Source organism: Eubalaena glacialis, chromosome 6, assembly GCF_028564815.1.
Source record: "Eubalaena glacialis isolate mEubGla1 chromosome 6, mEubGla1.1.hap2.+ XY, whole genome shotgun sequence".
Taxonomy (NCBI): Eukaryota; Metazoa; Chordata; class Mammalia; order Artiodactyla; family Balaenidae; genus Eubalaena; species Eubalaena glacialis.
In genome coordinates this window covers 66815614-67023466 of record NC_083721.1, presented here as the reverse complement: position 1 = coordinate 67023466, position 207853 = coordinate 66815614, and the positions used below count along the sequence as shown (strand labels likewise).

Below are 207853 nucleotides of genomic sequence, written 5' to 3'. Positions count from 1 at the left end.
ATTAAATATATATGGCATTACCTAAAAGCTAAGATGTGATTTGGACTTTTAAATAAATCACTATAATGTATAAGAGGGATAAAGGAATTGAGGAAAGAATGTGAAAATCTGGAATCTGATAACACAACAGTGCCTCTTTCTGGCAATATTAATGACAGTGACCTTCTCTCAACAGCTGTAGTTAGTTTCCTTTAGTCCTTGTCCTTGGTTTTCTTTTATTCTTTGAGTATATTTAAAACAGTTTTTTAAAAGTTTTTGTCTAGTAAGTTCAATATCTGAGCTTCCTCATGGACAGTTTTGTCAATTCTTTTTTTTTTTTTTCCTTTGAATGGATCATACTTTACCGCTTCTTTGTATGCTCTGTGATTTTTTTTGTTGTTGAAAATTTGACATTCAAATATTATAATGTGTTAACTCTGGAAGCCAGATTCTTCCTGTCCCCCTGGGTTTGCTTTTCTTAATTGTTGAAGGCTTAGCTTATATTCAGTTAGTATTTGACAGAGATTTCCTTGAAATCCAGGAGCTAAACAAAACAAAACAAACAAACAAACCCACCACCTTTCCTACTCTTTGTGGAGTGGCTTGTCCTAGGGCACTGCTTTTAACACCTAGCCATTTGCAACTCTCCATCAGCCCTCACTTCCTGCTTGTGCTGAACTTTGGAGAGCAGCCAACTATAAAAGCCTAGGGTCTTCTCAAGTCTTTTACACTTTTGAATGGTCCTTATTTCCCAAAGAATCTCTCCCTGGCTTTTCCTGCCAGGCCTTAGGCAGTCTGTTGTATGTCTCCACCTGAATCTTTTGTCCACAGGAAGCTGTGGATTTTTTCTTTGCCTTACAGAGTTCTTGAGCAGTGCTTGTCACACACACACACCCTTCCCCGTGTGGGTTCCAAGTGAGCCAAAACAGAGACAGCACTTTACACAGTCCTTCATTTGGCCCCCAGACAGGTTAGGACAGACAAACACAATAATTAGTGAATAAGGTCTGCTCTGCTCCCTCCAGAACCAGGGACCAGGGGTCCACACTGGGAATACAGGCTGCTGATTTCAAGACTGCTGCTGAGCCAGGGAGGGGATGTAGCAAGAAAAGTAAAACTGCCACAGAGCTTTCCTACCGTTTTTAAGTGGTCTTTTTCTGAATTCAGCATTTGCTTGGTTGCTGTAAACTTCTGACTCTTCTCAAGAGTTCTGGCAAAGTTGGTTCTGACAGGTGCTGCTTGTTTGTCAGTGTTTGTGTAGAGGGACAGGAGTTTGGAGCCGCCCATTCTGCCATTTTGCTGACATCAGAGCTCATGGATGACTCACTTCTTAACTTCTTTGTGTTTGTCTCAGTTCCTTTTTCTGTACAGGAGATGATACAGGGAGCTTGTAGTGAGGCTTTCCTTTTGAGAGAAATGATCGCTAAAACAAAAAAAGCCTATTCCAGAAGTCTGTGAACTGAAAAATAAATGCACAACCTAAAAGCTGAGAATTATGATCTATTCGAGGATATTACTGAGGATTATAGTATGTAAACAGCCTCTTAGATAGCTTTGCAGAACTTTCCGAAGAGGTAAGGGAGGAGCCAGGATATAAAGGAGGTTTTGCTGGAAAAAAAAAATGTAGTTGAACATGAAGAGATTACTGCAAATCACAAAAAAATCCAGACATTTTGAGTTAATGATTTTACTGCCTTTTTATGTATGGGAAGATGCAAGAGTCTGGGTTCATTGAGATTATTCCTCTGACATGCATCTTAACTATCTAGGGCCAATAGCCTATTTTTCTCCATCCTGAATGCCCCTCAGGGTGCACCATCGGTGGTAGCTGCAGTGACTGATGGCTTGTGTGGCATTCTTTGTTTACTAAAATGGCAGACAACATTTTTTTTTGTCCACAAGCCCAAGACCTTTTTGTGTTGGGCTTTGCGTCCACATTGGCCATAGTGGTGAATGACCTCTCCCCAGAAGGAGCTGTAGGCATCCATCATTTTGTTTTTTAGTTTATTATTAGTACTTTTTGGTTCCTGTGCAGGTAAATCATGAAGATATTCTCCTATGTTTTCTTCTAAGAAGTTTATAGTTTAAGCTTTTAACTTAATTCTGAGATCCATCTCAAATTAGTTGTGTTTGGTGTGATGTAAGTGTTAAGATTCATTTTCCTCCCTTTCATTTATTCACTAGTTCCAGCATCATTTGTTGAAAAGACGATCCTTTCCCCATTACACAGCTCTGGCACATTAGTCAAAACTCATTTAACTATATATGCCTGGGCCTAAGTCTGGACCCCCCCTATTCTGTAACATTTATTTAGTTATCTATCCTTATGCCAATATCACAGTGTTTTGATGGAAGCTTTACAGCAAGTCTTGAAATCAGGTGGCGTGGACCATTCAACTTTGCTTAAAATTGACCTCGTGGACCATTCAACTTTGCTTAAAATTGACCTATGTCCATTACATATAAAATTCAAAATCAACTTATCAAAGTTACTAAAATGCTTGTATTTTTTTTTTTTTAAAGATCATCTTCTCTATTCTTTTTTTTAAAATTTAGTTTTATTTATTTATGGCTGGTGCTGGGTCTTCGTTTCTGTGCGAGGGCTTTCTCTAGCTGTGGCAAGCAGGGGCCACTCTTCATCGCGGTGCGCGGGCCTCTCACTATCGCGGCCTCTCTAGTTGCGGAGCACAGGCTCCAGACGCGCAGGCTCAGTAATTGTGGCTCATGGGCCTAGTTGCTCTGCGGCATGTGGGATCTTCCCAGACCAGGGCTCGAACCCGTGTCCTCTGCATTGGCAGGCAGATTCTCAACCACTGTGCCACCAGGGAAGCCCGCCTGTGGTATTTTGATTGTTATCATTAAATCTATAGATCAATTTGGGGAGAATCAACATCATCATCATGTTGAGTGCTCCAATACATGAACGTGGTATATCTCTCTATTTATTTAGGTCATTTATTTTTTCACAGTGTTTTGTAATGTTCAGTGCAGAGATCTTGCATATCTTTTGTTAAATTTATTATTAAGTAGGTTTTTATACTATTGTTATTATAAATTAAAAATTTTCATCTTCTAGTTGTTGCTAATACACACACACACACATATACGTACATATTTTTCCTTCCTCTGTATATTGCCCTATGTCCTGTGACTTTGTTAAATAGCTCCAGTAGTTGCTCCTTAGTACTCCTTAGGTTCTTCCATGTTAAAAAAAAACATGTTTTCTGCAAATAATGACAGTTTTACTTGTTCCTTTCCAATCTTTATGCTTTTTTCTTGCCTTATTGAACCATTTAGAACCGTTACGACAAAATTGAAGTGTGGTGGGGTGTATGTCCTTGACTTGTTGCCAGTTTTGAGGTGGGGGGCATCCACTATTTCACTGTTGCCTGTGATGCTAGCTTTAGGTTTTTGATAGATGCTTTTGTCAGATTGAGGCAATTTTTTTCTATTCCTAGTTTTTTTGAGAATTTCTGATCATGAATGAGTGGAATTTTGTTGAATTTTTCTTCAGTTATGGAGATGATAATGATGTTCTCCTTTTTCTCTATTAATATGGTAAATTGTACTGATCTTTTGAATGTTGAACCAACCTTGCATTTTTGGAATAAATCCACTTGGTCCTGATGTATTGTCCAGGTTTTTGTTTGTTTTTGTAGTGCTGGATTTGATTTGGTCACATTTGGTTAATGACTTTTGCATCTACATTAATGAGAGATATAGATCTGTAAACTTAATTATCTTTGTCAGGTTTTGGTATCATGGTTATATTGGCCTTTTAAAACGTGATAGTTAAGTGTTTCCTCTTTATTTTCTGAAGGAATTTGTGTAAAATTGGTATTGGTATCTTTAAATATTTGATGAATTCACCATTGAAACCATTTGGTCCTGGAGGTTTCTTTGTGGAAGGTTTTTTGATAACGAATTCATTTTACTTAACAGGTATAGAGCTATTCAGATTTTCTATTTGTTCTCGTATCTGTTTTGGTAAATTCTATATTTCAAGGACATTGTCCATTCCAGCTAAAATATCAAATTTATTGTCATAAGTCCTCAAAATGTTCCCTTATTAATCTTTTAATGCCTGTATGATCTGTAGTGACATTCTCTCCTTCATTGTAGTGATACCTTCCCCTAGTCTCTTTTTTTTTTCTGGATGGTAACGTTAGGATTTTTTTTACTGAAATATAGTTGATTTACAATATTACATTAGTTTCAGGTATACACTACAGTGATTCAGTATTTTTATAGATTATACTCCATTTAAAGTTATTACAAAATAATGGCTATATTTTCCTGGGCTGTACAATATATCCTTGTTACTTATTTTATAACATAGTAATTTGTGTTTCTTAATCCCATACCCCATCTCGCCCCTCCCCCCATTCCCTCTCTCCACTGGTAACCACTAGTTTCTTCTCTATATCTGTGAGTCTGTTTCTGTTTTGTTATATACATTCATTTGTTTTATTTTTTAGATTTCACTTACAAGTAATAATGTTGAGTATTTGTCTTTGTCTATTTCACTAAGCATGATATTCTCTAGGTCCATACATGTTTTTGCAAATGGTAGAATGCAGTTCTTTTGTTTTGGCTGAGTAATATCCCGGGGTGTGTGTGTGTGTGTGTGTGTGTGTGTGTATCACACCTTATTTATCCATTCATCTGTTGATGGACACTTAGGTTTTTCCCATATCTTGGCTATTGTAAATAATGCTGCTGTGAATACTGGGGTGCATGTATCTTTTTGAATTAGTGTTTTCATTTTCTCTGAATATATACCCAGCAGTGGATTTGCTGGATCATGCAGTAGTGCTACTTTTTGTTTTTTAAGGAACCTACATATTGTTTTCCATAGTGGCTATACCAATTTAAAATCTCACCAACAGTATACTAGAGTTCCCTTTCCTGCACATCCTAACCAATGTTTGTTAGTTGTAAACTTTTTGATGATAGCCATTTTAGACAGGTGTGAGGTAATACCTCATTCTGTTTTTGATTTACATTTCTCTGATGATTAGTGATATTGAGCATTTTTTTCATGTGCCTGTTGGCCATCTGAATATCTTCTTTGGAAAAATGTCCATTCAGGTTTTCTGTCCATTTTTAAATTGGGTTCTTGGTTTTTTGATATTGAGTTTTATGAGATGTTTATTAATTTTGGACATTAACCATTTATCTGTCATATCATGTGCAAATATTTTCTTTGCTTGTAGGTTGTCTTTTCATTTTGTCAGTGGTTTTCTTTGCTGTGCAAAAGCTCTTAAGTTTAATTAGTTCTCATTTGTCTATTTTTGCTTTTATTTCTTTTGCCTTAGGAGACTGATCCAAAAAAATATTACTACAATTTATGTCAGAGAGTTTTCCATCAATGTTCTTTTCTAGGAGTTTTATTGCTTCAGGTCTTACATTTAGGCCTTTGAGCCATTTTGAGTTTGTTCTTGTATATGGTGTGAGGTAATGTTCTAATTACATTGTTTTACATGTAGCTGTCCAGTTGTCCCAGCCCAACTTGTTGAAGAGACTGTCTTTTCTCCATTGTATATTCTTGCCTCCTTTGTCGTAGATTAATTGACCATAGATGTGTGGGTTTATTTCGGAGCTCTCTATGATGTTCCATTCGTCTATGTGTCTGTTTTTATGCCAGTACCATGCTGTTTTGATTACTGTAGCTTTGTAGTATAGTCTGGAAGAGTTATACCTCCAGCTTTGTTCTTTTTTCTCAGGATTACATTGGCAATTTGGGGTCTTTTGTGGTTCCATATACATTTTAGGATTATTATTATTTAATTAATTAATTTATTTTGATTTTTGGCTGTGTTGGGTCTTCACTGCATGCAGGCTTTCTCTAGTTGCGGTGAGTGTGGGCTACTCTTCGTTGCGGTGCATGGGCTTCTCATTGCGGTGGCTTCTCTTGTTGTGGAGCATGGTCTCTAGGTGTGTGGGCTTCAGTAGTTGTGGCACGCAGGCTCAGTAGTTGTGGTGCACAGGCTCTAGAGCACAGGTTCAGTAGTTGTGGTGCACAGGCTTAGTTGCTCCATGGCATGTGGGATCTTCTTGGACCAGGACCTGAACCTGTGCCCGCTGCATTGGCAGGCGAATTCTTAACCACTCTGCCACCAGGGAAGCCCCAAATTTTAGGATTATTTGTTCCAGTTGTGTGAAAAATGTCATGAGTATTTTGATAGTGTTGTACTAAATCTGTAGATTGCTTGGGTAGTATGGTCATTTAAACAATATTAATTCTCCTAATCCAAGAACACAGGCTATCTATTTTTCCATTTCTTTATGTCATTTTCAAATTCCTTCATCAATATATTATAGTTTTCAGAATATAGGTGTTTCACCTCTTAGGTGAAGTTTATTTCTAGGTATTTTGTTCTTTTTGGTGTGATTGTAAATGGAATCACATTTACAATCACACCAAAAAGAATAAAATACCTAGAAATAAACTTCCCTGATTGTTTCCTTAATTTCTCTTTCTGATAGTAATTATTTGTGTATACAAAAGCAACAGATTTCTATATATTAATCTTGTGTCTGGCAAATTTACTGAATTAATTTATTAGTTCTAATAGTTTTTGGTGGAGACTTTAAGGTTTTCTATATATAGTATCATGTCATCTGCAAATAGTGTCAGTTTTACTTCTTCCCTTCCAGTTTGGATGCCTTTTTTCCTTTTTCTTGTCTAATTGCTTTTGTTAGAACTTCCAATATTATGTTAAATATATGTGGCAAGAGTGAGCATCCTTGTCTTGTTCCTGATTTTAAAGGAAAAGTTTTCAGTTTTTCACCATTGAATATGATGTTAGCTGTGGGTTTGTCATAGATGGCCTTTATTATGTTGAGATTTGTTCCCTCTATACCCACTTTGATGAGAGTTTTTATCATGAATGGATGTTGAATTTTGTCAAATGCTTTTCTCTATCGTGATAATCGTGTGATTTTTTTCCCTTCCACTTGTTAACATGGTGTATTACATTGATTGATTTGTGAATATTGAACTGTCCTTGCATCCCTGGAATAAATCCCACTTGACTGTGGTTTGTAATCCTTTTTATATATTTTTGGATTCAGTTTGCTAATATATTGTTCAGGATTTTTGCATCTATATTCATAAAAGATACTGGCATGTAATTTTCTTTTTTGTAGTATCTTTGTCTGGTGTTGGTATCAGGATAATGGTAGCCTCATAGAATCAATTTGGGAGTGTTCCACCTCTTCAATATTTTGGAATAGTTTGAGAGGTATAGCTATTAGCTCTTCTTTATATGTTTGGTAAAATTCCCCTGTGAAGCTGTCTGGTCTTAGACTTTTGTTTGCTGGGATATTTTTATTACAAATTCCATTTTACTACTAGTGATTGGTGTGTTCAGATTGTCTATTTCTTCCTGATTCAGTCTTGGAAGTTTGTAAGTTTCTAGAAATTTGTCCATTTCTTGTAGGTTGTCAAATATGTTGGTGTATAACTGTTCATAGTATTCTCTTATTTTTAAAAAAATTTTCTTTATTTTTTTGGCTGCGTCAAGTCTTAGTTGTGGCATGCAGGATCTTCACTGAGGCATGTGGGATCTTTCTTTGTGGTGCGCAGCTTCTTCGTTGTGGCATGCGGGCTTCTCTCTAGTTGCGGTGCGTGGGCTTTTCTCTAGTTGTGGCGTGAGGGTTTTTTCTCTCTCTGGTCGTGGCGCACAGGCTCCAGAGCATGTGGGCTCTGTAGTTTGTGGCACTTGGCCTCTCTCGTTGAGGCATGCTAGCTCAGTAGTTGCGGTGCATGGACTTAGTTGCCCCATGGCATGTGGGATCTTAGTTCCCCGACCAAGGATCGAACCTGCATCCCCTGCACTGGAAGGCAGATTCTTTACCACTGGACCACCAGGGAAGTCCCTTCTCTTATGATTTTTTGTATCTCTGTGATACTGGTTGTTATTTCTTATTTTGATAACTCTTTCGTTTCCTGTTTTGTTGATTTGGTCCCTCTCTCTTTTCTTCTTGATGAGACTGGCTAAAGGTTTATCAATTTTGTTTATCTTTTCAAAGAACCAGTTCTTGATTTCATTGATCTTTTCTATTTTTTCTTTTTTTGGTTTTGGTCTGTATTTTATATATTTCTTCTCTGATCTTTATTGTTTCCTTCCTTCTGCTGACTTTGGGCTTTGTTTGTTCTTTTTCTAATTTCTTTAGATGGAAGGTTAGGTTGTTTGTTTGAGATTTTTCTTGTTTCTAGAGGAAGGCTATAATATTGCTATAAACTTCTCTCTTAGAAATGCTTTTGCTGCATCCCATAGATTTTTGGAAGGTTGTGTTTCCATTTTCATTTGTCAAGGTATTTTCTAATTTCCTCTATCATTTCTTTATTGACCCATTGATTTTTTAGTAGTATGTCTCCATGTGTTTGCACTTTTCCTATTTTTCTTTCTGTAATTAGTTTCGAGTTTCATACCATTGTGGTTAGAAAACATGCTTGATATAATTTCTATCTTCTTAAATTTGTTGAAACTTGTGTCCTAGCTTGTGATCTGTTCTGGAGAATGTTCCATGTGCCCTTGAAAATAATGTGTATTCTGCTGGTTTTGGTTGGAATGTCCTGCACATATCTATTAAGTTCGACTGGTCTATTGTGGCATTTAAGACCACTTCTGTCTGGATAATATATCCATTGATGTATGTGCTGTGTTAAAGTCCCCTAGTATTATTGTATTGTTGTCAATTTCTCCCATTGTGTCTGTCAATATTTGCTCTATATATTTAGGTGCTCCTGTATTAGGTGCATATATGTTAATGAGTGTAATATCCTCTTCTTGTATTGATCCCTTTATCACTATATAGTGCACTTCTTTGTCTTTTGTTATAGACTGTTTTACAGTCATTTTGTCTAATGAAGAGTATTGTTACTCCCAACTTCTTGTCATTTCCATTTTCATGAAATATTTTTCCATCCCTTCATTTTCAGTCTATGTGTGTCTTTAGTTCTGAAGTGAGTCTTTTGTAAGCAGAATATAGATGAGTCTTGTTTTTATCCAATCAGCCACCCTATATCTTTTGATTGGAGCATTTAGTCCATTTACGTTTAAAGTAATTATTGATAAGTTTGTACTTACTACCATTTTGTTACTTGTTTTCTGGTTGTTTTTGTAGTTCTTTTCTTCTTCATTTAGTTTCCTCCCTTGTAGTTTGATGATTTTTTTTTTTTTTTAGTGGTGTGCTTGTTTGTGTTCCTTTCCTCTCTGTTTTTGTGTATCTATCGTAGGCTTTTGATTTGTGGTTACCATGGGGTTCATATATGTTGACCTATAACTTGAAACAGGTAGTCCTTTAAGTTCAAACATTCTAAAAGATGTACCCTTTTTACTCCCTTCCCCCATACTTAGTGTTTTTGATGTCATATTTTACATTTTCATGTTTATCCCTTTATTGATTATTATAGTTATACTTAATTTCACAATTTTTTTTGTCTTTTACTGTTCATGCTAGCTTATTTAAGTGGTTGATGATCAGACTTCCCTTTATATTTGCTTTTACTAGTGGGATTTTTCCTTTCCTATAGATATTTTCTTCTTGTTAGAGACTTTTCCTTTCCACTTAGAGAAGACCCTTTAACGTTTCTTCTAGAGTTGGTCTGATATTGATGAACTCTTCTAGCTTTTGCTTGTCTGAAAAGTTCTTTATCCCTCCTTCAATTCTAAATGGTAATTTGCTGAATGGAGTATCCTATGTTGCAGATTTTCCCTTTCAGCACTTTAAGTATATCATGCCACTCCCTTCCGGCCTACAACATTTCTGCAGAAAAATCAGCTGATAGCTTTATGAGAGTTCCTTTGTATATGACTCTGTTTTTCTCCTGCTGCCTTTAGAATTCTCTGTTTAACTTTTAATTTAATTATGCTATGTCTTTTAATTATGGTATGTCTTGGTGTGGGTCTGTTTGGGTTCATCTCTTTGGGAGCCTCTGTGCTTCCTGTATCTACATATCCATTTCCTTCTTCAGGCTTGGGAATTTTTCAGTCATAATTTCATTATATACATTTTCACCCCTTTTTCTCTCTCTTCTCTTTCTGGACCCCTTTATTGCAAATATTGGTACACTTGATGTTATCCAGAAATCCCTTAAACTGGTTTCAGTTTTCAAAGTTTGTTTTTCTTTTGCCATTCTAATTGGGTGATTTCCATTATTTTTTCCAGATCACTTATGAGTTCTGTAATACCTAGTCTGCTACTCATTCCTTCTAGTGTGTTTTTCATTTCAGTTATTGTATAATTCAGTTCTGACTGGATCTTTTTTATATTTTCTAATTCCTCATCAATATTCTCACTGTGCTCATCTATTCTTTTCCCTAATTCAGTTAGCATTCTTATTATTAATGCCTTGAATTCTTTATCTAGATAAACAGTTTATCTAGTAAATTGTTTATTTCTGTTTTGTTAGTTGTTTTTTTCAGTGGTTTTCTCTTGCTCTTTCAATTGAGATAAATTCCTCTGTCTTCTCATTTTTCCTATGTTTCTCTGTCTCTGAAATTTGTGTAAGTTACCTATTGTGATCTTGAAGGGGTGTCCTTATGTGGGAGCATCCCTATACAGCCTGTGTGTTGCTGCGCACAGGCTTTCAAACTCAGCTTTGCTTCATGAATTTTGAAGCTCAGTTATTAGGAGCATAAATAATTAAGATTGTTCAGTTTTCTTGATGAATTGATCCTTTTATCATTATAAAACGTCCTTTTTAATCTCTGGTAATACTCCTTGCCTTGAAGCTTTCTTTGCCAGATATAATAAAAGAGCCACTCTAGTTTCCTTGTGTTAAATATTTTCCTGGCATACTTTTTCCATCTATTTACTCTGATTATTTCTCTTTTTATATTTAAAGGTCTTTTGCAAGTATCATATAGTTGGGTTTTGCATTTTTTTAAAAAAATGCATTTTGACAATCTGTGCCTTTTATTTGGAGTGCTTAATCCACTTATATTTAATACATGTTATAGCTGAGTTTAGGTGTACTATTTTGCTATTTGTTTTCTTTTTTTAAAATTAATTAATTAATTAATTAATTAATCTTTGGCTGCATTGGGTCTTCTGCACGTGGGCTTTCTCTAGTTGCGGCGAGTGGGGGCTACTCTTCGTTGCAGTGTGCGGGCTTCTCACTGTGGTGGCTTCTCATGTTGCAGAGCATGGGCTCTAGGCGTGCGGGCTTTAGTAGTTGTGGCTCACGGGCTCTAGAGCACAGGCTCAGTAGTTGTGGCACACTGGCTTAGTTGCTCTGTGGCATGTGGGATCTTCCCGGACCAGGGCTCAAACTCATGTCCCCTATATTGGCAGGCGGATTCTTAACCACTGCGCCACCAGGGAAGTCCTGGAAGTCTATTTGTCCCATCTGTGTTGTGGTCTTCTGTTTTTCCATTCTTTCCCTCATCTGGGTTAATTTTTCGTATTCCCAGTCAACTAGGGATGCATGGAGAACTTGTCTTAACCCTTCCAGGGTCTCTCCCATTAAATTTCTGGTTGGTCTGCTGCTCATCCCAACTGAGACTACATCTTTGGGCTAACAAAGCTGTGGGTTTTCCCTGTTCACTTCTAACTAAGTTCACTAAGTTTGGCATGTAAAGTGACAAGATTTCTCCCCCACTGCCTACCCTAAATCCATTCTTCCCGGTCTGGCAGCAGAGCCGCTGGGTTAGAAGACTACCATTCTTGCTGACTGAGGTAGGTGAGGGGTTGGGGGTGGGTGGGTACTAGACTTCTGCCGCTCTTACTTGAATCTTCAGCAAGTTTTCAATTTGTTGTCCATCTCTGGGAGATTACTACTGCCCTAAAAATGGGTGTTTTGACAATTTTGTCCAGATATATACTTTTTTAGTAAGGTGGATTGCTGACCTCTTCTTTCTGTCGTAATTGGAAGCGGACTATAATTATGTTTTAATATAATGTCTTTAACCTTTATTTATTTATTATTTTTAAAAATAAATTTATTTATTTATATTTTTTATTTTTGGCTGTGTTGGGTCTTCGTTGCTGCAAACAGGCTTTCTCTAGTTGCGTGAGCAGGGGCTACTCTTCATTGTGGTGCGTGGGCTTCTCATTGCGGTGGCTTCTCTTGTTGAGGAGCATGGTCTATAGGTGTGAGGGCTTCAGTAGTTGTGACACATGGGCTCAGTAGTTGTGGCTCGCAGACTCTAGAGCACAGGCTCAGTAGTTGTGGTGCACAGGCTTAGTTGCTCCATGGCATGTGGGATCTTCCCGGACCAGGGCTCAAACCCATGTCCCCTGCACTGGCAGGTGGATTCTTAACCACTGTGCCAGCAGGGAAGTCCTTTAACCTTTATTTAAAATAAAAAACAGTGAGGAGAACATTTCTGCATCTTTTCTAAATCCTCCATTGGAGGTTTCTTAAGTTGTTGAATGTTGTTTGTGCAATGATAAACGGGATAAGTCCCTTTCAGGATTCAGAAGGTCCTTACTCCCTTTATGACTTACTTGGTTCCTTGATAACATTAACCAATTGAATCATAAAAAGTTAAATATTATTTACTATAAATTAATGTTATAAATTAGAATTATGTTCTTAATTCATTTTATAATATAAAATACCAAGACATCATAAATGTTTTCCAAAACCACACAAATATTTGCTTCTACAAACATTAGGTATGTAGAACTTCATTGAATAAATACTTATTGAGAGATTACCATGTGCCAGAGACTGTGCCAGGCACCAGGATATAAACAAATGAACTCACGAGACGCAGCTCCTGCCTTCCCCTCAGACCTAAGAGGCCAATTGGTGAAAGAGATGATTCCATAAGCATTTAGGATCAAGTGTGATATGTGCCATGGCAGAGGAAGTTCAGGTGTTATGATTGTGCCCAGTATCAGTGTTTGCTCCCACATTTTTTCCTTTGGAATCCTTGAGGGTTTAGAAATAAAATATCATTAAAACCTGTATTGAAGACATGTCTTCCATGGTAAATCTCTCTGAATGGTAAATGCTTGGGGAGGGACAGTTTCCTTGGGAAAGTCTTCAATTCTAAAACTTGAACGCACATTAGATCACTTGGAACAAATACCCTTGCCTTGCTCCTCTTCTAAAGATCTGTCTTGATTGGTCTAGACAGAGGCTGAAGAGCCACTTTTTTAAAGTACTCAGATGATTTTAACATGCAGCCATGGTTGAGAACCACTGTGGTCCCCGCTTCCAGTTTTCTTAACATTTGACACCTACAATAAAGATACCTCCTTCTTCAATGGTTTTTTAAGTTTTCTGGGAAATTCTTCTTCATGATACTTATGGCTTCCTTCTAACTGCTGTGATGTCTGGTAGCAAGGGACCCCTTATTATCAACACTTAGATTCTGCAGAACATGAGGCACTCATTCCTCTCACTTCTTCACTTATGACAGCATATCCATATTCTGTCTCTCTCTTACTCTTCTCCAGGTAAGATGGAGAAACTCATCTGATTGGTTAGAGATTGAAACCCACTGGGCTACTTTCCATGTATGCTTGCTGCATAAAAGTATTCCAAGTCTCCCTAGTAGATGCAACTCACTCCCAAGTGTGTACCATGATCTAGAATTGAGGAGGGGGATGAGAGTCAGTAGTGGGAGCTCCCCCTGAACTAACATATACTCAGACTTTAATTTGTCTGGGAGCTCTGTGCTTCAGGAATTTGGACTCTCCAACAATTTTGTGCCAACAGTTTCTCATCCCAAAGCGATCCTTTAGTCACACTACAGACTTCTTCCTTGGATTTTACCTTGTCTATTCTTAAGCATTTTGAAGAGAGGCAAGGCCTTTGTCAAGAAGCACAAGGATTCACTGTGACTAATTATGCATGCATGCAAAAAACTTTTCCTGCCTCAGAAATCAGTTTGTTGTGATTGTGCATTGCTACTGGCTGTACTACTGCAGCAACCCCAACCTACTACATGGCCCCAGTTGTCATGGTCACGTGGCTTTAAACACAAGTTTTGCTCATCACTCAGGATGTTTTCAAGAGCAAAGATTTATTAAAGTTGGCGTGTTTCAACTCAAGTCATTGTAAGCAGAGGGCTGCCAGTATCAGGAAAAAGTTTTCCTTTCTTGGTAAACTTCAATTAGCTAATGAGAATTTTGTAATACCTTATAGTTTTCTTTTTGCCTAAATACAAAGCTTAATTTTAGAAGATGATACAAGGATAAAGATTTTTTAGAAAATATTCTATTGTAAGTTTCATTATATGTTCTTTATTAGAAGCTGCTTTAAATCCTTTATTAAAGTAGGTATTGATTTTAACTTTAGTTCACTGCTGTATAGCAGGGGTGGGCAAACGATGGCCCATGGACCAAATCTGGCCTGCTACCAGTTTTTGTACCTGAAGTTTTTTTGGAACACAGCCACATTCATTCATTTATGTGTTATCCATTGCTGCTTTCACCCTAAAATGGCAGAGTTGAGTGGTTGCAACAGAGACCATCTTCCCTGCAAAGTCTAAAATGGTTACTATCTGGCTCTTTACAGAAAAAGTCTCCTGTTCTCTGCTGTTCCCTTCCTCCCACCTTGTACCCCATCATCCCTAACTCATGTCTTATCATTTTGTGTTCCCAATTTTCCATTTCACAAGTGAATAATATAACCTTTACCTAGTTAAGGTTAGCAATTTTAAAGGAACAAAATAAAATTCAGTTGCCTCTTACTTGTGCAGTACTTTTCTGTCGATCAGTGATCCTCAAGGCAAACAAAACAAAAAAACAAAAACGTTGCCCCAATCCTAGTTTTCCTAGGATAAGGTAAAACCTTTCAAGTTTGTATGATCAGGTATTTTTTCAGCTCAGGAAATTTTTTATTATAACTTTGATTATTGTTTCTATTTTATTTGTTTTTGTTTCGTCTTTAAGAATTCCAACTGCTTGTAGGATTGGTCATGCAGGGCTAACCTCTGTCTGTTCTTACGATTCCCTGCTTCAGTTTTCTAAGAGGCCATTTCTTTTTGCCTCTTATTAAAAACACCAAGCAGATAGTTTCTAAAGGTTGTTTCCTATAGTAATGTTGTTACCACGTCCAAGCTCGCTCTGCTCGCCACACGACAGGCCAATAAATCAGGAGATGAGGTGTTGAGGCAAGGAATAGTGACTTTATTCGGAAAGCTGGCAGACCGAGAAGATGGCAGACTAAAGTCTCAAAATAACCATCTTATCGGGGTCTGGATGCCAGTTTCTTTTATAGAACAGAGAGGGGGAGGAGGTGAGGAAGTAAAGTAAAAAGGCCATTAGTTTTGCTTGGCTTGGCCAGCATGGGGAGGGGATGTATTAATTAATTTCTTCTTTTCTGCAGTCATTCACAGGTGGGCAGGGTCAGATTGTCTCCCAGTGAGCTGAACAAAGGCACTTTAGTTTAACATTCAGGCAGAGGGACAGGGTTCCCTGAGGCAGACCATTATGTATGATTATAACAAAAGTTACAAAAAGCAAAGGTTAAAGTCAAAGAAACAGATTCAACATGGAGTCAAAATTGGCTCTTTCCTGTTACAATTCCCCACTGTCAATGTCCATTCCACAGTATTGTGGGAAAAGGGGTGACGACCATTCTAACTGCTTCATCAGATGGATCTTTCTGGGAGTGTCCACCAGCGGTGCCAGTGTTCCAAATGTTGAGATTTGTCTTCTTCTGTTCCTCTTTGGAAAGTGTCTATTTTACACCTGTAGACTTAAAAAATATTCACAACCTAAAAGTTGAGAGTTATGTTTTATTCAGCGGGAATTTTTTTAGGACTTCAAACCCGGGAGGCAACATCTCAAGGAATTTGTGCTTTTCTACATATGGGAAGATGCAAGAGTCTGGGCTCACTGAGATCATTCCTTTGATATGCACCACAGCTATCTGGGGCCTGTGTCCTGTTTTTACACATCCTGAGTTTCCTTAGGGCTCACAATAGGGAGTGGCTGCAGTCTGATGGCTGCTAGATGGCAGGTATTCTTTTCCTTCCTGAGTTCCCTCAGGGTTCACCAGCTCACATTGGAGGGCTGCAATTGCTGATGACTTATATGGCAGGAAATATTCCATTTCTCAAATCCTCTCCTCTTGGTCAGGAATTTGACCAACATTTTGGAGACATTTCATGATCAAATTTTGTCCCACGGCGCTAGGAGGCTCATCCTAGATCAGGCAAAAATTCTTGATATGCCACTCGAGGTGCTAATTTTTGGATTAGGCCCTACTGATAATTAAAGATTCTCTGGATCCTCTGTCTAATTATGATCCAGGAGACATTTTCCCTTGTTGCTTCTTCCCATACCTAGAATCACACTATTACAATTATTTTATGTTATAAATGTGATCTATTTCCTCAAGATGTTAACCATCATCTATTTTGTTGGAGGCCTGGTTACACACTAGGTACCGTAATAGACAACAGTCTTATAAAATAGACAGGATAAAAGTAATGCAGCTAGTAATACTGACAAAGTTATAGGGTAGCAGGGAGACACAAAGCACAAACAGTTTGGAAACAAAGAACTAATTAAAGCAATGATTAGCATAACTAGTTGTAATCCAGCTGCAATAAAATATCAAGTCCACAGGAGAGCCAGCTGGAGAGGCCAAATTCTGGCAGGATCAGGTAGAGAGAAAAAGATAAATGTTTCATCTTTGTTCACAAAGACATACTTTATCAACTTGTCATAGGTCATAGCATAAGAGAAAAGGTTTTTCTGGAAAACAAAGATTAAAGCTAGTATATTTCCCAAAGTCATAAACCATATTCATCAGTTCATTCAGTCCCATGTAATTAATTACTGTTTATCTGGATGAAATAATCAGGTTTCCCATTAGTTTTGTCATTTGTTACCCAGTCCAGTGGTATTATCTAAAGGCTATCAGAAACTTATATTTGTTAAAAAGTTTCTTTTTTATGAATCTCCTTGAAGATATGGCAGTTTTGCAAAGTATTACCTTAGCTGCCTATGAATGATGAAGGTCTTAAAAAGGCATGGTTAAAGATCTGATTACAATTCTTCTTGGCAAAGAAGTTTATCCAAGTTGTTGTGACATACAACATTTTAAGATAACAATTAAAATTATAACATTATACCAGGACATATACAAATTTCAGAAACTTTATATAATCTCTAGAATGTCTATATTAGTAACATTTACCATACAATATAACCTAAGAAGATTTATTACTCATTTGAAAATACTTCCCATGTAATTTAACATACCAAATGAACCTGTCTTGCTTTGGGATACTTCAGGAGCCCTTTGAAGAATCCCAAAGTTAGCTAGAGTCCAAAAGGACTTCATTAGAATTTGATTTAGGAAGTTTTGTCAAAAAACTAAAGAGTCTAGAACACTCAGTCAGATAGGATCACAGGTCACTGTGAAACAATTATTATTCACTTAACCAAAGTAACAATAAAAGATTTCAAAGGCAAATACAGAACTGATCACTTAAAAGGTAAAGAAACTTAAAATCTATTATCAAAGGCAGTTCAACATTTTAAGAAAACTTGTCCTCTTAACAGAGAGAAAAGCCAGATTGAAGTTTTGCACCAGCTTTTAAAAATTCATTTACTCAGTTAAGTTTAATCTCAGCCTGACCATGCATAAAACTCCTTTTACTCAAAACATATTTTGCATTTTCCTCCTGTAAAATGAAATGTTTTATTATTTTCAGTAGCTTTAATTACATATTTAAATTAGAATCCCTGACTCTGAAAAACCTTAATTTCTGGTGAAAACCAAGAGGCAAGTAATAGTTACCAAAATCTGGAGAGGCTATTTTAGATAATTTTCAGAATGTAATTATTCCTATAGAGTTTACCTAAAAGCTCTTATCTCATTTACATTTACTTTAAAGTTTCATCATATCAAGTTATTTTTCATGCTGACAAGTTTGCAACAGATACAACAAGGTTTCATTTAACTTCTGTTAAACCTAGGTGCAGTAAAAGTATTATACTTAATGTTGATGACTCTAAAGACATGTCTATATTAATTAGATCAACAAACTTAAACATTAATACCAGGTATTAATTTAATACTAAATATTTCCCAGTTCACGCGAACCTGAAACTTATTTAGCTTAATTTCTCTTGTATTTAGAATTGTTTGGTTTGTAAGCGCTTACTTTTCTTTAAGCCAATTAAATAGAGCTCATTTACAGATTAACCTCAGCAATGTTATCCAAAGACAAAGACATATACAAACACAAACAAACAGAGAGACCTCATAGTTCTCCTTTCAAAATTTCAGCCCTGAGTCAGGTACAGCAATGTAAAACCCATCAGTTTACAAAAGAGGTTGGATTAAAATTGGGTTTCTGGCACATGGAACAAATCAAGCTCACTTGTCTAAATGGCTCAACCCTTTTTACTTAATAGTTATGGAAAACAAGTCAAGTTCTAAATTACTTTGCCCTCTTTTCAAAATTTGCATTTTAAAAAGATGGCAGAGATGAGAGTTCCTGAGAAAACCAGATAGGACATTTGAATCTCAAAGATACAGGCAAGTTTCTCCGAGGATGACTTTGTTTCCTTCTCTGGAGTTTCCATGAGTGCCATTTGTAGGCTTAAAGAGTGCTCTGGTGGGACCCTGATGTCAAACTGTTCTGGTGAAAAAGTTACTTGAGCATTTAATTTACAAAGGGGACTTGTCCCAAGAAAGGGGGATTGGATACTCTGGCATATATAAGAAGCTATGTTTCAGGGTGAGGTTCCCTAGTTGGCATTCTAAGGTTGTAAGAATGAATGGTTTTGTACTTCTCCAGAAACTCCTGTGACCGGGATAGACTGAGATGTTTTCTGTGCCATCTTGGTGTTTACCACAGAATATGTGGCACCTGTATCTATTAGAAAGTCAATCAACTTGTTCCCTACTGTCAAAGTTACCCAGGGCTCCTGTGGGGAAACTAGAATCAGATGCCTCAAGTCTAAGGGAGTCCCCTGGCCTCTTACAGAATATCAGCACAAGGGAAATTGCCCTGCTGCGGAAGTGGCTCCCAGTCCAAATTGGGTGCCCTGTTGGGTCTTAGATGGTAATACTAAACCAGGTCCCTATGCTCCAGGGGTTAATATAGAAACTTCTATTCGATCTCCATGGGTAGGAGAAACAGGAGGTGGTGAAAGGAGTGAATATGTTGGTGGCATGGGGCGGCAGTTGAAACAACTGCCGGTGCAGCCTGCTCGGCCAGTGGGGGAGCTGGATAGGCCGGAGGGGCTTTAGATTTTGAAGTAACACGCCCCCACTCTCATTTTCTCCCTCTTCCCCTTGTAGAACAGGTTTCCCCTTGGGTTTCCTTTCAGACCACTGCACCATAAGGTGGCAGCCCTCTGACTCCTTTTCCTCCTGATGCAATAGCATAAATGCTCCTGCATATGGAATCTCATCTCTTTTCTGTGCTCTTTTGCAAAACACTTCTAATTGTGAGATCGTATAATAATTGAGTGAGTCATTCAGGGGCCATTGCTCTTCTGAACTTAACATATATTGGGTCCACACCCTATTACAATAGTATATCATGTCTGTCTTAGTCATAGGTGCACATCTATGTTTTGCCCATTTATCTAATATACACCCCCAAAGGGCTCTCCTTCAGGATAGTTGGAGTTACTTCCCATTTTTATAAGTTTGATGACACCAAAACACAAAAGATGCAAACAAATTCCAACACAAAAAGCACAAACAAATTCCAACATTGACGCACAAAAAACCAAAACCGACGAACCCGTTCCCAGATCAGGTAGAGTCCAACAACAATTCCCCTCTCCAACAGGGTACCCCAACCAAACAAATTAGCTTGTCTTATAAAGGAAAAGCCCAAATTGAGGGGGGAATATGCTCCCGGTGTGCACACCTGAGCAACTTACCCTCCAAAATCGAGTCCGTTGACTCATAGAAGTTTGTCAATTCCTTGCATCAACTGCCGAGTGCTGGGGTAGCTGGTGCCACTTCAGGGAATTCTGAAGGGAAGATCCACAGGACAAATGGTCCTGGCAGCTGCTAGGGCCTTGCTCCAATATTCCCTGACTGGGGCTGGCGAGCCACAAGCAGCAAGGCTCCTGGCTGGCTAAGCCCAATTTGTTACCGAGTCCAAGCTCGCTCTGCTCACTGCACGACAGGCCAATAAATCAGGAGACGAGGTGTCGAGGCAAGGAATAGTGACTTTTTTCGGAAAGCCAGCAGGCCAAGAAGATAGCAGACTAAAGACTCAACATAACCATCTTATCTGGGTCTGGATGCCAGTTTCTTTTATAGAACAGAGAGGGGGAGGAGGTGAGGAAGTAAAGTAAAAAGGCCATTTATCTTGCAAAATATCTCCTGGCTTGGCCGCATTGAAGAGGGGATGTGTTAATTTCTTCTTTTCTGCAGCCATTCACAGGTGGGCAGGGTCAGAATGTCTGTGAGCTGAACAAAGGCACTGTAGTTTAACAGTCAGGCAGAGGAGCAGGGTTCCCTGTGGCAGGCCATTAAGCTTACAGTTATAGACAGTGACTCTAATAACAAAGGCAATGAAAAGCAAAGGCTAAAGTAAAAGAAACAGATCCAACATGGAGTCAGAACTAGCTCTTCCCTATTACAGTAAGATATTTTCTAAGATAGGCTTTTATTGTTTTCAGATAACATACATTTTCTTTCATAAGTTCTTTACATGGGTCCCATGTTGATTTGTTGTGGATGCTTTTGTTTATTTATTGTTTTTCCTATTTACTGATCTTTAAATGAGGAGAGATCCATTCAACCCTGACACTTGTCAAAACGTAGGATGGGCAGATTGCTCTCCAGCAGCACCCTCTCCATGGGTGTTGCAAGAATATACTCCTCAGAGCTAAAGCACAATGGTGACTTGATGTGCCACTGTATGAATATACCAAGGTTTACTTTTCTATTCCTATGTAGATAGACATTTGGGGCCAGCATGAATAGTACTGCTACAGCATTCTTGTCCTGCCTGTTGGTGTACATACTCATGCATTTCTTCTGGAGAATGAAATGTTGTGAGAATGAAATGCTGGGTCATGGGGATTGCATATTTTCAGTCTTAACAGATAATGCCAATGCACTATGAATAGCAAACCAAAACCACTTAAATATCCAGTCACATTTTTTATTTGATTCAACAAGCTGGCATATCTTCATAGTTAACGAAATGTTGAAATGAGACATGAGAAAATTTTCTCTTGAAGTAGAGCCTCTAGGAAACACCAAAGAGAGTAAAGCTCCTTCATTTGATTATTATTACTGAAAATCATTTTAAATTGTTGGGAGTTTAAAGAAAATAAATCTGTTTTCCTCATGCATCACATATTGACAAGCCCATAAGAGCTGCACATCTGAGGAGAAGCACAGATGACTGGAATGCTCTATGATGATTTGTACAGCTTCTTTTTAAAATCATAGTCTGTAAAAAACAACACAAATATTTATGATTACATCATCTTTTTAGAAACAATCATTATCAGATCAACACAACCAAAAAATTACTGTGATACAATTACACAGTCCTGGTTTTGAAGTCACACAGCCCCAGACATATCCCAGCTCTGCCGCTTATTGGCCCCATGATCCAAACATTTCCTAACTCACCTCAGTTAGTCTCAGTTTCTAAATTCTACAACTTGAAAAAAGACTTTACATTAACTGGTATAACTTAAAAATTAATATGTGTATATAGTAAAAAAAAAATTCAGACTACAAAAGGACAGAAACATGCGGAAAGTAAGCCTCTTTCCCCCCAGTCTGACCTACGGTGCTCAGTTTCCATGCCAGCAACAACTACTTACCAAGTTCACATTGATCTTTCCAGGATTATTCTGTGTATATTGCAAGCATAATGCATGTATGTACATGTTCGTATATCTACATAGGTATTTCTAACTTTTAACCACAGAATATGACACACAAAGTACAAAAAAAAAATCATTGTACAGCTTAATGAATTAATGTGTACTACTCATCTCTGTAAATACCACCCAGGGCAAAAAATCCCATAAGCTCCTGCTTTGTTCCAATCACAACCCTGTCCTTACCCTCTAAAAGAAATCACTATTCTGATTTTTATTTGATTTTTACAGTAATCACTTCCTTGCTTTTCTTTATATCATTACCTAAGTGTACACTCCTCAACACACAGTTTAGTGCTGACTTTGAATTTTATATAAATAGACTCATACTGTAGATTTTCTTTTTTTGGACTTGGCTTCTTTCAGTCCTTATTATATTTGTGAGATTCATCCATGTGTTTGTTTGTCTTTAGTTCTTCTTCATTCTTTTTATCTGCTGTAGAGTAGGAATTAACAAACTTTTTCTGCAAAGGGCCTGACAGTAAATATTTTAGGCTTTGTGGGCCAAAAGACAAAATCAAGCATATTATGTAGGTACTAAAATAACAAGAAAGAAAACAAATTTTCACAAATTTTTATTGATAAAATTCAGAAGATAGTAATAATTGACTACAGTTTTTTGTAATACAGGTCTCCTGAAGAAAAGAATGAAACTCTTATGTAGGGGATAACATTTTGCTTAATTGGGGTTCAGGTAATTTAAATTGATTGCAAATGTTCATCTGTTAATGGTGATGTGTAATGAGACTTCCCCCCATTGCAGTTTTGAAAATGTCTTTCAGACAAATATTATACGATATCACTTATATGTGGAATCTAAAAAATAGTACAGAACAGAAACAGACTCACAGACATAGAAAAACAAACTTACGGTTACCAAAGGGGAAAGGGGCAGGGAGGGAAAAATTAGGAATGATTAATAGATACACACTACCATATATAAAATAGATAAACAATAAGGATTTACTGTATAGCACAGGAATTATATTCAATATCTTGTAATAACGTATAATGGAAAAGAATTTAAAAACTGAATCACTTTACTGTACACCTGAAACCAACAAAATATGTAAATCAACTATACTTCAATTTAAAAAAATGTCTTTCACAGATAGGTGCTGGCAATACTGATCTCAATCCATAAGCATATGGTTTTAATTGTGCATATTTATTGCTTGGAAGGCATTTATAGAATTCCATTAGATTCTTCTCTTGATATTTGCCTTTTAGCACATCATTATAATGCAGATTAATCACTTCCATGAAGGTTAGATGGACATGCCTCCACTGCACAGTTAAATAACTTTGAAATATGGAAATTTCCTTTGTACTTGTTTCAAGGTCCAAAAAACGCTCCTGGAAGTATAGTTTAAGCTCAGAAAATACATTCACTGCAAATATGCATGGGAATGGACACCTTGTTTTTTTAGCTTTGGCAGCACAGGCAGTATATAAAGCAGCTTACTATTACTTGTGATTTGAACAATGTTAGTTGCCATTGAAATGACTTTACCATAGTATAAATTCTACATACAGGTTCTGTTTTGCCTTGTAATTTTAGGTTGGCTTCATTAAAAAATATTACCAAGTCTGCAGCAAAAGCTAATTTCCAAAGTCATTCAGTGTTCCATGATGGTGGTTAAGGGTAGTTTTCTTAGAAAAATCTCAATCTTGTTCTGAGCTCAAAAAAATCACACAAAAATGCTACCACTGCTAAGCCATCAAACATCACGGTGGTAGGCCAAGTCAGGATATTCTGCTGTTTCTGACAAAAAAAAATTCATGGAACAGTGAATTAACAATGGATAAATCCATGAGGCTGAGTGAGGATCCCATTGACAGAGCTGGCTAAATAACACATGGTAGATTCAAACATCTTTCTACTAGTAAAGGGGTTATCTACCAAAAACCTAAAGCTGACATTCTGGGGAAATTTGGCCTTACGTCTGGGGCTCCTCCAGATTCCAATCCATCATGCTGGCTCACACAGAGTTTTTAAAAGTCTTGCTGGTTTCTGTTTCCCTTAGTAAAGTCTTATAACCAGATTTGGCCAGTGCCTCAAGGGAAGAAAATGGCCAGTGATCTTAGATCACTTAGGAAGGACTCTTTCTTCTCTACCATTTTAGTTCATCGAGTTCCCCTTTATTGCCAGAGCTCTTCACTGTCTCTGAAAGGTTACATTTACAATATATCCATAATTTTCTCTAATTCTTGAAGCTACTTACTGTATCTAGTTAGAATCAGAAGACATGTCTATTTTGTTTTATTAATTCCTGTTACTTTTGTTTCCTTCCTTTTACTTTTTTTGCATCTAATTTGCCATTCTTTTTCTAAATTCTGGAAAAGGATACTTAGTCTTACTTTCACCTTTTCTCTTCTAATAAATGCCTTTAAGCCTACAAATTTCTATCTAAGCACCACATCAGTCCCATTTCACATGTTGGATATATATGTAGCATTTTGGTCATTTTTCAGTTCAAAATATTTTCAAGTTTCTATTCTGATATTTTCTTTGATGAACAGATTATTTACACCTGAATTTCCTAATTTCCAAACAAATTAGAATTATCTTGTCATTGATTTCTAGTTTCATTCCATTTTTATCAGAGAACTCACTTTGCCATGATTTCAACTTTGAAATAGTTGACACTTGCTTTATGACACAGTATATAGTCAGTTTTTGCAAATGTTTTCTGTGTGCTTGAAAATAATTTGCATCCTGGAGTTGTTGGGTATAATATTCTATAAATGTCCATTAGGTGAAATTTCTTAACTATATATCTCAAATCTTCTATTTTTTAGTTTTTTTTCCTCTGCTTGCCGTATCAGTTCCTGATAGAGATTAAAATTCCCAGCATTATTATGGATTTTTCTATTTCTCCTTGCAGTTCTCTTAACCTTTGCTTCATATTGGTTGAGCCATGTTATTAGATATATTCAAATTCTGACTCATTATACCTTCCCAATGAATTAAACCTTTATCTTTATGAAGTGTCCCTCTTTTGCTCTAGTAAGTACTTTCCGGCTTAAAGTCTTCTTTGTTTGTCATTAATATAGTTAACATCAGCTTTCCTATGGATGGTGTTTTCATGGTGTCTTTTACTTTCCTTTAACTTGTAACCATTCTGCATATTTAGATTTTATATATAAAAGGCATACAATTGAGTTATTTTTTTAATTCAGTCTGACAAATTCTGACTTTGAGCATTTAGTCTATCTACATTTAATGTAATTAAATGATGAATCAATGATAAAGACCTACCATTTTATTCACTGCTTTCTATTGGTTCTGTTTCCTTTTTCTCTCCTTCTGTCCTCCTTTTGTATTGAGTGTTTTTTATTTATTTCATTTTCTTCTATTAGTTTAGATGTCATACATCTTTTCACTGTCCTTTAGGATTTACCCTAAAGGATACAAAATGTTTCCTTGAGTTATCAACTGTAATGTTAGGTGATACTTTTATCCTCTTCCTAGACAATGCAAGTGGCTTGGGACAATTTAACCCATCTATGTGCTTTCTGACTTATATACTATTGTTGTTGTATAACTGTACTGCTGCTATTGTTGCTGTTTCTTCTAATTGCTGTTATATGCCATCAATAAATATTTATCCACATGTTGATCCTTCATTTATCTCCAACCTTCCAACTGGGATAATTTTCCTTCTGCTTGAAGAACACTCTTTAGTAATTTATTGTAGGGCAAATCTCCTAGTGACACATTTTCTGTTTCATTTATCTGAAAATGTCTTTTATTGTCATTCTCAAGGATATTTTTGAAAGGTATAGAATCCTATTTTATTATACTATTTAAGCATATTGAATATATCATTCCAGTATTTTCTGGTTTTGTTTCTGGTGAGAAGTCAACTCTCAGCTTAATTACTGCTCTTATGAAGGTAATTCATCTTTTCTCTCTCAACACTTTCAAGATTTTCTTTTCTTTTGTTTTCAGTAGTCATATTAAAATGCATCTAGGTATAGATTTCTTTTTATTTTGTCTACTTGGGGTTAAGAAGCCTTCTTAAACATTGACCCTTTCATTGGTTTTAGAAAATTCGTACTTTATATGATTTCCCAACACATTTCTTCTCTTAGAAGTCAAATTTCTTGAATCAATTGTCCATGCCTACTATCCATTTGTTGCTTCCTAAGGATTAAGTTATACTACATCTATCCTTTTCTTCTGTAGTTTCCAATTCTTTGTCTCTGTGATTCTTTCTAGATAAATTATTCTGATCTTTTAATTTACAAATTTTCTCTTCAGCTGTATATATCCTGTTCTTAAATCTATTCATTGAGTTTCTCATGTTGACTTCTGTATTTTTAAATTCTAGAATTTCTATTTTCTTCAAATCTGCTATATCATTTTTATCATTTCTAGTTCTCTTAAAAATTTCCATATTGACTTTCATTTCTTTGAACATAGTAAGTGTCTTAGCTCAGGATGTCATAACAAAATACCTTAGACTGGGTAGCTTAAGTAACAGAAACATATTTTCTTTTTCTTTTTAAATGAGAACTCAGGATTTACTCTTTTTTTTTTAAAGAGAAACTTCTTAAAAAATATATTTATTACTTATTTATTTATTTTTGGCTGCATTGGGTCTTTGTTGCTGCGTGTGGGCTTTCTCTAGTTGCAGCGAGCGGGGGCTACTCTTCGTTGTGGTGCGTGGGCTTCTCATTGCGGTGGCTTCTTTTGTTGCAGAGCACGGGCTCTAGGTGCGTGGGCTTCAGTAGTTGTGGCACGTGGGCTTAGTTGCTCCGCTGCATGTGGGACCTTCCTGGACCAGGGCTTGAACCCATGTCCCCTGCATTGGCAGGTGGATTCTTAACCACTGCGCCACCAGGGAAGCCCAGGATTTACACTCTTAACCACTTTCATATATAACATATAGCAGTGTTCATTATATTTATCATGTTTATTACATCCCCCGTACTAATTTATCTTGTAACTGAAAGTCTATACCTTTTGATTGCCTTCGTCCAATCTCCACTTCTCCCCCCACACCTCTGGTAACCACAGATTGATCTCTTTTTCTGAGTTTGTTTTTGAAGTATAATTGACTTACAAAACTATGTTAGTTCTTATTACACAACATAGTGATTCGATTTTTCTGTACATTTCAAAATGATCCCAATAAGTCTAGTTATGATCTGTCACCGTGCAAAAATATTACATAGTTTTTGACTATATTCCCCAAATTGTACATTTCCTACCCAAGACTCATTTATTTTGCAACTGGAATCTCCCTCACTTATTTCTCTCTTCCATCCACCCCCTCCCCTCTGGAAACCGCCTCTTCATTCTCTGTAGCTATGACTCTCTATATGGTTATGATTTTATTTTTTCTTTTGTTTTTAGATTTCACATATAAGTGAAATCATACAGTATTTTTCTCTCTCGGTCTGATTTATTCCACTTAGAATGATATCCTGTAGATCCATCCACCTTATCACAAATGGCAAGGTTTCATTCTTTTTTATGGCTGAGTAATATTCCACTGTGTATACATGTACCACATCATCTTTATCCATTCATCTACTGATGGGAACTTAGGTTGCTTCCATATCTTGGCAACTGTAAATAATGCTGCTATGAACATAGGGGTGCACATATCTTTTTTAATTAGTGTTTTCATTTTCTTTGGATAAATACCCAGGAGTGGAATTGCTGGATCACATGGTAGTTCTATTTTTAATTTTTTGAGGAATTTCCGTACTGTTTTCCATAGTAGCTGCACCAATTGACATTCCCACCAACAGTGCACAAGGGTTTCCTTTTCTCCACAGCCTTGCCAACACTTGTTTTTTGTGGTCTTTTTGATAATAGCCATTCTGACAGGTGTGAGGTGATATCTCATTGTGGTTTTGATTTGCATTTCCCTGATGATTATTGATGTTGAGGATCTTTTCATGTGCCTGTTGGCCATCTGTATGTCTTCTTTGGAAAAAGTCTACTTGGATTCTCTGCCTATTTTTAAAAATTAACTTATTATTTATTTATTTATTTGGCTGCATCGGGTCTTAGTTGTGGCATGCGGGATATTCATTGCGGCATGTGGGATCTTTCGTTGCAGTGCGCGGGCTTCTCTCTAGTTGTGGCGCATGGGCTCCAGAGCACACAGGCTCAGTAGTTGCGGCATGTGGCCTCTCTAGTTGTGGCATGCAGGCTCCAGAGCGCGTGGGCTCAGGTGTTGTGGTGTGCAGGCTCTCTGGTTGTGGTGCACAGTCTCAGTAGTTGTGGCACACGTGCTCTAAAGCGTGCAGGCTCAGTAGTTGCGGCACGTGGGCTTAGTTGCCCTGTGGCATGTGGGATTTTAGTTCCCTGATCAGGGATCAAACCTGCGTCCCCTGCATTGGGAGGCGGCGTCTCAACCACTGGACCACCAGGGAAGTCCACCTCTGCCTAATTTTTTTTTTTCCCCTGATTGTATTTATTTATTTATTTATTTATTTATTTATTTTAAACATCTTTATTGAAGTATAATTGCTTTATAATGGTGTGTTAGTTTCTGCTTTATAACAAAGTGAATCAGTTATACATATACATATGTTCCCATATCTCTTCCCTCTTGCCTAATTTTTAATTGAGTTTTTTTTTTGATGTTGAGTTATATGAGTTCTTTGTATATTTTGGATATTAACCCCTTACTGTATATATCGTTTGCAAATGTCTTCTCCCATTCAGTATGTGGTCTTTTCATTTTGTTGATAGTTTCCTTAACTGTGCAAAAGTTTTTTAGTTTGATACAGTCCTATTTGTTTATTTTTGCTTTGTTTCCCTTGCCTAACGAGACATAGCAAGAAATAAAATACTACTATGGCCAATGTCCAAGAGCATCCTACCTGTGTTTTATTCTAGTTTTATGGTTTCAGGTCTTATATTTAAGTCTTTAACTTACTTTGAATTTACTTTTGTGCATGGTGTGAGAAAGTAGTCCAGTTCGATTCTTTTCCGTGTAGCTGTCTAATTTCCCCAACACCACTTATTAAAAAGGCTGCATTTCCCCATTGTATATTCTTCCTCCTTTGTCATAGATGACTGCCCATATAAGTGTGGGTTTATTACTGGGCTCTCTGTTCTGTTCCATTGATCAATTTGTCTGTTTTTGTGCCAGTACCATACTGTTTTGATTACTGTAGCTTTGTAGTATAGTTTGAAATCAGGGTGTATCGTACCTCCAGCGTTGTTCTTCTTTCTCAAGGTTGTTTTGGCTATTAGAAATTTATTTTCTCACAGTTCTGGAGGCTAGAAGTCCAAGATCAAGGTGCCATCATGGTCAGTTTCTGGGGCGGACTCTCTTCCAGGCTTGTAGATGGCTGCCTTCTTGCTATGTCCTCACATGGCAGGGAAAGAGAGAGATAGCAAGCTCTCTGGTGTCTCTTCTTATAAGAGCACTATTCCCATCATGAGGGACCCACCCTCCTGATATCATCTAATCCTAATTGTATCCCACAGTCCTCATTTCCAAATGCCATCATATTGGAGGTTAGGGCTTCAACATAAGAATTTGGGGGGGGACACAATTCAGAGCATTGCATTCCATCCTAGCCTCCCAAAATTCATGTCCTTCTCACATGCAGAATACATTCATTCCATCCCAACAGCCCCAAAGTCTTAAGTCATTCAAGCATCAACTCTAAGGTCTGAAGTCCAAATTCTCATCTAAATCAGACGTGGGTGAGACTCAAGGTATGATTCATCCTGAGGCAATATTCCTCTCCAGTGGTGAACCAGACACATTATGTACTTCCAAAATACAATGGTGGGACAGGCCTAGGACAGATATGCCCATTCCAAAAGGGAGAAATCAGAAGGAAGAAAAGAGTAATGGGTCCCAAGCAAGTCCAAAGCCTAGCTAGACAAATTCTGTTGGATCTTAAAATTCAAGGTTAATCCCCTTTGGCTCAGCATCCTGCCTTCCAGGTCCACTGGGATGGCAGCATTACTCCAATGGCTCTGGGGATGGCCCCACCCCTCCAGCTCTGTTGTCCCCCATCCCCACAGCCTTGGTGGGGATCCTGTCACTGCACCTCTGCCAGGGTAGGCTGCCATGGGTGGTCCCATCCTTAAGGTTCTGGGCAGAGGCCATCTGACCTGTTGAAACTGAGGAAGTGGTTGATAAGCCTTCAGGATTATTTTTCCCTCTTCTTAAATGCTGCACATTTGCAGCATAATGGCTCTATCATGTCATCCTGTCAAATCCAAGAAGTCTGATGCCTTCCTTCATCTTGTGTCCATTCCTTCATTTCAAACTGGCAGAGTTCCTACTCTTATAATTCCATAGACTCTTTATCAAATAGCTGTTCAGCCACACCCTTAGTGTTCTTTTTCAGAATGGATTTTCTCATTTTTTGAAATATGGATAGGCTGAGAATTTTCCAAATCTACAAGTTCTTGTTTGTTTTGCTTAACAATTCCTTCTTCAGTTCATCTCTCTCCATTCATATTTTCCTATAAAAGCAGTCATGAGGAACCAAGCTGCTCCTTCAACACTTTGCTTAGAAGTCTTCTCAGCTAAATATCCAATTTCATTGCTTAGAAGTTCTACATTCCACAGGACACTAGAACAAAGTTCAGCCAAGTTCTTTGCCACTTTATAACATGGATTGCCTTTCTTCCAGTTTCCAGTAACACATTCCACATTTCCATCTGAGACCTTGTCAGAATTGCCCTTAACACCCATATTCCCAGCATGCATCTCAAAACTCTTCCCACCTCTACACATTATCTAGTTCCAAAGTTGCTTCCACACATTTAGGTATTTGTTACAGCAGCGCTTCACTCGTGGTGCCAAAATCTTAGATTGGGCTGCCATAACAAAATACTGTAGACCTGGTGGCTTAAACAACAAAAATGTATTTTCTCACAATCCTGGAGGCTAGAAGTACATAGCAGTAAGCATAGTTATTCTAAAATCTGTGTCTAATAATTCCAATAGCTTAGATCCCTTTAGGTCTGTTTCTATTATCTGTACTTTCTGCTGCTTGTTCAAATTGTCATGTCTCTTCATATACCAGATATCCTTGTTGTGTTCTGGAACTTGTTCATGAAAAATTGTGAAAATAAATTGAGGTCTAAGATGACGCCAACTTTCTCCAAAGGGAATTTAAGTGTTGTCCCTGACAATTTCCTTGAGGCAACAGGAATCAAGGATCTTTTAAATTTGTTTTATGGGACTGAGGGTTTTTTGGATCATTCAGATGATTAGAAGCTAAACTGTAATGTATTCGAGGGGTGATTTACTTCCAGTGAACACTTTCTACTAGGCCATAGCCTTAGGGAGTCCCAGCCCAAATGGAGGAGGTTTACTAGGGACTCAACCTTGACTCCAGTTTTTGTCCCTCTAGTTTTGCAAAGCTTGTGAAAGTATTGCTCAGCTTTTCAGCCACATTTACTAGAATTTGCATATTCCCTAAGGAAAAAAATGGCTCCAAATGCTGGACTCAACTCAGTGGATTTTTCTACTCATAAATTTCCCCCCAGAAATGCCTCACTATTTTATTACCTCTATTGTCTTTAAGCTGATTTAAAAATTTTGTTTTTAATCAGTAGTCCATGCCTACTGACCCTCTCACTAAATGTTATGAAATAACCTCACATCTGTCCTTCCCTCTGAGAGAAGGAAGAGGAAGTGATATATACTATGGGGGCAACTAAGCATCATGTTCCAACCATTTAATAAAGTATTAAGAAGATACTGTATTAATTTATTGGTTAACCTTCCTTGCTGAGTGTCTGTAGCTAGCCTGGAAACTAGGTTTTTTTTGAAACTATATTTTATAACCACAACATGCTTTACATAGTGAAAGTAAAATACATTTCATTAAAACCTAAGTATAGGGCTTCCCTGGTGGCACAGTGGTTAAGAATCCGCCTGCCAATGCAGGGGACACGGGTTCAAGCCCTGGTCCAGGAAGATCCCACATGCCATGGAGCAACCAAGCCTGTGCGTCACAACTACTGAGCCTGCGCTCTGGAGCCCGTGAGCCACAACTACTGAGCCCACGTGCCACAACTACTGAAGCCCACATGCCTAGAGCCCATGCTCCACAACAAGAGAAGCCACCGCAGTGAGAAGCCCGTGCACTGTAATGAAGAGTAGCCCCCACTCGCCACAACTAGAGAAAGCCCACACACAGCAACAAAGGCCCAGTGCAGCCAAAAATAAATAAATTAAATAAATAAATTTAAAAAAAAAAACAACCTAAGTATAAAAGAAAGAATCACTTTAAAACTCTTATGGCTTGATTTAAAAGATCACTGTAGATGTCATAGAACAGGTGTTATACTCAGAAGTAAATGCAGATGTATTCAATTCAAACTATGTAAATTATTAATCTTATTTAATTGGCATGGAAGAAAAATGACTACCCCAACATTAAAGATGATTTATTTTTAATTTTTAATTTATATTGGAGTATAGTTGATTAACAATATTGTGTTAGTTTCAGGTGTACAGCAAAGTGATTGAGTTATACATATACATGTATCTCTTCATTTTCAAATTCTTTTCCCATTTACATTATTACAGAGTATTGAGCAGAGTTCCCTGTGCTGTACAGTAGATCCTTGTTGGCTATCTATTTTAAATATAGGAGTGTGTACATGTCAATCCCAAACTCCCCCCAATCGTTCCCCACTGGTAACCATAAGTTCGTTCTCTAACTCTGTGAGTCTCTGTTTTGTAAATAAGTTCATTTGTATCATCTTTTTTTAAATTCCACATATAAGCGATGTCATATGATATTTGTCTATCTCTGTCTGACTGACTTCACTTAGTATGATAATCTCCAGGTCCATCCATGTTGCTGTAAATGGCATTATTTCATTCTTTTCTATGGCTGAGTAGTATTCCCTTGTATATATGAACCACATCTTCTTTATGCATTCATCTGTCAATGGACATTTAGCTTGCTTCCATGTCTTGGCTATTGTAAACAGTGCTGCAATGAACATTGGGGTGCATGTATCCTTTTGGAGCATGGTTTTCTGCAGATATATGCCCAGGAGTGGGATTGCTGGATCATATGGTAATTCTATTTTTAGTTTTTTAAGGAACCTCCATACTGTTTTCTATAGTGACTACACCAATTTACATTCCCACCAACAGTGTAGGAGGGTTCCCTTTTCTCCACACCCTCTCCAGCATTTATTTTTTGCAGATTTTTTGATGATGGCCTTTGTGATTGGTGTGAGGTGATACATCATGGTAGTTTTGATTTGCATCTCTCTAATTATTAGCATTGTTGAGCATCTTTTCATGTGCCTCTTGGCCATCTGTATGTTTTCTTTGGAGAAATGTCTCCTTAGGTCTTCTGCCCATTTTTTTATTGGGTTGTTTGTTTTTTTGATATTGAGCTGCATGAGCTGTTTGTAAATTTTGGAAACTAATCCCTTGTCGGTCGCATCATTTGCAAATATTTTCCCCCAGTCTGTGGGTTGTATTTTCATTTTGTTTATGGTTTCTTTTGCTGTGCAAAAGCCTTTGAGTTTAATTAGGTCCCATTTGTTTATTTTTGTTTTTATTTCCATTACTCTGGAGATGGGTTGAAAAAGGTATTGCTGCGATTTATGTCAGAGTGTTCTGCCTATGTTTTCCTCTAAGAGTTTTATAGTATCTGGTCTTACATTTAGGTCTTTAATCCATTTTAAGTTTATTTTTGTGTATGGTGTTAGGGAGTATTCTAATTTCATTCTTTTACATGCAGTCCAGTTTTCCCAGCACCACTTATTGAAGAAGCTGTCTTTTTTCCATTGTAAACTCTTGCCTCCTTTATTGTAGATTAATTGACCATAGGTGCATTTATTTCTGGGCTTTCTATCCTGTTCCATTGATTTATATTTCTGTTTTTGTGCCAGTACCATACTATCTTGATGACTGTAGCTTTGTAGTATAGTCTGAATTTCAGGAGCCTGATTCCTCCAGCTCTGTTTTTCTTTCTCAGGATTGCTTTGGCTATTCGGGGTCTTTTGTGTTAACATGCAAATTTTAAAATGTTTTATTCTAGTTCTGTGAAAAATGCCATTGGTAATTTGATAGGGATTGTGTTGAATCTGTAGATTGCCTTGGGTAGTATAGTCATTTTGACAATATTGATTCTTCTAATCCAAGAACATGGTATACCTTTGCATCTGTTTGTGTCATCTTCGATTTCTTTCATCAGCATCTTATAATTTTCAGAGTACAGGTCTTTTGCCTCCTTAGGTAGGTTTATTCCTAGGTATTTTACTCTCTTTGATGCGATGGTAAATGGGATTGTTTCTTTAATTTCTCTTTCTGATCTTTTGTTATTAATGTATAGAAATGCAACAGGTTTCTGTGTATTTATTTTGTATCCTGCAACTTTACCAAATTAACTGATGAGCTCTGGTAGTTTTCTGGTAGCATGTTTTTTTATATATATATATAAATTTATTTATTTTTGGCTGTGTTGGGTCTTCATTGCTGTGCACAGGCTTTCTCTAGTTGAAGCGAGTGGGGGCTACTCTTCATTGCGATGTGTGAGCTTCTCATCACAGTGGCTTCTCTTGTTGTGGAGCACGGGCTCTAGGCATGCGGGCTTTAGTAGTTGTGGCACGCGGGCTTAGTAGTTGTGGCTCGCGGGCTCTAGAGTGCAGGCTCAGTAGTTGTGGCGCATGGGCTTAGTTGCTCCGTGGCATGTGGGATCTTCCTGGACCAAGGATCAAACCCATGTCCCCTGCATTGGCAGGCAGATTCTTAACCACTGCACCACCAGGGAAGTCCCTTCTGGTAGCATCTTAAAAAGAGTTTCTATGTATAGTATCATGTCATCTGCAAAGAGTGACAGTTTTACTTCTCCAATTTGGATTCCCGTTATTTCTTTTTCTTCTCTGATTACTGTGGTTAGGACTTCCAAAACTATGTTGAATGAAAGTGGTGAGAGGGGCTTCCCTGGTGGCGCAGTGGTTGAGAATCTGCCTGCCAATGCAGGGGACACGGGTTCGAGCCCTGGTCTGGGAAGATCCCACATGCCATGGAGCAACTAGGCCCGTGAGCCACAACTACTGAGCCTGCGTGTCTGGAGCCTGTGCTCCGCAACAAGAGAGGCCGCGAGAGTGAGAGGCCCGCACACCGCGATGAAGAGTGGCCCCCGCTTGCCAAAACTGGAGAAAGCCCTTGCACAGAAACGAAGACCCAACACAGCCAAAAAAAAAAAAAAGTGGTGAGAGTGGACATCCTTGTCTTGTTCCTCATCTTAGAGAAAATGCTTTCAGCTTTTCAATTGTGAGTATGATGTTACCTGTAGGTTTGTTTTACATGGCCTTTTTTCTGTTGAGGTAGGTTCCTCTATGCTCACTTTCTAGGGAGTTTTTATCATAAATGGGTGTTGAAGTTTGTCAAAAGATTTTTCTGCATCTATTGAGACGATCATATGGTTTTTATTCTTCAGTTTCTTAATATGGTGTATCACATTGATTGATTTGCAAATATTAAAGAATCCTTGATCCCTGGATAAATACCACTTGATCGTGGTGTATGATCCTTTTAATGTGTTGTTGGATTCTGTCTGCTAGTATTTTATTGAGGATTTTTGCATCTATGTTCATCTGTGATATTGGCCTGTAAATTTTCTTTCTTTCTTTCTTTTTTTTTTTTTGGTGTTATCTTTGTTTGGTTTTGGTATCAGGTTGATGTTGGCCTCATAGAATGAGTTTGGGAGTGTTCCTCCCTCTGCTGTATTTTGGAAGAGTTTGAGAAGGATAGGTGTTAGCTCTTCTCTAAATGTTTGATAGAATTCACCTGTGACCTGCCATCTAGTCCTGGACTTTTGTTTGTTTTAAGTTTCTTAATCACAGTTTCAATTTCAGTACTTGTGATTGGCCTGTTCATATTTTCTATTTCTTCTTGGTTTAGTCTTGGGAGATTGTATCTTTCTAATAATTTGTCCATTTCTACTAGGTTGTCCATTTTATTGGCATATAGTTGCCTGTAGTAGTCGCTTATGTTCCTGTGTATTTCTGTGGTGTCCATTGTAACTTCTCCTTTTTCATTTCTAATTTTATTGATTTGAGCCCTCTCCCTCTTTTTCTTGATGAGTCTGGCTAAAGGTTTATGAATTTTGTTTATCTTTTCAAAGAACCAGCTTTTAGTTTCATTGATCTTTTCTACTGTTTTCTTCATTTCTATTTCATTTATTTCTGCTCTGATCTTTATGATTTCGTTCTTTCTACTAACATTGGGTTTTGTTTGTTCTTCTTTCTCTAGTTGCTTTAGGTGTACGTTAGGTTGTTTGGGATTTTTCTTGTTTCTTGAGGTATGATTGTATTGCTGTAAAATTCCCTCTTAGAACTGCTTTTGCTGCATCCCATAGGTTTTTTTTTTAATGTATGTGCATACATGTGTGTGTACAGAAGATTCTTTGAGTCAGAGACAAGGACCACTTACTACTCACAGAAATAGCGTCAACTATAGCAATAGTGTTTGTCAGTTTCTTGAGTATCAGTTCTCACAACAGTGATTTGGTGAGGGCTAGATGGCACATGCACATGTTTTGGGGTACAGTATGGATAAGGAACCCCACGGTGGGAAAGACAGACATTATATAGGGCTGCTGGATTCCTGTCCATATGAGAGAGAGAGAGGGAGAGAAACTTATCTTTGCTGTGGAGTACAAGAGAGTAAATTCCATTCCAGAGAGGGAGACTGATATTTTACTCTCCTGGGAGACATCCTCTATCTGTGCTGTAAAAAAAGCTGCCCTCTCTGGATTGAAGTGTTTCATAGGTTTTGGATTGTTGTGCTTTTGTTTTCATTTGTCTCTAGGTATTTTTTATTTCCTCTTTGATTTCTTCAGTGATCCATTGGTTGTTTAATTGCATACTGTTTAGCCTCCATGTGTTTGTGTTTTTTATAGTTTTTTTTCTTGTAGTTGATTTCTAATCCCATAGCGTTGTGGTCAGAAAAGATGCTTGATATGATTTCAGTTTTCTTAAATTTACTGAGGCTCACTTTGTGGCCCAGCATGTGATCAATCCTGGAGAAGAATGTGCACTTGAGAAGAATGTGTATTCTGCTGCTTTTGAATGGCATGCTCTGTAAATAGCAATTAAGTCCACCTGGTCTAATGTGTCATTTAAGGCCTGTGGTTCCTTATTGATTTTCTTTCTGGATGATCTGTGCATTGATGGAAGTGGGGTGTTAATGTCCCCCACTATTATTATGTGGGGGATTTCTCCTTTAATGGCTGTTACTATTTGCCTTATATATTGAGGTCCTCCTATGTTGGGTCCATACATATTTACAGTTGTTGTATCTTCTTCTTGGATTAATCCCTTGATCATTATGTAGCATCCTTCTTTGTCTCTTGTAATAGTCTTTATTTTAAAGTCTATTTTGTTTGATATGAATATTGCTACTCTAGCTTCTTTTGATTTCCATTTACATGGAATCCCTTTTTCCATTTCCTCACTTTCAGTCTGTATGTGTCCCTAAGTCTGAAATGTGTCTTTTGTAGACAGCATATATATGGGTCTTGTTTTTGTATCCATTCAGCCAGTCTGTGTCTTTTGGTTGTGGCATATAATCCATTTATTTTTAAGGTAAATATTGATATGTATTTTCTTATTGCCATTTTGTTAATTGTTTTGGATTTGTTTTTGTAGGTCTTTTTTCTTCCCTTCCTCTTTTGTTCCCTTCTCTTGTGATTTGATGACTGACTTTAGTGTTGTGTTTGGATTTCTTTTCTTTTTTGTGTGTTTATCTATTGTAGATTTTTGGTTTGCTGTTCCCATGAGGTTTTGATACAGCTGTCTATATATAAACAAAATTGTTTTGAGTTGCTGGTCTTTTAATTTCAAATGCATTTTCAATAGCCTGCATTTGTGCTCTCCTTTTCTCACGATTTCTGATTTTGATATCCTATTTGTGTGTAGATGATTTCCTACCTTTACCGTATGTTTGCCTTTACCGGTGGGTTTTTCCATTCATAATTTTCTTGTTTCTAATTGTGGCCTTTTCTTTTCCGCCTAGAAAACTTCCTTCAGCATTTGTTGCAGCGCTGGTCTGGTGGTACTGAATTCTCTTAGCTTTTGCTTGTCTGTAGAGCTTTTGATTTCTCCGTCAAATCTGAGAGCCTTGCTGGGTAGCTTATTCTTGGTTATTGGTTCTTCCTTTTCATCACTTTAAATATATCATGCAACTCCCCTCTGGCCTGCAGAGTTTCTGCTGAGAAATCAGCTGATAACCTTATGGGAATTTCCTTGTATGTTGTTTGTTGCTTTTAAGATTTTTTCTTTGTCTTTAATTTTGGTCAATTTCATCACTGTGTGTCTTGGTGTATCCCTTCTTGGGTTTATTCTGCCTGGGACTCTCTGCACTTCCTGGACTTGGGTGACTGTTTCCTTTCCCATGTTAGGGAAGTTTTCAGCTATTATCTCTTCAGATATTTTCTCAGGTCCTTGCTCTCTCTTCTCCTTCTGGGACCCCTATAAAGCAAGTGTTGGTATGTTTAATGTTGTCCCAGAGGTCTCTTATACTGTCCTCATTTCTTCTCATTCTTTTTTCTTTATTCTGTTCCACAGCAGTGATTTCCACCGTTCTGTCTTCCAGCTCACTTATCTGTTCTTCTGCCTCAGTTATTCTGTTATTGATTCCTTCTCATGTATCTTTCATTTCAGTTATTGTATTGTTCATCTCTGTTTGTTCTTTAAAGCTTCTAGCTCTTTGTTAAACACTTCTTGTATCTTCTCAATCTGTGCCTCCATTCTTTTTCTGAGATCTTGGATCATCTTTACTATCATTACTCTGAATTCTTTTTCAGGTAGACTGCCTATCTCCCCTTCACTTAGTTGTTCTTCTGGAGTTTTATCTTGTTCCTTCATCTGGGACATATTCCTCTACTGTCTCATTTTGTCTAACTTTCTGTAATTGCGGTTTCTGTTCCGCAGGCTGCAGGGTTGTAGTTCTTCTTGCTTCTGCTGCCTGCCCCCTGGTGGATGAGGCTAAGAGGCTTGTGTAGGCTTCTTGGTGGGAGGGACTGGTTTCTGCCCAGTGGTGGGTGGAGCTGGCTCTTGTCCCTCTGATGGGCAGGGCCATGTCAAGGGGTGTGTTTATCAGGCAGCTGTGTGCTCAGGAAGACTTTAAGCATCCTGTCTGCTGATGGGTGGGGCTGTGTTCCCGCCCTGTTGGTTGTTTGGCCTGAGGTGTCCCAGCACTGGAGCCTACAGGCTGTTGGGTGGGGCCAGGTCTTGGTGAGAAAACGGTGGCCTCCAGGAGGGCTCACACAAATGAGTACTCCCCAGAACTATTGCCGCCAGTGTTTTTATCCCTGCAGTGAGCCACAGGTGCCCGCCTCCACAGGAGACCCTCCAATACTAGCAGGTAAGACTACCCAGTCTCTTATGAGGTTACTGCTTTTCTCCCTGGTTCACGGTGCGCACGAGACGCTGTGTGCACCCTCCAAGAGTGGAGTTTGTTTCCTCCAGTCCCATGGAATTCCTGTGATGAAACCCTGATGGCCTTCAAAGCCAGATTCTCTGGGGGCTCCTCCTCCCATTGCCAGACCCCCAGGCTGGGGAGCCTGACATGGGGCTCAGAACCTTCATTCCTGTGGGTGAACTTCTGTGGTAAACTTATTTTCCAGTTTGTGGGTCACCCACCTGGCATGTATGGGATTTGATTTTATCATGCTCCTCCTACCATCTCGTTGTGGCTTTTTGTCTTTGGATGTAGGGTATCTTTTTTGGTAAGTTCCAGCGTTTTTTTGTCAATTGTTGTTCAGCAGTTAGTTGTGACTTCAGTGTTTCCATAAGAAGAGGTGAACTCATGTCCTTCTACTCTGCCATCTTGTCTCAGCTGTGTGTCTAGGCTCATTGTTATAATTTTTATTATTGCCTTAAGTTAGCCCCCATCATCTCCTATCTTCCACCAGAAAGCTGGGTCTGTTTATATGTCCAGAGAATGCTGTGATATGCTGTCCAGATCACTGTTTCAGGACCAAGGCACTCAATTCTTCATCTGCTTGAAGAATTGGCTAGCAATGCCTTGCACCTGAGCTCTTCCCAGTGCATGCTCTCAGCTTCCTTCATTCACTCTCCAACATCAACCAGATAGGGAGAGACCCAAGGGACCTGACAGAGGAATTGCATTTCTAAGGCTGGTTTTTGACAATAATAAGATAGGCAAAATGCTTTGATCCTTGAATTTATATTATGTAGATAGTATATAACATTATATGTAAATACATGGCTTATATCTTCAATGATTTCAGAGGTTATTTCATTATTAATGAAAAACAAAGGATTTTCTGCTGTAATTTACAGCCATAGTTTGGTATTTAAGAATTCTTTATCAGTTTTCCCTCTACTCTCTTTCTTAACTGCCCCCTCATCTGAAACTTCCTTACATGCACCTCTCTGAGACTTAAGGTCCCAATAGATTTCCCTGCAGAAGGTCTCTTGGTCACATGTTCATGGGTAAACCTCAAGTGAAGCGAAATTATTTGTATAAGATTATATAGTTAGAGGTAGAGCTACCAACACCCAAACCTTCTCAGTGCCAGGTGCAAATTTCCCCCTAAAGCCTTAGTGCCTTCCCTAACCTGAGAGCACACCCTCAAGGCCAAAATAGCAGATGATGTGCCTCTACCATGGGAGGGTTAAGGGAGAAGGTAGAGGCAAAAGGTTCACTCCGTTTCCCCTTCTCATGAGAATTTTACTTTGAACTGACCCTCTAGCTCTGTTTTCCAGTAATGTGATAAGGTGGTACGTGTCAACTGTGTTACTAAGCAACACTACTTAAGGTGAAAATGACCCCTGATTGGAACTAGCATCTGACTTGGAGGAATTATAAATAAGTTATTAATACCTAACAGGAAACTGTAACTTTGAGGTTTCCTGAGTGTGCTGACTTTTGTAACTGGGCAAATCCATTACAGGGGACCCTGGAAACTATGCTGATGGAATTATTACAAGAGATACTGGCCCAGGAGCATGTAAACCAGGGCAGCTCCTGCATCCACCCAATGCACCTGGTCTCTTTTCCTTGCACCTGAGCTTTGTAACCTGGGGGCTAAAGGAAACAGCTATGTGGTCTTCTGTGTCGATTCACTGAGAGCTCCCACAGGAAGAGAAACACCTGATGCTGCCCTGCTGGAAGCTGTGGGTCCTGTATTATATCTGTCTTTCTGAGTAGATTGATACTCAAATCATACCAAATATGGCCTATGTTAGTCTTGTGAGTATGAATGTTCAGTTGTACCTAAGACCAGGCCCCTGGTTGATACTGCAGAGGGCATCAGGGCTAGAATTGGGCAGGCTGTGCCTCATGCCATGTTTATAGCTAGAACAGTGCGATGTGGAGTTAGACAAGGTACCCCCTAAGAACAAGCTTTTTTTTTTTTAATAACACTGACACATTTTGTAGCTTTATCTGTGATGGCATACAGTCATATGCTAAAAGAACCTATAAAAGTAATTTTGAGTCCTGTTTTCTGATCACAAGAGTCCAACTGCTGTCATATCAACTCTGTTCTCTAACACTTTCAATAGCAGATTCCATAACCCAGATGAAATGCACTAATTTTTTCCCCTGTATTCCCCCATTCAATCTGGGCTGCCATAATCAGACAGACAGAAAGCACGAGGACACTTTTTTCTTGCATCTGTACTGGAAACCTTAGCAGACAGTAACTGCTTCAGGCCTGTCAAATAGATGCATGAAATGCACCAATTTAAATGGGAATGCCTCATTTTCCATGTTACGATTGTTAGAGTACCGCACAGAGCTGAATGGTGCTGCTTGTCCTCCTCTCTACTTCCAGATGAAAGATCAAACTCACCTTAGCTGTTTTGCTCATTTTCAGTTTCTCCCTCAAGTAGCTCAGTGTCTGATGCTTGCTGTTGCTCAACAGAATGCTTCTCGAGCATGTCTTCTGTGTGCCTGTGGATGACCTGATGGGCTGCGAGGATGTGCTTCTGCTGTGCATTCCTCACTGCGCCAAAGGGACAGGAGACTTATTACTCCGGAAGTTGGAACATATCATTCCCAAAGATTCTCAAGAGAGTAGTGACAGATATGATAACTTTGCAAACCACATATTCTCTTACTTAAGGCTGACTGGATTAAAGAAAAATTACCTGCTCTCTGTGTTGGAAGGATACATTCCAAGGGTAACTCAACCCAAATCTTACTATTGCTGCTCCCCCTGTTCCGCTCTCTGCTCAGTCCAGTCCTGCTCCTCCCCACCAGGTTTGCCTCCATTCTACTGGTTAGCAGCTTCCCTCACCTGGAATGCCTGCACTCTAAATCCTGCCCTTCTGCAAAGCCCAGCCCAAGTCAGTCCCAGCTCCTCCAGGAAGTCTCCGTTGACTGAGTCAGCCCACATTTACCATGACCACACTTGAGTTTGTACAAACCTATTGAGCACTGAAGTACTTCATGTGAGTTACATTTTGTTTACCTAGATTGTAAATGACTGAAATAAAGGTAAAGACCTTGTTTCATACTTCTCTTTGAGCCTTAGTCCCTAATATGAAGGGTATTTGTTGAATGATGAGTTTCTGAGCTCATGGCTTTAAAAGTTGGTCCTAGTTCCACGTTCTAAGAATATTTATTACCAAGACTTAGTACATTAAGCATCCTGTTTGCCTTGGAAAGAGGTAATTGTGGTGATGATGATGATGATGATGACAGCAGTTAGCATTTGTCCTTACTTTGTGCCAGGCACTGTTTTAAGCAGTTGCCATATATTTATTCATTTAAGCCACCCACAACCCTAAAAGAGAGTATTATTAATATCCCCATTTTCCGATGCAGCAACTGAGACACAGAGAGATTAGGTAATTTGCCTAGTCATACAGCTAGTAAAGCATAATAAGCAGTACTGTGGATTCTGTGCTACTGAGGTGTCAGCTAGTTTATATAGGGTAAATCACATAGCAACTTACAACACTTCAGAGCAGTATGGTTGAAAGAATGGGGACTTTGGAGCCACACAGACCATGGTACAACCTGCAAACTGTATAATGTCTCTAAGCACTAATTTCCGTAACTGAAATATGAGAACACATCTATAGATGTTGTAAGAAATTTAAATAAGGTATTTCTAAAAATGCTTAGTACATTGTCTGGAACTTAGTATGCATTTAAACCTTGGTAGTTACTATTATTTTCATCTGTATAAAGGTCTTCAAGGTCGTTCCCCTCCATGAACTTTTAGAAAAATGAGAGTTGGTGGATTAGGAAGACTCTGAGCTCACCTCCTCTCATGGGCACACCAAAATTACTATTTACAGAGAAACTATTGATGAGAAAGACCAGAACCTACCAGAAAAGACCTCTACAACTAAAGATATAAAGAAAGAACCGCAATAAGATGGGTAGGATGGGTGGAGTTGTGGTATAGTCAAGAGCTGTACCCTTGGTAGGCAACCTACAAACAGGAAAATAACTAGAATTGCAGAGGTTCTCCCCAAGGAGTGAGGGGTCTGAGCCCCACATTGGGCTCCACAGCCCAGGTGTCCTGCACTGGAAAGATGAGTACCCACAATATTTGGCTTTGAAGGCTAGTGGGGCTTTCTTTCAGGAGACCCTGTGGGCTGTGGGAAATAGAGACTCCACTCTTAAAAGGTACACACAAAATCTTGTACACTGTGGCACCCAGGGCAGAAGCAGTAATTTGAAAGGACCCTGGTCAGACCCACCCACGGATCTTGGCGAGTTTCCTGGGGTGGTAGGAGGCAACTGGACCTCACCCTGGGGACACAGACACTCATGGTAACCATTTTGGGGAGCTTGTTCTACTACATGGACACTGGTGCTGGTGAGCACCACTTTGTAAACCTCCCTCTAGCTAGCTCATCAGCCTCAGGACCCAGTACTGCCCACACCCACCAGCCTGTAGGCACTGGTACTGGAATGCCTCAGGCCAAGTGACTAGCTGGGCAGGGACACAGCCCCACCCACCAGTGGGCAGGTTGCCTTAAAACACCCTGAGCCCACAGCCACTCATGGACATGGCCCTGTCCACCAGAGCGCACAAGCACTAGAACTGGGACCCCCAGGGCCTGCAGCAAGAGACCCTGGGACCTGGCTCAACCCATCAGTAGGCTGGCGCCAATCCCAGACCTGCTGGGCCCCAGCCCCACCCACCAGCAGGCCAATACCAGCTCTGAGACACTTTGGGCCCCTCAGCCAGCCTCCCCAGAATCTGGCCCCACTCACCAGACATGGAATGGATAAACAACAAGGTCCTACTGTAAAGCATAGGGAACTATATTCAATATCCTGTGATAAACCATAATGGAAAAGAATATAAAAAGAGAATGTATATATATGTATAACTGAATCACTTTGCTGTACAGCAGAAATTAACACAACATTGTAAATCAACTATTCTTCAATAAAAAAATAAGGCAGAACAGCAACAAAAAAAGGAACTCTAGAGAAGAACGGATGAACAGAGTGAGAGGTTAGAAGTTTTTAACAAAGAGTTAGAAAATATAAAGAACCAAACAGATGAAAATATAATAACTGAAAAGAAAAATACACTAGAAGGAATCAACAGTAGATTAAGTAATACAGAGGAATGGATCAGCAAGCTGTAAGAGTAGTGGAAATCATTCAAGCTGAATAGAAAAAAAGAATAAAAAGAAATGAGGACAGTTAAAGAGACCTCTGGGAAAACATCACACATACTAACATTTACATTACAGGGGTCCCAGAAGGAGAAGACAGAGAAAGGGACGGAGAACATATTTGAAGACAGAACAGCTGCAAACTTCCCTAACCTGTGAAATGAAACAAACATGCAAGTCTAGCAAGCACAGAGAGTCCCAAACATGATCAACCCAAAGAGGACCACACCAAAACACTCTGTAATTAAAATGGCAAAAATCAAAGATGATAAAGGGATATTATTAAAAGTAGCAAGGCGAAAGCAACAAGTTATGTACTAGGGAACTCCCATAAAGCTATCAGATGACTTTTCAGCAGAAACTCTGCAGGTCAGAAAAGAGTGGCAAGATAGAGCTGAAGTGATGAAAGGGAAAACCTACAACCAAGAATACTCTACTTGGCAAGTCTTTCATTCAGATTTGATGGAGAGATCAAAAGTTTTACAGACAGGCAGAAGCTAAAAGAGTTCAGTACCACCAAATCAGCTTTACAAGAAATGTTAAAGGGACTTCTCTAAGTGAAAAAGAAAAGGCCACAACTAGAAACATGAAAATTATGAAAAGAAAAAGCTCATTGGTAAAGGTAAGTGTATAGTTAAGGTAGTAAATCAACCACATACAAAGCTAGTAGGAGGGTTAAAAGACAAAAGTAGTAAAATCACCTATATCCACAATAAGCAGTTAAGGGATGGACAGAACTAGATATAAAATACAATGACAAAAACAGTAATTGTGAAGGGAGGGGAGTAAAAATGCAGAGTTGTTAAAATGTGTTAGAAATTAAGAGGTAAGCACTTAAAATAATCATATATAGATACAGATAGACCTATCTACATCTATGTATAAACCTAATGGTAACCATAAACCAAAAATCTATAATAGATACACAAAAAAAAAGAGACAGGAGGCCAAACAACACTGAAAACAATCATCAAATCACAGGGAAGAGAAGGAAAGAAGGAACAAAAAAGAATTACAAAAAACAACCCCAAAGCAATTAAAAAATGGCAATACCTACCTGTCCATAATTACTTTAAATGTAAATGGACTAAATTCTCTAATCAAAAGACATACAGTGACTGAATGTATACAAAAATAAGAGCCATATATGTACTGCCTACAAGAGACTCAGTTGAGATCTAAAGACACACACAGACTGAAAGTGAGAGGATGGAAAAAGGTATTACATGCAAAAAGAAATCAACAGGAAGGAGGGGTGCAATACTTATATCAGACAAAATAGACATTAAAACAAAGACTGTTAGAAGAGCCAAAGAAGGAGACATTACATAATAATAAAGGGATTAATCCAAGAAGAAAACATAACAGTTCTAAATATATATGCACCCAACATAGGAACACTTAAACATATATTAACAGACATAAAGGGAGAAAATCAACAGCACATAATACTAGGAACTTTGTGTGTGTGTGTTAAAGAATTTACTAATTTATTTTACAGCAAGACCTATAATATGGTTCCCTCTGTCACAGGCAAGGAAAACAGGCAATCCCTACTGAGGAATGAAATTATTCAGAAATTTCTCTGCAACGAAATACAAACATTTTCTGCAAGAATAGTTTTCTCTTCATCTAGAAATTTACATATTTATAGAAAACCCACAGACATTTTAATCTTTGCTCTCTCTTTTGACTCCATCCAGGTTTCCAATACAGTAAGTCCCCTACATGTGAACCTTCAAGTTGCGAACTTTCAAAGATGCGAAAATGCCCGTGTGCCAACTGCTGTACTGTTCTACTGTACTTTTTGAAGTACTGTACTGTAAGATTAAAAATGTTTTCTATATTTTTTGTGTTTTTTATGTATTATTTGTGTGAAAAGTATTATAAACCTATTATAGTACAGTACTATATAGCTGATTGTGTTAGTTGGGTACCTAGGGTAACTTTGTTGGACTTATGAACAAATTGTACTTAAGAACGTGCTCTCAGAATGGAACTTGTTTGTATGTAGGGGACTTACTGAACTAGGGACTTTAACACCCCACTTACATCAATGGACAGATCATCCACACAGAAAATTAATAAGGAAACACTGGCCTAAACAACACACTAGACCAGATGGACTTAATAGATATTTATATAGAACACATATTCCAAAAGCAGCAGAATACAAATTCTTTGCAAGTGCACAGGGAACAGTCTCCAGGATAAATTACATGCTAGGCCACAAAACAAGTCTCAGTAAATTTAAGAAAATTGAAATCTTATCAAGCAACTTTTCTGATCACAGCTCTATGAGACTAGAAACCAACTACAAGAAAAAACAGCAAAAAAACATGTGGAGGCCAAACAATATGCCACTAAACAACCAACGGATCACTGAAGGGATCACTGAAGAAATCGAAGAAATTTTAAAAAAATACATGGAGACAAATGAAATAAAAAAATGCAATGATCTGAAATCTCTGGGATGCAGCAAAAGCAGCTCTAAGAGGAAAGTTTATAGTGATACAAGCCTATTTCAGGAAAGAAAAGTCTCAAAGAACCTAACCTTACACCTAAAGCAACTAGAAAAAGAAAAACAAAAGTTACTAGAAGGAAAGGAATCATAAAGATCCGTGCAGAAATAAATAAAATAGAGCCTATTTCTAAAAAAGTAGAAAAGATTAATGAAACTAAGAGCTGTTTCTTTGAAAAGATAAACAAAATTGATAAATCCTTTATGCAACTCATCAAGAAAAAAAGAGAAAGGGCCCAAGTAAATAACATCAGAAATGAAAAAGGGAAGCAACTATATGCCAATAAAATGGACAACTTGGAAGAAATGGACAGATTCTTGGAAAGGTATAACCTTCCAAGACTGAACCAGGAAGAAATAGAAAATATAAACAGACCAATCACAAGTAATGAAATTGAAAATGTAATTAAAAATCTTCCAAGAAACAAAAGTCCAGGACCAGATGGCTTCACAGGTGAATTCTATCAAACATTTAGAGAATAGCTGACACCTATCCTTCTCAAACTCTTCCAAAAAATTGCAGAGGGAGAAACACTCCCAAGATTATTCTACAAGGCCACCATCGCCCTGATACCAAAACCAGACAAAGATATCACATACAAAAAATAAAATTACAGACCAATATCACTGATGAACATAGATGCAAAAATCCTCAACAAAATACTAGCAAACAGAATCCAACAACACATTAAAAGGACCATACACAATGATCAAGTGGTATTTATCCCAGGGAAACAAGGATTCTTCAATATTACGCAAATCAATCAGTGTGATACACCATATTAACAAATTAAAGAATAAAAACCATATGATCATCTCAATAGATGCAGAAAAAGCTTTTGACAAAATTCAACACCATTTATGATAAAAACTCTCCAGAAAATGGGCATAGAGGGAACTTATCTCAACATAATAAAGGCCATATATGACAGACCCACAGCAAACATTCTCAATGGTGAAAAACTGAAAGCATTTCCTCTAAACTCAGGAAAAAGACAAGGATGTCCACTCTTACCACTATTATTCAACATAGTTTTGGAAGTCCTAGCCATGGCCATCAGAGAAAAAAAAGAAAAGCAATACAAATTGGAAAAGAAAAAAAATTGTCACCGTTTGCAGATGACATGATAATATACATAAAAAATCCTAAAGATGCCACCAGAAAACTACTAGAGCTAATCAGTGAATTTGGTAAAGTTACAGGATACAAAACTAATACACAGAAATCTCTTGCATTCCTATACACTAACAACGAATGATCAGAAAGAGAAATTAAGGAAACAATCCCATTTACCACTGCAACAAAAAGAACAAAATACCTAGGAATAAACCTACCTAAGGAGGCAAAAGACCTGTACACAGAAAACTATAAAACACTGATGAAAAAAAAGTCAAAGATGACACAAACAGATGGAGAGATATACCATGTTCTTGGATTGGAAGAATCAATATTGTGAAAATGACTATTCTACCCAAAGCAATCTACAGATTCAATGCAATCCCTATCAAATTACCAATGGCATTTTTCACAGAATTAGAACCAAAAATTTTACAATTTGTATGGAAACACAAAAGACCCTGAATAGTCAAAGCAATCCTGAGAACGAAAAACAAAGCTGGAGGAATCAGGCTCCCCAACTTCAGACTATACTACAAAGCTACAGTCATCAAGACAATATGGTACCGGCACAAAAACAGAAATATAGATCAATGGAACAGGATAGAAAGCCCAGAGATAAACCCAGGCACTTACGGTCAATTAATCTATGACACAGGAGGCAAGGATATACAATGGAGATAAGACAGTCTCTTCAATAAGTGGTGTTGTGAAAACTGGACAGCTACATGTAAAAGAACGGAATTAGAACATTCTCTAACACCATACACAAGAATAAACTCAAAATGGATTAAAGACCTAGAATGTAAGAGCGGATACTATAAAACTCCTAGAGAAAAACAAGCAGAACACTCTTTGACATAAATCACAGCAATATCTTTTTGGATCCACATCCTAGATTAATGAAAATAAAAACAAACGTTAAAAAATAGGACATAATTAAACTCAAAAGCTTTTGCTTTTTGAGCAAAGGAAACCATTAAAAAAAGACAACCCACAGAATGGGAGAAAATATTTGCAAACGAAGCAACTGACAAGGGATTAATCTCCAAAATACACAAACAGCTCATGCAGCTCAATATTAAAAAAAAAAACCCAATCAAAAAATGGGCAGAAGATCTAAATACACATTTCTCCAAAGAAGACATATGGATGGCCAAAAGGTAGATGAAAATATGCTCAACATCACTAATTATTAGAGAAATACAAATCAAAACTACAATGAGGTACCACCTCACACCAGAATGGCCAGAATGGCCATCATCAAAAAGTCTACAAACAATAAATGCTGGAGAGGGTGTGGAGAAAAGGGAACCCTCATGCATGTCAGTGGGAATGTAAATTGATGCAACCACTTTGGAGAACAGTATGGAGGTTCCTCAAAAAAGTAAAAATAGAACTACCATATGATCCAGCAGTCCCACTCCTGGGTATATATCTGAAGAAATGAAAATACTAATTGGAGAAGATACATGTACCCCAATGTTCATAGCAGCATTATTTACAATAGCCAAGAAATGGAAGCAACCTAAGTGTCCATTAATAAAGGAATGGATAAAAAGACATGGTGTGTGTGTGTGTGTGTACACACACACACACACACACACACACACACACAATGGAATACTACCTAGCCATAAACAGAATGAAATTTTGCCATTTGCAACAACATGGATCAACCTGGAAGGTATTATGCTTCGTGAAGTAAGTCAGACAGAGAAAGACAAATACTGTATGTTTTCACTACACGTGGAATCTAAAAAATCAAACAAACAAATGAATTTAACAAAGCAGAAACAGATCCACAAATACAGAGAACAAACTAGTGGTTACCAGTGAGGAAAGGGGAAGTTGGGAGGGGCAAGATAGGGGTAGGGGATTAAGAGGTACAAACTACCACATATAAAATAAATAAGCTACAAGGATATATTGTACAGCACAGGGAATATAGCCAATATTTTATAATAACTTTAAATGGAGTATAATCTGTAAAATTTTAAATCACTGTGTTGTACACCTGAAACTAATGTTATAAATCAACTAGACCTCAATAAAAAAAATTTTTTTTTAATTCATCCAAATGAAAATTAATAATGAGATATCTCAAACAGTCTGTATGTAATATTACTTAATTTGGGGTAAAGAGTATCTGTAACACATGGATGTCTTATTTGGAAAGAGAAACAAAAGGCCCTAGTGTGTGCTCCCTGTCCAGGTGGCTTTCTTCATTTGGGCTACATCCACACAAAGGGAAGAAGTTAGGACTTGCCCAGCTTGCCCACAGACAAGTCCCACTGATTCCCTTATATCTCGTGCCTGCTCCAGCTCCTTCCCCTCAGAGCCAGGAGAAGCTGGGGAGGGGGTCACAAACTAGTAACTATTAAACAGAGGATTTCCCCCCCTCCTTCAATTCCCTCAGGTGGAATTCATCTGAAGCAGGTTGGCCTCACCTTGGACAGAGGAGAAGGAGAAAGGAGTTGCATATTTTCTTAAGGATCTAGAAAACATAAGATCCCTTTTATAATATAAGGTGATACAAAAATATTATTTGATTTAATTTAACAAAATTAAATTTTGTTGGGAGAGGCACTATCATACACTGTTGATGGGAGTATGAATTAGAACAATCTTTTTGTGGGGGCAGTTTGGTGGTATCTATCAAAATATGAAACACACATACCTTATTTCCAGCACTGTACTGCTAGGAGTTCACTCTCAGAAGCATGACCAGGGTGTTCACTGCTATTTACAGGAAAACACACTGGGAACAAACTAGATGCTTATTGCTGGGGTGGGTACTGGTTTAAAAATTAAAGGACAATCATGTAATGGGAAAACAAGATATTTCTTTGTTCTCGTCCAATGCATTAGAACTACCATTCCTTTCTCACTGGTTACGTGATCTTAAATATTAACACTTCTCTTAAACCTGTCTAGAATTCCCCTGCAAACTCTAAAGCCTCCCAAGCTCTTATTTCACTTAAATATTAATCTTCTGGTTGCATCCTTCCCTCTGGGATCAGGACTGTCACCAAGAGTCTGAAAGCTCCGGAAGAACACTGTTTTTAAAAACACGTATTTTTTTCTCCTTCTCTATTGACTAAAAGCATCAATCTTTAAAAACATGCCACTTTTGGCCAATGATAAGTGAGGATATTTATACTGAGATCAGTCCTGGCAGGAACAGGAGATACTGTGACTCAGGCAGAGCTGCAGAGTCAATTTAGGTCTGTCAGGCTTCCCAGCTTTTCAACACCTGCCTTGCACGTGCCCTGCCTGCAAAAGGCTACTACAGTTGGAAAACCCTGTATATTCTCAACATTTGCTTTACATTGAAAAAAAATCAAATTACAAAATACAAACTTATGGTTACCAAAGGGGAAAGAGGTGGGGGAGGGATAAATTAGGAGTATGGGATTAACATATACATGCAAGTATATATAAAACAGATAAACAACAATAATTCACTGTATAGCCTGGGGAACAAAATTCAGTATCTTGTAATAACCTACAGTGGAAAAGAATTAGAAGATATATATATATATATATATATATATATATATATATATATATATAAACTGAATCACTTTGCTGTACACCTGAAACTAACATAATATTGTAAATCAACTATATTTCAATAAAAACCAAACCAAACCAAAACAACAACAACAACAACAAAAACCAAAATACACCTCTTCTGGGAACTTGGGAACTGCCTCTCTCTTTTTTTTTTTTTTAAATTGGAGTATAGTTGCTTTACAATGGTGTGTTAGTTTCTGCTGTAGAAAAAGTGAATCAGCTATACGTATACATACATACCCTCCCTCTCGAGCCTCCCTCCCACCACTACCCCTCCATCCCACCCCTCAGGAACTGCCTCTTCAAGAAGGTTTGGATTTTGACGCTCCGTCAAACTTATTAGAACTGCACCCATCCATACTAGAGGTGATTATATTCTGCAGTCAGACAGCATCGAGAGAACCTGACAACTCTGAAATAAGAAAATTCAGTGATTCTCCTTCAGAACTTTCCTCATACCTCTGCTCAGTTTTAAATCTCTGGAATATTGAAAATAGTTTCTATCTTTAAAAAGATCATCACGTGAAGCATTTACACTGGCTTACCCTTTTCTTTGACAAAGTCCTTTTGCACCTCTGGGATCAGGAAACTATAAACCAACTCGGCAACAATCTCCTCTGACTGAAGCTGAGTTCGACTAAAAAATAAAGAACAAATTAAACGAGTATTTCCTTTGTTGCCTTACTTGAGCTGCCGATTTATACTTGGATCCTCCTTGTTTGTGTAAGGAACTCCACTGCTCAAATCCCACCACTGCCGTTTCCTTAAGTGATCTGAAATAGCACATTCCTGGTGAGTTTGGTTAACTCCATGGAAAATCCAAATCTGTCCTTCACTTACCCTGCCTACCAGGAAGGGAGTGTTAGAGATACAACTTACAAATGGAAGCCAGAAACCCTGCGGTGATGTCCAAGTAAAATTGGACATACTTATTCACATTGCTTTCATGCTTTGTGGTATTCTAAAAGTAAGAAATATGAAAGTGCTCCAGACTGCAGAGGATAACTGAAAATTCTATTCCCAATGCTCTTACCATACAAAGGTACAGGCCTGCTGGCTGCTGCTAAAACAATGCATACTGAAGCATGAGTTATATATTTGTTTCTCCTTGGTGGTGAAATCTTAAGCTCTTGAAAAATACATATGAGTAACAGCAAAAGGCTGTCCATCCCACCATCTGTCCCCTTGGTACACACCGGCTTTCCATTTCATAAGCAATGTCATTGATTTCCTCAGCCATCTTCTCTATTTCTGCCCTGGCTTGTTCTTCTGCAGTATTCTCTTCAGTGTTCAGTATTATATCCTCCAGATAGGAAGTCACAGTACTTTGGTGAACTTTAATTACCTGCAAAACCCCAAAATAGTCCAGTTACTCAGAATAGGAATGCTACTACTGTACACAAGAAAAATGCATGAACATTGGTTGACTTTTTTAGCACATCTACTTCATTCATCAGTAGTCCCCTCATTCATTATTCTTTTTTTTTAAACTATAGATAGTCTGTTTCTAATCCACCTATCTACCCACTCTGGGCAGCCCCTACCTATCTGGCTCATTTTAGAATTATGGGGTGGGCAATACAACACTGCAGAAAGATCATGGGCTTGAGTCAATAACCCTGTTTTGGATCCTGGCTTTGTTCTTACCAGCAATGTAATTTGGTCAAGCTACCTAACTGTGGCAGAGACTAAGATGTATTACACAATGTCCTTTCTTTATTCCTCTTAAAGCATTCTTACAGGGAAAGACGTAGTTTTTTTTTTTTTTTCTCTTTTCATTTCTCATTTCATGGGGACAAAATGCAGGAGCACCAGTCATCTTAAACTGCCATGAGGGTCACACCCAAGGGACAGAAAAGCAGGAAGCTAGAAGGATCCTGGGTCTCTGGTGAATTTTTTTAACTATCTTCTCAGCCCTGGACTGCTTCTTTTTAAAGCTTTCTTGAAAGAATATAGAATATACATTTAGAAAACTGCAGAGCGCATAAATGTACAGTGCAATGAATGAAGGTCAAGCCACTGCTAGGATCCCAGAGGTCACTGTGAATTCTACCTGACCACAGACCCTTCCCACTCTCATGAGTTGATGGTAAAGACTTCCTATTCTTTAGAGTTTTGCTCCCTAAGTATGCAACCATAAATAATACAGTTTAGTTTTACCTGTTTTACAGGTAGATACCAAGGACGTATCACAAGCATCAAGGGTGTCATACTTAGTTTTGTATGCATTCTGTCTCAACAGATTTTGAGCTTTGGGGGAAGGGCACTTTTTATTTAATGTGTGAGTACTTCTTTGTATCTGAGATAATGCTTGGGACTCAGTAACAACTCAGTACCTGCTTCTTGACTGGCACTGCAGCAGGACTGTGAATATGAAATGTTTACTGAATATCTACCTGTAAAACACCAAGTCCATAACCTTGAATTCCTATGCCTTCCTTATGGGGGAGACCCAATGACCAGTTTAATACAGTTCAACCGAACAACCAACCAACCAAAATATATTTTCTCGAAGTCTGTTACGTACAGAGGGCTATGCTGGTGCTGTGGAAGGCACGTGCCTGCTCCCATGGAGAGGAGACTCCTGCTCCATGGAGACCACAGACTTATTCAGGAAACAAGTCACACCTAGATGGAACGATTAGACAGTTGACTTGTAATAGTTCAGAGGTGGAAAGTTTAATGTGGTTCACCTCTAGTAATACATGTACTTGTGTGTTTACATATATCTTTATAAATGTGTATGTTTCTGGACACATTTGTGCTTGTATGTGCATAAGTGAATAAGGAAACATATGGGTGGCTATATGTGTGTGCCTCCCATCTTTGCTAATATTGTGCATGTGGGCTTATGTTTGTGTGTCTTAACTTATAGATGTGCAAAAGTGTGTATGTGTTTAAAATATGAGTCTATGACTTTCTGTATCTATGTTTCTCAATATCTACATGTTATTTTTCTGGAAATTTACTCATGTGTACATTTCTTGGTTTTGGTATATTTAAGTGCAAGCATATTTATCTTTAGGAGGGTCATATGATGGGAGATAGGGAATTTAAATGATGCTGAGGTCCAGAGATGGATACATTTTTTACATAAATGATCCTTAAATCAGGCTGGAAGGGTCATCTTAACCCTTTTTTGCCCCTCCTATACATGCTGACATTTCCTGGGATCATTCCCACTTAAAAGATAACTTCCTAGAAGCCTTTCACCAGCTTCTTCCTTTCCATGTTTCTGAGTATAGTGGTTCCTCTGTCTCTTTCCTTTTATTCTCACTCCCAACTGGTTCTTCCCATTCCAGCTGGTTTTTCCTTAGTGATATTAGGTAGAGGATAGTAAATTCCGGTTTGCTAAAAATTTCTACATTTCAGTAACTCTTTTTAAGGAAAAATGTGTTAGGATGGTAGGAAGCTAGAATATGAATTATTATTATAGGCTGTATGACACTACAGTTAAAAAGCTTTAACCCAAAACTTTTTTAAGCTGTATAGAGGATGGGAAATCTGTTTAATTTTAATCAATTTCTTATCTGAAAAAACACACACCAAATACTATTCAGGGGTCAATCCTAATTCCATAGGAATTGGGTAAATCCTTTGAATCCCAGATCAAATAAGAAGACCCCAACTTGACATAGCATTTTTTTTTTTTTTTAACCTGAGGAGCTCAAAACTATCCACATATATTAATACAATTCAGACAGCCTCTTAGATAGGAATTTTTTAAAGTTCCAGGTTGGCTTTTTCTGCCTTTCCCATCTGGCCCACATCTGATGCAAGGGAAACTCACACAGCCTTTGCCTTAACATATTCTGGGTGTGCTGGCCGCCCATGCAGCCTCTTCTGTGCCCACCTCCCCTCAGCCTGCCCAGCTTCCTCCTCTCCATTCCGGGGGTGAGACGCCCTAACTGAAAGAATACACATCAAGCTCTCCAAGAAAGGGGAAGTACTCGTCCCCACCTCTGGGTGTGATTTTGGGGGGGAATTAGTCACAGCACAGCTCCCTTTAAAGAAATCTTCCTCACAAATCCCCTCCAGTTTTAACACTTGAGCTTTTGTATACTTGATGAGGGTGAGAGTGCTTTGAGATATTACTGGTTCCTCAGATTTCCTCTGAGTTTGCATCTTGGTCACTTTGGAATTTCACATCTATTGGGTCTTGGTCAGAATTCTGATTTACCAGCCTGGCATTCCTAATTCCCAAGATTGTATCTTTAGTCAAAATTTCTCTTCTAAACTCTATCTTGTATATCCATCTGCTGAAATGACACCTCCACTAAGATGTCTCAAACTTAATATAAATCAAGCTCTTCATTCCACTCCTGCCCCTAAACCTATTCCACCCTCAGCTTTCCCGCCTCAGAAAATAGAACCACCATCTCCCCACTCACTGACACCAGAAACTGGACATCATACTTGACTTTACCCCATTTCTCACCCTGGCCTGAGTTGCTTCATCAGCGTCCTTCCAGGTCTCCTTGTTTCCACCCTGTCCTCCCTACAACCTGTTCACACAGCAAAGCAGAGTGACTTCAAAATATGTCACCGGGCCCCATTTGTTTCCTTCATGAAACTTAACACATTTTCTGATCCTACACTTATTTGCATGTTATATAGGATTTAAGCACCAGGAGAGAAGGGGCCACACCTGGTTTTTCCCTCCAAAGTACCCCACAATGCCTTTGCACAGTGCTGGGCATATCATAGGAACTCGATACGTTATTTGTTGAAGACAATGAAAAACAAAAAACGAAAGTCATTTCATATCATGCGTTTCCTGGCAACGTCCCCACTCGCCTCCTTAAATATCTGGTCCTCCTCCTGCAGGCGCCTCTCTTCCACCTGGCGCCGGCCACTCTCTTCGGCTTCACGCACCCTGCGCTGCCGCTCGGCCAGCATGGCCAGGGCATGGACCCTCCTCTCCTCCTGCAGTCTCACCAGCTCTTTGGACAGGAAGTCAGACATGTCTGCCAGCACCCATCCTTCCAGTCCGGCCAAATGGTTTTCAACCAGTGACACCTGGAAAATAATAATATAACTATGAGGATACAGATTCCACTAAGAATGGTGATTTATGAGGAGGGATGCTGGATTATCCTTGACAGTCACTTCACTTTCAGAATGCACTTAGTTTTTATTAGGACTGTTATCTCCAGACTGGCCCCAACCCAAGGGTTTTACTAGGAAAACTTATGATACAAACTTAGACTTGAGAAAGTAAATTGCTCAGTCAGTCACTGCTGGATGATAGTCTTCAAATTATAAAGAGGAGTTAGCAAAACATTTGTTAGTGTCCACACAGAATTTTTTTTTTTCTTTCAATTTTATCCAGAAGGTAAAGTGCTTGGGTCTCCCCAGACATGAAGGGAAATGTCAAGGTTTTTATTAAAAGATAATATTGGAGTTCAAAAGAATAGAATCTCTTAAAAATTCACTCATGATACCTTTTAATTTTTCAATGCTTTGTCCTTTAACACAAGTTTGGGGAATTTTAAGATCTTCAATAACATGAAAGTAGAAAACCTTAGTACTTTTTATTCATTTAGATAATTTCAAAGTCATTAAGAACTATCTTTGAAACAGAGCAGGAAACAAGCCTACATGTCTGTGTAATCACTGAGGTAAAATAGGGGCCTAGAGTTCTTGGCCAGGAGTAAGCCACAGTATCTATTTATGGATCTCTCTGTGCTGGCTTCGGCACAGGAGGAATAAAAGTGTTTGAGAAGATTGTACTGTGTTCCTGCTCCTATCCTCAGGGATAAGGGGAAAAGGCTCTTCTCCCAGGCACTTGCTGCTCTCACACTGACGGTTCTCCCTCAATATGAGAGAAGGAGAAAATGAGAGGATCGGCATTGCTGTAGGTACCCATGGGGTGCCCACTCCCCCAGATGCCTGCATCTTACTGGTGTATCCAGGAACAGCTGAAGGTAAGCAGGGCGAGTCTGTGGCTATGTGACAGTTCTTCCCATTAATTCCTCCCTTAGCTCTTAGCTGTCATGATGTCTATCAAGTATTTATCCACTAAATGAGGTAGATGGGTTGAAAATCCTGGATTGTCTTAGCTGTAGCTGCTAAAGTCTATAATCAGAAACCTTGAAGGGGCCAAGGAGGGCATTTTTCCGTCCAGGTCCTGGGTATTCTGCTGCCAGGGCATTGTGCTCCCTATCTGAACAGAAGTGCAGCCCGTCTCCATCATTCCCAGGGCTCCAGGATGCCCAGATTTAGAGACTCCAGTGTCTGCATTCTCCTCTTCTTTCTCTGGTTCCTCTGCTGGGTCTCACAGTCTGTGGCTTTCTTCCTCCCTCCCTGCAAACCAGCTCCCATCACTCAGAGACCATCCCCAGTCCTGCTGTCATGTAAAAGGAATAAAGTGGTGCTCGTTTCCGAGCTGCTTCACATTTGTGCCTAATTCACAGCACAAGAGTTACATTTGTTACTAAAGGTGGGTCATGTTAGCTTTGCTGTAAGTTTACTTTCTTTTTGTTTGGCCGTACTGGGCGGCATGTGGGATCTTAGTTCCCCAACCAGGGATCGAACCCACGCCCCCCTGCATTGGAAGTGCGGAGTCTTAACCACCGCACCACCAGGGAAGTCCCAAGTTTACTTTCTTGTAACAGTAAACTCTGTGCAAATTGGTTCTTTTTCATTTTGATTTACAGATAAGTGGGACAGATAGTAAAAGTGTATCTAGGGCTTCCCTGGTGGCGCAGTGGTTGAGAGTCTGCCTGCCAATGCAGGGGACACGGGTTCGAGCCCTGGTCTGGGAGGATCCCACATGCCGCGGAGCAACTAGGCCCATGAGCCACAATTACTGAGCCTGCGCGTCTGGAGCCTGTGCTCCGCAACAAGAGAGGCCGCGAGAGTGAGAGGCCCGCGCACCGCGATGAAGAGTGGCCCCCACTTGCCGCAACTAGAGAAAGCCCTCGCACAGAAACAAAGACCCAACACAGCCAAAAATAAATAAATAAAATTAAAAGTATGCGTCACATTTTAACAAAAAAAAAAAGTGTATCTACACTGTAGTCAACAACATTAAATACTATGTGTATATAGACAAATGCCAGAAGAAAGTAGGAAACACATTTACAGTTGCCGGGTTAGAGCTGCAATTAGCAGCTATTGTCAGTCACACAGAGCTCAGACGACCCGGTGAAAGTCACAGAATAGCATATTAACATATTTAATATGCAGTTTAAGGAGCATGAGCTGTGTACAGCTCCAAAACTCATAAATGAGTGTGGATAGTTTTGAAAATCCCATTTCTCACTTTTTTCTTATTGCTTTAGTTACTTATTCATTCTGCTAAGCTCCCACTGAAATATAATAGAGTCACCAAATATTTAAGAAAGATTGGAAGAGAAAACCTTTTAAAATTGTGGGGTTTTTTTCTTTTCTTTTTGCAAATAAAAAACTAAGAGCAGACTCAATTCAGGGAGGGCACAGCCCATTCAAATTCTGGACTGCAGCACCACTGATGAAAAATGCTGGGCTTGGGGGGGGTGTTTCTTTTTCCTCACATCATTTATAGTTACTATAATGTTGCCTGTAGAATAATAAAAATCAAGGGCGAAAATGGGACAAGAAAAGGAGAGGAAAGGAAAGAACCTTGTGCTCGTGCAAGTTCCTCTGTCGCTGCAAGGCCAGGGTCACCTGCTTCTCGGCTTTCTTCACCAGCCTGTCCTCTTCCTGCAGTGCGTGGCTGGTGCGCAGCTCCTGGATCAACTCCAGCCGCTTCTCTTTCCCTTCAAACATCTGTGTCAAATCAGATCAGAGAGAGACTTGCAAATCAGCATCCGTTGTGCCAGGCACGAGGCCTCGCAGGCAGTGACTTGTGAGGCGCTTGTGAGCAGAGGGTTCTGTTCTGCCTTTTGGGGCCACAGAGCAGGTGTGCGCCACAGAGCTAGCGGTCAGCCCTCTTTTCTGCACCTTCAGCTGCTCAGGCAGAGAAGGAGCTTAGCTATAGGTTAGTTATTGACTCAGTTTCTTAAAATGCCTCTCAAAGACAAGGTGACAACTATAGGGTCATGTTAAGAAACTAGAGCCTTCTCCTCATTTCCTCTGCTCCTTCCCTAAGAAGCCTGGGGGTGGTATTTTTCATGGTCATATTTTCTTTTCCAAGAGATTTGCCCCTCATCTGGAATACATGATCTGCCGTCTGAACTTAACTGCTGTGTTTCTCCTGGGGAAATATTGGCAGGAGGATAGAGAATAATGCTGAACACAGGATGCTCATCCAGCCTCCCTGGACTTACTCACCATAACTGAGTCTCTTAAGAGTTATAGCTGTCTGGGGAGAAAAAATGTTTCAGCTGAGGCTTTATATCAGTCCATTTTTAAACTGAAGTGTGAGCTTGCTCTAGTGGCACAAATAATCTGGCTAAAGCTTTCAGTCAGGAAGACCAGAGTTGAATTTGCTGGCAGTTAACATAATCCCTCTCAGACTCATACTACTTGCCTGTAAAATGGGTAATTGATACAAAAAAAAAAAGCTGATATATGTAGAGCAAAGAATATATAATGTGAGCGTATGGTAAGAGTTCAAAACTGTAGTTATTACTTAGCTATTTGATTTATTATTCAGGTATTGCTAGCTATATACAAACGCAGATAATTGTATTACAACTTTGTGGAAAATTAGAGAATATACTTGTGATGTTTAGGGTCAAAATTCAGGTATGAAAATTGCTGGATTTAGCAATTCCAAGGAAGACATTAGCTTCACACTGCCTTGGTTACACTACAGCAAACAGCAGGCAGTCCTTTCTTGCCTTGTTACTGTGCCACTCGGGCAAACTATGGCAACGCAAGAGCATAGTTCCATAGGACAGCAGGGTGCAAGAGGCAATTCACCCCAAGGAACCAAGCACATATGCGTTCTGTAAATCTATTCTCAAAGGAGAAGAACAGGGCCAGTGGTTGCAACCTACACACCATGTTCTGAACGACTCTGCCCCGGAGTAACTTTTGAAGGTAGATCACAGCCATTTCTATATCTTCTTCTTCCTAAAAGAACAAAGGGAGAACCAAGCAGCTTGAGAACAGCAGCAGTCAGCATCAAATACTTTTTTGAAGATTTATATCAAGCAAAAGATTTATATCTAGCAAAAAGCTAGATGCCAGAAGGATTTAAAGAGAATAAAACATCATCCTTCTTTGAACATGTAGGACTTTAAATGTTACTTACTGTATTGTTAAAATTCATTATTATTTTTTCATGATAAATAAGATATCATTAATAAATTACATCAGAAGCAAAAAATTCACCCACTGTCATGGTATCCTTACAAATTAAGCCATTTTCATTTTTTCTATATTCCTTTCCAGCAAAATCTTTCTTGAAGAAGTTAAGTATTGCTAATAACATCCCTTTTGCAATAGTATTTTCATGTTTGATCATGCGTAGACAAAGAATACAGCTGGTCTATATCAGAGTCAAAAATGAGGTGCTTTTCACAAGAATTTAGCTAAACTGGTAAAATAAGAATATAATGGATAAGATCAGCTATCTACAAAAATCACCTTAAATAAGTGTATGTCAAAAGCAGAAAGATCAGAGTCTGCAAATTTACTTAAAGCCCCTCTGATTGCAAAAGTAATCAACAGTGGAATCAGTGGCATTAACACTCGTGAATGACAACGTGTTAACCACAGGCAGTGGTCGGCACAAAGTCTAGAAAAGGGGATACTGCCCAGAAGCACATCGTGTCCAGTCAGCGGGAGCATTCCAGTCCTTCCAGAGACATCAGAGCCATCGGAGGTGCTAGTGAGATCTCCTGTCAACTCCCCTCCCTCTCACAAAGCACAACAACCTTCTGTACAATTTGGCTTCTTGTGAGAACTGCCCTGTATTGGGAGATAACAAGCTGACCTCCCGAGAGCAATATCCTGATATACCAGGCAGTTATATTTCTCTCCGTAAAGTAACATATTTGCATTGTGGCATCTCCAGCAGTTTCTTGTAGGTTTAGTCTGAGTCAGTCCTTTAAATCCTAACCAACTATGGAATGTTGACCAAACTGAGTCTGGGGCCCTGCGAAGGTGAGGTACGGCCCTGGTCAGGGTGAACTCTCTGAGCCAGTCTTGATGACACCTCTGGTATTGCATTCCTCTCTAATTCCAGCTGTCATCAGCCACTTCCTCATGTGGGAAGACAGTTACAGTAACTGATCATCATTCGATCTTCTTTTTTTTTTATTTGACGTACATCAGAATTACCTTCTGATGCCTATTTTTCTTGGGAAGATTTTCTTCTTTGTGTTTTTATTCTTGAAAAGGATTGACTTTAGATTTCATTTCATTTTGCTTGTTTTTGTGTGTGCATTTGAAACATAAGGATAAAGGCAACGTAAGTCAGATCTTGGGAAATGAACACTGTTATGTTAGGTTTGTTTTTAACCCAAACTATCTGGAGAATAAACAGCAATACTGAATTTAGCTTTTCAAATAAGCTTCAAACTTACATTGGAACTCAACTCCAAAGTTGGAGTTGGAAGTCGAGGTTGAGGTATTGGCTTTCTTTGAAGAAAACGCATTGGTTTCTTTGCTTCGAGGCCCTTATTCTTCTTTTCCAACAGTGCCTGAAATAACACACCAGTGTCATTTCTTACCTTTGTATTTTTTCCCACTACCAAATCTAGGCCACAGATCTGAATATCAATCAGAAATAATTTTCTCTATGGCCATGCTAGGATGGTTTGAGAAAGTCCAAACCAGGGTGCACCTATGATATTCCCATGCATAAGTTAACCACTGAACAAACATGAAACATATTCTAGGTGTATCCATTTTAATCAAAAGTTTTGGAGACTTTAAACATTTTTTTTTTGCATTTTTGAAAGGTTCTGTCATGTGTATATGCAAGCAAAACCCCCAACTCCTATTCTTCCACATGAGCTAATTTGCTGTTTTAAATGACTGCCTGGGCAATAGAAAATTGTCCTGTGTAGTAAATGACTGAAATATTTAGTATGTTTTGTTGTTATGGGGGAACTAAGGGGCATTAAATGGCAATTATCTCCAAGTGAAGAGAGCTTTACTTTGGGCTTGAAGGCCTACACATCAAGATTTTTGAACATGGTTCCTTGTGGAAGAGTGTATGTGTTTCTCTTTAAACATGCACTTTATTTTCTTACTTTTGATCATCAAAAATCCTGCCAAAATTATACATAAGATTTTGTTCATCAGTTCCATTTTCATACATAGGGGGATACTTTTTAACTTAAAAGTATCAAAAATTCTGATCTCTGTGATTTTAAAATCACACTTTCATTACTTTTTCATCACATAATTTTTATATTATTTTTTCCATAAAAACACAAATAAGTGATAAAACACTTAAATAAGTGATAAAGCACTAAGCCAAGACTTGAAATTAATAAAAATATGAAAATTATGAGTAAAATTTGGAACCACATCCAATTATTGTGGTTTTAACAGAGCATCCGAGTTTCCTGAAAATAAATCTGATGGCAAATATATATAATAGCTCTATGATAACCCAAACTAATGAATCAATAGGAAGCAGCAACAGTTTAAAAGTACAGTTTGCCCTTGGAACAACATAGGTTTGAACTGCATGGATCCAGTTATACATAGATTTTTTTCAATAAATATATTAGAAAAATTTGGGGAGATTTTTGACAATTTTTAAAAACTTGCAGAAAAACCACATAGCCCAGAAATATTGAAAAAGTTAGGTATGTCATGAATGCATAAAATATATGTAGATATTAGTCTATTTTATCATTTACTACCATAAAATACACAAAATCTATAAAAAGTTAAAATTTATCAAAACTTATGCACATAAACACTTACAGACCATACCTGGTGCCATTCAAAGTCAAAAGAAATGTAAACAAACGTAAAGATGCAGTGTTAAATCGTAACTGCATAAAAGTAACTGTAGTAGATACTATACTACTGTAATAATTTCATGACTACCTCTTATTGCTTCTGCTGTGAGCTCAAGTGTTGCTAGTATCCACTTAAAATGTAGGGTGACACTAATCATCTATGAGTGAACAGTTCATCTCTCCAGTAAATTGCATGTCATGGTAACAAGTGATCTCTAGCAGTTCTTGTATATTCTTCATTGGGTTTAGTGCAATACCGTAAACCCTGAGTAACACCATGGGAGCCATACGAAGTGCCACTAGCGATGGTGGGAGTGCTCCCAAGAAGCAGAGAACAGTCGTGACATTACAAGAAAAAGTTGAATTGCTTGATATGCACCATAAATTGAGGTCTGCAGCTGCAGTTGCCCACCATTTCAAGTTAAATGAATCCAGCATAAGGACCATTGTGAAAAAAGAAAAAAATTCATGAAGCCATCACTGTAGCTACACCAGCAGATGTGAAAACCTTGCAATCTTTGCAAAATACCTTTTTATCGCATGTTGAAAATGCAGCTTTCATGTGGGTGCAGGATGAAAGGCATACCTATAGACTGTAATATGATTCAAGAAAAAGTGAAGTCATTATAGGAGAACTTAAAGTAAAAGGAAGGTGAAGGATCTAAAGCTGGAGAACTTCATGCCAGCAAAGGATGGTTTGATAGTTTTAGAAGGAGGTTTGGCTTAAAGCAAGATAACAGGAGAAGCAGCTTCTGCTGACCAAGAGGCAGAAGATACGTTCCCAGACACCACTAAGAAAATCATTGAGGAGAAAGGATATCTGCCTGAACAGGTTTTTAATGCAGATAAAAGTACCCTATTCTGGAAAACAATGCCACAAAAGACATTTATTAGTAAGGAAGAGAATTAAGCACCAGGATTCAAGGCAGGAAGGGACAGGCTTACTCCACTGTTTTGTGCAAATGCAGTTGGGTTATCAGGACTGCCGTTACCTACAAAGCTGCTAACCCTCCAGCCTTGAAGGGAAAAGATAATCACCAGCTGCCAATCTTTTGGTTGTAAAAGAAGGTCTGGATGTAAAAGAGGCCCTTTTTCTGGATTGGTTCCATTAATGCGTTGTCCCTGAAGTCAGGAAGTACCTTGCCGGTAAGAGACTGCCTTTTAAAGCTCTTTTGCTATTGGACAACATCCCTGGCCACCCAGAACTCCAGGAGTTCAACACCAAAGGTGTCAAAGTGATCTACCTGCCCCCAAACACAATGGCTGTAATTTAGCCTCTAGATCAGGGGGTGATAAGGACCTTTATGGCTCATTACACATGATACTCTGTGGAAAGGATTGTCAGTGCTATGGAAGAGAACCCTGATAGAACACCACAAAAGTCTGGAAGGATTACACCATTGAAGATGCCATCATTGTTACAGAAAAAAACTGAGAGCCGTTAAGCCCGAAACAATAAATTCCTGCTGGAGAAAACTGTGTCCAGATGTTATGCATGACTTTACAGGATTTGTGACAACGTCAGTCAAAGAAATCATGAAATAGATTCTGGATATGACAGAAAAGGGGGGGGTGGGTGAAGGGTTTCAAGACATGGATCTTGGAGAAATTCAAGAGCTAAAAGACAGCACACCAGAGGGATGAACAGAAGACGACTTGATGGAGGTGCGTGCTCTCAAACCAGTGACACACAATGAGGATGAGGATGAGGATGTCGAAGACGCAGTGCCAGAAAACAAGTGACATTAGAGGATCTGGGAGAACAATTTCAATTATTCAAGGCTGCTTTTGACTTCCTTTTATGACACGGACCCTTCTATGATATGGGCACTGAAACTAAAGCAAATGATGGAAGAAGGATTGGTACCATATAGAAACATTTTTAGAGAAATGAAAAAGCAAAAAAAAGTCAGACAGAAATTACAGTGTATTTCTATAAAGTGTGCCTGCCTCTCCTGCCTCCCCTTCCACCTCTTCTACCTCTTCCACCTCTGCCACCCCTGAGACAGCAAGACCAACCCCTCATCTTCCTCCTCCTCTTCAGTCTACTCAACATGGAGACCACAAAGATGAAGACCATTATGGTGATCCACTTCCACCTAATGAATAGTAAATAATCATCATGCCATACAGTTAATAAACTACTTATCTGTTGTATATGTGTGTGTCTTTGTGTAAAAATCTAATAACTATACAAGATGTTTTCATGTCATCATGATCATCATCGCCTAAGTATTCATTGTGTAGAACATTGTGTCCAAGACTTGTATTGAGTTCAGTGAAGTAAGGTCAAACAAGAGAGCTGTGTTACAGATTTCAACTCAAGAAACTGTTTTAAGAAGGAGAGAGTAACCAGTCAAGTACTGCAGAGAGAAGAGAATTGACTGCTGTATGGTAGTTAGCAATGTGGAGGGCATTGTTGACAACAGCAGATTCATTGGAGAGTCTTTGTTTTAAAGTCTGTTTTGTCTGGAGAAGATCAAGATGGTGGAGTAGGACACAGAACTCACCTCCCCCAACGAGTACATCCAAAATACATCTACATGTAGAACAATTCTCACTAAAAACTGGAGACTCACAGAAAGACTCTTGCACAACCAAGGCTGTAAGAAAGATCCACATGGAATTGGGTAGGGAGAGAAGAGAAATGATCAAGTTGCAATCTCCCAGGGGATTCAGAAGAGGAGGGGGTTAACACAGGCAGAGATCCTCCCTAGGGAGTGAGCTGTTTGAGTCACATATTGGGCACCACAGTCCTGGGGTCTGACACAGGGATGACAAATCCCCTTGGCTGGTTAGAGGGACAGTGGGAGTAACAGGAGGACTGTGGGAGCCTGTACTCTGCTTGTAGGGAGCATGTGCACGCTTGCTCACAAAGCAGGGCAAAGAAGGCAGACTGAAAATTGCATGGGTGGCTGGCTGGTTTCCCATGAATGCCTCGGCATGCGCACCAGCCTGAGCCAAGAGAATGCTCCAGCCCTGCTTAAAAGCTTGGCTGTGAGACACAGAAGTGGTTCAGACATAAAGCAGCATCTGAGCAGAGTGGGGACAGCCATTGCTGGTGCTTACACAGGCAGGGCATCAGGGACAGTCCAGATCTCTGGCCCCAGCCAGACTACCACGGTCTGTGCCAAGGCCCGTGCTCCAATCCATGCCAAGTACTCTATACCAGCCCCTGTTGCTCCAGCATTGCTCTCATCTGGGGTAAGGGTGCCAGTGCTGGGAATGGGGAGAGTGCACACTTGGAAGGAATGGAGCCAGCCCAGACCTGACCTTCAGGGCTTCTGCTACATCAACATGATATAGGAACCCACCCTTGATAGGGCGGTGATGGTCACTGAGCAGAGGGGAAGCCCTGCGTTACAACAGGCTTTGGCCCTAGCACCTCCATCCCCAGCCCCACCTTCTACCAAGGTGATAGTTGCCAACATGCCCTGAGAAAATGTGACTTGTGTTCATGTCAAATCCAGCTCTCCCACCAAAGCCACTGGGTACAGACAGACTGTATAGGGATGCTCCCCCATAAGGACACCCCTTCAAGACCACTATATGTAACTGTTTCATCTAATTTCATAGAAACAAAGAAAAGCAAAATAAGAAGACAGAAGAATTTGTCTCAATTGAAAGAGCAAGACAAAACCCCTGAAAAAACCAATTAAACAGAAATAAACAATTTACCAGATAAAGAATTCAAAGCACTAGTAATAAGTATGATTTCTGAATTAGGAAAAAAGGATAGATGAATACAGAGAGAATTTTAACAAGGAACTAGAAAATATAAAAAAGGACAGGTCAGAACACTGAAGAAGACAATAGCTGAAATGAAAACACATTAGAAAGAATGAATAGGAGATTGGTGATAAAGAAGAACACATAAGTGATCTGGAAGATAGAATAATGGAAATCACCCAATCAGAACAAGAAAAGAAAAACAAAAAATGAGAACAGTTTAATGGATCTATGGAACAACATCAAGGATATCAACATTTACATTACAAGGGTCCCAGAAGGAGAAAAGAGAGAGAAGGGGGGTCAAAGTGTATTTGATGAAATTATGGCTGAAGCTTTCCAAACTTGAAGAAAGAAACATATCCAGGTACTATACAGGAAGCACAGAGTGTCCCAAACAAGGTGAACCTAAACAGACCCACACTAAGACATATCATAATTAAAATAGCAAAAGTTAAAGCAAGAATTCTAAAAGCAGCAAGAGAAAAACAAAGAGTCATATACAAGGGAACCACCATAAAGCTATCAGCTGATTTTTCTGCAGAAACTTTGCAGGCCAGAGGGAGGGCTGTGATATATCCAAAGTGTTCAAAGGGAAAAATCTGTAACCTAGCAAGATTATCATTTAGAATTGAAGGAGAGACAAAGAACTCAGACAAGCAAAAACTAAATAACAGTTCATCAGTACTAAACCTACACTAAAAGAAATGTTAAAGGGTCTTCTCTAAGTTTAAAAAAAAAGCCTATGACAAGGAGGAAGAAACTATGGTAAAGGAAAAATCCCACTAGGAAAGGAAAATATATAGTAAAGGCTGAGGATCAACCACTTAAATAAACGAGTACAAAGGTGAAAGACAAAAACTGTACAAGCAAATATAACTACACACGTAGTGAAGGTATAAACATGAAGACATAAAATAGGACATCAAAACACAAAATGTGGGGGAAGGGAGCAAAAAAGGTAGATATTTTACAATGTGTTTGCATTTAAATTACTACCAGTTTAAAAGAAGTAGATTTAGTTATAGATCAACATATATGAATCCCATGGTAACCACAGATCAAAAACCTACAGTAGTTACACAAAAATGGAGAGGAAAGGAACATAAGCATACTACTAAAGAAAATCATCAAACTAAAAGAGAAGAAGCAAAAAGAAGAAATGAACAGAGAAAAACTACAAAAACAACCAGAAAACAAGTAATAATAATAAGTACAAACCTATCAATAATTACTTTAAATATCAATGGACTAAATGGTCCAATCAAAAGACATGGGGTGGGTGACTGGATAAGAAAGACAAGACACGAAAGCAGGGGTAAAGTGTTTTGTTTGGCTAATTGAAACTTTGGCTCTCATATGCCAATGCCCAAGCTCTTGAGCCTAATATTCCTTCCTCAACCAGTAGCCTTGATAAAACTTACAAAACTCTATTTGAAGAGTTTATACTTTATTGCTCCTTTTCTCAAACCAGGGAGAGGGTCCTAAGGTAAAAGGAAATGTCTTGTATCTGGATTGTGTGGAGCTGACTTAGGGATATGTATTTTTGAACTCATCCAACTCTATATGTAACTATGTGTATTTTCTTATATGTAAAGTATACCTCAGTCAAGCTGATTGAAAATATTCAGATAAATGTGTACACACACACATACAGGATTGTATTAAAATATTACTCCTTTAAAAAAAAAAAAGCAGGGGTAGCAATACTCATATCAGATAAAATAGACTTTAAAATAGTCTATAACAAAAGATAAAGAAGAGCTTTATGTAATGATAAAGGGATCAATAAAGAGAATATTACACTCGTTAACATATACGCACCCATTACAGGAACACCTAATTATGTAAATCAAGTATTAACAGACATAAAGGGAGAAGTTGATAATAATACAATAATAGTAGGGGACTTTAAATCTGACTTATATCAATGGACAGATCATCCAGACAGAATATCAATTAGGCAACACTGGTCTTAAATGATACAATAAACCAGCTGGGCTTAATAGATATCTACAGGACATTCTATCCAAAAACAGCAGAATATACTTTGTTTTCAAGTGCACATGGAACATTATCCAGGATGGATCACATGCTAGGCCACAAGTCTCAACAAATTTAAGAAAATAGAAATTGTGTCAAGCATTTTTTTTCTACCACAATTGTATGAAACTAAAAATCAGTTACAGAAAAAAAAAAAAAGGAAAAGCACAAACACGTGGAGACTAAACAACATGTTACTAAAAAAACCAATAGGTCAGTGAAGATATCAAAGAGGAAATACCTCAAGACAAATGAAAATGGAAACACAACTTTACAAAATTGGTGGAATGCAGCAAAAGCAGTCCTAAGAGGAAAGTTTATAGTGATACAGGCCTACTTCAAGAAACAAACAAAAAATCTCAAACAAACTAACGTTCCATTGAAAGTAATTAGAAAAAGAAGACCAAACAAAGCCCAAAGTCAGCAGAAAAAACGAAATAATAAAGATCAGAGAGGACATAAATAAAACAGAGACCAAATAAATAATTTAAAAGATCAATGAAACCAAGGGCTGGTTTTTGAAAAGATAACACAGTTGACAAACCTTTAGCCAGGCTCCTCAAGAGGAAAAGAGAGAGGACCCAAATCAACAAAATGAGAAATGAAAGAGGAGAAATAACAACCGATATCACAGAGATACAAAAAATAAGGAAATACTATGAATAGTTATATGACAACAAATTGGACAATCTAGAAGAAATGGACAAATTTCTAGAAACATATAACCTTCTAAGACTGAATCAGAAAGAAATAGACAATCTGAACAGACAGATCACTATTAGTGACTTGAATCTGTAAAAAACAAAACAAACAAAAAAACCCTAAACAAAACACAACAAAAACAAACAAAAAAACCCTCCCAGCAAACGGAAATCCAGAACAAGACAGCTTCACAAGGGAATTCTACCAACCTAGCCTTAACTTTTCCAAAAAATGGAAGAGGATGGAGCACTCCCAAAATCATTCTATGAGGCCACCATTACCCTGATACCAAAACTAGACAAAGACACTGCAAAAAAAGAAAATTACAGGCCAATATCTTTCATGAATATATATACAAAAATCCTCAACAAAATATCCGCAAACCCAATCCAACAATAATATAAAAAGGATCATACACCATGATCAAGTGGGATTTATTTGAGGGATGCGAAGACGGTTCAATATTCACAAATCAATCGGTATGATACACCACATTAACAAAAGGAAAGGCAAAAATCATATAATCATCTCAACATAGGCAGAAAAAGCATTTGACAAAATTCAACATCCATTCATGATAAAAATTCTCATCAAAGTGGATATAGAGGGAACATATATCAACATAATAAAAGCCATTTATCACAGACCCACAGCTAACATCATACTCAATGGTGAAAAGCTGAAAGCTTTTCCTCCAAAATCAGAAATAAGACAAGAATGCCCACTCTTGCCACTTCTATTTAACATAGTGTTCGAAGTCCTCATCACAGTAATCAGACAACAAAAAACAAAAAACCTCATCCAAATTGGAAGGGAAGAAGTAGAGCTGTCACTATTTGCAAATGACATGATACTCTATATAGTAAACCCTAAAATTTCCACAAAAGAAACTATTAGAACCAATAAATTAATTCAGTAAAGTTACAGGATATGTGCTTTTCTATATACTAATAATGAACTATCATAAAGAGAAAGCAAGGAAACAATCCCATTTAAAGTCACATCAAAAATAATAAAATACCTAAGGAATAAACTTACCAAGGAGGTCAAAGACCTCTACTCTGAAACTATAAAACATTGATGAAGGAATTTGAAAATGATACAAAGAAATGGAAATATATCCTGTGTTCTTGAATTGGAAGAATTAATATTGTTAAAATGTCCATACTACCCAAAGCAATCTACACATTTAATGCAATCCCTATCAAAATATCCATGACATTTTCAACAGAACCAAAACAAATAACCCTAAAATTTATATGTACCACAAAAGACTCTGAATTACTAAAGCAATCTTAAGAAAAAAGAAAAAAGCTTGAGGTAACATGCGCCCTGAATTTGGACTATACTACAAAGCTACAGTAATCAAAACAGCATGGTACTGCCATAAAAACAGACACATAGATCAACTGAACAGAATAAAGAGCTCAGAAATAAACCCATGCACTTATTTTCAATTAATTTTTGTCAAAGGATGCAAGGATATACAGTGGAGATAAGACAGTCTCTTCAATAAGTGGTGCTGGGAAAACTGGACAGCTACATGTAAAAGAATAATATTAGAAACTTTCCTCACACCGTATACAAAAATAAACTCAAATGGATTAAAGACCTACATGTAAGAATGGAGACCATAAAACTCCTAGTAAAGAACATAGGCAGAAAACTCTTGGACATAAATTGTAGCAATATTTTTTATGGCTCTGTCTCCTAACGCAAAAGAAACAAAAGTAAAAATGAACAAATAGGACCTAATTAAACTTGAGCTTTTGCACAGCAAAGGAAACCATCAACAAAATGAAAACACAACCTACCGAATGGAATAAAATACATGCATATAATATGACTGATAAAGGGTTATTATCCACAATGTACAAACAGCTCATACAACTCAGAATCAGAAAAACAAACAATCCGATTAAAAAATGGGCAGAAGACTTGAATAGACACTTTACCAAAGAATACATACAAATGGCCAATAGGCACATGAAAAGATGTTTAACATCGATAGTCATCAGAGAATGCAAATCAAAACCACAATGAGAGAGTGGCTATCACACTCACACCTGTCAGAGTGGCTATCATCAAAAAGACCACAAATTATAAATGTTGGTGAGTATGTGGAGAAAAGGGAACCCTTGTATACTGTTGGTGGGAATGTAACTTGGTGCTGCTACTTTGGAAATCAGTATGGAAGTTCCTCAAAAAAAAGAAAACAGAAAAAAGAAAAAATGAAACTACCATGTGATCCAGAAATTCTACTCATGGATATATAGCCAAAGAAAACAAAAATACTAATTTGAAAAGGTACGTGTACCCCCATGTTCAAAGGATCATTATTTACATTTGCTAAGACATGGAAGCAACCAGTGTCCATCAACAGAAAAATTCATAAAGGAGATGTGGTGTATATATAAAACGGAATATTACTCAGCCATAAAAATGGGGGCTTCCCTGGTGGCACAGTGGTTGAGAATCTGCCTGCCAATGCAGGGGACACGGGTTCGAGCCCTGGTCTGGGAAGATCCCACATGCCGCGGAGCCACTGGGCCCGTGAGCCACAACTACTGAGCCTGTGCGTCTGGAGCCTGTGCTTCGCAACAAGAGAGGCCGCGATAGTGAGAGGCCCGCGCACCGCGATGAAGAGTGGCCCCCGCTTGCCGCAACTAGAGAAAGCCCTCACATAGAAACGAAGACCCAACACAGCCAAAAATAAATAAATAAATAAATAAATTTTAAAAAATGAATAAAGTTCTGCCATTTGCAACAACATGGATGGATCTAGAGAGTATTATGCTCAGTGAAGTAAGTCAGACTGAGAAAGACAAAGACTGATGTTATCACTTATATGTAGAATCTAAAAAATTAACAAACAAATGTATATAAAAAAACAGAAACAGATCCACAGATACTGAGAACAAACTAGTGGTTACCAGTGGGAAGAGGGGAGGGGGGAGGGGCAATATAGGGATGGGGTGAGATTAAGAGATATAAACTACTATGTATAAAATAGATAAGCAGCAAGGATATATTGTATAGCACAGGGAAATATAGCCATTATTTTGTAACAACTTTACAGTATAATCTATAAAAATCTTGAATCACTGTGTTGTACACTTGAAACTAATAAAATAATGTAAATCAACTGTACTTTAATAAGAAAAAAGATTGTATTGGAGTGGATAGTCTATCTTAACATAGGCACAAGGTGAGTGATATTTAATATAAAATTATTAATGTGTTAGTTTTATTATTGGTTTATAACTTTGCTTTCAAAGAATTACATTACCATACCGAATGCCTCTCTCTCTCATAATTTGAGAAACTGCGTATCACCCTATTACCACAGGTAAGTGACTTTTTAAAAAAATGTAACAGTGTTTCCAAGTCGTATTATGAATATAACTCTAATACTATATGCCATTAAAATTTTATAATAATTCATTCATTAGTGTATGGGCTAGGCTATGTGAAGAAATTGTATTGATTACACTAGGCTACCATTAAGCAATCATATTGCCGCTTCTTTGTTATCAATGCATGAATCGTTATTCCTATAAGTAAAAATAAATTTTTTAACGTAATTTTTTCATTTTTAATGTTGGTGTTAGTAGTACATATAACTTCTACTGTATTTTGTATCATATAATGCAATATTGACAATATTGATATAGGTAGGTACTGACTGACAGAGGATTCACCTTGTCAACAGATGGCATAAACTTATGGTATCAATAAATACAGTACAGTACTGTAAATGTATTTTTTCTTCCTTATGATTTTCTTAATCTTTTCTCTTCTCTTTACTGTAAGAATATAGTATATACTACATGTACGAAATACGTGTTGATTGACTGTTTATGTTATCAGTAAGGGTTCTTGTCAACAATAGTCTATTAGTAGTTGGATTTAGGGGGACTCAAAAGTTTTAAACAGGAGTCAAGATGGCGGAGTAGGTGGATGCAAGGTTCGTGTCTCCTCACAAGTAGGGCATCTACCAGGCACTCGTGGGGGACCTTGGACACCTAAGGGGATGGGAGGAATCCCCGTGCGACCAGGTAGGATGTGGGAGGGGGAAGAGAAGTGGAGGTGGGATGGGACTGACACCCCTGAGGGGGAGCTGGGGGAGGGGAGAGATTCCCATGCTTGGAGTGGCCCACTCATGGCATGGGGATTGGTGAGGATGGAGAGGGACCTTTGGAGGGTCGGGGGATGAGAAGGGAACATGGCCAGTGTCTCCCCCACCCCCTCAGACCCCGGAAAGCCTGCTGGGGTCCTGGGCCTGAGCCCCCAACCCCCAGGGCCCCCTGCGGCCGACTGGGACCCGGGTTTGAGCTCTGCCCCCCAAAGCCAAGGTCTTTTCTGGCCGCGTGGGTCCTGGGCCTAAAGCCCCTCCCACCAGAAGGCCTCTCCCGGCTGTGTGGGTACTGGGCCTAAGGGCCCCCCCACACACACTAAGGACGCTCTGGCTCTTTTTTTTTTTTTTAACTTTTATCTTTTAATTTTTTTTAATTTTATTTTTTCATTTAATTTTTATTTTTTTTTTTTTTTGCTGTGCTGGTTCTGTTTTGCTTTATTGTTGTGGTTTAATTTTAATTTTAATTTTTCTAATTTTATCTTATTTTTTATTCTTTGTTATTGTTCTGTTCTTTTTTATTTGTTGCCCTTTTTTTTCTTTTGCCATGCCACATGGCTTGTGGGGTCTTGGTTCCCAGGCTGGGGTCAGGCCTGAGCTCCTGTGGAGGGAGCGCCAAGTCCAAACCACTGGAGTAACAGAGAACCTCAGGCCCCAGAGACTATTAATAGGTGTGAGTTCTCCCAGAGGTCCTCATCTTGGCACTTAGACCTGTCTCCAACCAACTGCCTGCAAACCCCAGTGCTGGACACCTCAGGCCAAACAACCAGTAAGACAGGAACACAGCCCCACCCATTAAAAAAAAATGAGACGACAAAAAAATACGTTAGAGATGAAGGAGGAAGGTAAAAACCTACAAGACCAAATAAATGAAGAGGAAATAGGCAACATACCTGAAAAAGAATTAAGAGTAATGACAGTAAAAATGATCCAGGATCTCAGAAATAGAATGGAGGCACGGATCAAGAAAATACAAGAAATGTTTAACAAGGATCCAGAAGAACTAAAAAGCAAACAGTGGTGAACAACACAATAAATGAAATGAAAGATACACTAGAAGGAATCAACCACACAATAACTGAGGCAGAAGAATGAATAAGTGAGATGGAAGATAGAATGGTAGAAATAACTGCCAAGGAGCAGAAAAAAGAAAAAAGAATGAAAAGAAGGGAGGACAATCTCAGAGACCTCTGGGACAACATTAAATGCACAAACATTCAAATTATAGGTGTCCCAGAGGAAGAAGAGAAAGAGAAAGGGTCTGAGAAAATATTTGAAGAGATTATAGTCAAAAACTTCCCTAACATGGGAAAGGAAATAGCCACCCAAGTCCAGGAAGCGCAGAGAGTTCCATACAGGATAAACCCAAGGAGAAACACTCTGAGACACATAGTAATCAAACTAACAAAAATTGAATTCAAAGAAAAAATATTAAAAACAGCAAGAGAAAAGCAACAAATAACATACAAGGGAATCCCCAAAAGGTTAAGAGTTGATCTTTCAGCAGAAACTCTGCAGGCCAGAAGGGAGTGGCAGGATATATTTAAAATGATGAAACGGTAAAACCTACAACCAAGATTACTCTACCCAGCAAGGATCTCATTTAGATTCGACGGAGAAATCAAAAGCTTAAAGAAAAGCAAAAGCTACGAGAATTCAGCACCACCAAACCAGCTTTACAACAAACGCTAAAGGAACTTCTCTAGGCGGGAAACACAAGAGAAGAAAAAGACCCACAAAAACAAACCCAAAACAATTAAGAAAATGGTAATAGGAACATACATATCGATAATGCTTGAATGTAAATGAATTAAATGCTCCAACCAAAAGACACAAACAGTCTCAACGGATACAAAAACAAGACCTGTTTGGGACTTCCTTGGTGGTCCAGTGGTTAAGACTCTGTGCTACCAATGAATGCAGTGGGTGTGGGTTTGATCCCTGGTCAGGGAACTAGATCCTACATGCTGTAGCTAAATATCCCACGTACCACAGCTAAGACCCGGCACAGCCAAATAAAAAAACAAACAAACAAAAATAAAAACAAGACCTGTTTATATGCTGTCTGCAAGAGACCCACTTCAGACCTAGGAACACACAAAGACTGAAAGTAAGGGAATGGAAAAGATATTCTGTGCAAATGGAAATCAAAAGAAAGCTTGAGTAGCAATACTCATGTCAGATAAAATAGACTTTAAAATAAAGACTGTTACAAGAGACAAGAAGGACACTACGAAATGATCAAAGGATCAATCAAAGAACAAGATATAACTATTATAATATTTATGCACCCAACATAGGAGCACCTCAATACATAAGGCAAATGCTAAAAACCATAAAAGGGGAAATCGACAGTAACACAATAATAGTGGGGGACTTTAACACCCCATTTACACCAATGGGCAGATCATCCAGACACAAAATAAATAAGGAAACACAAGCTTTAAATGACACAAAAGACCAGATAGAGTTAATTGATATTTATAGGACATTCCACCCGAAAGCGGCAGAAGACACTTTCTTCTCAAGTGCACACGGAACATTCTCCAGGACAGATCACATCTTTGGTCACAAATCAAGCCTTGGTAAGTTTAACAAAATTGACATTGTATCAAGCATCTTTTCTGACAACAACGCTATGAGATTAGAAATCAGTTCATGAAAAAAACTGTAAAAAACACAAACACCTGGAGGCTAAACAATACACTACTAACTAACCAAGAGATCACTGAAGAAATCCAAGAGGAAGTCAAAAAATACATAGAACCAAATGACAACGAAAACACGAGCACCAAAACCTATTGGACGCAGCAAAAGCAGTTCTAACAGGGAAGCTTTTACCAATTCAATCTCACCTCAAGAAACAAGAAAAATCTCAAACACTCTAAACTTACACCTAAAGCAACTAGACAAAGAACAAAAAAAAACCCTAAGTTAGTATAAGGAAACAAATCATAAAGATCAGAGCAGAAATAAATAGAAACAAGGAAAACAATAGCAAAGATCAATAAAACTAAAAGTTGGTTCTTTGAGAAGATAAACAAAATTGATAAACCCTTAGCCAGACTCACCAAGAAAAAAACGGAGAGGGTTAGGACCTGCGCAGAAGGGGAGAGGCACCACATGGAAAAGAGGGCCTCTGGAATGTGGAGTTCCCGAGTTTGGAGCTTCAAGATGGCAGAGGAGTAAGGCGTGGAGATCACCTCCCTCCCCAGAAATACATTAAAAATACATCTACATGTGGAACAGCTCATACAGAACACCTACTGAACACTGGCAGAAGACCTCAGACTTCCCAAAAGCCAGGTGGCTGACAGAGTCTTTGTGCTCCAGCCAGTTGTCAGGCCTGAGCCTCTGAGGTGGGAAAGCCAAGTTCAGGACACTGGTCCACCAGAGACCTCCCGGCCCCCCATAATAGCAAACGGTGAAAGCTCTCTCAGAGATCTCCATCTCAACGCTAAGACCCAGCTCCACTCAACGACCAGCAAGCTACAGTGCTGGACACCCTATGGCAAACAACTAGCAAGACAGGAACACAACCCCACCCATTAGCAGAGAGGCTGCCTAAAATCATAATAAGTTCACAGACACCCCAAAACAGACCACCGGACGTGGTCCTGCCCACTAGAAAGACAAGATCCAGCCTCATCCACCAGAACACGGGCACCAGTCTCCTCCACCAGGAAGCCTACACAGCCCACTGAACCAACCTTACCCACTGGGAGCAGACACCAAAAACGACAGGAACTACGAACCTGCAGCTTGCAGAAAGGAGACCCCAAACGCAATAAATTAAGCAAAATGGGAAGACAGAGAAATACATAGCAGAAGGAGCAACGTAAAAACCCACCAGACCAAACAAATGAGGAAATAGGCAGTCTACCTGAAAAAGAATTCAGAGTAATGATAGTAAAGATCATCCAAAATCTTGGAAATAGGATGGAGAAAATACAAGAAACGTTTAACAAGTACCTAGAAGAACTAAAGAGCAAACAAACAATGAGAGACAACACAATAAATGAAATTTAAAATTCCCTAGAAGGAATGAATAACAAAATAACTGAGGCAGAAGAATGGATAAGTGACCTGGAAGATAAAACAGTGGAAGTAATTACTGCAGAGTAGAATAAAGAAGAAATAATGCAAAGAATTGCGGACAGTCTCAGAGACCTCTGGGACAACATTAAATGCACCAACATTTGAATTATAGGGGTCTCAGAAGAAGAAGAGGAAAAGAAAGGGACTGACAAAATATTTGAAGAGATTATAGTTGAAAACTTCCCTAATATGGGAAAGGAAATAGTCAATCAAGTCCAGGAAGCGCAGAGAGTCCCATACAGGATAAATCCAAGGCGAAACACGCCAAGACACATATTAATCACACTATCAAAAGTTAAACACAAAGAAAAAATATTAAAAGCAGCAAGGAAAAAGCAACAAATAACATACAAGGGAATACCCATAAGGTTAAGAGGTGATCTTTCAGCAGAAACTCTGCAAGTTAGAAGGGAGTGGCAGGACATATTTAAAGTGATGAAAGAGGAAAACCTACAACCAAGATTACTCTACCCAGCAAGGATCTCATTTAGATTCGACGGAGAAATTAAAACCTTTACAGACAAGTAAAAACTAAGAGAATTCAGCACCACCAAACCAGCTTTACACCAAATCCTAAAGGAACTTCTCTAGGCAGTAAACACAAGAGAAGGAAAAGACCCACAATAACAAACCCAAAACAATTAAGAAAATGGTAATAGGAACACACAAATTGATAACTACATTAAATGTAAATGGTTTTAATCTGCAACCAAAAGACACACACTGACTGAATGGATACAAAAACAAGACCTGTATATATCCTGTCTACAAGAGACGCACTTCACACCTAGGGGCACATACAGACTGAAAGTGAGGGGATGGAAAAAGATATTCCATGCAAATGGAAATCAAAAGAAAGCTGGAGTAGCAATTCTCATATCAGACAAAATAGACTTTAAAATAAAGACTATTACAAGAGACAAAGAAGGACACTACATAATGATCAAGGGATCAATACAAGAAGAAGATATAACAATTGTAAGTATTTATGCACCCAACATAGGAGCACCTCAATACTTAAGGCAAATGCTAACAGCCATAAAAGGGGAAATCAACACTAACACAATCATAGTAGGGGACTTTAACACCCCACTTTCACCAATGGACAGATCATCCCAAATGAAAATAAACAAGGAAACACAAGCTTTAAATGATACATTAAACAAGATGGACTTAACTGATATTTATAGGACATTCCATCCAAATACAACAGAATACACTTTCTTCACACGTGCTCATGGAACATTCTCCAGGATAGATCATATCTTGGGTCACAAATCAAGCCTTGGTAAATTTAAGAAAATTGAAATCATATCAAGTATCTTTTCTGACCACAACGCTATGAGACTAGATATCAATTACAGGAAACAAATCTGTAAAAAATACAAACACATGGAGGCTAAACAACACACTACTTAATAACCAAGAGATCACTGAAGAAATCAAAGAGGAAATCAAAAAATACCTAGAAACAAATTACAATGAAAACACAATGACCCGAAATCTATGGGATGTAGCAACAGCAGTTCTAAGGGGGAAGTTTATAGCAATACAATCCTACCTCAAGAAACAAGAAACATCCCAAATAAAAAACCTAACCTTACACCTAAAGCAATTAGAGAAAGAAAAACAAAAAAACCCCAAAGTTAGCAGAAGGAAAGAAATCATAAAGATCAGATCAGAAATAAATGAAAGAGAAATGAAGAAAATGATAGCAAAGATCAATAAAACTAAAAGCTGGTTCTTTGAGAAGGTAAACAAAATTGATAAACCACTAGCCAGACTCATCAAGAAAAAAAGGGAGAACATTCAAATCAATAGAATTAGAAATGAAAAAGGAGAAGTAACAACTGACACTGCAGAAATACAAAGCATCATGAGAGATTACTACAAGCAACTGTATGGCAATAAAACAGACAACCTGGAAGAAATGGACAAATTCTTAGAAAAGCACAGCCTTCCAAGACGGAACCAGGAAGAAATAGAAAATATAAACAGACCAATCACAAGCACTGAAATTGAAACTGTGATTTTAAATCTTCCAACAAACAAAAACCCAGGACCAGATGGATTCACAGGTGAATTCTATCAAACATTTAGAGAAGAGCTAACACCCATCCTTCTCAAACTCTTCCAAAATATAGCAGAAGGAGGAACACTCCCAAACTCCTTTATGAGGCCACCATCACCCTGATACCAAATCCAAACAAAGATGTCACAAAAAAAGAAAACTACAGACCAATATCACTGATGAACATAGATGCAAAAATCCTCAACAAAATACTAGCAAACGGAATTCAGCAGCACATTAAAAGGGATCATACACCATGATCAAGTGGGGTTTATCCCAGGAATGCAAAGATTCTTCAATATATGCAAATTAATCAATGTGATAAACCATGTTTACGAATTGAAGAAGAAAAACCATATGATCATCTCAATAGATGCAGAAAAAGCTTTTGACAAAATTCAACACCCATTTATGATAAAAACCCTCCAGAAAGTAAGCATAGAGGGAACTTACCTCAACATAATAAGGGCCATATATGATAAACCCACCCCCAACATTGTTCTCAATGGTGAAAAACTGAAAACATTTCCACTAAGATCAGGAACAAAAGAAGGTTGTCTGCTCTCACCACTATTATTCAACGTAGTTTTGGAAGTTTCAGCCACAGCAATCAGAGAAGAAAAAGAAATAAAAGGAATCCAAGTTGGAAAAGAAGAAGTAAAACTGTCACTGTTTTGGGCTTCCTGGTGGCGCAGTGGTTGAGAATCTGCCTGCCAATGCAGGGGACATGGGTTCGAGCCCTGGTCTGGGAGGATCCCACATGCCGCGGAGCAACTAGGCCCGTGAGCCACAACTACTAAGCCTGCGTGACTGGAGCCTGTGCTCTGCAGCAAGAGAGGCCGCGATAGTGAGAGGACCGTGCACCGCGATGAAGAGTGGCCCCCGCTTGCCGCAACTAGAGAAAACCCTCGCACAGAAACGAAGACCCAACACAGCCAAAAATAAATAAATAAATAAATAAATAGATAAAAATTTAAAATAATACATACACTTTATTAAAAAAAAAAAACTCACTGTTTGCAGATGACATGATACTATACATAGAGAATCCTAAAGATGCCACCAGAAAACTACTAGAGCTAATCAATGAATTTGGTAAAGTTGCAGGATACAAAGTTAACGCACAGAAATCTCTTGCATTCCTATATACTAGTGATGAAAAATCTGAAAGAGAAATTAAGGAAACACTCCCATTTACCACTGCAACAAAAAGAATAAAATACCTAGGAATAAACCTACCTACGGAGACAAAAGACCTATATGCAGAAAACTATAAGACACTGATGAAAGAAATTAAAGATGATACCAACAGATGGAGAGATACACCATGTTCTTGGATTGGAAGAATCAATATTGTGAAAATGACTATACTACCCAAAATAATCCACAGATTCAATGCAATCCCTACCAAATTACCAATGGCATTTTTTACAGAACTAGAACAAAAAATCTTAAAATTTGTATGGAGACACAAATGACCCTGAATAGCCAAAGCAGTCTTGAGGGAAAAAAGCGGAGCTGGAGGAATCAGACTCCCTGACTTCAGACTATACTACAAAGCTACAGTAATCAAAACAGTATGGTACTTGCACAAAAACAGAAACATAGATCAATGGAACAAGATGGAAAGCCCAGAGATAAACCCACGCACCTATGGTCAACTAGTCTATGACAAAGGAAGCAAGGATATACAGTGGAGAAAAGACAGTCTCTTCAATAAGTGGTGCTGGGAAAACTGGACAGCTACATGTAAAAGAATGAAATTAGAACACCCCCTAACACCATAGTCAAAAATAAACTCAAAATGGATTTGAGACCTAAATGTAAGACTGGACACTATAAAACTCTTAGAGGAAAACATAGGAAGAACACTCTTTGACATAAATCACAGCAAGATCTTTTTTGATCCACCTCCTAGAGTAATGAAATAAAAACAAAAATAAACAAATGGGACCTAATGAAACTTCAAAACTTTTGCACAGCAAAGGAAACCATAAACAAGACGAAAAGACAACCCTCAGAATGGGAGAAAATATTTGCAAACAAATCAACAGACAAAGGATTAATCTCCAAAATATATAAACAGCTCATGCAGCTCAATATTAAAAAAACAAACACCCCAATCCAAAAATGGGCAGAAGACCTAAATAGACACTTCTCCAAAGAAGACATACAGATGGCCACGAAGCACATGAAAAGATGCTCAACATCACTAATTATTAGAGAAATGCAAATCAAAACTACAATGAGGTATCACCTCACATCAGTTAGAATGGGCATCATCAGAAAATCTACAAACAACAAATGCTGGAGAGGGTGTGGAGAAAAGGGAACCCTCTTGCACTGTTGGTGGGAATGTAAATTGATACAGCCACTATGGAGAACAGTATGGAGGTTCCTTAAAAAACTAAAAATAGAATTACCATATGACCCAGCAATCCCACTACTGGGCATACACCCAGAGAAAACCATAATTGAAAAAGACACATGCATCCCAATGTTCATTGCAGCACTATTTACAATAGCCAGGTAATGGAGGCAGCCTAAATACCCATTGACAGACGAATGGATAAAGAAGATGTGGTACATATATACAATGGAATATTACTCAGCCATAAAAATGAACGAAATTGGGTCATTTGTAGAGACGTGGATGAATCTAGAGACTGTCATACAGAGTGAAGTAAGTCAGAAAGAGAAAAACAAATATCGCATATTAACGCATATATGTGGAACCTAGAAAAATGGTACAGATGAACCGGTTTGCAGGACAGAAATTGAGACACAGATGTAGAGAAGAAATGTATGGACACCAAGGGGGGAAAGCGGCAGGGGGGTGGGGGTGGGGGTGGGATGAATTGGGAGACTGGGATTGACATGTATACACTGATGTGTATAAAATTGACGACTAATAAGAACCTGCTGTATAAAAAAGTAAATAAAATTAAATTAAAAAAAAACCCAATAAAAACATTAAAAATAATGTTTATGATAAACAATAAAAAGAAACCCAATGAAAAAATAAGCAGAGTATCTGAATAGACATTTCTCCAAAAAAGATATACAAATAACCAAAAGGCACATGAAAAGATGACAAAATTCATTAATTATTAGACAAATACAAATCAAATACACAATGATATATCCCCTCACACACTCTAGGATGGCTATAATAAGAAAGATGGAAAATAACAAGAGATGGAAAAGATGTGGAAAGATTGGAACGCTCATACATTGCTGGTGGGAATGTAAAATAGTGCAGCCACTTTTAACAGTCTGGCAGTTCCTCAAAAAGTATAATATAGAGTTACCATGTGATGCAGAAATTACTCCTAGGTATAGACCCAAGAGAACTAAAAAACATGTACATGAATGTGCATATCAGCATTATTTATACAAAAATAGACAAACAGTAGAAACAACTCAAATTTCCATCAACTGATACGTAGATTAACAAAATGTGGAATATCCACACAATGGAATATTATGCACGCATAAAAAGTAAGGAAATACTGAGACATGCTCCAACATGGATGAACTTTGAAGACATTATGCTACATGAAAGAAGCCAAACACAAAAGGCCATATGTTGTACGATTCTGCTTATATGAAATGTACAGAATAGGCAAATCCATAAAAAGAAAGTAAATTAGTGGTTGCCAGGTGGTAGGGCGAAGAGGGTAATTGGGAGTGACTGCTAATGGGTATGGGGTTTCTTTTGGGGATGATGAGAATGTTCTGGAATTAGTGTTGATGGTAGAACAATCTTATAAGTATGCTAAAAATAACAATTATACAGTTTACAAGGGTTAACTTTATGGTATGTGAATTATATCTCTAAAAGTAAAGGATTCATACAGACTTCCTGAGACAAATAAAAACTGAAGGAGTTCATTTCCAGCAGACCTGCCCTGTAATAAATGGTAAAACAAGTTCTTCAGGCAGGAGAAAAATGACATACGTCCGAAACTTGGATCTATATAAGAAAGGAAGAGTGGAAGAGATGGAATAAATAAAGGTAAAATGAAATATGTTTTCTTATTTTTAATTGATCTAAAGGATAACTGTTAAATCATAGTGATAGTAAAAATGTATTGGTAGTAAATGATATGATAGTAAAAATGTATTGGGTGATTATAGCATATGAATCAGTGAAATGAATGACAGCAATGTCACAGAGACTGTCAGGAGGAATTGGGAATAATCTACTATAAGGTATCTGCATGACATGTGCAGTTATAGTATTATTTCAAGGTGGACTTAGATTATTTTATATGTAAAATCACATATACTATGCTAGTTCACAAAGCAAGCCTCACTAAATTTCAAAGAATAGGTATCATACAGGCCAAGATCTCTGACGATAGAGCAATTGACAAATTCATTAGAAAATTAGTTACAATTCCTGCATATTTGGAAATTTTAAACACATTGTTAAATACTCACAGGTCCAAAAATCACAATGGATGTTTTAAAAAATTAGATATTAATAATAATGCCAAACTATATATCAAAACTAATGGAATGTACCATAATCAGTGTTTTGAAGGAAATGGTTAGCTTTAAATATTATATAAAACTGATGAGTGCCTGAAAATTAATGAGCTACATGTCTATTTTAAGTTAGGAAAAGAACCACAAAACTAACCCAAAGAAAGTAGAAAGAAAGATAAAATAAATATGAGTGGGAATTAATGTAATTGAAAAAATATACATAGAGAAAATCAACAAAATCAAAAGTTCAAATGTTTGAAAAAAATACCAAGAAAATAAACAAGCCTCCAGTAAAATTGATTAAGGAAAAAGAGTTAAAGCACAAATAAATAATATTATGAATGAAAAGAGTGGGCATGATTATAGATAAACACTAAAAAGATTTTAAAGTATTGATAATACTATCAACAACCATATGCAAAAAAATCTGAAAAGTTAGGTGAAACGGAATTTGTAAAGAAAACATAATTTACCAAAATGCTGCAGAAAGTTCGGTAAGTTGTAAGGAAATTGAAGGAGTGCTTAAAATTTTTCCCATGAAGAAAACATCTGTCTCAGATAATTTTATATGAATATTCTACCAACCTGAAGATAAAGATCATCTCAAATTTATTTAAACTCTTTTCAAAGTAGGAAAAAAGGAATACTCCCCAGTTCATTTCAGAAGACCTGTATAACTCTGACACTGATGCCACATATAGTCAAACTGAGAAAGAAAAATAAGGCCATTTCACTCATGAATATAGAATAAAAATTCTGAACAAAATATCAATAAACCAAATCCAACAATGTATTAAAAATAATACATCCTGACCAAGTTATGTTCCTACTAAGTATGTGAGGACAGATTAATATCTGTAAAAAACTATAAATGTTCCTTATTACAATAATAATTTTTTAAAGAAAAAATATATAATTATCTCAATAGATGCAGACAAAACATTTGATAAAAATCAACATAAACACATGATTAAAAGCTTCAGTAAATTAGGAATAAAAGGGAACTTCCATACTCTAATAAAGAATATCGGGAGAGGAACCAAGATGGCGGAGTAGAAGGACGTGCTCTCACTCCCTCTTGCGAGAGCACCAGAATCACAACTGGCTGCTGGACAGTCATCGACAGGAAGACACTGAAACTCACCAAAAAAGATACCCCACATCCAAAGACAAAGGAGAAGCCACAATGAGACGGTAGGAAGGGCACAATCAGAGTAAAATCAAATCCCATAACTGCTGGGTGGGTGACTCACAGACTGGCGAACACTTATACCACAGAAGTCCACCCACTGGAGTGAAGGTTCTGAGCCCCACGTCAGGCTTCCCAACCTGGGGGTCCGGCAACGGGAGGAGGAATTCATACAGAATCAGACTTTGAAGTCTAGTGGGAATTGATTGCAGGACTTCGACAGGACTGGGGGAAACAGAGACCCCACTCTTGGAGGGCGCACACAAAATAGTGTGCGCATCGGGACCCAGGGGAAGGAGCAGTGACCCCGGGGGAGGCTGAACCAGACCTACCTGCTAGTGTTGGAAGGTCTCCTGCAGAGGCGGGGGGTGGCTCTGTTTCACCGTGGGGACAAGGACACTGGCAGCAGAAGTTCTGGGAAGTACTCCTTGGTGTGAGCCCTCCCAGAGTCTGCCATTAGCCCCACCAAAGAGCCCAGGTAGGCTCCAGTGTTGGGTTGCCTCAGGCAAAACAACCAACAGGGAGGGAACCCAGCCCCACCCATCAACAGTCAAGTGGATTAAAGTTTTATGGAGCTCTGACCGCAACAGCAACAGTCAGCTTTACCCACCACCAGAGCCTCCCATCAAGCCTCTTAGATAGCCTCAACCACCAGAGGGCAGACAGCAGAAGCAAGAAAAACTACAATCCTGCAGCCTGTGGAACAAAAACCACATTTACAGAAAGATAGACAAGATGAAAAGGCAGAGGGCTATATACCAGATGAAGGAACAAGAAAAAACCCCAGAAAAACAACTAAATGAAGTGGAGATAGGCAAGCTTCCAGAAAAAGAATTCAGAATAATGATAGTGAAGATGATCCAGGACCTCGGAATAAGAATGGAGGCAAAGATTGAGAAGATGCAAGAAATGATTAACAAAGACCTAGAAGAATTAAAGAACAAACAAACAGAGATGACCAATACAATAACTAAAATGAAAACCACACTAGAAGGAATCAATAGCAGAATAACTGAGGCAGAAGAACGGATAAGTGACCTGGAAGACAGAATGGTGGAATTCACTGCTGCGGAACAGACTAAAGAAAAAAGAATGAAACAAATGAAGACAGCCTAAGAGACCTCTGGGACAACATTAAACGCAACAACATTCGCATTATAGGGGTCCCAGAAGGAGAAGAGAGAGAGAAAGGACCAGAGAAAATATTTGAAGAGATTATAGTCGAAAACTTCCCTAACGTGGGAAAGGAAATAGCCACCCAAGTCCAGGAAGCGCAGAGAGTCCCATACAGGATAAACCCAAGGAGAAGCATGCCGAGACACATAGTAATCAAAGTGGCAAAAATTAAAGACAAAGAAAAATTATTGAAAGCAGCAAGGGAAAAACGACAAATAACATACAAGGGAACTCCCATAAGGTTAACAGTTGATTTCTCAGCAGAAACTCTACAAGCCAGAAGGGAGTGGCATGATATACTTAAAGTGATGAAAGGGAAGAACCTACAACCAAGATTACTCCACCCGGCAAGGATCTCATTTAGATTTGATGGAGAAATCAAAAGCCTTACAGACAAGCAAAAGCTAAGAGAATTCAGCACCACCAAACCAGCTCTACAACAAATGCTAAAGGAACTTCTCTAAGTGGGAAACACAAGAGAAGAAAAGGACCTACAAAAACAAACCCAAAACAATTAAGAAAATGGTCATAGGAACGTACATATCGATAATTACCTTAAACGTGAATGGATTAAATGCTCCAGCCAAAAGACACAGGCTTGCTGAATGGATACAAAAACAAGACCCATATATATGCTGTCTACAAGAGACCCACTTTAGACCTAGGGACACATACAGACTGAAAGTGAGGGGATGGAAAAAGATATTCCATGCAAATGGAAATCAGAAGAAAGCTGGAGTAGCTATACTCATATCAGATCAAATAGACTTTAAAATAAAGAATGTTACAAGAGACAAGGAAGGACACTACATAATGATTAAGGGATCAATCCAAGAAGAAGATATAACAATTATAAATATATATGCACCCAACATAGGAACACCTCAATACATAAGGCAACTGCTAACAGCTATAAAAGAGGAAATTGACAGTAACACAATAATAGTGGGGGACTTTAACACCTCACTTACACCAATGGACACATCATCCAAAATGAAAATAAATAAGGAAACAGAAGCTTTAAATGACACAATAGACCAGATAGATTTAATTGATATTTATAGGACATTCCATCCAAAAACAGCAGATTACACGTTCTTCTCAAGTGCGCACGGAACATTCTCCAAGATAGATCACATCTTGGGTCACAAATCAAGCCTCAGTAAATTTAAGAAAATTGAAATCATATCAAGCATCTTTTCTGACCACAACGCTATGAGATTAGAAATGAATTACAGGGGAAAAAAACGTAAAAAACACAAACACATGGAGGCTAAACAATACATTACTAAATAACCAAGAGATCACTGAAGAAATCAAAGAGGAAATCAAAAAATACCTAGAGACAAATGACAATGAAAGCACGACGACCCAATACCTATGGGATGCAGCAAAAGCAGTTCTAAGAGGGAAGTTTATAGCTATACAAGCCTACCTAAAGAAACAAGAAAAATCTCAAATAAATAATCTACCCTTACACCTAAAGAAACTAGAGAAAGAAGAACAAACAAAACCCAAAGTTAGCAGAAGGAAAGAAATCATAAAGATCAGAGCGGAAATAAATGAAATAGAAACAAAGAAAACAATAGCAAAGATCAATAAAACTAAAGCTGGTTCTTTGAGAAGATAAACAAAATTGATAAGCCATTAGCCAGACTCATCAAGAAAAAGAGGGAGAGGACTCAAATCAATAAAATTAGAAATGAAAAAGGAGAAGTTACAACAGACACCGCAGAAATACAAAGCATCCTAAGAGACTACTACAAGCAACTCTATGCCAATAAAACGGACAACCTGGAAGAAATGGACAAATTCTTAGAAAGGTATAACCTTCCAAGACTGAACCAGGAAGAAATAGAAAATATGAACAGACCAATCACAAGTAATGAAATTGAAACTGTGATTAAAAATCTTCCAACAAACAAAACTCCTGGACCAGATGGCTTCACAGGTGAATTCTATCAAACATTGAGAGAAGAGATAACACCCATCCTTCTCAAACTCTTCCAAAAAATTGCAGAGGAAGGAACACTCCCAAACTCATTCTATGAGGCCACCATCACCCTGATACCAAAACCAGACAAAGACACTACAAAAAAAGAAAATTACAGACCAATATCACTGATGAATATAGATGCAAAAATCGTCAACAAAATACTAGCAAACAGAATCCAACAACACATTAAAAGGATCATACACCACGATCAAGTGGGATTTATCCCAGGGATGCAAGGATTCTTCAATATACGCAAATCAATCAATGTGATACACCATATTAACAAATTGAAGAATAAAAACCATATGATCATCTCAATAGATGCAGAAAAAGCTTTTGACAAAATTCAACACCCATTTATGATAAAAACTCTCCAGAAAGTGGGCATAGAGGGAACCTACCTCAACATAATCAAGGCCATAAACGACAAACCCACAGCAAACATCATTCTCAATGGTGAAAAACTGAAAGCATTTCCTCTAAGATCAGGAACGAGACAAGGATATCCACTCTCACCACTATTATTCAACATAGTTTTGGAAGTCCTAGCCACAGCAATCAGAGAAGAAAAAGAAAGAAAAGGAATCCAAATTGGAAAGGAAGAAGTAAAACTGTCACTGTTTGCAGATGACATGATACTATACATAGAGAATCCTAAAACTGCCACCAGAAAACTGCTAGAGCTAATCAATGAATTTGGTGAAGTTGCAGGATACAAAATTAATGCACAGAAATCTCTTGCATTCCTATACACTAATGATGAAAAATCTGAAAGAGAAATTATGGAAACACTCCCATTTACCATTGCAACAAAAAGAATAAAATACCTAGGAATAAACCTACCTAGGGAGACAAAAGACCTGTATGCAGAAAACTATAAGACACTGATGAAAGAAATTAAAGATGATACCAACAGATGGAGAGATATACCATGTTCTTGGATTGGAAGAATCAATATTGTGAAAATGACTATACTACCCAAAGCAATCTACAGATTCAATGCAATCCCTATCAAATTACCAATGGCATTTTTTACGGAACTAGAACAAATCATCTTAAAATTTGTATGGAGACACAAAAGACCCCGAATAGCCAAAGCAGTCTTGAGGGAAAAAAACCGAGCTGGAGGAATCAGACTCCCTGACTTCAGACTATATTACAAAGCTACAGTAATCAAGACAATATGGTACTGGCACAAAAACAGAAACATAGATCAATGGAACAAGATAGAAAGCCCAGAGATAAACCCACGCACCTATGGTCAACTAATCTATGACAAAGGAGGCAAGGATATACAGTGGAGAAAGGACAGTCTCTTCAATAAGTGGTGCTGGGAGAACTGGACAGCTACATGTAAAAGAGTGAAATTAGAATACTCCCTAACACCATACACAAAAATAAACTCAAAATGGATTTGAGACCTAAATGTAGGACCGGACACTATAAAACTCTTAGAGGAAAACAGAGGAAGAACACTCTTTGACATAAATCACAGCAAGATCTTTTTTGATCCACCTCCTAGAGTAATGGAAATAAAAACAAAAATAAACAAATGGGACCTAATGAAACTTCAAAGCTTTTGCACAGCAAAGGAAACCATAAACAAGACGAAAAGACAACCCTTAGAATGGGAGAAAATATTTGCAAACAAATCAACGGACAAAGGATTAATCTCCAAAATATATAAACAGCTCATTCAGCTCAATTTTAAAGAAACAAACAACCCAATCCAAAAATGGGCAGAAGACCTAAATAGACACTTCTCCAAAGAAGACATACAGATGGCCAAGAAGCACATGAAAAGATGCTCAACGTCACTAATTATTAGAGAAATGCAAATCAAAACTACAATGAGGTATCACCTCACACCAGTTAGAATGGGCATCATCAGAAAATCTACAAACAACAAATGCTGGAGAGGGTGTGGAGAAAAGGGAAACCTCTTGCACTGTTGGTGGGAATGTAAATTGATACAGCTGCTGTGGAAAACAATATGGAGGTTCCTTAAAAAACTAAAAATAGAATTACCATATGATCCAGCAATCCCACTACTGGGTATATACCCAGAGAAAACCGTAATTCAAAAAGACACATGCACCCCATTTGTTCATTGCAGCACTATTTACAATAGCCAGGTCATGGAAGCAACCTAAATGCCCATCAACAGACGAATGGATAAAGAAGATGTGGTACATATATACAATGGAATATTACTCAGCCATAAAAAGGAACGAAATTGAGTCATTTGTTGAGACGTGGATGGATCTAGAGACTGTCATACAGAGTGAAGTAAGTCAGAAAGAGAAAAACAAATATCGTATATTAATGCATGTATGTGGAACCTAGAATAATGGTACAGATGAACCGGTTTGCAGGGCAGAAGTTGAGACACAGATGTATAGAACAAACGTATGGACACCAAGGGGGGAAAACCGCGGTGGGGTGGGGATGGTGGTGTGCTGAATTGGGCGATTGGGATTGACATGTATACACTGATGTGTATAAAATTGATGATTAAAAAAAAAATATCTACACAAAATCTTACAGAAAGTGAGAAAATGATGAACATAGAATTCAGAATTGGTAAATGGAGATGGGGATAATGTGGGAAAGAACCACACAGATATAAGTAAATAATTGTCAAGGTCCTAATTTTTATCTTGAGTGTGGGCTCCCATGGATCTTTATGCTATTACTAACTGAACAAACAAACATGCATGGACCAGTGATGAGGGTATGTCATAAATCAGTGAGTCTCAAAGTGTGGTTCCTGCAGCATCAGCATCCCCTAGAAACTTGCAAAAAAATGCAATTACTCCATCCCCACTCCTACTGAATCAGAAACTTTGGGGGTCAGGCCCAGCAACATGTGTTTTAACAAGCCCTCCAGGTGATGCTGATGCAGGCTAAAGATAGAGCACCACTGTCATATACTACGGATTCAAATGTATCCAAGTCTGAACACCTATAGCCCAATTAACAAAAGAGAAAGCCAAGCTGACGGATGAAGCTGTACAGCTGGCTCATGGGAGATGACCATCAAACTTTCTCATTTAGCTGAGTTTAAACTAGATGAGTGGGATGCTGAACATGACTCCCTTTCTTCATGATGCCCTGGTAACAAATCTAAAGGGGAGAAAATGAGGCCTATTACACTATTAAAATCAACAGTAATCCTGAACCCTAGAAACCTGTTACACCTCAATGTTGTGTCACATTTTATTGTGTAGATCCAAAGTCAGAACCACTTTTAGAAAGTAGCGTGACTTCTGCAAATGGGGAGAATAACCTCGAAGAGGTTTTCCTACAGTTTGAAATGAGGGGGAAAAACACTGATCGGCACAGCACAGGTAACTGCCAGAAAAGTCTAGAGAGGAGAAAGAATGTAGGCTTGTGTGTTGAGAACTACTGGACGTTGCTCCCCAAGACAAAGTACAATTTTTGGAGTGTAGTATATCTCTGTAAAAGTCACACTAGAAGCATCTTGTCTTCCAGATAAGAATTATACCTTATGAACCTCTGCCAACTCATGGTCCATCCTTGCAGCCCTCTTTAGAAAACCATCTTTGGTGGTAGTGACTTTTGGTTTTGGAGGTCTGATTCGGGGTTGTGTCACAAATTCTGGGAGACATGACTCAAGTTCGACTAATCCTGTAGGAAGGAAGTACATGTTTAGTATCTGGTGCTTAAATACATCATTTGGAAACATGCTGTTAATTTTAGTAGCTGTTTGCCAAGTGGTTTCATTTAGAATTATTGATAAGGTGTATCTCACATAATTGAATTGTCCCTGAAATATAAAGGAAATTTCTATATAATTAACTTGTATTCTTGATGACTTAGATTATAAAATAAGAAATGCATTCTAAAATGAAAACATTGCCCTACAAAAATGTAACATTCCACAATAATAGACAGAAAATTAATGATCATATGAAACATGGCACCACCATTCTAAAGTGGATGTACACCAGGTTATCATATTCAGCTCTGGATCTGATGGTCAGCCAGAGGTGCAAGTTCAGTTCTGTGACCATTAACTCATGATCTTGGCTATGTGATACTCCAACCTCTCAACTGAAATTTAAATAATTTTAAAAAGCCTCTTTTGGACTTTATAACAGGTATAACCCTCTCCACTAATTTATCCCCTACTTATCCATCCCCTTGCCCACTAGTTTTCTGGCATTTCTTCACAAAGAGCCGATTTCATTATATATTTCTTGTTTGCTTCACAAACCTGGTATAAAATCTTTTTCTATTTCATTTTTGCAAAACTTTGATGTTACTGACATTAAACATGTTTAAATGTTTAGTAGTTTACTGACTTTACTCCTTAATAAATTGTTGCATAGTGTATCCATTTATTTATTTGGGTCTTAGCAGTTTTTATTGGTTTCTATGAACTAATATTATTAATAATACTAAACATGTAATTGCTATTTCTTGCAAATATTTTAATTTTTCATTAGCTTTTAATCTAAACTGCTATATTGTATAGATTTATATTTCTAAGATAATCCTCTTATACTAAACTTGTAATTATGTGAATTGCTTACCTTCATAGGTGTTGAGATAGTGGTTTTTTACTACAAAGTCCTCTGAGTTGTTGTCTGTGAAACGACCAAGGCGAGATAGAGGTCCATAGACCTGTGATGCATAATCAGAATAATCCTTGATGATATTTCTTCTCTCCAACTTCCCTTCTATATTCTTTCCCTTTCCCAAAAGTTTTCTGATTGCTAAAATAAAACATACCTCCATGACTATCTCCAAAATATTGTTCTGAATGGTCCAAATGCAGACTAGTAAACCGTAGTTTTATTCACAGGAAGTCTACTGAACTGAATGAATTTCATTACGATCACTCACTGCAGCCAGAACACTTAAAACAGAGATCTGACATCTGTGTGATCCAGATTGTCATGAGACAGGTGGCCATGACAGAAGCTGAATCAGCTAGTGTTCTCAATTGGTACTCATCAAAAATCTTTTATAACTGCATTCTAAGCTCTGGGCCAGAAAGAGGTATTCAATGAAAGTTTGTCAAATGAATGAAAGAAACTCAAAGTAACTGAAAAATACATGTTCAATAGAGACTGAGGGAATTATTCTCTCCTAAGAGAATAATTAAAAGGGAAGGAAGACTACAGGTTCTTCAAAAATTTCTGTCCATCTTGGCTAACACCAGAATAAATCAGAAAATATCCAAGCTTATAGATTTCAGAATTGTTTGGCAGTCTCAGCTGTATACAATAGGAGTTTACTCATCTAAGGAGTCAGGCTTACTACTTCCACCTGTTCCTTTTCTTTCAATCCCATCACAGACCCATCCCCTTTTGAAGGCTCTACATCATGCATTCTCAATGGGTGTAAAACAATATTATGAGATTTTGAAGTCACAATTAAAAGAGGTGGTTGCACTTGCCACTGCTGCCTTTTGGATGTTATTTATATTTGATCCTCAGTGCTTCTGTGTGTGACTTGGGATTTCATAATTACATTAAAATAGTTTATATTTTAATAGTTATTTATAAAAATTAGTCAGCCCATCATTGGTTATATCTAGTACTGAAAAGAAAAAACTGTTGACCCTATCTAAATGCGTACCTAGCACCTAGTTAAGTAAAAAGTCATTTTCTCACACACACACAAAAATTCAGGGGCATATAACAGTGAGAACAGATAACAGGGACCTGACTTATCTGGGGGCGGGGGTCCTTGAAGGTCTCCCCTGAGGAAGTGACATTTGAGTTGTGCCTTAGCCTGGTTCCCCCACAGGCAGAACCTGAGACAAAGGCATGCATACAGGTAGTTTATTTGGGAAGATGATCCCAGAGGGCAAGAGAGAGGGACAGGAGGAGTAAAAAAAAAAAAAAAAAGAAAGTAAGTCAACCCATCACTAGTTATGTCAACTACTGAAAAGAAAAAATGTTGACAGTATCTAAATGCATAGGTGCAGCTAGTTAAGTTAAAAGTTATTTTCTCACATCAAGAAAAAGTTTAAAAGTTCACTAAAAATAATTTTTAAGGAATTAATTTTTTGTAATTGTTTTGCTAGGAAAAATATTTTGAATAATTTTTAATGTGATTACATTGCTATTATTGTGTATAAGTTGCTAATTTGCATATATAATCGATGCATTACAATTTTTATAAGTAAATTAATTATATTAAAAGTCACTCAGCAAATACAGCAAATAAAGCTAAATGCTAATAAGTTAATTTTTCTTAATTTAAATTTTAATTAAAATTTTTTATTTAGTTATTCTTAATCCTCTACAGACTCTTCTTTTTATGTATAAAGTACAGATATATTTATAGTACATAAACAGATATACAGTATACCTGTGGTATTAAAATTTCATGGCAGGGGGATGAATTGGAAAAAAGATGTCTGAATGTCTTTTTTAGTGGAAACAATGAAAAAAAGGTTGAGAAACAGGGCTCTCTATCCAGGGCCTCAGCCCATGAAGATGGGGAGCCCAACACCTACACACACAAACACACACACGCCCCATAATGTCAATAACTTGACTACCTGTTAGAACATCATTACTTGATTTTCTTAGTGAGGAATCTTCCTCCACCCTTCTACTTTTGAGAAATAACTCATCTCCTGTTCCTTATCTATTAAATAACACTAGGACCAAAAAAAGAATTATATCACAGTTAAATCAGGTTTGGTCAAAGACCCAAAGCAGAGCCAACTTTTCCATTCTCTTCACGGTTCATACTGCACCATCACCTGATACATGTGTGCGTTGAATCTGTGCCAACTTTGCCTCCTTCACCTCCTGCAGTTTAGACCACTGGGCATTCAAGCACGCCATGTTTACTTCATTTTGATTCTCATCACGCTTCTTCAGCAGCTCTTTTAGAACTTCCAGGCGAATCTCCTGCAGTCTTCAAGTAAATCACAAAACATAAAGAAGTCTACAATCTCTCAAATAGGGTGCTCTACTACAGAGAAAGGGAACACTTGCCATAAACAGAAGCTTCTCTTTGGGCTGGTATCATATTCATGTATCTTAAAAAGACCACTCTGGCAAAAGTGTGACAAGTGAATTGGGGGTTTGGGGTGGCAACTCAATAGTGAGTCTTTATATAAGAGGAATATGTATGGGTGTAGTTCTGAAGGACAAAAAAGAGTTTGCTAGGTAGATGGGGTAAAAAAGGGCTCTCCAGGCAGATGGGCCTAAGTGAACAGCAGAATGTTTGTGCACAGTTCCAGGTCGACTGGTATTGCTGGAGGGTTAAGTAATAGGAGGAGTGAGAGAAAATGAGGTTGTGGCATGCAGCCTTAAGTGGTGAATGTGAAAATGCCGGCAGCTGACACATATAGATAATCATTCTTCACTTCCCTTCCCCTCACCTTCACCTTGTTCTCCCAGGACTACCTTGCTTATGTGTACATATGACTTCAAAATTTGTACTTCAGCCCAGGTATTTCTGAACTAGAACTTCTATCTACTTGAATCTCCAGCTATATCCCCTGACAACCTCAAAAAAACCTCACTCATTTTATTCCCCCAGAAATCTACCCCTTCTCTTACCTTCTTCCCTCCTCTAATGATTCCTTCTCTAAAACACTTCTTACATCTGTTCCCTAGCCCATGTCTTTGTCATCTCTCTCCTGACTTGGACTCTGGTTGTTAGTCTAGTCTTTCCTCCTTCCAATCTTTGTTCCACATAGCGGTCAAGATTTTCCTTTCTAAAATGGAGATTTGAATATTTTACTCTTAAAAATTTACACAGTAATTTATTCAGTCACTCATTTGTCAAATATTTATGCCAGGCAGGGAATAAACAATGGTGAACAAGATAAAATATGTTGTCTCAAGAAGCACTGTTCTAGTGGAGTAGGCATATAAACCAACATTTACAACACAGGGAAATACATACCAGCCCAAAAGAATGAAAAGACTCCTGTGGGAGAAGAAATGGCAGAGCGCCTCTTCTAGCACTATTCCCAGTTGATCAAAGGGAAGGAGGGGGATGGTGGGGAAGCCTTCCTTCAGGAGCCATTAACCCAGCACTTGAGGATAAACAAGGGTTGAGATTTGCCATATTGACAAGGGAGAAGTGCGGCCTCAGCAGAGAGAGCTGAATATTCTACTCAAAAGGACTAGAGACAGAGCAAACATGTTATACTGGTGGAGGTTCTCAAAGTGAATACACATGGGAGGGTAGGGAAACAGTGACAAGTAAATACAGGGAGGTAGGCGTTTTTAAAAATAAGCACACACCAACAGTCCCCTTTCTTTATAGAGTTGGAAATCCTAGGTTCAATTCTCAACTTCATCACTTACCTCAGTCTCTTCAGTCATAAAATGGACGTAATAATAGTATCCATCCCCTAAGGTTGTTGTGAACGTTAAATGAGTGAATGTACACAACATGCTAGAACAGTAGTTCTCAAACTTGAGCATACATCAGATAACCTGGAGGACTTGCTGTGACACAAATTGCTGTGCCCCGTCCCCTGATTCAGTAGGTCTGGGATGGAACCTGAGAATTTGCATTTTTAACAAGTTCCCAGGTAAGTGCTGATGCTACTCATCTGTGGACCACACTCTGAGGCCACACTGGCTTAGAACTTAGCTCAAGCATGAAATAAGCACTCTGTAAGTGCTGAATGCTTTATGAATATCATCATTATCATCTCCATCACCATCATCATCATCGATATTATCATCTACCTGATAGTTTTTTACTCATCCTTCAACATACAGCTCAGAAGCTACCTCATCTCAGTAATTTCCCCAAATATCTACCCATCTCAAAAGAACTAACTGTTCTCCTGCCTGGGTTCCCCTAGCTCTTTGTGTATAGAGCAGCACATCACCTGAAGATCCTGCCTGCGAGTTATTGGTTTGAAGGTCTTTCACTCCATCCTCACCCACCTGCCCCCCTTCCACCCCTCACCCCCTGTTCCAATGGTCCATAAGGAGCTCTGTCAGGGTAAAGCAGTTTCCTGTTTCCAGTCCTGAGGAGGGACTCAAAATATGTTTATTAAAATTAACCTCAGTTTAACCAAAGTACTCATGTTCTCAGGTGATATCTTCATTCTGGCCAGATACATTTTTAATATTCTTAATGTCCTTCTAACAAGAATATTCCTCTTCAAATTGCAGCAATAAATTTAAATTTCTGCAGACAGGATTGGGTATGTGACACCTACTCTGCCCCAAACACGATTTTCTATTAAATTGCAAGCTTTTACCAAACATCACAGTCTGCATTCAGGGTTAATCAGAAGGTGTTGCAAAAAGATAAACATATTTTGAATTCAGAACCACACTGAATCCCTAACTCTATTGGTCCCTAGCTTGCTTGTGTGTAAGCACACTGTCAGGGGCTTGGTAGTACTGCTGTGAGCAATGAGGTACCTCAGCACAGCCTGGAACAAATGGCACCCTCAAACTTCCCTTCCTTTCCTTCTTGCTAGGGAGCTGTAATTTTTTGGTCCTCATCATTTCTCCATATTCCAGAGACAACCTCATTACTGAAAATACATCAGTTAAAATGACTGAAAATTCAACCAGAAATACCTTAGCATATTATTGCTTATGTACTATGAGCTCATCTCTTAATTGAAAAGTTCCACTGTTTGTCTTTTAAACAGAAAAATGCCTCATTGGCTATAGCTAGAACCCAAGGTGTACTGACGGTGAATCCAGTACCAGGGGGAAAGAGATGGGGTCAGCCAGGAGGCTGTATGATGGATAGGAAGAGGGCCAAAGTCTAGGGACCGTGGCACTGGGAATGAACAGAAAGGGACAGTTTGAAAGACATTTTGCAGAAATCAGTGGGATTCTAGGTAAGACCCTAAAGAGAAAAGGGAAGAGAAGAATCAGAGATGCCTTGAGGAATTGTTTAAATTTGGGTTCCACACTGAACTACACACACAAAGAAGGCATTATACATTTTTATATTATTGGAGAGAAAATTATAGAGCTATTGCTCCTGAAGCCCAATTTCCTAACTACAGATTAAGGATTGCTTTTAAACCCATACATTTGGGAAAACGCTCTATAGGTTAAAAGTATTAACATTAATCCCATCTGTGCAGAAGCAATTATCTGGGTGATTAAGAACCTACTTTTCGATCTCCTGCTCTCTGAAGGCCCACTCCTTCCTCTCCATGGCATTCATCATCCTCCTCCTCTTCTCAAACTGGGAGGTGTCACTCAATGGAGGGAGAGTGGCTTCCCAAGCACGCTTCTCCCGGGCACGTTCTATCATCTCTACCTCAGCTTGTCCTGCCGGGAGACCTCGACCTGGAAGATGAAGCAGAACACTTTAGAAACACACAGACAAACTCATGTACCTACCAGTATTTAATTTACTCCCTTTCAGTTCCTGTCCTCTTTAAATTCAAGGGCTATGACAGGATGAAATGATATCAGGATACATCTCCAGATGTGCCTCAGAGTTTATTATCTGCCCTGCACTGTCTCTTGTTAACAATTCAGCCAGAAGACATTTTAGTTACATGTAAGATGCTAGAAAGTATTTGAAGATATTAGGTGATTATGAAATAATCACACCCTGGAATGTCCTATATTGGAAAAATCCATATTTTGAAATACAAAGAAATATCAAAATAACTTGCAGAAAGGTCATAGTTATTACGTGGTGAAACTCAGAATTTGCAAATGGCAATCTGACCCTTACGGTCTTATGTATTACGCTATACTCTCCCTCTAATAAAAACAAATATGAAACAAACATGAACTATACAGACCAGCCCACAGCTAATATCATACTCAACAGTGAAAGGCTGAAAGCTTTTCCTCTAAGATCAGGAAAAAGAAAATGGTGCACTCTCTCACCACTCCTATTTACATAAAACTGGAAGCCCTAGCCAGAGAAATCAAGCAAAAAAAAAAAAAAAAAAAAAGAGGGCTTTCCTGGTGGTGCAGTGGTTAAGAATCCGCCTGCCAATGCAGGGGACATGGGTTTGATCCCTGGTCCAGGAAGATCCCACATGCCGCGGAGCAACTAAGCCTGTGTGCCACAACTACTGAGCCTGTGCTCTAGAGCCTGCAAGCCACAACTACTGAGCCCAAGTGCTGCAACTACTGAAGCCTGCGTGCCTAAAGCCCATGCTCCACAACAAGAGAAGCCACCTCAATGAGAAGCCCGCACACCGCAAGGAAGAGTAGCCCCCGCTCGCCACAACTAGAGAAAGCCCACACGCAGCAACGAAGACCCAACACAGCCAAAAATAAATAAATAAATAATTAAAAAAAAAAAAGAAATAAAAAGCCATGCAAATCAGAAAGGAAGATGTAAAATCATCTCCGTTTGCAGATGACATGATCTTATGTAGAGAAAACTCTAAAGACTCTATCAAAAAACTGTTAGAACTAATAAATAAATAAAGTTGCAGGATACAAAATCAATACATGAAAATCAGTTGTATTTATACACACTAACAATATCTATAAAAGAAATAAAACTATTCCATTTACAATAGTCTCAAAAACAATAAAATTCTTAGGAATAAATTTAACCAAGGAGGTGAAAGATCTATACAGTGAAAACTATTAAAACATTGATGAAAAAAATTGAAGAAGACACAAGTAAAAATATATATATATCTCATGTTCATGGATTGGAAGAACTAATATTTTTAAAATGCCCCTACTACCCAAAGCCATCCATAGATACATCCCTATCAAGATTCCAGTGGTGTTTTTCACAGAAATAGAAAAAACAATCCTAAAATTTATATGTAACCATAAAAGACCCATATAGCCAAAGCAATGTTAAGAAAACAAAATTGGAAGAAACACTTCCTGATTTCAAACTATATTACAAAGCTACAGTAATCAGAACAGTATAGTACTGGCATAAAAACAGACACACAGAGCAACGGAACAGAATAAAGAGCCAGAAGTAAACCCATGCATGTGTAGTCAACTAATATTTGACAAGGAAGTCAAAAATAGTCAATAGGGAAAAGACAGTCTCTTCAATAAGTGGTGCTGGAAAAACTGGGTATTCACATGCAGAAGAATGAAACCGGACCCTTATCTTACATTTTTCACAAAAATTAACTTGAAATGGATTAAAGACTTAAATGTAAAACGCTTAGAAGAAAAGATAAGGGAAAAGCTCCTTGATATTAGTCTTGGCAATGATATTTTGGATATGACACCAAAAGCACAAGCAACAAAAACAAAAATAAACAAATTGGACTACATCAAACCAAAAATCTTCTACACAGCAAAAGAAACAATCAACAAAATGAAAAAGCAACCTATGAAATGGGCAAAAACATTTGCAAACCATATATCTGATAAGGGGTTATATTCTAAATATATTAAGAACAGATATTACTCAAAACAAAAAACAATGTGATTTTAAAATGGGTAAAAGACCTGAATAGACATTTCCCCAAAAAAGATATAGAGATGGCTAACAGGTACATGAAAAGGTGTTCAACATCACTAATCATCAGGGAATTGCAAATCAAAACTACAGTGAGATATCACCTCATGCCTGTTAGAATGGCTATTATCAAAAAGAAGAGAGAGGACGCTCTCCTCTTCCAAGATGGACTGCATTCTGCCTATGGAATGTGTATCTCTGCTTTCATTTTACTATGGTTTAATTCTTTCTTGTGCGAAGCCAAGGACCCTCACTTGGGGGCCTGTCCCAGGAACTCACCCGAGACCTGGGACATGACCACCCTCTTCAAGCCCCATTTTCCTGCAACCTCTTTACAAAGGATATTAATAAATCTACTTCTTACCCCACAAAAAAAAAAAAAAAAAAGACAAGCAATAACAAGTGCTGGCAAGGATGTGGAGAAAAGGAAACCCTTGTGCACTGTTGGGGGGAATGTAAATTGGTACAGTCATTATGGCAAATAGTTCCATAAGAATTCCATAGAGGTCCCTCAAAAAATTAAAAATAGAACTACCATATGATCTAGCAATTTTCCTTCTGGGTATATAGCTGAAGGAAATGAAATCACTACATCAAAGAGGTATCTACACCCCATGATCATTGCAGCATTATTTACAATAGTCAAGACGTGGAAACAGCTGAAGTGTCTATCGGCAGATGAATGGATAAATAAAGTGATATATATATATAAAGTGATATATATATATATATATATATATATAGTCACAGAAAAAGAAGAGAATCCTGCCATTTGTGATAACATGGATGAAACTTGAGGGCATTATGCTAAGCAAAATAAGTCAGTCAGAAACAGATAAATACTGTATAATCTCATTATATCTGGAATCTAAAAAACTGAATTCATAGAAACAGAGAGTACACTGGTGGTTGCCAGGGGCAAAGTGGTGGGAGAAATGGGTGAAAGTGGTCAAAGGGTACAAACTTTCAGTGATAAGATGAATAAATTCTGGAGAGCTAATGTACAGCATGCTGACTACACTTAACTGTATTGTATACTTGAAAGTTGCTAAGAGTGAATCTTAAATGTTCTCACCACACACACACACACACACACACACACACACACAGTAAATATGTGGGGTGATGGATGTGTTAACTAACCTTATCGTGGTAATCATTTTGCAATATATATGTGTACCAAATCATCATGTAGTACATCTTAAATTTACACAATGTTACATGTCAATTATGTCTAAATAAAGCTAGGAAAAAGAACTATACATAAACAAAATATAGTATATTTTTAATTTAATATTTACATATGTGATAGTTTACTATAAATATTCTGTTACTTGCTTTTTTATTCAGCTTTGTTTTGGGAATCTGGCCATGCTGATACATAGAGACGTAATTTCTTTCTTCCATTGTAGGACTCTACCACAATTTAAGCTATCTGCTTAAATTGACATTTAGATTGGTTCTAATTTTTTTTTTTTTAACTTTGGGTTTATTTATTTATTTATGGCTGTGTTGGGTCTTCGTTTCTGTGCGAGGGCTTTCTCTAGTTGCGGCAAGTGGGGGCCACTCTTCATCGCGGTGCGCGGGCCTCTCATTATCGCGGCCTCTCTTGTTGCGGAGCACAGGCTCCAGATGCGCAGGCTCAGCAATTGTGGCTCACGGGCCCAGTTGCTCCGCGGCATGTGGGATCTTCCCAGACCAGGGCTCGAACCCATGTCCCCTGCATTGGCAGGCAGACTTTCAACCACTGCGCCACCAGGGAAGCCCAGTTCTAATTTTTTGATTACACATAATAATGCTGCAACAAACATCTAATACTGGTCTCATTATGCCCATGTATGAATTTCTCTAGCAACCTTAGAAGGATCTAGAGCCTAGCAACTAATCACAAAATACAATCATTTAAAATATTTCTGAATATTGCCAAATTTGCCTCCACAAAGCATATTTTTTCTCAAGCTTTCTGAGATTCTCCTGACCCTCTTCCACAGTCCATGCTACCTAGTCTCAGCTGCTTTTCACAGTCCTTACAAGTATTTAGTGGTTCAAAGACTCATATATACGTGAGTTTCACTGAGAATGGAATTTGTTCTTGGGAGTTGTTCTTTTGGAGTTGTGCTTGTTGCTTTTGTATAATTTCTGGGAAGAGAAAAGATGCTGATTTACATACATGGTTATACTGTGAGTAGAGATTTGGATTAGAATTGCTTGAAGATATAAAATACTTTTGAGAGAAATAATACTTATTCAAGCATGAGTCTTCCCATTTATAAACACGATGTTCCTCTTTTTTTGTCAAATCTTTGTGTATGTGCTTAAGGAACAATTTATATTTTTCTCCATAAATGCCTTGTGCATGTTTTATTAAGTGCTTTCCTGGGACTTTGTTATTTGTTGCTATTAAAAATATGATTTTTCAATAATATTTCTAATTACATATTGCTCATACATACAAAAATTACCAATATTTGTATGTTGGTTTCATAATAGGATACCTTATTAAACTGAGGTTCTTAGTTCTGATAATTTATTTCATTTGATTTTTCTATATGAGTACATTGTCTGCAAATATAGTTTTGCTTCTTCTTTCTAATCCTCATACCTAATTCTTCTTCTCTTATCTTACTGCACTGACTCAATTATTTCTCTGTCAGGATGCTATTATTGTCATATTGGGCAAACAATTAATTGTTGGATGAAACTGCCCCATGCAGGGCGGGATGTTTAGTATCCATGCCAGCCTACCTCCCCCAAACCCAACCCATTTGTCTCATCATTATTACATACAAAAATACCACCCAGGTTTCCAAATGTCTGTGGGGGTGATGGGTCATAGCCTAGTTTAATATGCTCTGGGCTAGGATCTTCTCTGCATTGCTAAATAATAGTGGTGATAAAGGAATCACTGTCTTTTTCTTTATTTTAAGGGTAAAGCTTCTCAAGTCTCACCTTTAGTATTATGTTTATCGAAGATAACCTTTATTAAGTTACTAAAATTTCCTTCTGATCTCAGCTTATTTAGAGTTTATAACATGAATGCATGTTGAATGTTATCAAACAGTACTTTTCCTGCACCTATAGAAGCATTTTTCTGACATTTTCTGTTAAAATGGTAAAATACATTGGTTAGTTTTCTGATATTGTACTAAACTTGATTTTGTACAATTAACCCATTTGGTTATGATAAGTCATCTTTTTAAAATACTACAAGAGGGCTTCCCTGGTGGCACAGTGGTTAAGAATCCACCTGCCAATGCAGGGGACACGGGTTCGAGCCCTGGTCCGGGAATATCCCACATGCCGTGGAGCAACGAAGCCCATGTGCCACAACTACTGAGCCTGTGCTCTAGAGCCCGCAAGCCACAACTACTGAGCCCACGTGCCACAACTACTGAAGCCTGTGCACCTAGAGCTCGTGCTCCGCAACAAGAGAAGCCACGACAATGAGAAGCCCGCACACCACAACAAACTGTAGCCCCCGCTCACTGCAACTAGAGAAAGCCTGCACACAACAATGAAGACCCAACACGGCCATAAATAAATAAATAAATAATAAATAAAGTGTACAATTCAATGGTGTTCATATAAAAATAAATAAATAAATAAATAAAATACTACAAGATTTGATTGCTGAACCTAGGGTTTCTGCTCCAGGAACTTGGGAGATGACCCTGCCCCAATAGGGCAGTGATGGCCACTGAACAGAGAGGAAGGCCTGCCTCATACTTGGCTATGGCCCTACCCCCTCCATCTCCAACCCTACCTCCTACCAAGTTGGTAGCTGCCAGCACACCCTGAGTAAACAAATGACTTCTGTTCACGTCAAATCTAGCTCTCCCACCAAAGGCACTGGGCACATGCAGACTATATAGGGACACTTGTACATAAGCCCACCCATTAAAGATCGCTGTAGGTAACTGTTTCACCTAAATTCATAGAGACAGAGAAAGTTAAGCAAAATGAAAAGACACAGGAATGCGTCTCAATTGAAAGAGCAAGAAAAAACCCCTGGAAAAAATAATGAAATAGAAATAAACAATTTATAAGATAAAAAATTCAAAGCATTAGTAATAAGAATGCGAGCTGAATTAGGGAAAAGAATAGATGAGCAGAGTGAGAATTTTAACAAGGAACTAGAAAATATAAAAAAGAACCAGTTAGAACTGAAGAATACAATAACTGACATCAAAAACACACTAGAAGGGGGACTTCCCTGGTGGCTCAGTGGTTAAGAATCCACCTGCCAATGCAGGGGACATGGGTTCGAGCCCTGGTCTGGGAAGATCCCACATGCTGTGGAGCAACTAAGCCTGTGCACCACAACTACTGAGCCTGCGCTCTAGAGCCCGCAAGCCACAACTACTGAGCCCATGTGCCACAACTACTGAAGCCTGTGTGCCTAGAGCCTGTGCTCCACAACGAGAAGCCACTGCAATGAGAAGACTGTGCACCACAGCTAAGAGTAGCCCCCACTCACCACAACTAGAGAAAGCCCACATGCAGCAACAAAGACCCAACACAGCCAAAAATAAATAAATAAAAATAAATAAATAAATTAATTAATTAATAAAAAAGAAGATGAATAAAAGCTTGTCTTTAAAAAAACACACACACACTAGAAAGAATGAATAGCAACTAAGTGATAAAGAAGAATGCATAAGTGATCTGGAAGATGGAATAATGGAAATCACCCAATCAGTGCAGTAAAAAGAAAAACAAACTTTAAAAAATGAGAACAGTTTAAGAGATCTCTGGGATAACATCAAGTGTACCAACATTCCCATTATAGGGGTTTCAGAAGGAGAAGAGAGAGAAAGGTTGTGAAATGTATTTGAATAAATTATGACTGAAAACTTCTGGAACCTGAAGAAGGAAACAAATATCCAAGTACAGGAAGCAAAGAAAGTTCCAAACAAGATGAACAAAAACAGACCCACATCAAGATAAATCATAATGAAAATGGTAAAAATTAAAGAGAGAATTCTGAAGGCAGCAAGAAAAAAACAAAGAGTCATTTACAAGGGAATACCCATAAGGCTATCAGCTGATGTCTCTGCAGAGACTCTGCAGGCCAGAGAGAGTGACATGATATATTCAAAGTGCTAAAAGAAAAATCTGCAACCTAGGATACTCTATCCAGCAGGATTATCATTTAGAATTGAAGAGGAGATAAAGAACTTCTCAGACAAGCAAAAAACTAATAGAGCTCATCAATACTAAACCTACCCTAAAAGAAATGTTAAAGGGTCTTCTGTAAGTGGAAAGAAAAGGCTATAATAAAAGGTAAGAATCTATGTGGAGGAGGGGAGTAAAAAGGTAGATATTTTGAATGGGTGTGAACTTAAATTACTACCATTTAAAACAAGTAGATGTAGTTATAGGTCATAATATAGGAATTCCATGGTAACCACAAATCAAAAACCTACAACAGATACACAGAAATGGAGAGGAAAGGAACATAAGCATACTAGTAAAGAAAATCATCAAACCACAAAGGAAGAAAAAGAAACTAAAAGAAGAAGAAAAGAACAGGAAAGACCTACAAAAACAACCAGAAAACAAGTAACAAAATGGCAATAAGTACATAACTATCAACAATTACTTTAAATGTCAATGAACTAAATGCTCCAATCAAAAGACATAGGGTGGCTGAATGGATAAAAACGCAAGACCCATCTCTAGGCTGCTTACAAAAGACTCACTTCAGAACTAAAGACACACAGAGACTGAAAGTGAGAGGATGGAAAAAGATATTTCATGAAACAGAAACGACAAGAAAACGAGGGTAGCAATACTCATATCAGACAAAATATACTTTAAAACAAAGGCTATAAAGAAAGACAAAGAAGGGCATTATATAATGATAAAGAGATCAATAGAAGAGAGGATATTATACTCGTTAACATATATGCACCCAGTACTGGAGCACCTAAATATATAAATCAAATACTAAGAGACAAAAGGGACAAATTGACAGTAATATAACAATACTAGAGGACTTTAACACCCTACTTATATCTGTGGATAGCTCATCCAGATAGAAAATCAATAAGGCATTAGTGGTCTTAAATGATACAATAGACCATATGTTGGACTTAATGGATATCTACAGGACATCCATCCAAAAACAGCAGAATACACATTCTTTTCAAGTGCATATGGAATATTCTCCAGGATAGATCACATACTAGGCCGTAAAACAAGTCTCAACAGATCTAAGAGAATAGAAATTATATCAAGCATTTTTTCTGACCACAACAGTATGAAACTAAAAATCAATTATGGCAAGAAAAATGAGAAAAGCACACACATGTAGAGACTAAACAACATGCTACTAAAAACCGAAGGATCGATGAAGAAATCAAAGAGAAAATCAGAAAATATCTTGACAAATGAAAATGGAAACACAACCTTCCAAAAATTTATGGGATGCAGCAAAAGCAGTTCTAGAAGGGAATTTTGTAGCAATACAGGCCTTCCTCAAGAAACAAGAAAAATCTCAAATAAACAACCTAACCTACCACCTAAAGGAATTAGAAAAAGAAGAGCGAAGCCCAAAGTCAGCAGAAGGAAGGAAATAATAAAAATCAGAGAGGAAATAAATAGAGCCAAAAAAAAATTAGAAAAGATCAATGAAACCAAGAACTGGTTCTTTGAAAAGATAAACAAAATTGATAAAACTTTAGCCAGGCTAACAAGAAAAGAGAGAGGACCCAGGTAAACAAAACAAGAAGCAAAAGAGGAGAAGTAACAACCAATAACACAGAGATTTACAAACTCATAACAAAGTACTACTAACAGTTATAAGCCAACTAATTGGACAACCTAGAAGAAATGGAGAAATTTCTAGAAACACACAAACTTCCAAGACTGAATGAGGAAGAAAAAGATCATCTCAACAGACAGATCACTAGTAGTGAAATTGAATTTGTAATTTAAAAAACTCCTACCAAACAAAAATCCGGGACCAGTCATCTTCACAGGGGAATTTGACCAAACATATCAAGAAGAGCTAATAATATCCTTCTCAAACTAATCCAAACACTTGAAGAGAATGAAACACTCCCAAATTCATTCTATGAGGCTACCACTGCCCTGATATCAAAACCAGACAAAGACGCTGCAAAAAAAAGAAGATTACAGGCCAATATCTTTGATGAATATAGATACAAAAATCCTCAACAAAATATTAGCAAACTGAATCCAACAATATATAAAAATGATCATACACCATGATCAAGTGAGATTTATTTGAGGGATGCAAGGATGGTTCAGTATTTGCAAATCAATCAATGTGATACACCACAGTAACAAAAGGAAGGAGAAAAATCACACAATCATTTCAATAGATACAGAAAAAGCATTTGACAAAATTCAAAATCCATTCATGATAAAAACTATCATCGACGTTGGTATAGAGGGAACACATCTCAGCATAATAAAGGCCATTTATGACAAACTCACAGCTAACATCATACTCAAAGGCGAAAAGCTTTCAGTCTTTAAAATAAGAAAAAGACAAGGATGCCCACTCTCACCACTTCTATTTAATGTAGTATTGGAAGTTCTAGTCACAGCAATCAGACAAGAAAAAAAATGCATCCAAATTAGAAGGCAAGAAGTAAAACTATCACTCTTTGTGTATGACATGATACTATATATAGAAAACCCAAAGTCGTGACATGATACTATATATAGAAAACCCAAAGTCTAATACCCAGAAAGGTATTAGAACTAAAAGTGAGTTCAGCAAAGTTGCAGGATACAAGATTAATATACAGAAATCTTTTACTTTTCTATATACTAACAATGAACTATCAGAAAGAGAAAGCAAAACAGAAAAAAATCCCATTTAAAATCCCATCAAAAAGAGTAAAATACTAAGAATAAACTTAACCAAGGAGGTGAGAGACATATACTCTAAAAACTATAAAACACTGATGAAGGAATTTAGAAATGATACCAAGAAATGGAAAAATATCCTGTGTTTTGGATTGGAAGAATTAATATTGTTAAAATGTCCATACCACCCAAAGCAATCTACAGATTTAATTCAATCCCTAACATAATACCCATGACATTTCAACAGAACTAGAACAAATAATCCTAAAATTCATATGAAACCACAAAAGACTCCAAATTGCCAAAGTAATTTGAGAAAAGAGAACAAAGCTGGATGTATCATGCTCCCTGACTTCAGACTATACTACAAAGCTACAGTAATGAAAACAGCATGGTACTGGCACAAAAACAGATATAGAGATCAATGGAACAGAATAGAGAACTCAGAAATAAACTCATACTCCTATGATCAATTAATCTATGACAAAGGAGGCAAGAATATACAATGGAGAAAATACAGTCTCTTCAATAAATGGTACTGGGAAAACAAGACAGATACATGTAAAAGAATGAAATTAGAACATTCTCTCACAACATATACAAAATAAACTCAAAATGGACTAAAGACCTAAGTGTAAGACCTGAAACCATAAAATTCCTAGAAGAAAACATAGGCAGAACACTCTGACATAAATCATAGCCATATTCTTCTGGATCCGTCTCCTAAGGCAAAGGAAACAAAAGCAAAAATAAACAAATGGGATCTGGTTAAACTCAAAAGCTTTTGCACAGCAAAGGAAATCATTGACAAAATGAAAAGACAACCTACTGAAAGGGAGAAAATATTTGCAAGTGATATAACTGACAAGTGGTTAATATCAAAATATATAAACAGCTCATACAACTCAATATCTTAAAAACCAAACAACCCAATTTAAAAAATGGACAAAAGAGCTGAAGAGACATTTTTCCAAAGAAGACATACAGATGGCCAACAGGCACATGAAAAGATGCTCAACATCACTAATCATCAGAGAAATGTAAACCACAATCAGATGTCACCTCACACCTGTCAGAATGGCTATCACCAAAAAGTCTACAAATAACAAACATTGGGAAGGATGTAGAGAAATAGGAACCCTTGTACACTGCTGGTAGAAATTAAAATTGATGCAGCCACTATGGAAAACAGGAGGGTCCTCAAAAAACTAAAAATAGAACTACCATATGATGCAGCAATTCCACTCCTGGGTATATATCCTCCCCAAATAAAACAACCCAAAAACATTAACTTGAAAAGATACATGCACCCCAATGTTCATAGCAGCATTACTTACAGTAGCCAAGATATGGAAGCAACCCAAGAATCCATCAACAGGTGAATGGATTAAGAAGATGTGGTGTATATATACAATGGAATTTACTCAGCCATAAAAAAGGAATAAATTTCTGCCATTTGCAACAACGTAGATGGACCTAGAGCATATTATCCTCAGTGAAATAAGCCAGACAGAGAAAGACATAGTGTATGTTATCACTTACATGTGGAATCTAAAAAATAAAACAAAGGAGCGTATATAACAAAACAGAAACAACCTCACAGATATAGAAAACAAACTAGTGGATACCAATGAGGAGAGGGAAGGGGTGGGAGGGCAAGACAGGGGTACGGGATTAAGAAATACGAACTACTATGTATAAAATAGATAAGCAATGATGATATATTATACAGCACATGGACATACAGCCATTATTTTGTAATAACTTTAAATGGAGTATAATCTATTAAAAATTCACTATGCTGTACACCTGAAACTAATATAATCTTAGTTTTTAAATGTAGGGCAAAAGTGATGCATAGTGTTCTCTTATAGTCCCTAAATCGTTTAGTCTATAGTATGTCCCTCTTCCAATTCTAATATTCTTTATTTGCAACTTCTGTCTTTGTTCTTGATGTTTCCCACAAGAAGTTTCAGTATATTATTAATCTTTATCCAAAAAATTTATGATTGTAATGACTATTTCTTTTGCCTTTTTAAGGTTTCTTATTGGTTTCTGATTTTAAATTTATTATTTACTTAACTTGTGAAGATTAAATAAGTTAAAAACATAAAGCACTTGGAACAGTTCTTGGCACATAGCACTCAATGTTTTTCTTAGTGCTTTTGGTGTCAACCTTTTACTGTGTCATTATTTTTCACTTATTTTTATGCAAACATTCTACTAATGTATAATATACACACAGAAAGGTACACAAAGGAACATCCCAAATAACCAGCACTCAGATCAAGGAACAGAATTTACCAGAACCCTAGATTGCCCATCATACTCCCTCCCAGTCTCTACTTGCCTCAAGGATAGCCACCAGCCTGAATCCTAACATATTAATTTAGTTCTGATAGGTTTTGATCTTTATATAAATGAAATCAAAATGTAGGTACTCTTTAGTGTCTTACTTCTTTTGCTCAGCAATATGTATGTGAGATTCACCCATGTGGTTATGTGTAGCTGTACTTTCATTCTCGTTACTATATAGTATTCCACTGTGTGAACATACTACAGGTTATTCATCCATTCTATGGTTGATGGACATCTGGGTTGTTTTCAGTTCAGAGTTACTATGAATAGTGCTGCTATGAGCATTCTTGCACTTGTCTCTTGGTGAAAATTATATATGCATTTCTTATAGTAGAGCTAAGTACTCACTTTTCTTGGGTATATAGTGAGGGATGACGTTCCTGGGTTGTAGGTATTGTGTCAGCTTTAGAAGATACTACCAGTTTCCAAAGAATGGTTGCAATATATACATGCAGTATATGAAATTCTCTTTGCTTCAAATCCTTATCATCACTTAGTAATATCAATCTTTTTAACATTAGTTATTCTGGTATGTCTGTAGTATCAAACTGAGATTTTAATTTGCATTTCCCTGATGACTAATCAGGTTGAACACTGTTTCATATGTTGATTGGCCATTTGAAAACCCGTTTTATCAAGTGACTGCTCACATCATTTGCTAACTTTTCTATTGGGTCGTCTTTTTCTTGTTGATTTGTAGGATTTCTTTATGTGTTCTAGATATGAGTCTTCTGTCATATGTAGGTATTGCAAATATCTTCTCCCAATATGTGGTTTGCCTTTTCACTATCTTAATGTATTTTGGTGAACAGAGGTTCTTAATTTTAATGTGATCTAATTTCTTAATTTTCCCTTTATGGTTAGCATTTTTTGTTCTATTTAATAAAATGTATGCCTACCCAAGATCATGAAAATATTCTCTTATGTTTCCTTCTAAATTTTTGTTTCACCTTTCACATTTAGACATCTGGGATTGGTTCAGTTTACAGTGTGAACTAGGAATCGAGTCACTGTTTTCAAGATGACTATCTAATTGACTCAGCACCATTTATTGAAAAGATCATTTTTTTCTAGTGTACTGTAGTACCATCTTTGTCTTAAGTCAGATGATATCTACTTGTGGGTTAATTTCTGGACTCCCTATTCTGTAACAATGATCTATTTGTGTACCTTTGAGAATATACCACACTGTGTAATTACTGCAGCTTTAAAGTAAGTCTTTGTATCTCATAGTGTATACTGTTCTGTTTCTTCACATTTGCCTTGGCTACTTTTGACCCTTTCACATTTCCATATTAATTTTAGAATCAGGTTATCAATTTACACACACACACACACACACATTGGGTTTTTTTGTTTGTTTGTTTTTCCCAGTACTGCCTGGAGGTAGAAATCAGAATCAAAGTTCACTTTTGCACATGGATATCTAATTGTTTCATCAACATTTATTGAAAAGACCTCCTTTTTCCCACTGAATATACTGGCATCTTTCTCATAAATCAAATGACTATAAATGTGGAGTGAGAAATCGGCCAGTTCAAAGGAGCCCAGAGCCATAATTATTTCCTTGAAATACTACAGCCAAGTTATTTCCACATTCAGTTTCTTAATGCATAATCAGATCTACAGCAGGTCTCGCCATGGCTTACCACATGCAAACTCTTTTATGTGAAATACATTAATCGTCTTGTTCAAATCACCTAAATCCTAACTTTTGATAGCTTAATCTGAAAGAGGAGCATTAAAAAATCTTCCACTGTGAATAGGAATTTGTCCATGTTTCCTTGTGATTCAATCAATTTTGCTTTATATTTTGAGTCTATGCAGAGTAAATTCAAATTCATAACAGATATAACTTCTGGTGGGTTTTTCCTTTTATAACTGTTTCACGTTCTTCATTATCCCTTTTACTGTTTTCTGATTAACTTTGGTCTAATATTAACATTGTTACACCAGCTTTCTTTGCGTCAGCTTTCAGTATATTTTCCACTCCTTTATTTTCAAAGTTATAATGCTATTTTATAAATAGCAAGCTGTTTTTGCTGGGTTTTAATGAATTCAATCCAAGAATTTTTTAATAGGCAAGTTTAAGTCACTTTTATTATATATTTTGATTATTAAAATATTTGAACATTTTCCCTACACTTTACTATGTATTTTCTATTTATCATGTTTTTTCTTTGCATTTCCCCCCATTTCTACTGTTATTTCCTCTTTTTCCCCTTTACCAATTGTGAAATGATATATTTCTTCTCTTTTTTCCAGCGGTTACACATAAATTTTTTAACCTAGAAATTTCCACTCATAGTTTTCTAATAAAGTCTAAAGCTAATTAATATTGCTCTCTCTCCAAAAGAAAATAGAATTTTCGCATGCTTTATTCTTATTTCTTCTTAACTCCAGTACTCAGTGTGGTTCTTAAACCAGCAGTAGCAGCAGCATCTGAGAGCTTGGTAGAAATGCAAATTCTCCACCCTTTCTCAGACCTAGTAAATCAGAAGCTCTGGGACGGGGCCAGGAATCAGTGTTTTAACAAGCTCACCAGATGATTCTTATTCATGCTAAAGTCTGAAAAGGACTGATCTAGAGCAGCGGTCAGCAAACTTTCTCTGTGAAAGGCCAGTGAGTAAATACATGAGGCTTTGTGGGCCACACAGTCTCTTTCAGTTACTCAATTCTGCATGGCAGTGCAAAAGCAGGCAAGGACACTACGTAACAAATAAGTTTGGTTGTATTCCAATAAAACTTTTTTAGGGTCACTGGAATTTTAATCTCATATCATTTTCACATGTCACAAAATAGTACAAATAATTTTCACATGTCCCAAAATAGGTTTTTTTAATCCATTTTAAAATGTAAAAATCATCCTTAACTTGCAGGCCATATAAAAAAAGGCAATAGGCCAAACTGGCCTATGGACCATAGTTTGCCAATCCTGATCTAGAGTTTTAGTACTTGCTTCGTTCTCTTTTTTTTTTTTTAAGTATCATTTTTAAAAACTCAACACTTTAAATTTTTAATTATGTATTTTTCTCTTTTTTTGCTCATCATGTTCTTAAACCCTGCTTCTTCCTTTTGGGCTTATTTTTCTCCTTGTTGAAGTATGTCCTTTTGTTCTTCCTTTTCAAATTAATAGCTAACATGTATAGAATGCTTATTTACATACTAAGCACTGGTCTAAGCACATTACATAAATGAATTTAAATTAATCTTTACAATATCCTATGAGATAGACCTATGAAATGTCCTATCCTATGAAAGTGTCCTTATTTCACCTTCACTCCTGAATAACAGTTTGGCTGGTATAAGAATTCTAGATTTGGGATTATTTTCCCACAGAACTTTAAAGATAATACTACAAAATGCCCACCTGGAGTACTCCTGCTCTTAGAGAGCCTGGAATTCCTTGCATAAATGGCCCCAAGCCCACTTCCAAAATCTACATGGGCCTCTTCCCAGGATTCAGACTCCTGAGGGCAGGCTATATACTGCTGTTTGTTCACCCTTAAGCCCAAGGCATAGCCAAGCGGCAGCTGTTTGCAAGGACGTGTAAACAGAAAATGGAAAAGCAAGGTGGGGCAATCATATACATGCATGACAGGCCCCTCGTGATGTGGAACAGAGCCAGAGAAAAGGGCAGGCCACTAGGCAGCCTCTCCCATTGCTGCCACATTCCAGCAGGCAATCCCAAAGAGTCTAAGAATTTTAAATGTACATTTGTCCTTTCAACTTTTTAGAAAGATTTGAGAAAAATATAGAACGTATTTTATCTAACAGATAGTAGCTTGATTTATAATTTTTAAACATCTATACATATATCAATAGTATATGGGCCTCGGGCTTCCCTGGTGGCGCAGTGGTTGAGAATCTGCCTGCCAGTGCAGGGAACATGGGTTCGATCCCTGGTCCGGGAAGATCCCACATGCCGCGGAGCAACTAAGCCCGTGCGCCACAACTACTGAGCCTGTGCTCTAGAGCCCGTGAGCCACAACTACTGAGCCCACATGCTGCAACTACTGAAGCCCACGCGCCTAGAGCCCGTGCTCTGCAGCAAGAGAAGCCACCGCAATGAGAAGCCCGCGCACTGCAGTGAAGAGTAGCCCCAGCTTGCCGCAATTAAAGAAAGCCCGTGCGCAGGAACACAGACCCAACACAGCCAAAATAAATAAATAAAATAAATTAAAAAAAAAAAAAGTATATGGGCCTCTATTTGAACCTCTGCCCAGGGCCTCACCAATGAGGAGGTAGGCCTAACTCATGGAGGTTTTTATTGATACTTCAACCCCAGAGCTGCCAGTGGCAGGGCTCCAGATTAGGCCTTTTACCAAGTGAAGCACTTCTGAGCCTCTGCCCAGATTTCTTGTTTTAGATATCCTGGTTCTGGTCCTCCTGCAGCTCAACGCTAAGCCCTTGTCACACCAAGAAGTAAAGCCCAAGGCCCCAGGTGGGAGCACTTGGCTTAGACTGGCAGGCACTGGGCTTCAGTCCTATCTGTGGGCAGGAGAAAAGTTTCTGTCTCCTTTAGTTTAAGCAGGTAACTCAGATCTGCTCCCCACCATTCAGAGTCCCTGCTTACCATCACAGGTTCCCAGCTATTTCTTTCTTTTAGGAAGAAGTCTCCACTTCTAGACTATGGAAATTTTCTTCCTTGCTTTTAAGTGTGGTTATTAATCTTTATAATATGTTTTTTATGTGCTCAGAGCAAAGGGAAAGATTTCAGCATACTTTTAACCTGTCATCTAGGCCTGAAATTAGAGCCTCTGGTTTAAAGTGTGGGTGTCAAGAATGCTTAATCTGGATTCATAAAGTGGGCCAGGAAACAAGAATCAAAACTAGAACTCAGATATGAACATCTTCTTTGCCTGTGACGCAGAACTGATCACAGCAATTAATTACACTGGGGAAACAAAAGTAATCTCATTTTAATAAAAATCATTACAGTGTACCAACTATCTCCATGACCTTAGAGGAGTCAGCCTCTCTGGTTCTCAGCTTCTCAGCTACAATCAAGTGAGTTCAATAAGCTAATGCCTAATAATTTCTAAAGGTCCCTTCTCTTATTAATTTTTATAGTTTCACATAATAAGGGCCTAGACCAGAGTGAATTTCTATACTCTGAGAGTGAATTTCTGAGCCTGGAAGATATTAGCATTTCAGAGATAATATCAAAAGAAATCATCCAGATCATTAAATAAAGTATATAAGAGAGCCTTGATAAATTGCAAGATATTTTAGCAAAGAAAGATAATATTATTACATATGTTGGAATACGCATTCAGTATTATACACTCAAGAAAGGTTTATGTGTAAAGAAGGAGTATGAATGCCTCAGTGAAAAAGAACTGATTCACTGGGAGAAACAGTGAGAAGAGGGAGGGGAGTCGTCAGCAAAGTAACCACAAAATTAAGCCGAAATATAACTTCAGCTTCAGGGGAAAAGGACAATAAGCCTCCTTACAGTGAAAAGGGCGTAAATACCTTTGAACAAATCTATCAGCAAATGTATGAGTCTATGAAGTAGCTCTACTGAGCAAGACGCTTTAAATAGCAATACTTCAAACCACAGTTGCCTCTATGTGTGTCACTTCCAAGAACTCAATAGCACGTGTGGTTATCAGGACTGTCATCTGCAAATATTCAAAAGAATTACCAACTCACCCCAAGTGAGAGTAGCCAGGGTCAGCAGTTCAGGGATGGAATCCTGACATACTATGTATTCTGGAGAATACGGGTCTGTTTGAACTTCGGCATCGCGATAATCAGTCTGAGTGCCCACAGTATACTTTGAAGGAATGGAGAGGTACTTAGTAGAAGGAGGAGGAAAAGTATATGGCTCTGCCCTAAAAGAGAAAATCATTTTAAAAATTAAAACCTGATACAATCACTTTATACCTATCAATAGGTTTTGAAACATATATGATAAAGAGTTAAACAGTCTTTCTATATAAAATGCCCTTGTGAATCAATAAGACAGTTAAATAGCCACAGAGAAATGGGTAAAGGACAGTCCAGAAAACAAAAAGTAAAACTTCTAACCATCATATGAAAAGATAATGAACATAACTAGTAATCTAAGAAAAGTAAATTAAAACAGCAAGATGCTATTTTATTATATAACATAAGCAATGATTTAAAAGTTTGAAAGTACCTAGCATCAATGAAGTTATGAAGAAACAGACATTCTCATAAACTGTTGATGGAAATACAAATAGGTACAACCTAACTAACAGGTAACTTATCAATATATATCAAACCCTTAAAATACCCTTTTGCCCCAGCAATTGTACTCCTAGGAATTTATTGTAGGAAATAATTCAATGAGCGTGCAAAGATATATGCAAACATGTTTATAAAGTCTCATTTATTAGAGTAAAAAACTTTTTTTAATGGCCAATTTTATTTTTAAAAAATGGTTATACCTGGAGTCATTAGGCATCAACCTTGGACCCATTATTTTCACCTTTGTGTTTTTCATTCTGTCTATTTTTAAATACAAAAAACCTCTTTAATTCACTTAAACATATGCCCACCCTTACACATAATTTCTTAAACAATAAGTATGACAGCACATATGGTTTAATGTTTCAGTGCAGTGTTTACTTGTGCTTTTGAGTTTGCGTCCCTCAATCCCTTTTTCTTCCTTATCCACCTGTAGCAGTACCTTCTCTATATACCCAATATCTAGGGTATATATCTCAGTTGTATCCTTGAATTATATCTTCCATATTTTTTTGCACACTTATTTTCTACACTGACACAAATATACACAAATATAGTGTTATTTTATCATTTGACTGACATGAAATCATACTATAAATATGTTTTTGCATCTTGCTTTTTTGACTAAACAACACTTCATGGAAACCCTGCCCAATCTACTCATGTGACTCTTTTAAAAAAAAAAATTAGTTTGGGATTAACCAAGATGGCGGAGTAGAAGGACGTGCTCTCACTCCCTCTTGCGAGAGCACCAGAATCACAACTGGCTGCTGGACAATCATCGACAGGAAGACACTGGACTTCACCAAGGAGGATACCCCACGTCCAAGGACAGAGGAGAAGCCACAGTGAGACGGTAGGAGGGGTGCAATCAGAGTAAAATCAAATCCCATAACTGCTGGGTGGGTGACTCACAGACTGGCGAGCACTTATACCACAGAAGTCCACCCACTGGAGTGAACGTTCTGAGCCCCACGTCAGGCTTCCCAACCTGGGGGTCTGGCAACGGGAGGAGGAATTCATAGAGAATCAGACATTGAAGCCTAGTGGAAATTGATTGCAGGACTTCGACAGGACTGGGGGAAACAGAGACCCCACTCTTGGAGGGCGCACACAAAATAGTGTGTGCATCGGGACCCAGGGGAAGGAGCAGTGACCCTGGGGGAGACTGAACCAGACATACCTGCTGGTGTTGGGGGGTCTCCTGCAGAGGCGGGGGCTGGCTCTGTTTCACCGTGGGGACAAGGACACTGGCAGCGGAGGTTCTGGGAAGTACTCCTTGGCGTGAGCCCTCCCAGAGTCTGCCATTAGCCCCACCAAAGAGCCCGGGTAGGCTCCAGTGTTGGGTTGCCTCAGGCAAAACAACCAACAGGGAGGGAACCCAGCCCCACCCATCAACAGTCAAGTGGATTAAAGTTTTACGGAGCTCTGACCGCAACAGCAACAGTCAGCTCTACCCACCTCCACAGCCTCCCATCAAGCCTCTTAGGTAGCCTCAACCACCAGAGGGCGGACAGCAGAAGCAAGAAAAACTACAATCCTGCAGCCTGTGGAACAGAAACCACATTTACAGAAAGATAGACAAGGTGAAAAGGCAGAGGGCTATATACCAGATGAAGGAACAAGAAAAAACCCCAGAAAAACAACTAAATGAAGTGGAGATAGGCAAGCTTCCAGAAAAAGAATTCAGAATAATGATAGTGAAGATGATCCAGGACCTTGGAATAAGAATGGAGGCAAAGATTGAGAAGATGCAAGAAATGATTAACAAAGACCTAGAAGAATTAAAGAACAAACAGAGATGACCAATACAATAACTGAAATGAAAACTACACTAGAAGGAATCAATAGTAGAATAACTGAGGCAGAAGAACGGATAAGTGACCTGGAAGACAGAATGGTGGAATTCACTGCTGCAGAACAGACTAAAGAAAAAAGAATGAAAAGAAATGAAGACAGCCTAAGAGAACTCTGGGACAACATTAAACGCAACAACATTCGCATTATAGGGGTCCCAGAAGGAGAAGAGAGAGAGAAAGGACCAGAGAAAATATTTGAAGAGATTATAGTCGAAAACTTCCCTAACATGGGAAAGGAAATAGCCACCCAAGTCCAGGAAGCGCAGAGAGTCCCATACAGGATAAACCCAAGGAGAAGCATGCTGAGACACACAGTAATCAAAGTGGCAAAAATTAAAGACAAAGAAAAATTACTGAAAGCAGCAAGGGAAAAACGACAAATAACATACAAGGGAACTCCCATAAGGTTAACAGCTGATTTCTCAGCAGAACCTCTACAAGCCAGAAGGGAGTGGCATGATATACTTAAAGTGATGAAAGGGAAGAACCTACAACCAAGATTACTCTACCCGGCAAGGATCTCATTTAGATTTGATGGAGAAATCAAAAGCTTTACAGACAAGCAAAAGCTAAGAGAATTCAGCACCACCAAACCAGCTCTACAACAAATGCTAAAGGAACTTCTCTAAGTGGGAAACACAAGAGAAGAAAAGGACCTACAAAAACAAACCCAAAACAATTAAGAAAATGGTCATAGGAACATACATATCGATAATTACCTTAAACGTGAATGGATTAAATGCTCCAGCCAAAAGACACAGGCTTGCTGAATGGATACAAAAACAAGACCCATATATATGCTGTCTAAAAGAGACCCACTTTAGACCTAGGGACACATGCAGACTGAAAGTGAGGGGATGGAAAAAGATATTCCATGCAAATGGAAATCAAAAGAAAGCTGGAGTAGCTATACTCATATCAGATAAAATAGACTTGAAAATAAAGAATGTTACAAGAGACAAGGAAGGACACTCCATAATGATCAAGGGATCAATCCAAGAAGAAGATATAACAATTATAAATATATATGCACCCAACATAGGAGCACCTCAATACATAAGGCAACTGCTAACAGCTATAAAAGAGGAAATTGACAGTAACACAATAATAGTGGGGGATTTTAACACCTCACTTACACCAATGGACAGATCATCCAAAATGAAAATAAATAAGGAAACAGAAGCTTTAAATGACACAATAGACCAGATAGATTTAATTGATATTTATAGGACATTCCATCCAAAAACAGCAGATTACACGTTCTTCTCAAGTGCGCACGGAACATTCTCCAAGATAGATCACATCTTGGGTCACAAATCAAGCCTCAGTAAATTTAAGAAAATTGAAATCATATCAAGCATCTTTTCTGACCACAATGCTATGAGATTAGAAATGAATTACAGGGGAGAAAACGTAAAAAACACAAACACATGGAGGCTAAACAATACGTTACTAAATAACCAAGAGATCACTGAAGAAATCAAAGAGGAAATCAAAAAATACCTAGAGACAAATGACAATGAAAACACGACGACCCAAAACCTATGGGATGCAGCAAAAGCAGTTCTAAGAGGGAAGTTTATAGTTATACAAGCCTACCTAAAGAAACAAGAAAAATCTCAAGTAAACAATCTACCCTTACACCTAAAGAAACTAGAGAAAGAAGAACAAACAAAACCCAAAGTTAGCAGAAGGAAAGAAATCATAAAGATCAGAGCGGAAATAAATGAAATAGAAACAAAGAAAACAATAGCAAAGATCAATAAAACTAAAAGCTGGTTCTTTGAGAAGATAAACAAAATTGATAAGCCATTAGCCAGACTCATCAAGAAAAAGAGGGAGAGGACTCAAATCAATAAAATCAGAAATGAAAAAGGAGAAGTTACAACAGACACCGCAGAAATACAAAGCATCCTAAGAGACAACTACAAGCAACTTTATGCCAATAAAATGGACAACCTGGAAGAAATGGACAAATTCTTAGAAAGGTATAACCTTCCAAGACTGAACCAGGAAGAAATAGAAAATATGAACAGACCAATCACAAGTAATGAAATTGAAACTGTGATTAAAAATCTTCCAACAAACAAAAGTCCAGGACCAGATGGCTTCACAGGTGAAGTCTATCAAACATTTAGAGAAGAGCTAACACCTATCCTTCTCAAACTCTTCCAAAAAATTGCAGAGGAAGGAACACTCCCAAACTCATTCTATGAGGCCACCATCACCCTGATACCAAAACCAGACAAAGACACTACAAAAAAAGAAAATTACAGACCAATATCACTGATGAATATAGATGCAAAAATCGTCAACAAAATACTAGCAAACAGAATCCAACAACACATTAAAAGGATCATACACCACGATCAAGTGGGATTTATCCCAGGGATGCAAGGATTCTTCAATATACGCAAATCAATCAATGTGATACACCATACTAACAAAGTGAAGAATAAAAACCATATGATCATCTCAATAGATGCAGAAAAAGCTTTTGACAAAATTCTACACCCATTTATGATAAAAACTCTCCAGAAAGTGGGCTTAGAGGGAACCTACCTCAACATAATAAAGGCCATATATGACAAACCCACAGCAAACATCATTCTCAACGGTGAAAAACTGAAAGCATTTCCTCTAAGATCAGGAACGAGACAAGGATGTCCACTCTCACCACTATTATTCAACATAGTTCTGGAAGTCCACGGCATCTGGATTGCCACGGCAATCAGAGAAGAAAAAGAAAGAAAAGGAATCCAAATTGGAAAAGAAGAAGTAAAACTGTCACTGTTTGCAGATGACATGATTCTATACATAGAGAATCCTAAAACTGCCACCAGAAAACTGCTAGAGCTAATTAATGAATATGGTAAAGTTGCAGGATACAAAATTAATGCACAGAAATCTCTTGCATTCCTATACACTAATGATGAAAAATCTGAAAGAGAAATTATGGAAACACTCCCATTTACCATTGCAACAAAAAGAATAAAATACCTAGGAATAAACCTACCTAGGGAGACAAAAGACCTGTATGCAGAAAACTATAAGACACTGATGAAAGAAATTAAAGATGATACCAACAGATGGAGAGATATACCATGTTCTTGGATTGGAAGAATCAATATTGTGAAAATGACTATACTATCCAAAGCAATCTACAGATTCAATGCAATCCCTATCAAATTACCAATGGCATTTTTTACGGAGCTAGAACAAATCATCTTAAAATTTGTATGGAGACACAAAAGACCCCGAATAGCCAAAGCAGTCTTGAGGGAAAAAAACCGAGCTGGAGGAATCAGACTCCCTGACTTCAGACTGTACTACAAAGCTACAGTAATCAAGACAATATGGTACTGGCACAAAAACAGTAACATAGATCAATGGAACAAGATAGAAAGCCCAGAGATAAACCCACGCACCTATGGTCAACTAATCTATGACAAAGGAGGCAAAGATATACAATGGAGAAAAGACAGTCTCTTCAATAAGTGGTGCTGGGAAAACTGGACAGCTACATGTAAAAGAATGAAATTAGAACACTCCCTAACACCATACACAAAAATAAACTCAAAATGGATTAGAGACCTAAATGTAAGACTGGACACTATAAAACTCTTAGAGGAAAACAGAGGAAGAACACTCTTTGACATAAATCACAGCAAGATCTTTTTTGATCCACCTCCTAGAGTAATGGAAATAAAAACAAAAATAAACAAATGAGACCTAATGAAACTTTAAAGCTTTTGCACAGCAAAGGAAACCATAAACAAGACGAAAAGACAACCCTCAGAATGGGAGAAAATATTTGCAAACGAATCAACGGACAAAGGATTAATCTCCAAAATATATAAACAGCTCATTCAGCTCAATTTTAAAGAAACAAACAACCCAATCCAAAAATGGGCAGAAGACCTAAATAGACATTTCTCCAAAGAAGACATACAGACGGCCACGAAGCACATGAAAAGATGCTCAACATCACTAATTATTAGAGAAATGCAAATCAAAACTACAATGAGGTATCACCTCACACCAGTTAGAATGGGCATCATCAGAAAATCTACAAACAACAAATGTTGGAGAGGGTGTGGAGAAAAGGGAACCCTCTTGCACTGTTGGTGGGAATGTAAATTGATACAGCCACTATGGAGAACAATATGGAGGTTCCTTAAAAAACTAAAAATAGAATTACCATATGATCCAGCAATCCCACTACTGGGCATATACCCAGAGAAAACCGTAATTCAAAAAGCCACATGCACCCGAATGTTCATTGCAGCACTATTTACAATAGCCAGGTCATGGAAGCAACCTAAATGCCCATCAACAGACGAATGGATAAAGAAGATGTGGTACATATATACAATGGAATATTACTCAGCCATAAAAAGGAACGAAATTGAGTCATTTGTTGAGACGTGGATGGATCTAGAGACTGTCATACAGAGTGAAGTAAGTCAGAAAGAGAAAAACAAATATCGTATATTAACGCATGTATGTGGAACCTAGAAAAATGGTACAGATGAGCCGGTTTGCAGGGCAGAAGTTGAGACACAGATGTAGAGAACAGACACATGGACACCAAGGGGGGAAAACTGCGGTGGGGTGGGGATGGCGGTGGGCTGCATTGGGCGATTGGGATTGACATGTATACACTGATGTGTATAAAATTGATGACTAATAAGAACCTGCAGTATAAACAAACAAACAAACAAAACAACTAATACTAAACTTTCATTGGGTTATTTGTATGGAAATATGTTAATATAAATGTTTCAGACATTACATGAAATTTCTAAAAATCTTATATGTTCTGGTATAATGTTATAAGTCATAATCCTAGTTATTACTTTAAAAGGTATATCTCAGAAATAACTAATTTTCTTGTCAACTGCATTATTATGAACTTTCAGCAAATCTTTAACCGTGGTCATTTTTAAGTCTTTTGTCATTTACAGACAGTTCTGGGTATACTCTGATGCTTTTGTAAATATGTTCCTATAAAAGGGTTTCATCTTCAGGAAATTCATGGAAAAGACTCTGACAAGTACGGGTTTCTGGTACCTGACTGTACTGCTGAACTGAATGAATAAGCATTTTCAGAACTCTAATGAAAAACTGATGAGCTCATTAAAGTGCTAACAAAAGATCAAGATGAAAAAAAAAAAATTAATTACATGGGACTGAGTGAACTGATGAGGATGAGTATAATTTTTGTGACTTTCTGTTTGAATTTAAAAAAAGAAAAAATCCCACAAGGACTCAGAGGCAAAGAATATACAAATCAATTTTCACTGCAAAGTAAAGGAGCTGTTACAGTGGAGGATTACTGGACTGAATGTCAATATTATGACATAGTATGAGTGTGTTTCATGTTGGGTAATTGCAATCATTGTTGCTTTTGTTGTGGTCATCCATGTACAATGCTTGGTGTCAGTCTATTTATCTCTTGTAAAAAAAAAAAATTACAAACTTAATCACCATCAGTAGAAAAATTGTTTTTTAAAAAATGACACATACATAATGGAATTTATCCAGCTATTAAAAGTTACAATGTAATCTATATTTATGAACAAACAAAAATGTCTATGATCCAAAGTAAAGTAGAAAAAAGAACACTATAAAGCAGTATGTACATTAGGAGTACATTTTTATGTTTTTAAAGACTGTGTTATTCGGCACATAAAAATGCCTAGATGGATACACAATAATAAAAGCAATTATTTCTGGATAGTAGGGTTATAGAGAGAATTTTTTTCATGTTTATAGTCTTCCGAATTTTCTAACTTTTTTTTTAACCTGTATATATACTACTTATAAAATAAGAAAAAAATATGTAACCATTTCCATTTAAAATAAATCATTTTGAAGAATTGGTTAAATTACACAAACAATAACTAATGGAAAAAAAGAGAGAGATTTCCGTTATGAAAAAGTCAAAGGCAAGGGGAGGTGCTTATACATGAGCACAGCATGTACAGCTTAGCTCAAAGAAAAATGCATTTCAAGCCAACTAGAAAGAAGTGTCTATTTGGCATTTCGACCTGTGATGGAACAGTACTTTAAGTTGTTTTTAATGCTGAATTCTAACAGGCACTGAACTCATTTTTCAGCAGTTGCTATTAACTTCTAACACATGTAGACAATATAAGTATGTACATATAGTTTCTTAAGTTTTCAGCAGAAAGTATTCTACTATAAAAATTCTACTTGAGGAAATAACTTCAAATTAGCTTTATCATCACAGATCATGTGAATATTGTAACACCATAAGCTTGAATCAAGAGAATAAATTATTGTTTTCTAAATTAAATAATTTCACATTTGACCCATCTGATCAAATGTGCTAGGATTATGGTAAAGCCTGAGGAATCCTTCTGACTAAGCTCTCTGCTGACTTGGGACCCTTCTAGGTGGGTCTGAGGATAGGATGCAAAGGAGGAATGCTACTTTGACAAAAAGTCCTATGCAACTTAATAGTAAGTACAGTTTCTTTCCCAACCGACTTATTTTTCTCCAACCTATTCTTTTTCTCTCCATTTCAGTTGGTTTTAGAGGAGAGTAAAATGTGAATAAGAAAGAGCAAAAATCTCTTTCCCACCTCTGCCCAACCTCGATCGGGACCCAATGCCAGAAAGACTCCATATCTGCTTCCTACTTGGCTTGAGCCCTGCCTTGTCGTGGATCCCATCCTCAGCCTTACTTAGTCTGGCTTTGGTATCTTTACAGCAGCCACTGCTGCTCTATTCCTTTCATCCAGGCCCCTCCTCCTCTACTACGGGCCACTACCAGGAACATGTACTGTCTGCCACACCCACAGTCTTCTAGATTTTCCCTTCCAGCCCCAAGTGAACTGCACACAAAGAGGAGCTTCACAAAGCTAGCAAATCTTGTTTTGTTATTATGAACTCTATTGAATGTCTGCATTTTTTAAAGGCAATTTTTTAGAGCAATCTTAGGTTCATAGCAAAATTGAAAAGAAGGTACAGAAACTTCCCATATAGCTCCTGCCCCACACATGCATAGCCCGACACATAATCAACATGACTCACCAGAGTGGTAGCTTTGTTACAATTGATGAACCTCCATTGATACTTCACAGTCACCCAAAGTCCACAGTTTACTTTAAGGTTCACTCTTGGTGTTGTACATTATATGCGTATGGACAAATCCTTACATGTCTATGTATACACGTATAATAACGTGTATCCATCATTATAGTAACATACAGAGTATTTCCCCTACCCTTAAAATCCTCTGTGCTCCTATTCATCCTTTCCCCATTCCCCCCAACCCCCTGGCAACCAATGATCTTTTTACAGTCTCCATAGTTTTGCCTTTTCCAGAATGTCATATAGTTGGAATCATACAGTATGTAACCTTTTCAGATTGGCTTCCTTCTCTTAACTATATGCATTTAAGATTCTTCCATGTCTTTTCATGACTTGATAGCTCAATTCTTTTTAGTGCTGAATAATATTATATTGTCTCAATGCACCATAGTTTATTTATCCATTCACCTACTGAAGGACATCTTGGTTACTTCCAAGTTTTGGCAATTATGAATAAAACCACTATAAACATCTGTGAGCGGGTTTTTCTGTAGAGATAAGTTTTCAACCTCTTTGGGTAAATACCAAGGAGCAGGATTGCCAAATCATATGGTAAGAGTATGTTTAGTCTTGTAAGAAACTGCCAAACTGTCTTCTGAAGTGGCTATAGCATTTTGCATTCCCACCAAAAATGAAAGTTTCTGCTGCTCCACATTTGGTGGTGTTAGTGTTCCAGATTTTGCCCATTCTAACAGGTGTATAGCAGTATATTGTTTTAATTTGCATTTCCCTGATGACATGATGTGGAGCATCTTTTCATATCCTTATTTGCCATCTGTACATCTTCTTTGGTGAGGTATTTGTTAAGGTCTTTGACCTTTTTTAAAATCAGGTTTTTTGTTTTCTTACTGTTGAGTTTTAGACTTCTTTGATTTTTTTGGGTAACAGTCCTTTATCAGATATGTCTTTTGCAAATATTTTCTCCTAGTCTGTGACTTGTCTTCTCATTCTACTGACATTGTCTTCTGTAGAGCAGAAGTTTTAAATTTCAATGAAGTCCAGATTCTCCATTATTTCTTTAATGGATCATGACTTTGGTGTTGTATCTAAAAAGTCATCACCATACCCAAGATCATCTAGGTTTTTTCCTATGTAATCTTTTAAGAGTTTTATATTTTTGTATTCTACATTTAAGTTTGTGATCATTTTGAGTTAATTTTGTGAAGGGTGTAAGGCTTGTGCCTAAATTCATTTTTTTGCATGTAGATGTCCAGTTGTTCCAGCATCATTTGTTTAAAAAGACTGTCTTTGCTCCATTGTATTGTCTGTTCTTTTTGTCAAAGATTAGTTGATTATATTTATGTGGGTCTATTTCTGGGCTCTTTATTCTATTTCATTCATCTATTTGTCTGTTCTTTCCACAATACCACACTTTCATGATTATAAAAGTTTTACAGTAGGTCTTGAAGTCAGGTCGTGTCAGTCCTCCAACTTTGTTCTTCTCCTTCTATATTGTGCTGCTTATTCTGAGTGTTTTGCCTCTTCATATAAACTTTAGAATCACTTTGTCAATATCCACAAAATAACTTGCAGGGATTTTGATTGAGATTACATGGACTCTCTAAATCAAATTGGGAAGAACTGACATATTGACACTATTGAGTCTTCCTATCCATGAACATGGAATATTTCTCCAGTTATTTAGTTGTTCTTTGATTTCTTTCATCAAAGTTTTGTAGTTTTCCTCAAGTAGATCTTGTGTATATTTTATTAAATTTATACTTAAGTATTTCATTTGTTGATGCTAATGTAAATGGCACTGTGTTTTATATTTCAAATTCCACTTGTTCTATATAGGTATATAGGAAAGCAGCTGACTTTTGTATACTAACCTTATATCCTATAACCTTGCTATAATCACTTATTAGTTCCAGGAGGGTTTTTTTTTTTTTTTTCAGTAAATTCTTTCATATTTTCTACATAGATGAATATGTTGCCTGCTAAAAGACAGTTTTATTTCTTCCTTTCCAAACTGTATACCTTTTATTTCTTCTTCTTGTCTTATTGAGTTAGCTACGACTTCCAGTATGATGTTGAAAGGGAGTGACGAGAGGGGACGTCCTTGCCTTTTTCCTGATCTTAGTGGGAAAGCTTTGAGTTTCTCACCATTAAGTATGATGTAAGTTTTTGGTACACAGTCTTTATAAAGTTATGTAATTCCTCTCTAATCCTCTCTAATCCAAGTTAACTGAGAGTTTTAATCATGAATGAGTATTGGATAATGTCAAATACTTTTTCTGGCCTCTAGTAATATGATCATGTGATTTTTCTTTTTCAGCCTGTTGATGTGATGCATTATATTAACTGATTTTCAAATGCAGAATCAGCCTTGCATACCTGGGATAAATCCCACTTGGTTGTGGTGTATAACTCTTTTTATATATTGTTGGATTTGATTTGCTAATATTTTGTTGAGGATTTTCATGCCTACATTCATGAGAGATGTTGGTTTGTAGTTTTCTTTTAATGTCTTTGCCTGGTTTTAGTATTAGAGTAATGCTGGCCTCAAAGAATGAGTTAGCTTCTATTATCTGAAAGAGACTGCAGAGAATGGTATAACTTCTTCCTTAAATGTTTGGTAGAATTCACCAGCAGACCCATCTGGGCCTGGTGCTTTATGTTTTAGAAAGTTACTAATTACTGATTCAAAAGTTTGTTAATAATAATATAGGCCTTTTCAGATTTTCTATTTCTTCTTGTGTGAGTTTTGGCAAATTGCTTTTCAAGTAATTAGTCCTTTTCATCTAGAATATCAAATTTGTAGGCATAGAGTTATTCACAATATTCCTTAATTATCTTTTTAATGCCATGGGATCTGCAGTGATCCTTTTTCATTTCTGAAAAGGGGATCCTTTTTCATTTCTGATATTAATAATTTGTGTCCTCTCTTTTTTTCTTAGTTAGCCTGGCTTGAGGCTTATCAGTTTTAGTGATCTTTTCAAAGAACTTTGTGGTTTCACTTATTTTCTCTATCGGTTTCCTTGATCAATTCTGCTGATTTATGGGACTTCCCTAGTGGCACAGTGGTTGAGAATCCACCTCCCAATGCAGGGGATGTGGGTCCAATCCCTGGTCAGGGAACGAGATCCCACATGCATGCCGCAACTAAGAGTTCGCATGCCACAACTAAGGATCCTGCGAGAAGCAACTAAGGAGCACACATGCCAAAACTAAAGGAGCCCACGAGCCACAACTAAGGAGCCCACAAGCTGCAACTAAGACCCGGCACAACCAAAATAAATAAATAAACATTTTTTAAAAAGTATATGGCTTATACTCTCCATACACTTGAAAAAAAAATTCCATTGATTTATGCTCTAATTCTTATTACTGCTTTTCTTCTGCTTGCTTTGGATATAATTTGCTCTTCTTTTTCTAGTTTCTCAAGGTGGAAGCTTAGATGATTGATTTAGATCTTTCTTCTTTTCTAATACATGCATTCAATGCTATAAATTTCCCACTAAGCACTGCTTTCATTGCATTGCACAAATTTTTATAATTTGTATTGTCATTTTCATTTAGTTTAAAATATTCTAAAATTTCCCATGAGATATCTTTTTTGATCCATATGTTATTTAGAAATATATTGTTTAATATCCATATATTTGGGGATTTTCAGTTCTCTCTCTGTTCTTAATTTCCAGTTTAATACCACTATGGTTTGAGAGCAGACATTGTATTATTTCTATGCTTTTACATTTATTAAAGTGTGTTTTATGGCCCAGAATGTGGCTATCTTGGTGAATGTTTCATGTGAGCTTGAGAAGAATGTGTATTCTGCTGTTGTTGAATAAGTAGTCTATAGATACCAAGTATATACAACTGATTAATGGTATTGTTAAGTTCAACTAGGGCCTTACTGATTTTCTGTCTGCTAGATGTATCCATTTCCAACAGGAGGTGATAGTGGATTCATCTACTTCTCCTTGTAATTCTATTACTTTTTGCCACATGTAGTTTCACACTCTGTCATCAGACACATACACATTAAGGATTATTATGTCTTCTTGGAGAACTGACCTCTGTATCATTATGTAATGCCTCTCTTTATCCCTGATAATTTTCCTTGCTTTGAAGTCTGCTCTGTCTGAAATTATTATAGCTATTGTTGCTTTCTTTCAGTGTTAGTATGCTATAGTTTTCTCTATCCATTTACTTTTGTTCTTTTTTTACATTTTTTAATTGAAGTGTAGTTGATGTGTAATATTATATGTTACAGGTGTACTATACAGTATTTCACAATTTTTAAAGGTTATACTCCATTTATAGTTATTATAAAATATTGGCTATATTCCCTGTGTTGTACAATATATACTTGTAGCTTATTTTATACATAATGGTTTATACCTCTTAATCCCCTATTCCTATATTGCCCCTCCCCCTTTCCCTCTCCCCACTGGTAACCACTAGCTTGGTCTCTATATCTGTGAGTCTGTTTCTTTTTTCTTATATTGACTAGTTTGTTGTATTTTTTAGATTCCACACATAAGTGATATCATACAGTATTTGTCTTTCTCTGTCTGACTAACTTCACTTAGGATAATACCCTCCAAGTCCATCCATGTTGTTGCAAGTGGCAATTTTCATTCTTTTTTATGGCTGAGTAGTATTCCATTGTATATATATACCACATTTTCTTTATCCATTCATCTGTTGATGGATGCTTGAATTGCTTCCATATTTTGGCAACTGTAAGCAATGCTGCTATGAACATTGGGGTGCATGTATCTTTTCAAAATAGTGATTTTGTTTTTTTTGGATATATACCCAGGAGTGGAATTGCTGGGTCATAAGGTGGTTCTATTTTTAGTTTTTTGAGAAACCTCCCTACTGTTTTCCACAGTGGCTGCACCAATTTACATTCCCACTAACAGCGTAGGAGGGTTCCCTTTTCTCCACCTCACTAATGTTTGTTATTTGTGTTCTTTTCGATGATAGCCATTCTGACAGGTATGAGATAATATCTCGTGGTTTTGATTTGCATTTTCCTGATGATTAGCAATGTTGAGCATCTTTTCACGTTCATGTTGACCATCTGCATGTCCTCTTTAGAGAAATGTCTATTCAGGTCTTTTGCACATTTTTTAATTGGGTTGCTTGGGTTTTTTTGATGTGGAGTTGTATAGGCTGTTTATATATTTTGGATATTAACCCCTTATCGGTCATATCATTTGCAAATATTTTCTCCCATTCAGTAGGCTATCTTTTCATTTTGTTGATGGTTTTCCTTGCTGTGCAAAAGCTTTTAAGTTTAATTAGGTCCCATTTGTTTATTTTTGCTTTTATTTCCTTTGCTTTAGGAGACTGCTCCAAAAAAATATTGCTACAATTTATGTCAAAGAGTGTTCTTCCTATGTTTTCTTCTAGGAGTTTTATGGCTTCAGGTCTTATATTTAGGTCTATGAGTTTATTTTTGTGTATGGTATTGGAGAATGTTCTGATTTCATTCTTTTACATGTAGCTGTCCAGTATTCCCAGCATCACTTATTGAAGAGGCTGTCTTTTCTACATTGTATATTCTTGCCTCCTTTGTCATAGATTAACTGACCATAAAAACAGTTTATTTTTTTATTTTATTTATTTTTATTATTTATTTGAGTTTATTTCTGGGCTCTCTATTCTGTTCTAATCTATCCATTTACTTTTAATCTATATGTGTCTTTATACTTAAAGTAGGTTTCTTAGTGACAACATATAGTTGGTTCTTGTTTTTTGATCCACTTTAACAATATCTGTCTTTTAATTGGTTCATTTAGACCACTGATGGCCAAAGTGATTATTGATAGTTGGATTAATATCTACCATATCTATTTGTTGCACTTGTTCTTTGTTCCTATTTTATCTTCCACCCTTTTTCTGTTTTTTTGTAGTTTTAACCACGTTTTATATGATTCCATTTTCTCTTCTTTATTAGCATATCAGTTATACTTCCCTTTATTTTTTACTTTTTTAGTGATTGCCCCAGAGTTTGCAATATACATTTACAACTAATCCAAGTCCACTTTCAAATAACACTATATCACTTCTCAAGCAGTGTAAGTACCTTATAATAACAAAATAATCCTCATTCCTCCCTTTCATCTCTTTCATTATTGCTGTCATTCATTTCACTTATATATAAGCATATACATGATATATTCATGAGCATACATAATCAAATACTTTGTTGCTCTTATTATTGTTATTAATTATTTTTTCTGAACAGGCTCCTTTAATAATTAGTCAAAGAGGAAAAACAAACTGCCCACCATTTGTCTTCCATTGTCTTCCTTTTTTTTTAAATTGGAGTATAATTGCTTTACAATGTTGTGTTAGTTTCTGCTGTACAACGAAGTGAATCAGCTATGTGTATACACATATCCCCTCCCTCTTGGACCTCCCTCCCATCTCCCCCCATGCCGCCCATCTAGGTCATCACAGAGCACTGAGCTGAGCTCCCTGTACTATACTGCAGGTTCCCACTAGCTATCTGTTTTACATATGGTAGTGTATTTATGTCAAACCTAATCTCCCAATTCATCCTACCCTCCCCTTCCCCCCTGTGTCCACACATCCGTTTTCTACATCTGTGTCTCTATTTCTGCCCTGGTGGTCTTATTATTTTGAATAAACTGTTAAAAAATAAGTTTTTATTTCATCTTCATTTATTCTGTCTTTGATGCCCTTCTTTTCTTTATGTAGATCCAAGTTTCTGACCTATATTATTTCCCTTCTCTCTAAAGAACTTCTTCTAACATTTCTTGCAAGACAGGTCTAATGGCAACAAATTCCCTCAATTTTTGTTTGTCTGAGAAGGTCTTTGCTTTCATTTCTGAAGGATAATTTTGCAGGATACAGAATTCTAGGGTGATTTTTTTTCTCTCAACACTTCAAATTTTCACTTCTCTCTCTTCTTGCTTGCATGGTTTCGGAGAAGTCAGATGTAATTCTTATCTTTGTTCCTCTATAGGTGAGGTAATTTTGTACTTTGGCTTCTGTCAGAATTTATTATCTCTGATTTTCTTTAGTTTGAATATAATATGCCTTGGTGTAGCTTTTTTGATACTTATCCTGCTTGATGTTCTCTGAGCTTCCTGACTCTGTAGTTTGATATCTGACATTAATTTGGAGAAATTTTCAGTCATTATTGTTTCAAATATTTCTTCTGTTCCTTTCTTTCTTCTCCTTTTGGTACTCCCATTATACGTATGCTATACCTTTGTATTTGTCCACAGGTTTTGGATATTCTGGTTTTTTCAGTCTTTGTTCTCTCTGCTTTTCAGTTTTAGAAGTTTGTATGGATATCCGCTAGCTCACAAATTCTTTCCTCAGCTATGTCCAGTCTATTAACAAGCCTATCAAAGGAATTCTTCATTTCTGTTTCAGTGTTTTTGATCTCTAGCATTTTTTTTTTAGTTCTTTCTTAGAATTTCCATCTCTTTGCTTACATTGCCTATTTGATCTTGCTTGAAGTCTACTTCACCCATCAGAGCCCTTAGCATGTTCATCACAGTTGTTTTAAATTCCTTTTCTGATAATTCCAACATCCCTGCCATGTCTGGTTCTGATGTTTATGCTGTCTCTTCAAATTGTGGTTTTGCCTTTCAGTGTGTCTTGTAATTTTTTTTCTTGCAGCTACACATGATGTACTGAGTAAGAAAAACTGTAAATAGGTCTTTAGTAATTTGGTGGTAAGGTGTGGGGGGAAGGGAAGCATTCTATTTTCATATATTAGGTCTTTCTTTCAGTGAGCCTATGCATCTGGACTATGAGCTTCATAAGTGTTTTTCAGTTTTTTCTTCCCCCTTAGGTGGGGCAGGATGGCAAAAGGGGACTGAAGTTGGGTATTTCCTTCCCCTGTCAGTTAGGCTCTGATAATACCCCAGCAGGTTAGGCTCTGGTTCACTAGTTTCTCCTGACAGCTGGCCTTGTTAAGAAGAACAGAGTGCTCTAGCATATTTCAAAGTGGTTCCTTTTTCCCTCCTCCTGCCAGAAGCATGGGGGATTTTTCTCCAATATTTACTGTGAGAACCTGGTTGAGTTCCTGGAGGTAAATCACAAAATTGTGGGAGCCCCCATGACTGGGTCCTCCTGGAGTTTTTCATTCTCAGAGTCTTCCACACTGAATCTCCAGCAACTTGTCAATTACAGTTCAGGTTTTCCTACCTAGGAATGGTTCTCAGGGCAGCTTCTACTCATGAATCTCTGTTCTGGGTAGCTATTACTCCCTGTATTTGCCTGTCTGTTTTTAAAATCTTCAGTTAATAGTAACTTCCAAGCACGTCATATGTGGAACTGGAAACCACTATTGAACATTTTAAAAATATTACTTTTTATCCTCTTCACCAAGATGCTTACACAGAGTCCAAAGTAAAGGCTCCAACAGCTAGCCATGGAAAGAGTGTGGCTGGAGAAGGCCAGCTGTCCCCAGACAAGTCCATACTTGCTAACATAAGGTGGAATTATCCTCACCACTCAGAAACTCAACGCTGCCAGAATTCCAGAGTTGACTTCACAGACGGTTACTGATTCATTCTTTAAAACTTCTGAGAAAGAAAGAGACTATCTAGAATGTCAACTGCCATGCTTTAACTCTCAAAGGAAATCTTTATCCCTTACATCACAATTAGTTAGGAAGGAGTGGAGGGGCCCAGTGTTCATCACTGTAGACCTCAGAACTCCCCACAATCAGCTGAACAATTTTTAGACCTAATGTGATTATGACCTCCAAAGCAGGAGATCCAGTGAGCTTGCTTTTAAAGAATTACCAAAGGTATCTATAGGGAGATACCTGTCTTATAGCTTCTCTTTTGCTCATACAAAGCATTTCATAGAAAACAAGTCTGCAGTTGTCCCCAGGTAAAGTGACAATACACAAAGTTGCTCTGTCTAGGAGGAGAGCAGAGGATCTTTCCTCCATCCATGTAAGAGCCAAAGGTATCCATATACAGTCTTAAAAAATTAGAGGGGAACTGGGATCATAATTGGCACTTATATTGAGGATTACAGACCTTTGATAACATATATCCTATTCATAAGATGCTACATCATTAAGAGTAACCATATCCTTTAAATGCATGTTTGAAAGTCAAGCCCTATCTAACTTTCTATTCAGAAATCTGAGACCTTAAAAAAGGTTTCTTTTCCGGTTCATTTCAAGAATACCTTGGATTTTTTTCTCCTATAGAAATTTTAAGTTATATTGACATGGGAAAGAGTATAGCAAAAATTAGATGAGCATATGTATGTATCTATTCAAAACAAAAGTTATAAGCAAAAAACAACTACCCTCAATATGTCTGATGCTCTTGGTTATTTTCTATTCTATTTTGTTTTTTAAAATGCTGCTCATGACCCACTAGAAGACCTTCTAATGGTTAGTGATCCAAAGTTTAAAAATATTGATTTAGACAACTATCCTCTGGAAACAAATATGGAAGCAAATAATAAATAAAATAAACTGGAAAAAAAGTTTTTAAATAATGGTTACTTACCTGGTTGATGCAAAAACAACATTGAATGGCATCTGTTGATAAAATGGAAGGAAAGGCCTGGGGGAGAAAGGAAAACACAAATGTGTGGGACTTTTGCATTGTGTGCTCTCTGAGCTTTCTTCCATTGTTAATACTTGTCCCTTGAAATCAGTGAGTTTGAATACTTCATATATCAGTAATTCTCAAACTTTGGCATACACAAAAATCACTGGGGAGTGGGAAGATTCTTGTGTAAAATTCAAATTCCCAGGTCTAGCCCAGGAGATTCAGTAGATATAAGGTAGAGCCAGTGAATCTGCATTTTTAATAAACATCCCAGTGTGTTCTCTGAAGATGGGAAACAAGCCATACTCTGAGAAACAGTGCCCTATACTTGGGCTTCAGCTGGTCATTAGTCCCCAGCAACTTCTCAAGTTCCCTGAGATATTCTGAAATTCCCAATGATTTACTTAAAAAAATTTCCCCCCAAAAGTCTAGGAATTGAGTATAGTATGTTAAGAATTTAACATTTCTCTGAAAAAAATCAGCATAATGTGGACTACAAGTTTACTTTTCTCAAATGAGCTTATGTAGATGTAACATCAAGACTATTTTGCTAACTCAGGACCTATAGGGAAATCCTCATCTTATTTTAATCTGATCTGAGTATATGATTATCACATCAGTATTACTCACAAATGAAACAAAGTGAATCTTTTGACCATGTTGGTTTTGGCAACATTCACACAAAGAGAGCATATTTCACCTATTTGCCCTCTTTTAACACTTTCCCCTGCACTATGGCTGTCACGGTGTCTTTGCTCTATCTCACTTCATTTGATAACTTCATTTTGTTCTCAAATATACATTCTTATTTGCAATTAGTACCTCTAATGTCAGGCAGACTTAGTTGGAACCCCAACTCTACCACTTGCTAATTTATGTGACCTTGAGCAATTTACTTCTCCTCTCTTGGTCTCAGCTTCCTTACTGGTAAAATGGGGATAATATATCTTATCCTATATTTCTGTTCTGAAAATTGATATTGTATACGTAAAGCACTTATAAAGTGATGCCTGGCACACTGCATGCACTTAAAAATGAGAGCTGCTATCATTATTACAAAGTGGTCTCTAATAATACTAGGGCTCATATTCATAGTAATTATTTTCTACCTTTCAAAATATTTATAGCGATTCTTTCCAGTAACATCAGGATCTTCATAAACTTCTTTAGGCATCTGAAAAGAAGTGTCAGTTCTAAAACGAAGCAGGAAAACATTATTCAAGTCTAACATATAATTTCCAATTCATATTTATATGTCTATAAAGTAGGGGATACACAGGGTAGCTCAGACTGAGAGCAAAGTCTTCTATAACATGCATCTTACTGTCCTACATCTCAGACTAGAATAGTTACTTTCCCTGAGCCAGGAAACCAGGAGCCAACAAGTAGAACTGAAAGCTAATAAATGAGTAGACTTACGAAATCTCACATACGAAACTACCCACTTTTAGTTAATAGCACATAAGAATTGCAAAATTTTAAAAAATGAAGTTTTATGTCTAGGCTGTAAGGTAGCATTTTAAAAGAAATTTACTAGGTATGAACTTGTAAATACTCCTTAAAAGAATAAGCAATTCAAGAGATCTGTCTCTGAAGGTGCCTTGGCTGCAAGTCTCCAAAAAGTGTATTTGGATACTAGCAGAAAAGTACACTTGCAATTTCTAAGATGAATCAAAGAAACAACAAACGCATTCACTTCTACCTTTGGTGGTAAGTTATCACTTAATATACATATGCACTCCAACCTTTGGAGAACATCTACTGACCAATAAACCTATAACCATTGCTCCTGAATCAGGCTTGTTTTGGTCAAAGGGCTTAAGAAAGAGAATTTGAGCTCAACTGGTCTAGGTATAACATCACAATTGTACATTTTTTTTTTTAAGATTTTTTTTTTGATGTGGACCATTTTTAAAGTTTTTATTGAATTTGTTACAATATTGCTTCTGTTTTATGTTTTGGTTTTTTAGCCACGAAGCATGTGGGATCTTAGTTCCCTGACCAGGGATCGAACCTGCACCCCCTGCATTGGAAGGCGAAGCCTTAACCACTGGACCACCAGGGAAGTCCCTGTACATTTTAAAATAATACAGAATGAATAAATAAAATTTTTAAGAAGAAAAATGCATTCATTAAAAACATGAGTAGCAGCTGAAGCTACCTGACACTTACACAGCAAGTTTCCGGAGGGCTTCTTTGTGTCTCTCCTCATGTCCCTTCCAGTCCTGACTGATGAATGATGGAACAGGATCTGCCTTGCTCCAATACACAGAATATCTTGGATAATGAATCAGGCTACTGAACATGGTTCTATACCTGGGAACCCTTCTCTAATGTTAGGACAGGAAGGCACGGGAAAAAAGGACAAAATTATATCATCAGATTTTCTAAAGTATTTTACTACTGCGAACTTTTTAAAGGCACAAAACAGTGTATATGACATAGGCTATTGGTATATGCATAGACTATCTCTAGAAGGGTACTCAAGAAACTGATGCTAATGGATGATTATGTGAAGAGGGCTAAGGGTAGCATTTACTTTATACCATATAAGCTTTTGTACTCTTTGAATTCTTTCAACACAGACATATATTACTTTTCTCATTGAAATAACTTAGGTTATAATGAGTCCTTTATTCACTATTAGTTAGTTAATCCTCACATTGGGCCACAAGTATTAAGATACTTTGTCCCCTGGTAATCATGGCAAAGTAATTTCTGCAGAATATAAAATCCAGTGGAGATTTGGTGATTAGCCAATCTGATCAGTGCAGTTAGCCAAACTAGATGGTTCAGGTCCATTAGGCTGCCTTAGTGGATGACTAAGACCTACCAGTTTGCTTCGAATCAGGGTGGCCTGAATATTTGCCTGGTTGTGGTCTTTCTCACTTGACATGATAAACAATGGATCTGTGAAATAAACAATAAGGTAGTATAAGGAATAGAACATATCTACTCCTAGGCAGAGAATAGTAAAGAAATATAATTTCTTAATTGGAAAACAAATTAGAAAATTTAGATATTGCCTAACTCTGCAGCAGCTCATAGCCTTATTACTCCACCACCAGTGAGGGTCTATAAGATGCATTTCTTTTCTGTGTATTCCAAAGTCAGTTAATAGAATCAGAATGCAAAAAGAAGGCTGAACATGTTTTCAAGCACCATAGCCTAAATAGGCTCTCTTCTCTCCTATGAACAAACCGCCTTCTGGGTCTGGATAGTCCTGGAAATACTGCAAGAAGAAAGACCATGTATATACACACAACACCCATTTCCAAGGGAAAGAAACAATAACTTTGGGCACTATCTCCCATATTCAGTTCACAGGAGAGATACAAACTCTTAACAGTGTTTGAGTTTACACTCTATCACCCATAACTGGTAGACAGGGTAAGAAAATGTCATTCTCTAATAAGAGATAAAGAAGATCAGCTATTTTTAGAATTCACCCCTTAAGATGGGACAAAGTTATTTCTCCCAGTTCAAAAAAGATTGCCCTGCTGCTGTAAGTATGGGTTTGTTAGATATATCTCTAAAGTGACAAAGAATATTCATGATTGATTATACTACCCCTTAAAATCAAACAATTTGACATTAAGTTCACAAGAAATCTTCAGATACAGATTTGATTTATCAAGTAGACATCTCTTGAGAAACAAATACCCTGACCAACTAGTCTAGACATCTTGGTAACATATATTTCTCCACAGAAATTATTAAATTGGTATTGTGATTTAGAAATAAATCTCTTTTGAATTTAGATGATGTAAGTCAATTTCCAGAACCTAATGACTCCTCAGTTACCCAGTTGTACACAAACAGCACAACTGCAGCCACTGACCCAGTGATTTCTTTTAAATCATTTAAAATAAGAATATGTAGAAATTTCACTTTGTCCTATACTATTTCCAATATATCAGAGATGTTGAAGCTACAGTCGTTCTTCTGTTTAAACAGGTGCATTCATTCTGTCTTCAAATTCAGTAGCCTATAATTTGAGGCCATAAAATCTGGTCTCTTCATTCCTAATCAGCCCAGTTTCCATCACTTCTCAACTCGATATCACTGGGTCAGTAGTTGCAATTGTGCTGGTCAACTGAAATTAATTTAACCCACATTTCTCCTAAGTCTGAACAATAATTAATAAACCATTCTCCTCTTATTTCCATAAGGAGTGTGAAAACATGACATCTACAGACACATTTTTACATCTATAAAAGATAATGACACAATACTCTATGATTTGTGACTACACATTCTACAACATAGCCTAAAACTGTGCTCAAAATCAGTGCTCAAATGGCAATGGAGAGGTCTCTGAGATGCCCAAGTAATAGCAGTCACCAGGTCATTACTTGCTTACTCCTAGACAGTTATTAAGTGCTTTATGTGCAATATTCCATTTAATCCTCAAAAAACCCAATGAGGTCGGCACTAGGCCTCCATTTTATAGAAAAGGAAACCAAGGCTTCAAGAAGTCAGCAACTGAGGGGATCAAAATGGTGGAGTAGGAGGACATGGAGCTCACCTCCCCCCATAAACACATCAAAAATATATCTACATGTGGAACAATTCTCAATGGAAGCTGGCAGAAGAACTGCTATACAACCAAAGCTGCAATAAAGATCTCCATGTAACTGGGTATGATGGGAAAAAAAGGTATCAGATCAGGACCTGCATCCCTGGGAGGGATCTGAAAGGAAGAAAAGGTCCACATGGGTGGACCTTCACTCTGGGGAGTGAGCAGATCAAGCCACAGTTTGGGCAGCCAATTCCTGGGATTCCTGCACAGAGGAGTAAAGCCCCCTTGCCTGCTGGGAAATTCACTGAGACAGACAGAAAGACTGAAGAAGCCTAGACTCTACTCGATAGGAGTGCACGTGTGCTGGCTTGCTAACAATCAGGGATGAGAGAGCCTTGCACTGGTGGCTGCCACCTCACCGCACTTCCCAATCCAAATGGGCGAATGCCCTAGCCCCACTCAGTCCACACCACAGCTTGGCATGAGATCTGGGCAGAGACCTGGTCTAGCTATGCAGATACAGACCAGAGGGCCTGGGAGGTTATCGGGGTTGGGGGGCCCTGCAGAGCCCATTATAAGTGCACGCACAGGGGCAGTGGGTCTAGCTGGGCAAATTGTCAGCGTGTGTACCTGGTGGCACCACAAGAGTGTGAAGGGGCTAAGTACTGAATCTCGGGCAGACAGGCCCTGGGCAGGGGTATGCAGCAGTTCATTTCCCAGGAAGAGCGCCCAGCCTCCGCCCACTCCACACCACAGCTTAGCACTACATCTGGGGAAGAATGGTCCTGGGAAAAGACTGCCACAGAGGCAGCCCAGATCTCAGGCAGCAAAGCAGCCAGCTGAACTCCTGCAACCACAACCTGACCGCCAGCCCCAGCCTAGCAAATGCGCCAGCCCCACCCACTCCACACCACAGCCCTGCACTAGATCTGGGATGAACACAACAGAGAAAGGGACGTGAACTTGGACTGCTTCTGAGTGGAACCACGGATGCCCACACAGGTGGTGCACAGGTCTTCTGTAACCACACGGGCCTCATTTGCTTCAGGATTTACCTCCCTTGGGGCAGGATGCACACTCAAGGGCTACGGAGCCTGATCGAACCCAACCCTCAGGCAATCTATTCCAACAACTGGGGAGCAGGCCCCACCCCCAAAAGTACGGTGACAGCCACGGAGCAGAGATGAAGCCCTGCCTCACATCCAGCACAGGCTCTAGATATGACAACGCCAAGCACACCTCCTATCAAGGGGGTAACGACAAGCACACCCTGAGGAAAAATGTGGCTGGCATCCATACCAAAACCAGCCCTTGCACCAAAAATACTGGAGACACACCATCTTTGCAGGGTCAATCCCACATAAAAACACCCACCCCTTCAAGACCACAGTAGATAGCTGTTTTCTCCTAAATTCATAGACAGAGAAAGTTAAGTAAAATTAAAAAGCATAGGAACTATTTCCAATCAACAGAACAAGAGAAATCCCCTGAAATAACAAATAATGAAACAGACGTCACCAGTCTACTAGACCTCGAGTTCAAAAAGAAGGTAATAAAAATGCTAAAGGAGTTAAGAGAGATTATCAATAGAAATGCAGATCACTGTAACAAGGAACTAGAAACTATAAAGATGAACCAATCAAAATTAGACAATTCAATTGCTGAGATAAAAACCAATCTAGAAGCAATGAATAGCAGACTAAATGACACAGAAGAATGAATAAGTGATCTGGAAGATAGAATAATGGACATAATTCAATCAGAACAGCAGACAGAAAGACAAATGAAAAAAATAAAGGCAACATACGAGATCTATGGGATAATATGAAGTATGCCAACCTACACATAATAGGGCTTCTAGAAGGAGAAGAGAGAGAGAGAGAAGGGGATCAAGAATGTATTTGAAGAAATTATGGCTGAAAAGTTCCCAAACCTAAATAAGGAAACAGATATCCAGGTACAGGAAGCAAAGAGGGTCCCAAACAAGATGAACACAAACAGACCCACACCAAGACATATCATAATTAAAACAGCAAAAGTTAAAGATAAACAGAAAATTCTAAAGGCAGCAAGAAAAAAACAAAGAGTTAGTTACAAGGAAAACCTCATAAGACTATCAGCTAATTTCTCTACAGAAACTTTGCAGGCCAGAAGGGAGGGCCATGGTATATTCAAAGTCCTGAAAGGGAAAAAACTGCAACCCAGGATACTCTACCCAGCAAGATTATCATTTAGAATAGAAGGAGAGATTTAAAAATACCTCAGACAAGCTAAAACTAAATGAATTCAGCAATACTAAACTTATCCTAAAAGAAATATTGAAGGGTCTCCTCTAAACAGAAAAGAAGCAAGAAACTATAGGAAAGGCAAATATATGAAAGTATTAAATATCATTTAAATAAGCCAATACATAGATTAAAAAATATTTTGTAAAAGCGACTATAACTACAATTAACAGTAAAAGGATAAGCATGAAGATGTAAAATAGGGCATGAAAATCACAACATGTGGGGGAGGGGAGTATAAAAATGCAGATCTTTTAGAATGTGTATAACTATAAATTTAAAGCAAGTGGATATAGTTGTGGGTCAACATAATTGAATTCCATGGTAACCACAAATCAAAAACATACAATAGGGGGACTTCCCTGGTGGTGCAGTGGTTAAGAATCTGTCTGCCAATGCAGGGGACATGGGTTCTATCCATGGTCCGGGAAGATCCCACATGCTGCAGAGCAACTAAGCCTGTGCTCCGTAACTACTGAGCTTGTGCTCTAGAGCCCGCGAGCCACAACTACTGAGCCCACGTGCCACAACTACTGAAACCTGCACACCTAGAGCCCGTGCTCTGCAACAAGAGAAGCCACCACAACGATAAGCCCACGCACTGCAACGAAGAGTAGCCCCCGCTCACCGCAACCAGAGAAAACCTGCACGCAGCAATGAAGAACCAACGCAACCAAAAAAAAAAAAAAAAAAAACACACAGATTCACAAAAACCAAAAAGAAAGGAACTCAAGAATACTACAAAAGAAAATCATCAAACCACAAAAGGAAAAATAAAAAGAATACATGAACAAAGAAGAACTACAAAAACAACCAGAAAACAAGGTTTAAAATGGCAATAAGTACATACCTATCAATAATTACTTTAAATATCGATGGACTAAATACTCCAATCAAAAGACATAGAGTGGGGACTTCCCTGGTGGTGCAGTGGTTAAGAATCTGCCTGCCAATACAGGGGACACGGGTTTGAGCCCTGGTCTGGGAAGATCCCACATGCCACGGAGCAACTAAGCCCGTGCACCACAACTACTGAGCCTGCACTCTAGAGCCTGCAAGCCACAACCACTGAAGCCTGTGCACCTAGAGCCCGTGCTCCACAACAAGAGAAATCACCGCAGTGAGAAACCCAAGCACTGCAGTGAAGAGTAGCCCCCGCTCGCCTCAACTAGAGAAAGCCTGCACACAGCAATGAAGACCCAACTCAGCCAAAAAAAAAAATAAAGAGAATAAAATAAATAAATTAAAAAACAAAAGATACTAGCAAACTGATTCCAACAATACATTAAAAGGATCATACACCATGATCAAGTGGGATTTATCCCAGGAATGCAAGGATTCTTCAGTATATGCAAATCAACCAATGTGATACACTATATTAACAAATTGAAGGATAAAAAACTATGATAATCTCAATAGATGCAGAAAAAGCTTTCCACAAAATTCAACACCCGTTTATGATAAAAACTCTTCAGAAAGTGGACACAGAGGGAACCAACCTCAACATAATAAAGGCCATATATGACAAACCCACAGCTAACATCATACTCAATGGTGAAAAGCAGTAAGCATTTCCTCTAAGATCAGGAAGAAGACAAGGATGCCCACTGTCATCACTTTTATTGAACAGAGTTTTGGAAGTCCTAGCCACAGCAATCAGAGAAGAAAAATAAATAAAAGGAATCCAAATTAAAAAGAATAAGTAAAACTCATTGTTTGCACATGACATGATGCTATACATAGAAAATCCTAAAGACGCTATCAGAAAACTACTAGAGCTCATCAGTGAATTTGGTAAAGTTGCTAGATACAAAATTAATGTACAGAAAACTGTTGCATTTCTATACACTAACAAGGCAATATCAGAAAAAGAAATTAAGGAAACAATCCTGTTTACATCATATCAAAAAGAATAAAACACCTAGGAATAAACCTACCTAAGGAGGCAAAAGACCTCTACTCTGAAAACTATAAGACACTGATGAAAGAAACTGAAGATGACACAAACAGATGGAAAGAATGAAACAGACGGAAACAGATGGAAAAACCATGTTCTTGAATTGGAAGAATCCATATTGTTAAAATGACCATACTACCCAAGGCAATCTACAGATTCAATGCAATCCCTATCAAATTACCAATGGCATTTTCACAGAACTAGAAAAAAAAATTTTTTAATTTGGATGGAAACACAAAAGACCCCGAATAGCCAAAACAATCTTGAGAAAGAAGAACAGAGCTGGAGGAATCACACTCTGACTTCACACAATACTACAAAGCTACAGTAATCAAAACAGTATGGTACTGGCACAAAAACAGACATACAGATCAATGGAACAGAATAGAGAGCCCAGCAATAAACCCATACACCTACAGGCAATTAATCTATGACAAAGGAGGCAAGAATATACAATGGAGAAGAGACAATCTCTTCAATAAGTGGTGCTGGGGAAACTGGACAGCTACATGTAAAAGAATGAAATTAGAACATTCTCTAATACCATATACAAAAATAAACTCAAGATGGATTAAAGACCTAAGTGTAAGCCCAGATACTATAAAACTCCTAGAGGAAAACATAGGCAGAAGACTCTGACATAAATCATAGCAATATTTTTTTTGGATCCATCTCCTACAGTAATAGAAACAAAACCAAAAATAAACAAATGGGACCTAATTAAACTTAAAAGCTTTTGCATAGCAAAGGAAACCATAAACAAAACAAAGACAACCTACAAAGAGGGAAAAAATATTTGCAAATGATGCTACCAGCAAGGGATTAATTTCCAAAATACACCAACAGCTCATATACTTTAATATCAAAAAAACAAACAACCCAATAAAAAGTGACCAGAATACCTAAATAGACATTTCTCCAAGAAGGCATATAGATGGCCAACAGGCACATGAAAAGATGTTCAATATCACTAATTATTAGAGAAATGCAAATCAAAACTACAATGAGGTATCACCTCACATCAGAATGGCCATCATTAACAAGCCTACAAATAATAAATACTGGAGAGGGTGTGGAGAAAAAGGAACCCTCCTACACTGTTGGTGGGAATGTAAATTGGTGCAGCCACTATGGAGAACAGCATGGAGGTTCTTTAAAAAACTAAAAATAGAGTTACCGTATGATCCTTAAATCCCACTCCTGGGCATTTATCTGGAGAAAACTCTAATTTGAAAAGATACATGCACCCCAAAGTTCATAGCAGCACTATTTACAATAGCCAAGACCTGGAAGCAACCTAAATGAACATCAACAGATGAATGGATAAAGAAAACGTTGTGTGTGTGTGTGTGTATATATATATATATATATATATATATATACACACACACACACACACACACACACACACACACACCACATATATATATATGTATATACAATGGACTATTACTCAGCCATAAAAAATAATGAAATAATGACATTTGCAGCAACATGGATGGACTTAGAGATTATCTATCATATTAAGTGAAGTAAATCAGGCAGAGAAAGACAAATATCATATGATATCACTTATATGTGGAATCTTAAAAAAATGATACAAATGAACTTATTTACAAAACAGAAACAGACTCACAGACGTAGAAAACAAACTTATGGTTACCAAAGGGGATAGTGTGGGAGGGGAGGGGAGAGATAAATTAGGAGTTTGGGATTAACATATATGCACTACTATATATAAAACAGATAAACAAAAAAGACCTACTGTATTGCACAGGAAACTATATCCAATATCTTATAATAACCTATAAAAGAAAAGAATCTGAAAAAGTATATACGTGTGTGTGTATATATATATATATATATGTATCTGAATCACTTTGTTGTACATCTGAAACTAACACAACATTGTAAATTAATTCTACTTAAATTTTTTAAATGGTTAAAAATTTTAATTAAAAAAATTTTTTTAAGAAAAGCTGAAAAGAATATTTTACTAAATACGAGAAGAAAGGGCTAAAAAGAATTAAAAGTTTTCCCTCTGGGAGGTAATAATCAAAAAGGCAGGACAGTGTGGGGAAGAGAAGTGCTGTTTTGTTTGGTTCTGGTTTTGGTATGTTTGGATCAGCCACTTCATTTACATGATTTCATAAACTTGTAATTTGCAGATGTCTGGAGCTCTTGCCAACTTGTTTCCTACCAACTAACCACAGCAACAATTTCTGTTTTGGCTCAACCAAGCTGCAGTCCAAGCAGCAGGCACAGCCCAGTGTCTCTTTACCTCATGTCTGCACCAAGTGTCCCTCACCTTCCCCTTAGTTTTTCTCTGTGACCTGGAGACGTGCAAATCCATGGGAAATGCATATCACCTTCGCATGTCTCTTACTGAGGAGACATAAACCAAGGTTTTAACCAAAGAGAGACAGAAGCCAGCAGGTAAATTCTCCTTCCACTCCAGGGCTGGATTATCGATAGGCAAAGTAACACATACTGCTTCTCAGAAAAATGGTTTTACTTTTACTTGATACAAACTTTGTGGTAATCACCCTGGTAACACATAGTCTTATTTTCTCTCTGACATTCCCTGTCTCAGTCACATTTCCCTATCTCTGGTTTCTTTTGGATTGTACTTCTTAATAAAGTAGTAGCCTATGAACGTTTACCTCAAGGTCTGCTTTGGGAAAAGCCCACAGGAAAACAGCTGATATCAGGGGGAAAAAAAATAGAAAAAGAAGAACAAACAAAACCCAAAGTCAGAAGAAGGAAGGAAATAATAGAGATCAGCGAGGAAATAAGATAGAGATAAAATAACCATAGAAAAGATCAATAACACCAAGTGCTGTTCTTTTGTTTTTGTTTTTTTTTGAAAAGAGGAACAGAATTGACAAACCTCTAGCCAGGCTCACCAAGAAGAAAAGAGAGAGGACCCAAATAAATAAAATAAGAAATGAAAGAGGCAAAATAACAACTGACACCACATAAATACAAAAACTCGTAAGACAATACTGTGAACAGTTATATGCCAACAAATTGGACAACCTAGAAGAAATGAACAAGTTTCTAGCAACATACAGCCTGCCAAAACTGAGCCAAGAAGAAATGGATAATTCGAACAGACCAATCATTGAGGTGAAATAGAATCTGTAATTAAAAAAAAAAAAACTCCCTCCACATTGTAAATTAACTCTACTTAAAAAACAAAACGAAACAAAACTCCCTCCAAAGAAAAGTCCAGGTCAGGATGACTTCACTCGGGAATTTACCAAACTTACAAAGAAGAATTTATACCTACCCTGCTCAAACTATTCCAAAAAATTAAGAGGAGGGAACACTCCCAAAGTCATTCTGTGAAGCTACCATCACCCTGATACCAAAACCAGACAAAGCCACTACCAAAAAAGAAAATTACAGGCCAATATCTTTGATGAATATAGATATAAAAATCCTCAACAAAATATTAGCAAACCAAATCCAACAATACATAAAAAGGATCATACACCATGATCAAGTTGGATTCATTCCAGGGTAGCAAGGATGGTTCAACATACACAAATCAATCAATGTGATACACCATATTAACAGAAGGAAAGACAAAAACCACATGACCATCTCAATACACACAGAAAAAGCATTTGACAAAATTCAATGTCCATTCATGATAAAAACTCTCACCAAAGTGGGTATAGAGGGAACATACCTGAACATAATAAACCACAAACCCACAGCCAACATAATAGTCAATGGTGAAAAGCTGAAAGCCTTCTAGCTAAATTCAGGAACAAGAAAAGGATGCCCACTCTCACCACCTCTATTCAACATAGTATTGGAAGCCCTAGCCATAGCAATGAGACAAGAAAAAAAATTTTAAAGTATCCAAATTGGAAGGGAAGAAGTAAAACTGTCACTATTTGCAGATGGCATGAGACTCTATATAGAAAACACTAAAGTATCCATACAAAAACTATTAGAACTAATAAATGAATTCAGCAAGGTAGCAGGATACAAGATTAACATACAGAAATTTGTTGTATTTCTTTATACTAACAATTAAATATCAGAAAGTTTAAAAAAAATCCCATTTAAAATTGCATCAATAAAAAAATATCTAGGAATAAACCTAACCAAGGAAGTGAAAGACCTGTATGCTGGAAACTATAAAACATTGATAAAGGAAACTGAAGATGATTCAAAGAAATGGAAAGATATCCCATGCTCTTGGATTGGAACAATCAGTATTGTTAAAATGGCCATACTACCCAAAACAATCTACAGATTTAATACAATCCCTATCAAAATACCCATAACATTTTTCACACAACTAGAACAAATAATCCTAAACTTCATATGGAACCACAAAAGACCCAGAATTGTCAAAGCAATACTGAGGAAAAAGAACAAAACTGGACACATACCCTTCCAGACCTCAAACTATTCTACAAAGCTACAGTAATCAAAACAGCATGGTATTGGCACAAAAACAGACATATAGATCAACAGAACAGAGAGTCCAGCAATAAACCCATGTACCTATGGTCAATTTATCTATGACAAAGGAGGCCAGAATATACAATGGAGAAAAGACAGTCTCTTCAACAAGTGGTACTGGGAAAGCTGGACAGCTAGCTACATGTAAATTAATGCAATTAGAACACTCCCTCAAACCATTTACAAAAATGAACTCAAAATGATTTAAAGACCTAATATAAGACATGAAACCATAAAACTCCTAGAAGAGAACATAGGGAAAATATCCTCTGACATAAATTGTAGCAATATTTTCTTAGATCAGTCTCCCAAGGCAAAAGAAATAAAAGCAAAAATAAACAAATGGCACCTAATCCAACTTAAAAGATTTTGCACAGTAAAGCGAACCATCAACAAACTGAAAAAACCTATGGAATGGGAGAAAATATTTGCAAACAATGTGACCAACAAAGGGTTAATAACCAAAATATACAAACAGCTCACACAACTCAATATCAAAAACAAACAGGGACTTCCCTGGTGGCACAGTGGTTAAGAATCCACCTGCCAATGCAGGGGACACGGGTTTGATCCCTGGTCCAGGGAAGATCCCACATGCCGTGGAGCAACTAAGCCTGTGTGCCACAACTACTGAGCCTGCACTCTAGAGCCCGCGAGCCACAACTACTGAGCCCATGTGCCACAACTACTGAAGCCCACGTGCCCTAAAGCCTGCATGCCACAACTACTGAGCCCACGTGCTGCAACTACCGAAGCCCGCGCACTCTAGGGCCCGTGTGCCGCAACTACTGAGCCCACGTTCTACAACTACTGAAGCCCGCGTGCAAAGAGCTCATGTTCCACAACAAGAGAAGCCAACGCAATGAGAAGCCTGCGCACCGCAATGAAGAGTAACCCCTGCTCACTGCAAAGAGAGAAAGCCTGCACGCAGCAACGAAGACCCAACGTGGCCATAAATAAATAAATAAATAAAAACAACCCAATCAAAAAATGGGCAGAAAACCTAAATAGACATTTTCCAAAGAAGACATACAGATAGCCAAGAAGCATATGAGAAATTGCTCAACATGACTAATTATTAAAGAAATGCAAATCAAAACCACCATGAGGTATCACCACACAGTGGTCAAAATGGCTATCATTAAAAAGTCTATAAATAATAAATTCCTAAGAGGGTGTGGAAAAAAGGGAACCCTCCTACACTGTTGGTGGGAATGTATAAATTGGTGCAGCCACTATGGAAAACAGTATGGAGGTTCCTTAAAAAATTAAAACTAGAGCTAACATATGATCCACTAATCCCACTCCTGGGTATATATCTGTAAAAAATGAAAACTCTAATTTGAAAAGATACCTGCACCCCAATGTTCATAGCAGCAGTATTTACAACAGCCAAAATATGGAAGCAACCCAGTGCCCATCAGCAGATGATTGGCTTAAGAAAATGTGGTATATATATATATATATATATATATATATATATACACACACACACACACACACACACAATGGACTATTACTCATCCATAGAAAAAGGATGAAATATTGCCATTTGCAGCAACATGTATGAATCTAGAGAATATTATACTTGGCAAAGTAAGTCAGACAAAGACAAATATTGTACGATATCACTTATATGGGAAATCTGAAAAATAATACAAATGAATCTACATACAAAACAGACTCACAGACATAGAGAATAAACTTATGGTTACCAAAGGGGAAAGGGAGGTGGGAGGGATAAATTAGGGGTATGGGATTAACAGATACAAACTACTATACATAAAATAGATAAGCAACAAGGATTTACTGTAAATTAAATATAATAACCTACAATGGAAAATAATCTGAACTATATATATAAATAACTGAATTACTTTGCTGTATAAATGAAATTAACACAGTACTGTAAATCAACCATACTTCAAAGAAATTTATTATAAAATAAAGAAGTTGGCAACTTATTGATTGGCAGTTGATTTGAACACCAATCCTTTCGGCTCCCAGGCCTAATGTTATCAAAAGCCCATGAATTTAATGGGGGAAATTTTTCCATGGAAATCATGAAACAGCCCCTCAGCCAATTTACCCATATTGTAAAACTAATTCTAAGAAGCACAGGAAGTTGTCACAACCAAGTAATGGTGACGATGAGGAAGTGTTTCAAACCCCAAAATATGATGATTACTTTTTGGGAAAACTATAATAAATTGCAGATTCTGGGGGGAAAGAAAGGAGGAAAGAGCTCTTGATAAACCCAAGAAGTATTTTAAAATATTTTTGAAAGCTAGGAAAAACATATCATATTTAAAAGACTTCAATTAGCAGGGCAGTAGTGTAGCTACTAATCCATCAACAAATGTAGATTCAGGGAAGTGACAAAGTATTGTGGGCACTTCGAGACACTTGAGAGATACAAAGCATTAAAGTCAAGTTAAATGCAAAATGGTATATAAATGAGGTAAGATTTATAAAAGAATGGTGTTAACTCTAAAGTACTATACAAATGTAAGCAATCATTACACATTCCCAACACCAGGAAATGGCTACCCTAAAGATTCCCATCCAAAGGAGACCCTGGGGATTCCCAGAGGAAATAACACGTGGTTAAAAGTAGGGTGACGAGGGCAAAACTGGAAAAAATCATGCTTTACTGATTATAATTATTGTAGTAGTAAATTCAATAATTCAAATAATTCATAATAAATTACATAGCACCTAACATATGTACCAGCACTGGAATAAGTGCTGAGAAGGCTACAAAAATGTATAGAACAAGAACTTAAAGAACTCAGGGAACTTATGGTCCAGTAGAAGAGACAGAACATAAATGAACAATCAGGTCATTAAAATAAACTGGGGCTTTACTGGCCCAAAGCACCTAGTGGACCTAGTTTATAAGCAACACTTTGATGGATAAGAATAAGCTTAAATAAAAAGAGAAACCTGAAAACAAAGATGAGATAAACTGGCCCTTCTTTACCTAGAATGCCAAATTTGGAGTTGCCCAGGGAATGGGAGCAGGAAGGTCATTCTCTTTGGGCATTTTACGCAGTTTGCATGCGGGAGTGTTGAGTGAATCTCCAAGTCAGAACGCCAGGAACAGGATTCAGGACGATTGCTTAAGGCTGTGCAAATTATCAGAAAAAGAGTCAGGTGTTCCCGCTCAGTGCTCTGAGATGCAGAGCACACCTGCGGTCTCCGAGACACACCACCGCCCCCCCCCCCCCCGAGAGCGTCACCACCTGGGGGGCTTGGAGCTGCCCCCACCCAACAGAAGACGACCGCGGGCAAAGGATCCGTCCTGAGGCTCGTCTTTTGTCCGCCGCGCCCCCGGCCAGGTCCCACCGTCTCAAAGCCCACCTGGCCCACGAGTCGGCAACTCAGGAGGGAGGTCTGGAGCCGCCCTTACCGTATAGGAAATCATATGTTCGATTGGCAGAGACTTTGCCCCAGGTCCCCGACCTCCCTCCGCACCGGGTTTGAGACACCTGCGGCTTGGCCTGGGGCTCTTCGATGGTCACTACGTGATTCATGGTGCCGGCTCTTCCCTGCGGCCAGCCAGGACCGACTACGGAGACCGAAATGCTGTGTGCACCGTAGCTATGGTAACCCCCGCGAGGTGCGAGGGCTGAGCGAGGACACACAGCTAGTCCAGAAGAGAGGGGCGGGACTCGCGTGAGAGAGGAGGAGCCGAGTGACAAGGAAGGGGCGGGGCGAGGAGCAGGAGAGGCGGGGCTGAGCGAAGTTACGGGGCGGGGCTCGTGAAGGGAGGGGCGGGGCGGGCGTGGGGGAGGAGGAGCCGAGTGATGACAAGGGAGGGGTGGGGCGAGGCGCAGGAGCGGAAGGATCGGAAAGTGCGCAGAAGAGAGGAGCGTGAGGTGTGGGGGAAGAGGGAGGGAGAAAGGAGGAAAGAAGGGCAGGCCTGGGGAGGGGAGGGGAGGAGGGAAGGGAGAGGGACGGCCTCGCTTCCCACTTAACTCCCGTGACCAAGCCACGAGCATTTAGCCGCCCGCCAGGGTCAAGGCCAGGGGGCCGCAGGCTGGGGAAAAGGCTGCTGCTTGAATCCTGCAGCCATCGGCCAGTTACAATCCGTAGCCTCTTTCGGAAATGCCTGGGAAATCGCAGCACCTTCTAGAATAGCTGGGGGTTTCATTTCGGACATTCCCTCTCCGCGGGGCTTGTTCGAGCTGAGGAATCCAAGCTCCTGAACGTCAGCCTTTGGCACACTGAGCTCTGGCCGTGAGTGTCAGCGTTTGGGGTGGGCTGGGTAATTAGTAACTGTTGATTCGCATTCTGCTACCCTTTTCTGAGCCCTGGGCATTAAATCAGCTGAAGATGATGTGGTGTAGTAGGCACTGGTTCTGCTTTTTAAAACTATTATGGAAAAAATTTTAACATAGGCAAAAGTGAATCCACTTTTAGTAATGAACCCTCACTAACCATCACCAAGATTCAACAATTATCAACATTTTGCCAATCTAGTTTCATCTATCGCCTACCCCCCCTTTTTGCTTGAGTATTTTAAAACAAACCCAGACATTATTTTACCCTTAAATTAATCTGCATCTCAAACTGATACGGATTTTTAATTTAATCGCCATCTTAATTTAATCGCCATGTTTAACTTAATCAGCATCTAACAAAATAATTCCTATGTATCTAATACTCAGTATGTATTCAAATGTCGCTGGTTGAGTCCAAGATGTCATTAAATAGTTGTTTTTTTCTGATCAAAAGATCCAAAAAAAGTCTTCACATTGCATTTTGGTATCTCTTAAGTCTTTTATGCTAGAATAGTGAATTTCTGATACCTTCAATAGTTTTCTTTATTACCTGGGATTCCTCTGTAAAAAGAACTTTCCCTCACCAACTCATTGGTTATCCTGAAATACAGGGATCATAGAGAAAAGTCTGCATGAATGCTGGATTCTTTCACTTTAGTTATCAAATTTCACAGAAATGAGTTGGTGCCCTAGCAACCTCCAATGTTAACCAATAAGATTTTCTTTGATTAGTATCATTATGAATGCATGCATTTGTACATATCAGATTCTTTTAATCCATTATGATCCTTATACTTTATGATGCTCAAATTATCCCATTTGGCTAGTGTCGCACATTAGAGTTAGCGTCTTTGTCTTTTTGATATAATCCACAGACACTTCAATAAGCCTCCTGGCCTGCTATCCCTCTTTCCACACATAATCCTGGTTTTATTTTCTCTACTCCTGAACTTCTTGGGTTTTTTGCAAACCAGCCAGATATTTTGCCACTCAAACTGATTCCTTTCCCTAAAATGCCTTTTCCTGTTTATGCCCCTCAACTAATTTAGGTATTCTTCCAGACTCAGTGCTAATTTTGCCACCTTTATGTAGTCTCCCAAATCACCCAAATAGACCAAGGCTTCTTTCTTTCTTCCTTCCAGTGCTGTAGTAGCACCAATGGCATTGACCACCTTGTATTAGTAATTGTTTGCAACTTTGCTCTCCACACCTGTGAGTTCATTGAGGGCACAGGCCTTTACATGTCATTTTGTATCTCTGAAGTACCTGGTACCTGAAAGCTTAACAAAATGATTCCTAAGTGAATAAATCCATCCATTTATAATATAAATTTACTGTCTACTATGAAATAGGTATTGAAGATCTAAGATAATTTGTACAGCTCACTGTATGATGGATAAAACAGACTCAAAAACATGTAAAATACAGTGTTATAATGGCATGATAATATTTTTCTGTCTTCGGGTATAGCTACATTTCCCACTTTCTGTTCCTTCATCCCAGAATGCTCCTCACCCCTACCCCCATCTTATCCCTGCTGACTCCTCATCATCTAAAGTCTCAGCTAGAATGTCCCATCCTCAGAAAGACTTTTCCTCACTCTATCAGATAAATTATCTGAAGTAGCCAACAGCCAGCCCCCTTGATAAGCATAATGGAAGACACTAACCAATAGAATATGTCAAATGTAGTGGTTTATATATGATGATGTGATTGTTTTACATAGACTGTAGTAACTCCATTTTGCTGGAGTTGCTCACTCTCTCCCTTGCTGGCTTTGAGGAAGCAAGTGGCCATGTTTGGAAACCCCAAGCAGCAAGGAACTACAGGTAGCCTCCCAGAGATGAGGGTGGCCTCTGACCACAGCAAGTGAAAAACCAAATCCTTCAGTCCTACAACTGCAAGAAACTGAATTCTGCCAGCAACCTAAATGAGATTGAAAGCATATTTTTCCCCAGTAGAACCTCAGATGAGACCACAGTCTCAGCCAAAATCCTGATTGCGTCTTGAGACCCTAATCAGAGGAGCCACGTAAGCCATTCCCAGATGCCTAAGTACAGAAGTGAGATAATAACAAATGTGTATTACCACTAGGTTTGTGGAAATACTGTTGCGCAGCAAGAAATGACTAATATGCAATCTTTATGAAATTAAGTTGGAGAGGGGTGCTAGTTAATAATACAGGTTCATTAAAATCAAAGTTACACTTTGCAGGTTTGGGAGACAGTTCTCCATGGGTCTCTCATGCGTCTGCTTGTCTTGCAAGGGGGTAGCTGTCTGCCCTTTCCTTTGTTTGTGTAGGAAACAACCTTGGACAATAGAAATAATGTCTATCTCTGGAGCAAGGGGCAGGTTTGCTTACAGCCTTAGAAGTCAGAGATCCTGTCTCCTTTTGAGCAAAGGGCAATCTTTCTTACTGCCCATTATTAAAGATTTGGGTTTCCTAAGCTTCCTTTTCTGTGTTGCAACATCTGTGATGTCACCTGGCCTTCTTCACATCACCCTGTGGGAATTGGGGCTCAGGGAAGTGGTGCAAAAATTCTGATACTTGGTTGCTTCTGCTATAAGTAATAAATGATCCTTCATCTCTGACTCAGCAGTTTGCTGGCTTCTACCAGCATTCATGGAACTGTGGCAGGCAAACAGGGTAAATCTCAGACACTTCAGGGTTCTTGAAAAGCTATAGAGAATTTATGTACAGCACGTATTTATCTGCGGCAATTGGAAAGCATATTTTTTGCAGCGGCAGAAATGTAAATACTACACAAAGTTTCTGCTGAACCTATTAACTAGACAAGTGAGAATTCAAGCCTTGTAATTCTTCTCTCTCAGCATATGGTGTCACTCCTTCTCTACCAACTTCAACTATCCACCCTTACTTGATAAAGTCTCCATACCTGGGGTTAGTTAGGCATGAAAAATGGTTAAGAATACCTTTATCGTGGAGAGATTTTAGAAAGTATTTCCTTAGTTGTTGCTTGTTACATCACCAGGCCTGTCATCCCATCCACAGAATGCCTGCTTGGTACCACCTTTAGCTATGGTACTATGGTATGTGTCCCCATAGTACCATACAATAGCAGATTCACTGTACTATGAAAAAGTCCATTACAGTCACCATTGCAACTCTTGCTGCCTACAAATTTAGCAATTATAGCAACAGCAAAGAGTGCCAGAGGCTTAAAAGTAAAGTATTGCTGGTTAAAATTGGAATTGGGAAGTAAGAACTTGATATAAACTAACCTCCGAGTTGCCTACGTAAACAGCAGGTTGAATCCAATCTTTCATTATTTAGTCTCCATGGCTACCTACTCTAAATTTAATCTCTAATTACAGGTCTCTCAAACTGCTGTGTTTTTCTTGGGGGAAGTGAGTTATTGAGATTTTTTCCTGGGGTAGAATGGGAAACATTAAATTACAATATTTTATACTCCTTTTTCTTTAACTAAGGCCATCCCATAAGTATAAAGGCATTTAGGCTGGGTAAGAAAAGTAAAGCATGATGTTAATGTAAAGATCAATAATTGATCTGAACACTTACTTATTCATAAATTAAAAGGCAGAAGAAAAAATAACCCATGTGTGTGGGTTAGCTGTACCATTCTGAAACGAGAGGAGAGTTAAATAGCTGGATATAAATGACTATTTCACTTTGGAAAGGAGTATCCTTTGGTCTTTTATTCAAGGGCAGGAGAATATTCTGTCCCAAAGAAGTGCTTGTTGAAAAGAGTTTAAGACCCACAGTGCTCAGCGAGGAAAACAAGGGCTTGTTTATATCTTGAACACAGCAAGTTAAAGGAAGTGTGGGTGAGGCAAGGCCTGCCAATACTAGCTTACCCTGAGAAAGTCGTAGAGTGTGCTCACTGCAAGTATCCTGTCTTCACTGAAGCAGGGAAGGACAATGGGCAAGAAAAATCTTTTCTCAGTTGCAGAAAGGCTGTTTCAGTTTTTTGGTCTATAATCTGTGTCTACAGTTTATCACAATTCATTAACTCCCTAAACTCTCTTGGATATTTCTCATTTCTTCCTTGTTCATTTCGTAGACACAAAAGTTCAGTTGCCCAATTAAATACAGAACAATGATTAATTTTAAAATAATATTCACCTTTCATTTAGACAAATTAAGTGAGATAGTAGATAGACCACGGACCTTAGAGGGAGAAGATGTGGAGACTCAGGACTGTCACTTACAAGTTATGTGACCTTGAACAAATCATGTCCATCTATGAACCTCAATATTCTCAGCTATAAATGCAGATAACACGTTCAACTGTTACTGAACCCAAGTTCATGTGCCGGATGCACAGTGAGGCCAAACAAACTGAAACATTGGAGTTTGGAGCAGAGAAATGTTTATTACAAGGGCCAAGCAAAGAGAATGAGCAGCTCATGCTCAAAAGACCTGAACCTCCCCCATGGGTTTCAGGGAAGAGTTTTTAAAGGCAAATTTGCGGGGAGAGCCACAGGGTGTGTGACTTTCTTCTGATTGGTTGGTGGTGAGGTAACAGGGTGGTGTTCCAAGAATCTTAATCATCAGCCGTCTGGTTCCAACCAGTCTGGGGTCCCATGTGCTTGTGCTCAGGCTGAAGTTACCATCCTCCACCTGGGTGGGGGCCTTAGTTCCTGTAATGGGACTCAGATCTGTATCAGGTTGTTATGTATATCCTTTTAGGAGGAACTAGGAGTCTTGTGACCCTATTGTTCTAATCACTAACTATCTGAATCTGTACTTTGGGACTCAGGGAAAGTCTAGGAGGCTGAAGCCTTTTTCCTATAAACAAGAAACAAGGGACCTAGAAAGGCTTTTGTACCTGGGAGGGCCCCAAAGGGTCCCTGCTTGGTTTCACAACTACTGTGAAGATTAAATGACGGTTCACAAACTCAACAGTCCTACATATATGGAAGGTATTGCAGTTGAAGATTATGTTGTCATTTCAACTGATTATTCATTCTAAGTGAGCACATTCTAAAAAATCTGGGTTCTCTGTGAAGAATTATCAGTTCCAGGGACTTCCCTAGTGGTCCAGTGGGTAAGACTCCACGCTCCCAATGCAGGGAGCCCAGGTTCGATCCCTGGTCGGGGAACTAGATCCCGCATGCATGCCGCAACTGAAGATCCTGCATGCCGCAACGAAGATCCCACACGCTGCAGCTAAGACCCAGCACAGCCAAAATAACTAAATAAATAAATTTTTTTTAAAGTGATGAAAAAAAGAATTATTAGTGCCAATATGAGTTATTGGACAGTACTAAAAGGGAAAATCAGTCCAAACAACATTTTCTTTTGTATTTGTTTTTGTTTGTTTCTCTGCTTATTTAAGGGAGATCTTTCTGTGGAAAAAAGTGCTTCTAGATTCTTGGCAGCAACAGGGCAAAATAAAGCTTTGGGGGAATAAAGTAAATAAAGTAAAAAGCAGTTATGCTGTGTCTCATGTGCTAACTACTGTTGGGGGCCCAAAATGAGTATGACAAGGTGACCACACATCTTCTAGAAAGTCACAGTACCTCTTTATGACAAAATGATTGTTTTTACTTAGAAGCAAGGAAGTGGCTTAACCCTTACAATAAAATTTTCCACACCACCTAAAAGTGTAGTTTCTTTGTTCCACACCACCTAAAAGTGTAGTGAAAGAGGACATTTTAAATTCCATTTAATTAAATTCCATTTCTACCCCATAAAGCAGTGTTTTCCAAACTGCATAGAGCAGGATGCAACCAGTATAGTTGTCCTTGGTCTTCAGGTGCAGGACTTAATTGTCCTCCTCTGTGCATGACACATGATCATCATTGGTCCCTGCAAGGGTACTTTAGTTGCATTTATCTTTATTCTCTGGCCCCACTTGCCTCTCCTTATAGGCAACCATTCTGTTTAAATAAGCAAATCATTTCACACATGTGTTCATACACGTATTTTTGTTTTTGCACACCTTCTTTAAATATATGCAAATAGTACTGGGCTATGTATCTATTCTCTTTTTGACTTTTTTTCACTACCCATGCTATTTTTAAAATGTGTGCATTTTACTATGTGGGTATGTTGTCAATTTCTTCTAGTTTGGACCCTGTACTCCACATTTCCCTATCTACCTCCCCAGTGATGAATGCCCAGATTGCCTCCAGTGCCCTGCTACATAAATATGCTGTGACAGTGATCCCCATAACATGTTCCCTTATGGACTTGCGGGGAAGTTCTTTGGAATATAGATCCAGGAATAGAACTGCTGAGTCATAGGATATGCACCTATTCTTAAATTAACTGGATACTGCCTAACTGCCTTCCAAAATGGCAGGACCAGTCTCCATACCCAAGGATTCCTGCATACTCATCAGTACTTGGCATTATCCAAGTACTAATCTAATTTCAATCTAATGGGTGTAAATGATACCTCATTGTTGTTTTATTTTCCATTTTTATGATTAGTACTCTTGGAACAGCCCTTTTTGTGAGTGCTGACCTTGGATTTTCTCTTCTACATATTCTACATATTCTCCTGTGTTAAATAGGCAGAGAAACAAACAAAAAAATTTGCTTGAGTATTTTTGCTTCTATATATTGTCTGTTCATATCTCTTCTCCATTTTTCTATTGAGGTTGCTGTTCTCTTATTGTTACTAAGTTCCATAAGTATTCTAGACATTAATCCCATGTTGGATTTAGATATTTCAAATATCTTTTACCAGTTCGTCATCTATTTGTTAACTTTGTCTACAGTGTCTGTTAAAAGACACTGAGGCATATTAAAATTTTTAAGAGTTTAATTGAGGAAAAATTGATTCCAATCAGGAAGCGCCAAACCAGAAGTGGTTAGGAAAACTTCACCAACAGGAGCTCTGGGAGAGGCTTTTATAGAAAAAAGGTGGAAGAAAAGTAAGGAAATTAATTATTGACTGGCTACAGCTTAAAGCCTAGTTAGCTGCTTGCGACTGGTTGCCTTTAGCATTTTTTTAACCTTGAGGCATTTATAGGCTTAAATTTTGATTTGCTTATGTAGGTCGCCATGGCATTAGCGCCACATCAGTCTAATCGCCTCCTTATTTTGTTACAGATCCCCAAGAGGTCGGTGACCCCTCAATGGGTCCTTTGCCTGGAGTTGCAAATGCCAATCAGATGAACCCGGGTTTGGTATAGCAGAGCAGAAACTTTATTCATTGATCAAGGAATGGTGAAGAGAGAGCTTGTGTTCTAAATATACCTTCTCCCCCAGGGGAGGGGAGTAAAGGAATTTTGAGTGGTTAGGAGGCAGGGACATAATCAAGGCTCTAGGAAATGGGGGGAGATTTTCAGGGGCAACTGGGGCACATGCAGTCTTCCACACTTCTTTGCACACTGCATGGATTGTGCCTAGCAAAGTGCAAGTTTCCCCCCTGGGTGGAGATTTTAGCATAGTAATGAAGCAAAGGTAACTTTTGGACACTGCCAGGTTTCATCTGCGCAGAAACATTTCTGTGGTCGAGTCAGAGCCGGTTCAGGTTGGTTGACCACTGCACGTTTCTGGAAGCACAGCTGTAAAACATCTTTGACAAATACCAGGTGCTTTGAAATAAGCAAAGAGATCAATCAAGGCAAGGATCCTTTAGCTCTTAGGGGCAGGTATGGGTAACAGTTTATATAATTCAGCATGTCCTTTGTAAATCCTCAAGCCTTTATTTTCATGTAATTAACTTAATCAATTTTTTTTACTTACAATTTGTTCTTTTGAAATGTCGTCAAACAGGTTGTTCCGCACCCCTTGGTATAATCTCCTCTACTATCTTCTATTAATTTCTTAGTTTGACCTTTCATATCTAGATGTGGAATTTAATTTTTTCCAGTTTATTTTCTTTTCCCCATTGATTTGTTGAACTGTGTTTATTGTATACTACATTTCCAAGCGATGTCCACGTTGCCTGTTCAAGAAGCACTCTTTGAGTAGCAAGATAACTGAACAATGGGAGTGAACAGCTAGTTGAAATAATAGTGGATAAGGGTGACTTCAGGAGAATGTAAGGGCAGGATGTTGTATTATTAAACATATCAATGCAGACTGAAGTAAAAATCATGCTCATTAGTAGTTTTTAGATGACGAAATGGGGATGGTCTTACTATCTTCGAAAATACACACATATAAATTACTCCTACAGGGCACCAGTTCACAGACACACCTCAGGATTCCCTGAGCTAAATCTCTGAAATACAGAAACAAACCTCGGTTAGGTGATACTGAAAGTTTGATTACCCAAAATATCTATCCCTAGGCAGCTATTTTACGAACGCCTGGAAGTCCTGCTTTAAAAAAATAAGTTCATTCTTTCTCCAACAATTCTCTGCAGAAAAAAACGCAACGGCATGGGCATTATATTGCAAATAACGTAGGCACCAGTTTACTTATCTACTTAGGTAGATAGGTGTTAACTGAATTTGAGAAATGACGAGGAAAAAGCATTTTTCTAACTGGTATATTTGCCCTGTGACTGGACGATTCATACTGAAATCAAATCAGTTGGAGAGGGAGCTATAAATACCAACTAGCTGAGGATTTAAAGCGTGTGGGGTGAGGTATGAGTAGCAGAGATTTTTTTTTTTTTCCAAGACTTGTGACTTGGATTGTTCACATTGAAGGGGGGTGGAGAGGACAATAAAAAGGCAGATAATGCTGAGCATAAAATACTGGCAACTAATCTGATATTCAAGAGGAACTGGCTTTCGCTAGTGGTTTCTCTTGTTTGGCGTTGACAAGTCATTTCACCTTCTCGGGCTCCGGTTTTCGACATTCGTGGTGGGTGTTGGGTTGAGATATCTCCGAGTAACCTTCCTACTTTCATCCTTTGTGGGTCCTCCCCAAGTTGATTTACAAACTCGCAACACTTTCATCTCGCCTCTCTGCGCCTGCGCCGAAGAGGCGCTCTCGCGTTAATGGCTTCATTTTTGCCTCTTCTGCGCACGCGCCTTTTCCCCCTTTTTATACCTTCTTCTCCTTCCCCCCCCCCACCCCCAATTGTCAGAGGGAGGTAGGACTTCCTGTTCTTTTCACAGCGACTACCGGAAGTGATTGCGGGCTAATCGGCGGCGTTTGCGGAGGCTGGAGAGTTTAGGGTGTCTGTACTAGTTGCTGCTTTTGGCGCGAAAAATGCCGGGTCTGGCGGCCGCAAGCCCTGCCCCATCTGAGTCGCAGGAGAAGAAGCCACTGAAGCCCTGCTGCGCCTGCCCGGAGACCAAGAAGGCGCGCGATGCGTGGTCAGTGCGCAGCCGGGGGGGGCGGCCGGCAGGCTCCGCGCGCTGCGTTCGGGCGCCTCTGCCCGGCGTGGAGCTGGTCGTGGCCCTCGCTTTGTCGTGCGGCGCTCTTGAGGGTTGTAGAGCCCTGTAGGCTTCGCAGTCAGCTGTCTGTAAACTGAGCCCGTAGCTCAGGCTGGGGAAACATGAGGGGATTGGCGAGAGATCGGATTGACCCGGGCTCGCTTCGTCCGTTCCTTCTTTACTGCAAAGGGTTTCTGAGCATCTGTTATAGGTCAAGCACTGCCTTAGGTCCGAAGACGTAGAAATGGGTAAAGATGCTGCTTGATTTAAAGGAGCTTAAAGTTAATGGAGCATTAAAGTTAATGATTGCTGTACCAGGTTTGGCAGTATCAAAGAGTAAGTTTTCTGGTAATTTCTCCCAAAATTTAGACATAGTAGGACACAGGACAGGGTACGTTTCTTAACAGTAGGGAAGATCCCCTTAACCCCACCCCTTATAGATAGATGATTTAAAAATCAACCAGGCTATGACATAGGTGACATTATAGTGTTGAGAATAGTACATCTACAGTACCATCAACCCGCAGAAGGTTTTGTTTGTTCTTATTGTATACAGCAAGGACCCCCAACCGGGCTGCACAGCGAGCCACGGGCGAGTGACGCTTCATCTGCCGCTCCCCAGTTCCCCATTGCTCTCATTACAGCCTGAACCATTCCCCCATCACTCGCATTACAGCTTGAACCAACACCTACCCACCCCCCCCCCACCCCGACCCTGTGGAAAAATTGTCTTCCACAAAACTGGTCCCTGGTGCCAAAAAGGTTGGGGACCGCTGGTATACAGCCTCTATAGTGGAACAAATCTCAGAAGAAATCTTCAGATAATGTGAATATACACCTCTCCCTCCAGCCCCTTTTTGTCCTCACATAGAAAGTAAAGAGATCATAAGTGGCATAGTGGGGGAATAAAGTTGTAGGAGCTCAGTGCTTTTTATTAATACTCAGTACTTTGCAAATAATACTGTGAAGGGAGAATTGAAAGACTACTATGATCGGTAACTATACTTACACACTTTAACAGTAAGTACTTATTGAACCTTCAGATATTATTGTATTATGATTAAGAGTCTGGGATCCAGTGTCAGGGTTTGAATTCTGGTCCACCAACCAGCTTTGTGACCTTGAGCAAATTATTTAACATATCTGCCTCATATCTGTAAAATGGTCCTAATAAAAGTATCTGCCTCCAGGATTACTGTGCTATAAGCCACATCAAGTGCCTAGCACAGTATTTACAGCATTCAGTAAACGATCAGGGAGGGCTAGCTATGATTTTCATAAGGAGCTTGCTATCCCAAGCAGACAGCCTTTAAAGTTATCGAAGGATACATAGGATTTAGAAGGAAGGAGAACCTACCTTTCTTTAAATTACTTGTGCATCAATTACCTCTGACTGCTATGGCTTCTCCCCAAATATCTAGAGTCAGGAGTCAATTTTTTTTTGTAGTTGAATTTGGCTTAACTTGATTCTTTGCTAAAATTACATTTTCAGGCCCTTAGAAATAAAGCTGTGTGGTCCTAGTCTTTCCTTTGTGAATTTTACAAGTAAAAAGTTGTTTGATCATCATGAGTGGGGCTCATCAGGCTGCTCTTGGCAGCCAAATGTTTTTTGCTCTTTGTGTTGGGTGTCTTGTGGTTAGAAGTAGATTTACTTAGGTGTATTTGAATGTAGAGCAGAATCAAAATTTTAATTCCTCTGGGATAGGCAAAAAATTAAGCTCTTCTTTCTGTCCATTTAACGTTAACTTTTTATTCAGTTTATTTCATTATAGAGCGGTATTATTCCTTGGATATTGTCTAGAGGCAATATTTAATATGCATAATTATTTCTTCTAATCAGATTCCTCCATGCCCCCCCCAAAGCTAGTTATCTGTGGGACATTTTCATGGGCAAGGAAGTATCACAAGAGCCAATAAAACAAAGCCATTTGGTATAATAGCATTTTTAAAAACTCCAGTTGTATTCAGTGAGATCCGTGTTCGGCCTCACTCCCCATCACTGTCTTGCATGCTTATTTACCACTAATGTGCTTAGTGCCTACTTTGTTAGATAACAAGTACATTTTGTTTTATAGCATCATTGAGAAAGGAGAAGAGAACTGTGGACACCTAATTGAGGCCCACAAGGAATGCATGAGAGCCCTGGGATTTAAGATATGAAATGGTGAGCACGCTACTGTCTTATTGGGAAGGTAATACATAGGCTGATTGCTTCAAATTTGTGTATTGCTTTACAGATTTAGCGATCATTGGGCAGCATTCGCTCTGAAAGGTAGTTCACCTGGTTAATCTGACATGCCTAAGTATCACTGGAAAGATAACGTCTCAGTTTCTAGTGTGTGGAGTAAATGATGCTAATAAATTGAGAGGGGTGGGACTTCCCTGGCTGTCCGGTGGTTAAGACTCCACGCTTCCACTGCAGGGGACTTGGGTTTGATCTCTGGTTGGTAGGGATCCTGCATGATGCGTGGTGCAGCCAAAAAAAAAAAAAAAAACTTAGAGGTGTTTGGTGGATTTGGGAAGGGGAGAATTAAGCTTTCAAGAAAGGGCTTGGCAAAAGCCTTTAGAGTTATGTTAGAGACAGAGGAATCATGGCCTAGGAAGTTCAAAATATTCAGTTGTCTGACTTAAAAGGGAAATGTTCTCTATTTTTTGTTTCTAATCTTGTGAGTTTTTAGGAAGTGTTTTTAAATACGGAGTAGGCAGCTCATGGAAGCATTGCTTTCTGCAAAACAGAAATGGAATCGTTGCTGTTTCTTTTGTACCATGCTTTATTCTAATAAAACTAAAACCTCAGACCATTATTTGAAGAACTTTGAATTCAAATTTTAATGCTGAAAGTGACCTTAAGTGATGTGTATACAACAATACCACAAATAAATTATCTCCTTTTGTTTGGAACCTCTTCCTTCAGATAGCAACTTGACTTACTCCCTCACTTCAGATCTCTCTTCAGATCTGTTTTCAAGCCTCCTAATTGGAGAGGCTTTCCCTCAACATTACATCTAAAATAGCATCCGTTTCCCATTACTCTATCCTGGCACTGTCCAGTAGAACTTTCTGTGATAATGAAAACGTTCTGTGCCTGCACTCTACAGTATGGTAGCCACTAGCCATATGTGGCTGTGGAGCCCTTGAAATGTGGCTAGTAAAGCTGAGGAACTGAATTTTTTGTATGTTTGTTTTTTTATTTTAATAGCCACATGTGGCTAGTGGCTGGGCTACACCATTGCCTGCATATTTTGTATTTATTAATCATCCAAATTGCTTTACTTCAATTAGAATGTAAGTTCTGAGACAGAAATTTTCTATTTACTCACTGGCATATCTCCAGGACCAGTAACAGTGCCTGGCACATAATAGGTGCTCAATAGAGGATTGTTAAATAAATCAACAAATGAGGAAACTAAGGCCTATAGATATGAAGTGACTTCCTATAGGCAGGGTCAGAACTCGAACCTCTGTCTCCAGAGGCTCCCTCTGCTTGGTGCCCTTACTCCCCCATAAGATCCACACCACACCACCACTTATAACAATAATAGCTGAGATAATAATGCCAAAGCTACATACCAATGTAGGAGTAATAGAGAGCCTGGCTTCTTTCCCTTTCACCTCTTTCCTGCCTCTTTGGAATTTTACATGTGGCCAGTCTTCCTCACTGAGCTGTGAAAAAGGAGGGATAAAGAACCTGTCCCCAGCTGATAAGAAGTATCACTGTGTAGTGGAAAACAGTCTAGGCTGGAAGTCCTGAGGCTTAACTTGGTTCTCCTGTTCTCTAGCTTAGCATGTGTTTTACTTTAGCTACATCTATATTCATCAAGACATTAATCCTGTCTGGATTTCACTTTTTTCATTTATAAAAAGAGAACCATAATATATTTTGTGATTTTACACATGGTATGATATCTGTGTATACAAGATATACTTAAGTGCTGTTAAGATTAGATGGTTATTTAAAGAAATCCCATGGTGAATCATTTTGTAAAATAAGTAAATATGGTTGTGGGGAGCTATTCTTAAAAAGTATAACTATTGATTATTTCAAAGACATGAAATCTCAACATTTGTACATGATTTCCCTGTTCCTAATCTAACTTTCTTCCTAGTCAGTTTTGTTAGCTGTGGCTTAGGGTTAAGCCTGCCTTGATAAAAAGGGTGATTTTTAAAAATGCTAATTTTTAGGAGCATCAGAAGTCTCTTGGACTTCATGTGGACCTCACAGGTGATAGAATTATTTCTATAACTAGCATATATTCACGAGGACCAGAAGATATCATGGTTTTCTATGTTATTGGAACAGAGAGTAAGAGTGATTCCTGTGTACTTCATTTGTGTATAAAAGAAAATGCAGGAGCTTTGGGCTTAGAAGACCTGACCTTTAACTGATTGTACGATCTTGGGCAAGTCCTTAACTTTCTGAACCTTAGTTTTCTCATGTGTAAAGGAGAGAGAACAGTACATGACCAAACTACTTCATTAGAGTCATTATGATGATTAAATGATATATGTGTGAATAGGCTTTGTAAACTGTCAAAGGGAAACCAGAACAGAAGAGCCATATCTTGGAAGTCATGGATAGCAGACATTCTATTGAGGTCTGTTTAATATATGTCCTGATTATTTTTGAATCCTGGTTACAAAAAGAAGAATCTGAATCCACATAGGGCCTTTCTAAGAATTTAAAATAATCATTTTTAAATTTTCAGTATAATACTACTTTTGGAGGAGGAACAGGTGTTTGGATCTGCATTGGTCCCAGGTGTCCTATTTCCCTGGCCCCCATGGGGAAACGGAAGGACAGTGAAGTCAAAAAAAGACTTGCTCAAGTTAAGAGTGGATAGGTGGTGGCATTAAAACTAGAATCTAGGTCTTTTTTACTCTGCAAATCTCAAGCACTTTATACTTCACTCCCTGCGCTTAATGAGATTTTATTCCAACATATTCATTTTTAGGATTACACAGTCTTGAACTTCAATCCTAAAACTTTATTTTGAATGCTAATTACAAAGACCTGTTGTTGAAATGCATAGGTGTATATAACTCAGTAACCAGGTCAGTGACTGTAGGGTAAAATCCAGTGCTACTGTCTGCACTGTTACAAGATAAACTTAACTAAATTGGTATTTCTTAGACTATTAGACCACATTTTTCCGAGGATAGCTTCAAAAGAAAAATATTTTGCAATCTTAGATATTCCCAGTAATGATCATGAAACTTCCTTAATTCGAAAACCTTTGTAGATTTTAATGTTATTTTCTAAATAAGATAGATCTTAATTGTACCTTGAATCCAGTAAACTGGACTTAGTATGAAAGTAAGTGTACCTTTATAATCACCCGAGGAATGTTTTCCAAAATTCACAAGCCTGAGCCCTGATCTGTACATGTTGACTCAGAAGCTCCTAGATAATTTTCAAGTGTCCTCCTCTTTAAGAACCACTGGCTTAAGCTGAAGACGAAGTAGGGATAGTACTAAATATAAATTGTCTAAAGATTTAATAGCAGCGAAGGCAGAGACTTGAAAACTACTCCTAAGGAAAAACAGGGTGTGATGGTGGTGATTCTAGTCACTTCTAGCTTTTGACTGCTTCTTTTACTGAAAGAGAAACTAGAGGAACCTAAAACCTGCTTAGAAATGTAAAGAGGAAATGGCAGCTGTTATCTTTCTGCCTTTAGGAGCCAGGAGGAACCTAGAGAATCCAGCTCAGGGGGCTAAAATCATTGAAAGAAATTAAAGGACCGTCACTGAGTGGTGGCGATACTCAGTATTTATTAAGCTTAACTGAACTTAATAGTTCACACACACAAAACGCGCACAGAGACAACTGATGATGTATGAAAATATCCTGAGAGTCAAGAAAAAGGGTCATTTCTGCTATTTGAACATTTATTCATTCAATAGATATCTATTGTTTAAAACTCTAGAAAATGCCAAGATGAGAAGACACAGGGTCTCTTCTGTCAAGGACTTTATACCCAGAGGCTTTCAGTGGGTAGCCCCTCCTGATGTATAGTAGCCGGTAACAAAAGCGGTAGCAATGCTATATAGACTGCTATCTGTTGAAATGTTGAGTGGCTTCATTTTTGCTTATCTTTAAGTGTATTCTTCCTTTGAGCCTTAGAAAAGAGAGAGTTTATATATTTACATTGTTGTTAAGGCTTATCTTCTTTTCTAAACCAAATGCAGGGAATAGCTAGGTGAGGGAAGCGCTTGAATTAGACTTGAAGAGTTGGCTAGCCCAAATCACTCAGTTACCTTTATGGCATTGTTCCTGTCTTCTGGGATAGGGGGTGAGGGTGGGGGTGGGGGTGGCATGGCTGCCAGCTGTCTGGAGAGAAGCCTGGTACACCAGCAACCCCATCCTCTGCTGCTCTCCCTTTTTGATCTTTCCAAATTCATTTCAGAAGTGTTACCCTTACTTTGCCCTTGGGATTGAGTAACTTTCCACAGGAAATGCCTGTGTACAGAGCTGACCTTCTGCCTTCCACTTCATGGATCTTTGCCAAACACTTGAGTCAGAACGGAGGGGGCTACAGGTCTCTTCTCTTTAGTATCTGCAAAAGTAAACTCCCTTAGTCTTTTGTGGAAGATGTTTTTGAGAAAATAAATAAATGTATAGTTTTTACTTCAACAAAGACTTTAAAGGTTAAACCTTGTAATGGATTAAACAGTTTCCCTGATGTTTTTATTTAAACAGAACTAGAATTTTAACATGTGGATCTTTTATTTCATGACTGGTTTAGAATAATTGTGGCAGTTAGTTAATAGTCCTCAGCTGAGGCACTCATTTCTAGCATCTTAATTCCCTGACTCCATAGGTCTGACATGATGCTTGAAACCTGACTTTCTAAAATACATCTTTTTCTGCAGGTGGTCTGCTCTGGGAATGAATAATTCCTGAAAAATGAAGAAGATTTAATAACTTTGGGAGCTCTTTGATGAACATTGATAAATTAAAAAGTATTTATAACTTATTAAAAAAAAAGAATATCCCTGGTCAAAAGTCTTCAGGTGTGTTTCTTTTTGTGTTCCTCACGTGGCGTTTATGTATTTATTTTTCTTAAAGAATACCTGTGGCCATAATTCAAAAAGAGTTATGTACCACAATGTTCATTTCAGTTCTATTTACAATAGCCAGGACATGGAAGCAACCTAAGTGTCCATCAACAGACGAATGGATAAAGAAGATGTGGTACATATATACAATGGAATATTACTCAGCCATAAAAAGAAACGAAATTGAGTTATTTGTAGTGAGATAGATGGACCTAGAGACTGTCATACAGAGTGAAGTAAGTCAGAAAGAGAATAAATACCGTATGCTAACATATATGGAATCTTAAAAAAAAAAAAATGTTCTGAAGAACCTAGGGGCAGGATGGGAATAAAGACGCAAATGTAGAGAATGGACTTGGGGACACGGGGAGGGGGAAGGGTAAGCTGGGACGAAGTGAGAGAGTAGCATGGACTTATATATACTACCAAAATAGATAGCTAGTGGGAAGCCGCCACATAGCACAGGGAGATCAGCTCGGTGCTCTGCGACCACCTAGAGGGGTGGGATAGGGAGGGTGGGAGGGAGACGCAAGAGCGAGGAGATATGGGGATATATGTATATGTATAGCTGATTCACTTTGTTATAAAGCAGAAACTAACATACCATGGTAAAGCAATTATACTCCAATAAAGAAAGACATTAAAAAAAAAAAAAAAGAATACCTGTGGGTTCATCTGTGGATTTGACCAACCTTAGATCAAAAATATTAGGGGGGGGGGCTTCCCTGGTGGCGCAGTGGTTGAGAATCTGCCTGCCAATGCAGGGGACACGGGTTCGAGCCCCAGTCTGGGAAGATCCCACATGCCGCGGAGCAACTAGGCCCGTGAGCCACAACTACTGAGCCTGCGCATCTGGATCCTGTGCTCCGCAACGGGAGAGGCCGCGACAGTGAGAGGCCCGTGCACCGCGATGAAGAGTGGCCCCCGCTGGCCACAACTGGAGAAAGCCCTCGCACAGAAACGAAGACCCAACACAGCCAAAAATAAATAAATAAATAAATAAATTTAAGAAATTCTCCCCTCAATTAAAAAAAAAAATATTGGGGGGTGGGGGTGGGTGAATTCCAGTAAAACTTGAGTTTGCTGCTTTTTCAACTATTTACATAGTATTTACAACTGTTTACATTGTATTTACAAGTATTTGCATAACATTTACATTTTATTATGTATTGTAAGTGATCAGGAGATGATTTAAAGTATATAGGAGGATATGCTTAAGTTATATAGAAAAACTACACCATTTTATCAATATATAAGGGACTTGAGCAAATGCAGAGTTCCGTATCCACAGGGGTCCTGGAACCAATCGCCCAGGATCCTGAGGGATGACTGTGGTATAAACAAATCTTGTAATACAAGCCCTGTGGTCCTATTAGCTGCTTATGAGCTAATGAGACAATTGGTCATATTCTGTCTTCAAGTAAATGGAGCTTTAGATCTCAACAACAAAAGACACTGAGAAACATAAATAAAGTGAATATGTAGGGTTCATGTATCACGATTGGAAAATTGCTTCTTACAAAAGAGCTGAACTAAAATGTTCCGTAAGATTCCTTCCTAGTTAATTAAGAGCATGGCTTCAAAGTGTGACAGACTTAAGTTCAACAGCTGGCTATGTGACCTCAAGCAAGTCAGTCAACCGTTTGTGTCTTTCACATCTGAAAGAAAAAAACAGGGAGAGTAGCAATACCTAAGTTACAAGATTGTGCTTACGCATTGAAATGGTGTACATAAAGCATTTGGCACAGTAACATTCAGTGTTACTAACATTCTAATTCTTTGAGTCTGTATTCATATTTTTCACTTTAATATTCGTTTGGATGTAGAGTTTTTATTTTATTGATAGTAAGCACTTTATAGTTTTCAGAGCATTCTTTTAGGGTGAAGAATAGAATCTTGGACTCCTAAGGCAGATGATGTGAACCAACTTTCCACCCAATACAGATCCTTGGCAGATGGTTATCCAGATTCTGCTTGAATATGTCCTGGGACTACAAAAGGAAAAAAAAAGAAAATCCCTAACCTTATCATCTCCCAATGTTAATTTTTGCTGTTCCAAACTTTTCTTATACATTTTTCTAAAACAAAAAATTACATCATTTTTCTATAGTACCTATTTTTAATGCAATCACAATATTAATTGCCTTTTCTCCTTAATATATTTTACCACCTGTGAGTTCAGTTCTACAATATGAGTTGTAGTAGCTATGGATAAATCTACTCTATGGCCTACCAATTCCCTATCTACATACATTCAACAATCAAATGTTTTATAGAATGCCTGCTGTGTGTCAAATACCTTTCTAGGAATTGGGTCTCAGAATTGAACAGAATACATACCAGATACCTAAATTATTTCTGATTTTAAAATACATTGTTTTGCTGGCTGGTTTTATGGAAACTTGTAAGGAAGAAAGAAAGAAGTCACCTGAAATCCCACCAGTCTACAATAGGGCCACTTTTTGGTGACCTTCTTGCCATTTATCTCTTTCTGCATGTATGTTCACTTTTTATTTTTTTGCTACTCCATTATAATACTGCAATGGAAGTTTCTATAGGAAAGTCTTTACAAGTGTCTTTACTAATCATTTAACTAAGGATGGGCCAGAGTTTTCAAGGCTTTGAATGAGTACTGCCTGACTGATCTCTAGGAAGGGGGTGCGCATTTATAATACCTTAATACCTGTGGGTGCCTGTTTCCCTAAGCTCTTAGCAAGGTTAATTTTTTTCAGCCTTTGCCAGTTTGATACCCTCACCTGATTTGTAAAGAATTAACACACCCTTCTTGACATCAGCCATAGTTAAAAGTACATCTCACAAGACCCTCTGCCCACCCTTCCCTAGTGCTTAAGCCTTCCCAGAAATCATGTGCAGCATTTTGGTACTAACAGTAATAGATGTCACCACAATAATTTGAAAAATGAAGAACTTAGCTTCCTAATAGGTGATCACCACATTCTGACCACCACATACCTCTTTGCTAAGCCCCTGCTATTCACAATACATCCCCAAATCTCAATACAGATACATTCACACTATTCTCTATAATTAGTTCCCTTCGTCTAATGTGAAACATTTGCTTTGAAGGTTGATAAGAACAGGACCATGTCCCTAAGCAAGGTCTCCATTAGGTTAACTATACCTTCTGCAGGTCTGATGTGAGGCTGATGGAGAAACTATAATCCCCATTTTACAGGTGAGTACAGGCACTCAGGTTAAGGAAGTTGCTCTGGTTAAATATCTGGTGAACTGGGATGTGAGTCTTGGTCATTAGAGTTCAAGCCCAAAAGCCCAATGTTCTTTCCTGTACCAGGTGTCTAATATAAACATCATATATTCATAGTTGTAAATTCATTTATTCACTCAGTACATATTTAGTGAAGGCTTATTATGTGCAAGGAACTGCCCTAAGTGTTGAGTATTTATGTGTGAATCAGACATATCCCCTGTCCTCAAGAATAGAGGCTGCTTGACTCAACATTTACTGAGGACATACTAAATGCCAACTATGTGCTAAGTAGTGAACAAAGATTAGTAAGACATGGCCTGCTCTCAAAGAGCTTATATTCTGGTGGATATATGTATATAAGCTATAAAAATATAAAGTTGAATATTCAGTGCTATGATAAATATTTTCCTTAAAAGAGTGCATGTGTGACTATACCCAGTGTTTCTTTCTTTAGCTATTATAAACTGCTAGATGGTAGTTCTATCTGTGTTAATTATGGTGCTTTTGACAGCTAAGTAATACAAAATCCTCATCAAGGGAAACACATAACTGGCAGTCCAGGGTTAGGGAAAGCTCTAGATGCAGTGATATCAAGGCTCAGTGGTGCCATCCAAGACTCAAGTTACTTTCATCTCAGAGCTCTCTCCTAGGACTAATGAAGCTAATAATGTACTTTCTTGTTCAAGTGCAGCAGAGGAAAGAGAAATCATTCCTAAGGCATGAAGTCCCCACACCCACCTCCCTTTTTTTTGGTCTGATTGAGCCAAATTAGGTTATGTGTATTTTTATGGACCAATAATAATTGTCAACAGAATGCCTTTTGCTGACTGGCTTAAACAGGATTTCCTCCTTGGATCCATGTGTAGGTGAGATATCAGAACAAAACTGGAATTCTGTTACAAGGAGGAAGTGGTAAATGGTAAATGGGTATTGAGTAGACAACCAACTTTGCACTAAATCATCGTGTTCACTTAACAACCAAGTCATCCTGAATGGTCAGATTGAGTTTAAAGGAGCAATTCCTCTCAGTTTACTCAGACTTTTGAGAGAAAATTATTGGTAGCACATAACAAGTCATATGACGTTCAGTTTTCATAGAATAAAACAATCAGCAGATGTTCGGAGAACTGTTGGTTGAATAGTAGTCCTTAAGGAGATCCTTAGGGAGATCGGAATCTGAATGCCTTCAACTGCGAGTACCAGAATACCCAACTACAGAGACTTAAGCAATAAATGTAATTTATCTCCTGTCATAAAGTCTGAAGGTTGAAAGTTTCAGGTTTGAGACAATGGCTCAGTGATACTTTGAAGAACCAAGGCTTGTTCTATTTTTCTCCTCTTTAACCTTCTCATCCTTAGGCCTATCCTATCTCATGGGTACAGTGGCTTCAAACATTACATCATCATACAACTGTATTCAAGCCAGGATGAAAGGTAGTAGGCTTCCTTACTGTCTCTATCAGGGAGTATACTTTTCCCCAGATACTCCCACACACATGTCCTCTTATGTCTCATTGGTCACATGTCCACTCCTAAACTAGTTGCCATTGTGGGGAATGGGATATCGTGCTTGGATTTGACCAGTCTTTTTTTTTTTTAACTTGGAAGTCTTTTTGATACCAGTTTTTATTGTTTTTAAAAATTATTTATTTATTTATTTGGTTGTACTGGGTCTTAGTTGCGGCAGGTGGGCTCCTTAGTTGTAGCATGCGAACTCTTAGTTGCAGCATGCATGTGGGATCTATTTCCCTGACCAGGAATCGAACCCGGGCCCCCTGCATTGGGAGCTCGGAGTCTTATCCATTGCGCCACCAGGGAAGTCCCTTGACCAGTCTTATTTGAGACCCTGGCAACTGGGAGAGAAGCCCACCCTCCTTTACATATCGCCCAAGCAAAATCAGAGTTCCATAAACTGGGGGGAAAAGGAGAAATGGATAAGGAACCAGTAGTGTCTGCCTAAGATCAACTCAGCAGTATGTGTCCAATGCCTAGAATTATGCCTGTGTTCTATTTTAATAACTATATTAGGAAAGCATTAAAAGCATCAAGCCCAGTGTTTCTCAAACTACCTGTGGTGAAACTACATGTAGTTTCTCAAACTACAAGTAGTAAACTACCACTACTTTAATTTTTCCAATTCACAGACTAATAAGTTTCCTGTCAAACTGTATAAAGATGTCTTAAGTTCTCTCAGTTTCTGTCCATATCTCGTCATGGACCAGTAACAGCTCTCGGGCCAGCCACGGTCCATGACCACTCTTGGAGAGATGGTGTAGCTGGCTGACTTCATAATCTGGCCCCGGCCTGCCTCTCCTGCCTCGTGTCCTGCTGCTCCCTTTGATTCACTGATAACAAACTGTTCTCTGTTACCAGAATATGCCATGTATTTTCATTTTACTTCTGGACTTGACTTCACATTCTGTTCTCCCTTCCTGGAATGCCCTCCCCTAGCTGGGGAACACCTACTCAGCTTTTTAAACCAGCTTAAATGTCATCTTCCCTTGTGATGTTTTTCCTGAATTCTTTGCTCCCCTATCAGTGCTTCCTTTGAACCCCTTCCTATCTCATGGTTGTGGTAGCTTCAGGCATTATATCATCACACAACTGTATTCAAGCCAGGATGAAAGGTAGCAGGCCTCCTTACTGTCTCCACCAGGGAGTAGACTTCTTCCAGAAGCTCCCTGACACATCCTCTTATGTCTCATTGGTCACATGCCCAATAAGTGTATTTTTTAGGTTGTAGTTCTTTCTGGGTCAGTCTCCCTCACTCATTGTCTTCCTCATCTTCTACCCCCAGTTTCTGGCACACATACCTTGTCCTAAGTAAATGCTTATTCAATAGAATTGACTCAACAAATGATGTGAGTTCTGTGTCTTTCCTTTTATTCTCCCCAAATATTTTCTACCGTGCTTCTGCCTGCATATTTGTGGCTTTCCTTATAAGAACATTCCATTTTGACACACACTTTTTTCTTTCCTCTTCTATCAAACCTGGTTTTAAAAACAAAGATACAGCTTTTCACTGTATTCCAGTCATAGGTCCCACCCCACAGGCATCACTGTCACTGTCACTACAGGCAGCATGTGGGGTTTATGCCACCCCAGCGGCATACTCAAATCCCTGGTAGCAATGAATGAGCCTGCATATGGACACATATTAACTCCCCAAAGTACCTGGCAAGGTAGTACAGCACAGAGAACATACAATTTAGAGTCACAATGACCTAGGCTTTAGCCCCTATTCACATACTATCTCTGTCACCTTGGGGATGTTCCTTAACCTCTCTGAGCTTGTTTCTTTCATTAAAAATAAAGTATCATGGGGAGACATGAGGAAACAATAACTGCTTGATAAATGTTAGTACCTTCTGCTCAGATGAGCACATTTGTGGATAGACAAAGAAGGCAGGCTGAGAGCAGCAGTCAGTTAGTCTGCCTGTCTCTTTAAGGGCTCAGGACCAGCCCATTGGTCAGGCTTGCTGAGAAAGATGACCTGCTTTGAAATTCTATCTTGGGCAGAGCCTTGGTTGTTTCTGTTCCTGTGCTTCTCATTTCCTTGCTCACAGCTGGCAGAGACAGCCACTCTGACAGCTCCGGGGGTGCATGACTAAGGTGGAGGGATGAGCAGCTGCTGCTTGCTACAGGGGGTGGCTTGGCCAGGGGGCAGGCAGGTGACAGAAAAGCAGCATATGGAAATCCCCAAACTCCACTGCTGAAATGACATCAAAGACCCAAATGGTTGCTGTGGGAAAGGCTGGGGGCAAGGGCGGCGGGGTGGGGCATGGGGCCCTTCTCCAGGAGCTCTCTAGCTCTTTTCCTTTGCCACTGATGTTCCCCCTCAACGTTAGAAAAAAGGGAATAAGATGCACATTTGTTAGGTGATTGTAATTAAAGAAGAAAAAAACCAGCTTCTTTCAACATGCCGTACATTTTCACACCTCCGTGCCTATGCTTCTTCTGCTGTTCTCACCGCTAGAAATCCTTTTCTCCCTCTACCTGGCTAATTCAACCCCTGCACCCCAAATTCCTTGTTAGCACCTGTGTCTTCCTTCTTCAATGCCACCTTCCTTCTAGGCTGCCACCTCTCCTAAACTCAACTCAGTTACTATGCTTCCCACACTGAATTGAGGTTGTTTTCTGAGGTATCTCTCCCTTGATAGAGTGAAAGCTCTTGGGAATCTTTGATTCTCTAAGTGCTTGGCTCATAGCAGGCACTCAATGTGTGTTGAGTTGAAAACTTCTACTCCTCTGCATATTTGACAATTCCTAATTTCTCACTAATTTTAGTTAGGTTACTAGCAGTATAATAAAGGTCCCTATGGATTGAGCACTTGAATAGTTCTGGAAGGTTACTGGGTGCCTCCACCCCCTGTCCCCGCCCCCATACCTCAGGGGCTGTAGGAGTAATGGTAATAAGGAAACAAAATCAAGGAGTCATGCGGAAGCCAGAGGGACATTTCTTAGTTTAGTGTTTGCATATTCCCAGATTTCAAATTGATGACCCAAGGTAGACCCCAGGTTCATCCAGAAGTTCCTGAACGTCCTCAGACTTTCTGGGGGGAGTGGAGTTAGGAGTCATGGATCTCGTCCTGTATTTCCACTAACTGTGCAAACTACTTGGGACACAGCAGTAAGTCTGATAGATGAGATCAAATCCTGCCTCTGGGACTTCCCTGGTGGCGCAGTGGTTAAGAATCCGCCTGCCAATACAGGGGACACGGGTTCGAGCCCTGGTCTGGGAAGATCCCACATGCCACGGAGCAACTAAGCCCGTGCGCCACAACTACTGAAGCCCGCGCGCCTAGAGCCTGTGAGCCACAACTACTGAGCCCACGTGCCACAACTACTGAGCCTGCGCTCTAGAGCCCACATGCCACAATTACTGAAGCCCGCATGCCTAGAAGCCCGTGCTCCGCAACAAGAGAAGCCACTGCAATGAGAAGCCCACGCACCGCAATGAAGAGTAGTCCCCGCCCACCGCAACTAGAGAAAGCCTGCACGCAGCAACAAAGACCCAATGCAGCCAAAAATAAATAAATAAATAAATTTATTAAAGAAAAAAAAAAAAATCCGGCCTCTGTCACTTACTACCTGTTGGTACTTGTTACCTCTCTAAACCTCAGTTTCTTTCAGATGTAGAAGGAGGATAATATTTATTTGGAATGGTTGTGTGATGACTAAATCATGTGTATGTAAAATACCTAATCTGCGTCTGTCATTTTGTAGGTGTTCAATAGGTGATGGTTATTATAATTTGCCAATATTGGGGTGGGTGGGGTGATGGTCTGAGCAATGTATTACCATTGTATTAACTATTACTAGATCCAGATACACGCAGGAGAAAGTCAGAATTCAAAAAGCTGCTTTGCATAGCTAATTTTGTTTAATGGTTGTCAAATAAATGCCTATTTCAAATAAAGTCATATTTCCAACGTGACTTCATAAAGGCCTTCAAGGGGTTTTCCACTTCTCACTGTTAGGATTTTTTCTGATAATAGTCCCACACTTTCCGACCTTGAAGTGTCCTCCTACCTCAGGAGAGCCCCCAGCCCTCCCAGAGGGGGCTCTGGACAGTGTCCTGCCTGAGGTGTGACAGTAAATTCTGTGCTCACTTTCCCTTTGTCCACCCTCTCACACACACACACACACACACACACACACCCACATGCCTCTTTTGCCCCAGGTCTTATCTTGTCCTCTGGGGAGGTATGTTAAGTGCTCTTCCAGCCTGCCTGTGTGCCTGGCCTGTTTTTTCTCACTGCCAGTACCTCTTGGATTCCAATTCCAAACATGGTATCCGTCTGGGGTCACCCTTTCTTCCGGTGCCAAGAGAGATGCATTCCAAATGGAGCACAAATGTGCCTCCCGTGCTGGGCTCTCCTCATTCTGTTCGGGGACAACAGAGAGCAGGATGTGGCTGCTTTTTTATCCCTCACTGCTGAAGTTTTCAGCCCCATAGTCCTATCTTTTCCTCAGGACAATTTAGGTTTCCTGCCAGGAGCCAAGTGTGAAGACCGTCCTAAGAAACCTGGAGCCGTGCACGCTCGTCAGAGCTCTGCAGGGAGGGCCAGAGCCTTGCTGAGGGAAAGAGAAAGAAAGGTTTTCAGTTCTCCATGAAGTGTATTATGTTCTGCCATTCATTCCCCAAGCTACTGGAAGCATTCCTCCCAGGAAAGGTGGAGCTGGTGGGGAGAAGCCAATGGTGAGATGACATCTGAGAGGACAGGCTAACCCACTTCCTGGATTTCCCACGTGGGGACGGTCTTAGAGCCCGACAGGCTTTGAGGCCCGAAGATGAGCAGCAACGGCAGCGCAGTGGGCCAGCTCCTCTGGAGCGGGCCGCTGTGCGTCGGCTGGAGGCGGGACCAGGAAGGGGCTGTCTACCACCTGGCCACCTGCCTCCTGCTCCTGGGCTTCATGGGGGGCAGCGGGGTGTATGGGTGCTTCTACCTCTTTGGCTTCCTGGGCACGGGCTACCTGTGCTGTGTGCTGTGGGGCTGGTTCGATGCCTGCGGCCTGGACATCGTCCTCTGGAGCGTCCTGCTGGCGACTGCCTGCGTGCTCCAGCTGGCACACCTGGTGTACCGCCTGCGCGAGGACACCCTCCCCGAGGAGTTCGAGCTCCTCTACAAGACGCTGTGCCTGCCCCTGCAGGTACCCCTGCCAGCGTACAAGGAGATCATTCGCTGCTGCGAGGAGCAAGTCTTGGCTCTGGCCACGGAGCAGACCTACGCCGTGGAGGGCGAGACGCCCATAGACCGCCTGTCCCTGCTGCTTTCTGGCCGGTAAGCCGCTCTGTCAATGCCCAGCATTTCTTCCCCACGCCCACGCTTCTAATTTCCCAGTGCCTCCCTTTCCATTTCACGTCCCTTCCACTGAGGAAGGATGTGGCAAGTCAAACAAACCAAAATAGATTTTTCTAAGCGTGGGCTTGCTTCCCCTTTCTTAGCATTTTCCATGAGGAAACTAGCTCATGAGGCACCTTGATTGGCAGGAAGGATTGTGTGTGCACTTGTGCTGGGAGGTGTGGGGTGAGCGTTTCTTGAGCCTGGGTCTGAAATGACCACACCACACACACACGCCAGCACGTCATGCCTAAACTGCAGCAATATCTCTGTAAGCTTTGGAAAACTGGACATTTCAATAAGATTAATTCATTCCTTCCATATGCATTCAACATTTGCTAAGTGCCAAGTATGTACAAGAAACAGTGCCAAAACAGAGGGGGTTTCCTGTAACCCCTGTTCCCTCCAGGGCATCAAAGATCTTGGGGAATATCCCATACAGATTCTATGGTAAAGCCATTCTGTATATACCCAGGTATGGAGCAGGAATACCCCTTGTCCACTTTTCCACTTCCAATTGTTCTATTGAGATTCTTACAGACGAAGAAGTAAAGCGCTATAAACCTGCGGGCCAGACAGTGAGGGAGGAGTAGTGATGTCCACGTGTGTCTCTTTGAGTATATGGTGGAGACACCTGGCTGACATCTTTTAAGGAGGCTGACAGTCAGACCTTAGCAGAAATGGGCTTTGTCAGGATTAGTGTATGCCTGGTCAGGCTGTATGCGAGCATTGGCCATTGACTGATCTCGTCTGAACAAATATACCATGGAGCTCTGTGCTGCACAGTTGGTAGGAAATTGTGAATTCTTTGAAATATTGCCCTAGTGGGACTTGTATGTGGAGCTAAGCATCTGACAGTAAGCATCTTAACCTGGTACGTACTTGGGCCGGCTCTGTGGAAAGCAAGTAGAGTATTTCAAAAGCTTTGTCCTTAATTTCCTCTTTCCTGCTTTCTTGAGACCAGAAGAATGTGGTAGAAAGACAAGAAAGTAATCAGAAGGGTCTGATTTCAAAAAAAAGAAGAAAGAAACCAGATAACACCGCCAGCCACAGTGGGGAAAAAAAGGAGTTTGACATTGATGATGATGGTACTACAACAACTACTGCTACTAGTAATAATATGCATTTATGTATTAATGTATAGAATCAAAGTGTGATGTATACATGTTTTTATTTTGTTTGGAGTCTGAGGTCCTGGGTTGAATGAGCTATGAGGTTTTGTGATGTTTCATTTCATTTATGGGTGAACTGAAGTGTAAATAAACCATACATCAGGATTATTGTATGGTTCAGGTATCTTTTATATAATGGATTTACCATGAACTTGTAGAAGACCACGTCCCTGTGAAGAGGAGAGGGGGCCTTTCCCTCTCAGTGTGGCTTTTCCTATTATACTTGGCATCCAAAACCTGAGCCAAAAATTAGACAATTTTGATATTTTTCTTGCCTTGCAAGGTTTGGAAGTAAGAGTTTTGTTTTGAGATCTTTCAACGTCATCCTGTCTCAACTTTGCTAAGTTGGAGCTGGGGAAAGGGGCTTCTAGTCTATATGACCAGGCTCCAGCTTTAAAGGAGAATCATCGTACCTTTGGCTGGTGAGGTACCAAACACCTCAAAGCAGCAGACAAGAACTCCACGCCAGGAAATGGAGGCTTCTTGTGGAGACCTCCCCAGTTCACGTGCAGACTCTCATCTGGAGCGCTTTGCTGAAATCTCAGACATCCTTTTTGTTTTATTTTCATAAGGCAGTCAATCCCTTTCAAGACTCAGAAGGGCAAAGTGACTTCCTCAAAGTTCATCACCCTGTTAAGCTGTGCTTACTGTTGGAGATTTTCTCTCATATACAATCCCAAGCATGAACTCCTGAAGAGGCAACTAACTATCTAAGCTCTTCTTGGAGGATGAAATTACCTGATGTCCAGGAGATCAAGAAGGAAGAGGAGACTCAGACTACAAAGGATACAATATACAATGTGAATGGCTTCAGGGAGTCATGCAGGCTCATTAGATGTTACTCACACTCTAAAATCTTGTCCTTCCTCAGTGGCTTGCTTGGGTGTCCAGATTCCTTGCCTGGGGAGAGGACGGGAGGATCTGATGTGTGTGGCAGCAGCCTCATTTCTTTCCTGTTGTCTTTCTTCCTTTGTTAGAGAAGCTTTTCTTTGAGGTTTTGGTCCCATTTATGGTGACACAGTGAGTTCATTTGTTTGATCGTTCCTTCCTTCTTCCTTTCCTTTCTCCCTTCCTTCCTCCCTCCCCCTTTCCAAAAATATTTATGAAGAGGGCTAGGGACTAGGGATCTTGTGTTAAAAAATGAAAAATATTTTCCTTGTACTCACGGACCTTACAGTCTATGAAGAGAGACACTAATTCATGTTTGACATAGTGGTGAACAACAGACATAGTATTTCCAAGGAGAAAGGCAAAGTGCAATGAGAGCATTTAAGCGGTGGACCTAACTTTCCTGGGGCGGCCAGACAAGACTTCCTGGAGGAAGGAATGTTTAAGCTGAGGCCTGAGGAGAAGGTGGGGATTGGGAAGAAAGGCAGCTGGAGGGGACAGAATATGTGAAGACTGTGAGGTAGGAGAACGGGGCACTTCATCTTTCCTTGTATCCTTTCATTACTCAGGGAAGTTCTGATGGCTATCTACACATATTGATAGGTCTTGTAGGAGCAGGTGCATTTCTGCCATCAGAGAGTGTAGGTTGACACCACATCCTGGGCTTGGTTTGAGACCTACGTCCCCTTCTGTCTTCCATCTTTAGGTTGTCAGATAATACGCAATAATTTATTAATTGATGGTGGTCTTTGGTAATTTGCACACATACATATATATCTAGGCATTCACTAGGAGCAAGGTGTGGAGTGCTAATATCCCCTTGGCCAAAACGTAATCACATGGCTCTACCTCGCGGCAAGGGGGGTAGGGAAATGTAGTTTAGCCGGGCAGCCATGAACCCAGCTAAAATTCCAAATATGGAGGAAGAGAAAAAGCAGATATTGGAAAACAGAATTCCACACTGGATTTCTCAGATCTCCATCCCCATTCTGATCTGCTTCTCAATATCCTATTCATCCTTCAAAACTCAGCTCAGATATCATCTTTGAGAAGTCTGCCACTTGGAGAGAACTAAGCTCTCTCCGTCCTCTAGTCTCCTGTCCCACAGTAGCACACGCTGACTTACAGCCAGTTATTTATGTGCCTGTGACTTCCACTAAATTGTGACGTCTTTAAAGGCAAGGATCAGATCATCTCCACATTCCCAGATTTCCAGGAACACAGAAGGTGCTCCATACATAATTGTTTAGCCAATAAAGCGCCAGAAAAAGTGGAACAGTAGCTCCTTCCAAATGGACAGGATGCACCTTAGAGATCTTTTTGATCTGCCCCCTCTGCCTGATAGAGGAACCTTCTTTCCCAGTATAACTCACTTTAGAGGAGAGGTTGAGGCTGAGACTCTGAGTTTTCTGGGGAAAAGAGGAAAAAGCCCATACTGGACCCTAATCATTTTCCACTTTTTAACATGTAACTTAGACTTCGGAGAGGATTCGGGTAGCCACTTCCCTTTTCCCACACAGTCTCTTCTCTCCCTTTGCCAGGGTTCGTGTGAGCCAGGACGGGCAGTTTCTGCACTACATCTTTCCTTACCAGTTCATGGACTCTCCCGAGTGGGAATCGCTGCATCCCTCTGCGGAGGGGGTCTTCCAGGTAATAGGGAGCCCCATGGCAGCACCGCCCCAGCCCATCCCACTGTAACCCAGCAATATCCCTGCCTCCATCTTTCCCCTCTTACATCTGTCATGTGAACAACTGCCAATATGATGCGCGGGGTGGGAGCACTCTCCTCCTGTGGAAAAAGTGCCTGGCAGAGGAAGGGTGGGGTAGGGAGGTGTAGACCCCTGAGAGGGGGGCTATGTCACTCCTATGCCAAAAACTCTTCCAGAAGACCCCAGTGACCACAAGGGAAAAGCCCACACTCCTTAGGGAGTAACTCAAGACCTTTAGTGACATCCAGCCACATCTCCAGCCCCTTCCTTCCTCACAGTTCCTGCTCATACCAGCCCCACCGAACTACTAGTACTTCCCTAAACACACCACATTGTTTTGCAATGGCCATGCCTTGGCTCCTACTGTCACTTCTATCTGAAACGCACTTTCCTCATCCAGAGGAGGCCATGGCATCTCACTTCCTCTGAGGCCTGCCCAGGCTGACCTCACCAGCTTCCCCCCTGCACACCGCCTACATGCCTCTTCTATTCCTTTTACCATGCTGACTGCGCACATGTCTCTAACGATTTGGTTTCCTTTCTGTCTTTCGCATAGTAAACTCCTTGAGGTAGAAATCTGGGCTCTCCTCTCCATCTTCAGGCTCCAAAGGGCAATGCCTTGTGCACAGTAGTAGGTGTTCAGTAAAGGTTCGCTGAACTGGCTCGGCAGTGGGCAGTTGGTGTCTCAGAGGGCTCCAGAGGACATCACATACACACTCCAAGTTCAGGGCCTGGCTGCTAGAGCCCTCCTCTCTTCTCTGCCAATCCTTCAGATTCCAGTTACCTTCTTTGTAGTTCTCACTTACTGAATGGCTAGCATGTGGCAGGCACTATCTATTTTATTGCCTTATTGATTCTCACAACCGTCCTCTGGGTTGAATGTTGTTATTAACATGTTTAACAGATGAGGGAACTAAGGCTTAGAAACCTCGAGTAATTTGCCCAAGGTCTTCATCTAGAAAGTGGCAAAGCCAAGTGGCCTGACACCACTATTTCTATTCTTTTTTAAAATGGGAGGGTTACCAGGAGAGTGGAGTTTACACATACCCACCATTATAGGGACTCCCCTGTCCAGATAGTTTGCCAGTACTGGGTTCCCTGTGTCTCCTACCAGTTCTATCAGGGAGTCCCTCAGGCGAGCATTTGAGCCAACCCCAGAATAGACACATGCCAGGCAGTGCCACCTGGCTGGGCCTGCTTCTGCCCCACCCTGACTCTTGGCTCTGTGAGGACAGAGCCTGAGAGGCAATCCTGATCCCTCTGCCTAGACCACCAGCCACAGATCCCCTCTGAACGTGCCTCATCCACCACACACTCACGTCCTCTCCAAGCCTCCCAGCAGTCTCCTTTGAGAACCCTCCCAGGACCATAAGAACCCTCAGGAGGCCTGAGTCAGGTCCTGAGCCAGCCAGACCAGGCTCTGTTTCTGACACTGAAACTGAGAAACAGGTGGTGGATAAGCCAGGCGTCCTCCCCTAAGTTATGCTTGAAAGGAAGGGCTGTGACCCCAGATGGCCTCTCAGTCATCTGAGAGGGATGTAGGGACTGTCATCTTTCTCCCATTTGTATTTTTAGCATGCATCCCCATTGGGAGCAATGAGATCCACATATTTGCTCTTCGTTCTGTGAAGTCCCATTTCCTCTTTGCAAATGTCAAGTGTTGTCTCGGGTTGTAGTTCATCTTGTCCTTGCCTTTGCAATTGCATAGTCTTTGTTGACTACTAGGGAATCCACAGTGACTGAATCATAATTCTTACTGAGTTTACCACAAGGGAATCAATATTCCATCACACCTCTCAAGAATTCAATTAAGAATTTATTGACTGTTAAGCACTGTGACCCTCTCATTAGTCACCAAGAACATAGCATGGGAGGGATCACACAAAAATCGGCATTATTTCTCCAACTTGCATCATGTTTTACTGGACCCAAGGTCTCTTTACGTACGTCAGCTTATTTAATCCATTCACCCAGCTTCGAAGGTGAGGATTAAAGAAAGAGCTGGTCAAAACTTTATTACAGACATGTGCATGTGGGAATGTGGGAATCAGTCAAACCATTGGTTTCCTGAAGACCTTTAGGAAGGATTTTACATAGGACATGAGAAAACGACATCAGGTTGTTTTGCAACATACAAGATTGGTAGTCTTCTCCTGATTTCATTCATTCACTTCAGTAGTATTTATTGAGCAGTTATTGTAACCTGGGCACTATCTTTTTTTTTTTTTTGGCCACTCCATGTGGCATGTGGGATCTTAGTTCCCCAACCAGGGATTGAACCTGTGCCCCCTGCAGTGGAAGTGCAGAGTCCTAACCACTGGACCGCCAGGGAATTCTCACCTGGGCACTATTAAGGGTGCTCGGAATATATCAGTCAATAGAACAGATGAAGGTCCCTGCCTTCATGCAATTTACATTCTAGTAGGGGAGAAAAAAAATAAGCCATAGACATAATGAATAAGTAAATTATGTAATATGTTAAAAGATAATAACTTCTAGTAAAAAAAAAAAATAGAGTAGTGTAATTAAGGGAGAGATATAGTTGACCCTTGAACAGCACAGGAGGTAGCGGCGCCAACCCTTCACGCAGTAGAAAATCCATGTATAATTTATGGTCCAACCGCCAAATATATGTTCCCCCATATCTGGGGTTCCACATCCTCAGATTCAACCAACCGGCCGATTGTGTAGTACTTTAGTATTTACTATTCAAAAAAAATCCCCATTTAAATGGACACACGCAGTTCAAACCCGTGTTGCTCAAGGGTCAACTGTAGTTGCAATTTTAAATGGGGTGTTCATGGAAGTCTTTGTTGAATGGGCGACATTTGAGCAAAGACCTGAAGTGATTGGTAGTGTGAGCTCTGAGAATATCAGGGGGAACAGCATATTAGACAGAGGGAAGAGCCAGTGCAAAAGCTGGGTGATGGGAAGGACTAGCATGTTTGAGGTTCAGAAAGGAGGCCAATGTGGCTGGAACAGAGAGAGGGAGGGGAGAGTATAGTAGGAGAGGAAGTCAGAGAGGTGATATGGAGCCACATCGTCTAGGGCCAGAGCGTATATTTTCTAGATAGAGCCAAAAGGATTTCCTAATGCATTGGATGTAGTGCATGAGAGAAAGAGGATTAACAAAACCTCTAAGACTTTTGACCTGAGCAACTGGAAGGATGGAGCTGCTATCAACTGAGATAAGGAAGGCTACGACAGTATCGGCTTTGTGAGAAGAGAGGAAGTCCAGTTTGGGGAGGGTTAGATTTGCGTCATCTGTGGACATTTAAATGGAGACGCTGCAAAGGCAGTTGCATATTTGAGTCTGGAATTAAGGAACAAGGTCTGAGGTTGAGAAGTCACAGCACACAGATGATATTTAAAGCCATTGGATAGGACAAGATCACCAAGTGAGTGCGTGTAGACAGAAAGGGGGTTCAAGAATCCATTAACCCTGGGATACTCTAGTGTTTAGAAGTTGGAGGGAAGAAGAGGAAGCAGCAAAGGAAGCTGAAAGGGACCAATCAGGAGATTATACCAGGAGAGTATGGCATCCTGGGAACCAAGTAAAGAGTATCAAAGAGGAGAGACTGAATGCTATGAAAACTGATTGTCAGACTCAGCAATGTAGAGGTCATTGGTGACTTTGCCAGGAACAGTTTGTGGACCACTGGGGCAAAGCCTTGCTGGCTGAAGAGAGAGTGCAAGAGGAATTGGTAACAGCAAGTATAGACAACTTTTTCATGGAGCTTTGCTGAAAAGAAGAGCAAATCAATGGAGTGTTAGCTAGCCAAGGAAGTGAAGTGAAGAAAAAGGATTTTAATTTTAAAATTTTGATTCATTTTAAGATGGAAGAAGTAACAGCATGTTCACAAGAATGCCCACGGTCTTTGTGTTCAGCTTTGAGGACGCTGTTTGCGTCCAGATTAGCTCTTACGCACACCCACTTCATGTGCAGCACCCTTATTTCTTGTTTGGGAATTGTTACTAAGTACATCGAAAGTACAGGTTATGGCAGATGTGACAATTACTTGCTGAACCAAATTAGTAATGGATGGATTATGAGTAATAATTCTTTCCCATGAGGCAACAAGCCCGGAGAGATTAAGCAATTCATCTGATGTCACACAGCTAGTAAAGCGGTAAAGCCAGAACTTGAAACTTGTTTCTGGTCTTGATGAGTTAATTTAGAGCCCTGACTTCAGTGCTGATGATTGAGGGGAGGGGAGGGGGAGTTCTGGAGGCAAAGAAATAAAAGGATTATATACGATCTCTAACAAAGAATGTTTGGAAAGCCAACCCTACCTTTAATGAGACGACCCACATAAAGGATTTAACACAATGCCAACATGTGGTCGCCTCTCAGTAAATGTCAGCTGCTGTCCTCCTCCTCATTTCCACTGTCTCGATTCACAAATCATCTTGAGCTCTGCCAACCTGCTCACATTTAAAGTATTATGGCCAGAGTATTAAAGAATTGTGTGATTCCACACCCTTTTTCTTTATTATCCTAAGCATGTTTTCATTTGAAACCTAGCTTTACCATCATTGTTTTAACAAGGTTTATCAAGCACCTACTCTGTGCTGGGCACACGTTATTGACCCTGCAAGTGTAACTTAGCTTTGTATCATGGGCACGTAGCGAGTGCCCAGACATTTCTAGATGTCTAAATAAATGGAGAGTGGGGTGTCCTTCTACGCTATGCTCTTAACAGCTCCTCTTGGGACTTCCCTGGAGGTCCAGTGGTTAAGACTCTGGGCTTCCAATGCAGGGGGCACGGGTTTGATCCCTGGTCGGGGAACTAAGATCCCGCATGCTGCAAGGTGGCGGCCCCCCCAACCCCAAAGAAAGAGTTCCTCTTCCTCTGTGCCCTTTTTCTGACTTCAGTAATCGGATCCATTTGGTTACTTGTAGGGCCCAAGTCAAGAGCAGCTCACGGGCTTGAATCCCAAGCCAGCATTCTGTCCACTGGATGCAGCCTGGCTCTTCTCTCACTGAAATTCTTTCCAACTCTTTTTTGTGTCCCCACTCCAATATATTATCTCTTTTTATCCTTAAAACAAACTGTCATCAGCATCCTGACCTTTCTTCTGAGCACTAGGCGGCCCTTGTTCTCTCCTGTAATCACAGCAGGCTCAGAACCTTCTGTAGCCATTAGTGAGATCAGCCATGGGACACAGAGTAGGAGAGCTGAGGAGACCGGAGGTGGATACTCAGGCTGCAGGAGGTGAGGGCCCAGCGAGTGAAGGGCTGATCTCAGGGCTCCTGACAAGAGCACCCACACACACACAACCACCCCCCACCCCTGTCATGTCAGTGCACGCAGTAAAAGTCAGTCATAGGACCTCTTCCAGGCAAGGTCATGGAGAGCTACTTCCACAGCTTCTTCAGGAAAAGTGCAGCAGTTTGCCAAGTAAATGCTGTATTTCTCTGTGCTAAGCATGGACACATTTTCTAGTTTCAACCTTTACTCTCTGCTCCTGACCCCTCTCAGGTCACTCTGACAGCCGAGACTGAATGTAGCTACATTTCCTGGCCCCGGAAAAGTCTCCACCTCCTTCTGGCCAAAGAGCGATACATCTCTCGCCTCTTCTCGGCCCTGCTGGGCTACGACATCTCGGAGAAGCTCTACGCTCTCAATGACAAGCTCTTTGCTAAGTTCGGGCTGCGCTTCGACATCCGTCTCCCCAGCCTCTACCACGTCCTAGGTCCTGCTGCCCCAGATGCAGGACCAGAGTCTCAGAAGGATGACAAGGACGTCCGTGAGCCTGCTGCATCCCCCCCTCCTCAGGCCCTGCCCACATCTGTCCAGCAAACACCCCCTAGCTCCCCACCTCCAGCGGCCGCCAACCCTCCTGCACCTCCTCCCTGGGTCAGGATGTCCAGGCCCGACAGCAGTGTCCTGGGTGAGGACTCTACCAGTCTGGTGCTGGAGGATTTTGAGGAGGTGTCGGGATCAGAATCGTTCATGGATTATCAGAGTGATGGGGAGTACATGAGGTGAGGGGAGAACTAACATGGGCACGGCTGCCGGGCTCAGGATCCTGTGTAAGTACTCAGAAGGCAGCTGCCGCTTTCTTGCCAACAGCTGGCCTTAACTGGGTTTGTAAGGGCAAAAGATCGTTTCATGGAGCCTGTCCTCCCGAGGATTCCCAGAAAGTGGCATTAACCCAACCCTGCAGATAGCAACTCACTCCTGGTGCACACAAAGCATGAGAGTTTTAAGAAAAATTTTTTTTGAACTCATCCCTTATTAAGTGTGATTGCATTTTTGAAAGTGGGCTGGCTGGTCAACATTTTGAGCAAGCAGATAGGATGCTAATTTTTTTTGCAAGGTTGTGCTAATAACTAAGGCCACAGCTAAGACTAAAGGGGATTTTATTTGTGGCATGCATTTTAAAGGATTTTTTTAAAAGCTGGCATGGTTCTAATTCCTAATGGTTCTTCTTGGCATATAGTCAGCTCTGGAAAGCAGTCATTATTTAGCCTGGATTGGACAGGTACCTCTGTTAACATCGAATATTTCGAAGAGGCTTGTGATTAGAGGCTAATGACTCTGGGAGGAAAATGTCCCCACCTTGCTCTCCTCTGTGCCAGTGGAAAGTGTGTTATTTGCTCAGGCACAGGACTGGACACTGCTGTGACTGAATATTACTATGATAGGGTGACTTTCCCAGAAAACCACACCTGCGGGAGGTAGAGTGGGCGTAATCTGGGTGGGACTAACGTGCAGGATTTCCCTCACACCTTAGGAGAGTGTACAAGAAAGTGTGTGCTGAGCAGTTCTGGGTAACTGCTTTCATGTTCCCCCTGGCTGCTCTCACAATGTTGTGTGACTTATTCCTCTACGACTCCAGCCAACCATGGTGCAGGCCTGGCTTTTCCTGAGGAAAATCACACTGTTCCCAATTCGGAAGGCATTTCCAAGGTGGGGGAGGGTTAGCTAAGAGATTAATCATTCTTTAGGAAACACTGACTATTTTCCCAAGACACTAGTTCAGTGAGGAAGGCATTTAGGGTACGTGAGGTAAGTAAGTGAAGGTTTGTATATTTTGAAAAGCAAGTCATATAAATGATGAAAGAGGCAAGAGAGGCAAATGATAAAAGGTTAGCTATTTGGTTTCATAGGTGTGGAACTGATAATCTATGGAAGCAGAGTCCTACAACCAGCGTCTGGCACCCGAAATCACTTTCTTGACCTCCTCCATTTGTGTTGTCCTCACCTGTTGCCTCCTTCCCACTGTACCCTACTCGCCCACCCCCCACCAGTGCATATGGATTCTGTCCTGTGGGTCCCTCTCTTTGTCCAACACACCTACCCACCTGCACACACTCTGAACTCACAGCAGCTCCGTGTCCTCATGTTCTTCCTGGCTTTCTTCTCTTTTCCCGGCTCTATTTGTTCTCCTCTTTCTCCCTTCCTTCTGACTTCTGCTCAGTCCTTGATTCCCTCAGTTTGCTGCTCTTAAGAAGAAAAAGGCCTGTTTCTTCTTCTCGGTTAATTTCCCCTCTCCATATTTGTCCTCCACGTCTTCCCCATTTTACTGTTGCTGTATTTATCTCTCTGTTGCCTTCTTCCCATTTGCCCCACTTCCTATTTTGCTCTATCTCTTCTTCTTCCTAAGCTGCCCTGTATCCCCAACTTAGTTTTTAGTCCTGACTCTTCCAAGATCAGTACCTCTCCCTCTGCCTATAAAGAAAACCATTCAAGTGAAGGTGTGAAAATTCCCACCTTTAGTGGCTACACATCTTATGCATGAGTTATCCCAAACGTTAAGAGGCAGGCGGGGTTGTAAACAAGAAAGAGACCCACGCTGGGAGCCCGAAGTCCTGGCTGCTATGTCTGGCTCTGCTACTGATTGCCAACCACACAACCTCACTGAACCTCACTTTCTTCATGTGAGTGTGTTGGCCCAGCTGGCCCCCAAAGGCCCTCCTGGGTTTATGTGAGAAGGCAAAGGATGTGCTGTTCAGAGGAGGAAAGAGAAGCAGCCAGTCAACAGTATAATGGACACAAGCCCCAGGACATCAGCGTGTCTTCCAGCAAGAACTCGCTGCTATACTTCACTATGATTTCTCTTGTGACTTGGGACTGTCCTCCTCCCTGCTGGGTGGTAGGTCCTGCTTGACTAGGAGTTCTCTCCATTCTGTACCTGTGAAGAGTCTATCACCTACCACGTGATGACAGTGCAGATGCTCATATGCAGGGCGGTCACGACTCCATCTTCCAGGTCCTCCACCCTTAATACTATTGCATAAAAGGCCTCTTTCCAAATTCAGCCTTTTCTGAGGCTCAAGATGAGAAAACTGCTAACATAACTCACTTTCTAAAGTACTAGTATTTGTAGTATAAAGAGAGTAGGTTTTTAAATGTTCTTTGGCTTAAGTAATCGAGAGAAAGGAAAAAACACATTGTTCACTTCCACAGAGTTTTCGGAACAACTTGAAAACGTGATCAAATCGGCCAAATTTTAGACGGCTTTCGATTTAGTCTGTGATAATGGGATAATTTAACCCAGAGACCTTTTCCTCGAATTGTGTTTTAGGGTGTTTGGTTTGACGTATTTGCCATCAAGCTCCTTTTAGGGTTATTACTGTAATGAATAAGCATAGTCCCTCGTGATTGGTAGCAACTGACTCTTGTTTCCTTTCTAAAGCAGGGCACAATTCACCATCTAGTCCCTGGCTCTTCAATGACCAAAATTGTAAGCTCATCGCTATTCATCCCCGCCCAGCACTTGCATAAGAGGCATGAAGCTGACTGGATTCTGCATTGTCAGGACACAGCTTCATCACACTGACGCCAGCGCTTGTCCCTCACACCAAGCCAATTTAAGACCAACTAAAAATAGTCAGAGGTTCTACTGGAGCTTATTTTTGAAGAGAGCACATTTTTCAGTTTGGTGGTGCCCAGAATTATCCACAACTGGGTGCTACTTTTTTTAACATGCAAAGCAGTGCTGTAGGATAATGTATTCACGCAGGGGCTTACAGTTAGACCTCAAATTAACCCTGCCTTCACTAGAATCTTTCCAGTTAATTCTATGAACACACTCCACAATGCTCCATTTGATGTCTTACTTAAAAGAGATGCTCAATGAATGCATCTCTGAAGTGGTCGGTTAAGTCAGATAATGAGTCCATTATCACAAATTAACTGGAAGCTGTCTGAAATTTGGGCAATTTTGCTTATGTTTTCAAGTTGTTCTGAAGACTTTGTGGTTTGAAAGTAAATACTATATATTGTTTCCTTTCTATTATTTAAATAAACAAACAAATGAGAAACAGATTACAACATGGAGGCTAATTGTGGTCAAGGAAGGAGGCCAGGACCAGGACATAGTACCAAGGGCCAGAGAACCAATTCAACAAACATTCACTGAGTATCCACTGTGTATTTCAGGCACTGTGCCAGGTAATCACATTATGAGTAATCATGAGTAACAGCTGGAAGAATGTAAGATGCTTAATCTGCAAGAGATGGACAAGAGTAATACCTTCAAATTTTGAAAAGAAGAGGAATTACAATTTCCCTTAATTTGGTGACGTTCTTGAGGACAGAAATGAATTAATAAGGGCTGAAAGCTATAAGGAGAGGATTTTAGCTCAGTATTAATAATGGATTTGCCTCAAGGAGTAGTGAGTTACTCGTCACTGGAAGAATTCAAATAGGGATCAGAAGAAATCTTCTCAGAGATTTTTTTTAAGGTGATTCAAGCTCTGAGAGAAGGATGCCTTAGGTTATTGCTATTAAGGTGCCTTCTAACTCCGTGATGCTATGATTCTGTGATTCTAAGATGTGACTCTAGTCCTGCCAGTTAACCACCTTCAAGAGCAGTTCCTCATCTGCGAAACAGGGCTAGTAGTCTTATAGATAATTAATACCTACTGATAAGTAGATAGGTAGCCTCTGTCTACCTTACCAGGTTGCTGTGAGGAGTAATTGAGATTAAGTACACAAAGGCAATTTGTAAGCTATAAAGCACTAGTTCAATGTATAAGGTATTTTAAAATTCTGTTCTGTATAGAATTATTTAACAAACTCCTCCCCACGCTGCCCCTGCTTCTCTCTTCCACTCCCTAGCCCTCCTCCTCTGAGATACATGATTTCCCATCTTATTTCCTCCAGTCTGGTATTCCAAGGAAGGTAGCAGCTGACAGGATTCCCTGACAACAAAAGGAACAGCAAAAAGGTGGTGATCCAAAGAAAGCACACACTAGCTCCTTGGCCCCTGAATAACTAAGCTATAGCCAGACCTTCACCTGTTTTATTTGCCCAGGAGAGACTGATCACCGTCACACTATATTCAGGCTCTTTCCCTCGGAAGTGGCCGTAAGGTGCTTAGTTAGCTGTCAGTGTTGTTAAATAGCATGTTTCTCCCAGAACCACTAGAAAGCCTCCTGCGGCAGAAGACTTGCCCTTGAAGGTGGCATGGCAGGAGCTGCCTGGGGCCTCAGGGTCTGGGTCTCTAGATGGTAGCTCTACTCGACCTGCCAAGGCTCCGTGTTCAGGCAGGTAAGTTAGAGGCAGCAGTTCCCTCCCTGCCCTCGGGATCCCAGCAGCCTACAACCCGGGCCCACCCCCAGGTTATTCTTCTACTTCTGTTTTACAGGCCTCATTTACCTATCCCTCTCTTTGTAAAAATAAAAGACAGGGTTTTATAAAACTCACCAATTTTCTATGCAGAATTTTGAGAACTCATTCCGTAATGTTAGGTAGGATTCTTCATAAGAAGCGTATAGATTCTTCACAGGAAGCAACCGAAGTTGATCTCTTGGTCTCTTCTCCTATAAAATGAGAGGACTGGACTATATAACTTCAAAGCTGACTCACCCTAATATTCTAGAAGGAAATGATTCAAAGATACATCTGCCCCTATTATGTTAGGCATTGGGTACACTTAAAATATTGGGAACTGGTAGAGGAAAAAAAGACGTGAAAAGAACCCTGTGAAGTTATGCGAGCTATCTGGAGCCACAGTGCTGAACTCCTTCCTCTGTCTTTCCACAGCTTCTAGAACTCCTCTCCAGAGCTACTCTCAAGTTATGTCCAGGGGACGAGCCCCCTTGGCTCCAACTCTGACTCCTGAACTGTAAGGATCAATGGACCATCGTTTTCTCTGGCCACGTCAATCCTCACAGGAAGGTCACTCGTGTGCACACCCCTCTTCTCACCCTCCGGAAGGCTCATGGGCAAGGTCGGAGCAGACACAGAAGATGCTAAAGTGCTGCAGCCACACCAAGGCCCCCGAGTGACTTTTAGAACTTTGCCTTCACCAGCCTTCCTTCCCAGAGAAGGCATCCAAAAGTGCAAAAGCACAGATTCTATCCTTTACTAACTGCAGAATCTCAGGCAAGTCACATAGCCTCTCTGACTGTCTGTAAAGTGGGGATTATAAAACCCAGTTCACAGGGTTGTGAGGATTCAATGAGTTGATTCAGGTAAAGCACCTAGGACATGGCGTGGCACCTAGTAAGCACTCAATAAATCACTCATTTCCTTTCCTTATGTTGTTTCTTTCAGCGTTCTGAAAGGATCAATGAAGTCAGCTATCCAAGAAGTTTTCACTGTTTTTGTCTTGTTTTATTTAAAAATTTTTTCATTAAGGTTCAACATAGGGAAGTAGAAATTTTAGAACCTAGTTTGCCATTAAGCTTCTAAGTTCAACTTACAAATCTTTCCCTCTATTTATGACCCTAATATTAAACAGTAGTTTTTAGACGGATTTTTACAAATCTATTTAATTAAATTTCCTTAAACATTTTAAAGTAGACTTACAAATTTAACATATTCTATTTTATTTTTTCCCCCCAAATACCGCCACATGTATTCTGGTTACCTATTGCTGTGTAACATTCATCCCTAAAGCAGTGAGTTAAAATCATCACGATACTTTGTTTTGCTCACAAAAGTGGGGCTTGGCTGGGCTCAGCTGGGCTGTTTGCACTCAGGGTTTCTTGTGTTGTTGCATTCAGACAGTGGCTACAGCCAGAATCACCTCAAAGGCTTCTTCATGCATGTGTCTGGGGCCCAGGCTGGGAAGACTCAAACAGCTGAGGGCTGAAACAGCTGGGAATCCTTGGGCAACCCTTGCTCTCTCAAGAGTTTGTTCATTTTGTTGCTGTATAGTACTCTGTTGTGTGAATATACCACAATCTACTTATCCATTCCACTATTGATAGGCATTTGGGTAGTTTCTAGCTTGGGGCAATTACGAATAGTGCTACTATGAACATTCTTGAACTTATCTTTTGGTACACATATGTACACATTTGGGGGGTATATACTGGAATTACTGAGGTATTGGGTATGTATATGTTCAACTATAGTAAATACTGCCAAACACTTTTCCTAGGTGATTATACCGATTAATATTCCCACTGTGTATGAGTGTTCTGGTTGCTTCTCATCTTCTCGAATAGTTGGCATTGTCTTTTTTTTTTTTTCATTTTAGCCATTTGGGTGTATGTAGCAGCATATCATTGTGGTTCTTTTTTTTTTTTTAATTTATTTATTTTTGGCTGCATTGGGTCTTAGTTGCTGCACGCGGGCTTTCTCTAGTTGTGGCTAGCGGGGGCTACTCTTCATTGCAGTGCGCAGGCTTCTCATTGCGGTGGTTTCTCTTGTTGCAGAGCATGGGCTCTAGGTGGGCAGGCTTCAGTAGTTGTGGCACGCAGGCTCAGTAGTTGTGGCTCAAGGGCTCTAGAGCGTAGGCTCAGTAGTTGTGGCACATGGGCTTAGTTGCTCTGCAGCATGGGGGAATCTTCCCGGACTAGGGCTTGAACCCATGTCCCCTGCATTGGCAGGCAGATTCTTAACCACTGCACCACCAGGGAAGCCCTGTCATTGTGGTTTTAATTTTCATTTCCCTGATGAATAATAAGGTTGAGTATCTTTTTGTGTTTTTATTAGCCATATGGATATCCTCTCTTGTGAAGTGCTATTCTAGTTCTTGTCGATTTCTCTATTTGTTTGTATGCTTTTCTCATTGACTTTAAGGAATTCTTTAAATAGTCGAGTTAAAAGTTCTTTGTCGCTTATATGTATTCAAGTGTATTCTCCCAATTTGTGACTCTTTTTTCTCTAAATGGTGTCTTTGGATGAACATAAGTTCTTAATTTCAATATAGTAATTTATCAATCTTCAATCTTTTCCTCCATCACTAGTGCTTTCTGTATCATGCTTAAGAAATCTTTTCCTCCCTTGGAGATATTCTTCTATGCTACCTTCTAGATGTTTCATTGTTTTACATTTCACAGTTAGATCTATAAGCAACCTGGATTTGATTTTTGTGTATGGTATAAAGTAAGGATCAAATTTCTTATTTACTGGTGGATATCCAATAGACAGGAGTACTTATTGAACGGATTATCCTATCCACACTAGTGTTCAGTGTCCCCTTTGTCATAAATCAAGTATCCATATATCTGTAGGTCTGTATCTGGATCTTCTATTCTGTTCCATTAGTCTATTTTTCTACCTGTTGACAATACAACCTGGCTGTAATTATTGTAGCTTTATAAGTTTTGATATCTGGTGGTCTTCAAACTTCATTCTTCTTCAAGTCTTGGTTATTCTTGGCCCTTCCCTTTGTATTTCCATATAAATTTTAGAAGCAGCTTGTTAATTTCCACAAAAATATAAACTCTGATGGAATTTTATTAGAATTACATTCACACTGTGGATTAGGTTGGTAAAGAGTTGATATATTTATAATATTGATTTTTCAATCTATAAACATAATACTTCATTTACTTTGGTTTTTAAATTTTTCTCTCAATAGTGTTCTGTAGTTTTCCATACAGATGTCCTTACACAGATTTTAGTAGATTTATGTCTAGGTATTTGATGAATTTGGTGCTATTGTAAATGCTATTATTTAATTTTTAACTTTCTAATATTTTATTACTGGTATACAGAAATATAGTGGATTTTTGTATCTTCAACTTCCATCCAGAGATCTTGATAAATCCACTTATCAATTCTAATTACTAATCCATGGAGTCTTCAGAGTTTTCCATAGATACATTTATGTCATCTCTAAATAATGCTTTATTTCTTCCTTCTTGACCTATACTTTCTCCCTGCACCCTCTTCCCACTCTTCCTCCTCCTCCTTCTTTTGGTGACTTGTTGCACTGGGTAGGACCTCAAGTACAGGGATGAATATCAGGGATGGTGAGGACATCCTTCTGTCATACCTGACCATAAGGAAAATGTTTTCAATATTTCACCATTAAGTATGACATGTGCCATTAGGTTTTTATAATACCCTATCAGATTAAAGAAGTTCTATTCCTAATTTGCTAAAAGGGTTTTTTAAATCATGACTGAGTATGGAATTTTATCAAATGATTTTTCTGCACTAATTGAGTTTATTTTTCTGCTTTATTCTGTTAATGAACTACATTAATAGATATGTGAATGTTAAAACAAACTTGCATCCCTGGAACAAATCCAATCTTATTATGATGTATTTTCCTCTTTATGTATTTATGAACTTGGTTTGTAAATATTTTGTTTAGGAGTTTTAAATCTATGTACCTTGTCATATCACTGTCAGGTTTTAATATCAAGGTTATGCTGACTTTGTGAAAGGAGTTGGGAAGTTTCTCTCTCTCTCTCTTTTCCCCTGTCCTATGAAAGAGATCTTTAAACCAAAAAAGTTTTATAATTCTTCATTCTCATTCCACTCAGTTGCCCAGGCCCAAAACCTTGGAGTCTTTACATCAGACTTGTTAGTTCTACCTTCAAAATATATCCCCAATTCAACTCACCATGTCCATTGCCACCACTAATTTCAAGCCCCCATTATTTCATAGCTAGATTAACTTTAATAGATTTATAACTGGCTCCTGATTTCTCCTGTCCCTCCTCCCCATAATCTATTCTACACAAAGCGGTCATTTCAAAATGTGTATGACGTCTTCACTCTCTTGCTCAAAATTTCAAATGACTTCCTATTCCACTTAGAATAAAATCCAAATTTCTTACCATGTGATATTAGTCAGAATCAGCTTATTATGACTTAATGGCACACAGATTTATTGCTCTTAAAGTCTACTGAGTATCTGTGTGACTCATCAGGGCAACTGTCTTCATGTTGCAACTCAATGATTCAACCTACTTTGACCTTCTGGCTTTGTCACCTTAAGAAAGAAACAGCTTGACGTTCCTGTGCTGGCTCTTTGATGCTTTGGCCCAGAAGTGACACGAATCCCTTCTACTAGTCACATGGACCTACTTAATAATCAGCTCTGTGTTCTGTTGATTAAAGGGACTGGGCAATGTGGGGGAGTAAAAGGAATGCTGACGAATGCTACTCTTTTAGCTACTTATGACCCACAAGACCCCACCTGCCAGTCTCTCCAGCCGTACACCATTCTGCTCATATTCTCACTCATCACGTTTAAGCCACACTAGACTTCTGGGTGCTCCTCACACACACCCAGCTCCTTTCTATATCAGGGCTTTTGCAGTTTTTCTTTCTCTCTGCAATGTTTTTCAATCATACCTTCTCCTGGCTGACTTCTTCTGGTCACTCAGTTCTCAGCTCAATGTCATCAACCCAGCTAAGACACCCACCTCACCTCACCACCACTGTCTGTCCTCTTGCCCTGTCTTCAGGGCTGCCCTGTGTTCTCGTTCCTCACTTTTTAGGATTCCGATTATGTGCTTTGTAGAACTTTGCAGTGTGTTCTATATTGCTCTTCTGTTCTTTTCTCATTTTTTTCCCCAAAGTTATACTATGTATTTATTTTCTTTCTTGTTGGAATTCTGTCTCTTCCATGTACATTTCACAATAGAAGCCCTTTGTCAGTCTTGACAAATGCTACAGCTCTCTTGTCAATCCTTGAGGGCTGTTGTAGGGGGTGAATGAAGCAATAAACAACAAAAAAGCTCTTTGTACATTGTAAACTGAGACTCAAAAATGTTACCTGGGGTGTGGGGCCACCCCCCAAGCTGCAGGACAGCCCAGGCAGGGCTGTTGTTACACACATGTGGTATATAACAGATGTTCCTCAGGATGGGAACCGCTTTTAATGTGTGTGTGTTTGTTTTTAAAAGGATCAGACCTTATCGCTTTTACATGGAATCTAAAAAAATGGTACAAATGAACTTATTTACAAAACAGAAATAGAGTCACAGATGTAGAAAACAAACTTATGGTTACCAGAGGGGAAATAGTGGGGAGGGACAGATTGGTAGTTTGGGATTGACATGTATATACTACGATATTTAAAATAGTTAACCAACAAGGACCTACCGTATAGCACAGGGAACTCACTCAACATTCTGTAATGGCCTATAAGGGAAAAGAATCTAAAAAAGAGTGGATATATGTATATGTATAATAACTGATTAACTTTGCTGTACAGCAGAAACTAACACAAAATTTTAAATTAACTATACGCCAATAAAAATTTTTTAAAAATAAAAATTATGGATTGAAATCCTAAAAAAGAAAGAAAGAAAGAAAGAAAGAAAGAAAGAAAGAACTTGAGAAGTCATTTAGCCCATTATCCTTCCTCCCAGGCAGGATAGCATTTAAGCTAACTTTGGAAAGTGATTTGTATTCCTTTCTTTAAAAAATAAAAATATCAGCAAGGACTGCCACAAAAATAAATAAATAAACAAATAAATAAATAAATGGATCAGACCTTAACGTGGTAGAAGTTGTGCTTTTATTATCTAATGTCATATGTAATGGCATAAGACATTTGGATTCCAATAAGGGTTATAGATAAATTTGTAGACTTAAAAAATTTACCACAATGGTATCTTTACCTATCTGAAACAGAGCATTACATATATGTACAAAGCATTGTTTTTATTCAGTCTCCATAATATTGTTGACATTATATGGATTTGTGAACCTCTTACAAAATCCCATGCTAGAGGTCCACACATGTGAAAATAAAATCTTTGGGTTACAACTTCATGTATTCTAGAATAAAGCCTGACATATAGTCAGATTTGCTCTAAGGAGAGGACAATAAATATTCTTTTATCTCATGAATACTTACTAAATATCCACTGCTGTCAAACACTATTCTGGACACCACATGCTTTGCTGGGTGAATCACTCATGGTCTCTGCCCTGAAGGAGCTCCAGATCTAGAAAAGAAGATACATGAATTATAGGCACTCTCCCACATCTCCACCAAGGCCTTATTAAGTCAAGCTCCCTGGGCCTGACTCCTCTGAAGATTAACAGGCTTCTTGCGGCTCATAACCAGTTTAAGGTGAAGCTGGATCCCTGATACATATACAAATAAGCACTACTCCAGTCCATTGTGGAAAGCCTTACATGAGTAGTTGAAACCACTACAAGAGCTACAGAAGTTCAGCAGGTGTCACTTCCCATTTCTGGGATCAGGAGGGGTTCGTGAAGAAGCTGACTTTGAGCTGTGCCTTAAAATACAGAGAAAGGTAGGCAAAGCAGAAAAAAATCCAGGTAAAAGATGCATGTGAGTCTGTGGGCTGGAGGTACAAGTAAGGCATGCTTGCAGAAGAGAAGCAACAGCTCTCAGTGACCAGCTGTGGAATCTGAGCTCCAGTCACAACGCAGTGGGACGTGAACCGGGAAATGGTGCTCTCAAAGCAGTACGGAGGGAGATTGTGTTCAGTGCACACCACAGCGCCTGGCAGAGCATAGCTGTTTCCCAAATATTCAAGTTCTGAGGGGACTTGAGTAGAGAGAACAAAGCCAGGAGAATAATCAAGGCCGTTGAAATGGTCAGTGGGTTGTGAGATACTGTTATCGAATGCTAGTCTGTGTGTCCGACACACAGTGAGGCCAAACAATACCAAAACGTCGGAGTTTGGAGCAGAGAAAAGTTTACTGCAGGGCCATGCAAGGAGATGGGTGACTCATGCCTTAAAAATCCAGAACTCCACGAAAGCTTTCAGCAAAGCCCTTTTATAGGAAAGGTGAGGGAGGGGCGTGGTTAGTTGTTGCAAACTTCTTGGTGTCAGATCCTTTGTTCTTGAGGTCAGGTCACAACGTTCCTGTAAACCTCCACCAAAACAAATGTTATTGTCTGTTCTGACGAGAAAGGGCAAGGTCCCAAGGCTCAACCTTCACCCTCCGAGGTCCAGGTCCTGGCTAAGAGGAGGGGGTCCCTGCGGGGGCCGGCTACCCCGCCCGGGAGCATTCATCCAGCACCCAGGCTGGGTCCACCCGCCAGTGCCCAGGCCCGGCCCACGAGGCAGATCTCAGCTGGTGGCGCCCTCAGGGCCAGGTCCCCAGACCCTGCCCAGCCGTCACCACTGAGGACGCCCGCCAGGCGCCCGGGACCCCGCCGGCCCTCAGGCTTTTCATTTACACTGGAGAGAGTCATTTGTGTAGGATCAGAAGGAGTACATGTTGTGGCGAATACCAATCAGGCGAATTCCCAGCTCACAGTCGCCCTTCTTTGAGAACAGCCCACCACAGAGGCGGACCTGAAGCAACCACGTGCGACGTCCTTGCAGCCTAACCCTGACCTCTGGCCGCCTCCTAGGGGTAGACAACCGGTCTCGGCTGTACCAATTTTTGAAACTTGAATGGAGAGACTGAAGCTGGTTGAAGCTGTTACCTTAATGGCAGTGTCCATATACTCCAGTTGCTGAGGCCTCCATGGACTGCAGCCCCATTAGGTCGCAGAGCTGGGTCCTGGGCCCGGCCAGTGGTCGGCCGTGGCGAGGGCTCTGGAGCTCTGCGGGACACAGCCCTCAGCCTGTCCCCGGACCCCCAGCTCACCCACCGGCCCCTAGGCCAAGGGCCCTGGAGGGCCCCAGGGAGAAGGCCGGGATCCGCCTCTCACCGCACTCTCTGTCGCGAGAGCCCTGCGAAGCTGACAGCTGGCGGAGCAGGACCTCTAACTACTGCGCTAACGTCTCGCGATAACAGTCTCGGGCTAAGAGCTGCGCGCCTGCTCCGCCCCTACCAGAGGCCAGAGCGTGTGATGGCGAAGGGAAGAGAGAGGCAGTCGCCTGTGCGGGACCCTGGGGGAACTGCCTGGGAGGGGAGTCGAGTCCACCTTAAAGGCTCTGTGCCTTTTTCCCTGTATGTTCTGGACACCCTGGTTTCCTGTAGACGCCTCCGCAAATTCTGATGACTGAAGAAGTGGGAGCAATGCCCTCAGCAGTTTCACTTCTAATCGTCATTGAATTTATACACTGACTCCTACTCAGAAATTCCCTGGAGGTCATGGGATTTTATTTCACTTTTGGTTCACTTATCTGACGTGAGGCTTCCCAGGAGTCCTCCTCTGCACAGCACATGATTGCAATTGCCAACTGCTCAATGGCCTGGAATTGCCCTCTGCCCCTCCCATCAGCCCTGAACCCTATTCGTCCCTCAAGGCTAGTGTCAACGTCCCCTCCCTTCCCACACTCTCGCCATTTCCCTCCAGCTCTGTCAGTATCACCAGTCCTCGCAGGACCCTAGATCCTCTGGGGCCACCTCGCCCAGCCCTCCTCTCCCCCTAGACTCCCTCTGGAGGCACCAGAGGGCTGGGCGGACTCTGACTTGTGGCGGTGGTCCCGGCACCTCACACAGTGCTACAGGTCTGGCGTTTAGGTGGTAACGGTTAGAGCTTTGCTAAACTCAGTTGCTACCCATTTCAACTTGGGTCAGATTAACACGTGGGATTTTAGAGACGTCTAGTTCTGCTTTGCAGTTTTCTTTGGCTTCTGTCCACTATTCAAGCCAGAACTCTTTCTCTTTGACTCATGTGTGACTGAGGAAGGAGGTCCTTTCTGTCTGGTGTCTCCAGGCTCAGGCCTGGTGCCCCCCATCTCCTGCCCCTGGACAGCTTGGCCTTCATGCCTGCTCCTCCCTGAAGTGTCTGAGAGGAAAACACTGGCGACTCCTTCTCCTTTCTCCGATTTGGTTTCTTCTCTTTTCCCTGTTTCTTGCAATTGTTACTGAGGACAAATCCGTGTGCCCGACGCACAGTGTGACAAGGCCATGCAAGGAAACACGTGGCTCATGCCTTAAATACCCCAACTCTCTGAAAGCTTTCAGCAAAGCCCTTTTATAGGAAAGGTGAGGGAGGGGCGTGGTTAGTTGTTGCAAACTTCTTGGTGTCAGATCCTTTGTTCTTGAGGTCAGGTCACGGTCAGGTCACAATGTTCCTGTAAACCTCCACCAAAACAAATGTTATTCTCTGTTCTGATGAGAAAGGGCAAGGTTCCAAGGCTCAACCTTCACCCTCCGAGGTCCTGGTCCTGGCTAAGCGGAGGGGGTCCCTGCGGGGGCCGGTTACCCTGCCCGGGAGCATTCATCCAGCACCCAGGCTGGGTCCTGCCGCCAGTGCTCAGGCCCGGCCAAAGGGGCAGATCTCAGCTGGTGGCACCCTCAGGGCCAGGTCCCCAGACACCGCCCAGCCGTCATCACTGAGGAAACCAGGTGCCCAGGACCCAACCCGTCCTCAGGCTCCTCAGGCCGCCCAAACGGTGGTTAGGAGGCCAGGCCTCACAGGCTGCAACCCATGCAGACTGCGGCTGTCATTAGGTCACAGAGGCGGGGATGGGGGAGAGGTTCACCGCCACGTCGAGGCCTGGGCCGGGCCAGTGGATGGCCATGGCGAGGGCTCTGGCGCCCTGCAGGACACAGCCCCCAGCCTGTTCCCTGGGCCCCCCAGCTCACCTGCCCAAGGCCGGGTGAGCTGGAGGGCCCCGGGGAGAAGGCCGGGATCCGCCTCTCACCTCACTCTCCTTTGGAGGACCACCACTCTGCCCACCGTTGGCCGAGCGGGGCCACTAACGGTGGCTCATTGACAGTTGTTCGTTGGGGGAGGGGCCCACTGCGGCGCCAAGCAATGGCCGAGCGGGACTTCCAACTGCCGCTCTAACCGTCCGGCGTTAGTGGGCTCCCGGTAACCGTTGCCTGGTAACGGGTTGCGCGGTAACAGAGCGCTGCAACAGCCGCGTGCTAAGGGCTGCGCCCTGCCCCACTCTATCACATAACCCGATTCCTCGTTATTCACGGCTCCCCTTCTGTTTCTTTCCTTTTCCCCCTTCCAATAACTCCTAAATGATTTTAACATCTGTTTTCTTTGTCACAAACATAAGCATATTTTTAAAAAACTCTCACGTTTATACTGTTACTTTAACCTAGTAAACCCCACTTTAATGCAACTAAATATATATATATTTGAGAAGGCCTTCATTTTGTGGGTGTGTGGGCGTGTGATTCCACCTTCCAGCCTGGGATCCTCAGGCCAAGCTAAAGAAGCACCTCTGGCGGGGTTGCAGACATCAGAGCTGCCAAGGGATGGTTTAGCCCTGGAGACCCTGAGATCCAGAGAGGAGTCATGGAAACCCTACCCCTTTTCCCTAAGTGGTCAGAGTTCATCATCCCCCTCCCTGCTTCCACTATGTTGATGCATACTTCTTTGTTTGCAACGATCCCATTGAAATTATTTGTTTAGAGCAGTGATTCTCAACCCTGGCTGCATATTAAAATAAACTGGGAAGTTTTTTAAAAATACCAATGCCTTACATAAAACAAGACAGCCACAAGAGTTGATAGTTGTTGAAGCTGGATAATGGGTACATGGAGATTCATTATGCTATATGTCTAATTTTGTATGTGTTTGAAATGTCCCATAATAAAAAGTTTAAAACTAAATATATAATATATATATTATATAAATATATAAAATAATATAAAACTGGGCCTATAGCAAACCAGTTAAAATTGAATTTCTGGGGCCCCTAGGCTTAGAATCTGTAGTTGTAAAAGTTTCCCAGGGATTCTGAGGGTTGAGAGGGGGACATGGGGACATGAAGAGGACTGAAGCGATTATAGTAGCTGCCTCTGGACTGTGAGCTTTTGATGAAATGTCAGATGACTGCCCCTAAAGTATTACTCCTGATTTGGATAAATGATCAAACATTCCAAGAATGGTGACTAAAGATAACTCATTTATCACACTCTCTAGCTGAAGTATTTTAAAGTAAATTATAAGACCACCAACATTGGCACATGATGGCTCACTAATGTGTGAGCTTCTGAAGAGAACAGTCCTTTCTGTCTTTTTTGTATTTTCATTCTCGGCATGTAGCACATGGCCAGACACTTTGTCATTACCAGTAAATGTTTGTTAAATTAAGTTTTCTTTAAAAAGGAGATGGGGGTGACACAAGTAGACATTGGGTTAGGATGCCCTATCAACATAATGTTAAGAATACGAAGCTCTGGAGCTGGACTGCCTGGGTTCGAATTTCAGCTCTGCCACTTAGCCTTGTGTCATTCACAATCCAGTAACTGAACCGCTCTGCACCTCAGCTTGTTCATATGTAAAATGACAATAAAAAAGAACCTATCTCATATGTTTGTTGTAAGAGTTCTCTCTCTCTCTCTCTCTCTCTCTCTTTCTATATATATATATATACTTAAAACCATGCCTGGCACATAGTAAGCATTCAGTAGGTAGTATTGTTAAGAAGACTGCCCTCAGAACGGTGCCTGGTACACAGTACATCACTGGCTTATAGTAAAGGTTTGCTGAATGAATGAATGAACATTCTGCTTTTGTGATTACTTGCCTCCAGTTTTACCCATTTCATTGTATTCTCCAGATAAGGAATATAGCAGAGGGTAACTTCTGAATGGAAGGTTAGGTTGAGAGTCAAAGGGAGTGATCTCGAGGTTGGGGTGGATTCAGTTTCAAGCCCAAACCAGGAGGGCTGAGTGAATACTGGGAGTTTTAAAGTTGAGAGTCCTGGTGACTGCAAGAGAGAAGGGGCATTTTTAGTTGAGTCAGTCTGATCCCAGTGCCATGAAGAGGGGTGCCCACATATTGAGCTGACCTTCCCAGGATATAAACCTAGATTTCTTTCCACCTCTCCACCCTCCAGCTCTGTCTAAAATAAGAATCTGTACTGGCTTAGGCCTGGATTGATGTTAGAGATCCAGAGCTTCAAGGCAGCAGCAGGAATTTACTTCCAGATAAACACTGTCCTTTGTTTATCTTCAAAACATTACTAAAGCTCACACTTATGTGTAATGAAGGTCATTTAGAGTTATTAAAACCCAATAGAAGTGCAGCCCAGGTTTGGAAATGCAATATAAATGAGAGAGGGGTTATGTTTTCCTCTATTGGCTGACGACCTTGGGCAATTCCCCTAATCTTTCTGGGCCTTGGTTTCCTCCTCTGACACTCTGTGGCTTGATGACTAATATAAAAGGTTATTTAAAGAACACAATAATAATAATTGTAGTGGATCAACCCAGCAGGGGCTAAAGATTTCTTCTGGTAAAGAGTAAGAAAGAAATCAAGGAAAAAAGGTAAGGATTTAGCCACAACGAAAGTTCCTGAATTCTAGGTTAAGAAGTTAATGAAGCCCTTAAGCTAAAGACATCAGTGAAAATTTTGGAGCAGGAGAATGATAAGTTTAAAGAGTTTATAGAAGGAATTATCTGCGCAGGTAAATAGAATGGACTAGAGGAGAAAGAAGCTGGAGGAAAAGAGACGAGTTCGAGGTTGGTACTGGATCCAGGGTCTTACCACATGTCTGAAGGAATAGGCAGGAAGGGACACATATCAGGCAAATTTTGAAGAAAGTGACAGTGTCTGAGTGTAAATCAAGTATTAGGAGGAAGAAGGGAAATGAGCTTTTTTTTTTTTTTTTTTGACCACTGTGATGTTCTGAGTCAAAGATGACTCAGGCTTGAAGCCTGGATGGCGGATGATGGTGGAGGCTATTACAGTACGGAGAGGAGGAACAACTTTAGGGGAGATGTTGATTTG

General features: G+C 39.2%; 3 protein-coding genes, 1 long non-coding RNA gene and 1 other non-coding gene across 6 annotated transcripts; 2 read left to right on the top strand and 3 right to left on the bottom strand.

The window, feature by feature from the left end:
* Positions 1-21062: 21062 nt before the first annotated feature.
* Positions 21063-153286, bottom strand: CFAP91 (cilia and flagella associated protein 91). Its single transcript, XM_061193142.1, has 18 exons — positions 153072-153286; positions 139244-139320; positions 138583-138740; positions 137520-137603; positions 136366-136422; positions 117352-117533; positions 99197-99374; positions 95840-95997; positions 93651-93833; positions 92600-92742; positions 62064-62180; positions 60535-60606; positions 59209-59355; positions 56401-56622; positions 52800-52948; positions 52149-52240; positions 41590-41742; positions 21063-21341 (listed from the first exon to the last, which is right to left on the bottom strand). Exons 1-17 carry the CDS (start codon positions 153193-153195, stop codon positions 41591-41593), a joined length of 2295 nt encoding a protein of 764 aa, XP_061049125.1. The 5' UTR covers positions 153196-153286; the 3' UTR covers positions 21063-21341; position 41590.
* Positions 41338-41468, bottom strand: LOC133094164 (small nucleolar RNA SNORA31). The gene has a single exon (XR_009701382.1). It is a non-coding gene; the product is annotated as a small nucleolar RNA SNORA31 (small nucleolar RNA).
* Positions 153287-162948: 9662 nt separating the features above from the next.
* On the top strand, positions 162949-170221 carry LOC133093348 (cytochrome c oxidase copper chaperone). Its single transcript, XM_061193141.1, has 3 exons — positions 162949-163158; positions 165294-165382; positions 170089-170221. Exons 1-2 carry the CDS (start codon positions 163052-163054, stop codon positions 165376-165378), a joined length of 192 nt encoding a protein of 63 aa, XP_061049124.1. The 5' UTR covers positions 162949-163051; the 3' UTR covers positions 165379-165382; positions 170089-170221.
* Positions 170222-179797: 9576 nt separating this feature from the next.
* POPDC2 (popeye domain containing 2) lies at positions 179798-195298 on the top strand. Of its 2 annotated transcripts, XM_061193140.1 has the most exons (4): positions 179798-180288; positions 183950-184058; positions 189601-190012; positions 195118-195298. In XM_061193140.1, exons 1-4 carry the CDS (start codon positions 179798-179800, stop codon positions 195201-195203), a joined length of 1098 nt encoding a protein of 365 aa, XP_061049123.1. In that variant the 3' UTR covers positions 195204-195298. The 2 variants fall into 2 exon arrangements, with proteins under 2 accessions (XP_061049123.1, XP_061049122.1); XM_061193139.1 differs by lacking the exon at positions 195118-195298 and having other exon boundaries at positions 189601-190110.
* LOC133093347 (uncharacterized) lies at positions 194785-202758 on the bottom strand. Its single transcript, XR_009701262.1, has 3 exons — positions 202688-202758; positions 201134-201224; positions 194785-194894 (listed from the first exon to the last, which is right to left on the bottom strand). It is a non-coding gene; the product is annotated as an uncharacterized LOC133093347 (long non-coding RNA).
* Between the last annotated feature and the right edge of the window lie 5095 nt (positions 202759-207853).

Excerpts from the sequence above, each read along its gene's own strand:
- CFAP91 (XM_061193142.1), bottom strand. The coding sequence starts at position 153,195 with ATGAATCACGTAGTGACCATCGAAGAGCCCCAGGCCAAGCCGCAGGTG. Across the intron at positions 138,741-139,243 it reads CCCTGATTCGAAGCAAACTG|AGAAGGGTTCCCAGGTATAG; the intron begins GTAGGTCTTAGT and ends TCCTAACATTAG. Across the intron at positions 52,241-52,799 it reads GCTTATGAAATGGAAAGCCG|TCGAACTCAGCTTCAGTCAG; the intron begins GTGTGTACCAAG and ends TTTATTTTTTAG.
- LOC133093348 (XM_061193141.1), top strand. The coding sequence starts at position 163,052 with ATGCCGGGTCTGGCGGCCGCAAGCCCTGCCCCATCTGAGTCGCAGGAG. Across the intron at positions 163,159-165,293 it reads AAGAAGGCGCGCGATGCGTG|CATCATTGAGAAAGGAGAAG; the intron begins GTCAGTGCGCAG and ends TTTGTTTTATAG.
- POPDC2 (XM_061193139.1), top strand. The coding sequence starts at position 179,798 with ATGAGCAGCAACGGCAGCGCAGTGGGCCAGCTCCTCTGGAGCGGGCCG. Across the intron at positions 180,289-183,949 it reads TCCCTGCTGCTTTCTGGCCG|GGTTCGTGTGAGCCAGGACG; the intron begins GTAAGCCGCTCT and ends TCCCTTTGCCAG. Across the intron at positions 184,059-189,600 it reads CTGCGGAGGGGGTCTTCCAG|GTCACTCTGACAGCCGAGAC; the intron begins GTAATAGGGAGC and ends GACCCCTCTCAG.